Here is a 278,618-nt window from a genome sequence, read left to right as displayed (position 1 = left end):
CAGGATTGCAGCCACAGATCACAAATGCTCTTTAGAGCATGTTCTCAAAAGCTGTTAATGTTAGAGCCCAATCCTATGCATGTCTACTTAGAAGCAAGTCCCATTATAGTCAATGGGGCTTACTCCCAAGTAAGTGTAGATAGGGTTGCAGCCTGAGAGCCCAATCATGTGCCTGTCTACTCAGAAGTCAGTCCCATAAGAGTCAAGGGGGCTTACTCCCTGGAAAGTGTGGCTAGGATGGCAGCCTGAGAGCTATGCATGTCTACTCAGAAGTAAGTCCCATTATAGTCAGTGGGGTTTACTCCCAGGAAAGTGTGGACAGGATTGCAGCCACAGATCACAAATGCTCTTTAGAGCATGTTCTCAAAAGCTGTTAATGTTAGAGCCCAATCCTATGCATGTCTACTTAGAAGCAAGTCCCATTATAGTCAATGGGGCTTACTCCCAAGTAAGTGTAAATAGGATTGTAGCCTTAGTTTGTGGGGGGTAAGCCCCATCTTTTAGCCATCCTACTGTTTAATCACCACCATTGTGAGAATGCCATTAAAAGATGCGAAATCAATTAACTGAGTGTGAGCATTCAAAAAGTGGCTGTGCAGTTCTCCCCCCCCCCTTCTTCAAAGCATGTTTATGAGAAGATTTCAGTTCTCTATAACCAGCAAAATGCACATCATGATGGCAGGGGTGTACGTGAATAAGGGCATGAATGTATGCACACAGCCAGAGGGTCTGTATGGGGGTTATCCTCAATACTGCACATCAGTGTTTCTCAAGTGGTGGGTTGGGACTCACTAGGTGAGTTGTGAGCCAATTTCAGGTAGGTCTCCATTCATTTCAATATTTTATTTTTAATAGATTAGCCTTGATGCTACCATGGTATGTGACTGCATTAGGGGAAATGTTACAGACCTGTATTTCTAACAGGCTACTATGTATTTGCTTTTAACATTGATAGTAAATGGGACTTACTCCTGGGTAAATTGCAGCCTAGGATTGTTAAAAATTTTCCTGCTTGATGATGTCACTTCCAGTCATGAGATCACTTCTGGTGGGTCCTGACAGATTCTCATTCTAAAAAGTGGTGCTTGGTGCTAAAAGTTTGAGAACCTCTGCTGTACATTACTCCCAAAGGCAATGCTTTAGGTTCACATATATCGCCTGAGAACCTCTGAGATATGATTGCTTCCAGTCCCTCGTGCATAACACATGTATTGGCCAGGTCTTATGTTTTCCAATAGGAGTGAATAGCAGCCACCCATATATCAAAGAGAACTTAAAATGGAACACTGGATGGCACCACTGGGATGGGGACTAAGTGTACACTATTCTCCAGGTGATCACAGTGTCTGGGGGCAGACGCAGACTTTGTCCCTGTTTGACAGCCTTCTTTGTTGCAGCCAGTTTACTTTGTTCCATATATGTCAATAGACACCTTTCGTTTGTATAGTGTGCATGCTCATTAGGGAAAGTGAGAGTTGAAATGTTGTGGGACTACAAGCCACAGAACCATCTACAGTGTTATGTATATATAATTCATTTTCCTCTTCCCTCAATTATCCATATCATGTTCTACATCAACTTGTAACTTAGTTTTCCATGACAGCTTTTCAACATTTTCACATGTTGAAAATGGTAAAAAATGGTATTTCCCTCACACACATTTTAATTGTACATAATCCAAATGCAGACATTCTAATTTTACATGTGGGGAGGACTGGGACCATGCCAGTTGGCCCCACTTCATTGGCATATCCATTATCCATGTGTTAGGCATCACATTTGCATAGAATCCTATGCACATAAATTCAAATACACATACCCATAGACTCCAGTCAAAAGTTATGCATGTGGGTGCTTTGCAAATATAATGTCTGATGTGTCTCCATTGGATACAGCAGGGAGGTAAGTCCAGCAGGTTCAAGTGAATGCCTCTGCCGTATTTGCAATTATCAACATAGAACTACAGAGGCTGAGATCAGAGGTAGAAAAATGGCAGCTCTTTTGGAATGAGCTGCCTGAAGCAACAGCTTCATGTTAAGGCTGGCCCATGAACCTGTTTCATTATGTAGGAGTATAACCCCTCCTTTAGCATATTTCATGTGATGATTACAGACTATCCTACAAGCGTCTGATATCACGCCTTAGAATGACCCTGCAGGCTATTCCCATTCTGATAGGAGGCTGAGTGTAAAGTTTTTATACTGGAATATTTTTGATAATGTAAATATTAAGATCCCAGTTCTGTGCCAAACATACATGTGATAAATTATGCAACTCAGCACATTTTATGGAAGTTATCTTGGTTTGTCTAAACTTGCTCGATTTGTATGACTTATGGAGAACTCAAATTTTCTTTTTCTTTTAATCTTGCAGAATTTCTGGCAGAGCCTGACAGAAAGAAAAGTTGTAGAAACAGGGGTGTTTGAGTAGAGCATCATCACTGGATGCCATAAAAGTTCAACAGGGATTGTGCAAAGGATCAGACTGCAGAAATTCTATCCTAGAATTGGTGGCATCCCCATAGCTACACCCATGTCCCACTAAGACCACAGAACAAAAAAATAAACTTTAAATTTCTTCATTTGTATTTGTATTGGCAACCTTCAGTCTCGAAAGACTATGCTATCGCGCTCTGAAAGGTGGTTCTGGCACAGCGTCTAGTGTGGCTGAAAAGGCCAATCCGGGAGTGACAATCCCTTCCACACCGGGAGCAAGTGCAGTCTGTCCCTGGTCTATCTCCCTGGCTATGGGCCTTCCTTCTTTGCCTCTTTGCCTCAGACTGCTGGCAAAATGTCTCTTCAAACTGGGAAAGGCCATGCTGCACAGCCTGCCTCCAAGCGGGCCGCTCAGAGGCCAGGGTTTCCCACTTGTTGAGGTCCATCCCTAAGGCCTTCAGATCCCTCTTGCAGATGTCCTTGTATCGCAGCTGTGGTCTACCTGTAGGGCGCTTTCCTTGCACGAGTTCTCCATAGAGGAGATCCTTTGGGATCCGGCCATCATCCATTCTCACGACATGACCTAGCCAAAGCAGGCGTCTCTGTTTCAGTAGTGCATACATGCTAGGGATTCCAGCACGTTCCAGGACTGTGTTGTTAGGAACTTTGTCCTGCCAGGTGATGCCGAGAATGCGCCGGAGGCAGCGCATGTGGAAAGCGTTCAGTTTCCTCTCCTGTTGTGAGCGGAGAGTCCATGACTCGCTGCAGTACAGAAGTGTACTCAGGACGCAAGTTCTGTAGACCTGGATCTTGGTATGTTCTGTCAGCTTCTTGTTGGACCAGACTCTCTTTGTGATTCTGGAAAACGTGGTAGCTGCTTTACCGATGCGTTTGTTTAGCTCAGTATCGAGAGAAAGAGTGTCGGAGATCGTTGAGCCAAGGTACACAAAGTCATGGACAACCTCCAGTTCATGCGCAGAGATTGTAATGCAGGGAGGTGAGTCCACATCCTGAACCATGACCTGTGTTTTCTTCAGGCTGATTGTCAGTCCAAAATCTTGGCAGGCCTTGCTAAAACGATCCATGAGCTGCTGGAGATCTTTGGCAGAGTGGGTAGTGACAGCTGCATCGTCGGCAAAGAGGAAGTCACGAAGACATTTCAGCTGGACTTTGGACTTTGCTCTCAGTCTGGAGAGGTTGAAGAGCTTTCCATCTGATCTGGTCCGGAGATAGATGCCTTCTGTTGCAGTTCCAAAGGCTTGCTTCAGCAAGACAGCGAAGAAAATCCCAAACAAGGTTGGTGCAAGAACACAGCCCTGCTTCACGCCACTTCGGATGTCAAAGGGGTCTGATGTGGAGCCATCGAAGACAACAGTGCCCTTCATGTCCTTGTGGAAGGATCTGATGATGCTGAGGAGCCTGGGTGGACATCCGATCTTGGGGAGAATCTTGAAGAGGCCGTCCCTGCTGACGTCCCTGCTGACGTCACTCTTCATTAGAGTGCTTTCTTCTCCCATCATTTTTTCTTCTTTGAAATCTATTGAGCAACATCTTTAAATGAAGTACAGCCTCACCTACAAATGCTTGGTGTGGGATTCCAATAGTTTCAAACAAATATTTAAAAATTGAAAGGTGAAATAAATCAGAATTCCAAATAACATAAAAGGTGTGTTAGAGAGTGCAACTCTATGCATGTTTACTCATCATAAGTAAATTACACTTAACATCCATTGCCTGTGGCTCCTGTTGTCCCTCAGCTAGTGACATGAAGAAAGGAAGCCTCTATTCCCCTGCTGCAGGGGCATTCATCCATCTGCACCCTCTCTCCTATCTGTCTGTCTGTGTCTGTCTGCATTTGGGGACAAAGCAGACTGACATTTAGGCAAATATTTTCAGTGTTCTTCCTGCTGAGCCTGGTAGTTCTTCTCAGTTCAGGTACTTTGAAAAGTTTCAAAGGCATCTGAGTACTCCTGCTGAAAACCTCAGTGCTCCTGCTATAGAGGTCCCATTCCTATACTCCATCATTACCCTTCAACTACACCATGCATAGCAGATTAGTTACTCCAATCATGTTTCACAGGGTTCATAGTCAACAATATTTTATCTCCTGAGTTTACAGTCACTAGTTAGATAAACCTTGTTTAGTCTGTGGCAAAGTCTCTTGGGGCTACGAAAATGATTTCAGGTCATTTTATGAAACAAATACATAAATGTGAACTCCTGATGCTGCACCATACACACTAGCCAGCAGTCAATGACTGATCACTACATAACTGCAAACTCCCTGTCACCTTAGGAATAATAAAATACTTCCTTCAGTACTCCAGGACTCCCCTAAGCCCTGCTGATCAGAGGGGGATGTTTGAAGGGTAGCTAGTCTATTTGGAATAATCCTCCTCCTGAACTGTTACATATAGAGATTCCACTTGTCCCGTTGATGTTAACTTACTTTTGCCTGAAATCTTCAAATTCAGGAAACTTTCAGTCTGCAAAACCTCAGGACAGAACGTCACATATTTTGCAAAATTCTCTACATGTCTGTAAGGGAGAGGATCCTGTATTATAACCAAGTTTGTATAGAGATAGTAACAGAAAAATTGTCACAGGGAGTCTGATGTTTGACATTACTGGAGCAGAAGGCATCAGATCTATCCCACTGATTATTCTTTCAGCATTCATTCATGTAAACAAACATACCTCTAAAAGTAATTCCTTTTTATAAAGAAAAGTGCTTTAAAAAGTCACCAACAGTTCAGAGAGCTTTGTGTTCCCAGAAGTAATGAGACTATGTGCATAAAGATCTCCCAGGCTAATTACCATTTCACCTACTGTTGCTTCTAATGGAGGTTTTTTTTTAAAGAGATGGCATAATTTTTCCTCCTGGAATAACTTGTGAGTTAAGAAGAGCCCTACTGGATCAAACCAAAGGCCCATCTAGTCCAGCTTCCTGTATCTCACAGGCCCACCTGATGCCCCTGGCCCACCAGATGCCCCAAGGAGCACACAAAACAAGAGATCTGCATCCTGTTGCCACTGCATTGTATTTGGCATTCAGATATAGCCTACTTCTAAAACCAAGAGGCTGCATATACCATCATGGCTTGAACCTGTGATGGACTTTTCCTCCTGAAATCTGTCCAATCCCCTTTTAAAGGCATCTAGGCCAGGTGCCATCACCACATCCTGTGGCAAGGAATTCCACAGATTAATTAAATGTTGGCTAACAAAATATTTTCTTTTGTCTGTTTTAACTCTCCTGTCACTCAATTTTAGTGTATGTCCCCTGGTTCTGGTGTTATGTGAGAGGGAAAAGAACATACCTGTATCCACCCCCTGCAAAATTTTGTACATTTCAGTCACGTCTCCCCTCAGGGGCCTGTTTTCTAGACTGAAGACCCCAAATGCTATAACCTGTCCTCATAAGGGAGGTGCCCCAGCCCAATAATCATTTTGGTTGCATTCTTCTGCAGCTTTTTCAGTTCCACAATGTCCTTTTTGAGATGTGGTGACCAGAATTGAGTTATGTGAATACTCGGTGTTGTTACTAGGAGGATGCGCGCCACAGGGGGTGACACCACTACTGACCTACATTTTTTAAATTTTGGTACTTACAAATAATACCATCATTCAATGTGTAATTTTGTGCAGAATGCAATTAAACAAACCATGTTGAAATATATCTAAAGTTATAGTTAAAAAACCCTGTAGGGGTGGGGTGATGGTGCATCGCCATGCCCACTGCCCAAGGTGTTGCCCCATTCACTGCATGGGAGGAGGTCCATCATGGAAGTGACGCACTGGCCCCTCACCGCAGGTGACACAGACCTGTGAACGCCACTGTGAACATCTTCTGCAAGTCAAGGAGCTTGGCTTTCCCTTCTACAACTGTCAGGAAACAGAAACTATGTGGTACTGCTGCCAGCTTAAACTCAGTATGGACCAAATCCTAAGCCACTTTCTAGCACTGACATAGGTGTGCCAATGGGATGTGTGCTGCATCCTGCAACTGGGGGGCATTCATGGAGGCCTCCTCAAAGTAAGGGAATGCTCTTTCCTTACCTAGGAGCTGCATTGTCCTTTTGTCAGTGCTGGAAAGTGAGCTAGGATTGCATTCTTGCTATGTCTGTTGTGGCATTAAAACTTTGCATTTATATAGCACCTAAGAGTGCTTATTCACATACATTAGCTCAGATATTCTTGAAACTCAGTAAAGGAGGTGTATATTATCACTTCCTAGAGTGTTAAAGCAGATGTCCCACATACTGCCTCCAAAAGCTTCCAAGAGAGCAGCAAGCAGGCTCGTAACTGACCAGGAGCTGGGACTTAAGCTGAAAGGAATCTCCCTTCAGTCTGGGACCAAAAAGGGGAAACTTGGGTACTTTCTTGCAGTTCTGTTCCTTCCCCAGATAGGTTCTCTTAACTGTGAGGGTTCTCTTAACTGTGAGGGATGATACAGTCAAGGATTGCAAGGGGTGGCGGTTGGCTGCAGAAGCTGTACTTCCTCTGAGGCCAGTCCCTGGCACCTTAGCCATTATTTTTTTCTTCCTCAAGGCCCCATTTGTTATCCTGTACTACAGACACAGGCTGAATGAAGCTGAGAGGTAGCAGTTTGGCTAAGACCACCCAGTAGGTTTGTGGCTGTCCTGAAGCAAGATTAGAATCTGGTAGTCTTCTACTATAGTAGTTTCATAATAAAACTAAGAAATTATAAGCACGTATCAGGATCACCGGGTTCTCTTGCACAAAATGTCATTTGTGTATCTGCAGAGGTAACTTCCCCTCTTCTTTAGAAAAGCTTTGTACTAAAAGAACAGCCGTGTGCATTCCACAGTTCTGCACAATTACTGCATAAGCATGGCGTCTGGCATCTGTTGTCACATTTAGCATCCTGAGAAACTCAGGTTCGTTGTCGTTCTTTTTAAAGTGTGTTTCCAGCCCATTGGTAAGTGTTGCCTGCCAAATCTCAATAGCCAGGGCACTGGAAGGTCCACTTATTCCAGTGGTTAGGGTGTGTCTTCAGTTCCTAACATAGTTCTTTGTTCCTCACAATGACGTAAGAACAACTTATCCAAAAATAGGGAACCTGTACAAATCTGCACCATTTATACATGTTGCAGAATTCAGCTTTTCTTGGAAGATAATTTGGACTACTTTGGTCCAGAATTGTGGGTTCTTTAAAAAGTCTGTCCTTTGTTTTCTTTCTTAAATAGAGCATACATACAATTCTGGGGCAGGGTACATTTCTAAACTGTCTTGCAGGGTTTACTTGGGATATTTTCACTGATTGAGCACATGCTTCCCATTCAGATACCAAACAGGGACAATTTTCAGAGTTGTCTCTAACAAAAACAAAGCATGTGCACAAATCTAGAACTGATTTCCTTTCCATACACATCACTTTTCATTACACAGTTCACGCTTTTAAAGCATTTCACACTGGTGACGATGGGAGTCCTTACAACAGCCCTGTAAGATGGGTGAGTACAGTATTCATATGTAGTGTGCTGAAAGAACTGGGGCTTGCCCAAGGCCATTCAGTGAGTTCATACCCAAGGCAAGATTTTAATCAGGGACTTGCTGACTCAGAGTTTAGTCTGATATTGAGTCTCTATGCTACAACAACCTTCTACCGCTTCCGCTGAGAAATTCTGCTCTAGATTTTGTGTAACAGTAGTATTGACAAAGGGAGAGGGGTGTTTCTTCACAAGCACATGCATGTCATATCACCCCTCTGCTATGCTAGTCTAGTCTAGTCCCAGCCATTTCTTGTGAGTATCCCAGGCTGCCATATGTGAAGTGTATTCTCCAGGGCAACCTGAGAGTAAAGTCAACACCTAAGAATTTAACTGATCATGCCTGACAAGAACGAAGAAGGTGAATAGAGCAGAGGCACATCCTGAAAAAGACTCCAAAATCTGGCTCCTGGCTATCTCTTGGCTTTGACAGCAAAGCTACACAATATGAAATATTTTGAGTACACTCAGCACATCCCATGTTCTCCAGTTATGATGGCATGTGCTGATATGCAAATCTCTTAAAACTGCAGTTTTAATGCTTCATAATGACAGTTACACACATCACAACAGGTTGTCAGGACAGAGGACTAGAATTCATTCCCAAGACAGCTTCCTAAACAAGATTCTGGTCTATTTCAAACCATTGGCCATTTCTATTTTTGACAAGGAATGCCCATCAGAATCCCACCTGCCTTCTTGAATGTTACTTTATGACTTTTTCAGGCTGATAAACTTGGTGATGGACTGTTTGCAAAAACTGAAGCTTAGAGATTGTTTTCTAAGGCTACAATCCTATACATTCGTTCCTGGGAGTAAGCCTCATTTAATAGAATGGGATTTATTCTGAGTAGACATGCATAGGATTGTGCTATAAGGGGCCTTATACTAGTATAACAATGCCCATCTCTATAAACAATTCAAGGAATTTCAGGACACTTCAACCACACTTTAATTGATTTTCTGCTATTATCTACAGATCACAGCTCTGTAGACCTGCTACCCACAAAGGATAGGAATAAGATTTGTGCCATGTTGTGCCTGTTCGGCTCAGTTTCCATTTCCTACTTGATTTGATATTAATCTGCTTTCAGCCTGTGACCACGTTCTGCTTATGTGACAGATTCTGGGTTCATTTTCTTGCTGAGTTCTGTCATCAACAATCTGCTTTTTGCTTCTTTGCCATTTTTCTCAAAACCACTGCGGTGGGCCGGTCCCTGCGAAAGCCAATCATGGACCTGATCCCTAGCACTTCAATTGCCTTCACATATGGTGAAAAAAGCATCTCTGAACCCCCTTCATTAATTGTAGGCATGGATTTATGTTAAGAATACAGGACAGAATGAAGGAAATTGAATGATGGCTCAGAGCACACTTGAAAACAGCCCCCCCCCCACTTTCCAATCATTGCAGATGATGCTGTATGATAAGACACCCGTGGTTACTTGATCAACCAAACTTGTGGCAACTCTTTATGGATCACTTGACGCAGGTCAAAAACTGAACTGGTTCTGAGCATTTTGTTGTGTTTCCTTTTGGGGAAAGGCAAAGTGCTTCCTTTTATCACCTAACAATATGACACAAGTACTTTGCCATGGCAACCCAGCTCATGAAACAGAATAATGTTGATCTTAAGGTACTGGTTGCTATGGTGAGTAAAGCTGAGACTGGTGGCTTTGCATCATCATGCAAGTAAGGTTCATGTCAATAACAGCTCTTGCCAGGATGCACCTGAGATCAGGGTTAAGCTAAAGGGCAGCTACCAACAAGAAATGAACAAATATGTGTGCGTAGATAGGCATAATGAAGAACTCTTTGGGCTTGTCTCCATGGCTGGCTGTCTGGCTCCTGCAACTTAAGCTGAAGGGAAACTTAAAGAAATCCTGCTTTACTGAACATGGGTGACATGGCATGAGAAAACTGTGTGATGTCATTCGCTGGAAAGTGTTCCCATTTAAAAAATGAGAGCTGCCACCATCTCCTTGGGAGAAGGTGACTTTAATTCCCTTCCCTTAGGTAAGGGAAGTAGTCCCACAATGGGGCTACCTGATTCTGCAGCGGCTCTTGCACCACCACATAACTGGATAGTCCTGTGTTGAACTGCGCGACCCAACATGGGCTCGGGATGCAGTGGAGCCAAGCTCCACCAGTCCTGCCCTCCTGCCCCCTCTCCACACTATGCCTCCTCCCTGCCCTCTGCCCGCTCTCCCCCACCTTCCTTGCCTCGGTACGTCTCCTCCTCACCTCCCCCCACACCTCCACTCACCTCTCCACTGCCTGGCGGTCCAAGCAACCACTGGGCGGCGGAATGCAGGCCCAGCACTGGAGCTGGCCCAGTGCGGGCTCATGCTGGGCTAGCTTCAGCACTGGGCCCGTGGTAAGGGGCCTTATGGCATAGTTTGTGACAGTGCGCCAGCAGTGAGCCAGCACGCATTGTTCAGGATTGGGCCCTAATTTGGTAATAAACCATGGAGATCCTTCAAACATTAAATCTTCCCACCCCTACTTTACAGGTTGAGGTGGCTTAAATAAGTATTCTTATGCTATATAACAGTGTCAGCTGTAACAGTGCTTATTACACTATCTGCTCTTCTCAGATGGTAAAGGAGATAAAACATAACTAAATCACTTGACTGTCAATTAATCAATGCATGTCAAAAAGTGGACGTTCAGTGTACACTGAAAGGCAATAAGTTTCTGAATTACTGCTTTCTCTTTATTCAGGTCATCTGTAGCCATATTGCTCCTACACAATAAACAATATACTTGGGATAGATGAATTTATAATGAAGTCATCAACCACAGGTGTCAAACTCATTTCATACAGCCAGTAAAATAACATTCATGGTATCTGCTGAGGGCTGGAAATGACATCATTAAGCAGGAAGTGATGTCATCAAGCAGATGATGTTCAGAAATAAGTACTTTGTCCACAAATAGGAACTCCGCTGCAAATGACAAAAGAGAAAATATGCAAACCTTGATCATACAGGGTGACCCAAAAAAAACAACAGAATCCATAAAAATTTTATTAAATCCTACCAAGGTCCAGTAATGTCCAAAATGTCTTTTCCTTGGTTGACCAAGACATATTGGGGAAGATTATTGTTCCAATATTTCATGCACAAAATCGACTTGTATACCCTAAAAGAAAAAAGAAGAAAAATTAAAATTAACAGTTTTATTCAAAGATTTGTGGGTTCTTTTGGGGGGGGGGTCACCCTGTATTTTCAAGGTACAGAAGAGCTCAATTATCCCCCTGTTGCTGCAAGGGCTCCTGGGATTCCTACAGGGTCAGGAAGTCTGCCAGATGATTAGTGGCAGTGCAGAAGGGACTGTGTGACTTTCGCTATGACAAAAGCACTGGATTACAGAGAGTGTCCTCTTCTCTGCTTCCTTTTCCCTTATCAGGGGCTCCCTAGCTGAAAACATGCTGCTCTTGCCACAACTGAGGAAAGATGTGCACAGATGCATCCAGGGCTGGTGCTATCATTAGGCCAACTAGGCAGCAGCCTAGGATGCAGACCCCAGAGGAGTGCAGTACTGACCTTGGATGGGCATAGTTTTTTACACAGATATACAGATTAGTTTTTTAAACCCATGTAAAAAAAATGCAACTAATACTTTACATTTTTATTTGAAGATAAATACCATGACAGACCGAAAACATAAATTCCTAGACATCACAATATTAATCAAAATGATTTGTTGTTGTTCTGTTGTTATACAGGATTTCTATACCACTTTTCTCACTGACTCTCACAAGGAGTGAGAGTCTTATTGATCCAAATCAGTCAGGTGTTATTCCTACTTGGCAGCTAACCCCCACACTCTTCCACCTTGTGGCTTATCACAATGACTCCTTCGCCCTCTCAAGGACCAGTGACAGCAGCTCCTCATGGCTCCATTCTCTCACAAAGGGCTTATCAGCTGCATAGGTCTCTCTTCAAAAAAACAGCCAGGTTATTCCCACTTAGCTTCTTAGGCAAGAAAACAGCTTCGGGCAAGAAGGAGGCCAGCTCCTACCCCAATTTGTGCACTATATTTGTCGCTATAACATTTTCTTTTGTATTTGAGAAAGATAATCAAATAAACAAGTTGGTCCTCTTTATCTGCAAGTTCATGACCCTTAGATTTGACTTAAGGCAAAGCCTGGTGTGCATCAGAAGGTCTCCAAGAGGCTTCTGAGATGCACTTCTGGTTTGACAAAAAACAAGAAGTTCCCCTTAGAAGGTCTCCTGGAGGCTTCTGAGAGGCATTCCCAGTTTTTTATTAAATCAGAAGTGCCTCTCAGAGGCACGCAGCCTTCCTGCGCCTCAGAAGGGCTTGTGGAGGCTTCTGAGAGGCACTTGCAGTTTTTGGGTCAAACTGGAACTGCTTCTCAGAATCCTCTGGGAGACCTTTTGAGGGAGGTCAACAGTGACCTCCACATGCCTCAGAAGGGCTCCTGAAGGCTTCTGAGAGGTACTTTTAGTTTTTCATCAAACCAGGAATGTCTCTCAGAAACCTCAGAATACCTCCCGGATGCAACCAGAATACAATTCCAGTCACATCCAGGAGGTTTGGTGAGGCCCTCCAAATGCAGAAGAGGATTCACATTCAGTCAAATTGATAAGGAGGACCAACCTGTATAACCATATTTGATTATCTCTCTCAAACACAAAAGAAAACTTATAGCAGCACGCCAATGGATCCCTGAAGATAATGAGGACCAACCTGAAGCCAAAAGTTTTGTGCTTTTCATTTTTTCTACAGAACATATTTTTGCAAATTGTTGCCAATTTTTGGGATGTGTGTGCGAGCAGTTAACCTTGCAGAGGATGCAAAATAGCCTGCCCCTGGGTGCAACTCAGTGATGCCTGGAGCTGGACAAATGACAGATATACTCTTCCTGGGAGTCTGACTCAGGGGTTGGTCACCCCCACAAGTCTTCAAAATATTTCTTTCTAATATTAAATTTGAAAGGGTGGTGGGTCATGGCTTCATGGCAAATCTTCTTTAGCCCAATTCAAGGGGGTCTGGGAAAGCACATTAGATGTTCAACTACATCTTCCATTGGGGCAAAAGGTGATGGAGATGGTAGGCTTCCTGACTGTCCTGGGGTTTCATTGCCTGCCAAAGAAGAAGTGCTGCTCAAAGAGCAGGGTGAATCCAATGATGTTTTTGACAGATTGGTATCTGGTGGACACAATGATACACCACGCATTAGATCTCTGACTAACTGATGAGCAGAAATCAAGTAGAGCTGAGCAGTGTAGAGAGGTTTCTTCCAGGTGCATACGCACTCACTGAAAGAACCCATAATCTGATCTATGCTGTGAGCTGTGAAATGGGGCTCATCCCTCCAAATATAAGAAGTGGTCAGGGCTCATGTAGACATAGAAGGGACCAAAACATGGCAAGCATAATGCTTTTATGATGTCATACCCCTCACAACCACAAGGAAAGCAGTGGGTCTAAGGTTGATGCTGTGAGGTAGCGGCTCTCTGTGAGTGCAGCAAAAGGGAACACAGGCTGCCAATTATTTCTTTCTTGCAGCCTTCTTCTTCTTGCAATATATCTTGCAGAACGTGTTGCTGTAATTTATGATGGGATCAATACTGCTGCAAAGACAAGACAAAGGACCATGTGAACTGATGTGAGAAAGCGAAGAAACTGGAGGACCCTCCACTTCCCCGGAGGTCTCTAAGAGAGTGACTGCTCACCATATCTCCTTCTTTGTTGCACACCTGGTTGTGGAGCCATGAGGCTGCTACACAAATGGGAAAAGAAGAAGATATTGAGGATAAGTGGGGAGACACTTTAGAATTCTGGTCTTCTTTTGAATTCATATGTTGTTATTTTTCAGTTACAGACTACCACACACATTCTGTCGCCATTTGATTCTTAGGGGAATCCTCAGATTTGGGGGCTATTTTTCATTTGGAGGTTTTCTCTAGGAGACTTCCTTCCATGTAGAATGTCTGGGTGGTGGCAGTGTGAGCTACCTTTTCCCTCTTCACTCCCAGTTAAAAGGGTGAAGCAGGGAGTTGACCATTGACTGGTAGGTGCTCCACCTGCCAGGCCCTTCGCCATTCACCTATGTATCTGAACAGTCCTAGGGTCTGAACCTGAGGAGTTCTGGCAACCCTCCTCCACGGTCCTCAGATGCAGGCCAAAAAGTTAGTTGTTACATTCAAAAGAGAATGTTAGTGGACAGTTCTTCTTCTTTGGGTGAAATATTGACAAATCCTGCACGGAGACCCATAAGTCAGACCAGAACTCACATTTCTTCCCACAATGAGGCTTTTCTCTTACCAATGGTAAACCATTACCATTCTGAATGGTAAACCAACCAGAAACCCCAGAAGATGGTGAAGAGAAACAGAAGCAACAGCTGCCGTAGCTCTGCAGCAAAGTCATGGCAGGGTAGGTCCATCACGAGCATGAACATGATGTGACCTTGCAGCCAAACAGCAAGACATGCCCTGGCAGTTTCTGGACCAGAGCTAGACTCTCCTTGCAAAAAACCTCTGATATCACAAACAGCCTAATCCTGATTGGTTTAGGAGACCTTTGAGATGAAAACAGAGCAGACTTCACAATTAGACAGAAACATCTCACCATAGCTATCACCTCTTCTCTATTCTGAGCATGGTGGCAGGGAGGATTACCAAAGGCCCAGACACACATACATCCCTTACCAGTGGTATAGGTAGGAGGCAGGGAGGGTACATTGCCTCAGGTACCAGGCCTTGGGGGGGGGGTGTCAAAGAAGCTTGACACTAGTGGCCAAAATTGTGGAAACCTCAGTGTTTATGAATAATACCACCATATATCATTTGATAGATAATGTAATGCAGAATGCAGTGAAACAAACTGTATTGAATTATTTGTATTCTGTCAAAGGTTATAGCCAAATAATCAGATAAAGAAAACACAGCTGCCTTATGTAACAAAAAAGAGATTTCTTTAAATGAGGTGTTATGATACAGTGTGGAATCAATAAGCTGTTAGTATGAGTCAGCTCTCATTTCCATGTATCATAATAAAGTTACCTCTGCTAACTGAGTAACAAGGCGCTTTTTCAAGTGGTACTCCTCTTATATTTAGCAGGGGGAGAATAAGGGCGCAATCCTAACCCCTTTTATCAGTGCTTCCTAGCACTGACATAAGGGCAATGCAGCTCTGAGGTAAGGGAACAAACATTCCCTTACTTTGAGGAGGCCTCCATGAGTGACACCCAACTGCAGGATGCAGCACACATCCCATTGGCACTGCTATGCCAGTGCTGGAAAGCAATGACATAAAGGGTTAAGATTGCGCCCTAACTGACCTTCTTCACACCCTCAGTGTCTTTTCTGGTGGCTGTTTGCTAGTGTTCTTCTGCATTGTTTTAGATTGTGAGCCCTTTTGGGACAGGGAGCCATTTAGTTTTTTTATTTTGCCTGTAAGCCTCTTTGTGAACTTTTTTTGTTGAAAAGTGATACTTAAATATTTTAAATAATAACCATCAGAGCCAATACTAGAACATTCAGTTGTATGAGTGTCAAATTGGCCACTGGTTTTTTGTTGGTTACTGATTTGTTGGATGACCTGTGCTTTTTTCCCTTCCTCAACCCCTGCTTTTCAAGGGAGAAAAAGGTGAAAAAAGCCATCAGTTGCTCAGAGCTGCAAGCAACTGATCTGAGCACAGCATAACCCAGAAGTAATTGACATCTCTGCCAATTATTTATGGGTTATGATGCATTACGAAGCAGTTTGCAATTACTTTCAGATTTTGTCATACTGGGGGGTGTAAAAATTTTTTGCACCCCCAGGTGCCAGATGCCATAGTTACGCCATAGTGATAACTTACAATGCATTTTCTCTAACTACCTTGGTTGGTGTGGATGATCACTTCACATTCACACACACGATGAACAGAAACTGTGTGATTAGCATAGTTTATGTCAGAGATATAGACCTAGAATTCTGGAAAAGGGGCTGTCTTGAGTTTGGTCAGAGAAAGAGAATGTAATGTTGAGAAGACTGGGAAAGGTTTTTAAGGGAATTCTGGATAACAGAAGCAGATATGTTATGTCTTGGGTGCACACAGCACCTTGCTGAAATGCTAGCAAGGGATGCCAAGGAGGACCTGCACTCTGACCACCCAGCCCAGTCCAGCCCACCCCACCAAGCCTTCATTTCGTTTTACTATTGAGCTTATTAAGATGCAAGTTTCAGTTAATAATACACTGTGTAATGTGCTGTATCAGTCTTGTGTTTGTTTACCATTTCACTGGCTATGCTTATTGCAAGCCACTTTAAGCACCTGATTGGAGGGGAAGGCAGTTTGAATATTGGTAGCTTGTTCTAGTGACCAAAATGTGTCTATTAATGATTATCCAATCATAGTAGTGAGTGAGACTACCATCCGTGCGGCCCAGCAAGTTCAGTGTGGCTCCCAAACATGCATAGCAACCTAAAAAATAAACCTGCTGGGGAACACAAAACACTCTGTGCGCATGTGTGCAAGCAGAGCCTTACACCACAATATATAACTGACATGAGTGGCACAGGACTAGACCTTTGATGTTTCTCAAATAGCCAGTCCACCTTCCAAGTCATATGCAGCATTCGGACAGTTGTCTTCCTTCTGATCCTGCTGTAAAATTCTCATAAGACTGTCAATACTTGGTATTCCACACAGCAGATCAGAGATCGTTTGTAACTACTCCCAATAGAATGAAGCATCTGAAGGTCAGCATTCACTTTGTAGAACTTGTCCTGGACCAAGCTTTTCAGTTTTTCCAAACCAAAGGAGCGCCTCCATAGTGAAAGTACTTTGTCCATTCTGGTGATGAGTTGCTGTCCCTTATAAAACATATGACTCGTTCATCTGATGATGCTGTGCTGACACTGAGTGATTTCCCAGAACTCATTAGTAACACTTTTTTTTTGTAAGAAAAGAATGAGCTATCACTTCCCTGCAGTAAGCTCTTTAATTATCAGCTTACTAGCAGAGTTGTTTGAGGGGTAACTTATATGAACATAAAAAGAATTAAAAGAATTATGTTTGCTCTGTATTCTGCTATATGGTACATACATACATAGACACACACACACAATCTCAATCCCATTCTTTTTCAGCAAACCTGTGTATTGTTTCAGGTTATTATGCCATTTTACAGATAGGAAAAAATGAGGTACTAAAAATGACATTTCCAAAAATTCCCACTGAATGAGTTGATAGCTGAACTAGGACTTGAATTCTAGTTGGCTAGGTCCCCGTCAACACTTAGCCAACTAGACCACTTTTTAATATAAAGTAGATGTTTGAAAGCTTTGATGCTCGAGAACCTGCCCACAAACTGACCTGAATATTCCTTCTTGTGTATTATGCAATTTGAGACTGTATTAAGAATTAAAGTGTTCAGTAGGACGTTCAGAGTCCTGCTAGAAAAGGCCAAAGGCTCATGTAGTCCACTGTTTGGCTTCTCAACCAGCTGCCTCTGGGATTTAAAAATTCAGGCAAGCCCTAGAAATCCCCTTCTGAGCCCAGGAAAATTAAGAAGTCCTATCTAGAACCCAGGGCAGGCAGCCCTTCTGCAGAAAGCAGCCATGTTGTCAAATCATTCTTGCTAGTGTAGTAACACTGCATTTCTAAAAAAGTTTTTTAAAAATCTCTGTGTATAAACCATTTTACAGGGCAGAATCTGTTTTAGCCACCAAAAGCTCCTTTAAACAAAAAGCTATTACCTCATCCGGCTTCTCTCTCACTTCACCCTGTGATACTTCAGCCTAGATACAACATACCCCAGTGGTGGGGCTGATCTAACTAAAATGCAGATAAAAGCCACATCCAACTTCAGAGACAAACGAAAAGGAGGTTTTTGTTTTTTTTAATCTTTGCAAGGAACAGACCTAATCCAAAGAAACATGTCCAGTCATAACCCACTAACATCAAACAGCACCTAATGCAGTTCTCAGGTTTGGGTGCTAAATAATTAGGCAAATGGCATTGAGAAGTCCTCTGTGTCCTTAGTCCCAAGTAATTTCTAAATAAAATTTTTGCTTAGTAATTCTAAACAACAACTCTCATTGCATCACCTATTCTTTGTATCATTTTTTCCAAATATTCCGGTTTGGTATTCTGAGTTCCACAAGTGGAATAGACACTAAAGACTATGAACCCTGTTATTTCAGAGATAATTTTATCCTTGAATATGAGCCTCCTCATGGTCCACATTCCAATGTTGTTGTGATTGTTTGTAATTTGGAGGGCTTCTGATTCCTGTTTACAAGTACAGTGGTTGATAGGTATGGACACATTAGATAGCCTTTTCTTGTATCCATAACGGCGCAATCCTAACCAGCACTTATGCTGGCATAGGTGCCCCAGGAGGGTTGCAAACATGCCATAAAGCACGTTTGTGCCTCCGTGGGAGAAAGCTGCGTTGCCACATCTAGATGCGCCAACACACAGAGGACAGCAGAAGCCTCCATGGTGGCTTCCTTGCTGCCACTTGTGCCAGCATACCCGTGCCGACATGAGCTGCAAAGGTAGGCATGGGGGGGGCGTGGAGGAGGGAGGCGTGGGGGGGCGTGGAGGAGGGAGGGAGTCATTTCTGGGTGGGGGGGTGGGTGATGGGCGGGCCCGGGGGCAGGTGCCTGGTGAGCTGGAGGTGGGGCTGGGACCTGGCGGTTATGCTGGATCCCAACTCCTGTCCCCAGGGAGAACGGAGCGGCTTCAAGCTGCTCCGCTCTCCTCTGACTTGTGCCACCTCCAGAGGTGGTGCAGGTCCAAGGAGACCCATTGGGGCGAGCAGCCCTTACCCAGGGGTAAGGGGAAGAGTTTCCCCTTGCCTCTGGCTGAGCTGCTGTAGCCAATGAACCTGCATTGGTTGCAGCGCAAGCCTCCTGGCTTGCCTGCTCCAGCGCATAACCTGCCAATTTATCCTGACAGAACACCAAACTGCCTGTTTAACAGAAATGTTATCGTACACTGATAGCATTTAGTCAATACCTTTGAAAGAACCTATCAGTAACCTTCAAATAAAAATCATTTCAACCAGAGAGACTTGATTTTTATCAAGTTCTACTTATTTCAATGAAGGTTTCTTCAGGAATGTGCTTACGATCATAGCCTTAAAAAACCCAAATGAGCCTTAAACAACCAAAGATATTTTGGTGCCTGACAAGGAAAATCCAAACGACATCGCTCTGCTCCTATACATTAATTAACATGGGGCAAATCCCACTGGGAAATTCTCATTAGCTGCCAGTACAATGATACTAGAAGTCTTGGCAGTGGATTGTACTCCGAGTATCCAATTTGCCTGTCTTCCACATTTTTATCTTTGATGTTCCCCCACACCTGCTGCTCCCCCGTAACCTTACTTCATGGTAGAGCTGTTGCTTGTCTTTATCATTCTCTAGAATAGCGTTTCTCAAACTGTGAGTCAGGACCCACTAGGTGGACCGTGAGCCAGATGGGTCCCCATCCATTTCAATGTGTATTTTATTTTTATTATTTGACTTGACACTACAATGGTATGTGACTGCATTTGGGGAAATGTTACAGATCCATACTTTTAACAGACTACTATGTATATGCTATTAATAATGATAATTAATGGGGCTTACTCCCAGGTAAGCGTGGATAGACTGTGGCCTTTGAGATGTTTGGGGAATTTTTGAAAAACAGATCAGTAACTACTTGGGAAGTTTAGGAGGATTCTTTTTTGGATAAGAAAGTAAGTAAATTAAAAGTTTACAATAAGCATTTTAAATAAATTTTTAAACCTATACTTTGTAAACTTTTAATTTACTTAATTTAATTTAATTTACTTTCTTATCCAAAAAAGAACGCTCCTAATCTTCCCAAGCAGTTGCTAATCTGTTTTTTTTTTAAATTCCCCAAACATCCCAAAGGCAGCAAAGTATAGGTTTAAAAATTTATTTAAAATGCTTATTGCAAACTTTTAATTTAGTTACTTATGTGATTGATTTGATTTCATTTTATCATATGAGGGTGTTAAAAATTTTCCTGCTTGATGATGACACTTCCAGTCAAGACATCACTTCCAGGTTAATGACATCAATTCTGGTGGGTCCTGACAGATCATCATTCTAGAAAGTGGGTCCCGGTGCTAAAAAGTTTGAGAAAAACTGCTGCAGAAAATTAGGGTGCAATTCTAACCCCTTATGTCAGTGCTTTCCAGCACTGACATAAGGGCAATGCAGTAAGGGTACAAACATTCCCTTACTTTGAGGAAGCCTCCGTGACACCCAACTGTAGGTTGCAGCACATGTCCCATTGGCACTGCTATGCCAGTGCTGGAAAGCACTGATATAAGGCATTAGGATTGCGCCCTTACTTAGTTTAGCATACAGAATGGCTCTGAGATCATGAACAAGGGAGGATCCTGAAGTAAAGGGCCATTCAGAAATACTGAAATGTCAGTTTGTAGCCCTCTGAAAAAAATAAATAGATGTGATTTCGCATACAGTAATTGTGTTTAGTAAGTATTGACAGTGTGAGTGGAGATGCATTAGACACATAGAAAAAATACAATATAGTGTAATCTCACTGTAAACATATTTACAATGCTAAATATATTTTTAAATGTGAGGTAAAAGCTTTACGAGATTTTTTTTATACTTCAGAAAACAAAACAATATATAATTCCACTACATTCTTTAGCACATCCTGGATGATAGGACTCTGAATTTGGAACTGATATTCCAACAGCTCCAAGTCAGTCATTCTGTGCCAGGATCTGTCTGATCCCTGAGAATACTTTGCACATAATGTTTTTATAAAATCTGTGCCTAATATTTTCTATGTGTCTGTCTGTGTACGTGTGCGTTGGTGCATGCACAAGACACACGTTTCCAAGTTGCTATCTTTTCCAGATAATCAGAATTGGCCTTTCATACCCCACCTATCTCATTCAGTCATCTTAGCATGAGATAGTTTCTGTCCTTTGTTGCAGCTCAAGAGGGAATTTTCCTCAACACAGCACAACTGCACTGTCCGCAGATCTTAGAGACTCGTGCATTCCCTTGGAAAATGCCTCCCTGTGGTATTACACAGTGGCAATAATTCAGAACATAAATTACTCCTTTGGGATGCTGTGCTAGCAAGTTACATCTGTTTCTTGAATAGGCTGCATGAGAGAGTCAGAGCATATCTCAACATTGTGACTGTGAGCACTCTGAAAATGTTCAGTTATAGCCCAGAGGATTCCAGTACACTTTGGCAGTAAGTCCTATGTAAGGATTATGAACAAGATGTTATGTGATTTTACTAGGGGAATTTCTGCTCCTGTAGGGCTATGAATTCATTAAGAAGGCTTTCAGAACTGATTCGAATGTTAAACTTTTATACATGGAGGCACATCTGTATATGTTGATGTGTTTTACACAATTTAGATAAGGGGTGATAATCAACCATCAATCGAAGAACGAATCCAAAAACACAGACTGCAGTGGTTTGGCCACATTTGCAGAATGAACACTAGTCAGCTGTACACAAGCTCCTCTGGCGAGAGCAGCCTACTGGAGAGTTCAATGGGCAGTGCCAAAGTAAACGTGGCTCAGACAAACTAAGGAAGATCTAAGGAACCAGCAACTGACCATTGAGGCTAGAAATATCATCAACAATCACCAAGAATGGAAGCGTGTCATGAATGATACATGGATCCTCTACAGCAACATATTGGTCGAGAGGATGATCTGCTCCCAGGCACCAGTTAAGGACTGAAGAAGAAGATGTATTTTCTAATGTGGGAATGGCCACATTAATTATTTTGCTTACACCAAAGCACATGTGAAGAAGTGTATGAAACTACATGGCTTCCCAACAGGTGTATGTAGAGCAACACAAGCTCTCATGCAGTCATTTCATGCACTTATGCATAAAACATACACATAAGTATCCACATTGGATTTATGGACTTGAATGGACTTGGGTGTTCAAAAGTGGAAGTGAAACTTTACGTATACATGCATGTCATTTTCTCTTCTCCTATAAGAAAAAAAAAACAGTTTCAGGAGGCCATAATCAGAAGCAGAAGAATAGTGTGAACAGAGATTCATGATCTTTTTCGGTCTTCTATTTCTCTAATCAAAATCATCCCCCATAAGCTGCTTTTCCTTGTGATACGTATATGTTCACCTGTGGACTGGGGGGGGGAGCAGTTGGTAGAGGGGACTCAGCAGAAAATTGGCAGACAGGACACCCTGTCTCACATTACATTCCCCTAATGGTGCTTTTCAGCTGAAAAGAGTGGGTAGAGAATGTTGACTGGGTTTGTCCTGATGAGATTCATCCTTTAGTCCAGGTGTGGCCAACCTTTCAACCTTAGGGCTCCTGGACCTTTAACAATTGTGAAGAGGGGAATTTCAGCAGGTGCAGCCTGTTGTCTGTGAGATGACAAGTTGCCCCTGCTGAAATTCCCTCTTCTACCCAATTGTAGGAGAGGGAATCTACAATTGTTTAGTTTCTGTAAGACACAAAGGGCACAGTCCTAACCAGCTTTCCAGTACTGGCATAGCTGTGCCAGTGGGGGATGTGCTGCATCCTGCAGTTGGGGGGGGGCAGTCATAGAGGCCTCCTCAAGGTAAGGCAATGTTTGTTCCCTTACCTTGAAGTTGCATTGCGCTTATGTCAGTGCTGGAAAGTTGGTTAGGATTGCAGCCAAACAGTTACTGACAGTGCAATGCTATGCAGGTCTACTCAGAAGTAAGTTCAATGGAGTTCCACAGAACTTGCTCCTAGGTAATGTGCACAGGATTACTGGGAGCATATCCTACTGCACTCAATGAGGATTACTTCTGAATAGGATTGCAGGTCCTCTGTTACACTGTTGAATGCTCTTGATTTAAATAATAATAATCAGGATTACATTTTTAACATTATTTTATTTCTGATAGATTTCTGAGTTGACTATGTGTAACAAAAAATAAGAATGCTTCTTTATAACACAGCAAAATAAAGAAAAAAAAGATGTCAAAGTAAACAGAAAAGTAAAATTAACTGTACTGTATTACTCTAATGTGCAACCCTCTACCCATTTACTCAGAAGTAAGTTAAACTGAAAACTAGGTTTTCAGTGAAGCTTACTCTCAGATAAGCATAAATAGGATTGCAGCCTTAGGGCACAAACCTAACCAGGCCTACTCAGAAGTAAGTCTTATTTTGTTCAATAGGACTCAGGAAAGTGTGGTTAGGATTGCAGCCTTAGGATCCTAAGGCTGCAAGTCTATGCACACTTGAGTTAAATCCCAGAGAACACAGTGGAATTTTCAAACATGCACACAGCTATGCTGCAAAGGGCTGACCGTAATGTTGAAAATGTTTGCATGTGTATGGTATGCTATTGGGGAGTAATCAGAGAAAAAGAAAACATATGGATTTCATAGGAATGTGATCAGAAGCTGGAAGGTCTCCACATCAGATAAAAACAAACCATACAGACTTAGGGCCCAATCCTATCCAATTTTTCAGTGCTGGTGCAGTTGAGCCAGTGGATGTGCGCTGCATCGTCTGATGGGGGGCAGTCATTGGGGTCTTCTCAAGGTATGGGAATACGTGTTCCCTTACCACAGGGCTGCATTGTGGCTACACTGGAGCTGGAAAGTTGGATAGGATTGAGCCCTATCTTTTTTTACCCCCAAAGTTGCAACTCCCTTGCCTATTGTATCTATTGTGTGACTTCATACATAGTCATAATTTTTTCTTCTTCAGTCCTTAGCTGGCACTTGGAGAGCAGGTTTTTCTCTCGGCCAATATGCTGCTGCAGGTGCCAATGGGATCAGTGGATAGTCATTAATTTACCACATGGATAGTCATAATTTCCTGTATCTTGTCAGTCAAAAAATTGTTTTAACTGGAATGAGCTTCCTGAAAATGACCAACGACAGGAGCCTGACCAGCAGAGAGGAAAAAAGGGAGGCAGGAAGATCTCCTTGATAAACTTTGGAACAGCAATTTTCAACAACTGTGCCATGGCACACTGGTGTGCCACAGATGGTCCGCAGGTGTGCTGCGAGACTTTGGGAAGAGTCATTGTTAGTAGGACAATTGGAGGATTCGAGCCCCCTACCAGTAGCATGGTGTGACTTGGCCAAAAAAAAACCTGACGGTTTTGACAATTTTAGCACCTGTCAGTGTGCTGTGAAATGAAAAAGGTTGAAAATCGCTGCTTTGGAAGCTCCAGGATTCCAATAGTGAGTGATGGAAAAGGCTGTGGAGGGTGCTGTGAGGTGCACCCAGGAAGGGCACTGTGGGGCACCCATGAAAGGTCATGCTGTGGGGTGCCCATGAAGAGTGCTGTGGGGCACCTATAAAAGGCAGTGCTGTAGGGCGCCCATGAAGGGCGCTTGTGGAGTCCACAGAAAGGAGCACCTTAGAGCTCTTCCTGGGAGCCCACTCTCCATCGAAGGCTGCGGTCCTCCCGTGCTCTGCACCCACCTGGTGCTCTACCACTGACACCAGGGCAGCTTTCTTCCCCCGAGCGCTCTTCAGATCCGGGCCGCGCGGCACGCCTTGCCTGGGGGACTCCTGCCGGCCGGGCAACAGGGACCACTCGCAACAGCCAGCACCACGCGCCGGCCCCGCCTCCCCTCTCGCCTCAGGGAAGCAGGAGTGCGCCGACGCCCCGCCCACACCGCCCTGGCTGGCTGCGGGCACGCTGGCCCTGAATGCGTAATGAGCTTATTCGAGTCAGGCCGTTGCCACGGCAACCGGAGGCCCTGCCGCTGACGCGAAGCGTTGGAAGCGCCTGAGAGGGCCGGAGACGCGGCGGCGGGCTGGGGCTGGCGGTGGGTGTGCGAGCGAGCGTGGGAGGGACCCGCCTTCCCCGCTGTGGAGGGTGTGATGAGAGAGGGACTCCCTTCTCCTGCTCTGCCCGTTACACCGGGCCACGCGGAGGTCTCTTCCCTCCCTCTGCAAGGGGGGGTGGAGGGCAGGTAGGAAGGTGGCCCCACTAGGGGCTGGCTTGGCTCGGCTTGGCTCGGCTCTTAAGCAGGGACAGGGAGTGCCTCCCCCCGCAACGGGGTGGTGTGTGGCAAGAGGGGCACCCCTGTGTCCTCCCTCGGTGGTTCTCTTCCTCTTCTAAAGTCAGGAGCTAAAATTCAATTGAGAGCCCACTCCTATACTTGCCTACTCAGAAGTATCTCCCATTACAGTCAATGGGGCTTACTCTCAGGAAAGTGCGGGTAGGATGGCAGCCTAAGAGCCCACTCCTATGCCTGTCTACTCAGAAGTAAGTCCCATTAGAGTCAAGTCCCCCGAAAGTGCCAATAGGATGGCATCCTGAATAGATATCTCATCTTTTACCTGTAAACTTTGGCTCTGTTCCAAGCCATGTGGAAAGTACACACTGCATATATTTGGAACCTCTTTAGGTTACTTTAGCTGCTGCCCTAAGGCTGAGCTGGGCTGTTGTTTAGGATCAGTGTAGCTGTGTAGTATCTTTCAACTTGATGAAGAAGGTGAACCACATAGCAGTGATTTCCTTGAGAACTGGAACACACAAGAGAAAGTATTTCTTTATTCAGTGTGAATTAATCTATGGAACCCCTTTCCACAGGATGTTGTGATGGTGCCAGCCTAGATTCTTTTATAAGGGAATCAAATTTATGAAAGAAAAGTCATTCACAAGTTACAAGCCATGATGACTGTATGCAACCTCTGGGTTTTAGTTGTGGCCTATCTCTGAATGCCAGTTACAAAGGAGTGGCCACAGAATACAGGTATCATGTTGTCTTGAGTGCACCCAGAGGGAATATGGTGGACCGCTGTGAGATACAGGAAGTACTAAAAAAAGTTTGAAACCCCTTATTTCTGGAACTACTGTGTAGAGTTTGCAAGTTCTCAATCAAGTCTCTAGTACAGCCATTTTCAACCACTGTGCCATGGCACACTGGTGTGCCACGAATGGTCTCCAGGTGTGCCGCAGGAATTTGGGAGAGGGTCATTTATCAATAGGACCATTGGGGGATGTGAGCCCTCATTGACAGCACAGTGTGCCTTGTCAACTGTCAAAAAGCTGATGGTGTGCCTTGTCCATTTTAGTGCCTTGCCAATGTGTCACAATATGAAAAAGGTTGAAAAAACTGCTTTAGTACAAAGTCAAAAGTGACAAGTTTCTTCCCAGGCAAAGGTCAGGAAAAAAAACAGATCAATCAAATATAGAGTAACATCATCTGGTCTTAAAAGATGATACTCCATAGTTCAAAGTCTCTCCCCTGGGTGACTATAAACTCCATCTTTAAATTTTACTAGCTGATTCAAGAGTGCTGTAGGACTCAAAAAGCTTGCTATTTGGCCACAATATTACCCTGCTTTGGCTTGTGGGTTGTTTTTTTTCTCTTCAAGTTGGTCTGCATGTCTGCCTATGATTTTGTGAGCTTTTGAGAAGTTGTGACATCTGAGTATCCCAAATGAACGCAGAGACTGTAGGAAATGAAAAATGGAGCAGAAGTTTTAATCAAAAAGAATCTGAGTGCATTTTGACAAATACTAGTAGCTACCAGTCATTGCCCATTTTGTAACCAGGTGCTATATCTGAAACAAAAATAAAACCCTGTCAGGTGAGAGGACTTGAGTTTGTGTGATAGAAAAGCATGTTTGAAAATTCTGTGTGTGTGTTTTATTTCTAAACTGTTGGTGGAAAAGCAGTCTGTATTAATGACAATAATGAATGTTCATCATGTTTATAAAGTGAAAGCTTAACCCTGTTGTTGTTTACTTCAAAATGTTCCACTGTGTCAGTAGAGTTTACTCCTAGGTAAGTGTATGTAGGAGTGTAGCCTTCACCCACATGAGCTAGTGGTTGTTGCTAGTGTCTCATTTGCATTTTTTTAGGTTATGAATCCCTTGGTGATATAGATTATTTGTTTAGCTATGAAAACTGCTTTGTGAACTACTTTTTGTTGAAAATTGAGATATCAGTAGCCTTGAAAATTGTAATAGCCAACTGCAGTACTGTGCATGCTTTTTTTTATGTCTAAGCTCCACTGCCTTTAAGTAAATTTGCATAGTTTGCTTCCAAGTTATCGTTAATTGGACTAGGCTTCATTACTTTTTCTGTAAGTTAGTTGGCTTGTAATGAGGGTTGAGCCTTATTCAGGAAGCTGTCATCACATTTGTATAAAATGTTACAGGATCCTCATAGTTGTGTACACTAGTTTAATTCCAGGTGTTTTGGGATTGTAACTCAGTCTCTTCACTTGGAATCCTGAGCATGCTTACTTTTCAGTGAGCTCTGTTGGAGATGTGGGGGTCACTTGCACATGAATGAATTTAGAATTGGGCAAGAGCTTCTGTTTATTTCTTATGAATTAAGAGTTGAAAGGCTTCTTGGTGCTGGCAGACTGCTCAAGCAAACAAGCCAAACCGCACACTTCAAAGTAAGGCAAGCACAGGCACCCTTGCCTAGTGACACTCTGGGTTAGTAGGAAATCTACCTTGGTGAAAGACTCATTCCTGACCCCAAGTTTGTCATCAGTTAACCTCTACAGATGATCCGGCTCATATTAATTACTTCAGAGAAGTTGGTTGTGATTTCATAAGAACATAAGGTTCTTATGTTGGAACATGGAAGGGATTGTCACTCCCGGATTGGCCTTTTCAGCCACACTAGACGCTGTGCCAGAACCACCTTTCAGAGCGTGATACTGTAGTCTTTCGAGACTGAAGGTTGCCAAAACAAAACAAAGAACATAAGAACAGATCCACTGGATCAGGCCATAGGCCCATCTAGTCCAGCTTCCTGTATCTCACAGCGGCCCACCAAATGCCCCAGGGAGCACACCAGATAACAAGAGACCTCATCCTGGTGCCCTCCCTTGCATCTGGCATTCTGACATAACCCATTTCTAAAATCAGGAGGTTGCGATGCACTTGCACTCTGTCTGTAGATATGGCCTGTTTGGAAATGGAGAAACAGCATTCTCATTTCATTTACTTAAATTTTGTATCCTTTCTTATGTCAGAAGTTTGAGAAATGGATGAAAATAGCAAGTGTGCATAAAAACTTTAAGAAAAGCTGGATCAAGCCCTTCCAATCCAATGTCTCATCAGTCACCTCTGGGAAACCCGCAAAGAACTGGTATTCAGAGGTATACTGCCACTGACTCTGGAGATAGATCATAGCCATAGTGACTAGTAGCCATTGATAGACCTGTCCTCTATGAATTTGTCCAAACTCCTTTAAAATCCTCCAAGCTAGTGGCCAACACCACGTTTTATGACAACAAATTCTGCAGGCTAAACTACATACTGTGTAGAAAACTGTATCATTTTGTCTGTCCTGAATTTCCTTCCAAGCACTTTTCTTCTGTTGGTGTTATTGTGAGAGGGGGTGAAAAACTCTATCCATATTGTGCATCATTTTGTGTGAGATACACTAACAGTACACACCTGTTGTCGCACTGTGCCAGCCTGGACTGTTGCAAATATACCATAAAGTGCACTGCAACACAGGGAAAGCAAGCAGCACTGGCAGGAAGGCCTGTGGCATCCTGCTGGTGCGGAATCTCTGGGAACATATGCCGGAGCAGGTAGGAGCTGCAGGAGGGGGAGGAGTGTAATGGGAAAGATTAGGGTGGATAGGGGGTGGTTCAGGCCTGAAACTGGAATGGGATCATGGAGACTTCCAGCCTGCTCCTAGAAAGTGTAGGATATAGCTGTACACGTCCAACCTTGTTATACATAGATTTTTTATACACAGATTTGACACAACATGAATGGCCACTGCAAATGAGAAAGAATGTGCTGATCCCTGGAGAAGGGGAAAAATGCATCCCTTTAAAATCAGTTTAAAAAACTGAACAGTCCTTTAAGAATAACCTTGTTATGGGGGGGGGGCAGCTCGCTGACAATCCATTAATCCTTCTCTCCTCAGTCGACCCCTCTCTTCCCTTCCCCCTGAGCATGTGAAAGAAAAGTGATCACATTGCATTGGTGAAGGGAGCCACTGAGTGAAGTGCCTTTGTAAGCGCTTGGAGGAGGACTGATTGATGGATTGTCTTCTTAATGACTCTTATCTTACATCACAAAGGTTAGCAAGGCTGTTTTTAAATCGCTGGAGCAAAGAAACTTTGTTTTTTAAATTGATTTGCTATAGTGGGTTTTTTGCCATCCACATGAGTGCTTGGAATGGAACTCACAGGAATAATGAGGCTCAACCTATACTGTCAGAGGTCTCCTGCTGTACCACTTTGAATGGTCCACCTATTGGAATTAGAACTGGAAGTAACTGGCGATGATATAATCTGGGAGGCCAGATGAGATGCAATAAACACCAGTAAGAGGCTCAGGGTGGATGGGAGGACTTTTTGAATGTGCAAAAAGTGCACACCAAATCCATTGCTGCTTGTTGTGTTGCCAGGCGATGGAGGACTGGAGGTCCTACATATACCAATAGACACCATATCAAGTACCACCTTTTGCCAAATGGAACACTCAAAACTCAGAAAGGTTTCTGATGTAACATTTTTCACTTGCTGGTGAAAGCTAACTAGGAAGGTGATCTGGCAGATTTTGGAAGTGAAGTTTCATAGAGTGTCAGGACAGGGAAGCCCCTGTTCCTTATCTTCACTGACTTCACCTGGATAAAAGATAGAAAAAATAGAGCAGGGTATATCTAGCAGGTCTTGGGACAGAAGGTTGCTTACTGATCATATGCTTTCTTTTCAACATTCTGCATCTACTGCAGCTTTCATATTTAAAAGTAGTCCTCTATAGCACTGGTTCTCAAATTTTGAGGGAGCTTTACTCCCTCAGTAAGTTCTTCCGGGGGAGGGGCTCGGCAGCGACGGGATCCCCAGGATAGTGTTGCTAAGGGGGGCATTGCTAAGGGGGGCGAAAGCACTTACTTTCAGAAGGCAGGGCTGCAGCAGGCTGCAGGAGGTGTGGGGAGCCCTGCGAAGCCCTGCACAGTGGTCCCTGAGGCTTGGAACGTTCGCTAAAAGCAGGCGCAAAGCACCTCCTGCAAAACGGAAGTGCTGTGCACCCGCTTTTAGTGAAAGTTCCAAGCCTCAGGCAGTGCTGTGCAGGGCTGCCCACACCTCCTGTAGCCTGCTGTAACCCTATCTTCTGAAAGTAAGTGCAAAGCGCCCCCCCCCCAGCAATGCGATCCTGGGGATTGCGTCGCTGCCTCCCTCCTCTTCTCCTGCCCCTTAAAGGGATGGTGGAGGTCAGTTGCGTTGCTAGGAGGGTGTGGGGTGCACCGGGTGGCACGCAAGGGGGGTGACACGCACTGGGGGGGTGACACACTAAAATTTCGGTGGTTAGGAATAACTTCAACATGTTATGTATAGTTGGATGTGGAATTTCGAGTGGAATGCAATGCACAAAACCAGAGTAAAATATCTCCTATCAAAAGTTATGGCCAAAAAACCAGAGAACAAAAAATTCATGAAGCCCTATGGAAAATGAAACTGAGCTGTACTGTGCGTTTACCCGTGGATAGGTAACCTTGCCTTAGTCTGTCGGAAAGGGCAGGCTGAGAGGAATCCAATGACACCAGAATGGTCCTGATTCAATGAATGCAGCCCCCAAAAACACCTGAGAAGGAAGTCCCTTCCTTCAAGCAGATGAATGTATTGAGCCCTATGGAAAGCGAAACTAAACCTCACGGTTGCATTTACTCATGAGTAAGCAACCGTGCCTTGGCTGGTGTGGAAGATCAAGTGAAGGAGAGTACAAGGCTACCAAAATGCTCTGATCCTATGCACCTGGAGCTAAACAAGTGCTCCAGAAAGCAGCCTCCCCCCCCCCCTTAAAAAGGATCAAAGCAGAGGCTTCAGCTGATAAGGTGAACTTTATGGAGACTTGCAAAACCAGGTGGATCCTGACAGTGATCTGGTTTAAACAGAAGTTCTTAAATTGAACTGGGTCCTGGGTAGGGTTGAAAACCTTACTGATTTTGGAAGGGGGGTGTTATTGCAGGCAGGCTACAGAGGAAATACACTTGGTGGAACAGGGCTGGCTTCTGCGTATTTATTTGTTTTACTTTAATTATCTATACTTCTCTATTTTAATTTGCCTGATGATGTCACTTCCACCATGACATCACTTCTGGTGGGTCTTGGACAGATTGTCATTCTAAAAAGTGGGTCCCAGTGCTAAAAGTTTGAGAATTGCTGCAGTAAGGTGTTAGTAGGTTGACACCCGGGTGTGTGTGTGTGTGACACCACAAGTGACCAAAATCACAGTTTGGAGGAATAATACCATCATGTTATATATCAATCAATGCGTAATTTCATGCAGAATGTGTTCTATATTATATCAAAAGATACAGCCAAAAAACCAGTGGGACGGAGTGATGGTACAACACCACGCCCAACACCTGGGATGTTGCCCAACCCACTGCATGGGGGTGACGCACTGGCATCCCACACCAGGTGACGCGAACCCTAGGGGGGTTACTGGGGAACACTGGGGGAAGCGTTACACGAACTCGTGGGTCGCGACCCACCAGTTTGAGAACCACTGCTCTAGGGAGAGCATTGAAGACTTGCAGTAACCAAGATGGTTGATTATACTTGAGATAAATTGATTCTGTTTCCTGTGGCTGTTTACTGATGTGCCTTGACAACTATCTGTCCTTTTTCATACTAAGATTTCTCTGTCCTTAAGCATTTTTAATTTATTTCAGGAAAACCTTTAAATGAATTTCAAGGAGATAAACAATAATACTTCATCAAAGCAAGATTTGAATCCAATGAAGTGGATTTCCTGCTGGAGATGAATATGATGACTGTTATGACAAATAAATGGAGACCAATTTAAATTTACAAAAGAGCTTTACATATAAATGGAAAAAGACAGACAGAAGACACAGCACTCATGATGCTAACTTCCTGCAAAGATCAAATATATTTGACACAAATGCTTGCCATCCTATTGATGTAATTGTTGTTATCATCAGCAAGACAAAATAATTAGAGGTAACTAAAACTCCTGGAATTCTGGATCAATGATACTAATAAGGCAACTGTTTCTACTTCATTATTACAAATTAGGCTTCATACTTTTTTTTTCCTGTTTTCAAAATGTAAAAAAGTTTCAAAAGTTAGATCAGCTAAGGTGATGTCATTTTGCAATAATTGTTTTGCAGGCTGTGTGCTGAAAAAATACCTAATTTCCAGCTGTTACATCTGATTTGTAAGAGAAGAGGCTTTTTTGCTTTCTCGTATTTAGGAACACAGACCAGAGTCTGTACAGAGTCTGTAAAGTTCTCATGTCTCAGAAGTTTTATTTTAATACATAATGTTGATAAAGGACCCAATCCTATGGGCCTGCTGCGCCACTGAAACTTGTGTTCTGGTGGCACAGCATGCTTTATGGAAGTTGTCACAGGTGACATGCCATTTTGCTCAGCCAGGCCCTGCCATAAGTATGAGTGCATGTACACTCTGGCAGCACCACTCTTCCTCACAAACACAAGGGTATGCTTATCAAGCCAGGGAACATGTGTGACCGATGCTGTTATCAAGTCCCTGTTTTTCTGTGTTTCACCTTGATCCCCACAGGCAGCTGATCCCCACAGGCAAAAGTGCTGTGCAGATCCCAGGATCCCTACAGTCTGCCTGAAGTGACCAGTGTGAGTCCAGCTGCTAATTGGTGAGGTTTCCTCCCATTTATTTCTGAAAGAATTGCTAGGGCAGACCCAGGGGATCCTTGGATGGAAAACTGACTATATTCCAAGTGGGTAGGTCAGCCTGTCAGATTAGGTATGCTCTTACAACTTGAAAGACAGGTTTTTAAAATTGCTGTGTTAGACTCTAGTTAGGTTTTTAGAATGTCACGTATTATTTGTTTCACCCTATGCAGACATTTTTAGAAAGGCAGAACTCCTGACTGTGGTCATTGTCAACATTTAAAATGACCCTTACAAAAATTTGAATTAAATATATGTGCCTTGGGACATTTCATACAAACTGAGGAATTGTACCAGAATGTTTATCACATGACAAGCAAGTAACATAAATATCATATTTCTATGTTTAGGTGTAAATGTTAGTATTGAGGTTTTCTGGAGACGCTATTATAATACAGTACATACTTTTAAGAATAGCCTTGCAAATATAAAATCAGGGGCTCTTTGCCCATCTCTCAGGCCACTTGATTCAGTCTTACACAGCTAAGAGGAGAAAGGGAACTAGAAGAGGAGGTTACCATTAGAGCTGTCTTGCTCCTGCCATCCCATTCTATCCATCCAGGGGGTCTTCCCCTTGAAGACAGGGAGTCAGGAGGGGCATCTGCTTTTAGCACTGTGCTGCTTTTCAGTGCACAATGCTAATGGTGGCTTCTCTCTCATTCAGGGTTAGAAGATGCAGTATTACATTTGGGTGAATTTGCATCTCATGCACTCAGTCTGAGACCAAGGGAACAAATGTAAACCAGAGATCAGCTGGCCATTTAATGAAGATTGGCTCGTCTCATGGGTGACCAAGTTGGTGGAATATTGTATTATGTGGAAGCATATACTTGGGATAAAATTGAATTAAGGGCCACTGAATGAACTATTTGTTTAAACATTAACATTCATTATACAGACTCAATATTTTTCTCGGCATTTTAAAAACTGGTCTAACAGAGTAGAGTTGTATAGGATGCAGCATATGTGGGCAAGAATTGTTTTTCCATTAGGAACTGATTGATATAACAGTAGTTTCCTGGTGACATCATTGTATGTTTTTAAGTGGCTAAAGAATTCTTTTCTAGAAGAGGGTTATCTACAGGCCATTTTCACAAAATTACATTTAAAATTGCATTCATGACTTAAGGACTTCCAAAGCTGATCTTGGCATACAGGCTTTAGCATGTACAGAATTGTTTTCTTATCACGTAGTGGTTGTGCTTTGTGTGCTGCTGTTGTGTGTAATTCAGACTTGTGGATTGCAGCAAAAAATCAATAGATTAATCTCAGTTTTTGTGCCAAGAACAGAACAGTGGGGTTTTGCAGTGGATGTTTTAGGTCTGTAGTGTAGAAAGGAGTAGTTTGGTAGTAGCAAAGCTTACAGCAAGAGAGATACCAGTATGTTTATAGCTCATTGGTCCGACTGCAGAACTTGCTGCAATACTGAGCTGCAATAATGAATGGAGAAATGATTCCTTTAAGACTGTAATCGTATACGGTGCACACTTTCCTGGGAGTAAACCTTATTAAAGACAATTGGACTTATTTCTGAGTAGACACCCAGGCTTGTGCTGTAAAAGTGATACAAATAGCTTCAGGACTAAGAGCATTTAGGGAAAAAATGTTTTGTGGTACAACCCTATCTAGGAGTGACCCAGAGCATACAGCAACCCCGATATAGTGTGCACTTCATCCTGTGGGCTGGCTGGGGACCAGCTAGCCTAGAAGAGGTAATAAAGAACATTTTTACTTAACTCTCCATAGGCTGCCTGGTCCCCAGTGGATCTCCTCAGACCTTCACCAACTCTTTGGTAAGTCTGAAGAACCTCTGTGGGTGGGTTCAGGCTAGGAAGGGGGGATGGGATCCGGTGTGTGCTTGTGCTGCCAAAATCTTCCCCCTCCTGCCTTACCCCTGCCTAATCTGCCCCTGCTGCCAACATAACAGTGACAACAAAGGTTCTAACAGACTGCTGTCAGCTGCGCCTGATCTTCTTGATCAGGCACTGGCAGCAGCTCTCCACAGAATAGCGGAGTGCCTATGGTGCCAGTGGCCCACACAGTAAGCTGGCTGATAGTGAGAATCCGTTAGGGTCTTTAATGTCCAAATTTTGCTGCTGTTTTTCAGTTGTCTGAAAACAAAGAAGTTATTTGGTACTGATTCAATTAGAGCCCGTTTTGCATCTTACAGAGAGATAGATAATTGATATACTGAGACTTTTGGAAGTTAAAAAATAAAGATAAGGGAATTACTTTTTAAAATTAAAACCATGAGAACTTTATCTTTTTTCTTTAAATCTATGGTGGTTCCTACATTGTGAAATAATACTTGAAATGTTAGGCAAAGTACTTTGCAAAAATTTTATTAAAAAATAAATCCAGAAAACATTCTTTATTTCAATATTTCTTTTCTTTTTATCCCGCTTTCCTACAGAAAATTGCCCTCTTCCTTCAGATTTGCATTCCTCAGTGTTTTTCTTCTCCAGGTGGTATCTTGCAGGGTAATCTGCAAAGAAAAGTTACAGTAGGTTCTTCACCCAATATGTGAACTCATCTTCCTTTCAGTTTTGCATCTGTATGAGAGACATACATTCTGTTAAAATGTTAGGTCAGCTGTTAGTCCCATTCACTATATTTCAGAATGTTTGCCTTAAAAAATTGTTTTTATTAAGCTGGGTGTGTTAACCCATTTAATAGTTCTTTTTTTGTTTTTAAAGAACCGTTTAAAGAACCATTGGAAAACTACTCTAAGACTGGATAGGGAGAAATATCTTGGAGATCACAGATGCTGCCAGTTTGCACTCACCATAACCAGATATTATTAGAAGCATTCAGAACTGTGTTTTTCCCCTTGGCTCTTAATCCTGGAAAGAGAGAAAGAGGTTCATTTGTGCTGAACATGGACACGTTGCTTCTAACCAGTCCCATGGCTCAACAGACATTATGCTTCTCTTTGCCCTTTTACATACTCAATAATTTTTAAGGGTTGACAAATGCAGCACTTTTAATAATTAGATGGTCCAGCAAGATACAACACAAGATGTGTTATCCGTTCTGTGACCACAGTGAGATCAGTTTAGATATACTATTGCATAGCGAAAATAAAAATTGTCATTACAAAGTTGACAAAAAAGATAGAATTAAGAATCAAATCAGAGCCACTATCTAAATTGCAGAATTTCATGCTTAATAGGCTTGCCTGTTAATTTTTAATTCGTTTCTCTAAGTCTTTCCAGAAATGCAGTGAATTCATGGAACTTTCCCAATTCATTGATCTTTAATAGTTCCAAATCCTTCTTCCCTGCCTCTTTACAGTTTAATAATTTTGCTAGAGTTATGTATTATGATAAATTTTTACATGTTTAGAGGGTTGTACTTTCACAACCTACGATAAAAAGTTTGTTCTTGCCTTCAAAAAGTCAGCTTGTTAAACATACACCCCAGATTCTTCCATCTGTGCTTGAGACTGTATAGTCGTAGTGAAAGGGGGAAAGTAATCTCTACATAACCCATTGTATGAATGGACCTTTGTGTAGCTGATGTGTATCACTGAATTTCCAACTGTGCTGCTTTTTAGAATTGTTCACTGCTACTTTTATTATTGCATGTTCAGTTTTGAAAACAGTTTGCTATTTTTCACTCAAGTGGTTTTATCTGGCCATGAAAATATTGTTCTCCTTGCTAATTCAGTTCTGCAAGAATTACAAGTAGCAGATCAATATTGGGAAGTATCACTTCAGACATTAAACCACAAATTGATCTTCTTGTCAAATCATAAGTAAGTGCTACTTCAACACATGTTTCAGAGATGAGGATATTTTGTAATGCAATAGCTGTGTACAGGATTGGTGAGATAAAACACTTTAGTTTGCAAGTGGTGCTTAACTCTTTGAGAGTGTTCGGCTATTCATGTGTTTATACTGTTGTATTTTGTGGTGGCATTGTTAGCAGATCTGAAGGAATCAATCAGTCTCATGCACAGCAAAGTTGAGTTTTGCTAAGAACTTTTATTAGAGAATGTTTCAATTTTACAAGCAGAAAAACGACTGGGGAAAGAACTGCAGCAATTGTTATACAGGGAGAAACAACAAGATAGCAAAAAGAAGCCAGTGCAGGTCCAACCAAAGCAGGAGAGAGCAACTAAATATATAATAGCTTCCCCTACTGGTCGGAATTAATGTGTATACCCATACCCACTGGTACTGTACCTGTACAGTACAGGTTTAGCTCACATGTTCTCACTCTTCCAAAAGGTATAGCATAATGGTAAAGTATATCTTCTGAATAAGTAACTCAAAGCATTTAGGTATCCAGTAGGTGGATCTTACGCCTGTATCTGTGTTCCCGTATAAGCCTTTAAATTTTCTAAATGGTCTCAAACAGCTTTAATTTTTCTTCCAGCTAAGGAAAGGTTGGGTACTACATTCCTTTCTTGGCTGAATATAGTTGATAAGTCACTTAATGTAACTTGTTTGTTCATTCATCTGATGAAGTAAACTATAGACCACTAACAGCTCGTTACTCAGCTCCTTACCTTTAGCACGATGTTAACCATAATGTTAAGCGTCTAGGTTCAACTTTTGAACAAGTTTATTACCAACAATGTGTTAGATGCCCCTTTAATAGTCTTGCAGCGCGATCCTATCCTCCCCCTCCTACGGATGCAGTCATGCCAAAAACAGGTACACTGTATCCAGCAGAGGGGGAGGGTAGATTGGGAGGCTTTAGAGGCAAAAAGGGATTTAAATCCCCTTTACACCTCTGTACACCTCCCTCTCCACAATTAATCAGAGTTCTTTGTCAAAGTGATCTTAACAAATATTAGAAGATGGAAGCTACAGCAAACACACATAATATAATAATAATAATAATATACAGTATTTATATACCGCCTTTCTTGGTCTTTATTCAAGACTTTATTCAAGGCGGTTTACATAGGCAGGCTTATTAAATCCACGCAGGGATTTTTACAAATTGAAAGAAGGTTCTTTCTTTCAAGAACCACTACATTCAAGGTGTTACACTCCGATCTGGTTTAACATTCTGGCCTCCATCCTCCCACGCTCCGAGCAGATGGAACAGCTCAGCTGCAGCTTGCCAGCTGCTTCAAGGTCGCACGGTGCCGGTGGCCTCGAACTGGCGACTTTGTGGATGTTAATCTTCAGGCAAATGGAGGCTCTACCCTCTAGACCGACCTCCTAAACCATTATAGACATTGGTTTAATGTTATATTTTTTTTAGCAGTATTCCTGCAGAAACTTTAGCAGCACCCCAGATAGTATCAGCCTAACTTTTAGAACAGAGAATGTATACTGGAAGTGAAGAACTAGTACTTGTTCTTGTGTTTAATATTTAGGGTATCTATAGTAATAATAATAAATATTATGTGTTTAGAGTATTTTGAGATGGAGCTAAACTGGAAATTAGACAGAATCCCAAGACCTGGTTCAGCTACAATTCGGGTCACTGATTTGGGTTGGCAAGGCTTCCTCAATCCCAGTCCATCAACTAAAGATGATGAAGATCTACTTGTGGATGAATATCTTTCTCCCAATAAATTGGTAAGCTGTGTTTTTGTAGATATGTTAAAAATGGCAAATCTAGAATGTAAACAATTGTATTAGTCTTGCTAATAAATACAGTGGACCCCCACTTTACAATGGTAACATGTTTGAGAGACACTATTGTTTTGTGAAAATATTGTAATGTGAACTCAATAACACATTGTTTTTTGGTAATTCATTCCAAGACTTCAGAAGTTGAAGTTTATGCCACAAAACTAAGCTATTTTCCTCTCTGAAAGATTATTTAAAATTTGTCTACTGTGTTCATTGCAGGCCATGGGTATTGGTTTACACAATGTTGTGACTATAAAACACAAATTACAAGGCTGTATCTTTTACAACGGATAGTTCCCAAACTGGTGGGTTGTGACCCACCAGCCAGGGATTGCTCTGGTGCTGGCCTCTTAAGGATCAGGGAAGACTAAAGGCAGCAACACAATCACCAGGATCGTGCTGCTGCTGGGGGTGAAAAGGGGGTATTTTAACTTAAGTATTGCAGCACCAGCCTCCACGGACTCCATGCCCCTGCAGGGCTCCCCAAGATTCTGAATTGCTAAAAATAGAGATCATGACCCACTTCTGGTTTGTGATGGCTTATCTATCGCCCTCATGGTCCTGTTGGCAGCAATCATGAGCTCATTGTAAAGAGAATAACTTATCATATAGAGAACCTTGTTTTACTAATGAAGAATTCATTGTAAAATGATTTGATTGTAAAAGAACTCATTGTAAAGTGAGGGCCCATTGTTGCATTACTAGTATAGCATGTGGAGAGCCACTGTGGTATAGTGATTAGAGAGTTGCACTATGACTGGGGAGATCCAAGGTCAATTTCCTACTCAACTGTGAAGCTTGTTGGATGAACTTGAGACAATCACACTTTCTCACCCTAACCTACTTCATACTTTGTTGTGAGGATAAAATGGGTGTGTGTGGGGAGAACCATGTATGTTGCCCTGAGGTTCTTGGAGAAAGTGCTGATATAAATATCTGGGAAAAGTATAAACAGCTAGAACTACCTCAGATGTTTTGGTTACTTCTCAGCCTCTTCTCTTTACAAATATGACCACATGAAGTAATATAAGACATTTATTGTACCTGTTTAGTACACTGATTTTTCATTTTAATATCAAAAGGGTTTGAAAAAATAGGGTATATTTGAAATTTCAAATGTAATATTCATTAGTGAAAGAAGCAGATATATTAAAAAATGATCTTTATGTATGGGGCAGACACTTGGCATATGCAAATGACTTTATTGTCATTCAAGAGAGATTCCTTTGGCCTGGTATTATCAGCCTTGAATGCCAGTGGTTCTCTGGTGTCTCAAGCACTTTTCTCTGGGCTTACTGCCTGATGTATATTAAATGGAAACATCACTAAGATAAGGCACCCCCCTCTTCCACCGTCCATTATTCTACCAAGAGACCACCCATTTCCTTTTCTATGTTTAGCAAAGTGCCTAAAATTTCATACTTCTAATTCATTTATTTAAAAGATATTTCTTATCTATTCCCCTACAATGGAGCACCAAAGGTGGCACGCAACCAATGCAAAATATAAATACAATAAAATCACAATAAAAGCAATACAATAATAATTTAAATAATTAAATTTGTATTGGCAAAATTTAATATGCTGTAGCTGCTTGTAAGAGAATGTGGATCAATTCCCTTGTGATTTATACCATTCTTATGTTGTAGCATGCATTATTTACTTGGCTACTAATTAAGAGTTGAGAAAGGCCTGAGGTGTGCTGGAAATGGCTTGCTTTTTGTGGTAGGGGGATGGCTAGGTGTCGTTTGATAGGATGAGGATAGCTGGGAAATGGATGGCAACGACCATTGTATATGGCACTCTCTGTGGGATAGGAGCTTCAATAAGGTTGCATGTGCTTTTTTAATTTTATTTTTCGCTCTCTTTGTATGGCAACTGAAGAAAATGATATTTTTTTCTCTTGACTTCGAATTAAGCCATTTCTGTCCACCATTGCATTTATGCAACAGAGATCAAATGTGTATACTTGAAATGGGTTAAGTTTGTGATTTGACAGAACAGCCTTTTCTTTGAAACAGTGTGCCTCTGTCAATAGTAGACCTTCTTTGACTAAAGAAACAGCTGAAATTCCCAGCAAGGGTTATGATATTTTAAAAAGTACAGTAGAGTGAATATATTTATTAAGCTGGGAATTGCTTTTAAGGTAGTAATATTTTATTGTGAAATGTGCAGTGCACATGACTTATCAGAATATCCCAAGTCTCCCTCCTATGCAAACCGATGATGAAAGAGCAAATGTTTGAATGATCCCTCCAAAATGCTTCCTTATACATGCAAAACATGTAAAGAAAAAACTAACCTAGACCATACTGTCTTACATACTAGTTTTATATGCATAAGGAGCATTTTACATTGGGGAGCAGTTAAACGTTCAGTCCCCTATCTGCAGTCTGTAATGTGAAGCTGAACAAGAGGGAGATATTAGGTCAGGCTTCTAGTTTTAGTTCTAATTGTAACCCTTCAAGATGCCATGTGCCAAAACAGCTGTAATGAAGTACAGGTCCAGCCTTGTTATACATGGATTTGACTCAACAAATGATTTGTTGATTTGACAAATGGCCCCTGCAAATGAGAAGGAATGTGCTGATCCCTGGATAAGGGGAAAAATGCACCCCTCTAAAATCACAGTTTAAAAAACTGCTTACTACTGTTGCAGAGAGACAGTCATACAAGTGATTACAGGTATAACCTATGTATCCACAGATTTTTCTAACTCAAAGCTGATGAGACGGGCCTTTTAAATTAAAGGAAAACAGTCGTTTAATAATACCAAAGAGGGCAGCCGACTGACAATCCATCAGTCATTCTCTCTGCAGGCTTCACTCCTCCCTCCCCCCTGAGCATGTGAAAGAAGGCTAAATGGCAGCGATTATCACCTTCTCCATTCTTTCCCTCTTGCTGGGGCTCCTGGTGAAGGGAGAGATTGCTGCCTCCTAGTAAAGCCTAAGTGCTGTTTAACAATTGATTAGAAACACATTTTCGTTATGTCTTTTCAGTGCTTCCATTTTTTTTAATGATTCAGCAGCAGAAAATTATTTTCTTAAGTCGACATATTGATACTCTTAATAGTTCAAATATCTGGGAGCAGTTTTTGTCTTCTGTCAGTTCAAAAAACAAGATAATTCATTCCAAATTGTGGCTGTGCCTGACTTTTTTCTTTCAACACATTAGTAGTCCAAAAATTAAGGTGCTCAGATTGGCAGAGCTTTACAACTTCCTGTCCTCCTCCACCAACCCCATCCATAGTGTCCCTTCCCTGATTTACTACTTGCCATTACATTTGATTTATTAGAACAAATAATTAACATTTTATGTTTGGATGTATATAATATTTGTAAATTTATTTTTGTTCCTCATGGTTAACTTGGAAAATCTAGAATTATGATTTTTCAATGTTAGGCTTTGTAGAATGAAGGTAGAAGTAGTGCCTTTCTCTGAATAATAGAAACATAAGCTATGATGACTAGGTTGCTGTGGAAGTTGGGTGTGGGTACACAACTGTATTGTGTGATCATCCACAGGGAAAAATAAAATTGGTGGGTCATATCTCTACCATTTAGACCTTTAGTGAATCACTTCCTTATTTCTTGGCAGAGGATTGCTTTTGAATAGTAAGCATTAATGAACTTATTGAGGCGAAAGAGTGAACAAGTACAAAAAAAATGTCAGACTGTTAAGGAGGATTTATGAAAAGGAGATGAGTGGAGGAAATTCTGTTCATTGAGAATCTCTATCTGTTTAGCTGGGTGTGTGCAGTAAGAGTTGCTGCAAAGGTGTTGATGCAACTGAGATTTAAAAAAAATACTGACCAGGAGGGAAATAGCAAGGTGTGGGCACTTTCAGGCTTCCAACTGAATGATATATGTTACACAGATATGGCTTGTGTGTTACCACAGAAGCTATGCACCCATGTGTAGGACCTTTTGGCTGTTGGCTATGGTGTATGCACTGTGCAGGTTGGTACCATAGGGAGATAAGATCTAGAGCCCAATGACCCAATCTTATCCAACGTTCCAATGCTAACGCAGCTGTACCAATGGGGCATGTGCTGCATTGGGAGGGCAGTTGTGGAGGCCTCCTCGAGGTAAAGAAACATTTGTTTCCTCACCTCATGGGTGCATTGCAACTGCATCAGTGCTGGAAAGTTGGATTGGATTGGGCCTCAAGTTGGGGAACTACAATAACATCATGTTTATTGAGGTAATTAGTTACAATAAGCAGGGAATGTGGAAGAACAGGATGTACCATATCACCACTGTCAGTAACTAGCTGACCATATTGCTGTTGCCTCTCGGCAAAGACTGAATAGAGCAGGTAATGGCATTGGCTAGGAATTAACATGCAGATGCTTGAGAAGGAGGCACAACACATTTGTAAAGTTCCAGATCTCTCCTGGAAAGACACTGGGTTTCTATGAGAGAAGCTCAGGGCTGAAGAAGCATGAAATGGATAGTAATCCAGCACATCTTTTCTTACATTTTTACAGTCCCATGCTTGCCTTTTGTTTATTTTTGCAGAGATCACTAACAGGTCTAGATGAGTTGCAGCTAGTGAAGGCCCTGGAGATGCGTGTTGACACAAGAGAGAACAGTCTGGGAAACTTTGGTGAGAAAAGATTTGATTGTGATTGAAACCTCTCACTTTTTCTTAGTTTGGGCTGAAAAAGCTTTGTAATATGAAATGGCATGGAAAAAAGAGCTGTGTCCTTGTATATGTATGTTTTACTCTTCATTTCCAAATGCTGTCTAATCTAGCAGTGTATTGATGGCAAGCTAAAGACACTTTCAAAGAGGAAACAGTTGCTAAAGGCCTTGATAATGCTACAAGTTCTTTATGTGAGAGCCACAAATCAAGTTACCCTCAGTATTCCCTTACTTATTTGATTTTTGTCTTCTGGCAGACACAATAAGTTGATTATGTGTGTCTCAGGATGCTTCGTCTCTGGGTGAGGAAACAGTTTAACAGCAGAACATGATCTTGAATATTTCTAACAAAAGAAAGGCAGTCTTCCTACAAAGTATATAAGTATGGGTGAAAAAATACTTCACCCATCTGGTTCTTCAGTTCCTTCTTTTTAGCACTGACTTGTAACCATAAATACTTTGCTTTCTCATACTGACTGTGTTCCAGAGAAGAATTCTTATAAACCATGCATGAGAGCAATGAGAAAATGCTTAGTATATAATAATAATATGTAATATTTATATAATAATAATTAATAATACAAAAGCTTAGATTTTATTTACCGGTAAGTAGTCAGAACCTGGCCATTTGATTTTTAGTTGTTGTTTCTGTGGGCAGAGCAAATAGCAATATAAGGTCAAAATGAATTCTTCCTCCCCACCCCTCCATGAATCAAGCGGAGTCAAGTTAGCCATTTTCCAAATTTTTGACACTCCAAGCCCAAAAGGTTCGCCATCACTAGATGCAAGATGCAAACTAGGCTAGATGCAAACAATAGTCTTTGAGAGAGTTGAAAGCAGTTTGAGAGAGGCTTTGTTTCCCATTGTATACATCCACACTATTTTTGCCCAGTTGTCATCTTTGGTCAAATATCTTTTGCAAGTTTACAGAGCACAAGCAAGAAACCATTTAACCAGAAGTGAAAGTGGACTTGAGCATACATACCACAAGCAGCAACCCCCTTTTAAGCCTCCTTCAACATGGAAAAAAAATCGCAACATGAAAAAAAACAACTATCCTCTGTTGCCAGCAGAAATAAATATTGTGCACAGGGGATGTTATCAAACAGTTTTTAAAAATGTCAGATATGCAAAATATGATTGGGTATATATAATTATTTCCAGGCAAGCCTTCTGTTAGTATGTATTCTTCATAATTGTGATAGGTCCCAAATTAAACAGGTGGTATCACCGAACCAAACATTATGATGAACAAATATAGTATGTAAGTTGTAGTGTTAGAACAGTTGCAGTTTTACCCCATGGAATAACTCGAGTCATCACGTATGTGACTAGTGTGTTAATCTGCAAATTGTTCTCTCCCCCCCCTCACCATTTCACAGGTGCTTATCTCCCCAATCTAAAACAACTAAAACTGAACAACAGCATACTTACATCTGTGAGGTAAGAAGCTATAAGTTCTTCTGCACATTTTATTTCACTTTTCTCCCTGTAGAACCTCCTACAGTTCCCTACATAAGTTCATGAAATTAGTCTTTATGTTAATTAAAATGTCTTACGATTGCCCAGTTACAAGCACCTTGCAAAACCTCAGGAATTCAGGGAAGCCAGTGCATGGTCCTAGGCAGACATGTCAAAATGATTTCCTTCATAATGCCTTCCTTAGACCCAGTAGAAATAGGATCAGAGGAGTTCAATTTCTGTATGTGCTCAGGCATGTGCACATACCGTTCCAAGAATCAACAACGCAGTTCTGTAAAGTCTTCACACTTTCCCCTGTAATTTTCATTTTCAAAATGTTTTTTCTTTCTAATTTGGAACTTTTGCCAAGGAAGGAAGAAGTTGGTAAAATTTAGATTGTGTCCCTTGTTATCAGGTGGAGTGGGATCATAAAACTTGTTTTGGAATGGGGGGATAGAGGAGGAACGACTGGGGAAAAACAGAGAGTTGCAGAGAACATAGAAGGGCTTCTTCCTGAGCTATGGCAGCTTTTAAATAGAGAACATCTGACTTCTGATGGTGCTTGTTTGTCTTTTAAATTTTCTGCCAAAACTATAAGGGTTGTGAGGATGATCTTGTATCAATGAAAATGGTAGCTATATCTTTCTTTTGTGCCAGGATCTAGGTTTTGCACTACATGGCTAGCTCAGACACATAGAATTCTGGGCCCCTTAAAGTGTGCACCATTTGGTGCACACTACCTTGCAGCCTTATGCTGCTTTCCATGCGTTTTTTGACAGCTGCCAGGCATGTAGATGCTATTAGAAGCCACACCAGGCCTCTTTTTGAATCAGCTGACTTTTTCTGTCTTAGTGAAATGAAATTGCTGGGAATGGGCAAAGGGTAGGTATTAGATCTGGCAGCATTCCCAGAAAGTGGTTGTGCTAGCAGCTGATCAAGGCAAAAGAGATTTAATTGGTTAAGTGCTCCCCATCTCCCCAAGTGGTGGGAAGTCCCAGGGATGCTCTGCATGGTTTTGTTTGTTTTTTATCTCATTATGTCAGTCATATGACTCTCAAAGGCTCTTTTATAAGAGATAAAGCAACATAAAAGTTACAAAAATAGTTTAGTATAAAAATCAATATGGTTTCCTTTGGATGAAAAAGCACTGAAGAGTTGTGATGGTTTTATAATCTTTGTTTTATTTAAAAATAAACAAGCAGATCATACTGGAGGCATATGTGTTCCTTCAGTAGGTAGGCCAAGCTATTAATCCTGCAGCTCTCTGAGGTTGTGCTTATGTTCCAGCTTCCTTTGGATTTTTTCCCCCAAATATTACCTGCAAACTGCTTTTCTTTGCTGTTTCACACTTCAAATCAATGATCTCAGACCGCATCTTCTGCAGGTAGGTTGTCCATTTGGGGAAAACATCTCCCTGAGCATTAGCTCCCATTGAGGGAATTTTGGCTGGTAATCTCCAACTACTTGCCATTAGCCTAGCAAGAGCTTTTCATTTAAGAAAATTGAAATTTTTAACAGCCTAAGGGCCCAATTCTATTATTACCCTCTTCTGCCAATGCAGTGGCACCAAAATGCCACAAGCTGCATCTTGTAGTGGGGGTCAGTCCAGGATGTCTCTTCTGGGTAAGGGAATTATTGTTCCCTTACCTGGGGATAAGCCTCAATGGCACAGGGGTTGTACTCGGATCTGTGCTCGCTAAATAACTGGCACAAGTCTGCATGGACCTGCACTGTGGGTTCAGGTCTGTGAAAGGGGTTAGGATTTGGAGGCCACCACTGCCAAACCCAACCCGTCACTGCCCCATTCCGCCCCGTCCCCATTCTGCCCTTTCCCTACGCTTCCCACCTCCTCCACCAACTTACCTCCATTGTTGGCTTTGCACTGCTCTTGCACACTTCCCACTGGCACTCCATCAGCACAGAGCTTCACACACTGTCAGAGCACCTTTTATGGCTGGCGCTGACTTCTTTATGGCAGTCAGCACCAGTGGAAGAGGAACACTGCCAGCAGCTGGTGAATCTGGATTGGGCCATAACTCTCCAAAGAACAGTGTATTTCTCAAAAGTGTATTTTTGGTATCGGCTTTATCACTCTGATACCCATTAAAGGACAGTTCAGAAATGGGATGCTATCACAAAAGCTGGTGATGTTTTAAAAGTGAACGTTAAACAGTAATTTTTGCGTGTAATCCTTTGCTTTCAGTCATTGTTCATATCTACTCAGTTATTTGTTTCTGTCTTCATTTGCATTAACCTGCTTTGAATGAGATGTAGACTTAAAAGAAAATGGAATGAAGTGCAAGGCCAGGAAAGAGAAAATTGACTTGATCAATTTTTTAATTGTTCTGTTGCAGACAAATGGTAGCATTTCTCAACACAACATATAGTAGAATTTTCTGACACAAGGTATTGTGAAGGCCCCTCACTTTGATACCTTATAAAAAAGATCAGACAAAATTTATTGAGGTTAGGTCTGTAAATAATCATTTGTCTTGGTGGCCTGGTTAGTCAGGAACATGGCAGGAGCTGTGTTGAAAGCTCTGGATCAGGAAACCGTGGTGGTCAGAGAAGACCTTCAGAACCCCGGACAAGTCCCAAGGAGTACATCATTTGTTCCCATGTGTGTTTGGTGTTAACTGTGCTCTTGTACTCTCATGGTCTGAGTACTTGTCTAGAACTTGGCCCTCTGGAGAAGAGAGACTTAAAGTGGCAACCCAGAACTCAGTTTCCTCTCCACAATCTCTTGTTGACTATGTTTCCTGCATTGACAAATGGACCCTGTGGAGCATGAAGCCCATGTTGGCAAGGATGTTGGTCCCATCACGTTGGGGTTTGCAGTCTCTGGGTCAAACTGCCTCTTGTTGGTAGACTGGGGGTCTGTGTCCAGTCCAGTGCTATCACAGTCTGTCTTTCGTGATTCAGCTGGCCCTCTGTTGCTTGTAGTCAGTTCCATAGCAAAATGGAATCTCCATGTTCAGAGCAGTATCCTCTAAATACAAAGTGTTGGTTTCAGGGTAGCGCTGTTTCCTTCATGTTCTGTTTGTAAGTTCCCAGAGGCATCTGGCCAATTATTGTTTTAAACAACTAGATGGATCAATGAAACAGAATCTTTGCTAATTCTTTTCTTTTAGAAACAAAAACAACCTATTGGTTTGCATCTAGTGCAAAAAAAGCTTAACACATTTCCATCCATGTAAAGATGTAATTTTTGAAAATGCTTGATTTTAATGCAGGCTTGTAACAAGCCATTTGCCGAGTTGCTTCAGACAACTAGTCAGATTGCCTCCAGACAACTGGTCAGGGAAGATTTTGTAAATGGTAAGAGTTGCCTCTTATTTTAATATTAGGTTGTTTACTATGCCATGACTAAGGGCCCAATCCTATCCAGCTTTCCAGTGCTGATGCAGCCCGGAGGTAAGGGAACAAACATTATCTTACTATGGGGAGGCCTCCATGACTGTACCCTCCCCATTGCAGGATGCAGCACAAGCCCAGTTGGCACGGCTGCATCGATGCTGGAAGGTTGGATAGGATTGGGCCCTGACAGAGGTATTTGTCGGTAGGTGGGCCGGCTAATAAAGTTTGTAGACTTCTTTTCAAGACTGTAAATGTTTGCTATGTACTAGAATTTCAGGTAAGATAGATGCAGCTTGTTTGTTTTTGTGGCCTTCACAATGCAGTTTTTTGAAGCTGAGGAACTGTGTGGGTAGAAATATGTTGATGAAGATTGTCAGTGGTCCAGCCTCCTTTTTAACAAGTTTAGCTTCCCTGAGTTTTAATCGCCTGCTGCCAGTACTAAAAAGCTGGCAGGAAAGAGGCCAGTTTGGGGAGCATTCAGTCATTCCATGATGGTCTGTGTTGTGCAGCCTTTTCCCCATTGTCCAGTCACACTCCCACTGAGAGAATTAGTACTGCAGCAAGAGGCTTCACTCCCAAGAACATTCACCCTACCAGAAGCTAAGTTTGGCAAGCCAGTGAATGGCAGCGCAGTCTGGTGTAAGTGAAGTTCCACCTTGCTTTCAATCATCAGAGGACTGTGCAAACAGCACCTAGAGTCAGAAGAAGCCAGCCATTTCAGCATGGTGGAAAGTACCTTTTTTAAAGAGCTGAGGATTTAAAACATAATGCAGAAGCCCTGTGGTGTTCACGTTGGCCTAACTGGTAGTTTCTGGATTTTGAGCGTCTGCATTTCTAACTTGTTCTCCCAAAACTGAACCTTCACTGTGCATGGGTGGTTTTGGTGCTGCTCTGAATTTTTGTGTCTAAAAATATCACATACATTTATTGTCTTAGGAAGATGTAGGTGCTACTGAAGAAAGTGGCAGCAATAATCAAGGTTTCTTGGTGGAGTAACACATTACATGCACTGCTGTTCAATGTGGTGATGAATTGCAGGAACCCTCCTGTGTTATAATACATAATGCAGCCCATTGACCTTAGGACTGAATCTGGTCACATGCTATTGGCAGGCACAGCTGTACCAAAGGAGAAGGCCTTTGAGTCAATGTGGGAAATGCCTTCTCTAGTAAGCGGCAGTAATTGTGAATCTACCACTTGAAAGATCTTGCGTGGGATTCTAGGCTCGTTGTGCTCTTTAATCTCTCAATTTAAAGATCAGATAGTTCAAGTCTATAGTGTTCTATGGAAGAAGTTTACTTTGCTAGTAGTGAGGCAGAATAAGAACAGCCCTGCTGGATCAGGCCATAGGCCCATCTAGTCCAGCTACCTGTATCTCACAATAGCCCACCAAATGCCTCAGGAAGCACACAAGACAACAAGAGACCTGCATCCTGGTGCCCTCCCTTGCCTCTGGTATCCTGAAGCTTGGGTCAGCAGAGCTCATGTGCTTTCAATTGCAGTCGTATCAAAGTCTGTTAATATTTGCATGTTGTTTGAAGGGTAACAAGCTACAGGTTTATTTCTCAAATATCTAGTTGTGGGCTCACTTCTTTCTGTGTGATCAATGGGGAAAATATACACACAGCATGTGATGAAAAGGTATTGCTTTAGGTCCTTGTTAATTGCCTACTTTACACTTATTTTATGAGGCTTTTACTTTGCTGCTTCCATCTATTTTTCTTCAGCAAATAATCTCTGATTTATGAAGTAATAATTGAGGGAGAAACATAGAACACTCTCTGAAGAGAGCAAGTTAAAAAACTATCTTTTCCTCTTCCAAGATGACATATGTTGCTTGTCTTCCTAATGATTCTGGCAGAAAGGGCTATATTTCAAAACTAATGGGGTATTTGTTCTAGTTTGGCTAGCAGCCACTGTTTTTAATCTAATTGCTTCTGCTTTCTAATTTCAGGGATGAGTAAAAGGATATATGTTAAAACCTAGATAAATACTTTCTTAAAAGGCAGCCTGTTCTATTAAATGCAGCTTCTGTAGACGTAATTTGGGCATAAGCAGTCGTCCCCAGTTGCTAAGTGATCACTCCTTTTTAAAGGTATCACAAAGCCCCGTTTTTTGTTTTTTTAGTTGTTCTGCTGTGTTTTAGCAGCTAGAATACCATGGCAGCTATTTGCCTGGAGGTTCAATGTGGAAAGTGCATGGGGGTGGTGTGTGAGGGGCAGCTGCAAAGAACATAACGTAGAGGTTTGAGAAATATTTTATATAGACCTTTACAAGTATACATTATAATCCCATATATATTTCCTCTTGTTCCCATCAATTGCAATCAGACATACTTTCTTTTTTTCACTGCATTCCGCTAAGGTAATGTGTCTTTAAGGGCACAATCCCAACCAGAAGCATTCCAGGGCAGGGGAGGGCAAGCTGCGGGCAGACCTGTGGGCAGCCTGGGGCCAAGCAAGGGCTGGAGCCAAGATCTGGTACTTGAGCCGGATCTTAATCCCACTCCCAGGAGACCTGGTGCAGCACCAGGCTGCTCAGATCTGTGCCACTGTTTTAGGTCCCATTGGGGCTGCTGCCATGTTACCTGGGGTAAGAGGGAATCAGTTCCTCTTGCCCTGAGCTGAGCTGCATCCAGCCCCAACCCTGCACTGGTTACGGGGCAGGCCAGCTGGCTTGCCCATTCCAGCGTGGGTTAGGATTGGGCTGCCCATTATCTATTGCATTGGATTCAAAAATACTGACTCACATCCAACTGCAAAACTTTCAGTAAAATGTAGTTACAGTGGCTTTACATTACTTATGTGACTTTACATTAAATAGTCCCCTCCACTACTAAATTCTCTACCATCTGGAATAAAAAGCAAATGCCTACCTAGAAATATTAACAAATGATTAGACTGTTCCTTTACAGTAAATCTGTAAAGATGTATTTAAGAATTTTTAATGGTATGGTAGTTTAACTGCAAGGTACAGTCTGTATACTGCATGCTGCCACAGAAAAGTAGGTAGGGTGGCAGGAGTTGAGATTTTCTGGTCTTAGGGGTTAGTTGGGTTCTTTTGGTTCACCTCCAACTTCAGTGTGGTGTTGTGCCAACGTTTGGAGCATGTCCATTGTCCCTTTTTTGGGTTAGGTTTTAGGATATGATGTGTGTAGATTCTTTCTTGTCCTGCACACTCTGTTCCATTTTGGGGTTTACACTGGCTGTGGTTGTTCTGGCTTTGGATGTACAGTGGCATGGCATTGCCTGATGTCTGTGCTAGTGGAATGGGGCCATTACAGCAGTGTTTCATCATTGCTGGCATAGCTGTAGTTTCACTGGTGTCCTAGGATGTATGCCATATAGCAGTGGTTCTCACACATTTAGCACCGGGACTCACTTTTTAGAATGAGAATCTGTCAGGACCCACTGGAAGTGATGTCAGGACCGGAAGTCCCATCATCAAGCAGGAAAATTTTTAACAATCCTAGACTGCAATCCTACCCACACTTACTCAGGAGTAAGTCCCATTGACTACCATTGTTAAAAGCATATACACAGTAGCTTGTTAAAAGTACAGGTCTGTAACATTTCCCCAAATGCAGTCACATACCATGATAGCATGAAGTCTAATATATTAAAAATAAAATATTGAAATGAATGGGGACCCACCTGAAATTGGCTCGTGACCCACCTAGTGGGTCCCAACCCACAGTTTAGGAAACCCTGCCATATAGTGTTTCTGAGGCATAGGACTAGGCTATAAATGGTGGCAGTGCTGGTGGTGTCATTATTTCAAAACTTATGTTATTGCATCTTCCTGCATTAGGCTGCATCAGTGCCTGCTACAAGATATTCTAGTCCTCAGAAAACCTTGCATAATTTGAGAAAGAAACTCGCATAACCAGGACTACCTGTTGCCATAGTGGTTCTGTCTACTGAAAAGGCAGTGGCTATTTTTTTTCTTCTTTTCTATTAGTGGTTTGCTTCTTTGGCAAGATAATTTCATTTTATATTTTATAGGACTAAGATAAACCCGCAACATTCTCCTCCCAGAATGTAGGTTTTGATTTAATCAGAAATGAGAAAGGAGCACTTATTATCAACCTCTGACAATACCAAGAAAGGAATGATGGGGAATAATAGTGTAATTGGGCAGTAGTCAGCAAAGGGCCCAATCCTATCCAATTTTCCAGTGCCGGTGCAACTGTGCTAATGGGGCATGCACTGTATCTTGTAGTGAGGCAGCAGTCACACAGGCCTCCTTAAGGTATGGAAACATTTGTTGCCTAACCATGGGGCTGCATTATAGCTGCACCAGGGCTGGAAAATTGAATAGGATTGGGCCCATCTTTATCAATCTCTGTGGCAACATTGGTCCATAGAGCTATCAAGCAGGTCTAGACATGTTTAAAACATAAATCTTCAGCAGGAATGATTAGATCTGTGAATAGTATTTATTCACCCTTGCCTGTCAGTTGTGTTCTTTCTGACCATTGCTTTAAACAAGAAGATATGAGCTGAACTTCAAAATTGGAGGGGCTTGATAATGATATGTTAATCATCACTGCTTATTTGCCCATTGGCAAATGACATGCAATAGGATTTGGAGATTGCAAGTTAATTTATGCAATTTGTTTTGATATGTTATCGGTCTATAAATTGTTAAGAGTTTTGCTATCGGTGTATAAATAAATAAAAACTTGGTGATATTTCTGAAAAGAGAAGCTGCACGTTTGGCTGAAACATCAGAGTGAAAGGGAAAATGATAAAATTATTTTTAAAAATTAATGCCCTACTTTACTATTAAAAGGCACATGCGTTAATGTGCAATAAGTTTAAATGGAATTAGCTTTTTGTCAGATGTATTAAACACAGAAGTGGAGCTAGAGGGGGTCGGAGTAGTAAGCACGGTACACTCTGCAATGCACTGTGTAAGCGCCCCTCCCCCTTGGTGTCAGAGTCAATCGGGACAGTGACTGCGAAGTACCATCGCTGCCCTGAATGGCTCTGATGCCAATGGGTGGGGGTTAACACAGTGTGTTGTGGAGCATGGTGTACTTACCACTCCGTGCCCCCCCCCAGCTCTGCTTCTGATTAAACACACTGAAAAAAGGAAGTGACCAGTAATATATCAAAGTAAGAAAAATAGGCTTAAAGAAATGATTGAACAATGGAAATATCAGTGGTTGTTAACCAAAATGTCATCCTCATGCAGGGAGCATTGACCAACTTGGAATGCTAAACTATGATCAAGTGGTTGCAATGGGATGCTTGTTTTAGTCATAGAAGTCCTTGTCACATTCAGACTGCTGCCTAGTATGAACTGGTGTGTCATGTTTTGAAGAATCCGTTTCTTAGTGCTACACAGCTTATTCTTTTGTCTTTGTACAGCTGCCACAGTTGCATTTATGGCACATGTAATTATCTTGTTTTGCATACATACAGTAGTTTTATGTAGTGACATTTTGAACATAAACCATAGAGAATATGTTTAGTACCAATTTTCTGCAGCCTTATTTTAGAAAAATATTATATATACTTGCCTCATGGAAATCCTTCCATTGGGGAACATTTAATTTCCTTCTGCTAAAATTATATTTAAAGTTAGTGTTCCTTTTGTCATATCATGGTTCTGAAACTACATAATTGACTTCTTTGATGCTAAAGGGACCAGAGTATTGGATCCTAGTGGTTTCCCCTGGGAACCTCCTAAAACTGGCACTTCTTTGATGCTAAAGAGACCAGAGTACTGGATCCTAGTGGTTTCCCCTGGGAACCTCCTAAAACTGGCACTCTTTACAAATAGCATGAAGTTAAGACTATTTTCAAACATACCTGTTTTCCAAACTATAATTATGTAATTTTTCTTTTTTATTCATACACAGGGGAAGGAATTCCTTTCCTAGCATACATATATCACTTACTAGTTAATCTAATATGTAAAAAAATTTATTGGGTGTATTGGAGTCTAGAATATGTAGTGTAGCCCCTTGAATTGTATTGATTTATTAAAATAAATATTCTAATTGCAATTTTTATTTTAACTATAAAAATAGTTCAAATATCCTGTTTTTCTGTCTTAACATGTCCAAGGAAGCTTCTAATTCACAATAAAACATTTCAAAGGAATGTTCTTGTCTTTGGTTGAGAATTTGAAAATGGATGACTTATGCTGTTATACATTTTGAATCCTTACACTTTATACAGGAGTTCATTGTGCATATCAACTTTTCATAATTCTGCAAAACACCAAAGATATAGAACTAGTGTTTCCATGAAATCACTGGCTTCTTCCAGGGGAGATCCTTTTATCCAGTGTTTTTGTTTCTTGTTGCTTTCTCCGAGGCTTTTATGGCCTTGGAGTCAAACTCAGACAGGTTATACACAGATATATCTACCCAAGCTAGCTGTTGCCACAGTAGGCACCAGTACAACTTCAAGGCGGAACTCTCAACCAATGGAGAAACCCCAAATCTAGGTGTGCAACTCCTTTTTCTCTTTATTAAGAACCCACCAGAACCTCTCTTAATTAAGTTCACTTTTTAAAAAAGAGAGAGGACAGAACCCACCCAGTAAAGCTTTAAAAGGATAAGAGTTCTGACCCACTTTCTTTGGCTTGATGAAGATGACATATCATGACTGTATTTTACTTAATGTAAGAGCAAAATATGTCAAACTCATTGACAAATTAGAAAAATGCACCCCCCACCAGAAAAGTTGTAAGCATAAAAGTGCAGCGGAAGCAAAAGATAATATAGCAACATCAACTGCTACTCACATTAAATCCCCAGCTGCTACAACATCATCCACCAGTAATGATGCTGCAGTCCGAATAAAAACAGATACAACGGCTCCACATGACCGAAGCACAGGACAAACACCACAAGGCAATGACAGAGGCACTATGACAATGTTATGAACACCAATCCATGTCCCCCCTCAACTCATTCATAGCATGGGGGGGGGGTTCTTTGTCTAGTTAACAGCACCAGCAATGGTCAGGAGGCTGCATGCAGAAACCAGAAGCTTCCCAAGAGAAATACTTGCTTACACACCTCTTATAACATTGTATATAAACATGTGTATCAGTCTGTGAGATGGGAACAAGCATTTTGCAAGCAAGAGGGCAGGGAGCCATATGGAAAATGTAAAAAGAATATTTGTTTGTTTGTTTGTTTGTTTGTTTGTTTGTTTGTTTAAGGGATTTAAACCCACCTTTCTATCCCATGAAGACTCTCAAGGCGGCTCACAATGTTTGTCACAATATGACATATATGTTGTACTATGTCATACTATGTCATACATAGAATATGTCACAATATGACAATAAGTATTGTCAACTTTCTGCCCCAGTTGTTAAGGAATTAAAAAAAACACAAAAAACCAAAAACTCTATTTCTAGAAATGGAAGTGTATGCTGTTGCCACTCTTTGGCTGTCTTTTGGCTGTTTTGATATATGCCCCAGGCCTATAGGAATTTACAGGCTGGATAGGGCAAGGCTAGGCCCTGATGTCTTGGCCTGCATACATACAGTGTAGCCCTGTTGCATCATGGGATTGGCTGATGCAACAGGGCACAGCAGGGATGATGTAATATCCTGCAATACCAAGTCACAAGACTGAGTCATACTGTCACCAGATCGTAACTCTGCTTCCCATTGGCCAGTGCCAGTATATATTGCAACCTGTGCAAGCTGCTGTGTGGGAGATGTCATGTGGAGTGTCTGCAGGAAGCTACGTCGGTGGAGTTGGTGATCTGAGATTGTGGAAAGTGCTATCTTTACCGTTTGCTTTGCTGTGCTGCTTTTGCACTGTAAATATTGTACATAACTTCAGTGAAAGGACATCTGGTGGTGGAGCATTGCCATGTCTGTGCCTCGTTATTTCCTGGAAGTATCTACCTGACCTTGGGTCTCTGGAGCTGTGGTGCCTGCTGCGTACTCAACAGGGGGGCACAGACCCACTTCAGAAATCTCTGTCTATAGAAGTTAAAGTGTAGTTCCTTCTCTGATGTTGCATTGCTCACTTGGGTAAGCACTAAATGGAAGCCTGCCATGATGAGAAATGTCTATGTACAGATATGGCATTACATAAATAATATTTTTACTCTAAAAACCAACTGTTATTCTCTTAAGGGATCTTGGAACAGCATTGTCTAATCTTCAAGTCTTGTGGATGGCTCGCTGTGGGCTTCCTGATTTAGATGGGATCTCTTCCTGCCACTCTTTGAAGGTAGGACAGTCAGTGATTTCAAATGTTCCTTCAGATGACAGATTAACTGTTTGCTATACAAGGTTTGGCAGTTTAATTTTTGCCATAGAATCAAACCATTAATCAATTGTGTTCAGTTTCTGTTCAGATTCAGCAGAATTTTCCAGTTCAGTTCTGGTTTAGCCCCTAACTTTAAAAAGTGACTCAATAACTAGATCAGACAGTGCTGGATAATGGCAAACCCATAACTGACATAGATATGTAAGACAATAACTGAAGTTAATAATTCTCTTTTTATTCCTCTTCTCCAACACCCAGGGGCAGCTTCAGCACATGATACCATTGGGCAAATGGTGTGGAAGGAGGAGTGTGGAAGCCATTCATTTGAGGCTTTTACTTAACATACTGTAGCTATGTCTTAATGTTGTCGATGAAGACCTGTTAATTTTCTTTTAGGAACTCTACATAGCCTACAACAACATTGCTGATCTGAGCCAACTGAGCCTCTTAGAATATCTTGAGATTCTTGACTTAGAAGGAAATAACATTGAGGATCTCAATCAGATTCAATATGTGGGCCTCTGTACTAAACTGTCTACTCTTACTGTGGAAGGAAACTTCATTTGCCTAAAGCCAAACCCACAGTCTTCAGAGGTGAGTGTGTTCTATTCAGATGTCAGTAAAAAAAATTGTGTGTTACTTGTTTGGTTACCTTGGATCTCAGTTCTAACCATAAAATGTTATTGCTTGGTCAATATAGTTTACCATGTGAATGCTTGCCTGGGGCTATTGCTGCTCACCCCAGATGGCATATGACAAACCTGAGCTAGAAAGGATGACTGATACTTCTCAAGTTTTTAAGGACAGGGAGCCTAGAGGTTAACCAAACTGTACTGTTCAACTTGGCTTGGGTGCAAGTTCCACTGAAATCAGTAGGACTAACTTATACAAGGATGTCTCAGGAAAAAAAAAGAAAATGGCTGCTCATTTTGTATGTTAAGCATGATTGCTGCTTCCTAAAACATCTTTGTAATTGCTGGAGACAAATCAGAATCCATCATACACGCATATTTTCTTTATTTCTGTTACAGTAGTACTCTTGTGTTTCATTACAAGCCACTTTTGAAATTCTCAAGAACTTCAGAACTGGTTCACAGTGTCCAATGGGGGACTGATGTGCCAACACAAAGCAAAAGTCCACAAGCCCAAAACTTTGGTGCATATGCACAATAGGAATGTCTTCTCTTACATGGGAAATCTTATACTGTAATTACACTTGAGGTGGTGAAACAGTTCTGGAGTCAGTGAGGATATGAGTGTGGGTGAACAAGCTGAAAAAAAAGAGAGAGATTATTATCTTGTCTGGGTTTAACGGAGCATCTACTGATGGGCAGCCCAGTCCTGAGCTGCCCGGAGCTGCGGGACCCAGCGGCTCCACAAAGGGCTCCCGCTGGATCCAGAACCTCCCGTGCTAGTGCGGGAGGCTCCTCAGGAGAAGGGGACATTTGTCCCCTTCCCCCGAGTAAGGGAAGCAGTCCCGCAATGGCACTACTCACTTTAGCAGCGACTGTTTGGTCGCTGCTAAAGTGAAGGTGCTCGGGTAGGGCAAGCAGCCCTGCCTGAGTGCCCTGGATCCTGCGGAGCTCAGCTCCGTGGACCTGCCTCTCCCCTACCCCCGGGAACGCCCCCCCACACCCTCGACCATGCCTCTCCCCTCCCTGGAACGCCTCCCCCACACCCGCGGCTACGCCCCCATTTCCTGTTCCGCAGTCCAACAGTCACAGAGACCGCCAAGCTGCAGAACATGGGTGCCGGCTGGACTGGGTATGCAACCTGTGTTGGATGGCATGGCACTCCCCTTGAAATAGGATGACTTGGTGGGCCTTGGATCCATCACTGCTCCTAAATGCCCAGGTAGTGATGGTAGCCCAGGGTACCATTTACCAGCTTTTTCTGGTTCACCAGCGGCATCCATTCTTGGCGAAGACAGTCCTGGCCATAGTCATTCATGGCTTAGTAATATCCAGACTCAATTATTGCCATTATTTCTATAATGGCAAAAGGGGGTCTGCTCAGTTGAAAGGTGGAGTAATATATAAATAAAACTTGCATGTCTGCTAAAATTATTATAATTATTATAATTATAAAATTATAATTTTATTTATAATAATTATAAAATTATTATAATGGATGGAGTGAGTGAAGGCAAAGCAACATGGCTATGTCTGCTTCTGGCCTACAGGAATAGGCTTAAGAGCCATAAGAATGGGAAGAAATCAAAGTGAGAGCGGGTAATGCTGCCTGATCAAGCTGTGCTTCCTACCTCATACTACCTTCTGACATAGAAGTTCAAGTATGCTTTATAGATATAGCCACTAACTCTGCCTGGCTACTTTCATGTAATATATAATTTAAATTACAAATACGGATCCATGACATTTACTGCTCTCTCTAAAGAGTGCCTGTTTGCTGAATGTAATTTGATTTCCAGATGAGCTCACCTCTTTCTGCTTTCTACCATCTAAACTGAGAGGAACAGTCTAATGATACACATAGTAGTCTGTATCACAGCTGTTGTAGTAACCCTGTAAACGTGTGTCTGTAATATGATGCAGGATTGCAAACTGGAAACCTCAAGCCTATGTATGATGCAAAGAATATGCACTATGTGAAGAGAAGATTTGGCTTCTGTATTAGCTACTTATTCTCTGCTGGGAAGAATATAGGCTGAAAACCAGTCAGCCACCCTGGTGTAATACAGACATACCCAAATGGAATGGCCCTTTTGGTCCATAACAAAATTTTTTTTCAGGAACATGTATTTACTGCTGCCATTACTTCTGCTAGAGTTTTATGTAGACAAATCAGTTGCTAGGCATTAAACAAAGGTATAATGTTTGAAGCACTGAACAACATTGAGTGCCTGCCTGTGCTGGAAGAGCTTGACAGTGAACCAACCCTAGAAGAACTTCACGTGGCCCTGGACTCCCTTGCCTTTGGCAAGGCACCTGGAAAAGACAGCATCCCTGCTGAAGTCCTAAAATGCTGCAAAGAGATCATCGTCACTGAGCTGCATGAAATCCTCTGTCTCTGCTGGAGAGAAGGTGGAGTACCTCAAGACATGAGGGATGCAAACATCATCACGCTGTACAAGAACAAAGGTGACAGGGGTGACTGCAACAACTACCGCGGCATCTCTCTCCTTAGCGTTGTAGGAAAGCTGTTTGCCCGAGTTGTACTAAAGAGGCTCCAGGTACTTGCAGAGAGCGTCTATCCAGAATCGCAGTGTGGATTCCGAGCCAACAGGTCCACCACTGATATGGTATTCTCCCTTAGACAACTGCAGGAGAAATGCAGGGAACAACGACAGCCACTCTTTATAGCCTTCATAGATCTCACAAAGGCTTTCGACCTGGTCAGCAGAGACGGCCTCTTCAAGATTCTCCCCAAGATTGGATGTCCACCCAGGCTCCTCAGCATCATCAGATCTTTCCACAAGGACATGAAGGGCACTGTTGTCTTCGATGGCTCCACATCAGACCCTTTTGACATCCGAAGCGGAGTGAAGCAGGGCTGTGTTCTTGCACCAACCTTGTTTGGGATTTTCTTCGCTGTCCTGCTGAAGCAGGCCTTTGGAACTGCAACAGAAGGCATCTATCTCCGGACCAGATCAGACGGAAAGCTCTTCAACCTCTCCAGACTGAGAGCAAAATCCAAAGTCCAGCTGAAATGTCTGCGTGACTTCCTCTTTGCCGATGATGCAGCTGTCACTACCCACTCTGCCAAAGATCTCCAGCAGCTCATGGATCGTTTTAGCAAGGCCTGCCAAGATTTTGGACTGACAATCAGCCTGAAGAAAACACAGGTCATGGTTCAGGATGTGGACTCACCTCCCTGCATTACAATCTCTGAGCATGAACTGGAGGTTGTCCATGACTTTGTGTACCTTGGCTCAACGATCTCCGACACTCATTCTCTCGATACCGAGCTAAACAAGCGCATCGGTAAAGCAGCTACCACGTTTTCCAGACTCACAAAGAGAGTCTGGTCCAACAAGAAGCTGACGGAACATACCAAGATCCAGGTCTACAGAGCTTGCGTCCTGAGTACACTTCTGTACTGCAGCGAGTCATGGACTCTTCACTCACAACAGGAGAGGAAACTGAGCGCTTTCCACATGCGCTGCCTCCGACGCATCCTCGGCATCACCTGGCAGGACAAAGTTCCAAACAACACAGTCCTGGAACGTGCTGGAATCCCTAGCATGTATTCACTGCTGAAACAGAGACGCCTGCGTTGGCTTGGTCATGTCGTGAGAATGGATGATGGCCGGATCCCAAAGGATCTCCTCTATGGAGAACTCGTGCAAGGAAAGCGCCCTACAGGCAGACCACAGCTGCGATACAAGGACATTTGCAAGAGGGATCTGAAGGCCTTAGGGATGGACCTCAACAAGTGGGAAACCCTGGCCTCTGAGCGGCCCGCTTGGAGGCAGGCTGTGCAGCATGGCCTTTCCCAGTTTGAAGAGACACTTTGCCAACAGTCTGAGGCTAAGAGGCAAAGAAGGAAGGCCCATAGCCAGGGAGACAGACCAGGGACAGACTGCACTTGCTCCCGGTGTGGAAGGGATTGTCACTCCCGGATTGGCCTTTTCAGCCACACTAGACGCTGTGCCAGAACCACCATTCAGAGCGCGATACCATAGTCTTTCGAGACTGAAGGTTGCCAATACAATACAATGTTTGAAGAGATAGAGGTGTTTGAAAATGGTGCTTTTTATTTTACTCAGAAGTCAGCTTATTGTGTTCAGTAAGACTTAGGCTGTAATCCTATCTTACCAGAAATAAACATCTATGCTGCAAAAATCTTACAGGCTGGATTAAGGGCTGTTTCAGGTACCTTTTGTGTGTGTGTTTAACCCATAAGAACATAAGAACAGCCCCACTGGATCAGGCCATAGGCCCATCTAGTCCAGCTTCCTGTATCTCACAGTGGCCTACCAAATGCCCCAGGGAGCACACCAGATAACAAGAGACCTACATCCTGGTGCCCTCCCTTGCATCTAACGTAGCCCATTTCTAAAATCAGGAGGTTGCACATACACAACATGGCTTGTAACCCATAATGGATTTTTCCTCCAGAAACTTGTCCAATCCCCTTTTAAAGGCGTCCAGGCCAGATGCCATCACCACATCCTGTGGCAAGGAGTTCCACAGACCAACCACATGCTGAGTAAAGAAATATTTTCTTTTGTCTATCCTAACTCTCCCAACACTCAATTTTAGTGGATGTTCCCTGGTTCTGGTGTTATGTGAGAGTGTAAAGAGCATCTCTCTATCCACTCTATCCTTCCCGTGCATAATTTTTTATGTCTCAATCATGTCCCCCCTCAGGCACCTCTTTTCTAAGCTGAAGAGGCCCAAACGCCGTAGCCTCTCCTCATAAGGAAGGTGCCCCAGCCCAGTAATCATCTTAGTTGCTCTCTTTTGCACCTTTTCCATTTCACTATGTCCTTTTTGAGATGTTGCAACCAGAACTGGACGCAATACTCCAGGTGTGGCCTTACCATCAATTTGTACAATGGCATTATATTAGCTGTTTTGTTCTCAATACCTTTTCTAATGATCCCAAGCACAGAATTGGCCTTCTTCACTGCTGCTGCACATTGGATCGACACTTTCATTGACACCACCACCCCAAGATCTCTCTCCTGATTTGTCACAGACAGCTCAGAACCCATCAGCTTATATGTGAAGTTTTGATTTTTTGCCCCAATGTGCATGACTTTACACTCACATTGAAACGCATCTGCCATTTTGCTGCCCATTCTGCCAGTTTGGAGAGATCCTTCTGGAACTCCTCACAATAATGTCTGGTCTTCACCGCTCGGAAAAGTTTGATGTCATCTGCAAACTTAGCCTCCTCACTGCTCACCTCTGTCTCCAGGTCATTTATGAAGAGGTTGAAAGCACTGGTCCCAGGACAGATCCTTGGGGCACACCGCTTTTCACTTCTCTCCATTGTGAAAATTGCCCATTGACACTCACTCTCTGTTTTCTGGTCTTCAACCAGTTCTCAATCCATGAGAGGACCTGCCCTCTAATTCCCTGACTGTGGAGTTTTTTTCAGCAGTCTTTGGTGAGGGACCGTGTCAAACACCTTCTGAAAGTCCAGATATATAATGTCCATGGGTTCTCCCGCATCCACATGCTTCTTAAGTTCTGTATAAGGCATCAGAGCTTGACACTCACACTGGATACAGCATAGGCCAGTTGGCATGCCTGTTCCAGCACAAGTTAGGTTTTCTCTGCCCAGCTTTCCATTGGCAGTGTGATGTTGGCATGGAGGAATGTGCAGGTCTTGGCAATAGCGTGGTAAGAGATGGAGAGGTAGGAATCAAAGCTGTATACAAAAGTGTGTGCTAGTGACACAAAGAACATAGCTGTTTCCCCAGAGGGGCAGAAAAGCCTGGTTGGAGCATATGTGGTAGCAGTGGCATCACTAGGGTTCGCATCACCCGGTGCGGGATGCCAGTGCATCACCCCCCATGCAGTGGGCGGGGCAACACTCCATGTGGTGGGTGTGCTGATGTGCCATCATTCCGCCCCCACTGGTTTTTGGCTATACCGTTTGATAGAAGAAAGAGAACACATTCTGCATGAAATTATGCATTGATTGATATATAACATGATGATATTACAGGTAGATTCTATTTGTCCGAGTTAATTCCGTTCTGTGACTCGGCGTGATTAACAAAAAACGCGTTGTGCAAAATCCATAGAGTTACTCAAAGAGGCTGCAGCCTGACACTTCTGAATGTCATCCACCCACCCCAGGTTGTCAACTTACTAACACCTTATTGCAGCAGTTCTCAAACTTTTAGCACTGGGACCCACTTTTTAGAATGACAATCTGTCCAAGACCCACCAGAGGTGATGTCATGGTGGAAGTGACATCATCAGGCAAATTAAAACAGAGAAGTATAAATAATTAAAGTAAAACAAATAAATACGCAGAAGCCAGCCCTGGTCCACCAGTGAATTTCCTCTGTAGCCTGCCTGCAATAACACCCCCCCCCCCTCCAAAACCAGTAAGGTTTTCAACCCTACCCAGGACCCAGTTCAATTTAAGAACTTCTGTTTAAACCAGATCACTGTCAGGATCCACCTGGCTTTGCAAGTCTCCATAAAGTTCACCTTATCAGCCGAAGCCTCTGCTTTGATCCTTTTTAAAGGGGGGGGAGGCTGCTTTCTGGAGCACTTGTTTAGCTCCAGGTGCATAGGATCAGAGCATTTTGGTAGCCTTGTACTCTCCTTCACCTGATCTTCCACACCAGCCAAGGCACGTTTGCTTACTCATGAGTAAATGCGACCGTGAGGTTTAGTTTCGCTTTCCATAGGGCTCAATACATTCATCTGCTTGAAGGAAGGGACTTCCTTCTCAGGTGTTTTTGGGGGCTGCATTCATTGAATCAGGACCATTCTGGTGTCATTGGATTCCTCTCAGCCTGCCCTCAGACTAAGGCAAGGTTACCTATCCACGGGTAAACGCACAGTACAGCTCAGTTTCATTTTCCATAGGGCTTCATGAATTTTTTGTTCTCTGGTTTTTTGGCCATAACTTTTGATGGAGAGGAGATATTTCACTCTGGGTTTTTTGCTTTGCATTCTGCTGGACATTCCGCATCCAACGGTATATAACATGCCGGTATTACTCCTAACCACCGTGATTTTAGCGTGTCACACACCCCCGTGCGCGTCACATGGTGCGGCCTGCACCACCTGCACCCCCTCCCAGGGATGCCACTGTGTGGTGGGCTGGGACAGTTGGTTGAGCAATGTCGTAATCAGATTACTCACATAATAGTTAAAAGGGCACAGTGAAACTAGAGTGAATGTTGTCTAAGGACAGGACCTGAACATTAGGGTACATTTGTAAAAGGTTGTACTTGGTTCTGTTTTTTTTAATTATGAGCATGAAAAGTGCTCATAATCATAATTAAAATTAAAATTTCTCATACAGAAAAAAATGGAAATCAGAAGTTGACCATGTGTACATTTGCTGTTGTGTTTTGAATGCTGCATGTGAATGCTGGCCCACCTCACCCCAGCACTGTCTGTTCTAGTGGCTGTCTGCTGGTATTCATTTGCATCTTTTTAGTTTGTGAGCCCTTTTGGGACAGGAAGCGATTTAGTTATGTGATTTTTCTCTGTAAACCGCTTTGTGAACTTTTAGTTGAAAAGCGGTATATAAATACTGTTGATTGATTGATTGATTGATTGATTGATTTCTTGCTCATTTCTCAGATTTTGTCTCAAGACTGTGGGTGAAATGACTGCATTCAGGAATTTTCTGATTTGAAACTTTTTCCCAGGTTTCAGATTACAACTACAGAGCTGAGATAAAAAAACTCATCCCTCATTTGAAGTATTTGGATGAAATTCCAGCAAGCCAAACTGCCCTTCCTTTCCCATGCAAGATGAACAAGGACTGGCTAATGGTCAAGGAGTCCATAAAAGATGGACACTTCCTGGAAGAAGCATATGGTTTGGGTATACTAAATTATTTTGCAAGGCATATTCTTATTAGCAGTAACATTTCAATTGAAGAGAACGTGCACACTGAAGCAGGCTTGGCTTAGGGGGAGAATGAGTAATCACTTGGGTCTTGCATAGAGCAGGAGTGTAAGGGCAGAGCTAGATGTGAGAGCAGCAGACCTCTGTGTTCAAATGCATGGCATGCCAAACAATTGACAAGTAGGGAGGGATGAATGTGGGTGACTTCAACTGAAGAAAAGGGAGGATTATGGTGCTGAACTCGTCCTGGACCTGCTGCTTTCTCCTCTCTCTGCCCCCTTCCTGCTGTGTTTCTTTTTACCTAGCTTAGTTTTGCTCTCACCATCTGGCTAAGAGACAAAGGGTCAGTAGTGTAATGAGCCTGGTGCAGGGGTGGGTGGGTTGCCCACCCCAGCATTCCGTGGGTTTGCCATGCTCTCCACAGGTGGCTGCGCAGCACTTGCTGCCCGATTGCCTGATGGGCCCTCCTGCCTGTCCCTGTGCCCTTTTGGCTCCAAATCTAAGCCATTTCAGATTGGGGGGGGGGGAAGGTGACATCCCGATGCAGGGGGTGTGATGATGCAGGGGGTGACGCACAAAGTCATTACATTACCCTGCCCCTGGTGCTGGCTTGTCCAGCTATGCTACTACAAAGGGCTAATCTACATGTAGGGAAGAAGCATTAGGTAAAGGAAAGGTTCAGCATCCCTCTTCCCTGCCACTTTTTCTTCTGAAATTGCTGGCCCCTCCCTACTTCACAACCTGTCAGGGGAAAATAGGTCTCATGCCATCACATCTATTCGCACCTCTAGTAATACTCTTAGTGGAATGATTAGCAGGAGTGATTCATAACATTAGCCTTTGGATGATGTCTAGCCCATCACCTATATTGTTTGTGATGAAGCCCTAGCATAGCTAGAGGGTGGACAGGGCACTAAGTTTTGCAGGGAGCCTCCCCGCAGCGTGCAAGCGGCTCCTCCCCCTCCCGTTGGGACAAATCTCCATTTTGCCCCCCCCCCAGCCCAAATGGCTCCAAAGGGGAGGGGAGGAGCTGCTTGCATGCTGCAGTGAGGCTCCCTGCAAAACTTAGTGCTCTGCCCCTCCTCTAGCTACACCAGTGTGATGAAGCTCATTACTCAGGAAGCAGGCATCCTACAAGTTCTCATAGCTGGGTGATCACCATATTTAAATTACCCATCCATTTATACAATAACTTAATAAGGCTCAGTAGCCCTTTGTATCACATTTCATTCTGGTGTTAATGACCTGCATTGTGCTGTGTTCTTTGGTGAACCTGCCATTGTTCTTTTAATGAGACTTTCTTTAGATTATGAGAAACTCAGCCAAGGTTTGTGCTGGAGTTTCTTTATTCTGGTTTAAAATGGTGTAACAACATTGTACATTGGTGTAACAATAGGCACAAATAACTTATGCCAGTGGTTTTCACACATTTAACACTGAGACCCACTTTTTAGAATGAGAATCTGTTGGGACCCACTGGAAGTGATGTGATGACTGGAAGTGACATCATCAAGTAGGAAAATTTTTAACAATTCTAGGCTGCAGTCCTACCTACACTTAACAAGGAGTAAGTCCCATTTAATATCATTGTTAAAAGAATATACATATTAGCTTGTTAAAAGTACAGATCTATCATTTCCCCAGATGCAGTCACATACCATGGTAGCATGAAGTCTAATATATTAAAAATAAAATATTGAAATGAATGGGGATCCACTTAAAATTGGCTCAAGACCCATCTAGTGGGTTCCAACCCGCAGTTTGAGAAACACTGAGTTAAGCTATAACAGAGGTGAGCAGCACATCTAGTATTTGGAAATATACAAGAAATGAGAGAACTGTGGATGCCAAAACTGATTTTATATGTAATGTGCAACTTACAGTCTGTAATTATACCTACATGTGAAAAACCTAGAGCCCACTCTAAAAAGCATGGATTGTTCTCAAATTCCTTATTATTTTGAAGCCCATAATGACTGCATACTCTTTCTTTCACTGCAAATCTTTGGTACACAACACTGATATGCAATGACAAATATTCATGTTTATCTGCACAGTGACCAAAAGTTGATATTGACCGTGAAGAAACCTTGCACTCCATCACATGGTAATAAGAGCAGCCCTGGGCTACTACAGAAGTAGCTTGAGAGATTCACATAGCTAACCCTTGTCCTAGAGGTCAAACAAAAGAAAGCAGAAGCACTCAGGTTTCTTTAGAATAGGAAAAATAAGTTTTGCCTGTTGATTTAACAATTTGTTGTAGTTTTGTTCATTGTGTTTGTATGCTGTCTTATGTGTCGCTTGCAATATCTTATGGAGCTTCTCCTTCCCCTTAGATTCTCTTTCAGGGACAAGAAGACCAAGCTCTGCTGTCCCAACTAATTTCTTGTCAGCTTCCAGACCTCAGACTGCACAAAGGTCACTTACTGCTCATTTGCTCTCTGGTAGCAGTAACCTCCCAGAATCCACTATTTGTGATGAGACATTGCCTGAAGATGATTCCAGTGATTTGACACATGGTAATGGAGATAATCCCCCCATCTCCTAAACCCAACTCTCCCTTTTAAAATAATATGGAGATGCACAGATGATATTGGTATGTTGGCTAATATCCAGAGTAGCGCTTCTGCAAACATGGATTGTTCTCAAATTGCAAACGAAAGTGCACTCCATGAATAGAAAGCCCCTCCAAGAACAGAAGGAGTGTTCTGTTTGCGTAAGTGATCCCTCCCACCATGCAAGGATGAGCAGTCAGAACACTTCCATTCTAAAAGGAGCTTCTCTGCATTGCTGTAAATGTGCCCCAAGTCTTTTGAGTAACATCTTTAAAAAGATGGGAATTGTTAAATAAGAAAGTTTTTTTGAGTGACAGGTACAAAGTACAGTACTTTGAGTAGTACAAGTATCACATAGAAATTTCCATAAATCTGTTTCTGTCGAGATCTTTCTCTGAATAAGGATATGAAAATATGTATGGTGTGTAAAAGGCATTGCCACTTAGCTCCATTTTTCTGATTTGAGATAACCAAGTGGAAAGTCAAATACCACTGAAGTCCATATTTCACATTGAGAGCCAGTATGGTGCAGTGTTAAACTTGGAAGATCCAGGTTCAAATCTCTGCTCAGCCATGAGCTTCTGGGTGACCTTGGGTTTGTCACTATCTCTTAGCCCAGCTTACCTCACAGTATTGTTGTGAGGACAAAAGGAGGGAAGGAACTATGTACACCACCCTGATCTCCTTGGAGGAAGGGAGGGGAAAACGTGAAAAATAAATAATAATGATTTTGAAGTCTGCAGAAGCACTCATAGGAGGATGGGCATAGAAAGTTCTCATTTATTCCACTAATTCAGACATTTCTATGGACTACAGGGTAGATCCAATGAATCCTGAACTAAAGCTCCTATAGTGTTCCTACTCCTTCCACTCCTTCCCTTGCTGCTTAATTTTAAATCTACCTTCTGTTGGGTACTGTTTATTCTCCCCTTCCCCAGCTACTTGAAGATATGTCATATCCTGTTTTTTCTATTCACAACTAAGCAGCCCTTACACCAGTAGTTCTCAAACTTTTCCAGCCCGCTGCTCCCCTGATCCTTCACCTTACCTCAGTTAACCCCAAAATGGGGATGAAGGTGTTATAATTAAACACTAGAAACAAAAAAACAGCTGCCAGCGCTCTGAGACTGCAATCCTAACCACACTTACCTGAGAGTAAGCCCCATTGAACAAAATAGGATTTACTTCTGAGTAGACCTGGTTAGGCTTGTGCCCTGAGTTTGTTAGCAGCACACCTGGAGGGGTTTGGAAAGGGAGGGGGGAAGTGATGAATTTGCTGAGGGAGGAGAAGACTTTGTTTTGTGTGCATCTGCTAATTGCAAACTGATGCAAACTGAGACCCAGAGACTGTGGCTGCAATCCTAACCTCACTTTCCTGGGAGTAAGTCCCATTGAACACAATAGGATTTACTTCTGAGTAGACCTAGCTAGGATTGTGCCTTTTGTCTTACAATAGCAGCTAACATGGGAAGTAGCACCCCCCCCCCCAAAAAAAAAGGAGGCAGGAGGAAAAAGGGGGTGGCTGAAAAGGAATGATTTTTTATTTTTTAATCCATTTTTGGAGACAAAGTCATCAAGAGTGGCTTTTTTCTTTTTTTTGAAGGGGGAAGAAAAAGAGAAAGGTGAGGATCCTTAGTTAACCTGACACAGACTCCAAGCCTATGTAGGTCTACTCAAAAGTAAGTCCCATTTGAGTCAATGGGGCTTACTCCTAGGAAAGTGCGACTAGGATTGCAGCTACATAGAGCAAGATTACAACTTACCCCCGAAGTACATGCTCACACACATACACCCCAACATGCAGGTGCCACCCCTATTCCTCCCAGACAAGACGGAGTGATGCAGACTGGGCATTTGGACACCACTCCCAAGAGCAGGCTGGGCTACCTCCTTCCCAAGCAGAGGAAAGCGCTCCCAGTTTGAAGCCTGCCAGGAGCGTGTCCTGTGCTGATGAGATGCAGCACCTCCGCACTCTTCTCCTCCAGCCTTGACCCAATCCCAGGATGCCCAGAGCGAGGGGCACACTGGGAAATGTAGTCCTTGGGGAGAGGTTGCACATGGAGAGAGCTCCATGATGAGATGCGGCACCTCTGCCTGCCCAGCCAACCTTCTCTCCCACCTCCCCCCACCATGTTTCACACTGTTGCACCCACCTCACCTCACACTGCCCCACTCACCTCAGCCTTGGAAAAGCAGCAAGTCAGGAGGCTGCAGCTGAGCTGAGCAGAGCCACCTCTCTCCCTGAGATGCCTGGTGACGCCCCTGGAGGCTAGTCACGCCTCACTAGGGAGGCGGGACGCACAGATTGAATACCTCGACCTTACACTGTCCTTGTCCTTCCAGGACAAGCAACATAACTTGGCCAGAAGCTGCTTCAAGAAAAAAGTAGTAACATTACATTTTCTTCATGAGATAGGGGAAAAAGAAGTGCCTGAGGACTTTCTCTGGGCTCCAAAGCACCAGTGTGGGTGTTTCCAGGGGACAAGAATTCATGAGTACCTGGCCTGTAGCCTGGAGTGGCTTGCCTGCCTCAACTGGTCTGTAGCCTAATGTAAATACAAATGAAGATGAAACTGGAAATGTGGGGAGTCTTTTTGTCCTCACCCTGAAGGTTCCCTATGAAGCTTAAGGGCACAAGTGATGCAAGAAATATGTGACAGATCTCCAGCATTAAAAAAAATATTGCAGCCATGGAGGAGATCCCAAATCAGATTGACTCCATGATTCTGGAGAGGTTAACCTTGTCTGCTGTACTATTTTCTAGATAAATTCTTCCACTCTCTACCATTTATTCCACAGGAAGAGATGTACAGGCATTTGTATGCTTTTCCCCTTGGGGTGATTTTAATATGGGAAAAGAGGGAAAGGGTTAACCACCCCTCCCCAGTACCACAGAACCAATCCAGTTGGTGTCTGCTGCTATTAGCATTTTTTAAAAACCAAGGGAGATATTGAATATGGATCTTCTGTGCCATGTCCTTCTTGGTCCTAGGTTTAAACTGCTGTGCTATTTTGATTAATCCTGCAGAGACAAATTATATGCTATGTTGACTAGCTGAGTGAGATACGCTGGGCACTAGCTCCACCTCTGCTCACAAATGCAAGCTGGTCAGTGGTGTAAAAATAGTCAATGGTCCAGTAGTAAAACCAAAATAGAAGAGCAACTATTTGCTTCTTTTCTTTTTCTAACTTTGGATGGTTAATGAATAAACAAATGTTAATCTGTCCCTGCAAAAACCAGCAAAGACTTTAGTGGCACCTTAAAGGTCAACTCATTTATTATATCATAGACTTTTGTGTTCTACAGTCCACTTCATATGTCCACAGTCTAGCTTGCCTCTGATGAAATGGAATTGCACCATTTCACAAACACAACCATTTCACAAACACTTATGCTACAATCAGTGTGTTGGTCTTTAAGGTGCCACTACAGGTGCCACTTTAAGGTGCTATTTTTCCATAAGTAAACTTGCTCTGTCATTGCATAAAAATAGATTGGATGTCTTGGAAGAAGAGAGAAATTTTTAGGACTGCAATCCTATGCACTGGGGTGGCCAAACTGTGGCTCACAAGCCACATTCGAATCTTTGACATAGAATTTGCAACTCTCTAAAATGTTGATAGAGCTTCTTTTTGCATCACAATTATTCAAAAAAGTAAATTAAACATTGTCAAGCTGTTCAATTATTTACCAAGTATACATGGAGAGGCCACTGGCTTAAATGTAAATTTTAATGTTAATGGAGAGTAAATATATTTAAGAATTTAAATGCTTCTTAAATATTGCAGCTTTCAAACATCTCTCTTGTGGTTCTCAAGAATCTGAATTTTATTGTATATGGCTCTTATATCAAGCAAGTTTGGCTACCCCGGTTATACAGGAATACCTGAGAGTAAGTCCCAGGTACCCACTTCTGAGTAGACATGCATAGAATTGCACATTAAGACTGAAATGTTAAACTGGAACAAAACGTTTTCATTTTCTTTTTACCAGGTGTCAGCAGAGTTATATGTGGGAACCCCATCAAAGCTCTTCAGGCACGGAGACAGAAACTAGGTGTAGGTTTTCTTTCATGTGTTCTTTCTTCTTTGGCAAGCCAGTTTGACACAAGCTCTAAGGAAGTAAAAGCTAATCCCAGACAAACTTCAGAGGTGTCTACTGAATTGAGAAAAAAATCTTTCTTAGAAGAAACTAACTCCAGAGAACATGAAGTGCATGTCTGCACAGCCTGCTTCTAGAGCTATAAGGTGTAGACCATGCCACATCACTCCTTCCCTCCCCCCTCCCCTAGAGGTGCAAGTTGCATCAGAACTGGCTGGCACATCAAGTCAGCAGGAAGGGAAGGTAAATGTGATCCAAAGTGTGAGACGATTGCCAGCTCAGGCTCAGGAAGCCATTAGAATAGGAGAATCACCTTGGCTTTGCACAAGCTCTTCCTTCTTTTTGAGATGTGAAATAATAATAATCATCATCATCATCAACAACAACAACAACATCTGGGTATCAGAAATCTGGGTATAATTGATGGAACTCATTAACAGGAAACATTATTGGGCATGATCTAGGAAGAAATTGAGGGAAACAGCCCATAATACAAATTGTTGCTTCTGTGTTCAGAGTTGGAGCATTTGCATGCTGGGCAGGGTAGTTTATATGCCTTTCATGGATTATAAAAAAGGTAAAGGTTCCCCCCCCCCGACGTTAAGCCTAGTCATTTCTGACTCATCTCATCTCTGTTTCTAAGCCAAAGAGCTGGTGTTGTCCGTAGACAGTTTCCATGGTCATGTGGCCAGCATGACTAAACGCCTAAGCGCATGGAACACTGTCACCTTCCCACCGAAGTGGTACCTATTTATCTACTCACATTTTTACATGCTTTCAAACTGCTAGGTTGGCAGGATTCATGGATTAAAGACCTGGTCAAAATGGAAAATCAGAAGCCTTTTAAAAATGCTGTTGTCCTTTAAATGAGGATTCAACCATAATCATTACTATTAACAAATTCTACCATGCCTTTCTCCTGTTAGAAACTTAAGGCAACTTACAACATGATAAAAACAAGTCAACTCAAAACATTAAAAAATATCAGTCATTAGTCTAAGGACCTGAGCTACAAAACATCAGAGGTGGTTCTGTTTTCTGTAAGAGCCAAATCTGGGGCTGTGTTAGATGTGCACATAAATGCTTGTTGTTTAAGAACACTTCCAACTGGAAATTCTTTAAAAAACAACCTGACTGATCAAGGGGACCCTGCTCAGGACTGGGTCACATGGAGAGTGGGAGATTTTCAAACCATGAACTTCCAGTGGAAAGAGTACTTTTGAGTGCCTGTCTGTTGTTCTAGAAGATGTTACAGGAGCCCAATGATTCAAATTCCCCATGGTTTTTTTTTTCTTTTTCCAAAAGTAGCTACAGAGTCCGCTGTTGTGGATCCAGGTCTGCAGCATGGTGGAAAGGGAGGCCTAATGTTTTGCCCCAAGCTAATTCCCAAACTTAAAACCCCCTCGCTGAAATATCAGGCATGGAGCAGGAAACATATGGGCACAAAATCTGGAGATTGGGGGGGGGGGTTTGCATTGGAGAATCTGCACAAGGGTATTAATCTCTCCCCCCCCCCCAATTTCTCTCTGCCACACATTTGATCCAGATTCAATCTCATCCTTTACCCTTGGCTAATTTTGAAGAAAGGAGGGTTTAACATGGGAAGTGTCACTCATGGAACTTCCATGTTAACACCTAGTTTTCTCTAATGCTATCAGTGCTGAATAAATGTGATTGAAACAGTGGTGTTCAATAGGACTATACCATTAAGTCAAAACCTTTAGGATTAAGCTACTTCAAATCTATTTGGATCCAAGTATTTAACTGAATTTGTGCCTTGGTATTGTATTGTATGTGAAAGAATGTGGCTGCAATCCTGTGCATATGTAAGTGGGAGTAAGTCCCAATGAACTCGGAACTTAGTTGTGAGTAGACATGCATAAGATTGCACCGGAAGAAAAATAAATGTTGTGCATAGGGTCAGTGTTACAATGCAGGAATATACAGGCAGCCTAATTCTAACCTGCACTGGAACAGGCAGGCTGGCTGGCCTGCACTGTATCCAGTGCAGAGTTGGATGTGGCTGTGGTGCAACTTGGGGCAAGGGGATATTTTTTCCCCTTACCCTGAGTCAGATCTGTGTCAGCTAAATCAGTGTTTAGGCTGGGCTACTCAGGAAGGGATTTAGGATCAGACCTAAATGTTGGAGGCTGGTTCCACCCTCCTCCTGGGCCCGGTCCACCCACTGCCTGTCCTCCCCCACCCTGGAATGCCCATGAAACCCCTCCTCACCCTCACCAAACCCCCATGCCAGCGGCCTGCTGCTGGCACAATCTTACCTTTGCTGAGGCTTGCTCCAGCAGAAGGTCCTGCATTTGCTGTTTTGTTTAAAGGGACCACGTGAGGAGGGAGAGAGGTGAAGACCTCCCACAGTAAAGTCAGCAACATGGGGCTGGGCATGGAAGCCACCTGTGAGAGCGGACTGGCCTTTTCCTCCCTCAGCCTGCAGCAGTCTGCCAGTTGATGGACTCCACCTTCTGTGACACAACAGTAGTGGCCTGGTCCACAGCAAATACTGACCAAGATTAGATGAATTCCTTAAATAAGATAATGGTTGTGAACAGTGTTGTCTGCCTTAAGATGTCATGCAGTCAGTAATAAGTTTTTAGACAAAAATGTGGTTCATAATAACTCCCCTATTTTCATAGTCTCCAGTATTGAACCTGTCCCAGCCACAACACCATATAGCAGAACATAACTATGACGCAGAAGAAACTGTGAGTGTAAATGGGGAAGACATATTGGCTAAGCTGAAAATCTGGCGACAGCATCATTACCAGTAAGAGTTCAACTTTAGTCTCTGAATCAGGAGTTTTTAGAATCTGTGAAATTTACTTCCTAAGTAATTGATTTTAACTTCTGTGTGGCATTAACATTCAGAAGACAAATATGTTTGCATTAAGTAAATGTCATGCTATCAATTCTCCATGGAAAGGAAAAAGATAGGGAACGTTGCCACTACTTGGTGAACCCAAACATATGTAGTTGCAGTTGTGATGAAGCATAGCGGTCAACTCCATATTATGTCTTCTGACCCATTCTAAACATGCCCAGTTCATAGGGATGAGGTTATGGAAACTCTTCAGCCTCCACAAGGGCTACTCCTTGTTATGAAGAACCTTGCTCTAGATCAGTGGTTTTCAAACTCTCCAGGAATTTGAAAACCGCTCTAAGTTCTTGCGGGGACGGGGGAAGGCAGCAGAGGCAGGGGGAAGGCAGCGGCGCGATCCCCAGGAAAGTGAAAGTATCGCACTCCACTTCTGATTTTGCGGAAGTGGAGCGTGATTGCTCCACTTTCACATCAGAAGCTGCTGGGAGCCCTGCAGAAGGTTGCGCAGGGCTCCCCGCACACCCAGGAGGCTGCAGGAGGCTTGGGTAAGTGCACCCAAGCCCCTGCAGCCCCCCTGAGCGGCGCAACCCTGGGGATCACGCCGCTGTCTTCTCCCTGCCTCCTCACTGCCCCCACCCCTTAAGGGGGCAGAGGCCAGGACCCACAGGCTGGGGTGTCGCAATGCCACTGTCTGAAAAGCCTTGCTCTAGATTATCATATGAATAAATTCTGCTTTCTCTATGTTCTCACTGATTTACCAATAAACGTTCCAGCCATCTTGTGGCAATGCAGAGGAATTGCCTTTCACTTTTAAATTCAGAGGTTTTCCATACTAGCACTGATTTGTCACTTGTAACCCATGGCTGAGGTAGTTTATCTTCAAGGGTCAGAAAAAGATTCCCTGGGAGCCATATCATGCAGATCATTGCTACCCTCACCTACCGCTAGATTGGAGGTGCAGTACATGAATATGTTCATGTTGGTAAAGTTTCTCCCACAGCGCAATGGTCTTTTTTAATGTGGATTATTTTATCTTGGTTAGTTCCTGTAGTTAAATATCTTGGGCTTTATTCGTTAATATCATTAGATTTGGGTTTTGTTTTAAATATGTTCTGACATGCTGTAGGGATGAGGCAGGATGAAATGCTTACCAAATAAATGAAATATCTGGCAGGTGCCTGCAAGCCCTCCAAAGGGAGAAGCCCCCCCAGGTATTAAAAATAACACACAGTGATGATGAGGAGGAAGAAGACTATGGCCTGAGTGACAGCTTTGATGAAGATGTGAAAGCAATCATGAAGGAGGACAGCTTAGAAAAGATGTCATCAGATTCCTCCTGTCAATCCCATCTTTGTCAGTCATCATCAGGTACAGAGCAAAAAGGGCATGTTCAGATGATTGCATTTCTGCATGCAAACTTTAATAATCACACAAGCCCTAGTTTAAGTGTCCAATCCATTGTAGGCATAATAAAAAGAATGTGGGGGGAGGGAGAAGAATAGCTGCACTAGTCATCCTTAAAACAATCATAATTGGATAGATATGCACTACTACACTGAAGAGAGGCACAGCTTTCAAAAATGCAAAGAAGAATGGGGGAGGATTGCTGTTGTAGAAGGGTGTTGCCTTGACCAGTGTATTTTGGGTTTCTTGTTGCTTCCTAGTGTTACTGCAGGAGGGGTGATCTAGTTGGTCTAGAACAGTGTTGATCAAAGTGTGCTCTTAGGAGAGCCTTAGGGCTCCCTGAGACTCTTTCAGGGGCTCCATGAGCACACCATAAGAGGCCACCATCTGCTCAGCATTATGCCACTCTGTGCATGGGCCAGGACTCTGGAGCTCCCAAGACTCGGTGCATGCACCATTGGGACTCCCTGAGTCTGTTTAGGAGTGTAAAGGACTTCAGAGCCAAAAAAAGTTTGAGAACACTGGTCTAGAATAAGATCCTGTAGCACTGTGAAGGGAAACAAAAATTGTATACTCGGAAGAAACAAAAGCTGAGCCTTTGAGGAAACCATACCAGAATACAACTTCTATGCAGCATGCCATGTATGTGCCCAGAATAGACAGCTTTTTCCATAATACAGGGGAGCCCTTGTATCTGCTGATCCCGTATGCACGGATTCACTTATCCGTGGATCAATACCTGTGCGTCCTCTCTGGAGGCCCTCACTCCCGGAGAGACCTCTGAACCCAGCAGAGGCCACACACTTCCATCAGCAGCCTGTGCTGGGCTCAGACCAAGCCTTACAGTTAAAAAAAAAAGTGACTTCTGGTTTTTTCATGAAACCGTAAGTGCCGTTTTTAATACCCTAGTTATTAGGCATTAGGAGGCTTGGGGAAGCTCTCAGTGGCTTCCCCGTACATCCTAATGACATTAAAAATATTGCTTCCAGTTTTTCCGTAAAACCAGAAGTTGCTTTTTTTTACTGTAAGGCTCAGTTTGAGCCTGGCAGAGGCCACAGACAGATGTGCACGGCCTCTGCTTGGCTAAGAGGACCCTCTGGAGGCGAGGAGAGGAGAGTTGGGGAGGCGTTTCCTGGTATCTGCGGTTTCAATTAACCGGGGGGGGGGGCGGTTACAAAATGGAACTCCTGCAGATGGCAGAGCACACCTGTATCTTCATATAGCCTGAATATTAAGAGTTTGGATTCAGCCCTCCAAAATGTTGAAACCTTTCCTCACATTTGAATCGGCTGGTGTTTAAGTCATTCTTCATGCCCTACTATGAGTAAGGATACCTGACCTTCAAGCCAGTTAAATATCAGTGAAGGCTTTTCAGCTCTAGTGGCTGTTAGAGTCTTGGGTGAAGAGCTCTGCTTCTAAATGTGTGTTCTTTCCTATTGCATTTCAGATTCCTCTCATTCCCTAGAAAATGCATTACCCTCAATTATTAAGCACTCTTTGGTACCTTCTCCTCCAAAATGTCCCTCTCCAGCAGCCACAAAAGGTGAAACAGTAGGGCTTCTCAGAGCCAGACGCCTAAATGTACCCAGTTTGAAAAAGGAAACTTCCCTGGAACCAATCAACCCATCCACTGTGAATGGAAATGCGGTGCAGCATATTGTTGAGAAGACTGCTGTTCTAAGTCTCCACAGAAAACCAGATACCTCATCAGAACCAAAGCATAGGCCTTATGGCAATGACAGCAAGCTGACAAGGAGACCCACTTCAGGACCAGCAGCAATTGGATCCACAAATATCAGGTTTGACTTGCTAAAACAGACAGAAGAAATCTGCACTGTATAAAGACTGCTTTGTTGGCTCTGAGAGTATGGCTGTAATCCTGTGGAGAGTTAGACTGCACTCTGCCCATTCAGCTCAATTATTTAAGCATACATAATTTTCTGCAAGAATGTGGCAATAGTCTGCCGATGTTGGAATGGTGGCTTGAATCATGGTTCTGAGCATTGTTACCCTTTGGAGTAATTTGCTGCCTACACCTCCGTAGTACATGTGTATCTCTCTCATGCTTACCATAACATGGAGGTAGCTCCAGTTTTGCCCTGGTAAATATGTTTGCAGCAACTGTATGGGTTGTATGTTCATCTCTGAAGTTTTAGAGGACACTAGCTATTGACTCCTGGCTGTGGTTGGCCAGTGTTTTAATTTAAGCCAGGGCTAGCTGGGAGCAACTCTCAAGGCCAACCTACATTTCATGCCAGATGTGGAGTTGCCTTCAGAATGACCTTCCCCTTAGCATGTTTTCCCCCCTCTCTCCCTAATGTGTAATTTCACTCACATGTGCTGTGTTTTCTTACTCCTTTTATCATTGGCAGTCAATACTGTACTGCCACAAATGCAGAGAAATGTACAGTGTGACAGCATCACTTCACACCAAAGTTGAACTCCATGTAACAGAGACAGAAGGGCAAAGCAGTTTCTGGTAGAAGCCACAATTTTCTTGTGGTTCAGATGGCTCTCAGCCAAAGTATGTGAAACAACAAATTATGCATGTAGAGATAGGGAAACATATGTCACAAATTCTCCCACACATACTTGGGCCTTAATATTGAAGGACCTGACTTGCACACAGCAGCTGTCTTTTTAAAAGTTATCTGCTGTAGGGCAATCGCCCCTCTTTTTACTTGATACTATGCCCCCAAAAGCAGGGGTCTTCAATTAGCAGAGGAATAATTTGCACACAGTAGAAAGCCAGTCACCCTTATTCTTGTACTATTAGTGCTGTAGCAGAGCAGTCTTGTGTTCTCGGGTATGAAGCTTCTGTATTTATAACAGTTTTGTTTTGCATGCAATGCTTGTGACATTTCCGATGAGCGCAGGATGACAACTCAGTAATACACTTGCTGTACTAACTCATTGTATTATATTTCTTCTCTTCAGAGCCAGTGTGGATAGAAACCTCCAAACAATGATTGACCTGCATCAACCTGTTGTTCGGTCGTGCACAAAAACACCAGAAAGGTTTTCAGTACTGAACGTGACCCGCCCTCTGACCCCCAAAGCTGCCCTTCAGAGCTTGCCAAGCAGGCCACATATCTCAATGATGGCTCAAAGCAAGACCCCCAAGTAGTAGGCAATGCCTTGAGAAGCTTGCAATATGTTGTGTTTAGATCACAGAAGCATTTGGCTGCTTTCTGTGTCTTCCATTCTCTCCTGAGCAACTCAGACTAACTTCTGACTCAGCTTTTTTCTGAACACAACACCATCTCTAGATTAGCAGAGCAGCTTAAAGATTTACCTCAGACCAAATTGCAGCTGCAAAGAGCATGTCTGCAACCTTCTCATCAGTCACTTGAGTAGCATTTTTTAGGAGGGAAGGCTTGTGCCACTGTAGCTCCCTCAAGGGACTAAATACCTTATGTTGAGAGCAGCTGCATAACTGGTCTCCTGAGCAAGGGTGGCCACTTGGACTTCTACCAGTGGGGAAGAAGGTACATTGGGTCCTTCAGCATTCCCTTAGGTGTCCAGTTGCTGCTCCTCATGTGTCTACCTGCTGTCAAAGGGATATGCTATCACCAGTCAGCCAGAGACAGTGTGTGTCGCTACACTGGAACCAAGTATGCTTTCAGTGCACTTTTGACAGACATCTCACTCGCAGGACGCGTCTTGATTCAGGTATTAACTTCCATTCCACACTGATGTGGAAAGAGTCCAGACTGCTTGAAAATGCTTTTCAGCACAATTGAAGAGCTCAGAGAAAGTTCAGAAGCATTTGAACATGTCAACTTGTTTTATTTGTGTTCAGAAAAAAACTCATCCCGAACTGCTGTCATACCTTGGTAGGTGGGTTGTGTTTCTCCAAGCCAGATATCCTTGTAAATATGTTTGCACTGGATGTGGGAGGTTCCCCAATTCACCTCATGCTTTTCTACCACAGATGTACACTTGCAATCAAAAGTTCCATAATTTATTTTTCCAGATTAGTTTTAGATTGAAAGATTATTTTTAGCAGTTTCTTCATGTATGTCAGTCACAGGGAACTTGGCTTATTTTTAGTTACTGCTTTAGGCTGCATTAGAATACACTGTGAAATGTTAGCAATTCTTGTAAAGTGTAGACTGGCTTTGATTACTGAGCTCTTGTCAGTTTCTGCTGTCTAGTCTATGCCTGGGTTTTGCATCACATGGCTACCAGCTGACCTGTGAACTAGACCATCACAGATCTGGCCAATAGTAATTTCTGTGGTTCTGATAGCTGGAAATAAAATGCTGCTGCCACCATGGGAATTGGTGCTGGCCATCTCTCTGAGTGCCCAGTTCATGCATTATCTTTTGTTCACACAGAGCTCAGGGACAGCTGGAGCTGCTTACTAGTAAATCAAAAGCATTGACTCAGATGTGTGAATGGATAATTAATGTGACTATTTTTTGAAACCAAGTAATGTAATTTTTGAAATTAATGCCACAGTTATTTCCTTGGAGACTAATACAGAAATTATGCAACAACTCAAGCTACTATGTACTTATTTCAAAAATCTGACTAGAAAAATGTAATAGAGAATACTGCACAGAACCAAGCATGAAACTGAATGCTCAGTCCAAATCTTCAACTTATGTTGAAGCCAAAAATTAATCACCATCAAAAGGTTTTAGGATCTTTGCCGAGCAAACTGTGCCTTCTCCCCTTGTCATTGGATTAAAAGGTATCATTAAGTTTCACTTGTAAATGCAGCGGAGATTTGCAGGGCAGTAGTAATGACAATCGGAGAATGAAACTGCCCATAAGGGTTGATGCACCATTTTAAGCCTGTTTCCCCTTTCAGTGCACTCTCACACAGAACTCATGCCTCATATTCTCTCTTTCTATAAACGTTGGTAATGTGAGCAGATCAGCAACTCTGACACTTAGGGCACAATCCTAACCAACTTTCCAGCGCCAAAGTAAAGGTATTGCAGCTCCAAAGAAAGGGAACAACCATTTCCATACCTTGAGGAGGCCTCCATGTGTGCCACTCCACTGCCAGATGCAGTACATGTCCCCTTGACACAGCTATGCCAGTGTTGAAAAGTTGGTTAGGATGTGGGCCTCAATCTGTTAATGTACATTGATAGTTAATGTACTATCTGTGGGCCAAACCTGAGATGGCATTTCCATGTGGAAATTTTCATAGGACATGGAATTGCCACAATTGCACAGGAAGGAACTTTCAATTTTAAGGAAGCACAAGGAAGGAGTGCTGAAATTTAGCATCATCATGCCTCACAGCATACATCTTAACAGCCAATTTCCCAAATGCTTTTCTCCCCAGCTGAGATCTGAATCCAAATGAGAGAAAAGCAGCTTGGGTAGACTAGCTGCTGGAAGGTAAACAGTAGGATGGGAGTGGGGGAAAGGGCTATGCACTCCTTACCCACATGCCTCTTTTACTGTTCATTTCACTTCAGTTCTGAGCCCCAACCCCGTCTTTATATGTATTTGGGGCAATTCTATGTTTACATGCTTTAGTTAACCCAAATTATTTACCTGGTTCCTACTGTCTACAAAGGAATGGACCAGTTAAGGCTAGCACATTAACAGATCAACTACCTCAACTGATCATGAGACAACACTTCGGAGCATATTCACAGTGTTAATGTGCTTCTACCTCTCGCTGCTTCCTGAAACCTTTGCTTTAGTCTGATGCTGCCACCTTCCAAGATAGGCAATAGGCACCAAGAATCACCTCAGATTTGAAGTTGCAGCTATCAAAGCAAAGGCCCCTGTCAAACAACCTGCATTGCTGTATTTAAAGAAGCCACATGAACCGCCTTTGCCACGATTTGTCGGCCCATCATCTAGCAGGACAGTACCGCCTTAGGGGCAGATCTGTGGTGAGGGGAATGTAGGTCATATACTTGAAACCATACTTTGAGCGCGCACTCTTCTGTCCTATCAGAGCCACCATGGGAAGCGTAGTGTCCAGTGTAGTCTTGAACCTCTGGAGAAAAAAATACTACTGTTAGCAAAATGTCATGGTATTAAAATTAAACACGTGCCTGGCATTTGCGTGATTTCATCAAATGTAACTGTACTGTAATCCAAGGCCAGAATTTATCACTAGGAATCAATTCTGCCTGGCAGCTATAAAAAGGAGTTCCAGGCACTAGATATTGCACTGCTGGGGGATGTTTGGCTCTTGCTCGGTCATTATAGCAGCTTCACAAACTGAGGTGGGAAACTGATGAGCACCGTTGTGTTACAATTCATTATCCTCAAGGGAAGAAGGGAGGTAGCCTGTGCTGTCTGAACATAGTTCCTGTACTGCATGCTGCTTCTGGAACTACCTCCATTAAAATACTTTTTTCTAGAAAGCATTGTCACTATATGTTACAGGAGGAGTGCTCCTTCTGACTTATGTGCTAACACTGCCTTCCTGTGGCAGTGCTGTGTGAAAATCTCATTCTGCATTTAAATATCTGCACAAAGGAAGATTTCTGTCTTTGGAAAAATGTGGCACTTGAGAAGGCAAGAAGTTACTTGCCAGTTGCATATTGGACTTGTGGCACAGAATGGAAGCAGATCCATCTAGTTAGCACTAAAGTTAAGAATCCACATGGACCCTCCACTTAACAGAGTAATGGGGGGGGGTCTGTTTAATCTGAACACCCTTTCCCATTTATTAAACTCTACCCTAGAAAGCTCCCTCAGCACTGCTGCTCTGCTTTGCTCTTCAGTCCTCAAGCTTATCAGTGTACTCCTGCAATCTCTGTTTAGCTACTGGCTTTTTAAAAATCAGCAATTGTGGACTATAAGTTTTAAGTGAGTTCTTACTGACATCTAGATTTATCTCTATTCTCCCATCTCTCTGTCACCTCAAGAGATATCTATGAGTTTTTGTCATAGAACCTTAGAACAGGACACTAATAATTTCATAACAGGTTTAAAAATAGATGGGGAGACCCAAAGGCAGCACAAGATGAATACAGGGCAAGTTTACACTTCAGCAGGCTTAGGACAATTAAGAGCCCACTCCTTTCCCCTTCCAGTCCATAGCATTCAGTGCCACCAATGGAGCAAGCACTGCTGGCTATGATGGGGGACGACAACCAGAAGTCCTGGGAGAAGTAAGTAGAAATCTTTTTTAACTTACCACATTACCTCCCCACAAGCTGCCTAGCCACCAGGGGGTCTCTGTGGATCAGTTATTTAGCTGGTATAAGCCTGAGGAGCTTCAGCAGTGTGTTGGGTCAGGAAAAGGGAAGTAGGATCTTAGTATGCACTGTTGCAGACAAGATCCTCCCTATCAGCCTGGTCCCCAACTTGATTATCCCCTGAACCATCCCCTCTACCACTACCGTCTCCAGCATGGTGCCCAGGAGTTGCTGGTGCGCACATGGAATCTCCAGTCATTTGTGCTGGCAGCTCCAAAGCGCACAATGGTGGCATGGCTTTCACACCTCTGGAAGGAGGCTTACAGCAAAGGATCACAAGATCTGCTGCCATAGCCCCTCAATAAAATTGAACAATTAGCCTGCCAGATGTTTTCACTTAAGGTTATTCTGGTATGGTAGGCTATCTTTCTAGGAGAAGCTTATTTATTATGTAAAGTGTACATCACACAAAATCATTCACATTCTCAAATCTATCTTAAGACACCCAAAGAGATGCAAAAGCAGCCGAGAAAAACAGCCTTCTTTCAAATCTTGTAGCAAGGGTTGTGTGTGTTTTCTATGCCACAATGCTTTGGAAAAAGGAAGAAGCAGCAGGAGCCACCTCAGTGTTTATCCTGGAACTTGATAAAGAATTTCTTGGTAAATAAGGTTTTGAGATGTTGCTCACCTGTCCATGTGTTTGCTACTAGAAGACTTAAGAACATAAGAAAAGACCCGCTGGACCAGGCCAAGGCCCACCTTGTCCAGCTTCCTGTATCTCACAGTAACCCACCAGATGGATCTGGGAGCACACAAGACAACAAAATAACTGCACTCCCTTGCACCTGACATTCAGATATAGGCTACCTCTAAAACCAGAAGTTGCATATAGTCATCATGGCTTGTAACTTGTGATGGATTTTTCTTCCAGAAATCTGTTCAATCCCCTTTTCAGCCATTTCTGCCCAACATTGCATATACTCAACAGGGACCAAATGTGTACACCTGTGGGCCTGGCAAAAACAGGTTAAAGGCATCTAGGGCAGGTGCTATAACTACATCCTGTGGCAAGGAGTACCTTTCATTCTGGCTAAAGAAATACTTTGTTCTAACTCTTCCAATACTCAATTTTAGTGAATGTCCCCTGGTTCTGCTGTTGTATGAGAGGGAAAAGAACATCCCTATCTACCCCCTGCGTAATTTTGTATACCTCAATCATGTCCCCGCTCGGGCCTTTTTTCCTAGACCAGTGTTTCTCAAATTGTGGGTTGGGATCACCATTAATTTCAGTGTATATTTTATTTTTAATATATTAAGACGTTTGTATGTTACAGGGAAAATGTTATAGGTCTGTACTTTTCACAGGCAACTATGTAGATGCTTTTAACAATGATGATAGTCAATTGAGATAGTTCAGGGCTGGGTGAATCTGGCACTAAAGTGAATCTGTCCCTCTTGTTATGTGAACACTTGGGACTGGCAGTTGCACAGCGCTTCAGAACAAAGATCGTTGTGGAAATCTGTTAGCAATGCCCACCGGGGTATTGCAACATAGATGTGACGGGCCAGAGCGTCAGATCGTCCTGATCTCAGAACTGGCAGCTGTGCAGTGCTCCAAACGCAAAGTGGGAATGTGTTCCACACTGGGGAACACATTCCTGGTGTGCAGCAGTTGCCACTTTGCACACAACTTTGATAGCCAATGGGGCTTACTCTGAAGTAAGTGTGGATAGGATTGCAGCCTTGGGAGATCAGCAACAGGCTGGGAGGGTTCTTTAAATAAATTTTTAAATTTATGTAAACTGATAAGTCCGAACAGATTGTCATTCTAAAAAGTTGTTCCCTGTGCTGAAAGGTTAGAGAACCACTGTTCTACTAAAGAGTCCCAAACATTGTAGTCTTTCCTCAAAAGGGAGGCGCCCCAGCCCAGTTATCATTTTGGTCAATCTCGTCTGCACCATTTCCAGTTCCACTATATACTTTTTGAGATGTGGTCATAATACGCCAGATGTGGCCTTACCACCAATTTGTACAATAGCATTATAATATTGGCCATTTTATTCTCGATCCCTTTTTTAATGGTCCCAAGTGTGGAACTGACCACCCACTGGAACAACACTTTTGTCAAGCTGTCCATCAGCACCAAGATCTCTTTCCTGAACCGTGAAAAACATTTCAGACCCTATTAGCCTATATGGGTAGTTTTAATTTTCTGACCCAGTGGGCATTCCTTTACAACTTACTTACATTGAAACAAATCTGCCATTTTGCTGCCCATTATCCCAGTTTAGAGAGACCCTTCTGGACCTCTTCACAATCCCCTCTAGTCTTCATGACCCAGAAAAGTTTAGTAAGAGTACTTACTCTTGCCTTTGGTTCCTCAAGTAGAGGCTGCCACATCTGAGAAGCAAAATAGCCCTCCTGACTGATTGAAGACTGGCTGTCTTTGACTGCCCACAACAATAAAAACAGTGCATTATGACTACTAAAAACAGCTTTCCTATTATGAGCTGTTTCAAACTAGAAATCTTTCTGTACTTTAGCAGACTCAAAAACTTTTAGACACCTTTCTCTGTCCCACAGGACAGATATGACTGACTTAGAGCAATTTGGGAAACCATGCAGCACTATTTTGTATTGATTTCAATTTTAGTAAGTACAGGCATGCCCCTGTATCCATGGGGGTTCCATTCCATGATCACCTGAAACTGTGGATAGAAGTGAACACCTGCTCCCCCACCCTTCGGATCCTCAAGAAGCGGTGTGCGTGGGGGGTTCCACAGACCAGATTCACAGATAACTGAATCTGTGGATACAGCCCCCCCCCACTACTGTAAGCTGCTTTGAGCTTTTGGAAGAGTATAAATGTTTTAAATAAACAAATATTGTAAATAAAATAAGACCCGCTTTGGGCAGGTAAGCTCTGCTCAGGGGGCAGAATGGGGAGGAGAAAGGGCAGGGGATGGGCAGATTGTGCCTGGGAGGGGAGCAGGTTCAGCAGTGGCAGCACATGCCAAATCCAAATCCCTTTCCAGGCCTTAACTGCCTCCATAGATCAACTCAGACTTGCACCAGTGATAATCACTGGTGCAGGTCCGATAGCAGGCCAGCATAGGCTTACCCCAGGGCAGGGGTGTCCAAAGTTTTTGGCAGGAGGGCCACATCATCTCTCTGACACTATATCGAGGCCGGGGGGGGGATTAATTTACATTTAAAATTTGAATAAATTTACATAAGTTTACATAAATGAATATATTAAAGATGAACTTATATGAATGAATGAAGATCTTGCAATAGCTCAAGACCTACAAAAGGCCTTGCACAAAGCAAGGCCGGCCTTTCCTTTGCTGCTGCTACTGCAACACAGACATGAAACAACAAGCAGTGGAGGGAGCCCTCATCCCACAGCTCACGCAAGAGGTCAAACAGTCGCCCTCACGCTGAGAGCGGTTGCATTGGGCCAGTGTGGGCTCCAACAAATCTCCAGAGGGCTAGAGGCTCATTGGAGACTGGGGGCTCCCTGAGGGTCGCATTGAGAAGCCTCGAGGGCTGCAAGTGGCCCCAGGAATAGGGTTTGGGCACCCCTGCCCCAGGGAAAGGGAACAAATGTTCCCTTACCACAAGGAGGCTTCTGGAGGTTAAAACTCTTCTGCGGGATACAGCAGGCCCCACACTGGCATCACTGCACAGGTGATTAGTTAAGACTGGGCTATAAGTACGTTATACACAAATGTAAGAAATGGAGACCAGAAACAGTTTTAAAGAAAGACAGACAACGTTGGAGAATTTCTTGTAAGCAGAGAAGCAGTAAAGAGAGAGGGAACCTTAAGCAGATCTCTGCTTCAAATCACTTTCCCAGCAACAAGGAAAAAGGCACTTTGAACCCAGCAAGGAAGAACGTTGGAGAGGAGGAACAATGAAGAGGTGAAGGGTTAAACATCTCCTTTCCATTTTGGCCCTTTCTGCCCTAAAATAAATACTGGAGTCTACTGTACATACTTTTCTTTTTTACAAGCACATCAGGATTCCATTACATATATTTGTACATGTGCAATTAGCTTCTGTGTGCCTTGTTATAAACTTATCCTATAAAAACTTCTTGTTCATGTTATCTACATCCCTAATTTTGTTTTAATGCAATAAATATGTTCTATGTGATGAAGAAGCTTTTAACACACAACGTGGCTAAATGTTGGATAACTGTGCACTACAGTAGTACATATAAACCCTTATGTTGACCAACGTACCCGGGAGTGGAGGTAAACTTTTGGTGGAAAAGAAAGATGCACCTGAAGACCCACTACTTGTATTGCTGCCATTCTTCTTGATGACTATGCAACGACCATTCCCCATTTTGCTGGTTGAAGAATCAAGAGATAAGTGTCTTTGGTACCTGAATAGAAACACCAGATGGACTCAATATAAAAGTTCATGCAAACAAGCACCAGCTCTTGCTACTTTGGTGGCCGCTGTGAGATACAGGAAGCTGGACTAGATGGGCCTATGGCCTGATCCAGTGGGGCTGTTCTTATGTTCTTATGTACTGCCACATGCTGCTAGGTTGGATTGGCTTAAAGGCTTTGCAACATTTTACATAGGCAGCATTTGGCATGGAAAGTAATCCACCTTATTATGTAACAGCTTCAAAGCTAATACAGTGAGCCCACTGTATTTGCGGATTCAGGACCCGTGGATTTCACTATCCGCTGGTCCCAAACCTGTGGGTCAGCCTGACATCGACCCTCCGGAGGCGACCAGAGCTGTGCTCCAGTTGCCTCCCAAGAATGTTTTGAGATCCATGGAGGTCTTTTAAGGCCTTTAAAGGTCAATTCCAGTTTATCATAAAAACTGGAAGTGACATTTAAGGGCCTTAAAAGGCCTTTGGAAGGCCAGGGAGGGAGAACCCAGAAGTGATGTCACATGAGATAACAACCTCATTGCCCCAGGTTCCAGTGCCTTTGGTGACACCACTGCTGCAGTCTCCCCGCCAGCAGGCCTACTGCGTGCATCGGTGGAGGCTGCTTTGCACTGCCATAAATCAGCCTCCATCGGCCTAATGCTTGCTATGCCGTCGTTGGGAGGGAAATAGGGTTTTGCCATCATAGAATAAACCCAATTGCATTTGCAAGTATTTGCTACATTGACATGCACCCAGCTCAGCATTAGACGCCTGCAAGCTGGGCACCTGATTTTTGCACAGCTTGTTTGTTTCCCAGTAAATAACCCCTTCTGTGCCATATACTGCTGTGTTCATCTTGGAGACTAGAACTGAAACCTTGAGTCCACTTTAGCAGCAGCCAGAAAAGCCTCATTTCCAAGTTGGTTTCTGCCTGCTCTCTGGCTTTAAAGTCCCTCTCTATACGTATATACAGGACTACAGTGAATGCCTTTGGTAACATCTTCCTGGTCCCATAATAGGTTTCATTACTATCAAATGGCTGCAGCTATGGGCTCCTGTGTTCCCAAAGCTACTGCTGTCATCTAATGAAACCCACAGAATCTGTACCTTTTATCTGAAGGGCTAACCGTCTCCCTTCTTGCTGATGACAAATGTAGGTCTGTCCTTGAGGGTAATGACTCAACAGGTTCCTCTTCGTGTTCACTGAGTGGAAACTTGTCCACTGAGAGGTCCACATTATCACCGTAGGCCTCCGCAGCTGCTGAGAATCTGTGAGGGGCTACATATTGTGACACAGTCTCAAAAGGTGCGGGAAGAGGAAAAGAACGTTATTCACCAGGCTTTGGTTTTTAGCTCTCATACCATGCACTGAATCACTTGCACTAGATTTGATGCTACTCTCTGTAATAATTAACACACAAAACTATTATTGCAATTTAAAATGCAGATCATATTTTAGGGCCAAACTCATTGGCTTACCTGACCGGGGGGGGGGGTCAAATGCCCGAGGCCGCACCCTGCAGGGGGCAGCACCACAACCCTTCCACAGCTGCCATTTTTTTTTTCAGGACCATTTTCAAGGACTTAGAAAGACTTTTAAGGGCCAGGGAGGCTGCCCGTGGCCTCCCCAGCCCCCAGGAGGCCTTCTGAGGCCTTCAAAATACCAACAAACAGTACTTCCAGTTTTTGCGGAAAGCCAGAAGTGCCTTTTTTGGACAGGACATGGCATTTTGTGCTCCTGTGCCCCCCGGCGGCACGGGGGCCAGGTCAACAATTGGCCAAACTAGACGGGGGAAGATCCATGATTAGATGTTCCAATGTCGTTTTGTTTGGCTAAAGGCAGCTGCAGATGGCCCTACATTTGGACTGGTGGTTTTAACCCTTTCTCCCATTCTGATTCCCAACTGGAAATCACCTCCCAGGTTGCTATCTGCTGCAGCAGGGAAAGATATAGGTGCCTGTATTTATTTACTACATTCACATGTTTCCTTTGCAATGAAACTGATTTGTGGGAAATGTCGGATGGATAAAAGGAAGTACATCATCACATACAGTGCTTCATTATTAATCAATGAAATTTGCTGCCACATGACATGCTGAATGATTGAGGTAGCTTTAATAGGGGATTCCACAAATGCATGGAGGAGTGTCTCCAGTGCCATTAGTCATGATGTTACATGCTTCCTCCTGGTTTGAAAGCTGAGGAGCAATGATGGGAGAGAAGGGTGCCTTCACCTCCTGCTTCTGGGTTTTCCAGAGGTAAATAGCTGACTGCCATGAAAAACAGATTGCTGGATTAGACGGAACTTGAGCCTGATCCAGCAGGGCTCTTATGTTCTTTCTTTCGTTATCAAATTAAAGGCACAAGTACTCCAGCAGTCTCCTATCTAGCCACTGACCACAGTCAGACTGCTCCAGATTATATGGCTTCAGCCTATGTCCTGCAACTTCTCTTTTTCCCTCTTCTGCAGTCCTTAGACAGAACACAACAGGCTGCCTAATAAATCTTTCCACATGTTAACATCCATCTCTGTTAGTAACTTGGTACACTGAGAGTTTGTGCAGTATATAAGACAATGGGATAGCCCAGTTCAGTGAAACATGGTGTCTGCTGCATCCCGCAGGGGAATTTTGACCTCCAGAGACCTCCTTGGGGGAAGAGAACGTTTGTTCCCTTGCTAAGAAGAAGGCCCTTGGTGACCTGGTGGGTCTACTTGCAGCTGCACCAGCAATATTGCTGGCACAAATCCACATGGACCTATGAAGGCGGATCAAGCCCAGGAAAAGGGCTTGGATTTAGTGGATGCCACTGCTGTCCAGTCTCCAGTGGGTATCCTTGGACATACACCACCTCTTTTAGTGGCACATGTCTGAGGAGAGAAAAGGGATGGGGAGACTTAAAACGAAGGGGATAAGATCTGACGCACGCCATTGCTGACAGATTCACCCCCTTCGGCCTCCTCCCTGCCCCTGTTCCTCTCCCTTCCCAGCCCAGTTATGCCCCAGTCCTCCCACTCCCTCCCCCTCCCTGCTCACAGCCTGCTCCTGCTGCTGATTTACCAACAGAGGGGGCACCAGGCAGGCTGCTGCTGTACAGCTGGAACTGCTTGCTGTGCCTGGCAGCAGCCTGGTTGAATGCTATAGTACACAGCATAGCATTTCGCAATGCCAAGATCAAACTGCATGGCAGGAATCCAAGTTCCAGCAGTGCAGCCCAAACATAGGTTTGGGATGAAATGAAATGAAAACATGCTGAATGTTAATTGATGGGATCTTGATGAGCTCCAGTAGATGGAAATACTGTCTCTTGCATAACAATGTTATGCTTACTGTGAAGCAATGCCATCTTTATATGATACCCCGGCACACACTTCCATCTCCCATTTTTATATATAACAAAGAAAAGTACTAAATAGCGCTTGTCTTCTCTTCCAGAATACCGTATTAAACAAAGCAATTCACCTGGCCATTACGGTCACAGAGGATGGTAGTACAGTCTGGGCCGGCCTTGAAAAACTTCTGAATGTCTATTGAGGGTAGAGGTTGCTTGTGAGCAAGATTGGCCCCTGCAGCCCAAACCTATAAAACACAGTGCAGACAAATAAACCAACCCACATTCCTGAATACTCTTTTTATTAATCATTATTAATTATTATTAATTCACTTTTTATTAATCCGTAGCCTGGCATCTTCTTCTGCAAGGACAGCATGCAAGGAAAGGATGGGGCAGGCAGCAACTGGACAAGCAGCAATACAGGGAAGGTAGCCGGTGCATGCAAGGCACCCCATCCCAATCTGATGCTTCCCCCAGCCCACACTCACCACCCAAAGTGGCTGTTGTAGCTGACCACTTTGCAGGGCCATTCCTGCTTCTCCTGGAGCAGTTTTGTTAATAAGATTCAGCAGACTACAATCAGATATTTGAACGAAAGATGTAGCTTGGCCCTCATTATTTTATAATCAGGGAGCTGAGCTGAACTGAACCGATCCCCAAAACTGGTTCAGAAAGGGTTTTCTTTTTTTTCTTTGTTTAAGTGAACCAAAACGGAACCCCAAACCTCTTTTGTGCCTTAAACCTGAACAAAACCCCCTAAACATAGACATGCGGCTGTGATGATGGTTTTGTGTCTCTGTTTCAGGAGAATGGGATATGAAAGTGTCACACACTATCCATTCCTGACATGAAAAAAATAACTGCATGTCCCTCATCACTTCCCCCACCATGTTCCCAAATTGATTCCACTAGAACCAACTGTTTACACCCAACCTGAGGTGCATTCTCCCAGGGGGAAAAAACATTATCACGCAAGTCTTTGCCTTTCAGTTCCAAAGACAATAGTACAGTATCCAGAATATTTAGATAATATTCTGCTTCTCCTACCTTCCTCAAAGATCCACCGTTAGCCTCCTAGTTGTCTGCCATCTAGCCTTCCCTTGGCTGAAAGCTTTGCAGGACCACAAACAAAATGCTAAGGAGCCTGCAATGTCTCAGGTATGCCAGATCAAGACCTGATTTAGAGCCAGGAACCCCTGCCACAGGGTGGGTATCATACATTTTGAGTATCACAGGGGAAACAAAAGCGCACCATGGTTTATCAGAACATAGCTGAGCCCACATAGGTGCACTTTGAAAAATCCCCTATGCATCACCCACAGGATTCTAGATTACCACTCACTTTTTCAACCTGTCTTTGACACGAACACACACGTTCTGCAAGTCAAAGGGTTTATATCACCCCAAGGACTGGGAAATGGAGAGGTCCCTGCCGCTTACAGTGATGTGATGTTGCGCAGGCAAAATGGTACCAAATGGAAAGCGGTAGATAGATACTGGGAATTGTCCAATCCACTGCTGGATGATGTAGCCACTTAGGTCTACTTCCTTGTTCAACAAAGAGTTGAGGATTCGGACAAATTTGCCTTTACTATGTACTGTGACAATCTTTAGGGAATCTGCAGCAGCATAACATCTGGAGGGGGAAAAATTGAAGAGGAGAAAGAAAAGATAAATTAGTTGTATAAACGGACCCTACTTATGGGCATGCGGGTGAGCTGTTAAAGCCATGATTCTGAAAGCATAAGGCAGACTTCCCACAGGAAGCACAGGAGGTTAAAGTACAATTAGCCCCTAAGAGCAGAGTTGTAATTGGGGCAGAGCCTGAGGGGCACCTGCCCCAGACACTACACTGGGGGGGGTGCATGACTGCCCCTCAGGCTCCACCTTAGTAACAAAGGAGGTGCTGGTGGTTTCACACACCCTGCTCCTTCTTCCCTTCAAGTGACCGGCTTCCCTTCCCTGCACCCGGCTTCCCTTCAAGTGACATTGTGATGTCATTGCCCTGGGCTCTGGGGCAATGTGTTACCCAAGTGAATTGAGGTACAGCACATAGGAAGGGGGGGAAGTGTGGGGAAAGGGGTCAAGAAAAAATCAGACCTTTTCTGAATTCCTTTGATTTGAACACTAAAATGATGTAATGAACTAGAGGCCAGTTCTGAGAAATACTGGCCAATATGAAAAGAACTAGAAAGAAGTCCGCATATGCACTGCTGAATTACTAACTCAACATACAAAGAGTATAGTAAGAAGGTTTTGAAGAAACATGGGAGGAAGAGTGGTCTGATGGAGTATGCCAGCAGATGAATATTTATTTTATTGATATACAGGGGGCCTCCATATCTGCAGTTTCAGTTAACCACTGATCAGATCTGTGGCCCCCCCCCCAACACATCCCCAGAGGCAAGAGGAGCTGTGCTGCCCTCACCTCCAGAGGGTATTCCAAGCCCCACAGAGGCTGCATGCAACCGCCCACGGCGTCTGCAGGCCTCAGAATGACAGTTTAAAGGGAAAAAAGCATTTCCAGTTTTTCGTCAAACTTTTATGACTTTAAAAGGCAGGGTGTAAAAGGCAGGGTTATGTCTTTAAAAGGACCAGGAAAGCACTGGAGGTGGGGGGGGCATCCCCAGTATCCACAGTTTCACATGACCACAAGGGGCTCCAAAATAGAAACCCCTGCGGATATAGGGGCACACCTGTACTGCTTTCAGCCTAGACAGTCTCCCAAAAGAGCCTATTCTTTAAATAATAAAAAGTACAATATTTTAGTCAAGTTGGTTCTGAGAGTGTAATGGACTCCTGGACTGGCTAGTGCTGAAGACACCAACCTACAGAAGCAGCAGCTCCATTGTCTGCAAGGGCTTCTGGTTCCTGGCAGTCAATGATAAAGGTTGATGGTTCCAGATTCCTACCTTCAGAGTGATATCTCTCTAATGAATTGAGCTCAGCACTCAAATTCAGACGATCAATGCAGGCAAATTTCACTACAGTTGTCCCACGTTATCCACTGGGGTTCCATTCCAGAACCCCTGGTGGATTTAAAAAATCCGTGGATAAAAAAAAACAGTGGAAAAATATATTTAAAGACCCACTTCCAGGTTTCTTGCCCCTCTGTTGCACCTTATGGAATAAGGTCATGCCGAGACATCCGCAGGGGTTTGATTCTGGGATTCCCTGGTAATACCATAAAATGTGTTAAATAAAAGCAGTTTTAAAAATTTAAAAGTGCATCCCTTTACAATTGTGGTTTAAAAGCAGCTTTTCTTACTGTTGCAGAGAGGCAGTTGGCAATTAGAAATGCAAGGGACCCCCTGCCTTTGCCTGGCTCAGCTGAAGAATGGAATGATCGCTTGCATGACTGTCTCACTACAACAGTAAGAAAAGCAGTTTTTTTAAAATTGTGATTCAGCACATTCCTTCTCATTTGTGGTGGCCATTCATGTTGAGTCAAATTCGTGTATAAAAACTCAGCATATAACAAGAAACTGTGCTGAGCTTCAGTTTTTTTTCTCTGTTATTAGACAAACACAGCAGTTCTCTAACTCTCTGGGAGAGTTTGAGCCACAGTAAGTATGTGCAGGGGTGGGGGGAAGGTAGCAATATGATCCACTGGATCACGCCATTTTGGAGGAGCACGGGGGCTTGCTGCCACTTACCAGAGCCTGCAGCAGCCTCACTTAGGTGTGGGAAGCCCCCAGTCAGCCTCTGCAAGACTCCCTATGCTGGGGAGACCCTCAAAATTACGATCGTGACCCGGTTTTGCATTTGCACCCAGTTTGAGAACCACTGAACAAACACTTTGATTCTGAAACAAGGTGTTTTGCATTATTCCTGCTTTAAAAAAATGTGGCAGAATGTTTACTCGAACATTAGGTTCAAGGGCAGCAAATGTACCCCCCAGAAAAAAGGAAAGTGGTCATCTGAAAGGGTGTAGTAGCAGCTTATACAGAAGTTGGCGAGGGGGAATGATAGAAGAAATACTATGGGGCCGTTGCCTATTGAACAGGTGATTTCCAAGTGAACAGAAGGCCTATGAAGGAGAAGCAGAGAAGTGAAGGAGTTAATTAAGGTACACCTGCCTCTCCACCTGCCCATATCAGTGCCATATCTTGACAGAGATTGTATCTGATGAGCTATAGTTAGATTAACAGCACAATCCTATACATCTCTACTCAGAAGTAAGTCCCACTAAGTTCAATAGGACTTACTTTCAAGTGTGTATAGGATTACACCTTGACAGCACAATATGTGTGTCTACCCAGAAGTAAGTACCATTGTGTTCAGTGGGGCTTACTCCCAAGAAAGTATAAATAGGATTGCAGCCTTAGGACTGCAATCCTATCCAACTTTCCAGCACTGATGCAACTGCGGTGCAGCCCCAAGGTAAGCAAACAAATGTTCCCTTACTTTGAGGAGACCCCCGCAGAATGCAGTGCGTGCCCCATTGCATGGCTACGTCAACACTGGAAAGTTGGATAATATTTGTTTAGACTTTTATGCAACAATCCTATGCGCACTTTCCTGGGAGTACGCACCATTGAGCATAATGGGACTTACTTCTGAGAAGACAGGAATAGGATTATGCTGGTAATCTAACAGAAAGGGAATTAATAGTTAAAAAACAAATAGGAAGTCATTGTGAAATAACAATAGCATTTATTTTCCCAGGAGTGAGATCTCCAAATTCTTTCACTCAATGGCACTAACCTTTTGCATTCTTCTGTGGACGGGACAAAGGTGCCATGGTCCAAGGGCATCCACACTGCCCCATCTACAAGCGGTTCAAGAGTAGGTTTACGGGTAATGTAGTTCCAGTAATCCTGGGAATGACTTAGGTCCACAGCTTTAGAAAGTTGAAACATAACATTCTCATATCGCATATTGACACTTGCTACTTTTCCCCCTTGGTTAGACATTACACAGCATTTCATTACATACATAACAGCCCCATCCTGAGCTACCCGGCATGCAGAGCTGCAGGGGCACTGGAAAAGAAAGAGAGCGCCCCCCTCGCCCCCTTAGAAACTCAGAGGCCTGCTGGCTCAGAGAGAATAAAATTGCCACTGGATTCAGAAGCAGGAACTTGAAGGAAGGATGATTGGAAGAGACTTGAGAGAAAGAGATGTGGAGGAGGAACAGGGTTGGGCAAAGGCCAGGGGAAAGGGGAGCTGCAGAAATATTTCTCATGGGCCCTAAGGATAGAAAAGGCTATGTGGCATCCCTGAAAACAGGCAAGGGAACACGGGAGCCAGTGGAATAATTATGGACTAGGAAACCAGGAAGACAGTGAAGGAGCAGTCGCATTTTTCATAAAAATTGATTTGAATTCATCAGCCTGATCTGCAGCAGTTTTGTATTTTACTGCCAAATGGGAAGGTTGTATTTTCTGGCCTGACCAGACCAGAACTCAATTTACATTTTGGTAGATCCTAGTCAATGGCACATTAGCAAACTCCTTCATATCCATACCAGCAGTTCCAGCCTCTGTGCATCCACTGTAGTGGAAATGTGCAATATCCCTCAGGGAGACAGGGTGTAATGTCAGCAGTGGCCCCCTCACTCTGACAGGTCTGGGAAACATGGGGTTAACACCATGGCCTTATCATTCAGTGAGTGTGCTGCACAGCTGCAGCCACTTGAAGGCAACAGGGCCCTCAGGGATAAAAACAGCACCAGAAGGAAGGTGTGTGGGTGTAGGAAGAAAGGGGGGGGGGAAAGCTGGTGTGTGGCTGCCATGCCAAAGAGCTGCTGAGAACTGAGATGGTGCTGTGGTGGCTGGAGAAGCTGCTGGGGGGAGAGGGAAGGAAGGAGGACCTCTGCAGTTGAACAGGTGAGACATCTGTTGGGGTCCAGATGGTGGTGGGGTCCAGCAGTGCTACAGTGCAAAACTAGGGCTATTTTGAGTGAAGAAGAGGGGGCTAATTAGTCTATAGTGGACATAAGATCTCTAAAAGAAGATTTTGGCACAACAAGCACCATACTATCTATAGTTGAATGCATACAAAGGATGGCAGCTGGCAACTTCTGGATTTTGGCTTTGTTCTGCTCTCTGGCAAAAACAGGAGATGACCACTTGTCTATCAGATGCTGTTTATTGTCATCAGCAACCTCTTCTAAGGCAGAGTTTGTATTTCTTGTTTACAAAGAAATCTCACTACACAGTAAGACAACTGTGTAACTCTTCCATTGCTACTTGTTCTCCGAATTATACATCTATGCAGCTTGACTAAGGCACAACCACAGATATCCGTCTAGTCAAAATAAATAGTAACCTTGTCAGATATGTTATCTCATGGGCGCATTTCATGGAAGGAATGGGTTTTCTCAGATTGTGATGAGACTCCTCCGTATAAAATTAACATATCAAGCTGCCCTTAAATGTTGCTATTAATCAGTGTTTTGGGAGATGATGTGAAATCATATTGTGGCAGACTGCATGCTTTGCATGCAGAAGGTTCAGTCCCTGGTAACTCCAAGTAGTGCTGGAAAAGGGCCCCCATCTAAAACCCTGGAGAATTGATGCCAGTCAGCGGAGATAATACAGACCGAAACAGATGTCATACTGCATTCAAAAAGAGATACAGGAGTGGATTCTTATGCCTTCTGAGCATATGATGTCACATATAATGAAGCCTGTGCTATGTTTGCCCAACTGAGGGGCATTTAGGATTGATTTTGCCACGTATTGTCATTACTGTGTAAGAACAGTAGCCCTGGACTATATGATAAGTATGTAGGTTCCTGACCTGTACCTGCTCCTCATTTTCTAGAAAATATTTCTTACTCACAAGCAGCCATCTTGCCCCAAATATACTTTTTATACACGCCTCAAAATTAGTCCCAAGAGCCTCCATGAGCCACCAAACTGCAGTTAGATTAGTGATACAGAAAGAGCTGAATGCTGAGGTAAAACATGCCGGCAAGCAGTGGCTTCCTGCTGCAGGGCAATCAACAGTCATTACAGAGTAGTGGCCCACGACTGGCCTAGCCACAGGGTGGGAATTCCAGACCCCTAATTTTTAGCTCTCATTTTTTAAAAATAAAGTGTAGTAAATCTCTCGTCCTATTTGTCCACATACAAGGAAAAGGATGCAATCAGTAGTACAGGTAGGTCCTCCTTATCTGCAGTTTCAGAACTTGCAGATTTGACCCAACATGCGTTCCAAACCCACGTCTGGAGGGCCCACAGAGGACCTCCACATGCAACTGGGAGTGCCTTCCAATTGCATCCGGAGGTCCTCTATGGGGTCTCCCGCAGATTGGTATCTTCAGGTTTGGTATCCACGGTGGGAGGGGGGGAGTCCAGGAACACATGGGATCCATGTCCTGTATTCCACCCCATTGCTCAAGAAGAACATCTTCTACTTTCCAGTGAATAAGCTATCTACAATGGTGGATCTCTAGCAAAAGAGCTGCAAGCATTTATGTAAGAAACGGGATCTGATGTGGTAGGCCTGGTCCCCCGAATTGCAGATGTGTGTGAGCTGGTTTGTAGTTACTCAGTGACAGGGCTGGCATCAGTGGCTGAGGGTGCATGCACATCAGAGGGACTATCCGTCCTGGCTGACTCCTAAACACTTAGTACCTATGGCAGCACCCAGTGCGCATTACGGGGCAGGCAGAAGGCACCACTGGGGTCTAGTGCAAGGCTCGAGGGCTCCAAGCAAGCCCAGCACACTCCTCAATGATGACATATACTTTGTATTTCTGCTCGGAGACTCACTCATTCATTCTCTCACAGGAACTTGGCTCTCTTAGAACAGTTGCGACAGATGGAACAATTCCAGGGAAAAAGGCACTGTGTGCGTGTGTGAATGAGCAAGCACAAGTGTACTCACAAAGGCACATGTATGCATTATATGTGTGAACTTTTATCAACCAGCCAGTGCCATACTGTTTTTAAAAGGAAGTATTTGAACTTACAACTTGAAGGTGGAATTTTATCTGTTGATGGCAGACTCCAGGTCGATTGGGACAATTTGGTATCAGTTGAAGTGGGATCCGATTTCTGAGAAACAAGGACGGCCAATGAGGATTGTTCAGAAACTGTCTTACACTCCGTTTTTAAGCTGTAGATGGGAAAAAAAGGTCTGCATGGGGTCTTCTGATTTATCCAGAATTTTTAAAAACCCAGACATTTAATGTTATGCCAGTTCATCCCCAAAACAGCAGGAATAGTGGGATATCCTGTCCACACAAAATAGGGTGGGAGCCTTGCTGCAAAGCGTATAGCCTGCTCATTTGCTTTATTTTTAGAAAGAATTATGGGAGATTTGTGCTTCGATAGTGGAGAGGGGGCCATACATTCATCAAATAAAAAAAAGGGGGGAAGCAGAGAGAATGTCCCCATGACAATGTTGCAGGAGGAAAAGATACTTGCTGGAATTTTCAATTCTTTTCTTTCAAAAATACTACACAAAAATCCCTGTGCTTGAGTGATGCGATGAGGGACCACTCAGCCTCTAAGTTCAGTTGAAGATGACACAGAGTCTGGAATCACAACATTATCACAGGCATTATCCAACCAGTGTCATGATCCTCCTGCTACCACATTCCTCATAGCAATTGCATGAGCAATAGAAGTGCCAGCTGGGGTGTGAGGGAAATCACGCTTTCCCTATAACAAAATATTCAAAAAAGCATACTGGGCAAACGCAAAACTCCCCACAACACAACTGCTCACTTGAATGAACTTATCTGCATACCACACCCTAAAATGTGTTAACTATGCATTTATTACACTTTAAACAAACAAATCTAGAAAGGCACTTAGAGAATCACAGTTCCATAATCCAGTTGTCTTGTCACCTTTCTTTCCATCTTTATTTCTTCTGTCCTGGTACTTCATTTCTCATAGTTCCCATTCATATACACCTCCCCCTCCCAGACAAACTTGCCAACAGAGCAGGCCTAAGCACTGAATAATGTCAGGCAGCTCCTCCAGTTGCTTCCTGGAGGTGGGAGACAGCAGAAATGCATCCAAAATAGCAGCAAACATACACACTGCACACAGGCTGCCCATAGCAATTTCTCAGTACTATTATGAACCACACTAGGAAGTCAGCACTTATGCCCCACCCTTCCCCACTTGGCTGGGGAGCTGTTAGAATAATCCAATGACAGATGTCTTGACCTTGTCTTTGACCAGATGTCTTTGAACTTGTACAAACAGTTCATTAAAAATAATAACAACAGGGTGGGCAAAGGAGCAAGGTGGATATTAGGGGTGGGAGAGTTCTGTCTCACATTTTACAATCTTTCCAAACAAAAACAAGTATATATTAAACATCGGCAGCCTGATCCTAAGCATCAAGAGTTAGTTTTCTCATTAATTTCTATCATCTTGATCAGGGGTGCCCAAACCCTGGCCCGGGGGCCATTTGCGACCCTCGGGGACTCCCAATCAGGCCCGCGGGGAACCCCCAGTCTCCAATGAGCCTCTGGCCCTCTGGACACTAGCTGGAGACTGTGCTGGTCCAATGCAACTGCTCTCAGCGTGACAACCAACTGTTCGACCTCTCACTTGAGCTGTGGGACGAGGGCTCCCTCCACTGCTTGCTGTTTCACATCTGTGATGCAGCAGTGGCAGCAAAGGAAAGGCCAGCCTTGCTTTGTGCAAGGCCTTTTATAGGCCTTGAGCTATTGCAAGACCTTCATTCATTCATATAAGTTCCATCTCTAATATATTCATTTATGTAAATTTATTCAAATTTTAGAAGTAAATTTTCTTTTTCCCCAGCCCCTGACACAGTGTCAGAGAGATGATGTGGCCCTCCTGCCAAAATGTTTGGACACCCTGATCTTGATGAATGCATGCTGGGGAACATCTCACTGTTCAATTTTCTACCTCTTATACAATAGGTAAAGTCCTGTTCAAAAGTAGGTGGAAACTCTGGATAGAGTTCAGGTTAAGAAGACTGAGTATTGTGTTATTTTGAAAAATATCCAAATGCCCATTTCCAGGTGGGTTTCTGCATGTTTGTTCTGGGCTGCAGTTTACTTACTCTATCCAGACTTCTAATCCTCTCAACCCCAAGGCTGGCAAGGGAATGGAAACAATTCATATTGAGTACTGAGTGCTGGACTGAGGAAACTGCATGTGTGTGTGTGAAGGGGGGAGGTTCATGCCCAGGTTTTGCAGCCAGTAAATCCTCAGAAAAAACCAAAGATTAGTCATTTAGGAGTCACATGGGGAGTAAAAACCCAGAAACAAAGCCCTAGATAGGGAACCAGCTGTATAGTAAGTTGTTTTTAGCATGTTGCCAATGCATTCTGATGCAAACATATCTGGATGTGTGTATTCTTCACCCACACTCTTTTTGTCCCCTTCTTTCAGAAATTCTGTGATCTGCAGTTACCTTTCCTCTGAACTGTCCTCCGTTAAGCCACAGACGCCAGGATCACTCTCTACATGACTGATTATTTCATCTTTCTCCTCATCAGATGTTGAGAGACTTCCAAACTAAAATAAAGAAAGGTGATGAAACTGATAAATACCATGCAGGAAGGACAACTATCTGTGAAGCATAATCTGTGCTCCTCTGCACCTCCACCCAGCTGTATGTAGGTTTGCCAAACGTTCTGAATTGGCCTGGAGTCTTAAGGAATAAGCATTGGATCTCCAGGTGACTGCTGAAAGCAATCATGGAGATTTTAACAGAATCCAGTGGCGTCACTAGGGAGGTGCGGGGGGTGCGGGCCATGCCGGGTGACGCGCACAGGGGGGTGCCATGCTAAAATCGAGGTGGTTAGGAGTAACCCCATCTTATTATATACCGTTGGATGTGGAATTTTGAGTGGAATGCAATGCAAAAAACCAGAGTGAAATATCTCCTTTCTATCAAATGTTATGGCCAAAAAACCGGAGTACAAAAATGCATGGATCCCTATGGAAAGTGAAACTGAGCTGTATCGCATGTTTACTCGTGAGTAGGTGAACTTGCCTTAGTTTGGTGGAAAGGGCAGGCTGAGGGGAATCCAATGACACCAGAATGGTCCTGATGGTGGTGCTGGGGGATGCCTGTTCGACACCCTGGCCTTTGAGGTGCGGGGTGCCGCAGGGTTCAATTCTGTCCCCCATGCTATTTAATATCTACATGAAACCGCTGGGAGAGGTCATCCAGGGGTTTGGAGTGGGGTGTCATCAATACGCTGATGACACCCAGCTTTATCTCTCCTTTCCTCCAGACTCCAGGGTGGCGGTTGAGGGCCTGGAGCGCTGTCTGGAAGCAGTGAGTATCTGGATGGGGGCCAACAAGCTGAAATTAAATCCGGATAAGACAGAGGCTCTCCTGGTTCAGAAATCCTCGATGCAGGTGCTGGATTATCGGCTTGCTCTGAATGGGGTTGCACTCCCTCTGAAGGAGCAGGTCCGCAGCTTGGGGGTCCACCTGGACTCGCAGCTGCTCCTGGATTCCCAGGTGGCGGCTGTGGCTAGGGGGGCCTTCGCTTAACTTTGGCTGGTGCGCCAGCTGCGTCCGTACTTGGATCGTGCAGACCTGGCCACGGTGATCCATGCTACGGTGACATCGATGTTAGATTATTGTAACGTGCTTTATGTGGGGCTGCCCCTGAAGATGGTTCGGAAACTGCAATTAGTGCAGAATACGGCGGCCCGTGTGGTCACTGGAGCTAGGCGGTTTGACTCTGTCAGCCTGCTTCTCCGGGGGCTACATTGGCTGCCCATTCGTTTCCGGGCCCAATTCAAGGTGCTGGTTTTGACCTTTAAAGCCCTATACTGCTCTGGGCCAGGCTATCTTAGAGATCGCCTACTCCCGTACAATCCGGCTCGTCCTCTCAGGTCATCAGAGAAGGCCTTTCTACAAGTGCCACCGCCTAAGGAGGTACGTGGGGCGGCAGCAAGAAATAGGGCCTTCTCAGTAGTGGCACCAACGTTGTGGAACTCCCTTCCCCTTGACTTAAGAATGGCTCCCTCTCTTGAGACTTTTCGGCGAGGCCTGAAGACCTTGTTGTTTAACCAAGCCTTCTGACTTCATGGCCTTTTTAACATCTTTTATACATCTTTTAGTTGCTTTTTACAGGCCTGATTCCTCTGCTGTTTTATGCTCTTTTATTCTGACTTTTATCTGACTACTGTTTTTATGGGTTCTGCTAATGTGTTTTTAATATGTTTTTATCTGTTTCTGAAATTATGTTTTAATCTCTTTTATATGTTGTTAGCTGCCCTGGGTCCCTTTGGGGAGAAGGGCGGGATAGAAATAAAGTTTTTATTATTATTATTATTATTATTATTATTATTATTATTATTATTATTATTATTATTATCCAATGAATGCAGCCCCCAAAAACACCTGAGAAGGAGGTCCCTCCCTCCAAGCAGATGAATGTATTGAGCCCTATGGAAAGCAAAACTAAGCCTCACGGTTGCATTTACCCGTGAGTAAGCAAACATGCCTTGGCTGCTGTGGAAGATCAGGTGAAGGAGAATACAAGGCTACCAGAATGGTCCTGATCCTATGCACCTGGAGCTAAACAAGTGCTCCAGAAGGCAGCCCCCCCCCCCACTAAAAAGGATCAAAACAGAGGCTTCAGCTGATAAGGTGAACCTTTTTGAGACTTGCAAAGCCAGGTGGATCCTGACAATGTTCTGGTTTAAACAGAAGTTCTTAAATTGAACTGGGCACTGGGTAGGGCTGAAAACCTTACTGATTTTGGAGTAGGGGTGTTATTGCAGGCAGGCTACAGAGGAAATTCACTTGGTGGACCAGGACTGGCTTCTGCTTACTTAATTATGGTATTTGTTTTACTTTAATTATTTATACTTATTTATTTTAATTTGCCTGATGATGTCACTTCCACCATAACATCACTTCTGGTGGGTCTTGGACAGATTGTCATTCTAAAAAGTGGGTCCCAGTGCTAAAAGTTTGAGAACTGCTGCAATAAGGTGTTAGTAAGTTGACACCCAGGCGGTGTGTGTGACACCACTAGTGACCAAAATCACTAAAATCATAATTTGGAAGAATAATACTGTCATGTTATATATCAATCAATGAGTAATTTCATGCAGAACATGTTCTATCTTTGTTCTATCAAAAGGTACAGCCAAAAAACCAGTGGGGGCGGAGTGATGGTACATCACCACACCCATCACCTGGGGTGCTGCCCCGCCCACTGCATGGGGGTGATGCACTGGCATCCCGCACCAGGTGACGCGAACCCTAGTGACGCCACTGACAGAATCTCATTGGCTTATGGGCCAATTATATCCCCACACCCTGCTGCCAGAACTGTAGGGTGTGCTTTCCAGCCATTGCTGCTGGAACTGTGGGAGAGCAATTTCCAATCTATCGAGTGGGAGGAGTGCAGATGGAGACGGGCATCCCCACTTCAACTGGCCTCATGTCTGCGCTGGCCCTGCTGTACTAGATGAGAGTACTTATAACTTCTGTGCACGAGTTTAAGGCTTCAAGTATCTGGCCTTCATGCTTTTCTGGATTCCACTAGAAGTTCTGTCTTCATGACACTGACCCTATGAAAGGCATCCACAAAACTGGTGTGCTTTGGGATTCTTCGAAGCCTTAGGTCACTTGATTCCGGCAATATTTTGGTTCCTGACTCTGACCAGAGCTACACAAGAAAGAAAAAGTGGCACATCATTAGAACAGACAATCCATCAAATTTATTTACTTGTTCCATCTGTATCCAGCCCTTTCACCAAGGAACTCAGATTACTCTATTGAGGATTCCTGATGAGCAGTAGGCTTTAACAAAACTGTGCTGTGTATTGTTTTACTGTTGTCAGGGCATTTGGTTCCTTGTATTCAGTTTAGCTGAAGCCTAAAGTTCCTTCTTTATTCCTCTTGGCTAATGGAATTGGTTGGGGGAGAGAAAAGAAAATATCTGGAAAGAAAATCTCTGGAACTCCTAATTCCAATGAAATGCATTTATTTAAAAAATAGATTTTGGATTAATTCTTGGAAATAGTTTTGCCCTTATCAGAATCAATATATCATTTGATACTGGAACCAAGATACTGAATGTTATAGGGCAGTGTTTCTTAAAATGTGGGCTGCAACCCACCAGCTGGTCACAACCTGATTTTTGGTGGGTTGTGGACCTGCTGCGATCAGTTGCGGACCTATCATTGGGTCCGATGGGGTAAATGCCCTATGCGTGAGTCACTAGGATCCCACAGAAGCCTCTCTGAGGCCCCTGACGGGGGTGGAAACTGTGTTTCTAGTTTCCTGGAAGCACAGTTTATCGTGTCGGGGAACCTCAGAGAGGCTTCCCCGATGTGGACCTGGGTCTCACAAGGCTCTGGGAGCCTCAGGTGAGTGGGGGGGGGGATGGATTTTTGCATGGGGGAGTGACGATGGCCTGCAGAGGGGGTGCCATTGTGGACCTTTGCTCCAGATGTAGGGCTGGGGAGGTCTGCTACTGGCTATGACCAGGAAGTTGCAGGGCATTATGGGATGTGACTGGAAGCTACTTCTGGGTTGCACGGGTGCATGACCTGCTTCATTGGCTGCCCATCACACCCTGGAATACCAAAAATTGCATCATGACCCCCTGGTGGGTCACAGCCCACAGTTGCACATATAACTACTTCTGCAAGGCTTCTGCAGCTGATGAAGCAGGTTGTGTGCTGGCACAACCTGTAAGTGACTTCTGCATCACACTCCATAATGGCTTGTGGTGTGGCAGCTGGCACTGGCCTGCAACCTGACCACCACCAATGAAGTGGGTTGTGCAGGTAAGAAGTTTGTGAACTGCTGTTATCGGGTTTTAAACTGAAAACTCAGTCATCTAAGTATAGAATAGCAAGTAATTTAAGTATCAAGTTACTTCCCATCAGCACTACTCAGAGCTGGACTTTAAGCCATGCTTCTGTGCAGTGATGGAGCCAACCATTTATACAACACAGATCTGAACACCTTGTGACCCATGAAGCTGAAGGCAGCTGACTAGCTCAATACTAAAGTCGGCCAGCTGCTCTTCCGAGGAAGACAGTAAAACCAGAGTTTTATCAAGTTCCTGGTCATACACAACTGTTGGGCTTTATTTGGTCTGATGGGACACAAGTTATGCAGGCTTGGTACAACACACAATGTCCATCTTCATATTCAAACCTGCATTTGGACAGAAATAGAGGAGCTGTATCTTTATAGCAGCTATAATAGCTCAAATACTGTCAATAGCATGAAAATTTGAGGATTTGGATTTTCAGACAAGTTGTACTATATGCATGCACCAGTTCTGCAGAAACATAAATTAAGAATGGTTGGGCTTGGCAGAAGCCATTGTTGCAGGGCATGTTGATTGACCAAGCACTACACTGTTTTAGTGCCTATTTACTAACCACCCCTGTTGTTCCTTAGCATTGGAGGGAAACTGGCTTATTCCCCCAACTACAGGACAAAGCGCCCTATTCCTTACCTCTTGCTGCAAGTAACACCATTTCAGACCAAAGACAGACTCCGTTGACCATTCCCCACCCCCCGGCCCGTGCAAGCTAATTTTCTGCAGTTATTTCATGGTGGAAATATACACAGAGCACAGTCCTCCTTATAGGTTCCACATACTACCAACAACACAATCTGTCATTCCAAACAGCTTTCGTGGAAACCACAACACCAGGGCTTATGGGAGTACCAACATTTTCTGTAACATTCATGGGGGGGGAGGAGTCAATACATGAATTTAACTGCTTCATTTTTAAGATTGACACCTAGCTAGTTTAAGCCAGCAACTATTCAGTTTATGCCAGCTAGTTTATAATTTCTTCCAGTTCATCTTCAGTGCTAGATAGCAGACTATTTTCATTGTTAGATCTACATAAATCTGAATGAAGAAACAAATGCAAATTATCAGCGCCAAGGCCTATTCTCACCCTTGAGTGGGAGGGACTATGATTAACAAAGCTCCTCTCACAATAGAAGAAACAAGCTGGTAAATTCAACTTCCCTGCTATGTGGATGAGAGATCTAATAGCAATAGCCTCTATGACACTCAAAACTAATGGTATGTAATTAGCATGCAAGAAATCTTGAAATGGAAAAGAGAGCCCTTCTCGTCTGGCCAACCACCCACCCTCACACACTTATGGGTAGCAAGATTGGTATGTGCACTCCAGAGTGCAGCTGGGAAGATAAAACAACCTTAGCAGTCCAATCTGCTGTAACTCTTCATGTGACGATGCAGTAGTGCCAGTGTGATACCTGCAGCATCCTGTGGAGGAGTTTCAGCTATCCGAGGCCTCCTTGGGACAAGGGTCTATGCAGACCTGTGCCAGCGATATTGCTGGTGCAAGTCCTTTTTGATCCAGAAAGGTGGATCAAGGCCAGGAAAGGGGTTAGGTTTTGGTGTGTGCCACTGCTGCCAAAACCAGCCCTGCCAGGTATCGATCCGCTGCCCTCCCCACTCCTGTTCCACCCACCCCACCTCCCTCCCACCCCCTAAGCCAGTGATTCCCAATGGCCCTGGGACATCATGAGGCACTTGCCAGGGCACTGCAGGCCACTCACTGTCTGGCAGCAAGACTACAGCACAAGCCTCCAGAGGCAAGAGGCTCAGTGCAGCAGGCAGAGCTGCAGCACACGAAAACCATGCACAATGAAAAGCCCTCCTACCTGCCTGAGCCTCTAACCACTGTTTGGAGACTCGTTTTAGGCCTCTGAACTCAGAAGTGAATGTGGTAACATCACTGGGTGATGTTTCGCATCATTGCCATTCACTTCCAAGTTCCAAGGGCTTCGCAGCTGTCATACATTTTGTACCACTGCCTAGGAGATTTTACCTTGGCCAGTGAGTGTCCAGAATTTGCTGGCATGTGATGCTTGCTGCTTGTGGTAGCATCCAGACTACACATTCAGGCAGGATGACCAGATGTCATAATGACGAAAGAGGACCAGGCACTCCAAAATGTAGGACATCCAAGAAAAATGTGGGGCATGACAATAAAAGCTAAAAGCATTCATATATTGATTTCATGCGGTTAATTTAAACACCATATTATTTAATTTAAAACTGTATTACACATAATTGGTACACATAATTTATTAATTACAAAAAGGCTATGTGCTGCCTGCTCACAGGGAAAAAGAGGACATTTAAGTTCCTTTCCAGGACTCAAGGCTAAAAAAAAGAGGACATGTCCTGGAAAAAGAGGGCGTCTGGTCACCCTGCACTCAGGTGTATCACCTTTTGTGACAGCCAAAAGTACCTACCACCACCAGAATTCTTGTTTTAGCAGCTCTAGACACTTTTAAGATTGCACCCTAGAACTGATCCTTTATACCAGACCTACTTTGTTGTCCACATCTTTAAGAATACTGAGACTCATTGTGGAACAAGACACATCCATTTGGCGTAGGAACACATGGTGACCAAGAGTTGGGTGGATGCTGCAGTGGGAAGCAATAGGTGGCAGAACAGCCTCAGAAATGTTTGGAAACCCTGGAAGCCAGTTTCGGTGCCTGGTCAGATGAAAACTTACTTGGTTGCAATCCTCAACAAATTACAAGATCTCTGATTTCACAGCAGAATCGAAGAATTTTTTCATTAAGACTCAATATCTTACTTGTATTGATTATTGTAACTAAGGTTATTACTTTTTGTTTTCTGTTTTAAGACATTTTTATTTACCATAAGCCTTTGCAAATCAACTGACCACACAACCAAGTAAATAAAACAATATGTGAAACATGTGTATGATATGTATCTAGGCTGATATGTATCTAGGCTGATATGGTTGGCAACTTTCAGTCTCGAAAGACTATGGTATAAGCCTACAGCACCTGGTATTCCCAGGTGGTCTCCCATCCAAGTACTAACCAGGCCTGACCCTGCTTAGCTTCTGAGACCAGACAAGATCTGATACAGCTATGTATAGGCTGTTCACTTTTCAAATTAGACATGGAACAAAGATTGGATAAGCAGTGAGTGCCCCCTAATGGACACACGTTGCTATTAGGGTTGAATTGTTCACCTAAATTAGAATTGCTTTTATCTGTCACCATCCAGGGCTGGCCTCCCGAGGCCTGATGTGGCATGCCAAAAGCTGCCCCCGTACCCAATATGCCAGACTTTGCTCCTACCACTGTTCCAGACAAAGTTTGCTCTTTGTCTATGTCTCCCCCCCCTTTTCCAAGCTAGGGAGCAGTAAGACCTGTAGAGGCAAGTTGATGGTCAGAGATGGGTGCTCCCCACCAACCTGCTGCCAGAAGCGATTGCTTCAATTGGCCTTGGGGAAAAACAAAACTTTATTTGGGAAGGTTATTATGTATGTGGATAGAGATATCCACATAGGTATTATATACTCAAACTCTCCAAAAGCTTTTGTCAAATCCCATCCAAAAAAGGTCTTGGGTAAACTTAGCAGTCATAGCAGGACAGGTAATTAGTTACAGAACAGGACACAGAGAATAGGCATAAACAGACTTCTTACAATGGAAGAAAGCAAGCAATGGAAATCCCAAAGGATAAGTATTTGGACCAATGTTATTTATCTTGTTAGTAATTGATCTTGAGTTAGGGAAGAATGGTGAGACATCCAAACTTAAAGTCAGGATAATGAAAACCCAAGCAGACTGCAAAGAGCTCCCAAATGGACAACAAATGGCAAAAGTGGTTTAACACAGGTAAAACCGGGATCAGCCTGCTTGCCAAAACACATGAACCAAGTTTCAGACACTTCATGAAAAGAACCATAGTATGAAAACACTGCTGCCTAGAACTAGTGAGATAATTAGAGGTGTGATTATTCACTGATAACTTCTCATGGGGCTGAGGGGGCCAAAATCCGCAAACAAAAAATAAATTGGGAAATCATTAAAAAAAATCAGTAATGTGCTGGACCGGAGTGGTACACGGATAATGACTGCGGCTACATCTACTGACACTATTCCACCTATATATACTAGACAGCCTAGTGGCTGTCTGCTGGTGTTAGTGGCTGTCTGCTGGTGTTCTTTTGCATCTTTTTAGATTGTGAGCTCTTTTGGGACAGGGAGCCATTTAGTTATTTGATTTTTCTCTGTAAACCGCTTTGTGAACTTTAGTTGAAAAGCGGTATATAAATACTGTTAATAATAATATAATCTACCTAGTACACTTTTAAAAGCGATTATAATCTATAAAAATGCATCTTTGGAATAAAAACACGCAATACTGCTTTCTGCAGTTTTCCTCCTTGGAATAAAACCTAAATAAATAAATAAATGCTTGTGAATACCTCTAACAATGAGATAAGGTCTGTATGACCCAAGAATGTAGTTCCAGTACCAAAGGCCTTCTTGGAAGAATTAGGTGACATCGCATGCCCACCATGTTTTTATAACATCCTAACTAGAATTTACCAAATTACAAAACAATAAGGTTGGCCACCCATGAGGCCAACTGAAGAGGCAGCTGGATGGTAGGGGGCTCCTATCTCTATCTGCCTACTTGCCTCCACTGTTTCCCCTTCTCTTTCCAATAGCAGGCTAGGAAAAGGAAGAGGGGGACAGAGAGGAAGAAGAAATGTGGAGGGTGCTGCCGGGTGGCAGGTGATCCAGGGGTCCTGCAAGTACCGCTAGACACCATCTCAAGTACCACTGGTGGTACTCATACCACTGTTGGAGAAACACTGGCATACGGTATTTGGCCAATAAAACTTTGAACTGTATTTGTATTCACTTTACATCAATATTACAATATTACATAACTATATATTACATATGGATACTTCCAGGGTCCCATTCCTCATACTTGTCCAGCAAGAGAGGCTTCTGGAAGGCTTGACAGCTGCACTGAATTTAAGTCATTGTAAATTATGTTAATAAATTATGCTGCTTCTACTTTAACGCTTCTCAGTGGTGTCCATTAAGTAATTAACTACAGCCCCATTTCACTCTGCCTTGGTTACAATAAGAACTACATGATGCACCATGGGTCAGGATCTGCTAAATAGCAGTGGATTGCTTGAAGAAAATATTAACTCAGTGTATGACTGCTGTGAAAAAGGGAAATTGCACGCTAGGGATTATTAAGAAAGCAATCAAAATAAGATAGGATATAACATAATGTGCAATAATTGCCCTCATTTTTCCCTATTTTTTGCAAATTATTTCTTTCTTCAGGACATTTCTAGCCACCCCACCCCATCCAGGACTTTGGGATGCTCTTCTGAAGTTCTTTGCTTGATAGCCACAAGTGGCAGATCTGTATTGATCTTTCCTTATGTATGGACTCTCCCAGAAACCATAGCTTCCAGTCAACACTCCTGGTGAGATTTGCATTTGTCCACCAACTGGGCAGTCAAGCCTACCTGTCTAGGGAAAGGGGTGGGATGAAGTCACAGAGCAGCTTCCACTCAACCAATCAAATAGCCTGTGACATAATTAAACCTAGGTTTCTCACAGCCCAATCCTAATGGGCTTCTCTTCTTCCAGATCCTGCCTTACAGCTGTCATACAACTTACACAATGTTGAACACCAGCTGAGAGGCCATAGAGGCCCCACATGCGGAGGCAGGAGACAGAGCACTCCCCCCAATCAAATAGGTTGGCAGGGGAGGTAGAACAAAGTGGGGGGAGGGTGTTACAGGGAGTAATGGAGGGTGGAATAGGACATGAGGAGAGGTGGCACCCAGCACAGGTGCCTTGTGCCAGATGTTATCCCCTCTGATAGCAACCAACATGCCCCCCTTCTCTCCTCAGACTTGTGCCAGCTAAACACAAGCTGGTACAGTGGTTCGAGAGACCCACTGGGGAGCAGGAGGCTTGTGTTGGAGGAGATCAAGCCTTCTGATCTCCCCCCTCCCTTGCAGGATGCACAGCAAGCCTTTTTGATGCAGCTGCATTGGCTGGGTGGGGTGGGGGGAGGATAGGATTGAGCTGTTAAATTCAAGTACAGGAATGCTTGGATGTGTTTTGCCAGGTCTGCCATTGGAAAAAGCTGCTGGTTCACCGAAAGCACACTCACTTACTCTCCAGTAAGGCCCAAATTCCCGGGATAATGTAGGTCGCTGTGTTTCTAGTTAGACTTATTAAGGAAATGAATGTTGCTTTTGCTTGCTATTTTGACCCTAGCATGGTAAGAGCGTGGCAAAGAGTGGCCTTAGTAGGACTTTTGACCCTGGGCAACCCCAAAGCTAGAGCCATCACTGACTGAACTAATTGGACCAATACGCTGAAGCAGTTGCATAGGCAAATGTAGGTGCCAAACACAGTCCAATAAGAAGGTTCATAAAATCACACAGGGTATGGAAAAAATTTGTTGCCTCTCTCCCATAGCAATAGAACTTAGGAGGTCATCAAATGAAATTGATTAGCAGTGAATTGACATTGATTAGCAAGAGATTTAGCAGTTGTAGATTGTGAAGGGCTAATGAGGGCAAGCAAGCTGAAATTCAATCTGGACAAGACTGAGCTTCTCAGGTTAGGAGACCTGCTGATACCATAAGGGTGTGTTCTGATCTTGATGAAGTTGCACGCCTCTTGAAGAACCAGATCTGCAGTTTGGGAATACTGCCAGACCATCTTTGTTTTGGGAGGTCCAGGTGACTGCTGAGTCCTGCAGTATGTTTGCCTAGATTTGGCAGGTGTGCCAGCTGCACCTGTTCTTCTCTCAAGCAGACCTGGCCACAACTACGTGTGGCCTAGTTATCTCTCAGGTACGCAGTTGTAATGTGCTCTGCATGGGACTGTATTATGATCATGCTGATTATTTTTCATGGCCAGTTGAAGGCTTAGCTTTTTTGTCAGCCTTCCCCAGATCTTTTAAAAATAGTTTTAATTTGAATTAGGTGGCAGTTTTCTCGCAGTTGTGTTGTTTTAGCTCTTTTTGTTATTCTAGTTTCCGCACTGTGTTTGTCTTTAAAAATCTACTATAAACTGCCTGAAAGTCTTCCTGAAAAGCGTGGGATTTCAATTTTAAATAAAGTTGGAACTGGCAACAAAACTACATTCACACTATACATCATAAATTAAGAAATAACGCTGAAATTCACTGCCAGATGACTTTACCAGACGTCATGGTGGCCATTAACTTAGGTAGCTTTAAAAGGAGATTAGATAAATTCATGGAGGTCTATCACTGGCTACTAATCTTGGTATCTACATGGAATTTTCACATTCAGAAACAGTGAGCTTCTGAATATCAGTTGCCAGGGGCCACAGGGGCCTTTTTTTCCTTGTTGTGGGCTTCCCCCAAAGAAGCATTCAATAGGCCTCTGTGTGAGCATGCTGAACCAAATGAACCTTTGGTCTGATCCAGCATTCTCTTATGGCCTTCTCTTATGTCCCTTCACAGTTGTAGCCTCAAAGCGTCTGCCAAGTCTGCTTCCTCTGTCTTGCTCCAATGCTGTGATACACACAGCGCTTATGTAAGTTCTGGCTTTTCTCTGTAGATTTTTAGACTAATTTCTCTGATTAGATTGGCTTACAGTGGTTCCCATCTGGCCATTTTTCTCCCAATTACTATAATTAAACTTGTTAAAACTAGAGTGGAAAGTATGGTTCAGGGACTAGATTCTGAAATCCAACTGTAGGCACTCTAGATAACTGTCAGCCCACAGTTGTCTCAGGAAGCTTGGACGCTCTCTACACAAAAGCATACACAGCATCAATGAACACTTGTGACACAACCAATCTGGAACTAGCATCAGCAGAGTGTGCTCCGCCACCATTACCCATGCAAAAGTGCCATAAAGCACTTTGTGATGGCATGCCTTCAAGCAGCGCCAGCAGAAAGGCCAGAACATTTCCACTGGTGCCATGTGTGGAGCAGAGCCTGCTGAAGCAGGTAAATGCTGCTCAGGGGGCAAACCACGGTGAGGGGGGGCAGCAATGAGGGTGAGCCCAGGAGGGGGAGGGATCAGTGGCACCAGTACATGCTATATCCTATCCCCCTCCCCAGGCCTGTTGACCCTGACAAGGGTCAACATAGAGTTGCGCACGCTACATAGCTAGGATAGGTCCGAGTTACTCATTGCACCAGCCGGGGCTTGCTCCACAGTTAGGGAACATTTGTCCCCTTATCCAGAGGAGAACTCCAACCTGCAAAATTCCCCCATGCATCGGCTCAGGGCAACATGATCTGACGAACAATCTGTACCATGTGCTTTTGCTGTCACATCCCTTACCCCCCCCCCCTCCAACTTCTGCATTAGCCACCTGACTGCTCTGCACACATCTCTCTGGTTCCCTGGAACAATGTCAAGATTATGAAGTAATTGCTTCTGACGGGCGATGTTCTTCTTTGATTCAATCACACACCTTTCTTAACCTTTCCTGTTAAGCTGCCATGGTGGAGCTGCATAGACTCTCCCCTGGGCAATGAGTGACAGACATTTCTGAGGGACAATTCTTCAATGTGGAAATTATTCCCATTTCTTAGAGAGGTTCTTATCATCTCAGCATTGCCCAGGTGGGCATGGAAAGCAAGACTGGAAGAGGGGCAGCTAACTCTGTGTCTTCCCCTTTGCAAGAGGAGGTTAGCTTCCCCCCAATATTATTTTCTACTTGAAAGGAGGAAGCAAGGTTGCAAATGTAACAGAAGCAGCACCTTTGCTTAGCCCAGTGGCCTGTAAGAAGTATGTATATATATGTGGAGATAATCCATGTGACCAAACTACCTTGCTGAAACTGTTGGTTGAGTGAATCCACATAGCATTTGGCAAATGGTCAGTTCCTGTTTACATGCTCACCACTTAATTCATGTTCAGATGCTTAGAAATAATGGGGGAAACATGGATTTCACAACATCTCTGGCACAAATACACTCTCTATACACATTCTCAACATGGCAATTTAGAGTCATTCTAGGCAGAATGAGGCAGTAAACCGAGGTGGGAGACTTTGGAACTGTATCTCTTTAGATTGTCACTTCAACATGTGGGTCATGGTGGGTGTTGTCACATTTTTAAATGCTTTCCACACAGAAAACTCCCTACATTTAAAAAAAAAAAAAAAAAGCAAAGCAGAAAGACTTCAACATACTCTTCTCTCTTATGTAGTTTACTATATGCAGGAAGCTTTTAAATGGGGCAGGTGCATGTTGAACCAGCTGATTTCTTATGCTCCAATGCATTGTTCTGCTAAAATGTTTTTGAAACTTTAATTACAAATATTGTAATTTGTAGCAACTCCAAGAGTGCATTTTTGAGAGTTAGCTATACATCTCAGTCACAATTCTCATCATCCCATAGCATTTCATTCTCAAAATATCAACATTTTCAGAATTAGCACATTAGCAAAGTTGTGAGATCAGTTCCATAGAAAGGCAACTTGATGGAGAAACAGACACATTTATTAGGGAGCTCCAGTAATCGGTCAAAATTCAGTCCATAGGTAGAGACAGAAAACACTTGAAGGAGGCCCCCTCCCTCTGTTGCTTGGAGTATGCACACATCTTTGTTCCCCCCCCCCCACTAGTGCATCTGGTCAAGCTAGTGTTTGTCATGCTTCAAAAACCAGCAAAACCTGTTCAACCAGAGATGACAGTGGTATAAAATTAATGCCTGTATATCCATAGGCACTGAGAGCTCTCTATACCAACTTTACTGACCTTAAAAAACTCTTGTCTCTCCCCAGTTCGTGTCAGCAACTGGTAAATAAATAAGTGCAGTTCAACTCCTACCTCAAAGCTCTCGCGTGCTATTTGTGTCCGTTCATCTACTGATGAGCTGGACTCTGTGTCAGCTTCATCATCTGACTTCGCTGACAAAGTTCTCACTGTCTCTTGCAAGTGCCGGATAAGCAAATGCGACTTTACGAGTTTATCTTCCAGCAGTTTCATCTCCTTTTTAAAAAAAAAAAAAAGAGAAAAAGGGGAGATGTTGGAAATGAGAACATTGGTCTAAAACCCTAAGTTCTTTGCTGGCAAACTGTACGGACAAAAATAGCAGAAGACAGACCACATGTTCCTTCTAGAATAATGACTCTTTAATTTCACAATACTTCACAGAGTAATAATATTCTCAGAAACAAGGTTGAACCTGCATTAACATAAATAAAGGACTAGTTTAAACACAACCATGATTTCAGGCCTAATCCCATGGGCCTGCTGCACCACCAGAACTTGTGTTCTAGTGTGCTTTATGGCAGTTGCAAAGGCAACACATCATTCCATGAAGCTGGGCCACCACCACGAACGGCCTCTAAAGACACCCTTACCTTACTTGCCAATAAGTCAGCACAGGGGATGGTTGGGGAGAGGAGGAATGGGGTGGAGGTAAGGCAGGGATGTGTGCAGAAGCTGGGAAGGGGTAAATATTGTGGCAGCAATGGTGCCGATATCTCTTCCCCCTTCCTGGCCTCAATCCACCTTCTCGGGTTCACTCAGACTTGCACCAGCAGAATCACTGGCACAGATCTGAGTAAACCCAGTGGGGTAGCAAAGACTTCCCCTCAGGCAAGGTAGCAAATGTTCTTTTACTTGGAGGAAACCTCTGGGACATGGACACACACACACAAACAAACAAACACAGGATGCAGCGTGTGCTGCAGTAGTGCAGCTACATCAGTGGGGGAGTTAATAATAATAATAATAATAATAATAATAAACAGGTATTTATATACCGCCTTTCTTGGTCTTTATTCAAGACTTTATTCAAGGCGGTTTACATAGGCAGGCTGATTAAATCCCCGTGGGGATTTTTACAATTGAAAGAAGGTTCTATCTTTCAAGAACCACAACAGTCCAGGTGTTTCACTCTGATCTGGTTTCACATTCTGGCCTCCTTCTCCCACGCTCAGAGCAGATGGAATCGCTCGGCTTCAGCTTGCCAGCTGCTTCAAGGTCGCACGGTGCCGGTGGCCTCGAACTGGCGACCTTGTGGATGTTATCTTCAGGCAGTCGGAGGCTCTACCCTCTAGACCAGACCTCCTGAGTTAGATAGGATTGGGCTGGTATTGTCATGGGCGCATGCCAGCATGGACTCATGCACTCTGCCTCCATTTCTCTCTTCCTTCACTTGCAAGAAGAGGGGATTGGAGAATTTCACTTACAGTTTATTACAAATCACAGTTGCTGATTACATTTGAACTCAGAAAATTGTGATTTGTGATTAAAAGCCATGATATAAAATCTGGTCTGTTAACCAAGCGCCGTTTGAACAGACCTTGGTTTCCTCAGTTCAGATGTAACAGGAAACTATGGATTGTTACAAACCACAAAGGAAGCATTATACCTTCTTCCCTGATGGACAAAAGGGAAGATGGATGTGTAAGCCTGAGAATCATGCTGATAACAAACTATCTGATCTGGGCCAAAATGAACTTATGGCTGCAATAAGATTCTTGGGTTGTAATCAGATCTTGTACTTATTGTCTTTGATGAAAAGGCACACATTTCTACCCCAAGAATATGTCTGGGAGCACCATAACTGCCCCTGTGCTTGCACTCACCAACCCTCCTGGGAAGATCTGCCATCCCATGGACAGCCATTGAGAGCCCTGTGTCGGGGTCGCCTAGAGTAGCGCACTGTTATCAATCCAGTCACTAACCACACAGAGGACACTAAAGCCAGTTGGTGGGTCGCAGTTTGGTCGTGCAGCATTTCTCCCAAGGCAGGCTTCCCAATTGCTTGGGTGACAGAGACACTAGGGAGGCAGGTTATGGACTTGAAAACGGTGGGGCCATACATACTCACAGGGCCAGCCTCAGTATAAAGGGTTCAGTCAGTGCTAGTGATGAGGAAATGGCAATACAGTGCAAGCCTGAGGGCTCTGTCCATCTCACTTCTGTTTGATGTCTTCTGTCACCTCCATGCTTATATTTGTCTTTTGATCTCTTCCATAAATCAATTACCTATTTGATGCACTGTCCTCTGTTAACTGGGCAAGAGGCATTTTTTCAAGTGGCACTCCTCTTCTGTTTAGCAGGGGGAGAGTAACTGTCCCTCTTCACCCCAGCACAGTGTCTTTTCTAGTGGCTATTTGCTGGTGTTCCTATGCATCTTTATGGACTGTGGATCCTTTCAGGACAAAAAGTCATTCAATTATTTGATTTTCAGCTATTTTCAGATCCATTCCTGTGCCAGATGAGGAAGGTGAGTTTGTGCCTGGTGGGGAAGAATGGGGGAGGATAAGGCACAGGAGGCAGTGGGATTGGTAGTGGCAGTACATGCCATATCCTAACCCACACTTCTGGGCCAGGTAGCCTTAAATCACTGCTCAGATTTGCACCAGCTAAATAGTTGGCACAGACCTAAGGAGCCCTGTAGGGCAAACTGGGGCTTGACATGGAGTAAGGGTTAAAATATCCCCTTATCCTGAAATGACCTCCAGCTGCCTCCCAACCTGCCTTGCATCCAAGTAGCCTTGTAGGGCAGGTTGGGACTTGACATGGGGTAAGGAGATCCCCTCACCCTGAGGTGACCTCCAACTACCTTCCAATCTGCACTGGATACAGAGCAGGCCATGCAGGCTGGCTATACCTGTGCAGGTTAGGGCTGCCCATCTGTAAACTGCTTTGTGAACTTTTTGTTGAGAAGAGGTATATAAATACTGTTAATAATAATGTTCATTTTGGTTACAATTTGGGGTCTGTAGTTTAGTCTACTGGCTCAGCTATAGCCCACTGGGGAGTAAAAAGAACCCAACACTCAGTATCCACTGCCTCCCTAGGAGCTGTTGAGAATAAGGAGTACAGCTGGATGGCCTCAGCATACTGATAACACTTCAGCCCAAACCTCCTCACTTGAGGACTTTACTCAGTGGCTTTGTGTAGATGTTAAAAAACATGGAGAACAAGATGGATCCTTGTGGCACTCAAATGGTCAAAGGCCAAGGAATAGCATGGAAGTCCTCCAGCATCACCTTATGGGAACTGCCCTTCAGGAAGGAGTAGAGCCACCTAAATGCAATGCCCATATTTTCATCTGGAATGCACCACTAGTGAGATAGAAAATGGATGAGAAGCTCATTTAGCTCAAACACATCACATTGCTGGGAATATTTTTTTAAAATCTGATGTTTCTTATGAAAGCAACCTAACACATAAGAGAGTTAGCCAGTCCTGCTTTTCATAACACATATGCCATACTGCTCTTACCCCAACAAATATGAAAATATTTTTCTGAAACTGATTTATCAATGTCAAAAGGTACCATTCCAGGTAAGATTTGCTTCTGAACCAATTGGTTCTTTTGGGTTTTTGTTTGTTTGTTTTTGCAAGACTTCCTTGTTTGATTTGTTCTGTAGCTTCACACTGCACGTGTTTGTGCTTCTTGGCCTGTTAAAGTTTAAAAGCTTGGCAGTTATCTACATATGCTAGTTATTCACCTTCTTGTGGCGGTTCTTGATAGCTTCCAGCCGAGAGTTCACTTGTTCTTTTTGAAGGTGCTCTTCACTTGGGGGTCTAAAAACATACACAGTTACAACTTTTCTTTCATTTGTTACCCCTGTGCAACTTGGGTGCATGAGGAAGAGAAGAAGAGACAGAGGGAAATGGGAGGAGCAATGAACTTGCAGTTCTGGCTGCTCACAGAGTAACATGCACACAACAATAACCAGGCACAGGTTAAATGGCCATTTTTAGCTGCTCACTCTGTGCAGTTAATATGAGTAACCCCACATACAGACAGTAGCTAGATCAAGACAGTGTGTGGCTATAAATGATAGGAACTAAACAGTTAAGTGGCAAGCACTACACACATAAATGACAGTTTATGGCCAACAAAACTAAAATATAAGAGACTCTACTGGTGCTTTCTCTGAACTGGTATTGATGAGAATGTCAAGTTAGTAAAAGGTGAAATCTAAACACCTTCTCTTTTCTGAGAATGTTGGTAGCCTCACTCTGATTTCGCTCTATGCTGGTTGTGGCTTGACCCTCTTGACATTCCCTCTCCTGAATTCATGTCATGCCTTGTGGGAGAACAGCATGCATTTTAAATGGGAACATGCTCCGAGGCAGGATGAGTTCTTGCTTGGCCTCAGATCTAAACTGCATAGCTTAAACTCAAGCCTTAATTTAAATTTGGAAAACCAAGCAGATACAAAACGATCCTGCAGGATTAATGACATTGAGAAGCCAAGGCCTTTTCAGAATCAGTTAGAGGGCAAGTCACGAATCGTTGTTATGCATTTGTTTGTAGAAACCTGATGTCTTCCTTCCCGGTGGTACTTCTGTTGTGATATCTCATTTTCTCAGTGCTCAAATATAGGTACTTATGTTGCTGATAATTTATTTATATACCACTTTCTACCACTCACAACTAAAGAACATAAGAGGAGCCCCGCTGGATCAGGTCAATCTAGTCCAGCTTCCTGTATCTCACAGTGGCCCACCAAATGCCCCAGATAGCACACAAGACAAATGCCCCAGGGAGCACACAGACAACAGACACAACCTGCGACCTGGTGCCCTCCCTTGCATCTGGCAATCAGAGGCAGCCTGCCTCTAAAACCAAGAGCTTGCACATACCTACTATGACCTGTAACCCGTAATGAACTTCTCCTCCAGAAATTTGTCCAATCCCCTCTTAAAGGCATCCAGGCAAGATGCCATAACTACTTCTTGTGGCAAAGAGTTCCACAAATTAATTACAGGCTGGGTAAAGAAATATTTTCTTCTGTCTGTCCTAACTCTCCCAACACTCAACTTTCATGGATGTCCCCTGGTTCTGGTGTTGTGTGAGAATCTAAAGAGCATCTCTCTAACCACTCTGTCCCTCTCCTACATGATTTTGTATGTCTCAATCATGTCCCCCCTCAGGTGCCTCTTTTCTAGACTGGAGAGGCCCAAACACTGTAGCCTTTCCTCATAGGGAAGGTGCCCCAGCCCAGTAATCATTTTTGTTGCTCTCTTTTGCACCTTTTCCATCTCCACTATATCCTTTTTGAGAGAAAAACAAGGGAGACATCAGCAAACAACCACTGGGAGAGACTCTATGCTAGAAGTAACAGAGAGTCTCTTTCCCCCTGCTAAATATAAGAGAACCACCACTTTAAAAGGTTCTTCTTTGCTCAGCTGGTAGGAGAAATTGGGATTCTTTCCCCAGCCAATGCATGCATTGCTCCAGCAACAGTCACATGGGATGTGGCTGTGCAAATGTTGTAGGCACCTACTGAATAGTGCCCATAAGATAAGCAATACAACCCTGCACCATGCCTACATCACTTTACAAGCTTTTTCAGTTTCAGAGTGTTATGGTTGTTGTCATTTTAATATCCTTGGTATCTGCTCTTCCACAGTCCATAACTGCATTTAAAAAACAATTTATTTAATAACAATCAAATGTTGTTTCAACACTACAGATTTCAAATAAATGATGATTTTGCTGTACTTTGAGTGACTTTAGTGGAACTGTTTTCCACTTAACAGTTCAAAGGGCTCTTTAGCCATAGTTGCAAAGCACAATGTGTGTCCTGGAATCCTAGGATAAAGGGAAAGCTATTCTTATAGGCATGTGTGCTGCCCACTGCCACACACAGTATATTCATGTTCCGGATCACAACATTTGAATGACTGCTTTTGTTTCCATAACTTCCCTTGCAGCAAGAAAATAGTATTGTTTGCCTAGTGATTCATGGGATGAGCTATGGAGTGGAACACTCCCTTCTGTGCCCTAAAAAGTAACTCCTGAAAACAAGGACCGGGATTGAAAACCGGGATTAATGCTTTCTGCTGGAGAGAAGACTTTTGAACCAATGACACGGACATAAGCAGGTCAGGCATTTACCAAGAATTTTTAAACTTTAGTGATCATCTTCATGTGGCAAGCTACATGATAAAGCAAAGATTTTCATCAGATTAGTTGTTTTCTACATGCAGGTTTGTTTTTTTTAAACATGACAGAATGCCCCCACCTGCAGTTTGAAATGGTAAAGCCTGAGAATTCTGGCAGCTCCAACAATCCTCACATTGTATTTTTTCTATGGGAGGCATTGCAGTGCAAAACCTTGTCATGCTGCTTGGATAATATATAAAACACCAAGCTAACGTGGTTGTGGCATGAGTTCCTCACTCACAGATTAATGAAAACCAGGAATGTGTTTTCCGTGATGCGGAATGAGGCAGCTCAGCAGGGGTGACTTCTCACATTACATTTGTTCTGTGGTGATTTAAGTTGCCCTTGAAAGAAATGGGAACAGCTTTGGGAGTCTCTCCATTCATAAAGTAATTTTTGTTGGTATTAACCTGTGCCCTGTTTTTCCCCTAATTTTTGCCTGTATTTTTGGACACAGAAGTGTCCCCAGGACACAGAACTCCCCAGAAGCTCCTGTGCAGATTGAGTAGATGTTGTCCTTTGTTTAGAACTCAGTTTTTCCCCAGACACATGTAGATGTGGCTTCAGAACATTCCTGACGGTCTAAACATTTCTTTTTAGCAATATGTAGAGGTATTCCTAAATGTTTTCATTTTTCATAAGAACCCCTGGGGCTCAGTGTTCATCTGGGTGGGGATTTTTCTCAGACAATCAACATTTGCCTGGTCTCTGTAGCCTGGGATGGTAGTAGCAGATACAAACTGCCAAGGTTCTTCCCTGTTCAGCTGCTGATCCAGTAAAGGGGAGGTGGGGAGCAGGAAGGGATGCTTCAGCACTAACCATTAGGCAAGCGTTCTCCAAACCCTGGCCCAGGGGCCAGATGCAGCCCACAGTGAGCTTCTATCTGGCCCATGGCCAGCCTCTTGTCCCCTGAAAGCCTCTGGCCCACTTGGCCAAGCATGATTGGAACTATGCTCTGGTTGCATCTGGAGGGTGTTCTAAGGGCCAGAGAGGTTGAATGAATGAGCCCATTCATTCATTTATTCACTCATCTACATTCCATCTCTATTTATATTTAAATTTTTTTTCCCGGCCCCCAGCACCGTGCCAGATATTTGATGTCAAAAAGTTTGGAGACCCCTGCACTAGGCACTACCCGCCTTATCAGTCTGCCTTTTCTCAGGGGTAAAGTAAATTTCCACTAAGGTATTACTATCAATAGTAGCATCTTTTTAAAAGTATGTTTGTGAGGAAGGCAAGTGTGTGCATGTGGAAGGAAAGACAGGTAAAGTAGGCCATATTTCAGAAATTGATGGTGCTGTGCATTTTGGGATAACCCAGCACCAACACCGTAGCTGAACTTGTGCACATCCCAAGATGGATCACATCAGACTACAGTATGAATCTTACTCCAAGATAGTGCACTACTGAGGTGCACAGGAGGTAGCATGGGTCATCCGGACACCAGAATGCAACCATTGTCAAACCACTCCATTCAAACATGCTGTTACAGAAAGAATTCAATAGTCCTACGTAAGGAACAAGAACCTGGTAGGAGATACTGTACATGGCTGAGTGAAACAAGTCTATATTATTAGACCTCCTTTCATGATGAAGGATATAAATCTTTTTCCTCACACAGTGTTTGTCTTCTAGGAAACTGAAATACTACTTATATAGGGATGCTGTTTCTGATCATCTATTAAGGAAATGTATTCCCCACCCCAAAATCTGGAAGACTGACAGCACAATCCTATGCATGTCTACTCAGAAGTAAGTCCAATTGTGTCCAATGAGGTTTACTCCCTGGAAAGTTTGCATAAGATTTCAACCTAAGCCTATCTCAAAGGTAGTCTGTATTTAGTCAAACACTAATTAAACGTCATACTTGTCATTTTCCATTCTGCAGATCTCCTCCACACCTCATTAAGTAACTTTTAATACATTTATAATCATTAATGGACCTATATCAAAATCGTTGATGTACATATATTTCTAGCTATCTGCATTAGTTCCACCTGATCTCTACTTAGAGCACTCTGTAATTTGGTTTCATCATAGGAAATTAATCTTCCATTACTTGGGCCATCTGGGAGAAAAGTTAGGTACAAATTGAATAAATTAATAATAAATAAATAATAAAGCTGCTAGTAAAGTTTTGAAATTCACATCTGAGAGATTACTTCCAACCCAGCCTTTCCCTGGGTACATCCATACAATACCCTTCACTGATAGTTCCTACCATGTGTGTTATTGGATGGCCACAGTCCCAATGTGCTTCCTGTATAAGTTTTTTTATGATACTTTTAACACTTCTGGGTGCAGATTCATACACCGCATGTGCCTTGGAGTGGTGCTTGACCCACTTTCGCATAACTTGTGAACAGAACATACACCCCATCCTTCTGCTGCTTACCTCTTTGATATCTGTTTTGATCTTGGCTTCACAATCTCGTGCAAAATACAGGCAAGTCGATCAGATGGATCCCTCTGGGCAGCATTTTTCAATCCCTTGATTTCCAGATCCTTCTGATGCAGTAGCAAGCGCAGATTGCGTGGGTTGTCCTTCAGCTGGGGGTCCTGTTTCTGAGAAGCATTATTACTACAAAAAATAAATAGAGCGCTAAGGTTTGTATACTGTGCTGCATTCTCAGAGAAGACTTGGCTCAAACAATAAACACTTTTCAGAGTAATGAAGGCAGTTTGAAAGAGGGATTGCAGCTAGTGGTTGTGTAATTCCATTTTTGTATTCAAGAAGTGGTGGGAGGGATTATATTGTTTCATTTGCATTCATATTGTATTGTTTCAAAACTTGCAAAATCTGTTTGAACAGAGATGACAAAAGAAGTGTACTTGGAAAGCCAAGACTCTCAAACACCTTTTAACCCTCTTAAAAACAATTGGCTGTTTCCAGCCAGAGAATTACCATTGTCCAGGATTGGTTACACATAATTTAAAGATGTACAAGAGAAAAGTTTTTGCTGAAGCCACAAGCAATTTTCTGTTCCTGCTGATTTGTACTGTAATAAATCTTCCCTATTTGGAAGTTTTTGGTATTTGGACGTTTTGAGTTCAGACTTGCCAAACTTAGCATCTAGGTGGGAACATAATACACAGGTGATTGTTGAGACAGGTATTTTTTAGCATTTTTTATTTTCTATAAGACAATTCCATCATGTGAGTCCCCCCTGTATGAAATGGTACAGCCTAACAGATCTAGCCATTCCTGAGACTTAGGTCCTGCTCCCCTGTGTCATGTGCAGAACTTCCATGCAAGCTTTGCACCTTCCTGGCAGTGATGTGCTGTCAGGGGAGGCAGAGCTTCACTAGACCCAACAAGAAACAAAAAAAGTCCAAGAATCCAACAAGTAAAAAGTTCCTTGTTTTTCTGCACTGTTCCTTTCTTCTCAGCACAGTCAGTGAGATTAAGCAGCATACACACACATTATAATACATAGGGAAGCAACCAGCGGCCACAATAATCATGGCTGGTTTCCAATGAAAAAAAATGGCAGGATGCCTGCATCAGCAATCTCTGGGGAGGTAGCAAGCAGAGTTGCCTCCAGCAGGTTGGGCTATAATTATGGGTGTCTTTCATAGAATCATATTATTATTATTAACAGTATTTATATACCACTTTTCAACTAAAAGTTCACGAAGTGGTTTACAGAGAAAAATCAAATAACTAATGGCTCCCTGTCCCAAAAGGGCTCACAATCTAAGAGTTGTCCAATCATAGAGTTGGAAGGTGCTTAATAGGGTATCTAGTCCAACCCCCTACCCTAGAAAGGAAATCCTCTTAGAGCATCTCCAACAGGTGCCTGTCAAGCCTCTGCTTGAATATCTCCAGTGAGGGAGAGTCCACCACCTCTCTCGGCAATCTGTTCCACTGCCGAATCTCCCTTACCATCAGGAAAAAATTCCTGATGTCTAATTGAAATTTCAATTTTTTTCCAGCTTTTTTTAAATTAAAAAAAGCTGGGTGGCTGGCTTCCAATCAAAAAGCAGCAGGACACCTGCATCAGGAAGCTCTGAGGAGGCAGCAGGAAGAGCTGCCTCCCTTTTGTTAAATAAAGGTTATGAGAAAGCAGGATGCCTGTGTGAATTACTGCTCTCTAAAGCAGGGCGCTCCAAACCACAACCCGTGGGCTGGATCCAGTGCCCTGCCTTTTCCTTCCCCCATGTGAACGGAGCTTACCATTCTGTGGGAGGTTGCCATTATCGCCACTGGTCTACCCCCATATTTGCTCAGCCCTGCTGCTTCTGTGTTCTGCTGCCCCAGCAGGCTCTGCACCAGGCGGAGCAAACATGGGAGGAAATCAGCAGTGACAATGGCAGCCTCCCTGGCAGAATGGTAAGCTCCAGTCACGCCAGGGAGACTGTTGGTTGTGCACAGCGGTCTCCAGTTTGAAAATTGCTACAATAAAGCATCAGGAGAGGCAATTTTCCAGTTGTTTCAGGGGGTGTGTTGTTCAGCTCTCCCTAGCTCTGAATGGGCGTATAAGAGGTGAGTTTTGTTTTTTTAATTTATGTCTGGCAGGGGAGAAAGAGAGAGTGTGTTTCAGAGATTGAACTTAAGGGGGAAAGAGAAGAGGGAGAGTGAGTATGTGTATGGCCTCCCTGGGCCTGAACCTCACCGAATGTCACTGGTTACCGGTTGTACTGAATGCTGGCGGGGAAGGTCTCTGGGTGAGCTGTGTGAACGCTGTGGTGAGCAGTAGCCACACGCAGACCATGTCCAGGACCTGCAATACAGTGAGGGTAATATGGATCAATATGGAGCACAATACATAGAAGTGTATGAAAACATTTATTTTACACAGAAGAAAACCCATTGTATTCAGTAAGATTTAGGCTGTAATCCTATCTTACCAGAAACAAATGCCTCTAATAATTGGGAATGTAATCTTGGTTTATCTAGTAATCAGTGTGGTCCAGCAGTGGATATGGGATACCTATAGCCTGGAAGTTGTGCTGCTTGCCTTGAGAAACTTGTATGTATCTTATCACATTTTAATCCCATGCCTCTTCTAAGGAGTGTTTTCCCCCATTTTATCATCACAACAAATCTGTAAGGTAGGTGAAACTTCAGTGCAGTGACTTCCTCAAGCCACCCAGCTTAAGTGAACCCAGATCCCCCCCTGTGGTGAGCTGGTTGGGCCAACACAGCTTGAGGGGAAGAAGCAAGTCATGCACAGCTTTGCACCTGACCTTCTTGCATCCCATCAGGTTCTTTCTGGAGTACAAGGCCAGCCCATACCTGAGACCATCTGAAGTGGTCTCCTCAGGCAGCTGATTGGTGAGGGGATGCCCATCTCCACAGCTCCTTCTTCTCCTTCCTCTTCCTGGAAGGAAAAGGCAGCAGAGAGGAAGAATGTTGAGCTAGGAGTAGAAGGAGAATGGAGGCTGGCACATCAACAGCTAAAGGGACATTTGGCATGGTCTTGAGCTGGCCCCAGAGGCATAGCTAAGGCATCTACTACTGGGAATCAAAGAAGATTTTGTAGCCCCCCCCCAACGATAAAAATCAAAATTAAGTAAGAAGTGTGCCCCATATTGGTTAGAGATGAGTACTACAACTGCCCTCACCCAAAACATACTCCTCTCCAGGAGAATTCTGTTAAATGTACAGAACTTAGAACAGATCAAGACATGTGAAAGATGGAGCTGCTTGACTGAGAGTGCAATGTCAGAAAGCTGAACAAGTAGGCAGACTTTTCTTTAGCAAGGTACTACTCTATCCCCAACAAAGCTGACACACAAAAAGCTCCTTGCTGCCACCCCCCCAGCCCTCAGACCAGTCTTGTTTCACACACACACCTCTCCCCGCAAACTATCAAAAATATGTAGAAGAACACCAGCAAACAGCCACTAGAAAAGACACTGTGCTGGGGCAAAGAGGGACAGTAATTCTCCCCCTGCTAAACAGAAGAGGTGCTTTTAAGGTGCTAAGTGTGCTTTTTTCCAAGCACCCCTTGAAAAAGTGCCTCTTTACCCAGTTAGCTGAGAAACTGTATTATGACACATGGAACTGAGAGCTGACTGATAGTAACACCTTATTGGTTACTTGCTGTATCATAATAACACCTCACTGGCTCTCAAAACAATTTCATAGGTCGGTTTTCAGTTAATAAAGTCCACTTCTTGTTCCATAAGGCAGTTGCCTTTTTTTCTAGTTAATTGTCCATAACGCTTGATAGAATACAGATATTTCAATTTGGTTTGTTTCATTGCATTCTGCATTAAATTACCTTTTCAATGATATATAATACGATGATATTATTCATAATTACCAAGGTTTTCACAATTTTGGCCACTAGTGTCAAGCTCAGCTTGTTGCCCCCCTAAAGCTTGGCACCTGGGGCAATTGACCCCAAGCCCCCCTTAGCTACACTACAGACTGGCTTTTCTGTGGTACTGTGACAAGCACAAAATACTAATAGAGAAACCTAGGCAGGGAAAAACAAAAAGAGAGAGGTGCCCTTCCTTTCATCTGGAGAGAGCCCAATTACCAAGATTTCCTCAGCACAGAACCTGGTTGCTATAGAAGTAGCCAAGGTGCCAACTTACCTGGTGAACCCCAACTTCTCTACACTAAAACACACCAGGCTTTGTATTATTAGCCACAAGTTGTCTATAAGAGAGCAAAGGGCAATAGCTTTCTGCTATAGTCTGACTGAAACAGACCACTTTGCACCTGAAATTAGCCAAAAACCAGTCTGGAATTAGAGGCAAATGAAATAAAATCCTAACACAAGCTATACCCCTGCTAATTGGGTAAGAGGCACTTTTTCAAGTGGGTGCTCCTCTTTTTGTTAGGGGGAGAGTAACTGGCCCACCTCACCCTAGCAGTGTCTTTTCTAGTGGCTGTCTGCTGGTGTTCTTTTTGCATCTTTTAAGATTGTGAGCCCTTTTGGAACAGGGAGCCATTAGATGATTTTCTCTGTAAACCGCTTTGCGAACTTTTAGTTGAAAAGTGGTATTTATTATATTATTATTATTATTATTATTATTATTATTATTATTATTAACAGTATTTATATAATAATAATAATAATATATAAATGTCTTCCCTAGCTAGAATTGTGTACAGCAGAATTGTCAGTCTGTTGTTTACCTCCCAGATCTGGAGAGTCATGACAACAATATTCAGATATCTCTGAATGCAGAAACAAAACATGTTACCTGCCAATAAATGCTTTTGTGGAGTTCCTTGGTATTAAAATTTTACCTTTCCTATTGGTTACTCCAATGACATGAACATTAGCCCAGCCCCTAGGACCTCCCTTCAGTCATGGTTAGGTTGATGGACTTGACCAATGAACAAATAGGAAGAAAACCCAGTGGAGTGCCAGTGTTTTCTGCCTGGTCTTTTGTTCTGATAGAGCCAGCCATTATCTACCCTAGTGCTGGCAATACACATCTTAGGTTAAGCCTTTCTTGTGGACCTGCAGGTTACAGAGATCATAACGCTGGACTGTATCAGCTGACTAAGGCAAGATAACATATACAAAGACATTAGCCTAATAGAATGAAGGGTTCCTGGTCATCACACCAAGGGGTGGCATCAGGAGTGAGTCTTGGTTAGGTACTGGCCAAAGGCCTTCTCAGGCCAGTCAGTACCTAACTCTCAGTACCAGTGGCAGTGCCCAATGAATCAGAAGATGGGTAGTAGGACCATGGGGGATTCATTGCAAACAGAATGCATAGCATGTTGGATATATGGATCAGTCTCTGTAATTCCTCTTTGCAATTAGTTCATCTGTCCTTAGTTCACCTGTTAGAAGGGGACATTAGAGATAACTATAACTATAAGGACAATCTCTAATGTCCCCTTCTAACCTGCATGTACATTCTCATACATTTACATTTTCTCCTCTCTCTTTTTGCCAGCTTCTTCTGTTCTCTAAGAGCCCACCCTGATTTTTCATAATACATTAGTTACAGCTTATCTGTTCAAGGTTCTGTTCAACACCAATCCCCTCAGCTTGGGGTCTTTTTTGGTCTCAAAAAAGATTTCTACAATATCTTGGATCCTCTAAGCATCTCAACTTTCAACCCGACTCCATCTGCCTCTTGTTCCTTCCACTTGATCTCACAAACAGCAGATGGGGGTGTGTATATCTAATTTCTTTTAGTTTCCATGGGGGGAAAATATGTACATAAACAGCATGGACGTGCAAGTTTTCCTGCTAGGTAAGGAGAAAGTAAAGGGATGGGAAGGATTATTCCTCTTCCCTCCCTTCTATATCCTTTAAAAATGACAAACATCTTTCTTAAACATAAGAACAGCCCTGCTGGATCAGGCCATAGGTCCATCTAGTCCAGCTTCCTGTATCTAACAGTGGCCCACAAATGCCCCAGGGAGCACACCAGATAACAAGAGACCTGCATCCTGGTGCCCTCCCTTGCATCTGGCATTCTGACATAGACCATTTCTAAAATCAGGAGGTTGCACATACCCATTATGGCTTGTAACCCGTAATGGATTTTTCCTCCAGAAATTGGTCCAATTCCCTTTTAAAACCATCTAGGCCAGATGTCATCACCACATCCTGTGGCAAGGAGTTCCACAGACCAACCACACACTGAATAAAGAAATATTTTCTTTTGTCTGTCCTAACCCTCCCAACACTCAATTTTAGTGGATGTCCCCTGGTTCTGGTGTTATGTGGGAATCTAAAGATCATCTCTATCCTTCCCCTGCATAATTTTGTATGTCTCAATCATGTCCCCCCTCAGGGGCCTCTTCTCTAGGCTGAAGATACCCAAACACCATAGCCTTTCCTCATAAGGAAGGTGCCTTGGGGGGGGGGGTACCTTCCACAGGGCTCTCCATTCTTCAAAAAGTGAAAGCAGAGCAATCCACTACCAGTTTTGCAGAAGTGGAGCGCAATTGCCCCACTTTCACTTTCTGGAGGCTCAGGAGCCCTGTGGACGGTTGCACAGGGCTTCCCACACCCCTGGGAGGCTGCAGCAGGGACTGGTAAGTGCATGTCCGTCCCTGCACCCCCCCTTAGCCCCACCCCTGCTGCCTTTCACGCTCCCACACAATAACTTACTATAGTCCTCAAATTCCCTGAGAGTTAGAGAACCGCAGCCCTGATCTCTTGTTTACAAGACAAAAGGGGAAGAAAGTCACTAATATAAGATCATTTCATATAGCAAGGTCTAGAAATATGCGGGGGGTTGTTTTTGCCATGGATTCAGAAGAAATAAATAGACATTTCAGCATTCATGAAACTTAAAAAGGAAGAGTAGCTACTACTCATAAGTGCAAGTGCAAAAGTAGCACAAACAATTCAGGTGACAGGTTACTTTTTTTAAACAATGCTGCAGTCATAATGCAGAAGCATATTTATTGGTGCTGCACAATAAAGTAGGTCAGTGGTTCTCACACATTTAGCACAGGGACCCACTTTTTAGAATGAGAATCTGTCGGGACCCACCGGAAGTGATGTCATGACCAGAGGTGATATCATCAAGCAGGAAAATTTTTCACCATCCTAGGCTGTAATCCTACCCACGCTTACCCAGGAGTGAGTCTCATTGACTATCACTGTTAAAAGCATATACAGAGTAGCTTGTTAAAAGTACAGGTCTGTAACATTTCCCCAATTGCAGTCACATACCATGGCAGCATCAAGACTAATATGTTAAAAGTAAAATATTGAAATGAATGGAGATCCACCTGAAATTGGCTCATGACACACCTAGTAGGTCCTGACCCACAGTTTGAGAAACACTGAAGTAGGTAATTTATTGACAGCCTAAATACTTTTCAAGAGCTTCCTAATTAGTCCCCTTTTTACAACTTATTCCAAATGTGTAAGGTGAGCTTGAAAATAGTGCAGATGATTTCCAAATTAATCCCTTCCAGCAAACAATAGAACTTCAGATCTGAACACTATCCACTTCCCATATCATTATACTGTATCATTAATCTGTTACAGTAAAGCCATTGTTGGATCAACAGAATCTGCAACAATAATCCCAATGATTTATATCAGCATTAACTCAACAATTTTTAAGGTATTGAAACCATTCACATCTTCACCTGAACTAAAAGTAAGGTGAGGAATGCCAGCTTTGAAGCCTCAGAAAGCACTGTAGTGTCTTAAAAGTTGCGAATAAGTGATAAATCCACCAGGTGGGGCTTCTCCCATTGCTGCAACTCTGTAATGAGCCACACCAGGTGATGTTTTGTCTTCTAATGTGACTCTTAAATAGAGAAGCCCATGGAGATTTTGCACCTGAGAACCCTGGCTAAAGTGGATGGCAGGTCTTTTGAAACAGGTTTGAGGCATTCATGGAACTACTGTCTTCTTGTTGTCATGAGAGTATCAAAAAGGGTACCAGAGATAGACAGATACAGGGTATTTGTCAACAGATATGCCCAGGTGAATACATGATACTGAAGGCATAGCATCAGGTTGTAATGCTCAAAACCATTTTAGGATTAATGGGCCAATATTTCTTCTAGGATAGGGTTTCTGTTCCTGCAAGGAACCTGGAAGTTCTACAATTGTGACTTTTCCTATTACAATGACAGAAAAACTGCACTCTTTTGAGATATCTTAAAAGGAATAGAAATCTTGTTCTTGGATGGAATACTATTACTCTACTAGGCTCTAGGGGCTGGGGATAAGTATAGGCCCTCGGTTTGGCTGTACTTGTCGTAAGAGGTGACTAAACAGCCACTGGGTAGATGGGACTCATTAGCCTGGGAAGGCAGCTCATCTGAGAGAAGGAAAACTCTGATCCCAAACCTCCACTGCCTTGTGGCTACATCCAGTTATGGAAAAGGCTTCAGGAGTCAACCTCGAGGCAAAATCCAGAACCAGAGTCCCTGAGGCAGTTCATGGCTGAACACAGTCACGTTCTGGCAACTCCTGCGACGCTGCTGGAACCAACCGTATTGGCTTCTGCCTTTCCATTGGACCATTTCAGCAATGTGGAGAGGGGGCATTTGCTGCATGGGAAACAGTCTATCCCCCATATCTACTTTACCCAGGCTTCCCGCACTGGAGAGGACACTGTTCCAGAACCACCATTCAGAGCACAATACCATAGTCTTCCGAGACTGAAGGATGCCAACACAACTAGTCTCGAAAAATAGACAACAATCAAAATTACATCCAACTGATCTGAAACATAATCATGATAAGTGAGTTACCAAAGATCAACTCCTAAAGTGGTTTAGAATATAAACTGAATGAGAATTCAGTAGGGCTTACTCCTGAGTAATCTTAATTGAGCTGCATAACCTCTGTCTAAGTGGAGCCTATCAGAACTGGGGTCCAAGCATCATTTCCCTGGGCCCTGTACAAACTTGTAATGTAGCCTCCCTTACTTTATCTTGGAAAACAGAAAAGAAAGGTCTTGTTCTGGAAAATCTTACAAGATCAGGACCCCCTTTTTAGTTCAGGAAAATAAGCTTATGTCAACATCCTCAAGCATGATTTACAATCTGAATTATGCTAATAGGCTTGCAGCCCAGACTAGGACCCCAGTAAAGTGTACCCATCTACCTGCATTCTTGGGCCTGGCCAGAACAAGAGATGACAAAATTCCTGCATGCTTTAATACCATACAGAAGGGAAAAAATGACAGCAGTTTAACAGGAATAAGACTGTGTATTCTATAGCACCTTCCTTAAGTGAGCCATTTCTGCCCAGCATTGCATACACAGCACGCCACAGGGATCCAGAAATGCCTCCTTCCTTCCTCCTCTCGGCCCCCCCCACGCCTACCTTTGCTGCTTGTGCCAGTGCCAGCACGCTGACATAAGCGGCTGCAGGGAAGCCAAGGCGGAAGCTTATGCCAGCCTCTGCAGGCCGGCACTTCTCAGAGCGCTGGCCTGGTTTCCCCGCGAGGAGGTGCAAACATGCTTTACGGCACATTTGTGACCCTCTTATGCTGGCCCAAGGGACAGCATAAGGCACTGTTTGGATTGCACCCTGAGTTATTCTCCTACCAATGCAGCACTCCCTGCTGAAGTTTGTTCTTTGTTTTATCGTGATTTAAATATTTTGTTTTAAAGCATTTTTAATTTTTTGTGTTGACCACCATGAAAAAACATTTCTTTTGAAGGGTAGGATATCATTTTTAAAGAACTGAACATGAAACAAAAAGTGGATCGACTGGCCTTGCATATGTCCGACAACAAGGTTCTTGTTCTAGCCAGAGCCTGTGAACACCTATTACTTAACCTTGTAGAGGAATACATATGGATTTTGCACTCTAGTGTAATGCTTTTCATACGTGGTCCCCCTCCTTGAAAAAAACTAGCATGCCTCTACTTCCCTCCCAAACTCTACTTCCCTGGTAAGCCGTGCAAGTTGCCATGTGAATCCTATTCTTACTTGGTGCAATCAACACTTACTTGGAACTAAGTCCCATTAAATTAATTAGATTTCTGAGTAAACATGTGTAGGATTGCAAGGATTTTAAAGGTAGCTAATCAGGGATTGCTTTCACTTTGAGGACATATCCTAAATGAAAGGGTATACATTTTTAGAATTTAAAAAAAAAAATTGTTCTTGAGTAGGCACCTGAGATGAGTGAACAGCAGACAGCAAACCTTTGGGAGAGGTTTGCCAAACATGTGCCCAAGGGCAAATATAAGACTACTCCATGTGAATTGGTTGCCCCAAATGCCTTTTGAAATACAGAGTACAAGTGATTGCATTGTTGTTGGGTGTAGAATCTCTTGGGTGTAGAATCTAACTATTTTGTGCCTTATAAAAATACATACATCTCCATTTGTCTCTGTAGAATGCAAGTTGAACAATTAACATTTAATCTTTCAAATGCCTCTGTTTGCTGAGAATACCAGAATACCAAACTTGTGGGCTCTGTGAGTTTGTTAACTTGAACCTGTGATCTAGGCTCTTCCACAGATATTACTGCAGAAGTGTGAAATTATGCCAATATCATATAAGAAACCTGAAACAAGTCAGTTGATGAACACTTACTCCTGCTTTAGCTTTGGCTTCGGGGATTCACTACCGGTCAGGGAAGAGCTGGAAGTGCTGTCATCTCTTTTGAAGTCATTAGGAGTGAACATCAGGCTGACCCTGGTAATTACAGGATGTTTTTTCATCTCAGTATTCTCTGTATGCTGATGGTCAAAGATATCTTTGTGTGTTTCTCCCCTGTCGCTTGGATCATCTTCTGAGGACACCACCTGAAAGCTGGTTTTCTTTTTCCTGTAAGAAAGAAATAGGCACACAGCACGGGAGTTCTTTTCCAATTGAAAAGTTCTCTACTTCTTTTTCCTACAACTACAACCACTATTGGGCTCATGGACATGTTACACATTACACATCAGCAAATCAGGATTCATCACTAACTGTATACTTGACTTAACAATGGATCTTACCCCTTGCTAATTGGATAAGAGGCATTTTTTCAAGTGGGTGCTCCTCTTTTATTTAGCAGGGGGAGAGTAACTGGCCCTCCTCACCCCAGCAGTGTCTTTTCTAATGGCTGTCTGCTGGTGTTTTGCATTTTTTAGTTTGTGAGCCCTTTTGGAACAGGGAGCCATTAGTTATTTGATTTTTCTCTGTAAGCCGCTTTGTGAACTTTCGTTGAAAAGCGGTATATAAATACTATTATTAATAATAATAATAATCTCAGCCAAACATAGTTCTTTGATAAGTGTACCTATATGAGGCATGTTTTTGCAAATGTATATGTTTTATCACTTTGGCTGCCATCTTGAAAACATATACTAGGGAGTAAGCTTGACTGAAGACAAAGGAACCTACTTCTGAGTAAGCATGCATAGGATCACATTGTTTTATACAATTTACTTTTAGGTATATTGTACATACTTACATCTTAGGGATGTACCTAAAACATGTAAGATGTAAAGTGTTGCCAATTCCCCAGTGCATGCTTCCATGTAGCTCTAGCATATCTATGTAAGTGCCACTGAATACAGTGTCATTTACTCCCAAGTAAGTGTGCATAGGATTGCAATCCCATCAGATGTAGCGGGCGTAAGCCATTTCTGCCCAACACTGCATATACACAACAGGGATCAAATGTGTACACCTGTGGGCTGGGCAGAAATGTGTTAACCTTAGGAAGGTTAACCCTTCCTAAAGTTAACACTCTTTAGGAAGTGTATTATTCCATCTCTGCCCTCATTCAGGACAGTCTTCCTTTACAGATTATCCCTCTTACATAGGGGATGCTTGTACGAACAGCTCAGAACAAGAGAAAACATGCAGTAACAATTTACTGAAATAATGTGGGCCAGTTCTAATTAAACATTTTTCTCCAATACAGGAAATACACAATAAAGAATACACTTGAAAACATAACATCAGAGTATAAGCTCTATAAATTAACTTGTAGCCTATGCTGTTCCACAAATGAAAGAACTTCCATTCACACAAAAGAGGGGGCAGTTTTCATCAATCCCCCTTCCCTCTGTGTCCCCCAAAAATCTGCTCCTGAAGGTTGGGAGGTTCTCTGGAAAAAGATAGGATGCAACATAGATGGTCCAGCAGAAAGGGGGAGTTGATGAAAATTCCCCCTTTGCACAATCTCGTAGAAAAATGTAGGGTATGATTCAGTGTGAATTGTGAAGGGTAGATTTCTGAGAAGGTGTGGGCAGCAATCCAATATTCTATGTAGGGATCTCTTTTTGCCAAGTCCACATGATCATTCCCCTGTTCAATATTTTCAAATGGATTTCTTCCACAAGTTTCCCTATGTGGAGAAAACGTTATGCTAGAACTGATGGTAGAAAAAAAACACCACATTTAGAATGGATTTTTATTAGCCACTAAGTTTTTTTGTTTTGTTTAAGTTTGTGGAAGTTTTTTTTCCATTATCAAAAACAGTATAACCAACAAGCTCCCACATTTGATTCAGCACTTTACCTAATCCACCCCACCCCAACCCAGAAACAGGAGCCATCATTATAAAAAGAAAAGAGGGGGGCACATACATTTGTCATCAGGGCAAAACTTCATATCTGCAAACTGTATAGACCAGGGGTGTCAAACATAAGGCCCGGGGGCCGGATGTGGCCCCAGAAGCTTTTTATTCTGCCCTCAATCTCTCAGCTGCTGAGCAGCGCTGAGGTGTTACTGCTGAAACAGCAGCCCACATGAAAATTGGGCTCTCCCATATCTTGAAATATGATCAAGATTTGTGTATTTTCTCTTCTGTCATTTGCAGTTAATGCAGTTAATGAGAACAAAGTGCTGATTTCTGGCTATCAGCTGCTTAATGATGTCACTTTCTGGTTAATGATGTCACTTCCGGCCCTCAGCAGGTGCCCTGAATGCTAACTTCAGCCCTCTGTATGAAATGAGTTTGACACCCCTGGCACAGACTAATTACACAGGCCAGCATACATTTCGCTTCCTTAAACGTTACACCAATTCCTGGGTATATTTGGGGTACTGATTCCAAAAACGGCATCCGTTTTGCCCTATCATGTCTAGTTTTGGAGACATGGCATAGCCTCTTTAGTGAATTGTTCAAGTAGCTTCCTCATGAGGAAGCCTACATCATGGCTTCCTCATGAGGAAGCTGCTTGAACCATTCACTAATGAGGCTATATTCTATTTCCAAAACTAGACATGATAGGGCAGAATGGATGCCATTTTTGGAATTGGCACCCCAAATTCACATCAAACCACCATAAAGTTTGAGAAAAACTTTTCTGACCCTCAATTTTGTAGGCCTGTGTTATCTGTAGCACATTACAAAGAATGTCCAAAATTAGTATCAACAGTCACATGAGAACATTGACAGTCCCAGGCTCATATTTGTTAATGTGTGAAAATGCAACAGTAGACCAGCTGTACTCCCAACAAGAACCAGCATAACGCAATGTGGTCAAAAATATTTTTCATCTGTTGCATATAAAAACTATTAAGGGCCCAATCCTATCCAATTTTCTAGTGTTGGTGCAGCCATGCCAAAGGGGCATTCACTGCATCCTGTGGTGGGGAGGCAGTCACAGAGGCCTCCTTAAAGTACGGGAACATTTGTTCTCTTTCCCAGGGGCTGCATTGCAGCTGCACCACTGCTGAAGGATTGGATAGGATTGGGCCCCTAAGTGGATTCAAAAAACAAATGATGTTCAAAATGCTTTGAACATGCGTATGATGGGTGACTTAAGTCCACTTGTGCATAATATATTTTAAAATTTCTTCTTAAAAACAATGTGCGTGTCACACAGGAGCAAGACTGTTGTATATAAAAGATGATACTTATGCTTGTAGGACAATATAAACCATATATTTAGTTAATGGTATTGGAAATACCAGTCCAGGAATAGTGGCTTCCACTAGATGTTCATTGTTTGCATTTATTCAAAACAATGCAATTCAAGGCTGTTTTCTTCCCCAGGTGAAGATGAAATGTTGTTAAGCTCTGCTTGAATAACTGAGGTTGAGAGCTACTTGAGATCTCTGTAGTACATGCGGAAACTTTATTCTAAGGATCTCCTGGTTTGTTTTTGGCATGGGACGTTTTTGGCATGGGACGTTGAAATCTTCGTACAGTGCCCTTTTTTCCTTTTGTCCAGTGTTATAGTGATAAACAGGAATATTTTAAAAGCCTTTATTGTCTATGTTGTAGCTACTACATTAGGATAACCCTGAAGTGCAGAGGACTGTCTACTAAACAGAAGCATTGGGGTGGGACGGGGAGGGGGGAACAAGCAAGAAGTGGAGGTTCTTAACTTGAATGCCAGCCTTGTAAAAGTAATAGCATTCACTTATGAATGCACCATTGCATAGGCAAGTATTGTGCCGCTATGTGTAGTGGCATTCACCAATGTTCCTTCCTTCTTACAGTTATCGCTCATTGTTTCTCATCTAATTTGTAAACTCCTTGGCAGGATATACCTTTCTATGTTGCAAATACACTGTGGTAACATTAGTTACCACATGATAGTGTGGTAACATTAGTCATACTGGGCTGTTCTTTAAGGGGCATTGGCACATAAAGGCTTTTACCTGCTCATAGATTGTGTGAACCAAGCCTACCTGCTTGCAAGTGCCTGTGTGTCATGGCTCAATTGCTTGAGCACTAGGCCTGGCCAGTTGCTCTCCCAACAGAGTTTGTTATTGCCCAATACCTCAATCTATGCATTTTTATAGAGAAATAAGCCCCACTGTAAACAATGAAGCTGGACTCTCAAGTTAGGAGCGCCTAGAATTGTAGCCTTGGCCAGTGGCTAATGGACTGCACGTTGGTGCTAATGCATGCTGACTAGTCATACTAAATCAGAAAAATTTAATATAGGGAGGGGTGGTGCTACTTGAAATGCAGCCTGATACTGCCTCAGGTCTGCCACTGCTGCCTTTACACTATTTTTTAATTAGCCCATTATTGTGCTCCATATGCAGTTTCTTTAATAGCTCCTTCAGTCACTTGGTCCCTGTCAATCAAACTAGAAGTCCTTCACTTCCACATTTGAAGAAACCACACCAGGAGGAATAGGTAACACAGCAGATGACAGTATACAAGCATTTAGAAGGACCTTGACAGAATGGAATACTGGGCTGAAATTATGGTAACAAAATGAAGTTCAACAGAGGCAAATGCAAGGTTCCACATCTTGCAAAAAGGTGGAACACAAACCTGGAACCCTGGAATGCAAAAAAATAAAAAGGCACCTGGCACAGTGTTCCCTGTAAGAATCCATGCTGCTATATGGAGTCCTTGCATGGCAGTGTGGCAGCAGAGTCAAGCCTGTGGACATTTGGTGATGACGTCACACATCAACACCAGACTTCCAGGTAGCTGAGCTCCAAGCTGTACAGAGCTCAGCTGCAAGGCAGCTTGGCAGTTCACCATATGAAGGGAATCTTGGAGTTGCAATGATCACAAGCTGAATGAGTTAGGAATGTGATCTACTGGGAGCCCCTGTATCCATAGATCCCGTATCCACAGTTTCACATTCATGGATCATGGATGTGGGCCCCCACTTTGGTGCTCTGAATGGCTGTTCAATGGCTTTTCTGGCCCTCATATTGCCTTTTAAAGACATAAAACATCGTTTCCGGTTTTGCTGAAAAAACCGGAAGTGATGATTTTCAACCTGATTCTGTGGCCCTCAGTGGCTGTGGGCAGATGCAGGCAGCCTCCGCAGGGCTCAGAAGAGCCTCCAGAGGCAAGGGGGGTGTCCCTGGTTTCCACGGTTTCAAGTATCTATGGGGGGTTCCAAAACAGAACCCCCATGGATACCAGGGCACACCTGTAGTTGTAAGTCTAATGTTTTTAGCTTATATTAGTTGGACCATAGCTTCCAAATCTCAAGAAATAGTGGTTCCACTTTATTCAATGCTGGTTGGACCTCATTGAGAGTATGATTTGCATTTCTAAGTGCCATACACACTTGGAGAAGGTTCAGATAAGGGTAACAAAGATGATTGGGGATCTGGAAAACAAGTACTGTGAGTCACAGCTGAGGGAACTTGTTATGTTCAGTCTGGAGAATAGAAGGCATAACTGCATTCTTCAAACATCTGTGGGATTGTGGAAGAGGGCAAATTTGTTCTCTGCTGCTCCAAACTAGATCTTATGGAATTATGCTGCAGAAGAGGAAATGTTGGTTCAATTTCAGGAAAAATGTATTAACAGTAAGAGCAGTTCAACAATGGAACCAATTACTGAGGGACGTGGTGGGCTCTCCCTCACTGGAGATTGTCAAGCAGAAGCTTTAGGAGTACCTTTTGGATAGGCTCTAGAGAGGATGTTCATGTTTCAAGGGTGGTGGACACTAGTTGACTTTGAAAACCCCATCCAGCTAAAGGAGAAGCAGTACAGAAAGTCTGCCGGGCTCTTCTTTAGAAGTCACTGTATGGGTTGTTTCAAACACCACTATATGATGATGGACCACTAAAGGCATGAACTGACTCAGTTAAAAGACTTGTGTCTGAGATGATATGTAACTGCAGAGTATTAACTGAGGTGTCCCATTGACTGAGATGACACATGAAGATTATCACATGAGTTTGTTCTGGGAGACCTGGGTTGAAATGCTTCTCTGCCATAAGTTCTCTGTGTGGCCTCAGGCAAATCACCATCTCACACTTTATTACCCATGTATAACATGGAAAAAATGACTAGTCTTACAGGATTGTTGGTGGAGTAGGGAAGAGGGGCAAACGCAATACCATGTCTATGGCCACAATCCTTACCAACCTTCCAGCACTGACATAAGGGCAATGCAACTCTAGGTAAGGAACAAACATTGCCTTACCTTGAGGAGGTCTCCATGACTGGCCTCCCTCCCCCCCCTGCAGGATGCAGCACCTGCTCCACTGGCACAGCTATGCCAGTGCTGGAAAGTTGGTTAGGATTGCGCCCTAAGGCTGCAATCTTAGGCTAACATACCTGAGAGTAGGACCCATTGAAAGTGGGGCTGAGTAGGCAGGCATAGGGTTCTGCTCTAAAGCACTTTAACCCATTTTTGCCTGACCCACAGGTGTACATATTTGGTCCCTGTTGCGTATATACCTTTTCCTCAAATAGACAGTTGCGTACTCTTGCGATGCCCCCTGCCCCTAGCCCTCTAACTCACATGGCTAGCTTTCTTGGGCTGCTGCTGCTGCTTGCCAGAGAGGGTGTGAAGCCTTTGTGATCCTAGTCCTACTGGTAGTACTGCTGTGCCCCCAGGGGCCTAGTAAGGTCTTTGTTGAGGTCACCCATAGTAACAATATTAAAGGGAGGGTGAAGCCTGATGTGGGGGGGGGGGGAGGCTGGAAGGAAAGAGAAGGATGTTCGTTTGGGCCCTGCTGACAAATTTGTATTCACAGGGGTGACTATGGAGGAGAAGTAGTTAACCGTTTAACTGAGAGGCTGGCTGAACTATGTGGAACTTTCTTTTTCATTTGAAGCAATGTACGGTATTTAGGTTTTTCTAGCACTTTTATATTATCAAAATCTTATCAACAGTTATACTTAACATACTGCTTGTACACTATTATGTTGGTACATTTAACTTTCCCCTCCTCACTCATCCCATTCGCCTTCATATAGTATTATACATAGCTGTGAAAACTACAGTAGAAAGATGCTGATTGAGATATAGTGTTAGATGAGCACAGAAAAAAATAACATTTTTTTTTTAATGGAAGCTAAAATCTCCTGAACTAGATGAACTGGATAAATTGTTGACTCTGCATTACAGGGGGTCAGACAAGATGACCCCTGAAGGTCCCTTCCAGCTCAATGCAAGTATGATTCTCTGAGGCAGGCTTTTCTCTCCTTGGTAAGTGTCAAAGTTGAATGAAAAATGTTTGCTAACCCAATGTTAATTTTTATCAGTTGAGCTTTTAACTGAGGAAAGGTAGGCAAAGTACAAAAAAGAATCAGAGGCAAGACAAAATGAAATTGAAAGCAGTTCTAACTACTTGTTTCTTTCACTAGGGAATCCACTTACATGAGAACAGTGTCTCATCATTGAAAAAGCACTGGATCATCCTGAGCAGTTGACCTCCAAAACAAGCATACAAGCTGCACACCATCCTTCCCTTTTTAAGGGGTTATCAGGAAGTGGATTTCAGCCTTTATTATTGGCTAATTCTGGGGTGAGAATAACTACATTAGGGCCCAATCCTATCCAACTTTCTAGCACTGGTGCAGCTGCAATGCAGCCCCAGTAAGGGAACAAATGATCCCATACCTTGAGGAGGCCTCTGTGACTGCCTCCCCACCACAGGACACAGTGTATGCCTCATTGGCACAGCTGCACCAGCATTGGAAAATTAGATAGGATTGGGCCCTTAGCCTCTGGGACTTCCCATAAGCAATGTTCAGGTAGAAGGCCTCAACCAATGGGCAAGCATGACCAGTGAGATGTCAACTGGGTCATTTCTTTACCATTCTAAAACTGTTATCAGGCTCTCTAAACTGGGTAGAGGAAACTTGAGGGATAAAGAGTTTAAAGGACTTGAACCATGCAGGCCACTTCGATTTTAAACATGGACTATGGGTTTAACAAAGGGTGAAGGGTTTCCCTTCACCATAAATGTTTTAGGCAAATGTTTTACAATATGGAAGCCAAAGGAGTCCAGATGCTCCACCTTCAAAATACGGTATAGGTTTTTCATCTTATAAACTGAAGAACTAAAATATGAACATCTGGGGAACTATTAATACATGGTTAGTTTGCTCAACACATAAAAGCCAAATGGGTAACTGATCAGAACTTTTAGTGGTTGGAATTCCAGCTTGTTCTGCCCTTCAAAGTTCCCAGGCTCTACAATGGCTCCCTGTTCTCTTAAAGCTGCCCCCTTCATGCCTCTCCTCCTCCTCCTCTCCACCACTAAAGTTCTTTCTAAAACAATCTGAATTAAATGACTCTGCAACAAGAATTCAAGCAATTTTGTGCAAAATGTGCAGAAATAACATAATATATTCTGACTTCAGAATGTAAATATCCTTAGGATACAATTTGGTCTTGGACATTCCCCTCCCCATTTGATTATCTCTATTGATTGCAGCTTAGAGAATACAGCTTTGTCTAGAAATAAGGCTGAGCCCTGACAAGTACAAAGAAAATTATGGCCTGCAGTCTTCATTATAGACCCCTCTATCCAGTTCTCTGTTTTGCTTTCACTTGTCGGATGACTTTTTCTGCTCAGTTAGGTATTGAGGAATGGATTCTATGTATAATGCACGTATTTTCTTTCTCTCTCTTCCCCTAAAGAATGGGTACTGTATGTTTCTCTTTAATGTTGTTTAGACAGTTTGCCATCTTGTGACTGCAGAACAGAGGAAATGGAATGCTTTTCCCGTAATTAATTTTGCCTTTTTGGATATAAAACCGAAAGGAATTGATTATAAGGCTAGTCTTATTATTTTACACAATTATTTTACAGTAGATTGATAATATTTAAAGGATGTGAAGGTGATACCCAAACTTCATTACAATTTTTTCATTATACCTTTAAAATAAGTTGAAATTGGGACTGTTTTAAATGTTTAAGGGCTATTTTCATTGCCCACATGCAGAACCTTGTTATGGATAACAGACTGAATCCTGATGTGATCTTTTTAAAAATTCTGCCAAGTTTTGGAATAATTGAGCTGAGACAAAATCTAAATAAAACCCTTGCATTCCCTCCCCATAAAATGCTTGTGTTTTGTTCATCCACCCCAATACACAAATTTGTTCCCTCTCCATACAGTATGTTGTGATCCCTTCCTTGGCAACTATTTCTTCTTGCCATTACGTAGCCTGATTTCTTACTGTTAAACTTGCTAATTGGATTTTTATCTTCCAATCTATTTAGTCTCCTATGAACGCACAATGTGAACCTCTAATCTATTTTAGCACCCTCCCAACTCTGGCTCCTAGCACATCTAACTTCATGCTGTACTCTCTGACCTTGTAAGAAGAACCTTCTTTTTGACAGTTGCAACTGTTTTCTGGGTTTGCAATTATTGTGCACCTCTCCTTTGACAGGTGGCAAAGAAAGGACTTTTAAACCTGCAATGCCATTTCTAATCTCATTTGCTCTGTGACTATTGTGTAGTCCTAATCTTCTTTGCTATTTGTGGCCTGTTCAGTGGCACAGGGATTGGTGCATTTTTAAAAACAAATCCTTTTTTCATTTGTGTTATATGTTTCCGGTACCACAGAGGCAACAAACCCGTTATACAGAATCATCATGATGAGTGAACACCATTTTACAAGACAGATGGGTCTCCCATACTCATTGAAGTGGTAGTAACAGGGTTGTATATACCATCTTGCATGGCAAGGAATAATCTCTAAGCAACCAGCCAGGCGAACTTCTGCAATGTGGAAGGAGAGGAGGTTTTCTCTTCCATATGTGAGTGTGTGTGTGTGTGTGTGTGTGTGTGTGTATGTGTGTGTGTGTGTGTGTGTGTGTGTGAGAGAGAGAGAGAGAGAGAGAGAGAGAGAGAGAGAGAGAGTTTTGTTTTGTTTAGCCATTAGAAAGTTAGTGTGTCAGGCAAGCTAGTAAAAATGTGGGCTAATGTGTGATTGGGACAGGAAAGCCCTGGTGCCAGTGCCTCCCTTCTTTCCCCAGATTTGCCCCATACCAGGGCCAGAACCAGTAGGCTCTGCTGCCACCATGAGGATAAAGGCAGAGACTGTTCTTGAAAGCCTCCCTCCCAGTTACATGACTGACTTCCCATAAATGTAAGTCTGGAGCATGGAACCCAGGGTTTAGGAGTACTAGGGCAATACATAAAAAGAGTGTATTAAAGATATAAGAAAGAGTGGGTGGGTTGGATAATACAAGGAGGAAAGAATAAACCAGCAGACTTGGGAAATGGCTTAGGCATTGGCAGTGCCCAGATGTGGATCTTAGGAAAAATACAAGCACAAGATGGCAAACTCAAAAGGAAAATAATTCCCAAATGTGTATAAATCTCACTGTTCCCTGTTTGGTACTTGCTCCAAAATCAACCTTAAGAGTCCACGATAGCTTTCTGATCCCCAGAGTTGGGCACAATCTTTGAGGGAGCCAAGCCAGAATACATTCAAAAGTATTTGGACTAGATCAGTGTTTCTCAACCAGTGGTATGGGTACCACCAGTGATAATTGAGGTGGTATCTGGTGGTACTCACAGTACCCCTGGACACCTGTCACCTGGCAGCAAGATCAGGAACACAACGCAACAAACAGTGGTAGGAGGCTCGGTGGGCCAAGCTCCAAAGCATGCTTTTTCATGCTCAGAAAAGCCCTCCAGTCCACCCTGAGCCTCTTACCGGTGTTTGTTGTGTCACATCTGGCCTCAGAAGTAACTGGCAATGAGGTCATCACCAGTTACCTCTGGTGGTACTTCAAACAGGTGGACCATGTGAAGTGCTAAAGCAGAGGACAAACCTTGAGAAACACTGGGCTAGACCTTAACAAACCTAGAGTTGATTATGCCACTGGTCAATCCAATTGGATGGTTTATGACCACCAGCACACCCCTGCCTGCCGTTTGATCTGGTTAGGTGGATTTGGATGCCCAATCTGCTGTTCCATGTCAAACCCAGCAGGTGGAATGGCTAGGGCTATTATTCAGGCTGGACCCCAATGAAGAAGACAGTGAATCCACAAAATGACATGTCTGCCAAGCCATGTGCTGATTTAAAAGTTCAGTGATGGGGGAAAAACAGGGAGCAAGGGTAGCTCCATCATCACAGCTCATAACTTCTGAGGTCTTTGCACGTTTTGGTTGCTTGATCAGCATAGGTTCCTCCACAGTTCTAGTTTTGTTCCCCAGATTTTCCCCTGTCCAGCTGCCAGATCTAGAAAAGTGGATTTCTGGTCTCCTATGGAAAAGGATCATCAGATCCTTCCACAAGGACATGAAGGGCACTGTTGTCTTTGATGGCTCCACATCACACCCCTTTGACATCCGAAGCGGCGTGAAGCAGGGCTGTGTTCTTGCACCAACCTTGTTTGGGATCTTCTTTGCTGTCCTGCTGAAGCAGGCCTTTGGAACTACAACAGAAGGCATCTATCTCCGGACCAGATCAGATGGAAAGCTCTTCAACCTCTCCAGACTGAGAGCAAAGTCCAAAGTCCAGCTGAAATGTCTGCGTGACTTCCTCTTTGCCGACGATGCAGCTATCACTACCCACTCTGCCAAAGATCTCCAGCAGCTCATGGATCGTTTTAGCAAGGCCTGCCAAGATTTTGGACTGACAATCAGCCTGAAGAAAACACAGGTCATGGTTCAGGATGTGGACTTACCTCCCTGCATTACAATCTCTGCGCATGAACTGGAGGTTGTCCATGACTTTGTGTACCTTGGCTCAACGATCTCCGACACTCTTTCTCTCGATACCGAGCTAAACAAATGCATCGGTAAAGCAGCTACCACGTTTTCCAGACTCACAAAGAGAGTCTGGTCCAACAAGAAGCTGACGGAACATACCAAGATCCAGGTCTACAGAGCTTGCGTCCTGAGTACACTTCTGTACTGCAGCGAGTCATGGACTCTTCACTCACAACAGGAGAGGAAACTGAATGCTTTCCACATGCGCTGCCTCCGACGTATTCTCGGCATCACCTGGCAGGACAAAGTTTCAAACAACACAGTCCTGGAACGTGCTGGAATCCCTAGCATGTATGCACTACTGAAACAGAGACGCCTGCGTTGGCTCGGTCATGTCGTGAGAATGGATGATGGCCGGATCCCAAAGGATCTCCTCTATGGAGAACTCGTGCAAGGAAAGCGCCCTACAGGTAGACCACAGCTGCGATACAAGGACATCTGCAAGAGGGATCTGAAGGCCTTAGGAGTGGACCTCAACAAGTGGGAAACCCTGGCCTCTGAGCGGCCCACTTGGAGGCCGGCTGTGCAACATGGCCTTTCCCAGTTTGAAGAGACACTTGGCCAACAGTCTGAGGCTAAGAGGCAAAGAAGGAAGGCCCATAGCCAGGGAGACAGGCCAGGGACAGACTGCACTTGCTCCCAGTGTGGAAGGGATTGTCACTCCCGAATCGGCCTTTTCAGCCACACTAGATGCTGTTCCAGAACCACCTTTCAGAGCGCGATACCATAGTCTTTCGAGACTGAAGGTTGCCAACTAACATGGAAAAGTTGATCTATGTTGTGATTTAATATACACTTGTTCCATGTGCAGCTTGATTGCACTGCTGTTTATTTAGATGATTTACACCTTACCTTCTCAACACTTATCAAGATAGCTTAACAACAAAATCATCAAAAGGATGACAAAACAATAAAAGACAGCGATTAAAATTGATTTAAAATTAAGAAACCAGTGTTATGTCATCTAGCCTACAAAGACTCATTGATTCAGCCCCCCCTTTTGAAATTGTCTTTAGATGTTTCTGAATGGTGAATTACTTTTTTTTCTGTACGTGATACTTTGTGCATGTATAGATTTATAGGATTTAACAAAATACTGAGTTCTACATGAGTATAGTTGTGTAAAAGCACACACAGTTTTTAAAACTTGTAGTAGGTAGGATGGAAGTTTTGCTTCAGTGCGGTGAAGCAATGGAGGAGAATTACAACAAACCCTCCATTTATAGGACTAATGTGGTGAAGGGCGGCCCATTAATGATGAAAGTTCGTTAAAACTGAATGTATTGAAGTCAATGGAGACAGGCATGCACATAACATTTGTGACTAGTTTCTAATGAAGCAGAAAATGTTGGTTGTTTCTGAAGTCTGTTAAATTGATGTCCATTAAATCGAGTGTTTACTGTATGCTGAAACAGTACTTTTCTTCTTCCTACGGAAGACTTACTGTGACACAGCTTGACAGTGCCTGCACTGAAACAAATTGGCAGTCTCATGTTTTAAAGGGTTTCCGTAATGTAAATAAAAAGTCCCTCATTGCACCTGTTATTTTAATACCGTTTACAGAAACCATTTAATGTATGAAACATTCTTAGATATTTTCAGGGCAAGAAGGCAGGCTGGTAAGTCAGCCAAATTCAGTAAACTACTGAAATGCAGACAAGTTCCCAGTCTGCAATGCCTGGTGAAGGAATGTAAGCTCAGCTGGAAGAAATCTTCAAACCTCGTTGGGGGGGGGGAGAGAATCTTTAGAAACTGTTGGTCTAAGCAAGCAGTCTCCCTACAAGGGGGAAAGCAAGAGGGGGAATAAACCAGCTGCGACAAACATTTCCTATAGTTCAGAGTATTTTTTTTAACGCCATGGCCCACACGTCGATGCAACACTATTTATTTTTAGACAGTTGTCTCTTTTGTTTGTTCCATCTCTCTGTCTGATTCCTATGGAATGATAAGCCTGCTTTATCTTTTTTTTTGATGCTGGGCATAGCAGTAAACCTTAACAGAGAGGCCTGTGACAACAATGCACAGGAAACAAGAATGCCTGTCCTGTTGGACAACAGGGGCTCTCATTAATCCATTGGAGGAAAGAAAATTGATTGGAACATACTTTATAGTCACATAGGAAACACTATCTGTATTTCTCCTCTTTTATCTAACTGTCCTAGCTAAGCTTCAGTAGCCTCTGTTTTTTTGTGTCTTTCTGACCTCACTGCTTTTGTACTTTTGCAACACTGGTAATGTGTTGCTATGGTTGCAATTCACAACAGCATGTGTATCTTTCCTGAGACTATCTGCATCTATATATAGCCATTTGTATTGTGTGCCTTCCTGCTCACTAGCAGTAATGATGACAGTTGCTGTTTCAAGGAAAGAGACCCTCTACTCCTCCTTTCTTCTTTTGAAATATAATAATACTAATTATGCTGCTGATGACAATGCTTAACATTTGTACAGCACTCTGAGTGTGCCAAGCATTTCACGTGTATTAACTGGATGGAAGCCTTACATCTACGCCAACCCTGTAAGGTAAGTTTCATTATCCCCATATTGCAGCTGGGGAGTGGAGGAGGAGATGGAGTAGCTTGCCTAAGGCCACCAAGTACAATTTGTGGCAGTGGCTAAAGACTAGCGGGCAAATTATATGGGATCTATTTGAATGTAGGAGGTTAGATGTTAAAGAAGGGATGGCATTCAAATCATGTTTCCAGTATCCAATGTTCAGATTTTAGATGCTGAATTCAATTCAGCATTCAATACAGTATTTATGACAAAGCTTTCAATTATTTATTTTACTAAATGAACACATGCCTATATTAGAAACTGTATTCTCATTATGTGTCTTGTATTCTGCTGGGAATAAAAGCAAGGTCAGTACTGCTAAACAAGCAGAAGTGTGTAAAAAGGGTGATATTAAAAAAAATTCAAGAAGTCCCATTATAAATCTAATCATGCTATTGTAGTGTATGAAGGAGGAGCAAGCTGACTTATGTTTTAACTTCCAGTTCAACTGATGTAGAATTTGTTGAAGAACCTCTTTTAGGCTCATTGTACACATTCATTTTAACCTTGTGACAGATAACATTGTGATAGCACTGTTTTTGGAGACATTGCTATCAAAGCACTGGTGATCTGTTGGGGGAAGAGGATGCCTGGACTGAATCTAAGCACTCCTCACAGTGCCAGTCCATCAACTGAAAAGTCAGGGAAGGCCATAAATGACCAGATGGGCTTCTGTAACCAAAACACATGGTGTATTTATACTGCTGTGTCTGACCCAAACAACAGGACAGAAGTTGACAGTAGATTATACGTATGTTTCCAGTCACCCACCTGAAGTTTCTGAGGTCTACCATCTGAAGAACGTTATCTGTAGAGTCTTCCTGTCTCTAAAGTTTTCAAGTGGACTGAAAGACAGTGCATTACTCCTAAGGCCAGACACAACCAGAAGATCCTTCTGATTGTGTCTGGGAGGTCCTTGAGGCCCTTCTGACCTAGGGTTGGTACCTGTGCTGGGTCAAATCCGGGGGTGCCAAACTTGCAGATGAGAAGAACTGACTGCATCTGTGGTGATATTCTGCTTTTTTGCTGTCATGAAAAGTAATGGATGCAACAGATTAAATTGTAGACTTTGCATAAAACCACTAACAGGCCCTGCACATGCCCAATCTCATCTGATCTTGGAAGCTAAGCAGGGTCAGGCCTGGTTAGTACTTGGATGGGAGACTGCCTGGGAATACTGGGTGCTGTAGGCTTATACCATAGTCTTTCGAGACTGAAGGTTGCCAACCAGGGGGGAGGCCAATCCTATCCTTCCCCTCCCCACTGGTGCAGCTGTGCCAAAATCAGGCATGCTGTATCTGGGGGCGGGGGATGGATTGGGAGGTTTCAGAAGTGAAAGGGGATTCAAATACTCTTACACCTCTGTAGGCCTTGTGCTCTCCAATGGGCCTCCTCAGATCTGTGCTAGTGATTTTGCTAGTGCAAGACTGGGAAGAGAAAGGGGTATGGGATCTGGTGCGCACCTTCCCCCATCCCCATTACACCTGCCTACCCATTCACTTTCACCCCTCCCTGCCTCCATTCCACCCTCCCCCAACCCACTGACTTACCTGCTCCTGAGGTGGTGGGAGAGCTGATGGGTGGAAATAGCGGTAGATTGTAAAGGAGATTCCTTAATATGATGGGTGTAGGTGCCTTTTGTGCTTGATTTTGACCTAATTTTATCCTTTTATCACTGTTTGTATCTGATGTATTTTTGGATTTACATGTTTTATCTTATTGTGATGGCTATTAGCTAATACAATAAACAATCTTTGACTTTGGGAGAGCTGATGATGTGCGCAGGAAAGCTCTGGCCTTCCCACCAGCGTCCTGGCAGCATGCTACTTAGTGCTCTGCCAGAAAGCACTCTACAGTGATTTGCATAAAGAGCGTAGCAATATGCAAATTAGGGTGCTTAGATTTGGGAACTGAAATATGGTAACCCTACACATGATACATCTTATTTAGAAAGAAAGCCACGTTATGTGCAAGTATGTGATCAGATTGATCAGATTTGCAATGTGCACACTAATATTACAGGGATACAGAGCTAGCATTGGTTGAAACAACTGTTCCAGGGCTCAAAGATAAAGTGAATTGAGACCTTTTCTCTGTTCTTCTATGGTTTTCATTTGGGGAGAGTGTGCCTGAGCATGATGATTTTGTTGGGGGCTCAATTATTCTAATCTTGTTTCTTGTAAAGTGGTTCAGAATAATGTGTTGTCTGTAAAAGGCTGACAGAGCTCTTGAATTGCGAAGTTTAATAACATTACACAAACTTGCATTGATGGAACAATTTTGAATTACTTCACATAAACATGCATTATATTAAAAAATAAATCAATACTTCTGGGCCGTATTCCCAGTCTGTAGGTGTACTCTATTTATGCCTCCCCACTTCTCTGTTTGCCTTATGATGGTTTTTGGTATTTTGCTGGCTTTTTTGAATTTTATATTTTTGCAGAGTTGTATGTTTAAAAAAAGCAGTCCTTCCATAATACCACAGTAAAATATTGCAAAGTTTGCAACCTGCTATTTTAGTGTCACATGATTAATTTATGAGCATACGTCCTTGTGATATAGCAACATTTTCAGTTACCTTCTTTAGCTTATAGTGGGACAGTATATGGTATAATCAACCCTAATTGGGAAGCAGCAAAAAATATCAGACCTGAGAAACTTACCAAAGTTCAGATGTGGATTGGTGGCTTCGGTATTGCTCTTGAGTTTTGCCGGGGGGGGGGGGGGGGCTTTTTTTATATTGACTCAAAATTTCCAGGTTGAGCTCCTCTGGTTGAAATACTTCACCAGGCTCATGATTATACTCCTGGCTCATGGATACTCACTATGAATGCTTGCATTAATCCTCTACTCCCAACATTCTTGGTAGCTTTTACTATTGTTTTCCTTCTGCATTACATTCATTCAATTCCTTGATAAAATGGAAGAGGCTTCTGATGAGAGATGCAAACAAGATACTTCTCTTCTGGCTTCTCCCATATTAAATAAATTCTCAGCAGCAAGCCCAAGATGATGAGCTTGACACTTTTTTAGAGCCTGCTGTACTTAACAAGGAGTTCACATAATTCCTTGCTCGAGTATCAAATGGTTTGCTTTAAAGTTGTATCTGATCATGGGTCTTGATCATGGATCATGATTGCCAAAATAACATTAATGTTAACTGTCAGGATAACCTCTTGGTTCAGAGATCTCTTTGGAATGGGGCAAGCCATCAGATTTTGGGAAAGGGACAAAACTACCCCCTCCCACTAAGAAGGACAGGCTGATGTAAGTGTGTGTGTGAGAGAGGGAAGGGGGGAAACAAAAGAAACAGAAAGACAGAGCTGAAGGCACTTGGGATGCAGGGCTGCTCTCTCGAACAAGGGTCTCCAAACCCTGGCCCGGGGACCAGATGCAGCCTGCAGAGAACCTCTATCCAGCCCGCAGCCAGCATCTTGTCCCCTGAAAGAGGACTGAGCACTCAACTGAATACGACCAGAACTGTGCTCTGATTGCATCTGGAGGGTGTTCTGAGAGCTGGAGAGGCTGAGTGGAGCCCACTCATTCATTTATTCCTTCACCTAAGTTCCATCTCTAATTTATTTATTTAAATTTTATGTTTAAATTTTTTTCCAACCCTCAGCACTGTGCCAGATATTTCATGCGGCCCTCTGGCCAAAATGTTTGGAGACTGGTGCCTAAACCCCGGCCCTGGGGCCACTTGCGGCCCTCGAGGACTCCCAATGCGGCCCTCAGGGAGTCCCCAGTCTCCAATGAACCTCTGGCCCTCTGAAGATTTGTTGAAGCCCGCACTGGCCCGACTCAACTGCTCTCAGCATGAGGGCAACTGTTTGACCTCTCGCATGAGCTGTGGGATGAGGGCTCCCTCCACTGCTTGCTGTTTCACATCTGTGATGAAGCCCTCAGGGAGCCCCCAGTCTCCAATGAACCTCTGGCCCTCTGGAGATTTGTTGAAGCCCGCACTGGCCTGACGCAACTGCTCTCAGCATGAGGGCAACTGTTTGACCTCTCGCATGAGCTGTGGGATGAGGGCTCCTTCCACTGCTTGCTGTTTCACATCTGTGATGCAGCAGCGGCAGTAAAGGAAAGGCCAGCCTTACTTTGTGCAAGGCCTTTTATAGAGCTTGAGCTATTGCAAGACATTCATTCATTCATATAAGTTCATCTTTAATATATTCATTTATGTAAACGTATGTACATTTATTCACATTTTAAATGTAAATTAATTACTTTTTCCCCCAGCCCCCAACAGTGTCAGGGAGATGATGTGGCCCTCGTGCCAAAAACTTTGGATGCCCCTGCTCTAGAGAAATAATTTTGTATTAAACATATCTTTATTGGGATTACAGAATAAGTTGTGATATCTGGCACTTGGTGATTTGGAAAGCTCTATTAACCAGCTCAGTGAACTCACCAGTTTGCAACTGACTTCCAGTCTGCAGCCTGTTGATGACTTCAGAAGCCTCTCAGGAGCATTCTGAGCAGCTCCTTAGTGAAACTGACAGTGTCCCCATTGCTACAGCAACTGAGATACCTCAGGAGCCTTGTGGCTTTGTTGGCTTTGACACGAGCACAGTAGAGCCTGCAAACCATTCAACTGAAGTCACTTGAGAACAACCAGAGCAGCTCAATAACATTGAAGTTAGTGATTCTATTGCTTTGGCAATGGGGACTTTGGACCTGGAGATTCCTCAGGGCAGGGGAGAGAAAGCAGGCGAGAGAAGCTTGCAAAACAAGCCAAGGGGTTTTAAAGCTTTGCAGCTGGCTTATGATGAAGTTGGTGGGGCCAAGAGCTGAGAGATGCTGGTTCACCCTCTGCAGGAAGAGGAGCGAGCTTCAAGACTCAGGGAGACCATCCAGTGAAGCCTGGAGGAGAATCCTTTTGGAACAACAAAACCAAGCACTACTAAACTGAAAAATACATATAATCTATAGCAGCAATTTTCTACCATTTTCATCTTGTGGCATACTGACAAAATAAAATTGTCAAGGCCACACCATCAATTTTTTCACAGTTAACAAGGCTGCTGGTGGGGGGCTCACATCATGCAACGGCCCTACTAAAAATGACCCTCCCCCAAACTCCCATGGCACAGCTGTGGACCGTTCATAGCACACCAATATGCAGCGGCACACTGGTTGAAACCACTAGGGTAGAATATATCCAAACTGGCAGAATGGGCAGCAAAATGGCAGATACGTTTCAGTGTTAGTAAGTGTAAGGTCATGCACATTGGGGCAAAAAATCAAAACTTCACATATAGGCTGATGGGTTCTGAGCTGTCTGTGACAGATCAGGAGAGAGATCTTGGGGTGGTGGTGGACAAGTCAATGAAAGTGTCGACCCAATGTGCAGCGGCAGTAAAGAAGGCCAATTCTACGCTTGGGATCATTAGAAAAGGTATTGAGAACAAAACAGTAATATTATAATGCAGTTGTACAAATTGATGGTAAGGCCACACCTGGAGTATTGCATCCAGTTCTGGTCACCACATCTCAAAAAGGACATAGTAGAAATGGAAAAGGTGCAAAAGTGAGCGACTAAGATGATTACTGGGCTGGGGCACCTTCCTTATGAGGAAAGGCTACAGCGTTTGAGTTTCTTCAGCCTAGAAAAGAGGCGCCTGAGGGGGACATGATTGAGACATACAAAATTATGCACGGGAAGGATAAAGTGGATAGAGAGATGCTCTTTACAATCTCACACAACACCAGAACCAGGGGACATCCACTAAAATTGAGTATTGGGAGAGTTAGGACAGACAAAAGAAAATATTTCTTTAGTCAATGTGTAGTTGGTCTGTGGAACTCCTTGCCACAGGATGTGGTGATGGCATCTGGCCTGGATGCCTTTAAAGGGGGATTGGACAAGTTTCTGGAGGAAAAATCCATTACGGGTTACAAGCCATGATGTGTATGTGCAACCTCCTGATTTTAGAAATGGGCTATGTCAGATGCAAGGGAGGGCACCAGGATGCAGGTTTCTTGTTATCTGGTGTGCTCCCTGGAGCATTTGGTGGGCCACTAAGATACAGGAAGCTGGACTAGATGGGCCTATGGCCTGATCCAGTGGGGCTGTTCTTATGTTCTTACATATGTAAAAAATATATTTGCATAAAAATATACATATTTTTACTACAAATGTATATGTAGTGCTTCCCTCAGGTCTCCATGCGCCCAGCCTGAAATACGTCTTAAAAGACTGGTGAATAAAGATCCTAGTCGGTGGTCCCATTTCAGTAAGACCTAATACTTGCCTTATATCAACAATAATTCACAATTCACCATGTAGAGCAACATTCACCATATATAATGGGTTAAAGAACATAAAAAATCATTCTGTGCCTTCCCCATCCCCATATCCCATGAGTTCAAGATGTCTATACATCTTGCAAAACATTGCAGTTCTGCAATACCTATAATTCTGTGACTTGGTTATATAAAAGAGTTTCAAAGTAGATTGTGGCAAGTTTGAGTCTAGTTCCTATTAAGGCAAAATTGTGATTATGTTCATGTGTACGACATCTGCATGGCAATCGCCTTTGTTCTCCAAGGTGGCTTTAGTTGTACGTGTAAAGCAAGGAAGTTGTTGTGCTTGAGCCTTGAGTCCCTTTGGGGAGACAGGCAGGATATAAATGCAGTAAATAAATAAATAAGCCATTTGCTTAACCTTTTGTCTTTTCTTTTTCTCTCCCAGATATAAATGTTACCATGCTGTAATGCTTCTTCCTCATCTGTCATCTGGAGGTCAAGTTTTAAGTACATCTCTTGCCATATTATGGCTACATGTTGAGTGTACGATACCATCCAGAGTGAGGAACAGTTTAAACAGGAAGCTTACCTGTAAGTGATCTTAGCTTTTTGCTGAGGCACAGTATATGGGCCTTTTGTTACAAAAGGGAAAGGTGGAATGTAAATGTTTTTAAATAATAAATATGGGCAAAATGCTTTACAGCCCCTTAGTGAAAGGTCTTGTAATATTTGGATTGTAGTTCTATTCAATCAATCCAGCTTCCTTAAATTTGGGGAATAAGAGGGCACATCTAATTATAATGTTTCTGGGTTTGTTTGGTGGTGGCTTAAGACGGAGAGCTCTAGCTGCCTATTCCAGAACAGATGTGTCCATTATACAGATACTTCCTGATTTACGGATATCTGGCGTACGGAAACCTGTTTTAACACTTTTGCACTGGTACAGTATGTCCTTTGCTGGTACTTCCACTCAGACACGACAGCACACTGGACCAGCAAGAACCAGCTGTTCTGACCTAAATTGATTTCAAAGTTATGTATGAACCTCCGGAATCTAACCTCTCCATCTGCAGCGACTTAGGGCGCAATCCTAACCTCATGTCAGTGCTTTCCAGCACTGGCATAGCAGTGCCAATGGGACATGTGCTGCATCCTGCAGTTGAGTGGCACTCACAGAGGCCTCCTCAAAGTAAGTTTGTTCCATTACCTCAGAGCTCATTGCCCTTAGTGCTGGAAAGCACTGACGTAAGGGGTTAGGATTGCGCCCTTAGTGTAAGATTCTAGAAATCTACAAGGCCTTAGATTTGAACAGTGGTTCTTATTTTCTAAGTCCTCCAGTTTTAGTTGGAGGTGATGGTTGACTTTTTAGAAGCTTTAAATTGAGACAGTATTTTTCTGAGCACATTCTAATGCCTTGTTTGCTGTTTGAGAGATTTCATTTTGAAGCTCAGTAAGGGGGGGGTAATAGAGTTTTTAATAGGAGTCAGAATAGCAGAGAGATCATCATTTAAATCTTGCCTTAACCACTGCAGCAGCTAAAAGAAGTCTCCAGTGGTTCCTACTGGTGCCATGTCTAGGCCTTGCCTGGCCATTTACAGTGGCATTGCAAGGCCCTTCTGAGCTGCACTTCTTGTGGCTCTGAAGCTGTCTGTGACTCAAAAAATGCCTGAGCAATTGTGCAGTCACTGAGCAAGAGACTGAGGCTATAATGCCTTGGGATTTACAGTGCTTCAAACAAACCTGAGGCAAGGTTTATTCAGGATGCTAAATTCAGTAACAAGTAGTGGTAATGTAATTTATCACAAGATGGATGTATCCTTTTTTTTTTAATGATCTAGTGACTGGTCCACATAAGAATGGTATGAGCTGGCTAATGCTTTCATACTTCCAGCACAAACCTAAAGCAAAGCAAGAGGGAGGGGCTAATCAGTCCCATTGGATTATGTACTGCGTGCTGCACTGCTATCTATAGCTTATTTTTCAGCATTAGAAAACAAAACCCACACACATTATAGCCTTTAGTTCAAGCTGTAAAAGCTGAAGCTAGAAGTGTTGAAGGCTGAAATTCTGTCTTTTTCAGTACCTTTTCACTAGAGCAATCAGCTGTTTTGGACAAGATTTCTCATTTTGTATGCATTCAGGTAATTGGAAACTTTCTCGACCCACTTGGAGATGGGCTTGTTTGCCCCTGTGATAATCACATATCTAGGGCTGCAATTCTGTACACACTTTCCTGAGAGCAAGTGCTATTGAATTCAGTTAGACTTTCTTTTGAGTAAACATGCATAGGCTCATGCTGTAGGATACTGAATATTCACCCTTCTCTCCATCTCATCATCATGGCTACTAGTCAATTTGTTGTTCAGTTTCATGAGGTGCTTTATCATGGTATGTTGCTAATCAGCAGGAATACTTTGCTTTTTCCCTTATTGGGTGTCTTTTATGTAAGCTTTATAATTATAACTTAACTGTGGTGGTTTTTAGTATATTGTCACTTTTGCTACTACAGTTCTTTGATGCTTGGATAGCTCTTCATTTTGCTTTGATACACATGGGTACAGTGACAACTAGTATTTGATGTAGATGTGTGGGAAATATGAATTCTTAGTCTAACTGGGGCATAGCAATCTGACCAGTTTTTAAATAGGAATTCCATATTGGAGCCTCCATCCTTTTTGGTATCATCATGTAATCATCTTTAAATGAGACATACCACAAATGACTTTTATGTTCTGACACTCATGTGGTCTGCTTTTCTTGGTCCACTGCTTCTTGGTTTTAGTAGTTTGGGTCATTCTCAAAACTGCTGTCCCTTGTCCACCGACCTCAGATGAAGAAGATTTCAGGGTCCAAATAGGGTTTTTGGGAAGTGTGGTCTCTAATTAGGAAGGGCTTAAATGGGTCACCCATTACTGCATACCATACTTGATGGGATAGCTTTGTAGTAAGAAACACAGTCTTTGTAGTTTATGGGTCCTCATGCAAAACTACATGGAACCAGCTGCCATGAATGTGGATAAGAAAGCAAGCAGATTCACAGTTCTCAATCTCTGAACAGTGGCCTTTTAAGATCATTATTTTAATAGCCACTCTTTGATGACTCTCTCCAGGAACTCAACTTGTTACAAGGGGGTAATCTATATAAAATCAAGTGTGTAGTTGATTCACACTTGAATGGGGAATGGGGTGGGGAGTGGAGCTCTGGAACTGCTCATGCAGCAGGAGCAGGGATGTCATCAGCAGGAGTGCTCAGGTGCTGTTTTTGAAACATTTTTTAAAAGAACCCTAGGAGAGAAGAATGCAAACTGAAAATTTGCTTAGGGACATATGCTAATGTTTAGAGCTAGGACATTGCCTTTCCCTTGGGTTACCTGAGAGATAGTTCATTAAAGTTATAATCCTATGCAAACTTACCTGGGAGTAAGTCCTACTGAGTACACATGCATAGACGAATGCTCGAATAAACCTTTTATGTTCAGCTGGGATATTTTTAAATTTCATTTTTCCATGTTTGGTTAAACTGTTGCAACCCACTCCAAGAGTTTGGAATGAAACAAGCTAGATCTTTAAATGAAGTATAATTATTACTATACTTTGTTTTTTATTAGGAATAAATGACAGGAGAAGTAAGCATTCTAATGAACACATATAAGGTTGATGTTTTTTGTTATATAGTCTTACAGCCCAATCCTATCCAACTTTCCAGCACCAGCGCAACTGCAATGCAGCCCCAGGGTAAGGGAACAAATGTTCCCAAACAATAAGGAGGCCTCTGTGACTGCATCCCCAACACAGGAAGCAGTGCCTACCCCATAGGCACAGCAGCACTGGCACTGGAAAATTGGATAGGATTGGGCTGTTAGTGAGATGTGGCTATGGGGTGAAGAGCTACTGCATTTCAAAATTTACCACTATACCACTACATAGAAATCTCCGTTCAATGTCATTTTTTCAGTAAAGCAAAGCATTTATCTTTACTCATGGAATTTTGTGGATTTTTTTGAGTGATGGTTGTTTGCTTTCAATGTGGTTCTATTAACTCTGTTTCAGTTTGTGTAATATAACATTTCATTGCATTCATATGCAAGTTCTTCTACCCCTTTATCCTATGAGGCAATTTGCTTTCCTTTTGGTTCTTTCCCAGACCACATATACAGCTAAATCTAAGTGAAGCTCAATTAGTGTAGTCTCTGGTGGGTGGAATGAGACGCTAAAATTTTGTCAAGTTAGGAGCAATGTATAGAAGCCTCCTGGCTGTAGTAAATGTCACTTGGCTGACTGTGAACCCAGTAAACAATCTTAGTAGCCAGTAAATGCAAAGGGAAAGGAACTGCAGCCAGTCCATACACTGTAGGTGAAATTGAGGTGACAACATGTGTTTTTTTTTAATACAGTGAACCCCTGATTTAACAGACCTCAGTGTGACAGACTTGGAAAAGTAGTCATGTTTTGTGTATATGCTGATATGTGGCAGGTGCACTGTCATAAATGTGTTCAGATTTAACAGACTTTTAATGGACAAATCTTCTCCCCTATCAGTCCTTTAAATTCAATTTTCACTCTGATGTACACAGGAGCAGAGCAGAAAGAATCAGGTACATTGAAGACCCCAACAAGAATAAAAGCATCAATAAAAGTGGGTAAATGCAACTCCAGGTGACACGGAACAGAGCTCCCACTATAACCTTCAGTTCAGAGCAGAGTATCCTGTGTTTGACAGGACACAGGATAGTCTGCTAGAGAAGAAATGTCTGGCTGTATGCATTTAACAAGGTCACTTTTGAGAGTTGCTCACTCAGCTTAAAGGCAAGGCAGTTTGTTCAGATGCATGGTCCTACCACATAAGCAGGCAGATGTGTGCCAACAGAACTAGTCCAGCAGAAAGAGACCTATTTCTGCCTAGGTAGCAGTAATCAGTTGTCTATAATGTGGGCTGAACCAAATGATTCATCCTTCTGGTTTTGTTAATTGTTTCAAGCAGGGACAAAATGCACATCACATGCAGCTGTGTATGCTGTTGTTTTTTTCCTCTTTCTTTTTTTTTTAAACTGAGAACAGCCATTGAGGCCACAAGTTTTAGTGGAGCAATAGCAGGGATAACTGCCACATAACTCTTTCAGTTCCAACCATTGTTCTGCTCTACATCCCCTTCTCCAGTTGTGTTTTGTCTCATAGGACCACAGGCAGCTGGGAGGAAGAGGTGATTTTTTTAATGGGGGGGGGATGCATGAAATGGTTCAGGATTAAGCATCTCCACCCCAGCTATTCCTCTGGAACTCACAGCCTCAGAGACTGCTTTTGATTAAAACAATGAAGACTGAGGAAAAAATACACCTGGCTTTGAGTAATGTGTAGCTTTACCTGATCCTTGCCCCTCCAGCTCTTTATTGGTTTCCTTTGTTTTGGTAATTATGGTTGTCTGCAACATTCTATTCTGTGGTGGTAATCTGCACATTCTCCTTGTTTGGGTTATTTTATTATATGTTTTTAAACATTTTAATTAAATGTTAATTACATTTAATTATTTAATTAAATCTTTTGAATTACATCTAAAGTAATAAATCTTATTTATTAAATGCATTGAATGACATTACTACATAGAGATAAGTAATAGCAGAATGTGGAAAACCACCAATCCCCTTTATATTAAAAATAATAAATAGCAGCAGTGTATTATCTATGCCAAGATTTGCACAGGTCTGATGCTTAATTGTTTCAGTTTAATCCTGACCCAGTTTGATTAAGCTAAACTGAAACAAACTATGCACAATATTGAATTTTGCATTAAATGTGCTTGAGCAAACCTATTCACATTTACCCAGATTTTCAGGTTGTAGTGTGCACATTTTGAAAGCATACTTTCAAAATGTATGTAATATAGACAAGTTAAAGAGAATTAGACAATTTGTATGAGATCATACCTTTTCTTTCTTTGGGAGAGGAGTCACATTGGCAGCCTTGTCCAGTAAAATATATCTTGGAGACTTATTTTTGTCTGATCAGGCACTATGAACACAATAAAACAAAAAATGATGAGTCAGGCTTAATCACTGCAAACCACAGGAGCAGGTGAAGGATTTATAGTATGCACTTTGGCAGTGGTTGCCATACACTTGGACCGGAGCTAAGCAGCATCAAGAGAGATCTGTATCTTACCACTTCTCCATCAGTCAATAGTAGCTCTTCATGTACTGCATTTATAATGCACATTTTGATGTAATTCACACCAGCATCGTGTGTGTCTGTGTCTGTGTGTGACAGAAGACATGTTTAATTAGGCACATACTGCCTCTTTATCCCAGGGCAAGGCAGGTGCAGATCCCTATCAGAATGAAAATACGTATACAATGTAATTATATGCATGCACTATTGTCAATGGAGCAGTTACAGTCCTAAATTAATATGCTAAAGCTGTAGGTCTATTAGATCATATTAAGTGAGATTAGGGACTTTTCCACATACTGTATTGTGTATAGCCCACATACCTTCCTTCAAAGGTGTGCCTATGTTATGGGGTCTTCCCCTAACCAGCCCAACAACAAATAATTTGCTATGGAAAATGTGGTGGTTACTCAAATGTAATGGGTCCCTACTGACTATTGTTCGTAATATGATCAGTGACACAGTATTCTCCATCACTTTTAATCGAGTTCTACCCTTCTCTTGGTTCTATCTATTTGTAAACATTTGAAGTCTATACACTCTTGTGCAGTATTATGAATTATTTCTTAGAAATGAATGTCTCACATTTTTCTGAAGATTCAAATGACTTATCAATAAGATAACAAAACCAATAAAACTAACAGCACCCCATAGGCCAGTGGATAACGGCTGAAGAGTAGAACCCCAGCACCATCTTTTGAGACTTATCACCCAGGAATGACAAGAGCAACAAAAGTACTGTACAGTGTGCCCTTGCCACGTTCCTGCAAAACAACCTAGGAGGGTACCAGTACTGAATGCCACTGAGACTAAGACCCTCCAATACAGAAGCATCATCTGCAGGTTCACAGAGAGGGGGCTATATAGGGAACTCCATGGAGGACACTGCATCTTGTGGGAGGCCCAGATCTGTATGACAAATGGATCAGCTCTGTCTGTGAGATTAAGGGCACAAACCTAACTCCCCATTAGGCTGGCACAAGTCTCTTGTGCCGGCCCAGGAGGGTCACAAACATGCTGTAAAGCATGTTTGTGCCTCCTTAGGAGTTGGTTGAACTGGCACAGGGACGCGCACAGGCCAACTTGAAAGGGGAGGCTTGTGTCGGTCAAGTTTGGCTGACGCAAGCGTCTGGGGAGGGCAAGGAGGAGGCTGGAGGGAAGCATCCACATGGGGGGAGGGCGGAGGGTGGCCCTGGGGGGGCAGGAGGCGGGGCTGGGACCCGGCAAACATGCCAGATCCCAACCCTGTTCCCTGAGCAGTGCAGAGCAGCTACAAGCTGCTCCACTTTCCTCTGACTTATGCCACCTCCAGAGGTGGCGCAAGTCCGAGGAGACCCATTGGGGCTACGGTGGCATACCCAGGGGTAAGGGGAAAAGTTTTCCCTTACCTCTGGCTGAGCTACTTTGGGTGCCTATTTTGTGCTGGATACAGCACAGGCCTCCTGACCTGCCTGTTCCAGCGCAAGATAGGATTGCGCTGTACATCAATCATACTGTGGTGTGGTTAAGGTGGCACAGCAGCAGAGGTGAAAGGGAACTTGAAAGCACCTCACACCTTCATGTGTATAAAAGTGATTTATTTCCCCCATCATCCCTTTTTCAGTTTGTTACAATTTTATTTCATTGTTTTTCCAAGCTCTCAGAAAAGTGTATGTACTTTGAGTTCTGGATCTAGGGTGAGAGACTGAGTATAAGCTTTTGTTGGGTACAGAGAATTCTGATGGTGGCCCTGCTCATCTAACCATATTTTTAAAATAGAGAAGAGTGAGCACCAGCAAGGCTAGGCTGTCCCCTCTCCACCAGACAATGCTGTGCCACCCTGTGACTCTTTTATGTTGTTTATATTCTTTGGCAGTTGTGTGCTTCTCCTCTTGTGCTGGAGCACACATCTATCTGTTTTTTGTGTGTTTTTTTAAAGGGTGTGTGTTTGTGAATGGCTGTACAGATGATCCTCCCATCTAGACATAGCTATGAAATTGCACTACAGTATTGTCCTCCGAAAAGAAGCTTCAGGAAACAAGGATCAAATGCATTTGGAACATACTTTGATTCCTTGTATGGAAAGCCCCTAGCACTTGCCTCCCCGGGCCTTGTGAGGCTGCCCTTTCATTTCTGCTCCGGTTAGCTGAGTCAGTAGCTTTCCACATGAAAGCAGCAGTTACAGGCAGATATGGGAAGGCTAAAGTTTTGAAATAAGATTTTGGGAAGCACAAGGCAGGTTCAGTGGATTGACTCAGCCCTGCCTATTCTCTTCTCTCCCCTCCCCTCCCTCCTACTTGCAGCTTTGTGGCACAGCTTAAATGGGATTCCAGTAATGAGGAGCTTGGGCGGGGATGGGGGGAGTTTTGAAGTTATACAAAGGCAGTTCCCTTTGGTCCTTATGGACATTGTCATGCTTTTCACTCACACAGACACTGAAGCATCACATGACCCAAGGCTGAGTGCATTCTCACCCTGAGGCCTGATTGGTCACTGGCTCCTTTTTTGAAAGCCTAGGTGGCCCTGGCAACGAGAAGCTGGTCAGTCAGCCATACTTTGCTGGCCTCTCGCAGGAGTGCAGCAGGGGCAGAAGAAAGATCAGGGAAAAGAAAAAAACCCAAAACCAAAAACACATTCACAACGCAAGAATATATGCACATATATGCACAAGAATATACGTACAGCGCATTGGGCAACAAGACTTTCTTCAGGTACCTATTCGTTGTTTGGGTTTTCTTTATGATAACGCTTTTGTATGGCAAATAATGTTACTTGTGTGTGTTTTCAGATGTGATGCTCTCACTGTTGTCAAATCATCAGAAAACTCATTGCTTAAGGCAGGAGAGACTGCTCTTTCAAGGGATGTAAGCCACCCCCTCTCCAGGGAGGTGCACCTGTGCCTCGGCCTTTGTGAAAACATATTGGAGCAGTGTTATATGTGCCCATCTATAGGGAAGGAGGCAAGCTGTGGCCTTGCTTCCCAAACTGTGCCTTACTTTTCATAAAAAGTGTGTGTATGTGCGTTCACACATTGTGCTTTTCATGAATGTTTAGAAACCCCAGTCTAACTTACCCTAGCACAGCTGTGTTTTTCAAAAGTAGCATTAGAAATTGTCATGCGTGTGATTTACATCCCAGACCAAAGCACACTTATGGAACTTGGTAGCAATTCCAAAGATTTCAGTTGAATTTGGTTTGAAGTACTGTATGGTATTCTTAGGGCTGCAGGACCTAGCTGGATGGAAACAGAAACTCATTTCTAATAGTGTCTTGAAACAAACCAATTCTTTCTAGATTCTTTCCAGTCTATAAGAACCAATTCTTTCCAGTCTATAAGAAATGTACTGAAAACTGAAAAAGGGCCTAACTGGACGTGATAGGATAGCCTTGTGAATTTATGCATATGTAAATATATATATGTGCATATTTTACCTAGTCTAACTGATATATGTCCATGTATTATTTGCCATACGCTAAATAAATAAATAAATAAATGTGCATATAAAGCAAAGTGGGAGGTGCGGGCTCTGGTTTTTACATTAAATGGAATGTTTGGATAAGGAGAGCAAAACTCTCCCTCCTCCCACACCTTACTTTGCTTCACTTCAGTTGGAGATGGACTGTGAGAAAAGCACTGTAAGTATTGTAAAAGTCTACAGAAATGAAGAGCAGGAGAGGGGGATAGTTTTGTTCTAATTGTTTGCTCCATTTCTTGTGGAAAAATAGAGCCCCCATGTCCTGCTTTATGTATGTGAATACGGCAAACTTGAGACATGTGGCTACTCTGTCATGTCTAATTTGAGGCCCTAAGATGGCATACACAATTCTGAATAATCAGGTTTGGGATCTGGCAGTAATAATCAACTTCAGACATCCCTTCATTTGAAGCAAATTCAATTGATCCTTAATGCAACTTAATTTCCCGATCAAGTGACCTTATGGTATTGCAGCCTAAAATACTGCTCTGGAATGCAAATGGATGGAAACTTTTAGCTTCAGCTCAGAAATAATAGGGCTTGGCAATCGTGTTCCAAATTGGACCAAGCTTATTCCATGTAAGTATGCATAAGAAATTTCTGATCAATTCTTTTTAACAGGAGAGAGCTGTTCCAAGCAGAATCTCTAGAAAGTACTTTTTAAATGCATAGGATTTTCAAATTTATTTGCCTTTACTTGATTCTTGATGATGGGAGGAAAAACTTGAAACAGCATTAGGCTGAACTAGGGCTGTTAAATTACAGAGCTATAAAGAAGTGCATAGCTTCTAAAATAATCTCCTGCCTTTAGTACAAGCAGAGAAAAATCTACTATTCATACAAAGCTGTACTCTGTTCCCAGGCAGGGAAGCCAAGAAATGAGTGGGGAGAGGGAGGCTACTCAGAGCACAAGCTGATGCTTTTCTACTCAGAAGTAAGCCCCATTGTCTTCAACGGGGTTTATTCTCAGGAGAGTGTGCACAGGATTGCAGCTTCAGTTAATCCATTTTTGCCTGGCTCACCAAAGGTGTATACTTTTGGTCCCTGTAGTGTATATGCAATGCTGGGCATAAATGGTTTTTGAAGCAAGGATATTCACTGCAGGGCTAAGGAGTAGATTCTAAAGAGAGGCTAGGAGCTACAGCCCTGCAGAAATCTGAGAATTAATTGGGAGAAAGATCTTCAGGATGAAAACATGCTACAGAGTTAAAGTGTCAAAGTAACACCTGTGGAAAATATGCAGATTTTTAAAATGCTGAAATAATTCAGGAACATAAAGATAATTTTTGTAGTCTGCTTTCCTTACCTCGGCCGTTGCAAGAAGCCATTCAGTAGTTCAGAGCAACAGGTTAAGTGACAGGTTGAATTCAAGCAACAGTATCTTGTAGATTACCTTGCGTGGAAAGATTGGTTAGTTTGCAGCTGGAGAATCTGACAGCAAGATACACACAGTTGCTTGAGATGCTTCCAAAGATAATGGTCATGGGGTAGTGTCAGTATCTGTAGTATTCAGGGTGGATTCAGGAGATGCTATTGTTGGGTAGTTGCTGAGGGCCCAAGGGAGTAGCAGAGTGACTTTCTCAGGGCCTCCCCAGATAGGACGGACCCATGGAGCTAAGGACCCTCTGAAACCAGGAGCTGCCTCTGGTAAGAACATAAGAACAGCCCCACTGGATCAGGCCATAGGCCCATCTAGTCCAGCTTCCTGTATCTCACAGCGGCCCACCAAATGCCCCAGGGAGCACACCAGATAACAAGAGACCTGCATCCTGGTGCCCTCCCTTGCACTGGCATTCTGACATAGCCCATTTCTAAAATCAGGAGGTTGCACATACGCATCATGGCTTGTAACTCGTAATGGATTTTGCCTCCAGAAACTTGTCCAATCCCCTTTTAAAGGCATCCAGGCCAGATGCCGTCACCACATCCTGCGGCAAGGAGTTCCACAGACTGACCACAAGAAGACAAGAGTTAGAAAGACAAAGAGTTAGAAAGAGTACACTTACCTTCTCGTCGTCGTCCTCCTCTCTTCACAACTCAGAGTCCTCCCTCTCCTTCACTAAAAACTCAGAGGTCGACTTGCCTTCTCCCTCTCTTCGTACTGAGGCTAAACTCGTGGTGCCTTATCTGGCACTTTGTTCCCGAGGCACTTGGTGTCCCAGAGGCCACGTGCGCTTCTGCCTAGCCTTCAGCACTAAGTAGCACTAAACACTGGTAGCACTAAGCCTTCAGCTGCACCAGAGCATAACAGAGCTGTTGGTGAGCACCTCACAGAAAGCGGTACAGCCCACATCTGTACTGGATTTGCTGCACTCCCAGAAACCTTGCCTAATCCTAATCTATGCAGCAAGTACACATTATAAGATCCTAGATGGATTTCAAGACTTTTCCTGTGGTTGCTTGCTTGCTGTAAGCCTATTGATGGCCAAGGATAATTTAGCCCACATTATTATATAGTAACTGGACTGTATTTATATTTAATGTTTTCTCTATTGTGTATCACATTTAACCTAGAGTTCAGAGGATATATGATCAAAGGTATACAGTGCTGAGAAAGAATAGTGCATACTGACTTCAGTATGAGCTTTATTTAGTGTGAGTCTGTGTGCTAGCTCTGTAAAGCAAATTGACAGGATTCCTGTCTGGCTGAGACTTGGCAATTGAGTTCCAGAACCAGAGATGACAGATTAAAATTCTCATTAAAGAATGTTGAGCCTTGAGTTTGTGGTGATATATGATGGGCAAATCTTAAAACTTTACTGGTTTATTTGGCATGAGTTTTCCTAGGCCATAACCCACTTCAACTGCAGTAAACAGAACTTTTCCTTAAAAAAAATCTCATGCCAAATAAACCAGATAATCTTCAAGACTTCCCAGCAGTTTTGTGGACTTCTATCTCTTTATAATGTATGTAGTAAAATACTATTGACCAGTAATTGCGTTTGATTTAATTTGGGTGGAATGAAGATCATTATTTGTAATCCTGAGCTTTGTCTGGTTGACATAAATGACTCCTGCAAGTCAGCAGGCAGTTGTTAATACCCTGCAAGAGCATTTAATGATGATATATGCTATTGATTAGTCATGGTAAGAGTTAGATTTGTAACAAGATTGATTAGGGATCAGTGATTTGAAAATAAGGATATAATTACCAGTGATGAACGAGTGCAGCATTTCTCAAAGTGTGCTCCTAGGAGCCCAGGGGCTTCCTGAAACCCTGTCAGGGCTCCCTGAGCACATCGTAAGTGGCCACCACCTGCCTTTTGCCTGGTTTGTGCTGGCATTCCAGGGGCTTTGTGCAGGGGCTCCTTGAGACTCCATGCATGTGCTGGCAGGATTCCTCAAGTAAAGAGCTCTGGCGACCAAAATGCTTGAGAACCGCTGAATTAGTGGATTGGAGAAAATCCAATTAATTAAACATTAATTAAACATTGCTTAAAATGTTTTAAAAGGTATATAAGTCACAGTCTGGTAATACATATTAGGACCAACCAAGATGACACTGAGTTTTGAACAGCTAACTTTTGCGTTCAACAGAGATCTTCATCAAAATGGATGTTAAGTGTAATTTTAAAGGGGGGAAAGGAGAAAAGTGAAGAAAAGCTTCCACACTCCTCACACACTTTTTTTGCTTTGCTTTAACATCCAGCCTGAAGAAGAGTTCTGGAAAGCTTGACTGCTACTCAAGATTCTTTGTCATTTGAGTGATCCTAATAAAGCAGTGATTTTCAACACTTTTCATCTTAGGGTACACTGATAAGTCAGTCAAATTGTCAAGGTGCACCACCAGTTTTTTAAAGATATATTTTATCATTTAAATAAATGAGTATTAAGATTGTGTTTAAAGATCAATATCTGAAATTTTAATTGTGTTGATTTGTGTTTCAGTTTCAGTCCTCTATTATTTTTTATTTCTGTCAGCTCCTCTTCTTCTACAACAGTTAATTTTGCTGACTTACACAAACTGATCTCTCACCCAGTTCAAAGGAGACACATCAAGCGATCGCTTTTATTCAGCAGTGACAAACTTTGTAGAATTCAATTGACATGATTTTTCTCAGTTCAAACATTTCAACTTTGTTCTCTTTTTTCATCCTGGCTCCCCACAGTGTTAGTTTTTCCTTAAGGGAGATAACCTCTCTACATTCCCAAAGCCAAGAAGTAAATGATCCAGGACAGAAGAACCTAACCAGTAGTAAACGAAAAGATGACAATCTACACTAAAAAAAAAACTCTGTCCACCTCCCCAATTATAACTAACTACTTTCAAAAAGCCTCAACCATGCCTCTTTGGGGTTTTTGGTTGGTCTGCTTGGCTGCCACTCGTGCATTTCCTGACTTCAGTTGATGTATATTAAATATTCCCACCTCTCCCTATTTGGAAAGGAAGCTTTGAAATAACACGGTGAGGCAGAGAAGCCATATGGGTCAAAACGTGTGGGTGTGTTCTTTTTGTAGGAAAGGTCACAGATGTCCCACATAGAAGAGAAACAACATTTAAGCTTTTGGTAAAAGCAAGTACCCTAGCTTGTTTTAATAATAAAAAGTCTGGTGGCTGGCAATGACGGGTGGATTTCAACTAGGTGGAACCCCAAACTCCTGCAGCACACGTGTGGACCATTCACAGCACACCAGTGTGTCACACAACAGTGGTTGAAAATGGTGGTAATAGAGGTTTACAAATAGTGACTCAGGGATTATTCCTAGCAGGTCAACACTGCTCCCTATGATTTTGTAGGCAAAATAGGTATGCTGTATTAATAGTTTTGAGAGTGTTCCTAAAGAACAGGAGGATGTGTTTACAAGTACATCCAGTTTCAGAGTAAATCAAACATTGCTCTAACATTGCCTAATCCTTGCTCAAAAAGTTATCTTTTCTACAGACTTGATTTGCTTGTAAAATAATTTCTTAAATTCCATCAGTATTCCTCCTAGTGCAATCCTATTTAACTTGAGTAAATAGGGTCGTCCCCCCACCCAAGCTCAGAAATAAATATGAGAAGCCTGGAACGTCAAACTGTGTAATCCTATAAACTGCAGTAGCAAATGATTATACAAAATATTAAGCAGAATATAGTAATAGTCTTTCAAAGGCAGTCTCCTCTGCTGAGTGACACAGCCTGGTTTCTCAGCACCATGGGTTTTCTGGGGGTTGTTGTTGTATTAATGTTCGTGTTTGTTGCCACAATCAAATACTAGTTTGCATTTTTATCAGTGCCTCCCCCCCATTGGTGCAAGAGAGCGTGTAGTTTCTGCAGGCCTCAGAAAGCCTCTGGAGGCAAGGGGAGCCCAGTTCCCCTCGCCTCTAGATAGGGCGCACAAGAGGACAGCATGTACAGGGGCCCATGGATCCAATCTGTGGTTAAGTGGAACTGCAGATACGGGATCTGCAGATACAGGGAGCCCCCTGTATCCTGTACTTATTTTAAGTTGCAAATTGCCTTTGACCCCAAAGGTGCCAAGGTAGCTATAATGTGCTACAGGAGCAAACTAAAGGTCTAATTCTACCCAATGTTCCAGCACTGATGCAGCCATGACAAATGGGGCACACATTACATCCTGTAGGGGTGGGGAGCAGTCATGGAGGTCTCCTTAAGGTAAGGGAATGTTTGTTCCCTTTCTTCAGAGCTACACTACAGGCGCATCAGTTCTGGAAAGTTGAGTAGGATTGGGCCCTAAGCTTCCATCCCCATGCTAGAAATCTCAGGACATGATTTAATTTAGTATGTAGAGTAGTGATTCCAAAACATTTTAGCACCAGGACCCACTTTTAAAATGACACTCTCTTGGGACCCACCTAGCTTTACAAGCCTAAAACACATTTCACCTTAGCAGCTGCTCAAGCCTCTGTTTTTATTCTTTTTACTATTGGGGGGGGGCGCCTTCTAGAGTACAGTATTTGTTGAGCTCCATATTCATCAGATCAGGACCATCGGAGAGTGGCTTAACATTCCTCTTTGCCTGGCCTTTGATAAGAGCCAAGGCACATCTGCCTACTCATGAGTACACACACACGTGTGGCTCAGTTTTGCTTTCCTTTGGGCTCAATGCATTTTCCTTGTTGGCTTGAAGGAAGGGGACTTCCTTCTCAAGAGTTTGTTGGGGCCTGTGTTCATTGGATCAGGACCATTTTGGTGGCATTGAATTCCTCTCAGCCTGCCTTTTGAAGTGGACCAAGGCCCAGTCACCTGCTCATAAGTAAACACATGTACTTCTCCTTTCTGTTTCCGTAGTGCTCAATACATTTTTCCTTGTCAGCCATCAGCTTGTCAGTTTCATGACCCACCAAAAATCCACTTGCAACCCACTGATGGGTTTTGACCCACAAGTTGGGAACCAATGAAGTAGAGCAATTTGGGCTCTATCAAGCAAGCCAAACTTACTACTGTGCCAAATTTTCATAAGGTTCAAACTTCCACTATGAAAATTGCCATATCCAGGACTGAGAAAGTGTTAATCAAAAACTTCCCACTTTCCACTCTTTCACACACTTTCTTTCCTTCTTGGTTGCAGCCAAGTGTGTTACATCTGTGGTAAATGCTGGTTTCCATTGAGGTTTTTCACATCTGTTCTGGGCCTTAGTCTGTAAGGGAGAGCTGGTGTAGCAAACTGGCCAAGAGACCAAGCTGCAAATGAGAACTGCCCCAGTTTGAATCTTGTCTCTGCCAAGAACTTACTAAGGGGCCAATCCTAACCATATTTCCATCACTGGTGCAACTACAAGGCAGTCCCAAGGTAAGGGAAGAAATGTTCCCTGAAGAAGCTTCTATGGCTGCCTCCCCACACTGCAGGATGCAGTGCATGCCCCTTTGGCACAGCTGCATCGGCACTGGAAAGTTCGGTAGGATTGCGCCCTTAATGACCTTAGGTAAGCAGCATCCGCTCAGCTCCAATACAAGGATAACAATACTTACTTAAGGGTAGTATTAGTAGTAGTAAGGTTTACATCAAAATAATATACATGAAGCACTTCACACACTCAGAAAGTGCTAAACAAATGCTATTATGTCTGTTAAATATGCTTGTGCCCCACTTCTTCCAGCAGTGAGATGTTCCAGGGGCACCATGTTACCAGTCTTCCTTTAGAAGAGAGGTCTCTGGAGATGTGTGTGTTTGTAATAGTGGCTTTAGTTACAAATATTCAAGTTTCAAGATTGGATTACGTTAAATAGCATATGCTCCCACAAACTTCTGCTACCTGTGTATTTTAAGTATGTTTGCAACTGCTTGGTGCCAGCTCTTTCTCAAGGTTTCCATTGCAGCGTAGCCCAGATCAAATCCCATCTCAGGCTTTGTCTTCTAGTCAGTTAACGTTATGTTTCTCACTGGCTACAGAAAGGGAGGTGAATCACATCTCAGTCCTTCATCTCAGGTAAATGGGGAGTGCCCTGATGCCTCCCCCCCCCCATGGAGGAAGGCCATTAACTAGCCTCTTGGTTTATTAGCTTAACAAAAATCTGGGGTTCATTCTCCACCTAAATTCCAACCTACTGGATTCTTATCTTAACAAAAAGAACTGGCCAGCCATAATTGTGTCATGTAAGAGCAGTTGCTCTAATATTGAAATGATAATTTCCAGAACCCACGTCTTAATCTTGTAACAGTATTATTAAGAAAAGTAGCGTCCAAAATATGTTGCCTCAGAACTAAGTCCAGTTAAGCTTAGTGGGTTTTACTTCTGACATTTGCTTAGGATAACACTGATAAACACAATGAGTGGGTGGACTTCAGATGTGATGATCATCAACTGCTTCTTTCCATCTGCACATATTTCCCTCTACAGACCCTGACAGCAGCTCCATTAGGACGTACATTATCTCAATGTTTTCATCGTAAACAAATGCCAGCAGCAGAACAAGTCATCTGCAAAACTATGTTACAAATCCTGCCTTCTGCAACCTGAAACCTCCATATCTACAGTACTTCAAGCCCCAGCAGGCTTCTTTGGCTTCTATCCTACACTCAGGCATTCCAGAGAAACTTCACTGGGTGATCAAGATCAGTGCTTCTCAAACTAAATAATGTGGCAGATCAGCAATGTTTTTTCCAATGTGCCAGGGACCAGTACCAAGCCGAATAAATGCAGTGGGAATGCTTTTATTGACAAAAATGTGCAGAACATTGATTAACAGAATCACAGAGTTGAAAGTTGCCCACAAGGTCATGTAGTCCAACCACTTGCCTGTAGCCAGAAATCTTCCTAGATAAAATTGCAGCAGGTGCCTGCTGATCCTCTGATCAAAGATCTCCAGTGAAGGTACACTTCAATCTGTTCCACTGCCGAACCACTCTTGCCATCAAGAATTTCTTCCTGATATCCAACGGGAATCTCCTCTCTTGCAGTTTATCTCATTGGATCTAGTTCTACTCTCAGAGGCAGTTGAGAATGAATTTGTCCCTTCTTCCATATGATAGCCCTTCAGATAGTTGAAGAATACTATCATATCCCCTCTCAGCCTTCTTCAGGCTAAACATACCAAGTTTCTTTAACCTTTCCTCATAGGGTTTGTTCTTCTGTTCATTCTCTTGTTCCCCTCTTTAGTAGTAGCTAATAGGGTAAGTAATGTTAAGAGGATCAGATAAAATTTAAAAATAAATTACAAACAGGGTAATCATTGGAAAGTTAAGATGTGTGAATGATGGAAATAAGCTCTGGAAAGAATGACACAAAAATGTGACTTGTCTGCCTGAAAGATATGGAGTGAGAAAGCAAAGAATTTAGAGAACTTCTTGGCAGAGACACACTCATTTGATTCAAGATGAGTGGGAGGCTATAAATAGTAATGAGAACATGTAAAATGGATATGGAGCAAGTGAGGACTGTCTGTTTGGCTATAGGTTTGTGATACTCAGTTGTCTCTCTACCTCATAAGAGATACAGCGGATTCGGGTAGAAAATAATTATTAAAATGTATAATATTATTATTGCTTACAATTTTGGATCAGCTGGTTCAGACGGGGTCCCAAATGACAAATGTGCAGCAACCCACTATTCTACTTCATGATTGTAACTGCTTGTGGGCCTTGGGCAGGGCCTTATATATGAAGGAGTAGGGTGAGGACATGCGTATGTGTTTCATGCAAAAATGCCACCTAACCTCTCAAATATATACCTGAACCTACCAATGAGCTACATTGTAATTTGCATGATTGGGTGCACACATAACAACTAGCCACAACTAGCTACCTTCTGATTTGAGTGCCTGATTCAAGTGCGTATTATGACAACGTAACAGTATGTTTATCCATAGCTATGTACGTTCTGTAGCAGTATGGCATAATTATCAATATTATAATATGTGCTTCTGAAAACACAATATTTAATGTCAGCTTCAGCAGCTGAAAATTGGCAGCTGATGGCTCACGGACCAGCACCACTTTGAGTAGCATGGATCTAGATAGCAGCTGGTTTCAACCATCACAACTTCATTCCCAGTGACTTCATGGGAAATGCAGTCGCACAATACATTCATCTCAAAATTCCTCCTTTAAATCTAAATCAAACAAACAAACTGGGAAATCTGTGAAAAAGTAATGGGCTGGGCTGGGGAGGGGTGCATGGGTAATGACTGGTTGCATCTGCTGACACTATACCACCTATATCACCTATCTGTAAACCTTTAAAGCAATTATAATTTATAAAGTATAAATTTATATAATTTATAATTTATAGAAATGTGCACTTGGAATGTAAACACATAACATTTCTTTCTGCACTCTTCCTGCTTGGAAAAACGAAATCTGAAAAATTTAAACATTTAAGAACACTTCTACCTATAGATCAGGGGTGCCCAAACCCTGGCCCTGGGGTCACTTGTGGCCCTCGAGGACTCCCAATGAGGCCCTCAGGGAGCCCCCAGTCTCCAATGAGCCTCTGACCCTCCGGAGATTTGCTGGAGCCCACACTGGCCCGACGCAACTGTGAGGGCAACTGTTTGAGCTTCTCAGTGTGAGGGCAACTGTTTGACCTCTTGCATGAGCTGTGGGATGAGGGTTCCCTCCACTGCTTGCTGTGTCACATCTGTGATGCAGTAGCGGCAGCAAAGGAAAGCCAGCCTTGCTTTGTGCAAGGCCTTTTATAGGCCTTGAGCAATTGCAAGACCTTCATTCATTCATATCATGTTTAATATATACATTTATGTAAACGTATGTAGATTTATTCAAATTCTAAATGTAAATTAATTCTTTTTCCCCTCGGCCCCCGACACAGTGTCAGAGAGATGATGTGGCCCTCCTGCCAAAAACTTTGGACACTCCTGCTATAGATAGTGAATGGTTCCAATGCCTGCCTTCTGCCGCAGATTGACATTTTAAAAGCAAACAACCAACCAAAAATGCTGTGTGCCTTCAAACTCTGGAAACCATCGGCTGTCAGAGCAGTAGAAGCAAGTGGTGTATAGCTTGGCAGCACATAATGTTACTGACAGCACAATCCTATGCATGTCTACTCAGAATCCTAATGCATTGGTACGTTCAGTTGGGATGCATTTTGAAGCCACTATGTTAGCATGGGGTTGGGAGGGATACAGCTATCTCAAAACTAAGTTGGTACCTGCTTGTTGTCACTAGAGCAGCAGTTTTAAACCAGTGTGCCATAGTACGTTGGTGTGTTATGAATGGTCCACTGGTATTCCATAGGAATTTGGGGGAGGGTTATTTATGAGAAGGGCTATTGGGAGATGTAAGTCCCCTACCAGCAGCACAGTGTAGTTTGTCAATTGTCAAAAAAATGATGGTGCGAAATTTTAGCATGTTGTCAGTGTACTGTGAGATGAAAAGATTGAAAATCACTGCCCTAGAAAAATGCATTTTTAAACAATAAACACTACACCCCCTCCTCAATAAAAATCTTTTAATTGAAGACCACTGCAGCCACTTAAACAAAAACTGAGTAAGGACAAATAGGAGGGCACTAAAGGGCTGTGACTGCTGGCCTTTTAGTCAGTGTAGAAGCTAATCAGATGGCTCTGACACCCTATGATTGCTATAGTAAATTGATCCATTATTTGCAGTTCTCTGCAGAGGCCTGTTTCCTGCTTGCTTGATTATTAGAGGCAAAGGGAGTATTTCTTTTTTTTTTTTCCTTCTCTACTTAACAAAGAGGCTTCCCAGTCTGTTGCATAAAGGACAAGATTGCAAATGTTAAAATCAGGATAATGCAATATGGTCGCAGTGAAAATAAACACAGGTGTTTTGTTTTTTTTAAGAGGGGGGAGTCATTGCTTGAATTATGCCATTCTTCATAATGGAGGAAATCTGAATGAGCACAGAATAGTTTGAGTATTCACGAACAACCTATTGCTGTTAAATGGACTACACTTTCTGGTAAACACAAGTGTTTTTAGGAATATTTATTTAAAATCTCCAACCTGTTCTATACGTGTCCTTTTCTGCTATACATAGCTCATGATTTGGATATCTATGTGTGATTGAAATGGGAGAGTTACCTCCCATGCTATAATTGTGATCTAAATCCTCCCGCACTGACTTTTTATCAAAGAAAAAGAGATTGTGTCATAGTTTTCCCATGTCATGTTTAACTTCAGTGTACAAAACTGAAATATGTACAAATATGTACAAATATGTTCAGTGTACAAATATGTTCAGTGTACAATCACTTCACATATTCTGTTTGCTATTGCTTCATTGCTGTAATTTGATTGGTTCTGTTTCTGTTGTATTTAATGCTTGTTTTTTGTTTATATATTTGTAGAAAATACAGTAAAGTAGAATTTAAAAATGTAAATACAGAAATATTTCCTTGTTACCTACACCTCTCCTTCACCTCCTTTCTTAGGGCTCCCTGTAAATCCTCATGCAAATTGCTGGTAATACATAATCACCTGAAACTTTTGTTGTACACTCCTTTGCACGTCTGTTCAGAAGTAAATTCTACTGAGTTCAATGGAACATATTTAATTAATGCTTTGATCCTGTTGGACCTTGCTCTGGCAGGAAGCTTGTGTGCGCTGATGCAAGTGTATCGAAAGGTACATTGTAGCAGTGTATGTAGAAGCTTGTGGTATTGGCAGAAAGGTCTGTGTTGACCTGCTGGCACCAGTCGAAGACCTGCGCCCTCTGGAAAAGATAAGGTCTTTGCCCGCTGGCGGAGGGGTGGGGGGGAGGCAGAACAGAGGCAGGGTGTAACAGGGTAGGGAGGGGGTGAATTGGACCTGAGGGGTGGGGAGAGCAGCAGTGGCTACCAACATATCCTGTCCCCCTTCCTGGCCTGATTTCCCAACACAGGGCTGCTCGGATTTGTTCCAGTGATTTTTCTGGCGCAAGCCTGAGTAGCCGCATAGTGACTGCTGGAACATAAACCATGAAAGGGGGAAAATGTCCTCTTTCCTTGGGGACACCATCAGCAGCCTTTATTCCCATGCTGGATGCAGCAGAGACTGCACTGGCGCTGCTGAATCACAGCACAGGACTTTTGTTAGGATTGGGCTGTAAAAGATTTATACACTGCTTTTCTGATACTCAAGGTGGTGTACAACATAAAAGTAAAACATACAGAAGATAAAAAATCTGAATAAAAACATTAGAATAAAACCATCAAAAACAATTAAACCTTTACAAAAGATAAAAGAGCAGATTAAAATATAAAATAACTATGACAAGAATTAAAAGCAGCAACAGAAATTTGAAAGGGGTCCCTAGAAGGTTCCTTCTTCCTCAAAGGCCAAGCAAAACAAATCAGTCTTTAAACCCCTACTGAGTATCAATAGCATATAACACACTCAACTCAAAATTCCAAGATGGCCTCTCCCAGCGGTTTCATGTAGATGGAAAACATCATGGGGAAGAAGATAGAACCCTGTGGCACTCCAAAGGCCACTTCCAGAGTGATGAACATGAGTGTTCATCACCATCTTCTGGAACCTATCAGCCAAGAGCAGAACAGCTACAAAATGGTGCCTCCAAGCCTCAACTCAGCCAACTAACCTAGAAGGACAGCGTGATCAATAGTGTCAAAAGCCTCTGAGAAGTCCCATAGGATGAACAGGGATAAAGTCTCCCTGTGTAGTCATCCACCAAGGTGACCAAGGCCATCTCTGTCCTGCAGACTGGCCTGAAGCCAGATTGAAAAGGATCCAGATAATCCATTGCATCCACAGGAGCTGAGAAGCCACCACCCACATGATCACCTTCCCCAGAAAAGGGAGGTTTGGCACTAGCTGGAATTTGACCAGAATAGTGAAATGTGGAGGGCTTTTTCAGAAGAGGTGACCCATCACCACCTTCAGGGCTCTAGATCAGTGTTTCTCAAACTGTGGCTCAGGACCCACTAGGTGGGTCATGAACCAATTTCAGGTGGGTCCCCATTCATTTCAATATTTTATTTTTAATATATTAGACATGACGCTACTATGGTATATGACTGCATTTGGGAAATGTTACAGGCCTAAATTTTTAACAGGCTACTATGTACCGTATTTTTCGCTCCATAAGACGCACTTTTCCCCCTCAAAAAAAGTGGGGGGAAAAGTGTGTGCGTCTTATGGAGCGAATACTGCAAAAAAACACACACACACACACACAAAAAACTCTGCCCCCGGCCCCGCCAGCTCTGCTCTGCTCGCCTTCCCAGGAAAGTGTGGGTGGGGTGGCAGTCTTGCTGAGCAAGCCCTCCTGTCTACTCAGAAGTAAGTCTCAGAGTCACTGGGGCTCACTCCCAGGAAAGCGTGGGTGGGGTGGCAGTCTTGCTGAGCAAGCCCCTAGAGCAGGGGTGCTCATTATGTCGATTGAGAGCTACCAGTCGATCTCCAGGCGAAATGAGTCAATCACAGGCTTCTCTCCCGTCCAAGCATCCCTAGGAATGAGCCCCTGGCAGGCTTGTGAGTCCAGGGAGGGAGCCTAGGGAGTGAGTCCAGGGAGCCCAGGGAGTGAGCACCTGACGGTTCTGTGTGGTTCTGCGTGCAAGGGGTTTTGCACTGGTCTTGCTGTGATGTCTGTACAGAGATCTTCCCTCCCCCACACCTTTCCCCTGCTTTTGCACTGGTATGTATGGAGATCTGCGCCCCCCCCCACTTCCATCTGTTGGTTCTGTGTGCAAGGGGTTTTGCACTGGTCTTGCTGTGATGTCTATACAGAGATCTTCCCTCCCCCACACCTTTCCCCTGCTTTTGCACTGGTATGTATGGAGATCTGCCCCTCCCCCACTTCCATCTGTTGGTTCTGTGTGCAAGGGGATCTTCCCTTTCCCACACCTTTCCCCTGTTTTTGCACTGGTCTGTATAGAGATCTGCTTCCCCTCCCCCCTTGTATTGGAATCCAGGAAGATCTGGTGAGGAGGTAGATGTGGTGTCAGCAGTGGCCCCTTTAAGGGTAAGGCCTGGGCATCCAGCAGAGTGTGCTGCACAGCTGCAGCCACTGGAAGGCAATAGGGCCCTCAGGGATATAAGGAGTACCAGAGGCAGAAAGGGTTTGTGGGTTTTGAAGGAGTGCAGGTTGGAGGTAGGAGAGGAGACGAGACTGACTGGGTTTATTGAATTTGGAATCTGACTGTGGATTGTGACTGGACTTGGATACCCTGATGGATTTGACTGACCTACCTGGAACCTGACCTTGGACTGTAATTTGGCTTATTGGCTCTGGACTCTGATTTGGTAACTCTGATTGATGGGACTGATTTACTTGGCATCTGTGGACTGGAACTGGACTCACTTTTGCTTGCTGCACTGGTGAGTTGCACAAGGGGGACTGATCAGCCTTAAGCGGGCACGAGGCCCAGTGAATTGGGATTTGGCAGAACATCATTGTAGCAGAAAGATAATGTGATCCCCTATTTGTGTGCACCTGCTTTTGTGAGCTTCATAAATTCTGACTCTAGCGATGATGAGTTCTTGGATTTTCCAGAAAACTAGAGTACTCAAAGCTTTAAGTCTCTCCATTTGTTAATGACAGTGATAATGGTTCTTAATGCCACTGTTGACTGCTGTTCACTTCACATGGTTCAAATGTTATTCTGTTATAGTTTATTAAATATTTTATTACACTATTTGGTTCAGAATATTTTTTTTCCTGTTTTCCTCCTCTAAAAACTAGGTGCGTCTTATGGTCAGGTGCGTCTTATGGAGCGAAAAATACGGTATATTCTTTTAACAATGCTGGTAAATGGGACTTACTCCTGGGTAAGTATGGATAGGATTGCAGCCTAGGATTGTTAAATTTTCCTGTTTCATGATGTCACTTCTGGTCATGTCATCACTTCCAGTGATTCCTGACAGATTCTCATTCTAAAAAGTGGGTCCCAGTGCTAAATGTATAAGAACCACTGCTCTAGATAGTGACCCTGTTACCAAAAAGGGCTGTTATGTTTTAAGGGGAATTATTATATTACCCTTTTGGAAACCTCAGGATCGCAGGCTGGATAACAAGACAGCGTAATGCAAAGAAATTCCTTGTTTAGCTTAAAGAGGAGACTGGGAGAAAGATAACTTTCAATCAATGATTATTCGTATTACAAAAACACATAGGTAAACATAATGCACATGGAGAATTGATAAGTATAGGTTTCTAGTACTTGTGTCTAGTGTACCTAGCTTTATGGTGGTTGCATGTGCTGTGTATTTGGTGCATCCGAGAAGGAATCAGAAAAGGATACGTTGTAGGGAAGGATTTTAGGGATCCCTGGTCTGCATAACCCAGTTGCTAACTAAGATGGGGAGAGAATGGGAGAAATAGGTAGGATAGAAGGGAAAAGATTCCAGACGCAAGATATAGTTACCTATCCTGGGAAGCAGTTGGGGGGGAGAGGGTGGAAGAGTCCTATGGAGAACCTGTGCCTTGGGGGGCAGCCAGAGAGAGACCATGTGGCCGGAGCTTCCTTTTAAAGGGTTATGGCTGACCTAGAATGACCCAGATGTGACCTAGAGCTGTGCGCACGCTCAGTATACACACAGTGGTACACGTGGAGTATGTAAAACAGTGGAAGGGTCCAGAGATCAGCTATCAGCAAAGGCTGACCCTGAGGGGGGGGGGGTAGCTTGCTTCCTGTTGCTACTGTACTTTGGAGTCAGGCTTAATGGCTGTGATTTAGTTAACAATAGGTGGAGGCTAGGTATTTAGACTTTGCTGCTAAAGTCTTCCTCCCTTAAGGTGTTTGCATATTCAGTGATTGACTTAAACAATAAAGACATTTCCAGTGTCCCTAGAGAAAATGAGTCTTTCCAGACTGAAGGTGGCCAACAACATGAGAAATGAGTGAGCTTATGATTTCACTCCTTTTGTGGCCTGTAAGAGAAGTTTTAGGCCTGCATTTTAGTCCAAAATACATAACCAGATATAAAAACACAACTTGGAAGGGAAAAGGGGATTTTCACATAACAACCCATCAAGGCCATATTCACTATCCTCACTCTTTCAGCCAGACCTCCCTGCGCTGATCTTATTCATTCTAGGCAGGGGTCAACCAGGCAAGCAGTTGGTCTTACACTCCAAAGGATCCAGTCCACATCCTCAAGTAATATAAACTAAAAAGAATCCCAAACAATGGGACCCACAGATGCTTTGGGAACATCAATTCAACAGGCACTATTAATGTGAACTCCAAGTTGTGGCGGATGCAAGCAATTTCTCCCCCAAAAGTGCCTTGCAAATTGTCATAGAGAACCACTGAGTAGTCTTCATGAAGAGCCTGATGTAATAAGCCTTGAACTACACAGAAAAGCTCAGATGGGTGGCATTGTACAGGCATAATGTTGGCAAAGAAAAAAATGTCTCTCAGAGTTACTTTGTGACGAAGTCTTTCCCCCACATGAGGCAATTCCCTGTGAATTCCATGTGTCTCATGATGAAAGCACATATTTAATTAACTGTACCAATACAAAGTGGAAAACCAAAACAAGTGGTGACTTAACTTTTGTGTAAACATGTAGTAAAATGACTGTATGAGAAGTCACCACACATGTGAATGAATGCAATTTCCTGACTTATGTGTAGTAGACTTCATTTTGTGTAGCAGTGTTCATATTCTTCTTTCATGCCCTGCATTGTATTCATTCTTCAGCTGCTCTTTTTTTTTTGTAAGCTAAGAAATGCTGGAGCTGACTATTGCCCAACTCTGAGCTTATGAATCTCTGCATTGTATACAGTACTTCTGACATATAGAGTGGTGCAAGCTAGTTATTTGAACTGGAAGCCAAGAACTGCTGAGTTTCTCCTGGCTCTGCAAAGCAGCTCCTCCTTGCTCTGCCCTTGAGCAAGCTGCTCAGTTTTGTTATGCTTCGTTCCCTCTCCCTTTCTAATATTAGTAGTAATCAAAGGAGTAGCTGGAGATAAGTTAATTAGATACTTGTGAAAGTGCTTTGAAGATGAAAAGCTCAATGCAAATACTAACTAGTGTGTAAACTTACACACAGGCCCAGTTATAGCTTTCATATGTGGATTATGCTAGTTGGAAAGATCTGACTTTGCCATAGATACTGTCTCTAGTTCTTAATTATAAACATTGTTCCATTTATTTTTTCATTGCTCAGTATTCTCCTGTAAACCAAAGGAACAGCACAATTACACAGCAGCAGAGATAAATTCTACCAAAATTCTGCTATATGAATTCATGCTGCAGTTCTCTCAAGCTACAGAGAATCTCCTATCATTATATATAGATAGATAATTTGCAAAATCAAAATAATGAAAGGCCAATGGTCCTATCTCTCAAATAAACAACCTTCCTGAGCCCTCATTAACACTCCTCCAGCACTGCAAATGTTGAGAAAAGAAATGGAACGAGAAGACCTTTGTAAATTGAACACTAATGTTCTAAGCTGTACTACTATATTGACACACAAGTTGACATAAGCCAACATTTTAATTTTATTCAAGATGGGCTGGACCGGGGCGAATAGACTCCTGTGGTGCTAAAGCTGTCAAGAGGCTGTGACTCATTCCTGGCAGTTTTTCCTCAATTTAATGTCAAAATAGATGTGATGTGGTGACCCCCTCACACAGAAATTTTGAAGGGAAGATTTTCATGCAAAACAAAAGCAGATGAAACCCTTGTTTGCTGCCTTGAAATTCAACAATGCAGCCTCACAGCTGGTAAAACAAGCTTTCAAGATGCAAATCTAAACTATAGTTTCAGAAATTGGGATTGGGACTTTGAGAAGTGCTACATAATTTTACGATTTTAGAAATGCACAATAGAAACCTGAACAGATAATTTGTCAGCATTAGGCTAGGCGGGTCTCTCTGCCCTTTTGCAATGCAGTCCTATGCATGTCTACTCAGAAGTCTCACTGAATTCAAAGTGTGCATAGGGTTGCAGCTTAAGTGATTGATCAGTCAATAAAATAAAACCCACAATATCTATTCTGGCAAGTATACGCAGGTGAGTGGTATAAGAGATCTTGGTTGCCAACTTATCATAATCCTGAACTGCTATGACAATATGCACAAACAGCTCTTAATACAGGGAGGACAAATTATGACCTGGAGAGAGACTGCAGGATCACTGGTATAATTCCTTTGTCTTGATCAGCTGTACTGAGATCCTTTTATAATTCCTTTTCCTGACATGTAACAAGGTGTCTACCTTTATTTTTCTCTTAGATCAGAAAATGTGCCATGAGTTCTGTGTCCTCTGTTTATAGCTTTTATGCTACCTTGTAATGCAGCAGGGAAACCAAAATCTTTACTTCATTCTTAATTGACCACATAAAACTATAACTCCTTGTAGAACATATTTATTTTATGTACTATGTACCAAGAACCAGCTATCAAAAATTCCATCTTTTATGGATAGACAAAGCATTGCTCTTGTTACTCAGACTGTCTGTACCTAATAATTGCTATAGAATAATTCCATGTAACACTATTTGTATAACTGGTATTTGATGCTTGATATAAACATCAAACATAGACTAGGGGCAAACTAAAATAATGTTGTTGTTTTAATGACAATTGTTTTAATTGTGGCTTCTCTTTTCCCTGGAATAAAAAGATATGCTTGCTACTGGCATGGGACAGAACTCAGAGAACCTGCATAATTAAAATGCTGCATGCCCAATGTAACTGGTGGTTAAAAAAAAAAAAAAGTAATATTCCATTGGTCAAATATCTGTGTGATGCAGGAAGGAGTCTGCTGTTGCTCTAAGAAGAGTACCCACTGGATACGTGCAAATAAGTTGGATGAGCAGAAGCTCTTGGATCAACCGAAAAGAATTGTTGTCATTTTATCCAACCTATTTGGTCCCCCTCTTTTGCTGATTATACGCACAAAATTGTTTTTAATAATGTAGTTAAAAGAAAGGAATGGCATCTCGTGGGTGTTTTCTTTTCCTCTTGACTGCTCATCCAATGCTGCTGGGAGACAAACACCAACTCTTTATGAGCAGAACATTGTCTTATGCCTTGGGGAATCCCTCATGAATGCTGTGTATTTATTGCATCCTTTCTTTCATATTCAGCAAGTCTGAAATATAATTGTCCCAAGCCACTCTGGTTGTCAAACAGATGCTCAAGTCAATGATGGATTGAGCTGGCTCTGGATGAAAATGCTGCTAAAATGGCTTCCAAGTAGCCCCAGTTCCTCCACCCCACTCTTTTGAGTTCTTTAAATCTTATCTCCTTCCCTGCTCCCTCTTCTCTGGTTTAACTGGTTTCTTGTCTATAGATCTGCAAAGCAGCTTTCCAAAACATTACTTCTCCATTGCCCAAAGGACTCACAGTGTATGCTCCAAAGAGAGATTGTGTCAATCAAGAGAACTGACCCTTAAGGAACTGGTTTGGAACATTATATTTGTACTCCTGCCACCTTGAGCAAAAGCCTCTTCCAGTTTGTGAAAAAGAACCAGCTTTCTGTGCTGAGCTTGTTTTGATTAAGCCCTATTTTAAAGCCAACCTAGTGCAAGTGATAATGTCAAGATACACTTTATCAAAAATTAGAGTGTCAGTTTGAAGTAAACAAAGGCCAGCTTTCATAGGATTGGGCGTTAAGTGATCAGGCAACAGAACAAATTATTCTAAATCAGTTAAAATTCAGTGTTAATGCTATTTGCGACATATTAAGCACAGCCATTCAAATTCCCTGATTACTGTAGTTTGTTTTCATATCTGTTTAGATTTATATCCAACCATATCCAGAGAGTTCAGGGCAGACTGCAACGGAATACAACACTGGTGAAAATACTTGTGTCTTAAAGGGCGCAATCTTAACCAAATTTCCAGCACTGACATAGCTGCAATGCAGACCCAAGGTAAGGAAACAAACATGCCTTTTTCTTGAGGAGGCCTCCTTGACTGCTTCCCCACTGCAGGATGCAGTGCACACCACATTGGCATAGCTATTACAGTGCTGGAAAGTTAGTTAGGATTGCACCTAAAGGCTCATAAGTCTCAAACCAACCTACTGTACTTTGTCCTTCCATTTCCCCTCTATTAAGACAAGCAGCCAGATAATTCCCCTACCATCTTTCTTTCTTGTTACAAAAAAAATACCCTGATACAGACCAGTATTTTGATGGTGTCACTAAACTCACATAACCCAGGTTCTGTTCTTACTTCTTTGTTCCTGAATGCTAATTTTTGTCGCATATTCATTTATTTTTTTTCTTTAAGGTAATATATGGCTCATAACAAGGGAGCTAACCTTTCCTCCACTTTTCCCTAGTTCATAGCATACTACCCAAACATTGTAGCTGGACATAAGACTTATCCCTCCCCAGATGTCACCAACACCCAGGAAAGGGTCCTCAGCTGAAAGGGAGGGAGATGTTCCAGCCTCAGAAAGTTACCACCAAAGTTTGCTGGCCACTATGAAGCTTTGTTCCCTCTCTGCAGAGTGACTTCTACTTTTGGAGCTTTCTCAGAGATTTGGGTGGGGCAGGAAATGAATTCAGATCTTGGGCCTCAAGATCTGCAGTCTGAAAAGTGCAAGTAGCTTAATGTGCTGTACCAGTTAAACCAAATATTAGAAATTATTGGAAAGAGAATGAAAATAAAATGTCAGATTCCATAATGTCATTATATAAGTTTGTGATAGGACCATATACTGTACATTGTCTCTCTCTTTTTCTCTCATGCAGAGGATTTAATAGAGCTGGAGAAGGTGTGGGAGGGAAACTGGATTATCTTGATGTGATGTAGAAAAGTTTGAACTATTTTTCAGCCTAGGGAAAAAAGAATGCTTAATGGGAAACATAACAGAGATTTAAAATAGTCTCCAGTCACTTGTGATCTTGGTTTGTGGACCACCTGGGGCCAGGACCGCAAAATGCCACTTCCATGCGGCCTAAAAGTATCATTTCCAGTTTTTTGTGAAAACCAGAAGTAATGTTTTTAGGCCTTTCTGGAGGCCTCAGAAGGCCTTCTGTTTAAACAGGCCTGTGTAGGAAAACAAAAACAAAAAATGGACGGTGGGGGGGAGGGATTGTGGCAGAACCCTCTGCTGAGTGGTGCCAGCAAGTGGCACCCTGGGGCATTTGCCCCTACCAACCTCCCCAGATATGCCAGTGCTCATAATAGAGATTTAGAAGAAAATTGGTCATTTTCTGAAATGCAAGGAAATAGTTAATGCGGTGCTTAATTAACCAATATAAGTAACCTGTGGAAGATCCCACTATTTAATATACAAAAATCTGTGTTGCAGCCACATTTGGAATAGAGGGATCTGTTCTGGTCAACCCCTGTCAAAAAGAATATAGCAGAGCTGGGAAAGGTGCAAAAAGAAAGAAATAGGAGACTGAAGCATCTTTCCCTCTTGGAAAGATTAAAATGTTTGGGGCTTTCTTATTCAGGAAAAAAGGCAACTAAGCAGGTACATGACAGACATTTCCCCAGCTATGGCACCTACTATGTATCTCCTGTGCGTTGAATCTTCTCTCTGAAACCTTTAGAACAGAAGCCTACTCTCTATATGCAGCAGCCGGATTTGTGATTTTATTGCCATTGTTTTTACCATTGCTGATCAACTATTTGTTGATGTGATATTGTTTTGTGACTGACTTTGAGTTTTTAAGTATGTAAAATGAAAATGTTCTGTAAAATAAACATTGCTCTGTCAGTCTAGAAGCCTTTCTGCACACGTTCAGAAAGGCCGAGCATGAAATGAAAGTCTCTTGAACACTGATGGAACTGCACCAGATTCTGGTAAGTGCCCAGTTTGTTCTGGTGCCATCACACCATTAACTCAATTGTTGTTGAGCTGCCAGATTCCATCTAGAGTGGAATTTATCAGCAGCTGTAGTCCCTACATTTGTCAACCCTATTCTCTTCATCTGCAGAATTGTTAAGGGAAGGGAAGAGGTTGGAATATGTGACTTTATAATGAAGATCTTCCCCATAAATCCTGTCTCAGAGCATTCTCCCACCTACACTCTTAGCTCTGCTGCCCAGAGATAGCCCAAACCAACCTCCACCTGAAATGGCAGCTGATTTGCCATCCCCCTGCAATTCTGCCCCCTTCCACATCAGTCAACCTGCTAATGTGCCCCCCCACCATGTGAGCACATCGTCTCACGGATCTCTGCCACCTAGTTCTAAACTGGCTGGGCTGGAACTCTGCACTCCCATCTTCCCTATCAGGATCCACCATTTGGAACGAGCTGAAGCAGCAGCAGGAGGTCTTCTCCCAAGCGTGCTCTGAACAAAGAGCTCTCAGAAAAAGGATCATGGCGATAGAAATGACCTTCTCCAGTGCCGTGATTCTTGGCAGGAATACTAGAGAAGGAAGGAAGTTCCTCCCCACATTCTCCTCTCTAGTGAGAGCACTCAAGAAGAGGATGTAGCAGCACTTGGGCAGGCAGCAGGCCAGGAGAAGTGATGGATGGGCACAGGGTTCAGAGCACGCATGCCATGTCCCAACCCACCACTGTTTCAGCCAGCCTCTTTACTGGGCCCACTCTATTGCTGCCCCTCTGTCTTCTCTTTGACCTTGCTCTGCCTCAGCACAAATATTGTCCTTCCTTTGCTTCAGGATGAGGTTTTATCCATAATAGAGATCCATGAGTTAAACCAGCAGTTCTCAAACTCTCAGGGAGTCTTTGTAGGGGAGGGGTGAAGGCAGCAACGTGATCCCCAGGATCACTGCTAGGGAAAAAAGGGAGGTTTACACTTACCTGCAGCCAGCACCAATCTCCAAGGGGTGTGTGGACCCTTCTGCAGGGCTCCTCCAACCTCTGCAAAACTAAAAATTACAAATGAAACGCAATTCCAGATTTCGACCGCAAAACAGACAGCCCAATCCTTTGGTTTACCCAGCCATAGCGTGTAGCCATGCAAAAACAGGCTGTGCTGCATGCTATGTGGGGGGATTGGAGGGCTTGGGAGGGGAAAGAGAAAATCTTTTCAGATGGTGAGATCTACAGAAGCAGTCCCATCCAGCACCTTAGGAGTTTACCTCACCCACTCAGAAAACATTCCAACACCTCAGAAACACCACACACAGACTGCAAATTGCCCAGGCCAAAACTTCACAGCAACCAAAGTCTCAGCTGACTGCTTGAGCTCTGGCACTGTGAGACGTCCCAAAGGAAAGGATGGGTCTGAGGCTTTCCTTGGCACACTGAGCTTAGTTGCATGTTCATGCATTAATTTGTGCCAGTTTTGTGCTGCTGTGCCCTTGGCTATTGAAACCTTGACTCTTCTATTGCATGTGATGAGCTCATTAACTTGGCTTCCAACTAGGTTCTCAGGCTCAAACTTTGCCTGCTAGTGGCTGGTGTTTGTGTTGGCTTCCAACTACTATATTAGAGCCCAATTCTGGGCTCAGCGCACCGGCTCATTCCGGCGCGCATTGTTGCAAACGTGCCATAAGGCATGTTTGCAGACCCTACCACTGGGTGAGCGCTGGTGGTAGCCTAGTGCTGGCAAGTGCTGGGCTATCACTGGGTGGGTGCCCGACCTCTGCCACTCGGTGGTCACATGGACCGCCGAGCAGTGGAGAGGTAAGTGGTGGTTGGCGCTGAATTGAGTGGCCCCATTGTGGAGCTACTGCACTTACCCGGGGGAAGGGGACAAAAGTCTCCTCCTGAGGTGCTGCTGGTGGCTGTGTTGGGCGTGCAGGATGCTGTGGCAGCAATTGGATTGGGCTCAGGATTGGGCTACCGGACAATTAACTCCTACCTGTTTCGTTGTGACAGCATTGCTGCTGCCTGACCTTGAAGCTTCGGGGGCCCTGTGGATGTCAGTCATAAATGCAGCAGAACTTTCTCTCTTTCTCTCCCTTTAGATATATAAACTGGAGAGAGAGAGAAAGTTCTGTTCCATCTATGACTGACATCAACCAGGTGGATATATCTTATATACTTTATGTATAGCCTATATATCCATGGGGTGGAGAGCTTTCTACACCAGCTCAAATGACCTTTTGTGGCAGCATTCCCAAAATAGCCACCAATGGAGCGCTCCATGCCCTGTCAGCAGCCATTTTGTAACAGCGGAAGTGTCTTTGGCTGCCACAAAGCAGTCTGTGGTACAGCCCAATCCTACATAGAATTGGGCTGTAAGTGGTCTAATATATTAAACCGAAATCCTATGCTGTTTTTTATTTCAATGGGAACTGGACTTTTTCCGTTTCAAAGTAAATGTTAATTGGACTTTTTCTTTGGGTGTTAACTGATTTTGGCTTGCAAGAAATCTTACTGAGAGGGCCAGACATACTGGGGGAGTCCTTTCATAACTTGGCTTCAGATAGGAGTCTGCAGCTATCAATAGGAAAAAATATAGCTCTCCTTTAAAATAAATTTTTCAGTTTTTCATAAGCAAGTTATTTCTTCATGAAACTTCCTGTATTGTTTCAACGTATATTTCAACTTAAGAACATAAGAACAGCCCCACTGGATCAGGCCATAGGCCCATCTAGTCCAGCTTCCTGTATCTCACAGCGGCCCACCAAATGCCCCAGGGAGCACACCAGATAACAAGAGACCTGCATCCTGGTGCCCTCCCTTGCATCTGGCATTCTGACATAACCCATTTCTAAAATCAGGAGGTTGCGCATACACATCATCTTACATGTTAACTTACATTAACATGATTGTGGAGGGTGTGCTGGTGTGGGCCAGTGGATAGATCACTCATCATAGATCTAGAGCAGGGGTGCCCAAACCCTGACCTGGGGGCCACTTGCAGCCCTTGGGGACTCCCAATCTGGCCCACAGGGAGCCCCCAGTCTCCAATGAGCCTGCGCTGGCCTGATGCAACGGCTCTCAGCATGAGGGCAACTGTTCGACCTCTCACGTGAGCTGTGGGAAGAGGGCTTCCTCCGCTGCTTGCTGTTTCATGTCTGTGTTGCAGCAGAGGCAGTGAAGGAAAGGCCGGCCTTGCTTTGTGCAGGCCTTGAGCTATTGCAAGACCTTTGTTCATTCATATGTTCCATTTCTAAGATATTCATTTATGTAAATTTATTCAAATTTGCAATGTAAATTAATTCTCTTTTTTCTGGTCCCCAACACAGTGTCAGGGAGATGATGTGGCCCTCCTGCCAAAAAGTTTGGACACCCTGATCTAGAGAGTATGGTGGTCTGAATTCTGTTCCTGCAGTGCCCCAAACTCCATTGATGACTTTAAGGCAAGTCATTTCCCCTTTCTGTCTCCCCTGCTTCATCTGGAATAATTATGGTGCCCTCCACCTTCATGTAGCAACTTGAGAGGATGAATCAAACACACTGTTAAGTGTTGAGCAATATAAACACAGGATGTAGGCTGTCATTCCACAGGTTATTAAATGGGATCAACTTGTAAGGCAATGTAAAGTATGACCTCACTATTGCACCCAAAGCGCACACAGACAAAAAACAGCAAGGTGTAGTTCATATAAACCAACTGCACCAAATTCTCTGAAGCTATCATTTCTGTTTTTGTGGTTTCACTGTTTCCATCAGAGATCTATTTTCATCCTTGGATAATGGAATTATAATTTTCACCACCTACCTTTCATTCCAGATAGTGTCCTCTGGGAATGGTCTTTGGAGCTGTTAGATTTTATTTATTTCATCCTTTCTTTTGGTCCAAAAACAGCTACAAAACAGCTAACCAAATTTAAAATTCTGTAATTCAAATATAGATAATAAAAACACAATAAAATAAACAGAAAAATGCAACAGGAAACTGGTAACTAACTAGATTCAGCAGCAGGAAACAAAAAACAGCAAGCCAAGAAAATGCATGACTCAGAGCAGGGCTGGCCCAAGTTCTCCTGATGCCTGAGGTGGCATGTCAAATGCTGCCCCCCTGCCCCCCATGTGCCAGCCTTTTCCCCTCTCACTTTCTAATGTTTAGAAAGATGGCTCATAGCAATCTCCGGCCCTCCACATTTTCTCCTCCTCCCCTTTTCCCTCTTTTCCAATCTACACAGAGTAGAAGGAGAAAAAAGAGCAATGGAGGCAAGTAGGCGGACAAAGATGGTTGCCCCTCCCTCCACCAATCTCCTGCCTAAGGCAACTGCATTACTTGGCCAGCCTTAGAGTCCAAAAAGCTCCTTGCACAAGATCTACCTTTGCTCAGCATTAAAATATCAGCAGAGTGGGTAGAGCATGTCTCCCCAGGGAGGGGGTTCCATATCCTCAGGGCTGTTACAGAGAAGGTCCTGATCCAGGAAGCCCTCCACTGTAAACCTGATGGTGAAAGAACCAAGTGCAAGATCTCTAAGGAAGATCTTAATGATGTCAAATGGTAATGGCATTCCTCAGTTACCTCCAGAACTGCAATTTCTCAAATATTTCAACCTGCAATTGCTGTTGTTGACTGTAATGCCAACTTTAAAGAGATTCCTTGGTTACCTGTCTAGTGAGCAATGGAATATGCAATGTCCTTTCTAGAGAAATCTGACTGCCTACTTCACTCATCTCCGTTCTGAGACAAACATTGTTTTTGAGAGTTAAGATCTTAGTTTCTGACTGTTAATGTTGCTTTTAGTGTCTGTGTTTTTATATTTTTAATTGCTTTTTAAAACTGCTGATGTAAACCCCTTTAAAAATGCTTTGGTAAGAGACAGTATGGAAACATTGTAAATAAATACTGTATATGCTAGCTTGAACCAGAGAAATGTGGGCATTCTCATCTCTTGTCAAGATGCAGTACATGCCATTTTGTATTTATTTGGGACAGTGCACCTTCCCTAAAATATCTTATGGCCACTGATCCATAATTCCCTAAAGCCAAAGGTCTTATGCCAATGGATTCTCACTGCTTTCAATGGAATTAACTTGTCTTGCATCCAAATACTTCAGCTTAACAAAACTGTGGATAATAGTAGTAACAATACTAAGCATTTGGCACTTTGGCCACATCATCTCAGTATGTCTTATGACAATCTTGTAAGTTGGGTCAGTATAATTTTTTTTCATAATTCCAGATGGGGTGAAGGATATGGCTTGCGTAAGGCCACCTAGCAAATACAGGTGAGATTTTAACTGGAGACTTCTTGGTCTACAGCTCTATCTGACTGCTCAGTCCTATCCCTGACCACGTTACAGCATACAGCAGGGGTGTCCAAACATTTTGGCAGGAGGGCCACATAACCTTTCTGACACTGTGTTGGGAGCTGAGGGAAAAAAGAATTAATTTACATTTTAAATTTGAATAAATTTACATAAATGAATATATTAGAGATGGAACTTACATAAATGAATAAAAGTCTTGCAGTAGCTCAAGCCCTATAAAAGGCCTTACAGAAAGTAAGGCCAGCCTTTCCTTTGCTGCCGCTGCTGCACCACAGATGTGAAACAGCAAGTAGTGAAGGAAGCCCTTGTCCCACAGCTCAAACAAGAGGTTGAACAGTTGCCCTCATGCTGAGAGCAGTTGCGTCGGGCCAGTGGCGTCACTAGGGTTCCTGTCATCCGGTGCAGGAGGCCAGCGCGTCACCCCCCTGCAGTGGGCGGGGCAACACTCCAGGTGGTGGTTGTGGTGAGCTACCATCACCCCGCCCCCACTGGTTTTTTGGCTGTACCTTTTGATAGAATAAAGATATGTCAATGCAGTTTGTTTCATCGCATTCTGCGTGAAATTATACATTGATTGATATATAACATAATGGTATTATTTTTGCAAACTGTGATTTTAGTGATTTTGGTCACTAGTGGTGTCACCTCCCCTCCAGGTGTCAACTTACTAACACCCTATTGGAGCAGTTCTCAGACTTTTAGCATTGGAACCCACTGTTTAGAATGACAATCTGTCCAGGACCCATCATAAAGCAAATTAAAATAAATAATTATAAATAAATTAAAGTAAAATAAATAAATAAGGGAAAGCCAGCCCTGTTCCATCAAGTGAATTTTCTCTGTAGCCTGCCTTCAATAACACCCCCCCCCCCAAAAAGCATCAGTAAGATTTTCACCCCTACCCAGTAACCAGTTCAATTTAAGTTCTTATATTTCAAGCATATCACTATCAGAACTGCAGAGAGCGTTTAGCAGGGCTGTGTTCTTGCACCAACCTTGTTTGGGATCTTCTTCGCTGTCCTGCTGAAGGCCTTTGGAACTACAACAGAAGGCATCTATCTCCGGACCAGATCAGACGGAAAGCTCTTCAACCTCTCCAGACTGAGAGCAAAGTCCAAAGCCCAGCTGAAATGTCTGCGTGACTTCCTCTTTGCCGACGATGCAGCTATCACTACCCACTCTGCCAAAGATCTCCAGCAGCTCATGGATCGTTTTAGCAAGGCCTGCCAAGATTTTGGACTGACAATCAGCCTGAAGAAAACACAGGTCATGGTTCAGGATGTGGACTCACCTCCCTGCATTACAATCTCTGCGCATGAACTGGAGGTTGTCCATGACTTTGTGTACCTTGGCTCAACGATCTCCGACACTCTTTCTCTCGATACCGAGCTAAACAAGCACATCGGTAAAGCAGCTACCACATTTTCCAGACTCACAAAGAGAGTCTGGTCCAACAAGAAGCTGACGGAACATACCAAGATCCAGGTCTACAGAGCTTGCGTCCTGAGTACACTTCTGTACTGCAGCGAGTCATGGACTCTTCACTCACAACAGAAGAGGAAACTGAATGCTTTCCACATGCGCTGCCTCCGACGTATTCTCGGCATCACCTGGCAGGACAAAGTTCCAAACAACACAGTCCTGGAATAAGCTGGAATCCCTAGCATGTATGCACTACTGAAACAGAGACGCCTGCGTTGGCTCGGTCATGTCGTGAGAATGGATGATGGCCGGATCCCAAAGGATCTCCTCTATGGAGAACTCGTGCAAGGAAAGCGCCCTGCAGGTAGACCACAGCTGCGATACAAGGACATCTGCAAGAGGGATCTGAAGGCCTTAGGAGTGGACCTCAACAAGTGGGAAACCCTGGCCTCTGAGCGGCCCGCTTGGAGGCAGGCTGTGCAACATGGCCTTTCCCAGTTTGAAGAGACACTTGGCCAACAGTCTGAGGCTAAGAGGCAAAGAAGGAAGGCCCATAGCCAGGGAGACAGGCCAGGGACAGACTGCACTTGCTCCCAGTGTGGAAGGGATTGTCACTCCCGAATCGGCCTTTTCAGCCACACTAGACGCTGATCCAGAACCACCTTTCAGAGTGCAATACCATAGTCTTTCGAGACTGAAGGTTGCCAACTATAACTATAACTATCAAAACCGACCTGGCTTTACAAGTCTGAGAGCCCAATCCTATACCTGTCTACTCAGAAGTAAGTCCTATTATAGTCAGTGGGGCTTACTCCCAGGAAAGTGTGGATAGGATTGCTGCCTAAAACAGAAAAAAAAATTCACCTTACCTTGTCAAGCCTGTTTCATTCTTTTTATGGGGGGCTGCCTTCTGGAGCATTTGTTGAGCTCTAGTTTCATCAAATCAGGACCATTTTGGTGGCCTCACTTTTCCCGTTGCCTGACCTGCCCAGGAGCCAAGGCACATTTGCTTACTCACAACCATGTGGCTTAGTTTTGCTTTCCATAGGACTCAATACATTTGGCAGCTTGGAGGGAGGGACCTTCTTCTCGGGTGCTTTTGGGGGGCTTGTTGGCAACTTTCAGTCTCGAAAGACTATGGTATCGTGCTCTGAATGGTGGTTCTGGAACAGCGTCTAGTGTGGCTGAAAAGGCCGATTCGGGAGTGACGATCCCTTCCACACCGGGAACAAGTGCAGTCTGACCCTGGTCTGTCTCCCTGGCTATGGGCCTTCCTTCTTTGCCTCTTTGCCTCAGACTGTTGGCCAAGTGTCTCTTCAAACTGGGAAAGGCCATGCTGCACAGCCTGCCTCCAAGCAGGCCACTCAGAGGCCAGAGTTTCCCACCTGTTGAGGTCCACTCCTAAGGCCTTCAGATCCCTCTTGCAGATGTCCTTGTATCGCAGCTGTGGTCTACCTGTAGGGCGCTTTCCTTGCACGAGTTCTCCATAGAGGAGATCCTTTGGGATCCGGCCATCATCCATTCTCACAACATGACCGAGCCAACGCAGGCATCTCTGTTTCAGCAGTGCATACATGCTAGGGATTCCAGCTTGTTCCAGGACTGTGTTGTTTGGAACTTTGTCCTGCCAGGTGATACCGAGGATGCATCAGAGGCAGCGCATGTGGAAAGCATTCAGTTTCCTCTTCTGTTGTGAGCGAAGAGTCCATGACTCGCTGCAGTACAGAAGTGTACTCAGGACGCAAGCTCTGTAGACCTGGATCTTGGTATGTTCCGTCAGCTTCTTGTTGGACCAGACTCTCTTTGTGAGTCTGGAAAACATGGTAGCTGCTTTACCGATGTGCTTGTTTAGCTCGGTATCGAGAGAAAGAGTGTCGGAGATCGTTGAGCCAAGGTACACAAAGTCATGGACAACCTCCAGTTCATGTGCAGAGATTGTAATGCAGGGAGGTGAGTCCACATCCTGAACCATGACCTATGTTTTCTTCAGGCTGATTGTCAGTCCAAAATCTTGGCAGGCCTTGCTAAAACGATCCATGAGCTGCTGGAGATCTTTGGCAGAGTGGGTAGTGATAGCTGCATCGTCGGCAAAGAGGAAGTCACGAAGACATTTCAGCTGGACTTTGGACTTTGCTCTCAGTCTGGAGAGGTTGAAGAGCTTTCCATCTGATCTGGTCCAGAGATAGATGCCTTCTGTTGCAGTTCCAAAGGCTTGCTTCAGCAGGACAGCGAAGAAGATCCCAAACAAGGTTGGTGCAAGAACACAGCCCTGCTTCACTTTGGATGTCAAAGGGGTCTGATGTGGAGCCATCGAAGACAACAGTGCCCTTTATGTCCTTGTGGAAAGATCTGATGATGCTGAGGAGCCTGGGTGGACATCCAATCTTGGGGAGAATCTTGAAGAGGCCGTCTCTGCTGACCAGGTCGAAAGCCTTCGTGAGATCTATGAAGGCTATAAAGAGTGGCTGTCGTTGTTCCCTGCATTTCTCTTGCAGTTGTCTAAGGGAGAATACCATATCAGTGGTGGACCTGTTGGCTCGGAATCCACACTGCGATTCTGGATAGACCCTCTCTGCAAGTACCTGGAGCCTCTTTAGTGCAACTCGGGCAAACAGCTTTCCTACAACGCTAAGGAGAGAGATGCCGCGGTAGTTGTTGCAGTCACCCCTGTCACCTTTGTTCTTGTACAGCGTGATGATGTTTGCATCCCTTATGTCTTGAGGTACTCCACCTTCTCTCCAGCAAAGACAGAGGATTTCATGCAGCTCAGTGACGATGATCTCTTTGTAGCACTTTAGGACTTCAGCAGGGATGCTGTCTTTTCCAGGTGCCTTGCCAAAGTTGCCTTGCCAAAGCCTTGCCTTGCCAGGTGCCTTGCCTTGCCAGGTGCCTTGCCAAAGCCTTGCCTTGCCTTGCCAAAGCCTTTTCCAGGTGCCTTTTGGGGGCTACATTCATTGGATCAGGACCAATCTGGTGTTGTTGGATTCCTCTCAGCCTGCCCTTTCAGATGGACGAAGGCATGTTCACCTACTCATGGGTAAATGTGTGATATGGCTTGGTTTCACTTTCCATTGGGCTCCACGCATTTTTTGTTTTCCAGTTTTTTGCCAATAACTTTTGACAGAAAGGTGATATTTCACTCCCGTTTTTTGCATTACATTCACCTCAAAATTCCACATCCAACGGTATATAATATGATTGTATTACTCCTAACCACCGCGATTTTAGCATGTCACCCTCCCAGTGCGTGTCACCCCCCTCTTGCACGTCACCCGGTGCAGTCCACACCCCCTAGCGACGCCACTGCGTCGGGCCAGCACAGGCTCCAGCAAGCCTCTGGAAGGCTAGAGGCTCATTGAAGACTGGAGGCTCCTGTAGGCCGTATTGGGAGTCCCTGACGGCCGCAAGTGGCTCCTTGGGGTGGGGTTTGGGCACCCCTGGCATACAGCCATGCCAATGGAGGATGTACTACATGCTATGGGGGGGTGATCAGACAGCATGCAGGCTGTTCGATTGTCTATGTCTGCCTTTGGATCTATGCCAAATATGTAGCTGGAGTATGTCCAAGGAGAGTCAGGTGACGGGGTGGGCAGAAAAATGGAAGATACACCATGTGCAACTGCCATTGGATCCGTCCTGTCTGGGGAGGCCCAGATACCAACCCCAGTTCCTCCCAAACATGCCCCATTACTCCCCCTCCCTGCCCACAGCCCACTCCTGCCACCAGTGTGCCTGCGGACACTCCAGAGCTGCTGCCATGCACACTTGCTGACAGTGGCCCAACTTTCATGTTGCCATAAAGGACCTTACACTGCTGTAATGCTAGTTCCGACAGCGCAAGGCCTTAGTCATTGTGCTACGCTAGCATTTAGGATATGGCTAGTAGTCATCCTTTTGATTGGTGAGCATATGTCCCCTTAGTTTCAAGGGATTGGAGGCAAATAAAGTTGGATGGTGGACCAAATAGTGCACATGTTAAAGTAGGGGGCAGTACATGCCTGCAACATTGGCAGCTTTTTCTCACAAAGCCATCTCTGGCCTCTGTATGCATCTGACAAAGTGGACTATAGTCTATGAGAGCCGACGCTAAAATAAATAAATAAATAATAATAATACAGGTATTTCTATACCGCCTTTCTTGGTCCTCAGATTTCTCCTTGGACTTTATTCAAGGCGGTTTACATAGGCAGGCAATTTAAATCCCCGTAGGGATTTTTACAATTTGAAAGAAGGTTTCTATCTTTCAAGAAACCACAACATTCAGATGTTTCTTTCTTGATCTGGTCGCACATTCTGGCCTCCCTCCTCCCACGTTCAGAGCAGATGGAATAGCTCCGCTCAGCTTGTCAGCTGCTTCAAGGTCACACGGTGCCGGTTGCCTCGAACTGGCGACCTTCGGATGTTATCTTCAGGCAAATGGAGGCTCAACCCTCTAGACCAGACCTCCTGCCCTTCAAAGACTAAACTGGTTAGTCTTTGAAGTGCTGCAAGTCTCTTTGGCCCAAATCCTAACCAACTTTCCAGCACTGGCATAGCTGTGCCAATGGAATGTGTACTGCATCTGGCAGTTGGGTGGCACTCACAGAGGCCTCCTCAAAGTAAGGAAATGTTTGTTCCCTTGCCTCTGAGCTGCATCGCCCTTATGTCAGTACTGGAAAGTGGGTTAGGATTGCGACCTTTATTATTTTTACTGGTTATTCCTCTGGAAGCAGGATCTGAGTGATTGGTTCCACCCTTATGCAAGACCTAATACTGGAACTCAATAGCGAACAAGTGTTTGACAATCAGAGAAGATATCTGTGAGAGTGCCAAGACAGACTTATGCTGCTCTTGTCTGGAGAAGAGCCCTCAGAACTACATAAAGAGTATGTTGTTGCGGTAGCCTTCATCTTCCCATCACACTGTCACTGGGAAGGAAAGAAGAACTCTGACAGCTGCAATTCTGCTTTTGAACCTAGCTATAAGGGAGGGGGTCAGTAGGTCACTATTGTCACGGCCCCTGGGAAGGAGGAAGCTTCTCCTATAAAGTCTTTTAAAACCTTAACTAAATTAGTGTGACTGAATTGCTAACTGCTTGAGAGATCCAGATGGAGGTCATAGGCTCCCTTGCAAGCAGAGACACTAAATGCTGTTTGCATTCCCATGCCCTCAGCAGAATGATGCTGTCTCCCAGGAAAACAGAGAGATATAAAGTATGCTTGCTGGTACCTGTGAAAAACAAACACTGATGGGCCAGAGGTGGGGTGGAATTGGATCATCTGTGTTGCTTCAGCTTTGTTCCTCTTCGAAAACTGTGTTCGTAACAGAGGCTGCTCTCTTAAGCACATCTCTGTGGGAGCAAGCTCTTTGGGAAATTGTGAGCATTGCATCTGTTGCTTACTCAGTAATTCTGAATATGGCTGGTGGTAATGTAGGAAAGGGCCTTTTCAGTAGTGGCACTCACTATGTAGAACTCCCATCCTCGGGAAGATAGGTTAGCTACCTCCATGTTGATGTTTCTCTCCCACTGTAAAGCGCTGTTCCTCCAGCTAGTTTTTTTTAATTTTCTGTTGTATTTGGTCTCTGTTAGACTCTCCCTGTATATTTGCTTATTAATCTTTTAATTCTGTTTTGCCATTTTAGTTTTTTCATGCTGATTAGTTACTTTGGGTGACTCCATTGATTATTACTATTATTAAGAATGTTTATATACCGCTTTTCAACAAAAAGTAGTTCACAAAGCAGCCTATGTAGCTGAACAAGTATTTAAACCCAAAGGGGACAGGGGCAAAGCAATGTTAAAGGCAGGGAGCAAAACAATGTGAAAAATTCTGAAGCACTTTTTTACCATTCATTTTATACTGCTGTCACTATCTTCTTCATCTTCACAACAACAATGTGAAGGTCAGTTACAAAACATGTGAGCACTGCATCAGTTGTGAAAGGCAAAGTGCTTATTGTTAGTCACATAACCCTTTCCCGTACTCTGAAATGGCAGGCTGATCCTTACTTCTGAAGATAGACATTTTTGAAAAGTTCATCTTTTCAAAGTCTCAGTCTTTCAACATAACATTTTGTCCTCACAGAGTAATTTTTTAAAAGGATTCTATGAACCCAATTTGTTATTCACACAATACATAGAAGCCCATTGCAAAAGAAATCCTAGGCCCTATGCAAGAATGCATTCAGGAAGGCTGAATTACAGTTCCATGAAGTATCATCTTATTTAAGCATTCATAGGATCGCTTCAGAAAACAAATCTGAAAATGTTGCATCAGAATAGAGCTTGGGATATCACAGAGTTTTGATACAGGAGTGATTAAAATATACAGTGTATCCTTTAAAATGGTGTAATCAATATTCAATTATATTGTACGTATTATAGATTGTTAATTACTGACAGCCCAATCCTATCCACACTTTCCTGGGAGTAAGCCCCACTTACTGAAATGGGACTGACTTCTGAGTAGACATACGTAGGATTGGGCTGTAAAGCACCATCAATTTACAGTACATGACACTTGGCATGTTACAAGCAAAGCATCCTTGAAATGGGGATGAAATTAAAGAAAGTCCGTGTGATTTTGTGCCTAGCTGGGCTTACATCTCAGATTTCATGTATTTCCCTGTTATACAGTGAGATGCCTCATATGTGTTTCATTTATTGTCTGACCCAAGGTCACCATTCTCAGTTATGGCATTGGTTTGCAGTACCTGGGGTGCGAAAATGCCTCAACGTATTACTCAATTTTTGACAAGACAAAACCATTCTCTTTGCCCATTGATACAAACCTTGTCCAGAGAGAAACACCTTCCCTTGCAAACATATCATCTCATGCTGAGCCAAGAATCCAATGTGCAATGTAATTTATCTACTGTATATTAAATTCAGCAGCTGAATCAGAAAAGAACTGCAGTCACCTGCTTGCTCACAACATCCTGAAGCTTAAACATATATACTGTAGTATATTTCCAAAATCAGGACACTTTCAATATATATAAGGACATTTAAAATATACATACATATGCATGTATATATACATATGTATATTTTTCATTTATAAGTTCATAGTATGGCACTGTAGACAATTAACTCTCCAAATGAATGAACATACACACAGTGCATGGAACTACTTTTTAGTTAAAATTCATACTGGGGGAAACGCTCTCTAAACCCCAAAGGGAGAGAAAGGTTGGTCTTTGAGGTATGTTACTACTATTAATATGTCAGTATTAATGTAGCATGATGTATCCAAGTACTATAAATTTGAAACCCATTTTTTAAAAAGTTAGTTCTTCACCCTTGGTCCCTTCAGTGGGTGAGTAAACAGAAACCAAAGAAAACATTTCTGATAACAGTGTGTGATTGTAGGTAAAGAGAGCACCTGGATTTTCACAAATGCTGAACAAACACTTCTCTGCTTAGATCAATGAGAGCTGCAGTTTCTCCCTGCCTCTGAAAAGTATCTGTGGTGCTCTGAGTTACACTTAACTAGCATTGCTTAATATCAACAATACCACTTAAGGCATCTATTAAAACACTCAGATTCCAGCAGTGTGCAAGAGGCCTTTCTCAAGGTTTGTTTACTCCATTATCAGGTCAGAGAGGTGAAAGAAGAGCTTTTAAGTCAAGGGCCAGCTGGGCTTGTAACTGAGGTGGTCCATCAGTTCATAAGGGTCATGGAACAGAGTAACTGCTGGATTTTCTTAAAAAAAGAAGGCCATTATTGTTCCTTCATTAGAAAACCCATGGTGCAACCTGAACTTCTTCTAGCATCTAGTGAGTTTAATCAACATGAATCTAACTGTTCTTGTACATATTTGTACATGTAAATCTTCATACTTAAACCGCCTTCAGGCATATTTAAACTTCCCTGGGCATCGTGATGCCTTATAAGGCAATAGAAACAACTGGTTTTACAATAAAACTGGAAGTAGCTCTTTTTAATTTTTGCTTTTGGGGGCATTCTGAGGTCTGCAGCAGCCATGAGCAGTCACACATGGCCTCTGCAGGCTTCAGAAACCCTCTGGGCCAGACTGGAGCCCAGATCCTGTCTGGTATGCAGGGAAGGGGGGGTCCCCAAAAACCATGGGTTTCAATATCCACGGTTTTCCATATCCACGGGGATTCTAGGAACAGAACTCCCACAGATTAGGAGGGCCCCCTGCACTTGTGTTTTAGACAAATCAGGAAACTATGCTGGGTTTGAAGTGGAAGGGGCTGCTGGGGACTGGCTCTTTTCTGACCATCATAGAAGAACATTTTACCTAGAATCTTCCATTAAGTACATATAAATTTTAAAATGTTTAGATTAAACCCAGTTACGAAATGCTTACCTATAGCAGCATTGTTTCCAAAAGACAGGCAGACCAATCCTGAGCTGCCTGGAGCTGCAGGACCCGGCGGCTCCACAAAGGGCTCCCACCGCATCCAGAGCCTCCTGCGCTACTGCGGGAGGCTCCTCGGGAGAAGGGGACTTTCGTCCCCTTCCCCCGAGTAAGGGAAGCATTCCCGCAATGGGACCGCTCACTTTAGCGGTGACTGTTTGGTCGCCACTAAAGTGAAGGCGCTCGTGTAGGGCGCGTAGCCCTGCCCGAGTGCCCTGGATCCTGCGGAGCTCATCTCTGCGGATCCGCCTCTTCCCCGCCCCGACACACCTCCCCCACGCCCCCAGCCACGCCTCTCCCTCCCTGGAATGCCTCCCCCACGCCCCTGGACACGCCCCCATTTCCCGTTCCGCAGCCTGGCGGTCACGGACACTGCCAAGCCATGGAATGTGGGCGCCCGCCGTGCGCTGGCTCAGCGCCAGCCAGAGCTGAGCCAGCTCTGTTGGGAGTCCAGTGGTAAGCTCCACAAACGTGCCTTATGGCACGTTTGCGTCTGTGGTCCGCGCCACGGAGGCACGGCGTGGGCCACAGGATTGGGTTCAGAGTGAATTACGCATTCATTTTTAAAAAGAAAATTCCACCATAAATAGTTAACTTTGAGTTAAAAAAAATTAAGATACGTGATAAAACCTTAGTAATCTGAATGCATAGGAAAAATGAAAAAGTTCTGAAAAATCTCTTTGTTATCTGGTGTGTTAGGGATATTGTCTTTTATGGTGCAGCATATAGAATTTGGATTTAACAAATAACTAGTAAAGGGAAACAATTTTAAAAGCCATTAAGTTTGTTGAGTGACATTGTGTGTGTGTCTGTAATGTAAGAACATAAGAACAGCCCCACTGGATCAGGCCATAGGCCCATCTAGTCCAGCTTCCTGTATCTCACAGCGGCCCACCAAATGCCCCAGGGAGCACACCAGATAATAAAGAGACTTCATCCTGGTGCCCTCCCTTGCATCTGGCATTCTGACATAACCATTTCTAAAATCAGGAGGTTGCGCATACACATCATGGCTTGTACCCCATAATGGATTTTTCCTCCAGAAACTTGTCCAATCCCCTTTTAAAGGCATCTAGGCTAGACGCCAGCACCATATCCTGTGGCAAGGAGTTCCGCAGACCGACCACATGCTGAGTAAAGAAATATTTTCTTTTGTCTGTCCTAACCCGCCCAACACTCAATTTTAGTGGATGTCCCCTGGTTCTGGTATTATGTGAGAGTGTAAAGAGCATCTCCCTATCCACTCTGGCCATCCCCTGCATAATTTTGTATGTCTCAATCATGTCCCCCCTCAGGCGTCTCTTTTCTAGGCTGAAGAGGCCCAAACGCCATAGCCTTTCCTCATAAGGAAGGTGCCCCAGCCCTGTAATCATCTTAGTCGCTCTCTTTTGCACCTTTTCCATTTCCACTATGTCTTTTTTGAGATGCGGCGACCAGAACTGGACACAATACTCCAGGTGTGGCCTTACCATAGATTTGTACTACGGCATTATAATACTAGCCGTTTTGTTCTCAATACCCTTCCTAACGATCCCAAGAATAGAATTGGCCTTCTTCACTGCCACCGCACATTGGGTCGATACTTTCATCGACCTGTCCAGCACCACCCCAAGATCTCTCTCCTGATCGGTCACAGACAGCTCAGAACCCATCAGCCTATATCTAAAGTTTTGATTTTTTGCCCCAGTGTGCATGACTTTACACTTACTGACATTGAAGCGCATCTGCCATTTTGCTGCCCATTCTGCCAGTCTGGAGAGATCCTTCTGGAGCTCCTCACAATCACTTCTGGTCTTCACCACTCGGAAAAGTTTGGTGTCGTCCGCAAACTTTGCCACCTCACTGCTCACCCCTGTCTCCAGGTCATTTATGAAGAGGTTGAAAAGCAGCGGTCTCAGGACAGATCCTTGGGGCACACTGCTTTTCACCTCTCTCCATTGTGAAAATTGCCCATTGACACCCACTCTCTGTTTCCTGCCCTCCAACCAGTTCTCAATCCATGAGAGGACCTGTCCTCTAATTCCCTGACTATGGAGTTTTTTCAGTAGCCTTTGGTGAGGGACCGTGTCAAACGCCTTCTGAAAGTCCAGATATATAATGTCCACGGGTTCTCCCACATCCACATGCCTGTTGACCTTTTCAAAGAATTCTATAAGGTTCGTGAGGCACGACTTACCCTTACAGAAGCCATGCTGACTCTCCCTCATCTAAATGTAAGCATCTAAAACAAGGAAAGTAGATTTCTAAATCATAGTACTGTATAAGTCTGCCACTGCCCACACTGCAAGTAAATTTATTCTAATGAGGTGCAAAAACCAGTGGAAAACTAGTCTCCCAACAAGCTCACTGTTTCTTTGTTACATTTGTATTCTTCCTTCAAGAAGCTCAGAGAACAAAACCCTTGGGGCTCATCTCATCCAGCTACTGGCCAGGCCTGAACCTGTTTGGCGTCAGGCACCTCAACACTATGCTAATATATGATATTAAGTAGTTCTCAGAGTATGTGGTGGGCCTCTCTTGGGGCTGTTTCCCAGACAGGTGTGAGTTCTTGGAACCCTCCCTTTCAGTATTTTGATAAGCCCAATGCCATTCCACTGCAAGCAATGAGTGCAATGTAAGGGGTTGTGGGCTCCAGCCATGATATTATCAGTGGTGGTGATAACTTATGCAGTCTTCAGCTTTGCACAGCCTTCTAAGTTTCCCAAGGTAATTTGTCCCAGTGGTGTTGAGTTCATGAAGATCTGCACCTCTTCCTTGAATGTATGTGTTTGTATCTAGTACGAACACAAAATTAAACACAATGAGATAAATAACACCTGCCAACAAATATTTTGCTGTTTTGAAAGTTAGATCTATTCCTGGATCTGGTTTTGGTTATCCAGGATTCAAAAAAATGGCATCAGTTTTGCCCTATCACATTTAGTTTTGGAGATATGGTATAGCCTTGTTAGTGAATGGTTCAAGCAGCTTCCTTCTGAGGAAACCTATGTGATGGCTTCCTCACAAGGAAGCTGCTTGAACCATTCACTAACGAGTCTATGCTGTATCTCCAAAACTAGACATGATAGGGCAAATTCATATAAAACCACCATAAATTTTTTTTTGGGGGGGGGGGGGGAAGCTTTTCTGATCCTCAGTTTTGTAGGCCTGTGAAATTTGTCCTTTTATTTTATAGTATGACAGTTTGAACTTGGCTGAGCTGTAGTGTCTCATTGAATCAGACATAAGAATCCCATGACAATGACCTGCTGCCTTCTTGATAGGGCTGGGACAAAACTAAGCCTTAACCTCAGCACTGACACACAGAATTGGCTTATTGTCACTCCGGGCAGCAAATGGTCAATTATTAACTTATTATTATATTTTTGGAGCCTTTGTTATTTTTTCTCCTTAGGGAGGTACCATTTGGCTTTTCTCTTTCAAGATCAGAATATCTTGAATGTACTTTGCTGCTATAGCTGCCAGCCATCAGTGCTCCTAAATGTGATCATACCTGCCCCTACCACAGGCATGAGGAGCAGATCCACCACTAGCTATTCTAGGGGCTCAGAATGCACCAAGTTTTGTTGAAAGTACTGGGTCAAGTAAAGAGTTTCTGTCAGGAATGCTGAGATTGGGAAGCTATTTTAGGCTGCAGTCCTATGCATAATTTTCTGGGAATAAGAGCTATTGAACAAAGTGAGATTTACTTCTGAGTAAACATGCCTAGGATTTTGCTCCTTTCGCTATAATGGAATGAACCTGTTTTTCCTGAAACCTGTTCATCCTGCCCTTCTGTCTGCTTCTGAATTTCTTTAGACAGCAGGATTTAGTTTCCAGAATACCTGAAATTAAGGGCCAGCCCAAAATCTTTTGAGTCAGGGCTCAGCTTCTTTAAAACCCTAATCCTTAAAGGCTTTAGCAAATGACTGGAGTTTAGAAAACATCAAGTAGACACATTTCATTCCAGGCAGCTCTCTAAACAAAGATTATTTTTTCAAGCCCCCATGTTGATTGCTGCCAAGAAAGGCGACAGTTTTATGGCACAGCCTTATCCTCAGAGGAACACAGGCTTTTAATTATTTTTTATGAAGCAGGTTATCTTGCTGTGTTCAACAGAAACTCCCAGTTGGCTTTTCCTTTCGATTATAATCCAAATCAGTGTGCGGCAGGGATTTCCCCTTTAAAAAGCGGAGGTTATGGCTTGTAATTAAGGAATCTAGAATCTTATAAGCCAGAATGATTTAATCATCCTGACATTTTGACGTTCTCTTGTTCAAGAAGCTTTTTTGAACTGTGCCGGTAGAGCCAACTTGCACACTCCTTGCATGAAAATAATGCAAGTGTGGTCTATGAAAATAAACAGTGTGGTCTAAGAAAACCAAAGAAATCCCAGCCCTGAGCTGACAGTCACATATGTGTGTACTTAGTTTTAGGGCGCAATCCTAACCAATTTTCCAGCACTGACATAGCTGTGCCAATGTGCTATGCACTACATCCTGCAGTGGGGAGGTGGCCTTCTCAAGGTAAGGGTATGTTTGTTCCCTTACCTTGAGGCTGCATTGTGGCTAGGTTAGTGCTGGAAAGTTGGTTAGGATTGTGTCCTTAGTTGCATATAATGCACAGTAGATGCTGATGTATTTTAATAAAAATAAATTGAGAATATGGACTTCATTTGTATGAGCTAAGAATTTCATTTCCATCGTGCCTGATTTTTCTGCTTATCAGATATACAAGCATATAACTCTAGAAATTCTAGGGGCGAACACCAATTCTGGGACCCAGCCCAAATTCAGGGGAGACCCAAGAAAATGTGGTAGTGGTGGGAATAGACCAAACAGTAATTTATGAGCATTCAAGTATTCCAAGGTTTTTCCAGACATTTGAGAGCCAACTAAATATGACACAAAATATCTGTGATCAGGGTCTCCTATTTCTGGTTTTACCTAAAACAGCCATGAGAGGATCTCAAATTTGTGGCCCCTGAATTGAATCAGGGTCACTACACTGAGAGTGCACCTGTATACTTTCCCCAGCTGGGATTTTGACTGGGAAAACAGCACAGTGTGAAAGGGTTAAACATCCTCAATATCCTGGCCAAATCCCCTCTTCCCATGTCTGCACTGATCTTTTTAAAAAGTCAGGAAAAATCCTAATCATGGAACTTTTACTTTATTTCTGGTTTGTCCTAATACTTTGTTGTGAAAGCAACACTTTATGAAGATTAAACCTTTTCCTAGAGAACAGAAACTGCATTACAGGCAGCCCCTTCTCCAATATATATATACTGTATAATCCTAGCCATTGGTCAGAAAATTGCTCTGGATGGATCACCCAATCTGATCTATTGTGTCATTTCCTGTGTTTTGCTATTGGCTGTGGGAGAAACAGGATCAAACTCAGCAAGCATGCCTTTGACTTGAAAGAAAAGAAGGGTGGCTCGTGATTAACTGGCATTAGTTCATGTGGCATAAAGGGTTGTTTCCTTGCAGATGCAGGTAGGATTAGAGCAAAGCACTCTCCATGTGTCAGGTCACATCAGCTCCAATAGTAGTGTTATCTGGTTACCAGTCCAGTCTTTAGTCTCAGTTGCGTGTTCAGGTTAATGTTTGTCATTGGTCTACAGCTGCTTTGTTTACCGGGAAGTTAAAGATACTAAGGTGTACCTCTTTTTTTGGACAAAGGTTTAATGCTTAAACTGCAATATGACAGACAGAAATAAGGAAAAGTTTCTTTCCCTATCTCTGCACCTATGTCCATGATGGGTAAAGCTTCACAGTGATTTCTGCCTTTTTTCCTAGTGGGGGAAAAAAGATTTAAATCCAATGAATGTTCAAAATGGGCCAGAAATCTTGTTAATTAAACTAGGTGTGTATCATCTGAATAATTTTAAACCCTTATTACTTTCTGGGGAACCTACAAAGCAATCTTTCACAGCTGTGCTCTGGGATTTTTTTCTTTTCTTTTTAGGCTTTTAAAAAGCTGTTAGGAATATTAAATAAAACTGAGAGCCAGTAGAATTTGTGCCATAGGTTCACCACAATGGAAAAAAGGACCTTCTTAAACTTTAAAATGCTAATAGAATGGATTTACATTCACTGTTTAGGTTGGAGATGCTGATTGCACTGGGGGAGTAAAAGGTGACTACAGGATTGATTTGGGCTTTCTTTCCAGAATACTGGCACACAACTCATTTGAAATAATTAGATGAAAACAAAGGATGCAATCCCGCACACAAGTTAGCTGCTAAAATTCCAGAGGAGCTAGTTTGATTTAAGCAGCCTGTGCACAGGATTGCTGTCAGAATTATTATGTTAATACCAGCAAAATACCTATAACTGGTGGGAATATGCATGAAAATGGGGTCCTGAAGATGAGCTGGAGCTGTATGTGTGGTTTGCAGATATGTATGAGATGAAGATGTTGTAAGGGTAGTGTCACAGGGGCACTGATGGCTCCCTAAAAGCAATGGTATTTTCCTATGCAACTTATTGGAGAAAGAGGTACTTGGGGACTCTCTCCCACATGAAAAGTTGCAAGTTCTGTGTACAGTCTGCTGCCTTTCTCTGCCTTTCAGCTTTCCAAACACTGTCAGAGTTTTTGGGGGTGGGGGGCAGATTGGCAGACAGATTCAGAGAGAAGTGGGGCATTATTATTATCCCATTGTTTTCAGCATATTTCTGCATAAAGAGTCAAACTTGTAATGCATATTTGCTAGGTACTAATCCTAAATACACTTACTAAGAAGCACGTCCCAGTGACATGTGGTGCCACAGATCTGTGCAATGTTAGCTTTTGGTTCTGCAGCTAGTAAGGTATTCTGAGTTTTATGACTATGCAGAGCCATGTCAACAAGTTAAAATTCTTTTTTTTTTTAACAGACAAAGGTAAATTTGCCCTTGTGAGCTATGCTAAAAAGAACCTGTACTAGCTTAAGGGTTTTTACTTGTATTACCATTTCTGATTACTGTGATAAGATGGGAGAGAGAGAGAGAGAGAGAGAGAGAGAGAGAGAGAGGGGCTTGGTTCAGCTCTTATGAATGCATGATGACTTGCCATGACTTTACTTGGAGAAAAGAAAAAAGTATTTCAGATGGAGACAAGGCGGAAACTGGAATATTAACATCTCATATTCCCAATTAAAAATGCATGTTCTTGGAAATAAAGTCCCACTGATGTATGCAGAATGTCTAAACAGGAGTGTTTAGATTGCAGTTCTGTTACCACTAACTTTGTGTAGGGTTGTGGAACTGAGTAAGATGAGCAAGTGGAAGCATTTACAACAGTTATCTTATGACTGGTTTTTGTGTCTCTTTTCTCTAACAGTGAAATCCTAACCAACTTTCCAGCATTGAGGTAAGGGTAATGTAGCTCCAAGGTAAGGGAACAAACATTCCCTTACCTTGAGGAGGCCTCTGTGATTGCCCTCCCAACTGCAAGATGCAGCATGTACCCCATTGGCCTAGCTATGTCAGAGCTGGAAAGTTGGCTGGAAAGTTGGTTAGGATTTGGGCCCAAGTTGATTTTTAAGTAAAAGGTAGAGAAACAGCTAGAAAAGAATAGTCACCCTTGTAACCTGCAGGTAATGGAGACATTGTTGTCTGTCCACATTTGTTTAATAAACTTCCTAGACATTGTTTGGTCAAATATGTAATAAGATGTTCTGCCTGTTCAAGAGCTATAGATACATGTGTTTTGAGTGCTTTTTCATCAATTCCTCTACAAGTATGTTTAGACCAACTGCCCAATCCTATGCATGTCTACTCAGAAGTAAGCCCCAATATACTCAGTGGAGCTTACTCCCAGGTAAGTGTGGATAGGATTGCAGCCCAAGTCTAGTGAAAGCTTAGGGCCCAAGCCTCTCCAAAATTCCAGTGCAGATGTAGCTGTGCCAGTGGGGTGTGTTCTGCATCCTGCGGTGGGGGGCAGTCACAGAGGCCTCCTCAAGGTAGAGGAACATTTGTTCCCTTAGTGTGGGTCTGCATTGTGACTGCATCAGTGTTGGAAAGTTGGATAGAACTGGGCACCTAATGTTCTAGTTTTATTTGGACACTCAGCATATAAGTGACTTGGGGTGCTGCTGCCATCACTACACCAGCCCTCTAAAAACAATGGGAGATTATGTAAAACTGCAACCATCACAGAGTACTCAGGCATACATATACCACATGAATTAAACCACTGTCAAGTCCATTAACTCTTAAGGATAACCAATAATCACCCCTTCTTTAAAAAGCACTAAAAAGGAGCCTTAGTGGCAATGCCATCTTTCATCAGTGGATCAGTGTGAGGAACCATCTCTTTAAAAAAACAGGGACAATGAGACAGAATTTTCTTGAATGCTAATGTTGAAAGAGGCATCTGATCAACAGGATCATGCCACTAATGCTAACCTCACAATAAAGACTGAGGCTTCGAAACTATGCACACTTTCCTGGGTGTAAGCCTTGCTGAGCAAAATGAGACTTACTGCTGAGTAGACATGCATAGGCTAATGCTGTTAGTCTCTAAGGGCACTTCCAGACATCGGTTTCTGAATATTTCACAAATCTGGATGCAAAACAGGTAGCACCTAGTAGAGGGAAGTTGTATTCTTCTGAACATTTGTTGCTCCTGTCAGTGGTTTTTACACAATGGTTGTTGTCCCTGTTCTTCAGACCCTTCGAGTAAGTACATCTGGATTGGCTGAGATCACCACACTGACATACCAGGCATCTGGCTTGCAAGCGGTTCACATGTCAGCATGCTGATTACCTGCAAATGTGTTGGAAATAGCAGAGGAACTGGCAGCAACATCTTGTTAGTTTGTTACAGAGTTACAGCCCATACAGCCTATGCATGTCTACTCAGAAATAAGTCCCATTAGAATCAATGGGGCTTACTCCCAGGAAAGTGTGGATAGGATTGGGCTATTAGGGTGCAATCCTAACCAACTTTCCAGCACTGATCTAGCTGCAATGCAGTCCCAAGGTAAGGAAACAAACATGCCCTTATCTTGAGGAGGCCCCCTTTACTGCCTCCCCACTGCAGGATGGAGTGCACACCACATTGGCACAGCGATGTCAGTGCTGGAAAGTTGGTTAGGATTGTGCCCTTAGGGTCCAATCCTGTCCAACTTTCCAGCACTGATGCAGCCATGACAAGTGGGGTGTGCACAGCATCCTGTAGTGGTGGTGGGCAGTCACAGAGGCATCCTCAAGGTAATTTGTTCTCTTATTTGGGGGCTGCATTATGGCTGCATCAGCACTGGAAAGCTGGATAGGATAGAGTCCTAAGGCTGCAATCTTAAATGCACTTACTTGAGAGAAAGCTTTATTGAACTGAATGGAAGGGACGGGACGTTGGGTAGATGTGAATAGTGTTACACTGTAAAGACAGCTATTCAGCTTGCTTGTTCATGAATGAAAATGATGTGACAGCACAATTCCATGCCTTTCTACTCAGAAGTAGGTGCAACCTGATGGGTCCAAAAAAAGGGGGCTGAGAAAGAGGAACCAGGGAAGCTGGCAATGCTGTTGATAAACTAAACAGGGACACGGGTGGGTGGGGAGGCAGGTGAGGCAGAGCCTCCCCACCGTGTGAGGTGCCCAAGCACCCACAACCCACGCACAGAGCCCGTGGGTTGTGAGTGCTTGGGCGCCTCACAGGGCGGTGGCGCTTTCTGAAGGACTCGGGTGGGGAGGCTCTGCCTCACCTGCCTCCCCACCCACCGCACATCCCTGCAGTGATGGACCTGAGGCAGGTCCTGAGTGGATGCCCTATAGAGTGGGAAGGGCGCCCAAGCCCGCCTTTTGCTCCAGATGGGCACCACGTTCTGCCTCAACGTGGGAAGGGCAGGCAGGAGCGAGCAGTGCCTGCCTGGCGGCTCCCGCCCTCCCCAGCCTCTGCTGCGGGTCTGCCCCTACCTGGCAGAGGGGGCGGAGCCTGGCCGCGCGGACCAGTAGGAGCGCGAGAGCCGTGCGCTCCGGGCCGGGGTGCCGAGCCAGGCTGCCGAGAGGCGCTTCGCATTCCTGCGAGGCGCGGAGTCGGGGCGGCGCTCGCTGCCTGGCTCTGGGGAGCTGCTTCGTTCGAAGAGGCGGAGCGCCAGCAACTTGCTGCCGCCGGGAGCCGGACAGACGCCAAGCGCTGGGCGCAGGGGCAAGCGTGCCGCTGGAAGGGAGCCCGTGGTGACCTTGTGCAGTCCGGGAGCGCGGAGAGCGGACAGAGCCCTGCTGCTGCTGCTGCTGGGAGCGGCCGGGCTGCGCTGGGCTGGCTGCGCTCTGCAAAGAGGATTTGCTGGCTGTTTCTGTCCCGGCTTACAGGAGTGGAGCCCGGCCAGGTAAGCGCTGCGCGGCGCACTCCGAGGTCGCTTCTCCCCCCCCCCCCGCGACTTGCAGCCAGGTGCTCCCCGGGCTGCCTCCCTCGCCTTCCGCCTGCCCTTTGCTGACTCGCCCTCGGTGCCTGCAGTCCTTCCTTGCCTGCATTCTCCGGGCGCGATCAGCCCCCCCTCGCCCCGGCTGCAGGTTGCCTTCTCCTCCTCCTTTGGGAGCCACCTGTCGGGCTCGCGGGGGCTCCATCTCTTTGGTGCCAGGCTCACTCAGAGCCCCAGCTGGCCGCCTGCCATCCAGGCCCGGGGCGGGCTCCCTGCTCCACCAGCTGAGAGTCGCCTCTTCTGGCAGACCAGCACTTTTTGGGTCCTCCCTGCAAGGTGGAGGGTGGGGCCACTTGGCAACCTGCGTCTCCCTCTTTTCCCTACCTTGGGGAAATCCACTCACTGGTAAGTTCGACTCAGCCTGTTCTACCTGCTTGTGTGGCTGCCTTTGTCCCCTGTGAGTGGCACAGCCTGGTGGTTATTTGAGGACTCCGAGCCCAAGCCTTTGCCTGTCTACTCAGAAGTAAGTCCCATTATAGTCAATGTGGCTTACCCCCAGGGAAGTGAATAGGATGGCAACCTGAAAGCCCAATCCTATGCCTGTCTACTCAGAAGTAAGCCCCACTATAGCCAATGGGGCTTACTCCCAGGAAAGTGTGGATAGGATGACAGCCTGAGAGCCCATTCCTATGCCTGTCTACTCAGAAGTAAGCCCCACTATAGCCAATGGGGCTTACTCCCAGGAAAGTGTGGCTAGGATGGCAGCCTGTTCTGTCTCTTGTATAGTGTGTACTGTGTTTTCAGAGGGGGCTCCGGCTGCAGTAAAATCAGATTTTCTGGAGATCTCCCCCATCTTCTGGAAGTGAGTGGGGTGAGGTGTCCAGAGTTAAAAGCTCTGGAAAAAGGAAAAGCAGTCTCAGAAAACATTTCACTATGGTATTGAAATTGAAGTATGGAGTGGTAAATGGAGCTTTTAACCTCAAGCAACACCCACCCACCTTTCCTGCATTTGCAAATGGCACAGTCATAGGAGACTCAAGTATTAATATGAGTTTCTTGGCTTATAAACATGAAGCCTCTTTCTTCAGCTGTTTTATGTGGATATTTGACCCATCCTATCCCCGAAGGCTCAGAGCATATATCCACAACTTATAATGATAATGTATTTTAAAACAGTTGAGACTCATTAGAAGCAGGAAACTTGCAGAGGTTTAGGCTGTAAAGCTGCAATTTTCATTGTACTTGCTTGGAAATACAACAGGGGAAATACAACAGGAAATACAATCATATTATTTGGGACTGAGTGGGAAGATTTTCTTTCCATCTCCCCTTAGAAAACACCAGTTGGGTTGTACAAAGAGAACGTCTCTTGCTTGTATGCCCTTGCTTGCCATCTTAGTAAGTAGCAAAAGGCTTCTTTCTGTATATGTAAAAATGATTGGTAGGAGGTGACAATGAGTAGGCATAGGTACATTGTTGTCATTGCACATGTTGTATTTACACTCAGTCTGGCAACAGGATTTCAGCCTTCCCACTGCTCTCTAAAGTTAAAGGGATGAAGCAAACAGGCTTCTTATTATGTAACTTTATACACTTGCCTGCACTAACAGATCGCTTTGCAACCAGTGGTGAACTTTTCACTTGCCTTGCTTTTAAAATGTGGTAGTCAGTAAAAGGGATGTAGTTTGGTGCTTGGCTAATGCTGTAATAATTGTGAGTTTTCAGTGACAGCAGCTCCTTTTTCTGCGCTGTTCCTGATGCATCTGCTTTCTGTCCAGTTGTTTGGGTAAAATGAACACTTGAGCAACAGCAGTGATCATGAAGGAGCCTTTTCGTACATGAAGGTTACCTCTGTTGGGAGAGCACTGTACCTGTGTATCCCTGAACTGCATTGCTATTCCTGTTATGCAAATCTGACAACTCCCTTAGGGCTTGTCCTGTGCTCAACCCTGTTCCCTGATGACTTCCTGTATTAGCTTGCATTGTTGGAGCTTGTGACTGAGGGCTGGAACCCTCTGGGTTCTGTTCTCAGGCCTGTCACTGTCTTGGGTTGTGACCTTAGGCAAGTGGCTCTTTTGTTGACAAAGGCAAGGTAATGGACATCTTGGATTAGTTTGAATTACGAATACACTTTGCAGAGTTCTAATTATAATCACCCAGAAGAAGGAAGTCTGACTGTTGCTATGGAGGGTTCAGTCGGCAAAAGCCTCCACTCAACATGAAGTAGCCATTTGTTTTAAAGAGCTCAAGGAGCAGAAAAAAATTATGCAAGTCCTCAATTGGCACTTTGAAAATAAAGAAGTGTCAGTTGCCAGATGGGTAAAGCAGTGAAATACATTTCAGAATACTGTGTGTGCCACTTGCATTGTTACTGGATAGCTCTGCTGCAAATGATTTTGGGATGAATTTTGATTTTGCTGTAAAACAGTAGTATTGGCAACCTTCAGTCTCGAAAGACTATGGTATCGCGCTCTGAAAGGTGGTTCTGGCACAGCGTCTAGTGTGGCTGAAAAGGCCAATCCGGGAGTGACAATCCCTTCCACACCGGGAGCAAGTGCAGTCTGTCCCTGGTCTGTCTCCCTGGCTATGGGCCTTCCTTCTTTGCCTCTTTGCCTCAGACTGTTGGCAAAGTGTCTCTTCAAACTGGGAAAGGCCATGCTGCACAGCCTGCCTCCAAGCGGGCCGCTCAGAGGCCAGGGTTTCCCACTTGTTGAGGTCCATCCCTAAGGCCTTCAGATCCCTCTTGCAGATGTCCTTGTATCGCAGCTGTGGTCTACCTGTAGGGCGCTTTCCTTGCACGAGTTCTCCATAGAGGAGATCCTTTGGGATCTGGCCATCATCCATTCTCACGACATGACCGAGCCAACGCAGGCGTCTCTGTTTCAGCAGTGCATACATGCTAGGGATTCCAGCACGTTCCAGGACTGTATTGTTTGGAACTTTGTCCTGCCAGGTGATGCCGAGGATGTGTCGGAGGCAGCGCATGTGGAAAGCGCTCAGTTTCCTTTCCTGTTGTGAGTGAAGAGTCCATGACTCGCTGCAGTACAGAAGTGTACTCAGGATGCAAGCTCTGTAGACCTGAATCTTGGTATATTCTGTCAGCTTCTTGTTGGACCAGACTCTCTTTGTGAGTCTGGAAAACGTGGTAGCTGCTTTACCAATGCGCTTGTTTAGCTCGGTATCGAGAGAAAGAGTGTCGGAGATCGTTGAGCCAAGGTACACAAAGTCATGGACAACCTCCAGTTCATGCGCAGAGATTGTAATGCAGGGAGGTGAATCCACATCCTGAACCATGACCTGTGTTTTCTTCAGGCTGATTGTCAGCCTGAAGCCAAAACAGTAGTACCCCACTGGTATTATAGTAAGGGTTCTGGCCTCTAACGCCTGAGAATAGCAGAGGAATAGGCAGTGACATAAAAGACATGGAAATCAGGTTAGATTGATTAGTTGAGTTGGTGAGATGTACACAGTATTGAAAAGTTAGTGCTGAATAAATCATAGGTATAGGTTTCTTATTTTCTGTACTATAAGAATAAAAAGTTACCTTGAGGAATGGTGAGATAAGAAAGTTTTTAATTGATTTCTTGTGTATATCATCTGAAAATTGCTTGCAAAACTGTGTGCCATAAGAAATTGTTGAAGATAGGGGTTATGGTTATACCGATAAAACGCATATCTAAACCATGAGTTTATTGATATATTTTAACTGTCCTCTCCTTGTGCAAAGATACAATAGTCTTAATGCTTAAGACCATTATGGTAGCTACTGTAACAGGTAGTTATAAAGTTAACCTTTATGAGGGTAAACTTGAATGTTATACTGTAAATACATACAATGTGATCATGTGGCCTGTTTCTGACCCCTTAATCATGATTAAGGAACAGGAAATGTTACGTCTTCACCAGCCCCATGGCATGTATCTAAATTTGGATCATTCATGTAAATAACTTATGAGGTGTTAAATGTCAATTATAGGCCTTTAAACTGACAGCTAAGGAGACTGCTGGTTTTTGTTTGTTTGTTTAAATATAGAGTCCAAGGGTTCAGCTGAGCAAGAAAGCAGCCCCTTCCCATCAGAACATAACAGTATTCACTTCAACTTGACCAGCCTTCTGAAATTTGTTAACCGGTTTTCCTCTCTTGACCGTCATGTTCCAGTATTTCCTCTTCCTGATCAAAATGTAAACCCAGTGTAAGAACCATCCTATGGTATTCCATAAGGACCTGTCAGTCATATTCTTTGACAATTGTACGTGGTTGCTGGGTGAGCTTGCCTGGACCTTTTGAATAGCATTGTCAGTATATGAATGACACACATATTTCATTATCTAAGCATTCACAGGCAGCTGCCTCTGTCTTGAACCAGTTTATAGGCTGTGGTTGAGTTGCTGAGGGTTAATGGGCTGAAACAATCTGGACATGATGGAAATGCTAATAGACCTGTTCAACTGTACTTGCTCTCCTGTAGTTGCCACTGAAAAGCCCTTGTTCTATGCTGGGGGATCCGCACACAGGATATAATGTGCAAGTTCGTCTTCCCTGTCTGCCAGTTTAATCACATTTAATTTTAGCATGCCTCTGTGTGAAAGTGGACTCTTGTGTGGGGAGAAGAGTTTTGATAGTTTCCCTTTGCATGCGTTGGCATAGGTAGAGATTTACAGTATCAGCCACAGGAGCTGGTAGGGGGCATTGTATTGGTGGGCAAAGTGATGTGATCTTGGGGTAGATTAATCTTTCCTTTTGTGAAAAGGGTATGTATATTTTATTAAGAATATTCTGCTTTTCAATTTAAAAAAAAAATCTGCTCCACCCAACTTCGTGAGCCTATCCTGGCTCCAGGACTTAGCTTTGTTCCTATATAGAGGCAGCAGCCAACATTACTGAGAGAACTTAATTGTTTAAAAAATATTTCTTTTATTTCCATGTATCACATTTTATGACAAGTTCAAAAAAGATGTGAATTCTACTCTCTGTGAGCTGTTTCATTCCAAGTAGTCTCCTATGTTTCATCAACTTTTGTGCTGGACTTTTAGTTGTCTCAGTCTTCCTAATAGTTACTGATATTTATGGAAAGTCGGTTTAGTGATAAACCTCGGGGATTAAGAGTAATTGGTTTTATCCTGAAAGTTCATTGTTCTAGAATAATGCAAGTGAGACAATGCAAGTGTTAGTCTCCTCAAGTGCTCTGTGATGGATATTATACTTGTTTAATATAAAGCTTATATAGTTGGCTACCTTGGAAGAATAGGAAAGGGCAAATGGCACATTTCAAGAAAGACAGTGTTACAGATCATATAATTTTTCTTACTGCACTGAGCAAGGCAGTTACTGTTTAACGCATCCAAGTCTGACTGAAGCCCACCTCACCTGGACCCCACTTCCCTTATCTCCTCTCGTGGCCCATTGCAGCTGCTCCTGCAGCTTCTGTTTTGTGCAACAGCAATAACTTCCTGCCAGACTTCTGAAGTATAGCAATATCAAAAAATTACTTTCTATTATTTTTCCTTCCTAGTTGCTGCTTTCTAGCTAGTCCTGATGACAAAAGTGACCTCAAAGACCATATTCTTTGTTTGAGGAAGACTTTGTTCCCCCCCCCCACCAGTAGATAACTTATTCAGATACTGCAGACGAGGGGGTTGGTGGAGGAGTAGAAGCAGGCTGCTATTAAGGCTGTGATGGCATTACAGACCATTGCCTGGAAGAGATGCACAGCAACTGGAAAATGCAATATTGTTTAATAGGTGTGATTTGCGTAATTATGAGGGAAAATGTATAATACTGTTATAGGAATTAGGAAAATTGCATGTTATGCAAATTGGGCTGCTCAGATTTGGAGAACTGGAATATGGCAACCATAGATTAAACATGCTTGACTGGAACAAGCCTGTTTTTAAAAAGATTTTTTTCCCTTGAGATGTTTAGTATAATGACTGGATCATCCAATAACAATTAAATCTCATTTAACATGAAACTACCGCTTGTCATGTACAAACCTTCCAAAAGTAAGGACACCTCCATGATAGTTAGCAGTAACATTATTCTTATTACACATATTGTGTCCTGCTTTTCAACAAAAATGCTTCTGCACAGGCAGCCTGTGAATTAAATTTCCATTGAAAATAAATAGGATGAGATCACTGTATTCTTGTCTGAAGTAGTGTCTTGTTCCACAGGTTTTAATTATCATTGCGAAAAAGAATAAACACGTGTTAGAATTTGCCTTGGGACAAATGACTTCATTTGGATTTTTGACTTGGTTAAGGCAGACAGCATTTAAAAGTACAGTAACTCTGAAATCTTAAGCCTGTTCCTTGCTACCACCATGAAATTTCTCCCATACCCCGACAGTTAAAGGTCAAAGTGAAGAAGAAGCTATGAGTTACTGATTCTTGTTGTTTATAGTAACAGCTTGATCAGGGGTGTCCAAAGTTTTTGGCAGGAGGGCCACATCGTCTCTCAGACACTGTGTCAGGGGGCCGGGGGAAAAAAAGAATTAATTTGCATTTAAAATTTGAATAAATTTACATAAGTTTACATAAATGAATATATTAAAGATGAACTTATATGAATGAATGAAGGTCTTGGAATAGCTCAAGGCCTTGCACAAAGCAAGGCTGGCCTTTCCATCACAGACGTGAAACAACAAGCAGTGGAGGGAGCCCTTATCCCACAGCTCACGCGAGAGGTCAAACTGTCTCCCTGAAGCTGAGAGCAGTTGCGTCAGGCCAGTGTGGGCTCCAACAAACCTCCAGAGGGCCAGAGGCTCATTGGAGACTGGGGGCTCCCTGAGTGCTGCATTGAGAGGCCTCGAGGGCCGCAAGTGGCCCCAGGGCCGGGGTTTGGGCACCCCTGAGCTCGATAACCAAGAAAATGTGTGTATGTAAGTAGCCTGTTAAAGTACAGATTGATAACATTTCCCCAAATGCAGTCACATACCATGGTTGCACAAAGTCTAATGCACTAAATATAAAATACACATTGAAATGAATGGGGACCCACATGAAATTGGCTCGTGACCCACCTAGTGGGTCCCAACACAGTTTGAGAAACACTGGTCTAACAATTGAAACTGAAGTTCTTTTGCAATGCATTCTATAGAGGCACTTCCTGGGTTGCTATAGTCTTCTGCTAAACTAGAGCAAGCAAGACATTTGAGTCTTATGTAGCAGAAAGCTGTTAAATGCTGCTGAGTAATTTTTCATGTATTCTCAATTTGCCTCATAACAATGCTGTGACAGAGGCAAGACTTGAATGCAAACTTGTGTACCAACTGCATAGAACTTGTTTAAACCTTTACTCAGAATTGTGTTGATTTAAGGGTGCCATTTGTTGATTGCCACTTTCAGATAGTAGGATATTTCAGAGTGCATCAAGATAAAAGGACTAGGATGTTGCCATATCATCTAACTACTAGTGGTGTTTTAGCAACAGGTGGATGCTATGCAAAGCACAGAAATGAAGTGCATATAGTTCCTAATTGGTACAGCTCAAAAGCACTGGGAGAAAGATGTGTGAATTTCTTAACAGGCTATTGTAATCCATTATGGCATTATGGAAAATTGATCCAGATTGCTGTTTTATTTCTATTATTAAAACATTTTTAGACTGCTTTCGATTCCATTTAAAGGGCCATTAAGACAACTTACAATTCATATAAATCAGTAATATCCAATTAGAACATCAACAGTAAACAACCAGTAATCAAGCTTAGTGGAGAAATGATCTGAAAGGTACAAGATTTAAGGACTAGGCCAAACCAGACAAAGTGTTCAATACCCACTTTAAAATGGGCAGCCCAGCCAGCCGGTCCTCACTGGGTAGGGAGTTCCACAAGCATAGTGCCATCACCAATAAGGCCTTCAGATGGATATTGCACTAGATATTGCCTGCAGTGTGCAATTCTGTTTGGCAGTTCCTCCTTCTGTTTGCCTACCACATTACATGATGTTGTGAGCGGACTCTATTTTCTTTGAAACATTTTGGTATTATAGTCTTAATAGTCCTTTTGAGCCCCGATCAATTTATTGACGAAGATTTTACTAGGGCCAGCCTTGTTGTATAGCAGAATCTGTATTGGTACTACATTTGCAATCATCATCATCATCATGTAATAACAGTATTTATATTCTTTCAACAAAAAAGTTCACAAAGCAATTTACAGAGAAAAATCAATTAACTAATGGCTCCGTATCCCAAAAGGTTTCGCAATCTAAAAAGATGCAAAGGAACACCAGCACTTTCCAGCACTGACATAAGAGCAATGCAGCTCTGAAGTAAGGGAACAAGCATTCCCTTACTTTGAGGAGACCTCCGTGAGTGACACCCAACTGCAGGATGCAGCACACGTCCCATTGGCTGCAAAAATGGCTGCAAAATGGCTGGAAAGCGCTGACATAAGGGGTTACGATTGCGCCCTTTCCCAGTTAGCAGGTGTATATACAGGCAACCCCTCCATATCTGCAAGTGATACATCCTCTCCCTTGAGGCTACGGAAACAGCAGATGAAAGGTAACCTTACACAAAGGTTCCACAATGCCCTCATTGCAGAAATTCTTATCTGCTGGGTCTTACTGGCTCTTTGACTTCAGAATGGAAACAGAAAACACTCCAGGAAGCAAGGCACTGAAAAGAATGTGACGCGAAGCTCTTTGAACTCTAGGATTATGTTCGTTTTTCAACTTCTTGCTCTAGAGAACTGTTCTTTATTTTTCTCCTTCCAGCATGCTCAGGTCACATTTTTTCACATTCTAGTGTGCTTGCCGCACTGGCAATTTAAATTGTGAGCTTGAAACTAGAAAAGGTGGCCACCTCCCTTGTGTTTTTTTTCTACTGGTAGGAACATGGTGGTCACCCTGCATTTGACAATGGCTCCTGTATGACTGGATGCCATTTTGACATTTTTTAAAAATAAACCACACAAGAAGCATACTTGTGAGGCATGCTAGAAATGTCACTTCCTCCTATTTCCTATCCGAAAAAAGAACACAGCCTGAAATAAGTGCCGCGTTCTTTTTCAGTTCTCTGCTGTGCTTCCTGTGAGTACCTGCAAGTGTTTCCTGCTTCCATTTTGTAGTCAAAGATCCAGCAAAATTTGGGAAGGCTGTAAGCACCAGCAGTTAAGTAATGGGCTTGATTGGAGGCATTTTTTGAACCACAGATAATTGAAACCCTGGATAGTGGATCTGCAGATAATGGGGGAAGACGCCTGTACTATCAATCTTTGTCTACTAGGCTTCACTGTAAAGCTGATATTGTATAAGAATCATCACGTTCTTAACTCATGCAGGCTTATCATCACAGGAAAAAGCATGATTGAATCGCATCAGGATATTATCTATGATTATGACAGAAGAGAAACAGCATATAGTACATTCTGCTCAAATTTAGACATGTTAATTTGCTCTCTTTTAAAATCCTGGGAGTACTGTAATGCTCTCCATAAAATACATGATAAAATTATTCTCTTTGTATAAAAGGAAAATGAGTTCTGAAGACATCAACTGCAAACTGTAATACTCTCTTTGGGGGTAAGCAAGTGTTGAAAGGTTTATTGGTAGTATATAAATTCCTTCTTGTTATCTGGCAAATACTTTGTCCCAAGTGAATGAAAAATGTGTGGCTCTCCTGTGAGATATGGGCAAGGGTTGTGTGATGCCAACAGCTTTGTCTGGCCAAGAGGGCAGGGATGAAAGCATTAGACTGCAGTTAGTTGGAAATCTTGTGCCTGCTGGAATCTTAGGAATGCCGCTCTTTCTGTCCCAGGCTCTATTGAGCTGTCTCTTAAAGTTGTGCTTCTCTTGCAGGATTATGACTTGTTTTGTTGTACAACCTGGGACTTTTCTAAATCTATCTTTCCTTCCTCAAACCCAAACATTTGGGATTACCCTTGGTAACTGATTATGTTGCTCAAATAAATGTGGCTAATATGTGAGTTTCTCTTAGATTGCCAGTTGCTGAAAAATATATTTTGTGCCCTCTGCAGAGTTTGAGTGCTGTAGTATCCCATGTTGCATTAGTAAGTCTCGGCTCTCTAACTTACACAGTAACTGCAGGCACCTGAGCACAGATCATCTCAAAGATAAGTCGAAGGCAGGCTTCCACCAAGAATCATGGAATTTTCTATGACTCTTGGAGAATTCAGAGTAAAACTGAGGGGGTGTATGAAACTCTTTGAAAATGACTTACCAGGAATTGTTTTGAGTTAGGGCCAAAAGGAAAAAAGAGGAGCTATTTTGCCTTCTCCAAATAGGAAGGGAAATTAAGGTGCTTATAGGAGTTGTAGGCTTTGTGAGGAGTACAGTGCTGCACTTCCATAGCAGCAGTCCTCGTATAGTCTACAGTTCCCATAAGTGCCTTCTCTTCCTGTTTGGAGAAGAAGCTAAAATGGCCATCTTTTTTTTTTGTTTGTTTGCTTTCTGTTGCTGCTTCAGAACAATTACTGGTAAGTAAAATTGCTCCTTTTCCCCCCCACCCCCTGCCTCCTGCTTCTCAGCCCATTCACCAGGCAGCTGCTCTTGGAAGCTTCACCCACCACATTGACTCATGCATAAATCGACCCATGTTTTCAGGGCCAATTTTAAGGCATAATTTTTCTGACTTATACACAAGAATATACAGTAAGTCTTCCTGACTGACAGTTGTCGGTCATACTGTGTTAATGGCAACATTTGGAATATACAGAAGTGTGTTTGTGAGAAGAGAGCTATCCTATTTGGCAGCGGTTCACAAACTCGCAGGGAGTTTGAGGACCGCGGTAAGTCCTTGCAGGGGAATGGGGAAGACAGTGGGGGGAAGGCAGCAACACGGTTCCAAACTGGAAGTGGAGCATGATTGCTCTGTGACCCTGTGGAGGGTCACGCAGGGCTCCCTGCACCACCAGGAGGCTGCAGCAGGGACTGGTAAGTGCATGCCAGTCCCTGCACTCCTGTTAGTGACATGATCCTGGGATTGTGTCACTGCCTCCCCTGCCCCTTAAGGGGGCAGAGTCCAGGGCCTGCAGGCTAGAGTGTTGTGACACCCTGGTTTGAGAACCCCTGCTGTTTGGCATCCTACATATGCACTGAGCAGTGTTATAGAAGCTCATGGGTGAAAAGATTGACTCAAGATCTCAGCTAAGTATAGGGTAGCTGAGGTGCAATAGGTGCAAGTCTGAGGTAGCTATAGGTGCAAGTCTTGGTTGCCAATGTCCAGATACCAGTGTGTGCACCATGCTATGGTAGTGGTCTTGTCCATTCTGACACAAAGATGTAGTTTCCAAATCATTCAAAGTAGCTGTAACTTCAACTGCACTAAATCTTATTCAAATATTATTACCTTTATATTTCTTAAGCTGGAAAGGCTCATTTAAAATACTGGTCTTTAGCTGGTGTGTTGTGAATGTAACTGGGTCATACCTGACTGGCCCCATGTGTTGCAAGTAGTCCTGCCAGCATTGTGTTGGTGGCTGATTATCAGGGATAATGGGGAGGGGTGCAGAGGTGGGGTAAACCCATGCATAGTTGGGGGGGAGAATAAATCTAAGTCTTGGGCACTTGCAGGTGCTGCTGCAAAGTCTTGGTTGGACTGTGTTTGCAGTAAGTCAAAACAGGTAACAAGCTTAAAAAAATAAGTAAAAGTAGGAGCTATGTTAAAGGTCAACCCCACTTCTCTATATATTGTTGTAAAATACTGTATTTTTCGCTCCATAAGACGCACCTGACCATAAGACGCACCTAGTTTTTAGAGGAGGAAAACTTACTTTTAAAGTAAGCCTGCCCTCCCCCTGTGGCGCCTGTGCAAATGAGGACCTTGCCCCCTTTGTTCTCCGCCTGCCCACCCCCTGTGGCGCCTGTGCAAATGAGGACCTTGCCCCCGGTGCGGACCTTGCCCCCAGTATTTGCTCCATAAGACGCACACACACACCCCCATTTGGGGGGGGGAAGTGCGTCTTATGGAGCGAAAAATACGGTATGTTTGATTAAGCCATTTCTGCCCAATGTTGCATATATCCAACAGGGACCAAATGCATAGACCTGTGGGCTGGGCAAAAATGGGTTAAATGAGTTCAGTTTTCTTTGCTTCTCTGGTAGTTATTAAATCTCCCTGTGTTTTCTTTGTCAGCTCTTTTGGGCTTTCTCTTCTGTCTCAGTGAAAAATAGGGAAAAGATATAAAGATTTTAGTGTAATGAAGTATGTGGGAGTAATTTGAATTCCATGCCAAATTTTAGTATATTGGTGGTGGTCTTGTAGTTGGTTATCTTCTTAAACCTTGATATAAAGAAGAAATAACTCGTTTACTCTTCCTATTGAATATGTCTAGCATGCTCCGACATGGGGAAGCAGGTAATACTGTCATCAGGAGTGTTGGTATCCAGTTGCTACCAGTGTCTTAACACTGGTGTCTGGTGACTGGCACCTTTGGTGCTAGAGAGCTTCCAGAACTTTTCAGTGCTATTGCTCATCTACAAAAGAAACAGAACACCAATTGTAAGAAGAATGCCTACATCCACAGCCGAAGTGCGTGTAACTGCAACTCACCATTGCTCAGAGGAATGGCTTCTAAGTCAGTGGCTATGACTTATAAGCATACATGAGCCCAGAGACCTGTCAATTAAGCAGTGCCTAGAAGATGGGAATGGGCTAGTAAGAGATATTGGAATGCTCTAGTACAGGGGTGGCCAACCCACAGCACACCATGTGCCACTTTTTATGTAGAGAATCTTGAACGTACCACTCCACCTTAACATGGCTTTCAGCAATTACCATAATCGCTAACTAGAGCCTCCAAGTTCAAGGACAGTATATCTCTTGACTGCCAGAAGGTACAGAGCAAGAAACATACCAATGTTGTTTAAATAATAACATTTAAATGATAACAAAGAAAGCAGCCAGGTGCCTTTCAAGTTAGAAAGACCAGGCTGCTGAGAAGCAATAATTTGTACTTTGCCAATTGCACTCTAGCTAGACAGCTGTCGTGCTGATTATGTTGTGGGGGGTGAGATAAAACTGCAGACCTTTCTGGATGATAAATCAGACCGAATGGATTAACTGCAGGTATGGTTCAGTTTGAGCTGCAAAAGAGGTGGGTAAAGTTTCATATTTTCAAGTAATATGTGATGCGCCCAAATGAAAGCACTTGCAAAAATCAAATGTCTCAACTTGAAGTAATCATTGACAACTTGTTTACCTGAGCGTGGGGTCAATTTCAGATCTCCAAAAATATTAGAGAGACCTCTAAATTACCCCTGAATGTTTTCATAGCGTTTCATGTCTTTCCTAAACTGGGGCTTCCCCAGCCAGCAGAAATCTGTTGCTAACCCCTTAAGGGGTGTGGCGGCATTGCAGTGGCGGCCACAGTGCTCTGGGATTGCGTCAGGGCAAAAAAGGGTTTTTACACCTACCTCCCCACGCCTCAGAATGGCTCCACAATGTGATCGCAACCCACTTCGGCTTTCATTGTGAAACCAGAAGTGGGTTGTGGTAGCATTTTGGAGGCATTCTGAGGCACGGAGAGGCCTGCAGAGGACCCCTCTGCATCCGCTAGAGGTCCTGTGCTACCTTCAGGTATATGTTAAAACCCCTTTTTCGAAGTGGTGCTGCAATCCCAGGAGCAACATTGCCGCGTTTCCCCCTCCCCTACAAAGACTTACAGTTGTCCCAAACTGTCCCAGGACAGTTTGGGAACTGCTGCTTTACTATATACCTTAGGCAAAGTTACACTCTCTCAATTTCAGCTGCAGCATGGGGACAATATTTAACTTGTTGTAAAGATTCCATCACAATGGAATTGCTCAACCAAAATGCTATGCAGTTTGTTGCATATTAGTGAAAGTGGGTCTGCATATTTCTTAATAAACACATGCAGCAGTTTCATCTTCAGGCATACAAGCAACTTGATTTTAAAAAACATATATTAACTTCCCTACAATTCCTAAATACTACTAAATATTATACAAGTTTATAAGGCCTGTACAAGAGTTATTTATATTCCCAATTTTTCCACTATGTAAAAAAAAATTCTTATACTTTTTTCTGATCAGAGCAACCTGTGATAACTGTCAAACTGATGTAGTCATTGAGAGACTGAACTATTATTTGGGACATCTTCAGTTCAGATCTCACCTCTACCATGAACTCACTAGGTATGCTTGGGCAAGCCCTTCCCTCTCTGCCTCAGCTGCAAAATGAGGATAGTAGTTTCTCACTTCACAGGTTTGTTGTCTGGATTCTGTCAAGCTAATACATGTGAAACACTTTGCACACTCACAAATGTTAAGAATTGACTTACATAGTGACACATAGGGATTTTTATACTTTTTCTTAAATAACAGGCTTCTAGCTTGGATGTTTTGTTTTTGCCCTGTCATGTATTTCAGAATCCCACCATTTTCAATGGTATGTTCACTCAAATAGTGTAAGTGAGATCTTTTGGTAGAGTCAGCTGTTGTCCAAAACTTGGGATACAAGCTTTTGAGTTATCCAGAATTGTTCCTCAGGCTGGATGTTCAAGGTAAAAAAGATGCAGATTAGCCTGAATGCCAAGTTGCATTTTTTCATTAATAAACAACAGTTGGTGCCTGTGTGTTTCAGACCATGTGTGACCCACAGAAAAGGCAAGCAGAACAACTTTTTCAGGCTTAAAATGGCAAAGGATTACATACTTCCATACTTGGGTTTGGTCTTTATATCACAATAGCTGTTCCTGGGGCTATTTTCAACTTTCCCTTTTCACCTAGAATTTGGATATCACTTAATGATAAACCAGATTGGTTTTTAAACTTTCAACTTCTGCAAGTTCACCTGTTTTTTGTTTTGTCTAAGTACAGATATAACCTAATTATCTGACTTTTTCACCCACTGGATTTTATCTCAACATGATGAGAAGAGCCCTGTAAATAAAAGGAAAAAAGTTTAATGATAGACTTGTTAATGCAGGATCAGTCTCTCTCCAGGTGCTTAGAACAGCTTTCAAGGTAAGTGACCCTTCCCTTCCCCCTGAGCATGTGAAACAATGCAAAGTGGAAGTGATTATCACCGCCTTTTGTAGTATTTCCCTGTAAAGGGAAGGTGGGAAGCCTTTCTAAGCAAGTGAAGCCTTTCTAGAGATGCTGATTGATTGCCTGATGCTTCTGTCCTGAATTACAAAGGTAAGCAAGGCTGTTCTTAGATTGCTGATTACTAAGTGAGCTTCCCAGCTGAGCTGTAATTTTAATCTGAATTGTTTTGTTTTTTCATTTACACACACAGCTGCTATCCACCCCCTTCCATGTCTTTAAATATCTGTGCCTTTTTGCCCAGGCTCAGAAATCTTGTGATAGTTCTTTCCCAGATGTTACTCTGTTGGTTTTCCTCCTTGCAGCCCCTCTTGGACACCCCAGGACCTCATCTAGCACATTTTTTTCCAAGGACAACGATTGGAGAGTTTCAGCTAGGGTGGCTGGTTGGGCAGTAGTTGGATTAGTTGGGCCTGTGGATGGGTCAGGCAGTAGGAAAACATGTGAGTGGCCAGTACCCATGGTGTGATAGCCCTGGTGGCTGGCTGGACAATGACTGGAAATGGTGCTCCCCCTGTCCTGTTGTAGCTTCTCTTCCAGTACTTGCTCAGAGATGAGAAAGAAAGGAAGCTTCTGGGTCCTAATGTCTTACACATCATAACTGTTGGTATTATGAGTGCCGTCTTCTCCAGCAGCAGCAATAAGAGGAAGGCACAGCACTGCTTCCAGAGATGGGGCCGGCCTTAGGGCAATTTGGCCAAATTGGGCCCTGTGCCTGGAGGGGCACTGGAGTGGTGAGCAGAGCGCCCTTAGCCAGCACATCACTCTGTAGTTGACACTCCAGCATGGAATCTTCCATGCCAAGGGGTCCTGAGGAGAGCATGGTGAGCGGAGCATTGTTGCTGGACAGCTCTCCCTCCCAGACCCTGGGCCCAATTGCCTTGAAATCACAGGGGTGTGTGTGTGTGTGTGTGAATCAGTTGGCGGTGGTGCCACTGCTGAGTGTATTGCCACTGCCACTCATTCTCATGAGTAGGGGGCCCACAGGTGCGCCCCCCAAATGTTTTGCATTGGGCCCTGCAGCTCCTAAGGCCTACCCTGTTCAGAAAACTGGGTGCAGTGGCATCCCAGGAAACTTCCTGCAAGAGCTGGCTCCATGTTTACTTGAGGAACATTGAGTGTAGGAGAGCACTTGGTTCAGATGGGATACTTGCTTTTAGCAACAAAACCTTGAAGTGTATCTCTGATCAGTCAGTCTATATGGGATCAATATCGACTGCACTAGCTTGCCCCATCACATATAACAGAGGCAGCTGGTGCAGATCCATTTCTGATATAAACTGCTTTTTTCTAGTAACTTTTTGGTAAATGGTGGGAAGTACCATTGCTTGTTAACTGGGCTTATAGATTCCTTGGCAGCTGGTGCATAGTTGACAACTTCATTACTGCTTATAATAATCTGAATAAACTTATTTAAAATGTTCACTGCTCTTTGCTGGAAAGAACCTTGTAAATTGGATTAGGACCTGTGTCATTGACTGGTGCCTTCTTAAATCTGCATTCTGAATATGGTTCACATTTATACTCTTGATTTATGGGAGCTAAAATTGTAAAACAATCCTTGTAAAACCTTTACCAGCACTAAAGATGGACAGCCAGTAGTGATAGTTTCTTCAATATTTCTGTTTCTGGATATATTACTTTCTCATATTATGTTTTTATAAAGGTAAAACTTTTCTTAAAACATAGATGAGCAAAAAAAAAAAAATTTCTAACAAGTTTATAGCTAGTACAGATGAGAGCCCTTCTCTTTTATTTACCAAGCTCAGGATAGAAACTAAACTGAATTGGCTGCTAATAATTCAAAATGGTCAATCTTTTCTGGTGTAATAAAGCTACTGTCCTGAGACAACATAGTGTGCTTGATACTATAACAATACACAGCTGGGTATGCCTGTTCTCTCCCCTCTTCCACTCCCAGCACTAATCTGCATTTTGTGAGAATAAAGCAATTTTCTGCACAAGGGTGTTATAAATGAAGTTTGGGGCTCTTCATTTTGTGTTCTAATCCCTGTCTTGATACCAGTGATTCACGTATTCAGAAGCTTTTTGCAGATGGCAGGAGAGGAGAGCAGGGGGATGAATGCTGAAAAAGTTCTCTTGCTTTTGGCTGGGGTCATAAATCACTGAAAAAACTGGACTAACTGTTTAGATTTCAGAATCAATTCACTGTTGCTGCAACATTTCTCCCTAACCAATTGTAATTTTAAGGGTCCCTTATAGGTGAAATCTTAAATTTTATTGAAACGTTTTCCTTATCATTAACCAGGCAGGAAATAGCTGATTATTTATTTGCTTGACTCTTTAAAATGGCGGGAACATTGTGATTCCTCAAGTTGTTGGAAGAGTTACTCATGCATAAGAGTACCAAAGTACTTTCCTGATTCGCTGCTTGACCAGGAAATCCTGATTCATGGTATCGATGAGCTATTTTCACAAAGTAGATGACGTGAAATTTTTCTTGGATTACTCATGTTACCTGATAGTGACAAATTAACCCAACGCTAGTGGTGCATTTCTAAAGATTTCTGAATACTGCCAAACCCTTCTCTTGTGTTTTGAATTGTACCAATGCTTATGGTCAGATACAAAACAGACATTTTTCCATCTCGACAGTAGTCTCTGTTCTGTTGGTGCTCCTTTTGGTTTGAATTTAACCATAGTCAAACTTACAGAGATTGCAGTGCGTTTGTTTATAGCAGAGACAGAGCAGCTCAAGGAATGGGAATTATGCTGTCTGCAAGCTTCCAGTTTGAGGGACATCTTATGAAAGCAGTAAACTTGGGTGGAGGGGGAAGAGAGCAAAGTACAGATTCACACGCACAGTGCAATTGCTTATTAATTTGTGTTTTATCAGTTTCAAGGCAAATGAAATCTATCTTTTCCCCTCCCTGTTGGATTTGCCAGATATCTTAAGAATTTGTTTTGTCTCCAGTGTGTGACCCTTATTTCAAATATCATCCCTTATTTTAGCAACCTTACTATAACGAACTTTTACGCAAGCACAGAGCAATAATCTGTGCAAGATCACAAATGGTCTGCAGTCTGTGTTGAGAATGAAGGCATATTTCCTGTGTTTCTGTTTGTGTACTCATAGAATCAGAGTTGAAAGGTACCTAAAAGGTCACCTAGTCCAATCCTTGCCTATAGCAGGAATTCTTCCTAGAGCATCTCCAGCAAGTGCTTGTGAAGCCTCTGCTTGAAGATCTCCGGTGAGGGAGAATACACCATCTCCCTTGGCAATCTGTTCCATGGCCAAACTGCCCTTAGCGTCAGGAATTTTTTCTTGATGTCAAATTGGAATCTCTTCTCTTGCAGTTTATACGTATGGGATCTAATTCTACTCTCAGAGGCAGGCGAGAACAAATTTGTCCCTTCTTCCATACGTCCTTCAGGTATTTGAAGAGCGTTGTCTTCAACCTTCTCTTCTCTAGGTTGAACATACCAGGTTCCCTCAGCCTTTCCCTGTATGGCTTGTTCTCCAGCCCTCTGTAAATGGCAAGGTGGTATCTCCTCTAACATTCTGAATAGTAACTTACCATTTTATTAAACAGCAGGATTGAACAATTTTTATTTAATAAGTTAATTATTTAGTTAATTATTTAATTAATTATTTAATTAGATTTGTATTCTGCCTTTCTTCCCAAAGGGCACCCAAGGCTGCTAACAGTCAAGTTAAAATACAAGGAAACAGATAAACATTAAAAATACAAAACACTTAAAAACAATTAAAACAAGATAAAATACATAGCAGCAGATTAAAAGCACACAGTAAAACTTAGTGTGCTTAGAATAATATAAACCATGAATGTGCATTACATCCATGTATATAATTTGTACTCTTCTGTTTTGGACAAAAAAATTTTCTCTGTGTCAAGACTGGAGGCATTATGGTATGCAGCTGAACATGTAAGTATTTTCCCAAGAGTATTTTCCCAACTGAGACATTGAAGAAATAGTGATAATCATTTGAAATGAGCCAGCTTGAGCCCCTTTCTTTGGTATAAACATATCTACTGGACAAGATTCCCTAGATCAGAGCTATTCAAACTGGAGTGTCACAACATCCCAGCCTGACAGCCCTGGCCTCTGTTCCCTTAAGGGGCGGAGGCAGAGGGAAGGCAACTGTCTTCTCAGTTGCATGTCGCTAAGGAGGGCTGCAGGGACTGGGATGTACTCACCAGTCCCTGCAGCAGCCTGTTGGGGTGCAGGGAGCCCTGCATGGGTGTCTGCAGGGCTCCCCAACATTCCAAAAGTGAAAGTGGAACAATCATGCTCCATCTCCACAAAACCGGAAGTGGAGCATGATCGTTCCACTTTTACTTTTAGAAGGCTGGGGAGCCCTGCAGATGCTTGTGCAGGGCTTCCTGCACCCCTGACAGGCTGCTGCAGAGAGTACTGAGTACATCCCAGTCCCTGCAGCTCTCCTTAGCAATGCGATCTTGTGGATCACGTCACTGCCTTCCCCCCACCTCCACTGCCTCCCTCCCCTTCCTGCAAGAACTTACTGCGGTCCTCAAACTCCCTGAGAGTTTGAAAACCGTAGCCCTAGATCAAGATCATGTGACCCGATACTTCCTTACTCAATGAGGGGGGAGTTCAGGTCAGCCATAGGGAACCTAGGTAGAGTTGCTGTTTAACTGCCACGTGTAAAATGGTCCTCTTTCTTTGATGGAAAGGCGAATGTTGGTGTAACTAAGAGGACTGAATAGAGTCAACAAATCTTCAGCTTTGACACTTCAACTCAAGATGAGTTGAAGAATTTTTTGCATTACAACTTACAGTATTGGATATCAACCATGCAAAATACTACTCTTTTGGGTGAGACCTAGTTCCAGCACATCTTTGCTCAGTCAATGGTCTTTTTTATAAATTCCCCTTAAACTTAAGTGTGTTTGGTCAATGCAGAGAGGGGAGAAGGAAATCTACTAGTCTCTAAACCTCTGGTTTCAACTTGTGACTTGGAGGCATAGTACATTTCAAGACACACGTTTGTCTAGACAGGCAATTTGACAGTTCATGGAAACTCTTCTTTGTATGCAGGACTTTGCTATGGAGATAGCCTGTGACCAGCAAGGTTCAGAAATCACAAGGTAATTTAAAAAAAATTTCAAACATGTTTTTTGTTGTTTTTCAAAGTAATGATTGTCCAGCCACAACTTCTGTATTCTGGAGGCTAGGAATCTTGTGTCAGTTCATGGAAGTTAACTGTGACAGTCTCACTGCTCACTGGACTTCAGACTAGGAGATGATCAGGAGCACTCGCGCAAGTAGAAAAACACAGTACTGTGTATCATTTGGACTGAGTGTATGAGTTTACCATAGCAGAAAGCTTGTTCCTTCCTGAAAAACAAATGGTGGCTAAATGTGCACAGCTGTCCTTAAAAACCTTGATTCTGTCATGCAACTGAACTAGTTTTAGAAGCTGATTTGGACAGGCTGTCTTGCTGGTTGCAAATACAGTGCTGATGTTGGGGGGGGGGCAGGGAAAGGAAACTTTTTGAGATTTGCCCAGAATAGTCACATGAACACCTGTTGTCACTTCTAGTACAAAATATTTAGCTCTGTTGTACTGTTCATTATCAAAACGCTTTAGAAGTAGTTCTTTTCTCTACCTTCACCTCCGTATTATCATACACACTGCATAAAGAGATACTACAAATTGTAATCTGCATTTTTATTCTTCACCAGGATGAACCTGGCTGCTTTCTGCTCCCTCTTTGGTGTTAACAGTAACAGCATTTGTAAACCTTCTTTCTCACTGACTCTCGCAACACATTGTGAAAGTCTTACAGACTCTAGGTGGTTCACATAGACAGGCTATACTACTCTTTATTTCAAATGAGTTTTTACAGTAATTGTTGTACATGCACTCATGGAACCCTTCACTTCCAGATGGAATCCTTCATGGTGTGGTCATCATATCTTGCATCTGGGTATGTCTTCCAAGCTTCCAGCAGGAGCAGCTTCAGGTCGACGAAGCTGTTAATCATTCTTTCTTCCTTGGAAGCTGACTCTCCATACTCCTCTGCATTACAGTCACAGGTCACAACAGTGACTCCTCCTGACCCATGAGGAGGCTTTTTCCAGCTTTTTTTCAGGTCTTGTGTTCTCCCATATAATTTTCAACCAGGATCGCTCCTGCGGAGCATTCTTCGGGCAGTCTTCAGCTCAACCACCAGATCACACCTCCTGCCCAGGTGTACTTGACAGGTGTACTTGCCACTAATTTGAACACCGATTGCTTCTTCCATTTCCCCCCTCCTCCGTGTTTCAGACTAGACTGCCCACATTTTTGTTCTTGCTAAAAGAGGCACTGTGCAGTTAAAATACTTGCTTTTCATATCTTTATTTAAAAAAATAAAATCGTACTCATGGAAAAGTGTGGTTGGAAAGGCACCAGCCAACCATTGCTGCACACAGCTGACTTCTGCTGCAAAGTGGCACAACCAGTTTCCCTGAACTCAGTCCTGAAAAGTTTGTGCATGTGAACAAATGTGGGATGCTGATGGTGAGTGTTTCCATAGCAACCCTGTCACCCAAATTATGTACCCACCCACATAGTCTTCAGTCTCCTGTCCAAGAAAGGGCTTGTGCAAGTATGTAAATATTTTTCTAATATATTGCTGAAAGCAGATGAGATCAAGCATATGACTCACCATATTCCTACCAGTGCACTTCCAAGCATAGAGGCTCTCATTTTCAATTCTGTGGTGATGCTCTGAATTGATTTTTTTTTAATCATGCTTTGCCCTTGTACTCCTGCACAGTCCACCAGGGTAGCTTACAATGGTTATTAAAAGAACAAATTCCAATCCATAAGTAACATTTTGAAACCTTTCCATAAAACATCAAACAGAAAATGAGAAAAAAGAAGGCTAATACAAATAACGCTTGACGTATTTAATTTTTGTTTTTAAAATGCCAAGATACAGTGCCATTTGGGCTTCCCAAGGGAGGGAAACTCAAACCAAAGAAGTTTCAAAGATCAGGTGCTACAACTGAGAAGGCACTGCTGTCATGAAGAAGTGGAACTTGGAACAAAACCTCAGGTGATGAGTAAAGTTCATTGACAAATTCATGTGGGAGAAGGTAGTCTTTCAAGTATCTGAGTCCTAAGCCATGTCCGACTTGAAAGGTAACAGCCAGCAACTTGAAACCTGGCAGCCAATACAGATCAGATCAACAAGCCCCCAAAATGACCCAGGCTGCTGCATTCTGAACTTGTTGGACCTTCCAAACAATTTTCAAGGGCAGCCCCATGTAGAGCTTGTTACAGTAATCCAAATCCAACATGACTAAGGGTGCAATCCTAACCCAACTTTCCAGCACTGACCTAGCCGCAATACAGCCCCAAGGTATGGTAACAAATATGCCTTTACCTTGAGCAGGCATCCTTGACTGCCTCCCCATTGCAGGATGCAGTGCACGCTACATTGGCAGAGCTGTGTCAGTGCTGGAAAGTTGGTTAAGATTGCACCCTAAGGCATGGAGCATTTGGGAGAACTTCTTTCTTTGAAAATGGGCAAAGCTGGCACAGCAGCTGAAGCTAGGCAAATGTGCCCTTGGCCATAGTTGATGCCTGACTCCCTAGGGCCAGAACTAGGTCCAGATGTATTCCCACTCTGGGAACCTGGTTCTTCAAGATAGAACTGCACTTCCCTTAAACAGGCTATACTCCTGAATCTACTGTCCTGCTGACCGAGACCACTTCTGTCTTGCCTGGATTAAGCTTCAGTTTATTTATCTAGAACTAGTCCAGTGGTTTTCAACCAGTGTGCCTAGGCACATTGGTGTGCTGCTAATGGTTTGCACGTGTGTCACGGGAGCTTGGGAGAGGGTCATTTATTTGTAGGGTCATTGGGCGTATGTGAGCCCCCCTAGCAGCATGGTATGCCTTGTCACTTGTCAAAACACTGATGGTGTGCCATGACAATTTTAGTGCCTTGTCAGTGTGTCATGAGATGAAAAAGGTTGAAGATCACTGGATTAGTCCTTCATTACAGCTGAGCATTTTAAAAAATGTCTTTCTATCATTTTTGCACTCAAAGCTTTAGGTCTTCCTTCAGTCTCTGGATCCTTATCTTCTCAGTGACCCCCACTGAGTACTTCTACCAAAACAATGTGGGATGTTTTTCCTGCACCACTGTTATCTCACTGGGGTTCCTCCAAGTCAAATTTTCATAATACTTTCCAGAATAATGAGCATGGCCAGAAGTGTTAACCTTTTGGCACTCTTGCTCTTGCCCTGCCATCGGTTTCCACCACAGGTGCAAACAAGAAACTTTTAACAAGAAAGAGTATCCATCTGTGGATGTAACCTGATTGGTAGCCTAGTCCCACAAACATTCAGTCAGGAACTTGGTACTAACACACAGTTATGTCAATACCTTTACCTGAGTAGAAATTATTATGACAGTTTTATTGTCTCAGTCATTCAGTCTCTTTGGTCTGCTAGCTTGTTTTTCCTGGGTCTCATGGCTTTCCTTAACATACACTTTTAAGTTAATAAGTACAGTTCTTTATCTTTTGGAGTTTAAGCACTAGTAATTTTGGAAAAAGTTCTATATATTTGAAATGTCAGCATCCATTCAGAAGCCTGCCTGACCTAAAGGTAACTAATTTTATAAGCACATAATTTCAGCTGTGCTGATGTAGTTTTCTACCAATATTGTGCCTAGAAAATTGCCTTGCTAATTTTGAAAAATATGTTCAGCTGATGTGTTGTTCAGCGTGTTTTAGTGATTCAGTTAATGAGGCCCAAGCAATTGTTGACATTTGCAGGGAATTTTATGTCATTCTCCTGGCTACCTCTGTTCCTTTATAATGCATTTAGATAAAATCATACCAGTAGATTTTCTTTTAAGAGAGTTGTGCATGACCATAGTATATCCAGCAAGTTCAAGAGGAGGCAGGGAGACAGCTTGATGAATTGAAACAAAATCCCCCATGCTTTTAAAATAAAAATCCTATCTAGGGAACTGGTGCACCCAGAAGTTTCTATTGGTTTTGAACTTTCCCAGAATCTGTTGCTGAAGAGCTCTTTGTATTCACAGAAAAAGCCATTGTATGGGGGAGAGAATGGCTAGGTAAAATAACCTTCAGCGTAACAGGATAAACTGAAGAGTGACCATGAGCTGGATGAATGAACACTTTGTGCCTGAAAAGGGGTCATGCTGACCTCAAGTATATGAGCAAAACACAAATAGGATATACTGAAACCTATTGCCGTTTGCTTTCTGGTGTGTGTATATACGTCTGTAATATCACTGTAGTCAAGCTAGACAGTGCTTGATCTAGGTAACACAGACCTGTTCCAAATTGGCCACTTGTCCTTAAAGCACAGCCATAGTAGATCATATTAACTGCTTGCCCCAGAAGGTAGCCTAAATAAATGTGGAGGAGGGTGCTTGCTCATCAGGTTGCTGCTGTTTCTAATTACAGTGCACTTCTATCTTGGTGGTGTGTGCATTTTTTTTTTTTTTACAAAGCCATGAATGAGAGAGGAAGCACAAGTGAGAGTGTTCATTTAATCACTTCAGTTTAACTCTCAGTTTCTTGGAGTCTGTTGCTGCTTTCATAGATGGCAGCATTAAAAATGTGTTTGCTTTGAATATCTGTGCCTGGAGAAGAGTTTTCTAAAATTCAAGCACTTAATATTGCATCGTTTTAAACTTTTACTGAGTTCAATAAAAGAGTTATAACTTCAAAAGCATCAGGCAGAATGATGGTTGGACAAATAATGGAAAAAACAAACTTATCCACAAGCCACTCTCTAAACCGATTCACCTACCTCTGCCTCATATTCATATTGTGTCACAACAGTGAGCTATATAGCAGGGTTAAACTTTTCTTCAGCCTTGGGGCATTTTTCTCCTATGTTATACAAAGTCTACTGGCCTTCTATCTTATCTTTGGCAACTGAGAATGAGTTGTGCCAGACTGACAGTTTGTTTACTTCAGTTGTGAAGGAACCCCATAGTGCTAAGCACAAAGGGAGCTGTTTTGTTTGGCAGGTAGGGAAGAGACAAAGGACTACTATTAGCAGAACTGCTCACAAGGTACCTGGGGTCCCCCTTTTCATTCACCACAACAGCCATTCTTGTTTCCTATTGGCTGTATGTGTTTGGGTGGAAGAAGCAGAAAGAGTGCTTCCCATTCTTTTTCTTGGGAAAAAAACTAGAGCCTCTCATTCATTCTGAGAATAATACAAAATGGGAGACCCAGAAAGGTATGGTAGCACTTTACCATGTGTACCTTACAGCCCAAAACCAGGCATGTCTACTCAAAAGTAAGTCCCACTGAGTTTAATGGAGCATTCTCCCATGTAAGTGTGTATAGGATTGCAGCCTTAGTCTCTCTTGAAGATGGTGTTTTATCCCTTTATTGCAAATATGAAAACAGAAATATAAGTTTTTGGAGTTAAGTGGGATTTGCACTTCTGTGCTCATCCTTCCAGGGTATGGTGGCTGGCAGTTCTGAGTGCTTACAAAAATTGTTTTCTGCACAGGATATGAAGTGATTACAACAGCATTTTGGTGTTACTGTTGCAAACTACAATAGTATAAAAATTGCTGAGAATTGCAGCACTAATCTACTCCATTGTTGAATGATATAATCCTCAACATTCAGAGAGGCATTTTTCAAAGATTATTGTGTGTGTGTGTGTGTGTGTGTGTGTGTGTGTGTGTGTCAGGCTGTTCTGGGGCATCCCAAGCCAGTCATCTGCCCCTCTACGCCACATTCCATTGCCCACTCCCTATCTGCATACATGCCGTCACTAGTACCCCACGCACAAGTACCACACACACCCACCCAGCATGACTGCACACCTCATCCTCCTCTTCATTGTCTTCTATCACCATCTCCTCAGGTGCCATAGCTTCTTGTGCAGTGCCAGAGAACATCCCAGGAGTAGAACCTCTCCCAGCATCTTCCCCACCTGACCACTTTACAAGAAGCTTGGGGGGTGGGTGGATGGGTAGAAAGCAGCAATTCTTTTCCTAAGTGCTCAGGAGCATACTCAGGAAAGGGATTGCAGTGGAGGTAACTTCCCTATTCTTCTTGTTTTCTCTCTAAGGACAGCACGCTGAAGCAGTAGCCAAATAAGACAGTGGACTGAGGAAGGTGCTGGGCAGGCACAGGTTGTGGGGCATCCCGCTGCCACTTTGCTGACTGCTGGAATGGAAGCGACTGTTTCAGTTGGCTTTGCAAATGGGCTGCCCTGGGGTTGTTTCATGATGTGTTCATACTTTAAAAAAAAACAAAACAGAAACCAAAAAACCGAAGTATCCTCCCCATCAGTATTTGTGCATCCGATATTAAATGTGTGAGTGGCAGCAGAATAAGGCATGTCCTTCTGAATAAACCCCCTGCAGATTTGTGTTCACTGCACAACAAATATGAACACCCTGCACAAAGAGAAATGGAATTCTGCAACCTGCACAGATGATGTAAATTGCCCAATCTGCATAATTTCTCCAGTTCTGCCATATTTACTATTTAATTTATTTAAGGTCTGAAGTATTGAACTATGAAGGATATTGCAAATTTCTATTTTGTTCTCATAAAGGAAAAAAAAATCAAAATATTTTAATTCCACCATCTAGCCAAGAGTAGAAAGTGGTAAACCTCTGTCTCAGCTTCTGGTTAACAGGAGGCAAGTGCCTTTTTAAAAATCTTCATATAATTCCTTACAGTAATGAGTAGTTAGGTAGCTGCACTGAGAGGGCATTGGCTTGATTATTTTAAACGTATATCTTGAGGAGATTGGGAGAAACCTGTAATCTTCTTACTGTAGCAGATTAGTTGCTAAACTTACTTTCAGGGCAATGAGCAGCTTCTACCCCCAATTGGGTACCCCATGAGTACGCTTACTGAATGTTTAAAAACTATTTTAATTTTAAAATTTTACTTTCTTTTGAAATGGGTTGTAAATGCCACAAAACCAAGGATGTTTCCCCCCCTATAGAAACATTATTTTAAATGAAAACTGGCCTTCTGGGCTGCCAACATAGTGAGAATAAGAAAATGCTTAGAACTTAGTAGAAAATGTGGATAGTGGGGAATCAGTTTAACAGGTTTTAGTTCCCCAAACATTTTGAATAGCTCAAAAGGAGGGATTGCAACAAATTGTTCTCCATCCCTACTCCTAATATGCAGTTGGCTCCAGCAGGCCAATTCCTTCCTCTGTGCCTTGTCTCTCCCCTGCTTTCTGCTGGATTTGTTCGCTTGCTTGCAACCAACGCTAACATTTCTTGACTTCTGGGTTCATCAAGCTTGTTCAGTCTGTTCAGGCTGAATCGAGGATTTTATCCTCTTTTTAATTTATGAATTGATGTACTTCTGCGTAAGTAGACAGTCCCCTGAGTATGTAGAAACCACTGCTTTATTATAGGTTCACCCCATTTTGCATACAAACTGACTGGCTCTCAACTACCTGAGTTCACTATCGCTTTATAGAAACTAGATAGTTTGCTAAAAGTGTTGCCTTGTTCCTCATGAAAGAATGGGTTAAGCATATAATATGAAGAGTGTACCACAAAGGAGAGGCAAGAGGACACAGTTCAATAAATGATATGCCTGTTCTTAAACCTCATTCAGTGCCAGTTGGATTATAAATATCCCTTCTTAGAATGTATGAATGGAGATTGGGTTGCCAGTTTTTTGTCCACAGTGGCAGTTAAGTTGCAGCTTCAATAGGAAGCTGTAGCACCTCAAAAAGCAAGTACCAACATCTCTGGTGGTATATGCTTCTGTTGGTGCTACCATTAAATTCATCTAGTACTTCTCTGCTTCTGTCTAGAGAAATTGTGTTCCCAACAGTTTTTCACACTGCAGGTATAACCATAGACGCCCTGGTATAATGAAAACACCATCATTTAAGCAGTTGTTTAAAAAACAGAAGCATGTTAAATAACCTGTGGAATTGCATATAAATCCCCTCTGGAGTGGCAGCAACATAATGCAAGATGTAAGTTGTCTTAGATGGCTCCCAGCAGTAGTGCGCAGTAAGCTCTGGGTACCAGACAAGGACGCTGCCTCTTAATTCTCCAAGAAAAGACCTCTCTTTTGCTTCTCACAGGCATTTTGTGTATTTGTGTGCACCACCTTGCTTTCTTACAATTAATAAGCCAAGTAAAAACTTCAAGCAGAGGGTTTTGTTTACCTGTCCTCTAGTCCCTGCTCTCTGTGTTTTGAATGTCCCTGCTTGTGCGTTTTGACACGCACGCACGCACTGACACAATATGCAGTATTTCTCTTAAAAGTGTATGCCCCTTGGTATGATAAACCCCAAGAGCAGTATGCTTTACTTGGTCTGAATTCAGACCCTAAGAGTACTGTTTTGGGTTAAGACTGATTTTGCTTGGAATTTGCGTATGCAGCATTCATGTCTGTCAGGTGTAAAATTTTTGTTTTCCTTATGTGGAAAGCTCCGGTGTGGGGCCATGTCTTCAAGTAAGCCATGAATGTGAACAAAATAAAGCTTGCTTCATCATATTACTGTCAGTGTTTGACCGCCCTCCCGCTGCCAGGCACTGAGGTCTGGCAGAATGAAATCAAGCAACTAAAGCCTCTCCCTCCCATTTTATCTCGCACGTCAGCGTTTTGGAATGCTGCTTGTGTAGGAGACTGAGCCAAAGTTTTGCTGCTTTTGTCTAACTTTGTTATGAGCACCCTGTCTGAGCTGGCACCAAGGGATTGTGGTCTAGGTTTTGTGCACCCATGTTGTCTTTGTTAAACTGGAATGATTACTGGGCCCCCATTTTAAGAAGAGAGCTGACAACCTGGTGCGCACACATTCTGCAGTGTGCTTATCAGTGTAAGCGTAATAGAAGTTGACAGCAGCAAGATGAGCCAATTTTTGGAATGAGGGTTGCATTTTGCATTTATTTGGATGCCTTGTAGCATTGGGATCAAATTGTGGAACCTTCTGTTTATGGAGAATGTGTTGATATCTGAAGGCCTGTGCGTTCAGGTTCTAAGCAATGTCACGACTAACCCCCAAACAGAATGTAGGGTGTATTTTCATGTTTTGTATACCAGCTTGAGCTAATTCAATGGACAGTATACATAATGTTTCCATTTCTTCCTTTTCCCTACTCCATACCTGTAATTTGAGTCCACATTGATTGATGCTACATGGGTTGGCAGGTGTGTCCCATAGGAAAGGCATCATGTTCCTTGGGGCAGAGTTCTCATGACAACTATTCCTCTACAAGCACACAGGAAGAAAAGAACCTTGCTCCTGGCTCCTTTGGAACAGCACCTGCCATGCCACAATGTAAGTGATTAGTATGCTTATGCAGGCACTGCTTGTCCTACCATGCTGGTTTCATTTATTTGAGATGAAAACCAGCTGATCAAGGTTATTTCCTTGTAAGCTAGTGGTAGTACTCTTGCATGTTTATTTTCATGACCTAAAAATATCCCAGGTCATTTGGAGCTCACTCACCCTAATGGGAATTGACACTTTGGGGAGTACTGTGTTTAGTTTATATACTTTGGAATTGTAGCTTCAGCTGGCTCAGCCTTGGTACCAAAACATCCTTGGAAAATGTAAGGTATGATATTCCAAAAATTTGTCTATATTGATATGATATATATATCATTGATATATATGATATTCCAAAAATTTGTCTATATTGTACTAACATTTCAGTGAACTAACAATTCACTGACTAACATGTCAGTGTACTAACAATTTCAGTGAACATTTATATCCCCCTTGTGTCCAATCCTTGTCCAAATGTTTCCAAATTCTGCTTAACAGATTTATACTGAAACTATGCAAATATTGAATATATTCCAAGTGCAGTGTTGGTGCTGTCTTGGCATAGCATTAGGATTGTTTTGACAGACTTTCAGCCAGTTTCACTGTGAGACACAAACAGGAGGTCATCTCTTGCTGTTTCTCAGTTTTAACCTGTAAAGAAAAGGCAACGTAGCAAACCACCATGAAGAATGGAATAGGATGGAGTGAGGAATTTATAATTCTGGGAAGACAAATGACTAACTTCAGTTTACTATTTAAGTGTGTGTTTTTAAAACCTGGAGGGTGGGGAAGAGAAGAACTTGTATAATACTTTGTATAAAGAGTGAGCCTCTCTGGGAATTATGGATTAAGGATTAAGCATAAAGTAAGTAACACAGCTGGGCAAGATAGAGAGGTTTCTTGCCTCTGATCTCCTGGTTTTAAAAAGGTAGGTTCTGGCGGAGAGGATTTGATGTTTCCCAGCAACCTGAAATACCTGTTCTTTGAAGCGGGGTTATGGGCTTTTATCTAAATAAGAACCTGTTTAAGTGTAAACACACTAGCTCATCTGGTTGGAATAATACTTCCCTATATCCAGCTGTTGATGTGACCTGCTGCTAAGAATCACAACATCATGTGCATGTGGGGAATGTTGGCATGGCTCCCCTTGCCTTTTGGGAGTCTTTTAATTAAACCCCAGTGATAAAAACATTGAAGATAAGCCCTGCACACATTTGCAAAGGGATTAATGGGTCTTGTATTCTAATTGTTCTGCTGACTTTGGTTACAAGGGAAGGGTGGGGGAAGGAAAGAAAGTAGCCTTGTGGAAATTGTCTGGAAATAAGTATCTGTGTAGATAAGGCAAAAATAAGTGTCACTTTGTGGTGTGTGGTGAAGGGATGACTAGACTAGATTGTTGTCATGTCTCTCATGATTTTAATCTTTTGATATGTGCCACATTCAAGTGTTGCACAGCTCAATCAGTTTCTCGGTTAGTGGAAGGATAACAGAAGGGAAAGCTAGCTGTAGGGGGCATTTTTAGCTTTCTGTTTAGGCTCTGACTTTGCCAAAACAGGACTTATAGCACTTTATGACTGTATAGTAGACAGAAGTAAAATAGGGAACAGGAAAGCATATGGTCCTGTGTTTGGTTTGCGACGTTGTCTTGTATTATTATCAACAGTATTTATTATTAACAGTATTTATATACCGCTTTTCAGCTAAAAGTTCACAAAGCGGTTTACAGAGAAAAATCAAATAACTAAATGGCTCCCTGTCCCAGAAGGGCTCACAATCTAAAAAGATGCAAATGAATACCAGCAGACAGACACTGCTGGGGTGAGGTGGGCCAGTTACTCTCCCCCTGCTAAAAATAGGAGCACCCACTTGAAAAAGTGCCTCTTACCCAATTAGCAGGGGTTGTACTTTGTAATAACAATGCAAGTGTATTATCAAAGCCCCATCTGCAATCTGAAGAGAACTCGCAGTCCAATCCTATGCATGTCTACTCTAAGTATGTCCCATTAGAGTCAGTGGGGCTTACTCTCAGGAAAGTGTGGATAGGATTGGGCTGACAGTCGCCATTGAAAACTCTAACTCTTCTCCCTAGCCAGACTTCTGTGCCTTTAGTAGCTGTGTGATGTGCAGAAACATTATTTGGTATGAATATTTATATATCGCTTTCCAACAAAAAAGTTCACAAAGCAGTTATGTAGCTAAATTATTCCCTGCCTCAAAAGGGCTCAAAATATTTTTAAAAATGCAAAAGAAACAGCCCCTTCTTGTAAAGTGGTGGGCAGACAGAATGCTGGGAGCAGAACGTCTCCCCTCCCAGAATTCTGTCTATTAGCTACTTTACAAGAAGTGGTGGTAGAGCTGCAGGCCCCACAGTCAGATGACAAAAATGGCAAGAGGCATACAGGCTGGCAAAGGGTGGGTGGTGGTTTGCCTTGGATCACCCCAGGGTCCAAGGATCCACAAATGCGGACACTGCTACTGTATTATTCTATCAGCTACTTTACAAGAAGTGATGGTAGAGCTGCAGGCTCGTTCTTCAATCCTCCTTATTTGTCCTCTGGGACAAGGAGGGGGTGGCCTCTTGGAACTGCCAAGTAAGCAGTGGGCAAACATGAGGGTGTGGGCAAGTCTGTAAGCAGGAATGCAGTGGTCTAGTGAGCCATTAGAGATTAGAACAATAGCAACTTAGAGCCATTTCTAGGCCTATGCTGGTAAATAGCATTCAGGGCTGTACCATTCATGAGATCAACTTTAGTGATTACCTCAGGCAGTAGAATAGTGAAGGGGCACTGCTCCTTCTCTTCTCCCCCCTCCCAACTCCCTGAACTAGGAAAAGGGAATGGAATGGAAGCAGAAATGTGGAGGAGGAGCCCAGGGAGCGAGAAAAGCAGAGGGCAGCACATCACCAGCTAATGGGGGAAGGAGGCCTGCTTTGGGTGCCAGGAGGTCTTGGGCGAACCCTGGCTCCATGGGCATCTATGACTGGTCCGTGCCCAAGAAAGCTGAGGATAGGTACTGGCATTAGGTAACAAATAATGTGGGCCAGGGCTTTGGGGCTTTGCTCAAATAGAACCATTCTCTCACTCTTAAAAATTCAATCTGGATGCTTTTCCAAGAACTTAACCAGCTCTAGTTTGCTCCTCTGACCCTGTGTTCTGTATACCTTGCAGGTACATTGACCCTTTGGCTTCTGACCATCTGGGGCCCCAGCTGCGAATTGCCTCCTGTTTAGGGCAGTTTAGTCAGTGGGGACAAGTAGAATGTAAAACCAAAAAGGAATGTTCTCGCAACACCACACAAAATGAGCTGAAACTTGCTGCTGAGGTGTCACAAGACAAAAAGCTGCCAGATGGCCATGAGGATTATTTTTCCCTTTCTCTTGATAAATACTGCAGGTTTGTTTCTGAGGAAAAGGCAAATGTGTAGTGACTAAGGATATTGCATAAGGAAAAGCTAACCACTAGAGCAGTGATTTTCAACCTTTTCCATCTCATGGCACACCAACAAAGTACTAAAATTGTCAAGACACACCTTTCTGTTGGTGGGGGGCTCATATCCCCAATGATCCTATTAATAAATGACCCCCTACCAAACTCCCACGGCACACCTGGGGACCATTCGCGGCATGCCAGTGTGCCGCGGCACAGTGGTTGAAAATGGCTGCACTAGAGAGTCACCACTGTTTGCTTACCTTTCTCTTCCCCGCCCTCATAGATTAGTTACTGCTCCATCTGGAAAATATATTCTTTGTGTGCATGAAGAGGCAGGGGCTTGCGTCATGAGTGGAAATGGTGTTTATCAATAGATGAAATAATGTCTAATCCCTCAGGTTGTAAGGGTGTGTGGGGTTGGTAGTGAGAACGTTGTGTATGAAACTAGATACTGTTCAAACTTTTTTTTACATTGTTCTTGGAAAGTACTAAGGAATTCAGGTTAATGATTGCCAAAGGTGAATGGTGGGAGGAGTAGGACAGCAGCAATACCAGTTGGGTGGATATTTTTTTCCTTTCACCTTCAAAATGCCCAATATGAAACTTTGGTGCGTGTGTGTCCCCCTGTCTGAATACATTGGAGGCCACTGCATTTTACAGCCAGCTTATATCTGTCTTGTCCAATTGAGAGCACATGAGTTTGTAGTGTTTAATAGTCTTTTTCTTCAAGCCATTAATTTCACTAGCCTCTCTTCTGTAAAACAAATCACCATTTTTGCTGTAATCACCTGATGATCTGTTACATTTGCTTTGCTACACTCAGGAAATGCAGGTGGTGTTGACTTAGAAGTGCAACAAATTGTTTGAAAACACAATTTTGAAAAGCATTTTGATTTGCTGGAGGAGGGGAGGAGAAAAAGCCACCTACCTCATGTTGTCTGCAAGTTCTGTTTTTACTCTGAGGAATTGCGTCATCCTCAGAATGATGGAGCTGACCCCAGGCCCCCAGAATGAATATCACTAACAGTGACCAAAACTTAAGTCTTTGTCTTGCTGCTGCTTCACGTACAGGAAACCCTTTTAACTGTATTATGTGCCTAGTTGGTTTAACAAATCGGCAAAGAATAGGAGGAACAGTTTTGTTCTAATCCATTTTAATCTTCTAGTTAAATACTGTATCGTTATTGGTGAAACGAGGTTGGGACAGGGTAGCTTTGAATGTGGTAGTGGCATTGATTGCTGGTTTTATAATGACAAGCTTGTTGAGCTTTGCTGGCATCAGGTAGAAAAGCTACACAAGGACATTTCATTTGGCATTTGCAGTGAGAATTGAATCTGCAGTGTTGCATAGTACAATCTCTGGAGTTCGTGGGCAATGTTTTAACAAGCCCTCTGAAACTGTATGGTGTAGGTCAGGGGTGCCCAAACCCTGGCCCTGGGGCCACTTGCAGCCCTCGAGGACTCCCAATGCGGCCCTCAGGGAGCCCCCAGTCTCTAATGAGCCTCTGGTTCTCCAGAGATTTGTTGGAGCCCGCACTGGCCCGACGCAACTGCTTTCAGCATGAGGGCAACTGTTTGACCTCTCGCATGAGCTGTGGGATGAGGGCTCCCTCCACTGCTTGTAGTTTCATGTCTGTGATGCAGCAGTGGCAGCAAAGGAAAGGCTGGCTTTGCTTTGTGCCAGGCCTTTTATAGGCCTTGAGCTATTGCAAGACCTTCATTCATTCATATAAGTTCATCTTTAATATATTCATTTATGTAAACTTATGTAAATTAATTCTTTTTTCCCCTGGCCCCCGACACAGTGTCAAGATGAAGTGGCCCTCCTGCCAAAAACTTTGGACACCCCTGGTGTAGGTGAAGGAATTGAAAAGGAAATGACACCATTTTCACATCCAGAGTGACACAGTTTTTGTGTTGGAGCCCAAGCAAAACTAGTGGGGGCTTCTGTGAGCTGCAGTTATTAAATGTTTTCCTTCTTTTTCCATCCAGCCCTGTCCTTTTAATCGATCTCTGCTTCTTTGGGTTCTCTTCACATGGAATTTTTCTCCACTGTAGTGAGATCAAAATGGAATTGGGGTTTGTGAAAGGACCCCACAGGCATTTGATCGCCACTTGAGTGCCAGAAAAGTTCCCAAATAGCAGAGCAATGGTCACATGATTTCGTCTTGGTATGTATGATGTAGTGTCTAAAAATGTGATGGTCATTTTTCTGTTCATATCTGTTTTCAGCCATAAATTCATTAAATGGCCTTGGGGAAAAGCCACCATTTCTTATTCTCAGCTTCTCATCTGCAATACAGAATTGACAATGCTGAACTTAACAGGTATTATGTAAGGATTATAGAGATCACATTTGTGAAGTGCTTTGAACCACTCAAGGAGCAACATACATTTCTAAGTAGTAGAATTACCTTGAGAAGACTTTTTTGTGCATGAATCCTGCATACGTATACACTTGCTTCCTGCTGTGACTACAGTGTGTTGAGCCCCTTTTCAGCCGCTATTAAAGCACACGCAGTCAACTTGTACAAACAGGAGCAGGATCACTTCTGCTGTTCTGCTCTCCATCTTAGGTGGATCAGCAATTTTGAACAGACCCCATGTATATAAAATTTGCAAAATGCAGAATTTCCAAATGAATAGAAAGTATCTACATTACTGGGTTCAGCAGAGATTATTAATGCATGACAGTTGAGAACAGGGATTGCAGGTGTGATGCTGCCCCTGCATCTATACATCAATTTTTTTTGTACTTTTAAAATGTCTACAGACAAATTTCTTTGCCGCTGTTCTAGATCCACAGATAGGTTTGCTTCAGAAACCTAACTTGAGCTGAAAACTTGATTTGGAGATTGGGAACATGTCATGCGTTTGTCTATTGTGGTAGCAACCACAACCTATAGGAACCTAGGTTATTCTCTACTTATAACTATGGTGGAACTTGTAGTAGTTTGTTTACAGTAAAAGGGAATAATTTGCACTAATCAACTAGCCAGTAAAGGTGAAGCAACCTAACCCAAATGTAGCACAGTTTCAATTTCTGGGAACTTCAAAAACACTTATTTTATTATTATTATTTTATTAATTTATACCTCGCCTTTTTGCCCAACTGGCACACAAGGCAGCTTACAATTTAAAAGTGCGACATGAAAAACAATTAAAAACAATTTACAATAATTAAAAAATCTAAAAACAAACAAACCCCGTGGATTTTCATATAAAAAGCAAGAAGCAAGAACGTCAGCCAGCCTGTCAACAATTAAAAGCATTTTGAAATAAAAAGGTCTTCAGTTCATGCCAAAACGTTAGCAACGAGGGAGCGGTTCTCAGTTCTAAGGGGAGGGTATTCCACAGTTCGGGGGCCACCACCGAGAAGGCCCTCTTCCTGGCTGCCGCCCCTCTCACATCACTTAGTGGCAGCACAGTCAAAAGGGCCCCCCCCCCAGATGATCTAAGAGCACGGGCAGGATTGTAGGGAAGGAGGCAGTCCCTCAAATACCCCGGACCCGAGCCGTAAAGGGCTTTAAAAGTCAAAACTAGCACCTTGAATTGGGCCCGGAACAGAACCGGCAGCCAGTGTAGCCGCCGGAGCAATGGCTTGACAGAGTCAAACCGACGTGCCCCAGCAACCACACGAGCAGCCGCGTTCTGTACTAGTTGTAATTTCCGAACCGTCTTCAAAGGCAGCCCCACGTAGAACGCATAAAAGACCTCTTCTGTAGGTCTATTACTAAGACTTAAATGCAAAAGACCTCTTCTGTAGGGCTATTACTAGTATGGAATTACTTTCAGTCCAGTCTAGTACACCAATTAACAATCTGTTGCTGTGGGTTCCATTTCTGTTCAGAGTCCGTCAAAATAATAGTGTGGTGAAGGAGGACGCTTCACTGTGTGCAGCATGGTGCTGGCTTTGATGAGTTAACCTGGGGTGCATCTCCATTTTGACTTTGGTAATTTGCAGGTCCTCCAGAAAACTTCATCTGTTTGTTGGGCACACCAGAGTGTCTTGCCCAGTTGAGGTGAAACAATAGGTCAGGTAGAAACCACTGATACATGGCTAAGAACATAAGAACAGCCCCACTGGATCAGGCCATAGGCCCATCTAGTCCAGCTTCCTGTATCTCACAGTGGCCCACCAAATGCCTCAGGGAGCACACCAGATAACAAGAGACCTCATCCTGGTGCTCTCCCTTGCATCTGGCATTCTGACATAGCCCTAGATTGTTCCCAGTTGTCTGTTGGTTAAGATAAAGGCTAAGGGAAGGTTCAAGGGAGTGACCCAGATTTCCTGCCTCTGAATTAGCCAATCAGAGAGAATCTCAATGCCCCAAACCCCATAGAAGAACCTTGCCAGACTGATCCAGCATGTTGATGTAACTCATCTTAACCTTTGTTTACCCAGAGGAGGTCAACACAGTGGTGGTTATGTTTAGGTTTTATTGTTTTACTGATGCTTCCTCACAGTTATTGATGTTGAACAGAGCTCTGGATTATCATGCCTTTTGCTCTTTGGCTCTTGACAGACACTGCAGCAGCAGTGTCTACTTCTGCAGGTGCCTGTTTAAAATCTGAGCACTTGTTTAAGCTGTGGGAAGCACCTTTGATGTAAAAGATCTCCCTTGCAACTGTGTTGAGAGGGGAATGTGGGAATTGTGTTCAGATGGCTATCTGAACACATCAGGCTATTCATATCCTTATTTGAAAATATCACACCCTTGGGGAAGCCTGATTACCAGGACAAAGGAGAGATTAGTACCCTATGGGTTGACTCAAGGCAAGGAAAGCAATGTGCTGAAACCAGTTGCCTGACTCTCCTTACAAAGGAAGTGCAAATAACCTCACTAAGAAGAGGACTACTTGGCTCTTTTGTGGTTGTAACAATGCTGTGAGTGCTGTACAGTTAACACTGATATCTTGTTATATCAGTTATAAAGAGGGTATCCTCCTCCTATATCCAGACCAGACTAATTTACATTGCTAAGGAACCAGATATGCTTTAATGTGTTCTTACTTAAGCTAACCTTAGGGCAAAGCCAAAGGCTGATCTTTATGATGATCTTTAGCTGAAGCCCACCAGCAGTTTAAGGGTATATTCTCTCCCTTCCCCCTTTGGCCATTGGGAACAGACAGAGGTCCCTTGCACACCAGGTGGTTGCATGGTCTGGTTGGTAGGCCTGGCTTCACACTAGGAGGAATTTATAAATCCATAAAATGTTGGTGGGCTTTTGCTAGTAGCTAATAATTCTGATCTTCTAGTTTGCTATCATATTCATGTTATGGTGAACAGGAGTTCTTCTCCCTAATAGGAAAGTGGCCTGAGTGTCTGTGACATGGTGCTTGTTTGCCTTAGTCATACAGCCTGCCATTATGATCTCTGTAACATGCACATCCACAAGAAGAGTTTAACCTCAGGCATGTATTTGCTGTGCCAGTATGGCTGATACCTGGCTCTGTTAGAACAACTAGCCAGATACACAACACTAGCCTCCCATAGGAGTTTGGCAACACCTGTCTTTTGGACAAATTCATCCACCTATCCAGAGGGCTGGATTAGGGTTTCTTACTGTTGAAGGAGCAAATAGGAAAAGGAGGATATTGGTCCCCTTGAACCCCATCAAAGGGGCGTGCTTGATTTGCATGTTCAGTGCTTGCTGAGTTACCAGGTACAGTATATCTCTTTCATGCTTCTCAGGAGGTGAACAAGGGAACTGCAGCTGTGAAGTCTAGGTATGGACAAGTCTAAGCAGTTTGTGTTGGGGATATATTCAATTGCCTCTAATCTTGAAACACTTAATTTTTGTCTGATTTTGCTTTTCTTAGCCTTTTAATAGTTCTTGATTCTGAACACTCATCCTGCTGTTCTGAGCAAAGAGTTTTTGTCCCTTGTTGTCTTAAGATCTCTTGCTGCTGATACTATAAGGTTGTACATCTGTATAGATGATTTGGAGTTGGCTCCTTGGCTGCTTTTTTTTTTTTTTTAAAAGCAACTGGCTTCTGTGCTGGGAAACCCTGGTAACTAGGCTCACGCCAGACATGTGGGAAGGTACCCCTCCTTTTTTGGTTTTCCCTTCTTGGTGGTAGCAACTACCTTTTCTGGGACTGTCAGCCACAATCACCCCAGAAGATACATGTAGGAATATAGATCAGGTGGCACACACTGCATGCCTTGTCCCCCACCATACTCATACTGTTTGCAATGGTTCCCCAGATGGTCATCAGACTTTTATGATACATTTCTTTAACTTCTACCCATCTTGCTTTAATAAAAATGTAATGTAAGAAGTCTTTCAAAACCCAGGGCCAACTCTGCCATTCAGCAAAAAATGCAGCTCATGTCAGCATGGAATTCCCAGAATTAAGCAAAAAATGCAGTTCATGTCAGCAGCAGATGAAAGGGAGCAGCAGATCTGGGATGCCCTTCTACCAGTCTGTTGCCACCTCTCTCTTGCCCTCTGAGGATCAAGCCTCACTTTTAGTGAGTGGGAAGTAGATCATCCACTTCCCCTCTTCACTTGCTTTATTCCTTCCTCATGCAACCTTTTTAATTTAAAGGGACCATGCAGCGAAAAAGCAGTGTAAGGCAGTGATTTTCAACCTTTTTCAACTTATGGCACACTGACAAGGCACTAAAATGGTCAAGGCACACCACCAGGTTTTTGATAATTGACAGGGCACACCATGTTGCTGGTGGGGGCTCACATCTCCCATTGGCCCTATTAATAAATGATCTTCCCCCAAATTCCTGTGGCACACCTGTGGACAACTCATGGCACACCAATGTGCCACGGCACAGTGGTTGAAAATGGCTGGTGTAAGGGGATGGGGAAGTAGCCACTTACTTGGCTCCTCTACTATGGTTCCTTTAAAAAAATAAAGTGCAGTGCATGCTTGGAATTTCCAGCATAACCTTCACTTCCTGTTTTGACCAAAAGGATTACATGGGAAAAAATGCAGCAAGAAACTGCAGTTCTGCTTTTTTAGCAGCAGTGGCAGATCCAGCACCCAATCCTGTCAAAAACCACACGTGGCATAGCAGAATAAAGTGTCTGGAGGAAATGCAGAAATTGCAAGTGCACCTCAGAGTAAACGTAATCCTACTTCATGGAGGGGGTAAAAGAGCGAACAGAGCAAGACTAGGATTCAAAGTAGTGCTAAATGGAGAATGTGGCGCATATTGAAACATGCCTAGTTTCACTTAGTGCTTCATGTTAGGCAAGCAACTAAACACAAAGTACACGCTCACTTCCCATTGCCCTTTCTCCCTTCGCCTTGTCTAAAGGTACTTCCTGATTAATTGCTTATATCGCCCTATTCAGTGCCCCTGTATATTTCCTGCCTAGATGGATGGTAAGTTTCTATATAAGAACTGGAGCCAGGTTTCAGGGGATACCGGTTAAGCACCTTGTGCGTTGAGGGTTCTGTTCCTGCTGAAGATGTTGCATGGAATTGCTTCCTGTTCCCTCTGCTTGTCAAATGTTCTGATACTGTTTCTGTAAGGAATGGCTCTGGCGGTACTATAGCATCTATAGTACTATAGCATCTATAACAGAATTATTAAGCACTAACCTGTAAAGAACCATGTGAAAGTATATATCTCATCTGTTTGCTTGAGAGCACTGCATAATGTTTCTTGACTTGTAATTCTAGATATATCAGTTACTCTGACAGCCCTCAGAGAGAGCAACAAGGCTGAATTTGTAACTGGGAGACTGCATCACATTTTTCCTCTCCCTATGTCTGTTCCCCCCCCCCCCACTATTCATGGAACTACTGCCATAAATTTAGCCACAGATGCTAAAACAGTGACTAGACCATGAAACTGAGCTGTGCCCAAAAATGCAGACAGATTGCAGATGACTGATGCTGGGAGAGTCTGGAAGCCTCCTATGCCCATGAGACAGACTGTAAGTAAAATGAAAAGATGAATTCTGTCCTCTTTTCTCCACTGCACCTCCCAAGTTTTCAGTGGCTGCACTTTGGAAGTGACTATTTGGGAGGAAACAAACTGGCCTGCTTTTATTGCTGTGTTTTATTGCAAACCTCTAGTTGAACATCTACCACTGCTGTTTTTCCTCTTTACACCTGTGTCTGCAGAAGTGGATCCTCAGAAGTGATGCACACCCTTGATATGTTTGCCTAGTACTTTCTTTTCTCCAGCCATCTTTTTATTTCTTTCAGGAAGTGGCTCATTTTGTTTAGGCCTCATCTGTAGGCAGAAATAAGCACAGTTACCAAGTCAGGATTTACACCCAAACCTAAATTACAGCCCTGAAAACCACCACTCAATATCGTGTCAGTCTCTTAATGGCTGATGGGCTTGTGTCGCCACTGCTGCCGATTCCCTAAAACACTAAGAGGCAGCACTGAACAATCCAGAAAATCTAACGTTGAAGCCACTAGCAAATGGCTTCGGTTAGGCACGTTTCACTTCCCTCCTCTTACAGTAACAAGGTTTGGGCTTGGCCATTTTGCAAAGAAATGTGACACTTCTTCACCTCCTGCAAGTTGCATCTCACTTGCCTAAGAATTGCCAGTTTCACATGTTGCTTTCTTGCTCCCTGTGCAAATGTGCAATTTTTGAGAATGCTTTATTGCAGTGTTCCTTGCGGAACAAGTAAGTTGTGAATGATTGATCCCTTTCATTCGTGGCTTCTCGAACCGGGGGGGGGGGCAGATCTGGTGTCTGCATGGATCTGTCTGCCTGTTGAGCATACCTTTTGGTTCTTTCTGTGTACTGCATGGAGTCCCCCTCAATTGGGGGACAGGGACACTCTGGGCAATTGCGTCTGGACGGCAGGTTGCAGGATGGCCACTACTCGGACTCGGCCTTCCATGCAGGCAGATGACTTGACTGTCCAGAGCAGGGGTGTCCAAAGTTTTTGGCAGGAGGGCCACACCAGCTCTCTGACACTATGTCGGGGGCTGGGGAAATAATTTACATTTAAAATTTGAATAAATTTACATATGTTTACATAAATGACTATATTAAAGATGAACTTATATGAATGAATGAAGGTCTTGCAATAGCTCAAGGCCTATAGAAGGCCTTGTACAAAGCAAGGCTGGCCTTTTCTTTGCCACCGCTACTGCATCACAGACCTGAAAAAGCAAGCAGTGGAGGGAGCCCTCATCCCACAACTCACGAGAGAGGTCAAACAGTTGCCCTTTTCTGAGAGCAGTTGTGTCAGGCCAGTGCGGGCTCCAACAAATCTCTGGAGGGCCAGAGGCTCATTGGAGACTGGGGGTTCCCTGAGGGCCACATTGAGAGGCCTCGAGGGCAGCAAGTGGCCCCAGGGCCGGGGTTTGGGCACCCCTGGTCCAGAGTGTCCCTGTCCTCTGAACGAGGAGGACTTTGTGCGGCACCCAGGTGGAACACTTGGTTGCAGTCCGGATGGGGACCGCATTCCGAGTGCACAGCAGTTGTGAGTTTGAGTGCTGCTGATAACAATTCAGAAATTTACTGCTAATATACAAATCCTCAATATTAATTGCAAAATATTACTGCAATTATTCTGTTACTGCAAATATTCGTAACTGAACGTATACAAAGCAGATCAAATTATATGAATTCAGTATTGCTGATGAAAATCTTTCCCAGCTACATTTGCTTGTGGAATAGGATCTATCACTTGAGTTTCTGTGTTACTTTCTAGTTTTTTTAATCTGATGAATAAAGGAATAACCTTCTTCTAAAATGCAAATATTGTTTCCCTTCATTAAGTATAGGTGGCCTAAATGAAAATCTCCATGGTTGTCTGATGTTTTTCTTGCTGGGAAAACCATTGCTGGTTTTTTTAAACTTTCTTTCCTTGTAACATTTAAGGAAGCAATGACAACAGGATTTGAAGTAATCAGTAATTTCATTTTATTGTAAAGAGACGCATTTTCAATATCACATGGAATAGATAACATTCTGTAATGATAGATTACAGTACAGTATTAATGTCAGAGGGAATAAAAACAATGCCTAGATATCATAGCTAACTTTTGTCATACTAGCTCAATTTTTCTAACCCATTATTAAAATTCCAATTGAATTATATATTTTGTCAGATTATTAATATTTGGACTGAAAGCAGATTCGGTTTTGACTTGGTGTCATAATTTTTGATGATGTGACCAGATTATATAAAGATTACTAGATATCTGTCTTTGGTATCTTTACTCCCTGTATGTTACTTTTGTAGTTCTCTTTTCAGTTCATCAGTTATATTCAGTACTATTTGATCTGTGTTCTAGCTTATCATTCTAAATATTAGGTCCTCTTCCTTTTAATTTCCTACTTAGCTTTCTCATGGCTACCCATTTCATTGCCTAGTGCATGGCTTTGTCCTGAATTTTTCTCCCTGTGAAGACTAATACTTTCTCTGCCTGATTTCTGCATCCTTGTAGATTCCCCCCCCCCCGCCCCTACTGTGGGGCAGAAGTGAGAGCTGCTCATTAGAAATCTAGGCCATTTTTGGAGTGTTCATGTTTTATTTGCATACTTGGATGAACCCATATATCTCAAAGATGTAGAAATCCCTACCATATTTCTTTTTCATGGTTCCATTTTTACTTCAGATCTGTTGAACTTGACTGGCTGAGAGCCTATGTGACAGTACCAGCAAAATGTTGCATTTCTCAAGCCCTAATGCAGGTTTGATTCAAGCAGGCCAGATCTCCTTTTCATGCCCTTCTCCTTATTCTGTTGCTGTTTCTCCCCCCAATGGATATTTCAGCATTTCACGGGAGCCTCTGAGCATGTTCCGCCTGCATGGGACTGTTTTGGGTTTTCTTAACTTAAAACTGTATCTACTTCTCTATACATAGGGAATCTCCCAGTTATGTTACACATGTATGCTGAAGCAATTATAGTGCCCTGGCCTGATATAGTTCTGAGTGCTGCTGAAAACCCTCAAAGGAAGAATTATTGTAGAATATTCCTTTTGTGTGGTGTCCTGATCAGGTAGTGGTCAGTTTCATAGATGCAAAGTGTTTCACAGTGCTTTCAGGCATTCATGGGTTTGTGAATGTTCTGCTGTTGTCCAGTACAACAGCTCTTAATGGTTGATGTTTCTCATAGGCAAGGACCTGGGAGTAAATCTTGTGGGGGCGGGGGGGCGGAGAATCAAACTTATAATCACCCTACCTCCTCTTATGTATCTTGTTGCTATTGTGCTTTCCTCCCCCCCTTCCTCTGGTTGATGTACTTTTGCACTTTACTCTGGCAAACACAAGAACATTTTTCAGGTGTGGCCCTGTCAGCCAAAGGTGGCTCTCTAATGAGGGCTGGATTCCACAAGGCTGATATCTAGCCAGAAAATTCCAACTTGGAATTCTTTTCATACTTTTGATGGGCGGGTGACTTGCATCAGATTTACAAAATGCAGTATATGACACTTTCTGGAATGGCTGTCCTTATAGCTAGTTGTACTATAAAAGTTTGGGCAAAGACCTGGGATGAGTCTTGGGCTGGAACAGGCAAATTCCCAAATAGTTGTTCAAGTGGATTGTTCTCTGACTTACCCAAATCATGACTTCTACCTCCATGTAGTTTCATCTTAGGATATTACTGTATGTCGTGTTATTCCCCAGTTTATCTGGCATTCTGAATTGAATCATGGGTTTTCCAGGGCACCTACTGCTCTACACCATAGATAAATGAGAAAAAGAGCGTGTTAATATTGTCGGCCTAATGCAATGAGAGGTAGAAAGGACAAATGTTATTTACTGTGTGTGCGGCATGCCATTTCAGGCAGATAGTTTTTAAAAATCTCATAGCTGGATGCACACCACCTCTTTCAATCAATTGATGGCACATGGCCTAATGCGGTATCCTTATGACTCATACTGCTATCACTTCAGTGTTTTCTATGGCAAGTATAGTATGATTTGTTGTGCAATTGCAGACTAAACTTAACCCTACCTGCATATTGGCCAACATCAAATAAAAGTTCAGTCTCTATGTGGTTCTTTGTAGGTGTTTTGGCAACAGTTCTCCCCTTCTCTGCCTAGAACCTTCAGCTGAGCAGTTTTGATCTCATTTCAACTCCTTTTGTGCTGATTGGCCGCTTCTAGTCAGTGTGCTTACATTTGTTGCTGCAGAGCCTGAGTAATTATGAAACGCAATGTCTTCAACCCTTCTTCTCTTCATTGATTAAACCCCCCAGCACATTTGGTCTTTGCAGTGTCAGGCTTTAAAAAAAGGCAGGAGAATTGTACTTAACTGTATCAATGTACTGTTCTTTGACGTTCTTGGCCAGCAGTGGGTGATCGTTGAACTATTTAGAGTAGTGACCTGTCATAGTTACATTCTATAATTTGATCTTGGGGGTGGGGGTGGACTAGCTGTTCTACTAGCTTTGAAACTGGAAAACAAAATGCCATTTCTGCTGCTTTTGAGCCAGATGCTCCCAATAGGAATCTGCCTAGAACTGCCTGTTGAAACAAACAACATATATCAGTTCTCCCAGTCATATGTATGGTATGTGTATTTGTTTGGAATCTTTGACCCTACCCAGGATGGAAGGTCTGAAGAACAGCTACTTCATGCTCTTTAAAAGCACATCTAGATATTTTTATGTAACTGATTTAGCATCATGGTACAGCAGTGCCTTGCACTTTCATCTGGTAAGGGACCAGAGCATGGATGACAGTCAAAAATGGATGAATATCAAAGCATAACCTTATTTAAATTGCGGATTTATTTTGGCTGGTGAAAAAGTAAATAACTATATAACACATGTGAATGTGTGCAAAACTAAATAAGCAAACTAAATGAAATTAGATAAAGGAAAGCATGTTGAGAAAATTTGAAGTGTGGTTATAATTAAACCGTTGAAAGAGCAGAGTGATGAAAGTCGAAAGTCTTACTGAAATGACCTTGTACTGTACTTCTCATCTGTTGAAGTTATTGATTTGTTTTGGAAACTAAAGGGGCAGGAGAAAGAAAGTTATGGCATAAGGTTCCTTGAATTTCTACCAGTTAACGTTCTTGCTCCTAAATTAATCAGGGCAAGGCCATTCATGCGAGTGTGAATAAAACAGCATACTTACACTCCTGTTTCTTTTTGAAAATCTCTGCAGGGAAAATTTACTGCAATGATCCAGAAAGTCTGATCCTTGGCTTTTTTTGGTGATGGAGCTGAAGGTCTGGGTGGATGGTGTCCAACGAGTTGTATGTGGTGTCTCAGATCAGACCACATGCCAGGAGGTTGTCATAGCATTGGCACGAGCCATTGGTAAGCAGACTTCATACTTATTCTGTCTAAAAGTAAACCTTAATTTCCATACTGGTATTTCTGTGTTTAAAATAACTGCTGGAGTACTGTCTTGAAAATATTAAGATGCTTTGCTCATATTAATGAATCTTCATAATCTTCCTGTTAACTTATTTATTAATTCTTAAAAACCCTTCGCTTGAAAGACCCAGTGCAGTATAGTTTTATGCATGCTACTACTATTCCTATCCAGCTTATAGGCCTTTTTCATCTACAGCAGGGGGTAACAATCTTCATGGTGCTGGTTTTGGTGTTATAGCCCTAAACACCTTGGAACCTGGTTATGCTAAGGACTGCCTTATCCCATGTAGGCATCCCCCCTCCCAATCCTGTACACCTGGGTCATCACTCTACTCCATGTGCATGGTTGATCAGAAGAGCAATTGACATCCACAAGAAGCCGGGCCTTTTCTGTAGTAGCACCAATCCTGTGAAATGCTCTACTCTTGAAGGCCAGGCTGATACCTACTCCGCAAGTCTTTCAGCAGTAGGTTAGTACCTGGCTGTTCAGCAAAATGATTTGATATTCCCTTCTCTTGGTTGGTTATATTTTGTTGCTGCTGACAATTTCATTTATTCATAGGCAAGACCAAATTTCCCCATTCCATTCCATTCATTGGTACCTGGACTGCTGTTTCTGAACAGGAAAAGGTTCTGCACCTCATTTATCCTCTTGGGCTTTTCTGTTCACAGTGAGAAAACTGGCTTAAAATCCCTATAACATCCTCCATGAAGAGGAGGATGCAAGCAATGCACTAATGGGGTAATTTGGGCAGGTCTGTCGTGTGCTCACTAAGGCACACGAACAATGTACAACTGCATCTTGTTTCCAAACACCTTGCTGTGGCTGTACCTCTGCTTCTCCATGGTCCAAACACAACTCTGGCTTGCAGCTTTGGGCATAAAAGCCTGACTCAGAAAGCTGTGTGTGTGTGTTGGCCTCCCCTCTATTATATGGGTAGATTAGTGCTGTTTGTACTGCTTGAGGCTAGTGGAGAGGGGATGCTCTGTCTGGTAATGATGGTAAGTGCTATGAACTGCTATGGTGGCAAGTGAAGCTTGCATTTGCCTTTGCTTCTGACCTCTAGCCAGATGTATGGTTACTTTTGTCCTACCTCTGTAAGATTGCTCCAATTACAGCTAATGTGAACACTGCTAGCTGGTAAAGAACTGACAAGCTCTAAAGGCAAAGGCCTTGTGGGCTGGAAGAAGCTTATAGACTTGCTGTTGGAAGCTACTAGTTCTGCTCCCTCAAACATCTTGCTAACCCTTTGCATAAAAGGTCCAGGTTCTTGCATTAGAATGCTCTCAAGAGCTGCAAACAGAAGCATGTTAATAGAATCAGGAATTCCTCAGTTGTTTCAGGTATAAAATGTATTTTCAAAAAAGGCATCTGAAGCTTTTCAGTAGAGAATCATGGGAAGCAGTGTTTAAGGGGTAGGAGGGTGGGGAGTTTGAGGGTTTTTATTTCAGTTGCTGAGTCTTGAGCAAGCGCTTCTGCCCTCGTAGTGTTCTCATTCTTTTCTCTCTGTGCTGGCACCAAACGTAGAGGACATGAAGCTCTTCATTTTTCATCAGACTCCTGCTTATCTGGCTGTTTTTCCATGTTTTGGTCGTGCAGGCCTTACAGCTTTGTAGATGCCTCCATCATTGCTTCCAAGAGAGTCTAGTTAGAGAGGTTTATAGGCATGTGTGTGTGTGTGTGTGTGTGTGTGTGTGTGTGTGTGCGTGCGCGCGCGCACACACGCCCCATGTGAAAATGGAAGCTGGAGTCTTTGTTTAGGACACAGATGAAAATAAGACTCCTGGGTCATGCTCCATGTGAAATGCTTCTTTTCTAGCTGTAGCTGTCGGTTCAGGCATGCATTTATTTATTTTTCACGTTTATATTGCCTTTCCTCCAAAAGAGCTCAGGATGGTGCACATGGTTCCTTCTGCCCACTTATCCTCACAACAACCCCGTGAGGTAGGTGAGGCTGCTAGATAGTGACTGTCCCAAGGTCACCCAGGAAGCTTCATGGCTGAACAGGGATTTAACCTGGATCTTCCAGGTCCAACACCCCAGACCAGGGCACCACCCTGGCTTGCTGTATGTAGAAGGAGGTCTATGAAGTTCATGTTTTCTGCTGGCATGAATGCTCAAGCCACTTTCCAGCTAGTCTGCAACCAACTAGTGATTCGAGTCTCCTGCAAGTTCTTGGTGCAGGAATATTCATGTTAAATGTGGAGTGTGTTTGCATTAAAAATATGGAAGCTATGTGGAAGTTCAGTGATGTTTCTGTGGTGAAGAAATGTTTTCCCCAGTAATGGCGTACTTGGCTCCTAATGAATGTACTTCTGTCCCTTTTCTCAGGTCAAACAGGTCGCTATGTTCTTATCCAAAGACTACGTGAGAAAGAAAGGCAGCTTCTCCCACATGAATGCCCTGTGGAGTCCCTGTCCAAGTGTGGACAGTATGCAAATGATGTGCAGTTCATATTGCAGCGTACAGGCCCCAGCCTCACGGAGAGGCCCTCTTCGGATAATGCCCCCCAAGTGCCCGAGAGGACGTTTGTCAGGGCCAGTCTACCCATCAAACCTCGGTCAGTTGACACAGAATTGCCCAGGCCGAGGCAACCCAAGAAATCTTTAACATTCAACTTGGGTCCAATGGGTTCCAGTGATCCTCTTGCAAAGAGCAAGCTGAGGCAGCATAAAAAGGACAGTGTGGGCTTGACGGACGGTGCCAGTGGGGGTTTGCTTTCCAAAGAGGAGCTGTTCAAGACTGTATTGCACCAACAGGAGCATCTCTACTCCTTGGTTATGCAGGGGGATGCCTTGGAAGTAGACCTCAGGCACTGGGAATATAATAGAGGCTTCTCTCAGGAGGATGAGATCTTATATCTGGAGCAGATGATCCGGAAAAATGAGAGTGAACTGAATGAGGAAGAATTTTGGCACAGTGAACTGCGCTCTGAGAAGGAGCGTGAAAGGGAGCGGCAGGAAAAGGTACGCAGCCTGAGGGCCACCATGGAGGAGTATACGCACAAAATCCATGAGCTTACGGTCAAAACGGAGGCCTTGGAGAGGGAAATCCAATGGGAAATAGCGGAGAGGGCCAAGAGGGTGAAGGAAACCCCAGCCCACAGTCCTGCTGAACTTGAGGAGATGGCAGCCAGAATGAAAAAGGATCTGGAAAGCAAGGCTAAGCATGGTGCCCAGCTGGAGAGCAGCCTGGAAACCATGGAGAAGGCCTTGGAGGAAGCAGAGCAAAGCCTTCAGGTACGTACTTAGTGACGTTGCCACCTGAAATCCTACATGTGGAGTACTGCAATGCCTACGCCGTGTTTTTAGACTTCTGAAACATGTAGAAAATACTTTAGTGTAACCATTTTTTTCCTCCTTGGAGCAGCACATTTTAATGTATATTTATCTTGCAATTTAAATAAAAAAAAGGTAGGCACAGAACAACAGGGCAGTTGAAAAGGCATTTCTGCTGGTCTAGATCAGGGGTGGCTGTTAAAAATAATAATAATAACAACCCACAGCACAAATGACACTACTGGCGTGCAGGTGCTTCCTAAGAGGCACACACAAAGTTGCCTGTCACAGCCATGCCAGCTGTTGCAGGGCTGCACATCTGCGAGTGCACAGCACTTCTCCCAGCATGAAGCCCAAAAAGGGAGCAACAAGACCTGGGGCAGAGGTGAATATAGTTGAACAGAGGCTCAGCAGATCTCATGGGCCAGTTAAACCACCCAAGCAGGTCCAGAGAGAGCCAAAATGAGGTGGAGTGGCACATTGAAGACATTTTAAAAAGTGGCATGTACATAAAAAGTGGCACGTGGTGTGCTGTGGGTTGGCTACCCCTGGTCTAGATTTGTATGCCACAAGCAGTCTGTCCCAAAGAGGGGAAAATGCTCCTTCTGGAAGGCTTTACTGACTTGGAGTTTTGGGCAGCAGCAGCTCCTTTTAATTATGTCCTTCCTGGCATTTAGCAATAGATTAGGTAGGTTCTGGGAGATTATGAACCTGCAGAAGGGGGGGGGGTAAGAGGTGGAGCTGTTAGACAGATTGAAGTAGTCCTGCATGGTGGTCTGGGACTGGACCAGCTTGGCATGTTCTCGGCTCTAAGCTCTTGGTTGCCTCTGTTGATTGACGACTTCCACCATGAGGATTACAGTGTGCTTTAGCTGGAGTAAAACCAACAGTATTGGCATCTTTCAAGGTCATCCTACCCAAAAGACTTAAAATTCTCCTCTGCCTGAACAGAACAAGTGGAGCCATCCTGCAGTTCTTAAGGAAATGGGCTGAGCAATGGCTGTGTCAGGGGAATATGTTGTGTTGTGGTTATGCATGCCTTGGAAGATGCTGGTCTTAATGGGTGTGCATGGTGGGGTGTACAAAACTATATCTAGCGTAACCCTTTAAACTGCCCTAAAATAAAAGGAGTAGTTGAAGCTCTGTATAAAGATAAAATGAATAACAAAAGCTTCTTGTTCAAGGTGCATTAGTAATCTGCACATTCGAGTGATTCCCAGACTTTGTGTCAGGGTGATATGTAGTGGTTTATTCTCTTCTTGAAGCAGGGATGGGAGAAGAGAGGGTTCTCCAAGCCCCTCATGACTGCCTACCTGGCACATGCCAATTGACTAAAACTTTCACGGACCTGCAGCCATCCACCATGACCAGATTCTCATAACCGGCTGTTCCCTCTTTTCTCCTCCACACCACTCAGTTTGGCAAATTGCAGAGTCAAGTGAGACAAGTCTAGCTTAACATCTGCTGAACTAGTGCTGGTGGAAGGAAGAGGTCCTGCCAAGGAACCCAGCACTACCCTTATCCTTCCCTGATCTAAGCGAGATCTTGTTGTGGGGTGTTGGCAGGCCTGCAACAGAGTGTATGCCTTATCCACATATGCCACTTTTAACTCCATGGAGAAAGGGTGGGATATCAATGCAAGGAATGAAGATGTGCTGCCTCCTGTGAGCCCAACCCCCCCCCCCCAACCATGGCAGATCCTGTCCAGTTTATCTTTGCATAATTAGGAGACTTTGCTGCTTCCTAATCAGATTCCAGGCAGGTCATCCTATCATGTCTCTGCATACGAACTGTATTTCATTCAGTTCAATTGTTCCTGTTGCAGAGATGCAGCAGAATTGTCTGCTTTTAGAAATGGCAAGCCCACAACAGATCTGCTGGTGTAGTAGTGGGCTAATCCTGTGAGGGTGTTTACTCAAAAGCAAGGGTTCCCAGACTACAACTTGCAGGCCAAATCTGAACCATTGAGCCCAGTGGCATTTTAATTATGTGTCCCCTCATGTGTTTCCTCATCCCCTCCTCTTCTTCAGCAGGCCCCCTCTTCTTCCTGCTGAAAAAAGTGACTGCTGGGCAGGGCGGTTCTTGCTAAGAGAGGCAGATGGCAAGCAGAGTCACAGCTGTAAAAGTTATTCTCATTTTGTGGAGGTGCTTGGCTATGAACAAAATAAGTATATTAATCTTCTATAGTTGACTTGCCCCAGCCTGCCATAAGAACCCGAGTGATGTTGTCCTGACAGCTGGAAGTTTGGAGACCTCTGCTCTGAAGGTATTCCTTTGAGGGGCACAAGGGAAATGTGTGCCTCGGCTGATAGAAGTTTGAGGAAACCCGTGTTAGAAACTTCACAAGCTTCCGTGTGTGCACAGATGTCCAGGGCACTGATTCTTGTCACTTGTGCTTAAAGCAGACTATAGGAGCAGGAAAACAGTATAACTTGTTCCTTCTTGTGGCTTTCATTTAGCTGTTCACTTGACACTGGTGCCCTCTTATGGGCAAGTGGAAGAAATGCTGTACTTCTCTCCCCAGCTCTGTTGGAAAGATCACAATTTAGTATTGTACTAGTAAGGAGCTAATTAAAATAGTTACAGAGCCTGAGAAATTAGTATTGTGTTGGGCAGTTTGCTAGTCAAATACGATTTTCTCTGTTAACCACTTTGTGAACTTTTTGTTGAAAAGCGGTATATAAATACTGTTGTTGTTGTTATTGATTGCAGAGGATCCGTAAGGGACTGCTGTGCTCCCTTCATGTTGTGTTCCAAGACTTGAAGCACGGAGCTGCATTTGTAGACTTGATTGTGCCAGATGGACCTTCTGTCCTCAGTGGCCTCATCTTACTCAGAGGTTGTACCTTCCTGGCCAACATTTTAAACATCACCCCACTTCTTACTTAAGAGAGGCTGAGTCAAACAAGTGTGTAGCATGACTGGCTTGTAATAGGCTAGCGTCCCAATCCCAAGACAGGCTGATTTCAATAGTTTGCTTGCTTAGGATTTCAACCCAAGGTATATAAATGCTAACGTGGCCATCCATGATCAGTTTGGCCTGTGAGATCAAGATGCAACCTCAGAATTTCAGGTCTTACTGAATTCTAGCCTGAGGGTAGATGTCACGTGCCAGGATTCAACATCCATTGACTATGAAAATGGGTTGGGTAGTTTCCTGGCCCTAGGTTTGGTCCCTCGTATGCTCTGTTGGTGGTAATCTTCATCAGGCGGTCTGATCAGAATACACCTTCATGTATGGTCTTGGAAGAGAGGATGTTCCTTGTCAAATCTTCTGTCCCAACCAGGCACTAAAGTTTCTGCCCCCCTTTTAAAAACACATTCATTGGTGTTTGTACACACCCCACCACGCACGCTCGCACGCATGTACACAGGCCCCCCCCCCCCGCCTCTGCGTCCAACGTCTTGATCCTCTTCCTAACTCTTTGCTTCTAAACAAGCTGGGTGGTAGAACCCAGAGAGAACATGGAAGATGCCAGTCTGTCTTTTCATTCTGTGCTGCAATGCTCACCCATCCTGTTCAGAGGCTGAGAGAACTGGAAGGGAGAAGAAATGGTTGCAGAGCAAAATGCCATCATGATTCCTCTTGCTCACTTCCCTTTCCTTCTCACAAAGGAGGGCAAGCAAGCAGGAGAGGGGATTGCCGGAGGGGTCTCTCTGCCTCTCACATCACTGCCAAAATCCCTTCGCTTGTAAGAGAAGGAGAGCAAGGCAAGAAAGAGAGGGATTCTTGTGACAGTGCTAGAGAAAGAGCAGGAAGGGTGCTGTTGTCATAGTCCTCTTCCTACTTCCTTCCCTTGTTGGGCGGTGAGTGAGTGGGAAGAGGATTGTGGTGGTGGCATGCCTGGCAGAGCAGGCGGTGATCTGGTGGAAGCAGTGGGCAGGCATGAGACGCAAGCCACCCAGACCACTTGCTGTTCTCCCAGCTCATCACACTAAATGACCACTTGACGCTGCCTTGTTTAATGGACCAGTCCTGCCGCCCCGAACAGATATCCACCAACCCACACACATCCATAACTTGGGGCTGCCAGCAGAAACTGATGATGATCTCTTTTTACTCCTGCCTTGAACTTTTACTCGTTTTTCCAGTAGTTTTTAGTAACTTTCTACTTACTGCTGAAGGAGGGGGAAAAAAACTAATGAGCTGGTATTTGAGAAAGAGCTGTGGTGGGATCAGAGGCCTTTTTCCAACAGCTTCTTATCTCAGAAAAAACTGTGCAGATCCACAGATCTGGAATTCACTCTGCCTGTTCCTCCTGTATCTTGCAGGCCCAGAACCAAGAGCTGGAGGAGCTAAATAAGGAGCTGAGGCAGTGTAACTTGCAACAGTTCATCCAGCAGACGGGAGCCATGGTGACTGCTCTGCAGCCCAGGTCAGAGGCGGAATCCCAGCTGGATCAAATGAGCCATGAGCTGCCAGCTCACCAGAGAAATGGAGGTCAGAACACATCTCATGGGGGGGGGGCATGCATCTCATTAGGGTCTGTCACTGTGCTGTCATGTTCCTTCCACTTTAAACTAGTAGGGAATAGTAATGCAATTCATTTTCTTGCCATTAGCTGTGACTCATCTCACTGATTTTGACAGCTCTAAGATGAGAACCCATAGAAACAAATAGGTGGCTTAAATGTCTGGCTGAGCAAGCATGATTTTCCTTTGACGCTTCCTTAAAGTACCTGACAAGAAAAGCAGGTGACCAGGGGTTGGGGCCATAAATAGGATAGTTAACTGGGCATCTGCTTAAATTCTGCCCTGCAAGTTTCAAGACAATTCAGGGTTCAGACTAGAGTTGCCACTGAAATGTTGACTAAAAATGAGATGCAGAGAGAACTTGGAGATGCTGAATGGCTTGGATGAACAGTAGGTTGCTTACCTGTAGCTGTGGTTTTTGAGTGGTCATCTATGCAGACATCTGACCCCACCCCCTTTGCACATCTGGCTTCAAGTCCTAGAGCTGTTTTTGACATGCTACAGTTTGCCTTGGGTGGCAGTATCAATGAAACTGAGGAATGGGAGCTTCTTTGCACAGAGGGTCTCTAGGGCAGGGGTAGAATACTAGACAAAGCTCTAGAGCAGCCATTTTCAACCACTGTGCCATGGTGCACTGGTGTGCCGCGAATGGTTCCCAGGTGTGCTGTGGGAATTTGGGAGTGGGTCATTTATCAATAGGACCATTGGGAGATGTGAGCCCCCTACTGACAGCACAGTATGCCTTGTCAAGTGTCAAAAAACCCATGGTGACAACTTTGGTGCCTTGCCAGTGTGCCATGATAGGAAAAAGGTTGAAAATCACTGCTCTAGAGTCTAGACACTTCCAAGATCACTTCTGTGCATGTTCAGAACTTCACTATATGTGTGCACAGATGACCACGCAAAGAAGCATACCTGCATGTAAGGAACCTGTCTTTGTTGCCATAAATTCCACTTGCTCTGTGTTAAATTTTGGGTTCTCATGTGCGCTGTTGCACTATTTAATAAATATGGCAGACCTTTTGCATCTCTATAGGCAGGTTTTAGAATAATTGAGTTGGAAGGGGCCAACCCCCTGTCTTAAGCAGGAAATCCTCTTAGGGCATCTCCAACAGGTGCTTGTTGAGCCTCTGCTTGAATATCTCTAGTGAGGGAGAATTTTGAATTTGCCTTCTGTTCTTTAAGGCACTGATGGGCAGACCTGGTAAGCAGGTCTGCAGTATGGGTAGTAACAGCAGCGTCTGAAATGTGGACGTCTTCCCCCACTCATACAAGCACTTACCTTTTACATAAATAGTATCAATATAAATGCAACATCCTGCAGGACCTTTGAACTATTTTATTTTGAAAAAATAATAAGCGAAGGAAGATATAAATTTAAAATTCTAAAAGTACAATAAAATAAAACAGCTGCAGAGCTATTGAAAAATTAAGCGGGAGCAAATCAGTCAGGTAAAAGGTAGATCAGATCTTGTGTTGAACAGAAGTGTATCAAGCTGGAATTGTCTGGTGAAGCCTGGGGATGACAGAGGAATTCACAGAAGGGATGGTGGGCACCATGCAAAATGAGTTATTAAGAGGGTCCATTCCCATACAATCCCATGACTGTTTTAAGCCATGTTACAAATTCTGGTAATCAGACCATCATTTATTGTTATTGATGGGTTAAGGCTAGTGGGGAGAATTTCTGCTGCACAGGGAGGGGAGTGGACCTGCATTTTTGTGATCTGTTCCTGATTGCTTAACTGAGATTAAAAGAGTAGAGCATTATGTGTGCTCCTATGTGTGACCATGTGTTATGGTGGGGTGGGGAAGCATAGCCATTGGTACAAATCCAGTGCAAGAGTAGGGTACAAATACTGTTAGAGGGTATTATAATTATTAATGAGGGTGATCAAGTACCAAGCAGTTTGAAAATGAAACAGAAGCACCCAAAAATAAGGTAATGGCTTCTGTAGTTCAAAGACTACACAAAAACATATATGTTTGTGAATAGTTTAAAAAAATGGCTCCATGGCATTCCAGAATTTTCTGGAATGTGCAAACATTAAGATAAGAAAAATGAGAGCACTGCTGCTGCACAATCACAACTAAACAAAATCTTGAGTGTTTTTATTTTGTATTTTATTGTTTTTCTCTTTATGGGTAGCTCTCTCTGCTGCATTGGAGGGTAAGAAGCATCTTTAGGAACTAGTGAATCTGTGGCTGAGAACAGCTGAGACACATTAAATGCTGGTCAGAATTGAGGACGAGGGGGAAACAGGAAACTGGCTATTTGGAGAGGAAGGGAGGGAACCAACCTGTTCCAGCCCCAACAGCTTATAGTAAGAATTGTGGAGGAGAAATGCTGTGAGTTTAAACAATTTCTACTCCCTGCACTGTATATGGATGTTGCAAGAGGAAGGAAAAAAGACAGATACCTTTCCTGCTTGTCAGAACACTCCTACCACCAGCAGCAGTATGTAACAAAATGCTCAGGTCTAGGACTGGCAACCAGCCCCATATCTAACCCTTTAGCATTGTATAACAGGGAGGAACTTAAGGGAGTGAAAAAGAGATTTCTCTTTTTTCCCCCTTGTGCTGCCTTCCTATTCCACTCCGCTTGAAGCATGAGCAGGATGTCTGAACAGGAACGTACCTCTTACTGATTGGGGGACACACAATGCAACACATTTGTTGCAGGTCCCCACCTTTATTCCCTCTAAGGGGCCCATGCCACTTCAATGCAGCATCACAATGGCTGTCCCTAGACAATCAGTGATGTCACATGTTGTCACCAAACTTCGGGGTTGCTGAGTCCAGCTCAGAGGTGCTCAGCTGTGCACCTTAGAGGGAACACTGGTCCCCAGTTTTAGCTCTTCATTGATCAAGTTCGGAAATCCTGAAATGCATTTGAAGGCAGTACTGCTGAAGAGGGAAGGGGCCATTAACTCTAGAGATTGAGCCAAAGCCAATACCTCCTGAATATGCAAAGTGTTCTACAACTTTAGTTAACTGAACAGTAACCTTACTCTTTTTTTTCTTCTTCCATAGATCTGCCCTATCCCAGCACAGATTCACCTCCCAGAGCCAGGGCCAAGCAGTTCCTCGGCAATCCACGAAACCTTCAGAACCCCCTGGTGTCCAGCTTGAACCCTGAGGGTGTGTATGTTTGAACTGGCCTAAGCCTCTTGTGTGCTTTAATGCTTGGTCTTGCCATGTGGTCCTCCAAACATTCTAGTCTGGTACAGTGGGGGCAACTTTCATCTGCAAGGCGCCTGCTGTGTTACAAACTCAACTGTCCTTTCCCTCCCCCTGTGCTCCTCCCATTTTTGACAACTTCTTTAGATCGGTAGCAACCTGGTTGCCCAGTATGGTTTACCCATGCATTATGTTGGGCCCAAGAACAGCCAATGGCTAGGGAGAGAAGGCTGAGGATGGGAGTAAGTAAAATTCCTGAAAGTTGTTGCTACAGATTGAAATGGCAACCCAGAGCCACAGTTAGGTAGCCCATTAATAGCATGCTGTGTGATGGTTGGGCTGCTGTCAGGCATTCAAGTTATTTGCAGGATGGCATCTTTTGGAACAATTGCTTTGGCTACCCAGCACCATATTGTTTGTTCAGCTGAGGTTATTGTTTGCTAGTTCGGGGTTGTTCAAAACTTCACTTACAAGGACATTACCTTGCATGTGCAATCTTCGTCTGCATCTGAGTTCCCGCTGCTAAATGTATTGAGGCTGTCAATATTTTTTTAGTTAAAATCATGGCCTCTTAGGAATTGATGGCAAGGGAGTCTCATAGGTTTGTCTTGCCTGCATGCAGAGTGTGTGACCAACTGGCTGTTTTTTAATAAATCCATTGCTGCCCTTTCTTTGTATGCCATTAGTAGTCTTATTGAGGAACTGCAAAAAGTTCAATTCTATGTGTTAAGGATAGAAAATATCTTTCTTCAAAGTTCAAGAGTTAGATCTGTACAATTTTAAGGTGCTGTGTAACACTTTTCTAAGTTCTCTTGAAGAAGTTAGGTGTTAAGTCAGAAGCAAAAGGGGAGGTGTTTTACATTGGAGGCGTGGTTCCAAGATCCCTGGAAAAAATCTTGATCATCTGAGGAAATGCACTGATTTCTTTTAACAAAATGCTATTTTGGCTGGGACAGGCTTACCTAAAATCAACATACTGAATCAGGGTTCCATCAGCTTGCTGTGAGGTAGTCACAAATATTGCATCCACATCTTGCCCACTGGTGCCCCAGCTATATCTCCACTTCTAGTAGGGTTGGGGCAGTGGCACATGGTCACTATGGCAGTAGGGTCAGGCACCCCTGTAGCCACCCCCCTTCCATCTTTGGGGGATGGGCTGCATCAAAGGGGGTAAGGCATAGTCAGGGTTTTTCTTTACCCAAAGGAGCCATACTATGCCAAAATGCAGTCTAGAGAAGGGGTTTATTTGACAAACTTGGGTAGAGGGGATCCACAAAGTCATCAAAGTAGTTCCTCATTCATCCAGCTGGTCAGCACCTCCAAGTTATGTTCACTAGGGGAGGATATCTTCAGGTCTCAAATTGAGCCTCTCTGATTTTTGGTCTCAGTGTCACGGGGGGGGGGGGGGTGTTGAACAGACCCGAGTAGAAATATATTTGATTTCAGTGTTGCCGTAGCCTTGAAACACACTTGGCTTTCTGGGGTGACTTTGTAGGGGCAGTCCTGGACACTGCCCTTCCTCTGTCTGTTGGGGTTCCTCACTACTTTATTACTGAGAATCTCCCTTGGATTCCCTCCATGAGGCTGCCCCCTTCCCTTTGGTCATCCTGCCTCCACTCTCATAATTGGTTTCTTTTTGGCTTGCACTGCCTCCCTTCTTAAGTGGCCTTCCCCTTTTATCCCTCAGGGTCATTCTCTCTCTTTCCTGTCTTTTTTTCATCCTTTACCTGCTTCTTTCCCTTTCTCCATCCTCCATTCTCCTCTCATTCCATCCTTGCCACACCATCTGCTCTTTCCCCTTCTGAGCCTTCCTGCCTTCAGTAGCCATGGGTCAGGCATCATGGCCTTAGTCAGTTTCATGGCACCAGTGATGAAATCATTGCCGGTCATGTCTGAGCAACATGGACCCCTGAAACACCCTGCAGGGTTCTGGTGTACTGGAAGGGAGACAAATGCCCAGGGGGCCAAGTTTGAGGGGCGCCATGCTGTCATCCATCCTCCCGCAGTGCTCAGCCAGCCAGCCTGCCAATCTGAGGGCCTCTCCCCTAGAGGTGTTCTGAGGCGGGGGGAAGGCGCATGCTGCCTTCCCAACCCTCCAAAGGCCTTGTAAAGCCCTCAGAGGGTTAAAAAACATTTGGTTTCATAGAGGAAACTGGAAATGATGTTTTTATGCCCTTTGAAGGCATTTTGAGGGTCAGGAAGGCAAGGGGCAGTAACTTGACTGGTGGAGGGGGGTGGGATAGCTTGCGGCTGAGGCTCAGGGTGAAACCAGGCACTAGAACCCCCTGCTGTACTGTGAAGTACTGCTGGTTTAGAGCTTTGCATTGCAACTGATGCATTCCATTATTTTTGTCCCTGTACATCTCAGTCACCAGGCTGGGGCCACCAGAGCAGCCCCCCAAACTTTTCTGACACAGGACAGAGCTTTTAATGCATCTTGCCTGTGTGTATTGCTTTAAAAACCCTCTTATGGCACAACTGGTGAAGGTGTAGTATGGTGTTTAGAGCAAAGACCTTCCAGGGACTTGTGGTTGAGCTTAGGATCATACCCTTCAGCAGTAATAGTGTGTTGATCTAATGTGGCCTCTACTGGAGAAAACAGACAATGATATTGGCCAAATTTCCTACTTTGAAAAATGTTACTACTCTTTTTTATTGAGTTCCATGGGCATTTATTGAGTTCTTTGATTGTCCACAGTTAGGGTGGAAAAAGTAGCCAGATTCTTCAGATATTTGAGGCAAGGTTTCCAACCTTGAGCATGAGTATAATACTGGACCTCAAGTTGTTTCATAAATTATATTTTTGTTGCAATATAAAATCTTGAATCTCCAGAACCAGTTAGGAATTCTCTAGTTCACAATTGTAGCATAACAAACTTGATGCTGTCTGTGGTGACTCTGCTTTATTAAACCAAATCAGCCTCTTCAGTTGTTTCCCTTGTTACCGGAATTTTGCTTTTTATGTTGTCGGTGTTGAGGGTGTCTTTTGAAAATCCTGGGCTGATGTTTTGCTTTCAAATAGAGGAGCAAATGCTCTGGAAATCCAGCCTTCCTAGATTGCTATGCTTGTAATAGGTATTAAATGTATGCTCTTATATTCTGATGCTAAAGTAAGGATATGTTTCCTGCACTTTTCTGTCATGCACTTAATATTTATGAGCATGCTGCCAAAATTTGCTTTTTTCAACTAAGCTATCACAATAGTTGTGTCACAATTTTTTGTTGAAGCCTGCAGCTGCATGGGATAGCACCGTCCCCACCCCTTTCTCTGTCATCCTCATCTTCTGTTTTATCAAACACTAAGCTATCATAATGGGGTCACTTCGTTTATTTTTTGTGTGTCTTGCAGTCGTATCAACAAGGCAGAACATCTGGAGGTAAAAAGGCCAAAGGAGGACTGATTGCCTTGCGAGTATAACTATATAGAAATAAAACCCTATTTCATGTATGTATTTGACTTCTTTTTATCACAAATGAATGGATGTAGATGGTTGTGCAAAATATTTTTACAGACTTTTTTTTAAAAGAAAAAAAGAACTTAACCCATTTGGAGGAAATGGACTTCTTGTATTTTTTGAAATCTCTTTTGTTATAATTTAAAACAAAGATGCTTTTTGTGGCTTCTCTAAATTTATATAGCCTTCCTATTTTAAGACTTCATCAAGTAATGACACAACTAAATAATTGCCCTAGAGGGGTATGAAACCTCCTGGGGATAAAGTATCTAAAGCTTATAGTAGCAAGTCCTCTATGTCGGCAATTCTGAAGGTTATACTGCAAGCTACTGCCATACAATGAAGGGGAAAATGACTATTATCAGCTAGACCTCTTAACTGGACTAGATCAGTGCACTGTGGTGCTCCCTTGTACACTTCTTTGTTCAGTTGCAATTTATCATATATGTTTGATAGTTTGTGGAATATGCAGCTCTTATCATTTTTTTAGGATGGGTGAAATAAAACTGTTCTATTAGAAACGTAGGGGTGGCACTCTGGAATAGAATTTTTGGCCATCAGTGGCTCCCATTCATACGGTTGATGCTGAATTCATTTCAGGAGGAGCCTTTCAGATCTGGTAAAATGGGCTTTAGGTGCTAGCACTGTCTTGCCATTTGTGCCTCATGCCATGTACTGCATTGTCCAATAAATAAAATTAAGAAGCTTCAGACTTTGTATAGCTTTATAGTGAAATATCTATTTGTGTTTTAATTCTAGATTTTTTCCCCCTAAAACCCAGCCTGTGAAAGTGAAACTTCCCAAGTAAATAAGTTGCTGATAACTTTATGACACTCTTGATGCTGTACTATTGTAGGCTGGCAACAAAAAGCATTGTCATTTGTTGAGTGGGTGATTGTGTATTGATCTTTTTGTATTTGAAGAGTGGCTTCTGCAGTGCTGCCTGTTTTGTGTTGATCAAGATTTCAGGCCAGTAAAGCAAAAATGCAGTGTAGCTTCACAAACAGCCTCTCTGTAATGAACTATACGTTGGCATTTAGGCGTTTGCCATTTGGACAAAATGGATTCTACAGATAAGGTTTTGGAGAAGGATGCAACTCAAGATGTGAACTAATGGCTGCTTTATGTTGATAGGAACCTTAAGCTTTTACTTCTCTTTCCAACTGGCCCATTCCAATGCCCTGCTCTTCCTATTGGACCTCAATTTCCAGTGGACCTGGTTCAAGGATTTCTTTGCCAGAGAAGCGGTATTATTATTATTATTATTAACAGTATTTATATACCGCTTTTCAACTAAAAGTTCACAAAGCGGTTTACAGAGAAAAATCAAATAACTAAATGGCTCCCTGTCCCAAAAGGGCTCACAATCTAAAAAGATGCAAAATGAATACCAGCAGACAGCCACTAGAACAGACAGTGCTGGGGTGAGGTGGGCCAGTTACTCTCCCCCTGCTAAAAATAGGAGCACCCACTTGAAAAAGTGCCTCTTACCCAATTAGCAGGGGTAGAATTGAAAGCAACAGTAGAAGCAAAGAGTGCCTCACTTCTTCTCCATTCACAATAGCAAACAATCCTTGGAGTTGCATTTATACAGGTCTTTTCAGGCTACAGTAGATGGGGTGAGGGCAGGAGAACATCGTGAGGAGAGGAGAACATTTGTGGGGTGGCAGTTGGCTTTAAAATATTGGGGAATGTGGTTCCTAGAAGGGGAAAAAGGCTTCCCGCCCTCCTGTCTTCAGTGGTTTTGGTCAATAGTCTATTATGTCTTTCTTATATGTGACTAAACTTCAGAATGAACTGTGCAGCTGAATGGGCCATTCCCAATTCGTGTGAATTTCAGTATGTGAATGCAGTATATTTTTGCAATTTTGGTTGCATATAACAAAGTCCTCTTATCCAGCTAAGTTGCATTTAAACAGAAGCCTTTTAAATGAATCAGATAGCTTTTCAAGGCATATTGCCTAACTGCCAGCACTGCTTTCTTGGAGAAGTTTTTTTTCCAGAAAGTGGTGGCATCTCCAGTTGCTACCAGTTATTCAGCAGGCTTAAGACACTAAACAGAATGGCGCTACTCTGAAGAAATCTACATATATGCGTGACACTGATTATGCTCCTGTGGATATCAGCAGGAAAGTAAATTGATATGTAAGAAAATATCTTGCTGTATATTCTGGGTATGAGACATTACCCCAGGAGTGTCAATGATAATTCTAGATGGCCTGCCTAAAGAAGAGCAAGCTATGCAGTCTTCTGTTTGATGGTCCCTAAAATTTCAGACATGGCATGGGTAGAATTCAGTTGTTTCTTTTTAACATATGCTGCACTCATAAATCATCTGCTTTGTACAAGTTCAAAATTAAGAACAAACAAGGTGAGACTTTCCCTAGTTTAAATGGCTGCCACTTTTGGCAAAACAGAAACTTTTAACAAGCTAGCTTGAAAACCTTTTCAGCATTCCCCCTTCCCCCCAGTTTTGGTGCTAAGAGAACATTATTTTTTTAAAGACAGTTATTGTGTATCTTACCAGATCTGAATGGAACTTCCATTTATAGAGAAAGAAATTGCAACCAGAAAATGACTCTAATACACGTAATCCAGTAATTAATTTTTACGACCATATTTAGTTGCAGATCCAACCTGCTTCTCAATATTAAGTGGCATGTTCCTCATTTTATGTAAGCAGCAGAAAACATCCTGGAGAGAGGTGTGTGTGTGTGTGTGTGAGAGAGAGACAGAGAGAGAGAGAGAGAGAGACAGAGAGACCAGTAGAATTGCTGTCATTTTCACCTAATCTGACCTGATCTACAATAGAGAAGGGATAAACTATTAATTAACTTTCAAAGTTGGTGGTGGAAGCCGCCTTTAACAGCTGCATGTTCTTGGAGTATGAAATGACTTGGTAACATTTCATGCTGACTATCTGGCCAGTAACACTGCAGTTTTTGTGTGTGTTTTACATTTTCCAAAGTTCTCATTGCAAAGACAAGAGAGGCAAATTTAGGCATGGAAGGGTTGAATGTTTGGGTGGGAAACCATGAATAGCTCTGAAAGCCCTGATCTTGTGTTTAAAATGTCCTTTGTGTATCATGCATATGAAATGTGACTCTTGTTTTGTTCCTTGGTTTGTTTTTTAAAGAAAGTGTTCCATATATGAATGTATATCCTGTGCACTAATGACATTATCTGGTTTCAAATTGTAATAAAATTCCTGAAAGTATTTGCATAAAGGCGTGTGTCCTCATTTGTGACAAAACTTACTGAAGCAGAAGACATTGGTGGCACTCTCTTGTATGCATTGGCAAGACATAACATTTTACATCTTGTGCTCTTCCATGGCATTTCCTGACCCAATCACCACACAGTCAGGCTGGCAGATGGGACAGGTAACTGAATAAATGCATCTTAGGAGGAAATTTGGCACAGATTTCAGGGAAGGTAACAAGAGTTAAAGATCTAGATCCATGTTGGCATCCTTCAGTCTAGGAAGACTATGGTATCATGCTCTGAATGGTGGTTCTGGAACAGAGTGTCCTCTCCAGTGCGCGAAGCCTGGGTAAAGTAGATATGGAGGATAGACTGTCTCCCATGCAGCAAATTCCCCTCTCTCCATGTCGCTGAAATGGTCTAATGGAAAGGCAGAGGCCAATACAGTTGGTTCCAGCGGCGTCGCAGGAGTTGCCAGAACGTGGCTGTGTTCAGCCATGAACTGCCTCAGGGACTCCGGCTCCGGATTTTGCCTCGAGGTTGACTCCTGAAGCCTTCATGCCATCGTTGCATGAACTCTGATCCAGTTTAGTCTTGTCTACTTTCTTGTAGTACAGAAAAGAGAAGGGGGTGCAGGTAAGGAAACCTTGAATTCAGAGAGACAGAGGAACTTTTACAACAATAGAGGCTTACCCTGCCTCAAAAGAGAGATGCTATGTTTGTGCCTTCTTTTTGTGCTATATCTCTGGTGCATAGCCTACTACTATTCCTCTTGAGTACATTGCATGCCATTTTTATAAGCAAAGTTAATAACCTTTTCAGACTCCTTTTTTAAAAGTAATCTAATTATTGGCATGTTTCTGTAGAAAGGCTAGCCACTGCTTATGGATTGAAGCATCTCTCTCTCTCCTCCCCCCTTTCTAAAGAAATTATATTTGCTCTCCCCACTAATCAACATAAACTCAATCTTCTACTAGAACTCAAAACAACCCAGAGCGGATGAGCAGATGTCAATGGCAACAGGGCTCTTGGGTCTTTTCCAGCTGACCAATACTTGGAAAGCAGACTACTTTTATTGAAGTAGCAGCATTTCTGATCAAGTGCTAATGGTGCTATATCCCTACCTACAAAACGTGTCAGGGAGAAGCAAAGAACAGTCTATTGCCAACTCAGTATAAATCAAGGGAGATGTGTGTACTCTTTTCAACTACAAACATGAAAAGGAAGAAAATAAGAAAAATACCTTAAATGTTGGGGTAGTAAGGAAAGGAGATGGACTTAGGGGACTCCAAAGAAAAGAAGCCCTTGTACTCCTTGCTTTAGTGGTACTATGAGGAACACAGTCTGCAAAAATGAAAACAAGTTTAATCTATAAGAGACCTCAACACAGCTGTGTGTGGAGAGATTTCCAAGCACTTTTTACAAGGATGTTGGATATGTCCAATGCCATCAACACTATTGCAGCAAACTCTCCACATACCACATGCAAATGTAACAACTATATTTGGTGGGGAGGAATTACACATTCCTACCATAACAATATTTCAGTTTTGAGGAGTAAGGAAAGATGATTTTTTTTTAACCCTACGGCACTGTCCAGCTGGGGCATGGAATCTGGATTGCTGTCAACAAGCGAGTAATCGTCACACATTCCCTAAGCAAGCAAGTGCAATCCCTGGTCTGGAAAGCCCCTTACTCTTACCAAGAACTTGGATAGTACACTTGACACTCAAGTGTGTGAGCTGGGTGGGGGATGTGGTGCTTGGAACTTTTCAGATCACCAATTTATAAGGTCCAGCAGTTTGGAGAGGCGCCTTGGAGAAGCATTGCTGTTTTTGTGATGAATATTTTACAGTAAAAATTCCAAATCCATCATTACTAGTTTGGACTAGTCAAAATTAGAAACTCTGGACAGCGTCAGAGGTTTCTCGTATTGCCTAGGAAGAACTGGAAGCTACTGCACCTGTCAGGAGAAAATTATTTTGATTTGTATGGAGCCAGTACAAATGGGTTCATATTGCGTGCCTTCCAGTTGAAATTAGGTCTGGGCAGTGTCGAAGTTAACTAGTATTGCCTAGTCAACACTGAAAAAGTACTGCACTGCTTGGGAAGAACCCATGCTTACTCCATTGAAAAAGCCTGTGGCATCTTGGGCTTTCCCAGTAGAAAGTAATTCTTCCTGATGGACACAGTAGTTTCTAGTTCCAATTAAGTGATACCAGAAATCCTGAACACTGCCTGAACCTTCTTGACAAGTCAGAACAAGTTTCTCCTGACAGATGCAATAATTTCTAGTACTTCCTGAGCAATGCTAGAAACCTCCAAGGCCATCTGGAGTTTAGTTCTGACTAGTGAAAACTAGTAATGATGGATTTTGGGTTTTAACTGTAACATACAGTATATTGTTTTTCCTGCTACTTGAGTCTCAACAAATTTGAGAAAGGGAAAATGCAATAACTTCTGTGATTAGTTCAGTCATTGAAATCGCAAACACCCATCTGCAATGTGAATGCACGAGTGTCAAGAATGACTTATCTTGAATGTTGTACATAGCTGCTTTCCCTCAAACACTGCAGATCAGCATTCCTGTAGGTTTCCAGGTGGTCTCCCATTCAAATAGCGCTCAGACCAAAGAAGCCCCTTCTCCTCAACAGCTGAGCTTGGGTGCATTCCTCAAAGAGAGCAGAACTACTACTAAAGAACTGCATTTTTTAAAAAAATGAAAACATGCTACCAGCTTCACAAGGGGGAGAAAGGAATTGCTTTGCTTTTTGGTAGGGATATCTTAGTGCCTCTGACATTCACACAACTGCTTTCCATTCAGCACTCATTATGTCACTGGATGGTGCTACTAGACCTTGTGGGGCAAAGGATCCAGTACTGTATTGTGGATTGAGTGCTGGGCAGCTGCAGCTTTTCCACAATGGAAGCCCAACCTTGGGGATAGACTCTATTTCATCTATCTGTAAAGGTACTGAAGTGACTACTGGGGAGTTTGTGATGCTGCTGAGAAGAAGGAAGAACTCAAAACCAAGAATTTTGTCAAATGAAATAGTATTCACTCCCACTTGTATTGAGTTCTGAACACCCTAACATTGACGCTGAAGACTGCCCTGGTACTGCATTTAATACAATAATTGTTCTTTATACTGTTTTTCCTCCTCATTTGGACTGGGTGTCAGGCATCCAAAAGGGCTGCAATGATGATGTTTGACTCCATAAAGACATTCCTGATGGCACCTCCACTCTCTTTTCAACAAGCGTTGAAAACCAGCATGTGGGCTACAAGCAGGAGCTGGCAGCAGGCAGGAGCTGGCAGCAGGCAACAGCTGCTAAAATTCAGAAACTGAGAGCTTATGTTCAGTTCATTTTTCTGCACCTGGGGCAGAAGTAGAATCTGTGTAAAAGCAGACATGCAGGGTACACTTAAGACAGAAAAAAGCAGGGATGTGG

At 43.2% G+C, this 278,618-nt stretch overlaps 3 protein-coding genes across 11 annotated transcripts; 2 read left to right on the top strand and 1 right to left on the bottom strand.

Moving 5' to 3' along the window:
• The first annotated feature begins 37,973 nt into the window (after positions 1-37,973).
• LRRC56 (leucine rich repeat containing 56) lies at positions 37,974-78,439 on the top strand. The gene is made up of 12 exons (XM_066619567.1): positions 37,974-38,129; positions 42,707-42,794; positions 44,215-44,275; positions 55,770-55,866; positions 56,302-56,499; positions 64,220-64,397; positions 66,758-66,940; positions 70,971-71,035; positions 73,727-73,857; positions 75,083-75,276; positions 76,760-77,111; positions 78,250-78,439. The coding sequence occupies exons 1-12, from the start codon at positions 37,974-37,976 to the stop codon at positions 78,437-78,439; spliced, it is 1,893 nt and encodes a 630-aa protein (XP_066475664.1).
• Positions 78,440-79,095: 656 nt separating this feature from the next.
• LMNTD2 (lamin tail domain containing 2) lies at positions 79,096-166,150 on the bottom strand. 4 transcript variants are annotated; one of them, XM_066610874.1, is made up of 19 exons: positions 166,057-166,150; positions 165,357-165,443; positions 163,648-163,809; positions 160,355-160,439; positions 133,808-134,041; positions 125,468-125,575; positions 123,247-123,432; positions 118,402-118,477; positions 114,755-114,916; positions 103,664-103,762; positions 100,531-100,634; positions 98,096-98,241; positions 94,880-95,015; positions 91,613-91,808; positions 90,301-90,417; positions 87,946-88,136; positions 86,687-86,832; positions 84,804-84,889; positions 79,096-81,286 (listed from the first exon to the last, which is right to left on the bottom strand). In XM_066610874.1, the coding sequence occupies exons 5-19, from the start codon at positions 133,933-133,935 to the stop codon at positions 81,140-81,142; spliced, it is 2,028 nt and encodes a 675-aa protein (XP_066466971.1). In that variant the 5' UTR covers positions 133,936-134,041; positions 160,355-160,439; positions 163,648-163,809; positions 165,357-165,443; positions 166,057-166,150; the 3' UTR covers positions 79,096-81,139. The 4 variants fall into 4 exon arrangements, with proteins under 4 accessions (XP_066466971.1, XP_066466964.1, XP_066466979.1 ...); XM_066610867.1 differs by lacking the exon at positions 163,648-163,809; XM_066610882.1 differs by lacking the exons at positions 163,648-163,809; positions 165,357-165,443.
• On the top strand, positions 147,963-274,707 carry RASSF7 (Ras association domain family member 7). 6 transcript variants are annotated; one of them, XM_066610908.1, is made up of 7 exons: positions 147,963-148,145; positions 231,629-231,678; positions 257,360-257,514; positions 259,907-260,814; positions 265,126-265,294; positions 268,360-268,467; positions 271,856-274,707. In XM_066610908.1, exons 3-7 carry the CDS (start codon positions 257,412-257,414, stop codon positions 271,885-271,887), a joined length of 1,320 nt encoding a protein of 439 aa, XP_066467005.1. In that variant the 5' UTR covers positions 147,963-148,145; positions 231,629-231,678; positions 257,360-257,411; the 3' UTR covers positions 271,888-274,707. The 6 variants fall into 6 exon arrangements, with proteins under 6 accessions (XP_066467005.1, XP_066467022.1, XP_066466998.1 ...); XM_066610925.1 differs by lacking the exon at positions 231,629-231,678 and having other exon boundaries at positions 147,963-148,140; XM_066610901.1 differs by lacking the exon at positions 231,629-231,678.
• The last annotated feature ends 3,911 nt before the right edge of the window (positions 274,708-278,618 follow it).

This window comes from Tiliqua scincoides, chromosome 1 (genome assembly GCF_035046505.1).
Source record: "Tiliqua scincoides isolate rTilSci1 chromosome 1, rTilSci1.hap2, whole genome shotgun sequence".
NCBI classification, from domain to species: Eukaryota; Metazoa; Chordata; class Lepidosauria; order Squamata; family Scincidae; genus Tiliqua; species Tiliqua scincoides.
The sequence above is the reverse complement of the archived record's forward strand: the minus strand, read 5'-3'. Positions and strand labels throughout refer to the sequence as shown.

What these genes read in the sequence shown, in the direction of transcription:
- RASSF7 (XM_066610925.1), top strand. Translation starts at nt 257,412, where the DNA reads ATGGAGCTGAAGGTCTGGGTGGATGGTGTCCAACGAGTTGTATGTGGT. An exon ending in AGCTCACCAGAGAAATGGAG is followed by an intron (nt 265,295 to 268,359) that starts GTCAGAACACAT and finishes CTTCTTCCATAG; the next exon opens with ATCTGCCCTATCCCAGCACA. An exon ending in GTCCAGCTTGAACCCTGAGG is followed by an intron (nt 268,468 to 271,855) that starts GTGTGTATGTTT and finishes TGTGTCTTGCAG; the next exon opens with TCGTATCAACAAGGCAGAAC.
- LMNTD2 (XM_066610874.1), bottom strand. Translation starts at nt 133,935, where the DNA reads ATGAAAAAACATCCTGTAATTACCAGGGTCAGCCTGATGTTCACTCCT. An exon ending in CCGGTAACCAGTGACATTCG is followed by an intron (nt 123,433 to 125,467) that starts GTGAGGTTCAGG and finishes TATTTTTTGTAG; the next exon opens with TAATAATGCTTCTCAGAAAC. An exon ending in TCCACAGAAGAATGCAAAAG is followed by an intron (nt 91,809 to 94,879) that starts GTTAGTGCCATT and finishes TTCCCCCTCCAG; the next exon opens with ATGTTATGCTGCTGCAGATT.
- LRRC56 (XM_066619567.1), top strand. Translation starts at nt 37,974, where the DNA reads ATGGAGCTAAACTGGAAATTAGACAGAATCCCAAGACCTGGTTCAGCT. An exon ending in AGCATACTTACATCTGTGAG is followed by an intron (nt 44,276 to 55,769) that starts GTAAGAAGCTAT and finishes TATTCTCTTAAG; the next exon opens with GGATCTTGGAACAGCATTGT. An exon ending in TTCCAGTGATTTGACACATG is followed by an intron (nt 66,941 to 70,970) that starts GTAATGGAGATA and finishes TCTTTTTACCAG; the next exon opens with GTGTCAGCAGAGTTATATGT.